The sequence below is a fragment of the Camponotus floridanus genome, unplaced genomic scaffold (genome assembly GCF_003227725.1).
Source record: "Camponotus floridanus strain SB8 unplaced genomic scaffold, Cflo_v7.5 scaffold52, whole genome shotgun sequence".
NCBI classification, from domain to species: Eukaryota; Metazoa; Arthropoda; class Insecta; order Hymenoptera; family Formicidae; genus Camponotus; species Camponotus floridanus.
Window position 1 is genome coordinate 929,610 of NW_020229681.1, and position 252,943 is coordinate 1,182,552.

Genomic DNA, 252,943 nt, shown 5'->3' on the forward strand with positions numbered 1-252,943 from the left:
AATGTCATAGTGCTTCGTGTTTAAATATCACATGAAAGAATCTATTATCACATATCTCCATATTATTTACTTCTAATTTCAATTTTAAGGAAAGAATTAGTCATTTGCATGACACATATATTACGTGATATTATAATATTAACATTCACGTAAAATTTTTAAATTTGTTAAATATTTATATTATAAATGTGATTTTTTTAATTAAAAAAGATATATGTTTTGTATGAAAATATATATGTAATAAATATATGTAATAAATATATAAATAAAAACGAAATAAATTATAGACTATAACAAGTATATATTAATCTTCAAACAATAACATACAAATATTATTTTTTTTTAAATTTCTACATAATTCTATATATATATATATATATATATATAATATATATATATGTATATGTAATAGTTTTATCTAAGAATAAAATATATTTATATAAATTTCTTGTAACAATGCTTGCAGCGTATGCCATATTCTGTGCGAGTTTATCTTTGATATCAGATTCATGAATGCTGACTATGTGTTCGTGATGGCCTTTGCTAAGTAATTCTTTCAATAAATTTAACACCCAAATATGATGATTATTTGATAGTATGGATTGTAATAGTAAAATCGATAATGAGTTTGACATTGTCACTAGTCTCATTAAAGTACAATAAAAAATCAGTTTTTTAAACATAATTAACAAGATATGTAATATGAATGCTTTTTACTTCACTTGCTTGCTCACAATTGAGCTTCAAGCTCGAATACACCAATCTATTCTGTAATGCCTATATTACCTGATAGATCTTCTTATCTCTCTTTTCTTTTCTCTTACTCTTTTAGTCTTGCAAAGATTGCTTTGATTGAATGGCAAGGCCACACAAAGTTATTAACCTACATAATGATAGTGCTTGTAAACTTAATATTTTCAAGAATTTTATTTATTTTTCTTCGAAATTGTGTGAACATAATAAAAATAATAATGATTTAATAAATAAAATACATAAAAAATATTATTAACAATAATGTCACATATCTTTCCTTAAATATAAAAAAGTACCATCAAACATTATCTTATTTTTCAAAATACTACAGCATAATTATCATATGTAATTTACTGATATATATTATTTTGTTAAGTTCAGTTATTTTTAGAATACAATCAATATTTCTTAATTATCTTTTCGTTCTCGCAACTATGCATTTTTTACAGTTCTTTATAAACTATGTTATATTCATTATATTTTACTATAACATAATGATAGAGTTCAAATACGTCAATTTAAGTGCAGTTTTTCTTTAAATAGTTTATTAATTTGAAACGGTCCACCTTTCTCGACGCACCGGACCGGCTCGTCGGATAATCAGGATTCGAGCGAAGGGGGGGTATAAATCAACCTGTGCGATCATTTTACTAGATGTGTGTTTATTGAATGAAGTATGTACAATGTGTGTGTGTGTGTATATGCGAAAGTATAAATGTCGGTGTATTTGTTCGTGTAATAATTAAACTAGAAAGTAATATCCGGTGTACAAAAGAAAACGGTAGATCCTGCGCGGACAAGTAATATTCGACGGTCGTACGAGAAACGCTAATAACTGATACCGGACGATCACGGAATCGCGAACTTAAGGCTGCGGACAAGAAATCAAAAGAGGTACTCTGGACGGACACGGAACCTAAAGCTAGAGTTGTATCGTCGACGGGGCTGGTTGTCAGGACGGCTCAGAGATGCCGGCGATATCCCGTGCAGTCGGGCAATGTCTCGACTGAGACGCGTACAGGGAAATCGGAGATACCCGGTGGGTCGGACGACAAGTCGTCTCGGACTGGATCAGGGGAAACCGAGGACACCCGGCGGATCGAGGAACACCTCGACCTGGAGCGGTTTCGGGAAGCCGGAGACACCCGGCGGATCGAGGAACATCTCGACCGGGATGGGATGACCGACACCGAAGACACCCGATCGAGCCGAGGAGCACCTCGGCCCGGGCGAGATCTGGTCAGGATCCGGCCTCGATGCACTGGTCGTGCCGGCTCTTATACTCGGCCGGAGATCCCCTACCTGGCGACGCACTCAGGTGGGGCACGACTGCGAAAATTCGCGAATATTCGGACGAGCGACAGAGCGAAATAGCAAGCGCAAAGCGGTGAGAGCAAACGAGACAGCAAGCGTGCGAGCGAAAGAGCGTGCGAGCATGCATGGTTGCGAGCGAGATAGCGGGAAATTAGCGGGTGCGACAGACAAGCGAGTAGAGGAAATAACATATTTATTCAATACAGGAATAGTAGTTACGATGCGCGAGCGCATCGTTACAAATTTCGTAAGCATTCAAAAAGTTACATAGAAGTTATATAGAAGTTAGAAGTTACATAAAAGTTAGATAGAATAAGTTACATAGAAGTTAGGAAGAAATCAATCATATCTAAATAATATATAGTGTTATCGTATCGTTTGATATTACTGTTTAGAGATTAAATGAAGACATTATTGACATAATCTTTATCAGCAATAATATAATGATTGTTCATATTTAATCCGCCCAAAATGATATACAACAGAATAATAACACAATTCATTTGTAAATGTTATGATGCTTCTTGTTTAAATCTCATTTTAAGGAATCAATTATCAAATATCTCCATACTGTTTATTTTATGCTAATCTCAATTTTAAACAAAGAATTAGTTTTTACGTAAAACATATATTACATATATGTGATATTATAATATTAATATTTGCACAAAATTTTTATATTTACAAATGCTTTTTTTTATTAAAAATGATGTATAACTATTGTGCATGAAAATATATATATAATAAATGTAAATAATAAATAAACAAATAAAAGCAGAACTAATTATAGGCAACAATTTATGTCTCAATCTTCGAATAATAACACACAAATATTATTTTTTTTTTAATTTTTGCATAACTATACCTATATTTATACATATATTCATAATAATATACACGTATTATCTTACATTAAAATTAAATTCAACACCTATTATTATATTTGAATATATTACATTTATTTATATTTTTACATTATTATTTTTATTTATTTCTTACATTTGTTTACGTTTTTGCAATTTAGATACAGAATATACACGATTACAATAAAATTTAAATAATTTTTTCAATATAAAAAGTATGGCCGACAATATTACTATAAGAATAAGAAACAAGAATGCGTAAATATCGATTAGATTCTGTTCTACCCAACTTTGGGATCTAAGCGAAGATTCTAAACTTCCATGTGGATTACGAGCAGCGTATTCAATCCACCAAACCGCCAAATCTAACGGCGGCACTGGTCGATCCCGAAATTCATTGGATAATCGTTTCATATTTTTTGTATAACTGCACGACAAATATTTTATCATTAGTTACATTATACATAATAAACTTAGAGTTCATGTAAATTTCATATTAGTTAAATGCAGCAAAGAGAAAATTTATATAATTAAACATATTTAATAAAATATATCAAATCTCAAAAAATATATATTATATATACTATGTTATTATTGTATTATATTAACTTTTATATTTATATTATTTTACTTTAAATAATAATATTAATTATTCTTATATTTTTTTTGATCATAAATATTATATTAACGTATTAATCAAATTTACTTGCAAAATAGCACATAAATTTGCATAGATGTAATGAAATGTGTAATGAAAATATGTAATGAAAAAGACATTATTAACAATTATAATTCAATATCATACTTCCTATTGTAAAGTACTTTTTCAAACGCGTCTAATATTGATTCTGTGGATAAAGTGGCAAAATCTAAGCGAACGCCAGCTCCTTTAAGTACTAATAATTCCACATTGGGTATTTGATCCAGATAAAATGGCATTCCAATCACTGGCACACCTTTCCAGATCGCTTCCTGTGTACTGAGAAGACCACCATGTGTCCAAATTGCCTTTATATTCTTATGACCTGAATATAAATATGTATTATAATAAATTTTTATTTTCTCAAATAAAATAAATTATAAGAGATAAAAAGAACTAATATTAATAACATTTTGCTAGCTATGTAAATTTATTTGTTAAATTAATATAATTATATAATAATCATTATAAAAAAGTAGAACTAAAAAAATAGATATTTAAATCAATATATGTATATGCAAAAGTAATGACTAATAAGAAAAATAATTATTATAAACATATCTAATTGCATATTTTTTATATCGTCCAATAAGTTATGAGACGTACTCAAAATTTCGTTTTGTTGTAGCCATTTCACAATCATTACATTATTTGACACATGAAATGATAGTTCAATCTCTAGCTTCCAAATAACTCGTTCTTTTAGTTTTGAAAGAGCTTGTGTAACGGCTTTAAGTTTATCTAACCCGACAGATTTCCAGTTTACATTTGTTCCCAATGATATTATAATAGCTCCGTTTTCTGCACCATCAAGAAATTCACGTATGTTCTGCAATAATTTGATATATATAACAGAATAAAGACATTTTGATAAAATTAATATATACTTTCACTTATATGTTAATTCATTTATGTCAGTCATAAATACATAAATTTATAAAATAATTATTTATAATTACATTTCAAGAAATCGACATTTTATAATTAAATTTATATGATTTTTCTATGTATTTGTAAATGACTGTTAAAATAAATAATCATAAATGAATATATTTGGCATATATAGGAATTTAGCGAACTATATTTATAAGTTTACTTTAACTCATTGATTCATTCATTAAACTAACTCATTGATTGATAATTGCAAATTGCAATAGTATTATGCAGAATACCGCACATATTAAAGATTATTTATTTATTGCTAAAAATTTTCAGATAGTTATTTAGTTTATTTGAAATAATTATTTATTATTGTTTAATCGACTATGAATAATTAAACTTATAGAATTAGATTAATTCCGTTTGTATTAATAAACAGTGTTAAACTGTTTAGTATTTACTAAGAAATCTCGGTATTAATAAGAATATTTTTTTCATAATATTTTGTATATACGATATACATACATACATATATATATATATATATATATATATATATATATATATATATATATCATCATTTGGAGACGATTTTTCCTCAGCGAAAATATCGATGAAGGCCATCATTTTTTATATGCTCCTGATTTTTGTCATCATATATCTTTGCAATTAAGTCTTAAATTAAAACTCAACCAAAGTAAACTCTACTTAAAATTAATCGAAGAATGTGGTTTTGTTAATATTTTATTTCTATAAAGCTTAGTTTACGAAAAACTCCTTATTTCCAATCACTTATAATTCGAAAATTATTAGTGCCTCGACATTTTCGTTGAGGAAAAATCGTCTTCAGATGATCCCAAGAATCTGTCTTTGAAAGATTCATTTTGAGTTTTGAGACACTCTTTATATACATAAATCGAAGTTTTTGCATGTATATACACAGATCAAAAGTAAGATTTAATTCGAAATAAAATTTCAATCCGTTCTATTTGTTTAGGATGTTCAATTTTGATAGTATTTTTATCAATTTTGAAATAATAAATCTTACATCAGAATATATTACGGTTTTTTCATCAGTAGTTTGTAGTGGTTCAACATGCAATCCCCCAATCTCTATGGCGTTTGGTGGCAACGGGATCGCGGGTTCAAATGCAGAATGAGTATTGATTAATAAAATGGTAATACTTTTTTCTAATTCATGTAACGGTCTGATTTTTTGACCTATGTATCGCTCAGCAATTCGTTGAGAGAGTGGCATGTAATAATAACTTCGTAGAAAATCGTCCACGATATAATAAATAGTATTCCACGTTTTCTGCCATAAACCTTCGGGTTTTGCAAAATCTACACATGAATAAGGTCGAACAGTCGGGTAATAAGTACCACCGATATAATCCTTGAGCCAAGGTGCAAGACCGAATGGAATGTAACCAACGACAGGCGGTTCGCCTTTAGCAACCTGAAAACAATCTATGTAAAATCATATTTTTTCATGTTTTTAAATTACATAAAAAAAACTTATTCTAAAAGAAATATATATATATATATATATATATATATAATTATTAATAATAATTATTTTAATCAATTTTTAATCTATTTTTAAAAATTGTAAGCGATTATAATTTATCTAAGAACTTATTCAAAATTATAATAGATAGAAAATCTATAATATAAAATAATTTATAATAGATATTTTTAAATTATGTTTTAAAAATTTTTGCCAAAATTTTTAGATAAAAAAATACTTGTAGTTCAATTTTAACATAAGTTTATTTGAAATTAGATTGTCAAAATAAATGTAATATAAATTCAAAAAGATTGAAATTTCTCTCTAAGAAAACATTAATTACAGATTTTTTGCTAATCACAATTATACTTTAAATATTATGATCTATTATCTATTTTGAGTACTGTTTAACTAAATCTTTAAGAGCTTTTGATTATGATTCTTTTTTTTAAATCTCTTTTCCTTTTTTATTTTATTTTGCATATATCATGTCAAATTAAATAATTCTATGTACGTGTATTAATTGTAGCATTGTATAAGTACATAAAATTATAATTTTGTTATTATTATTATTATTATTATTATTGTTATTATTGTTATTATTATTATTATTATTATTATTATTATTATTATTATTATTATTATTATTATTATTATTGTTATTATTATTATTATTAGTATTATTATTAATGTTGTTGTTATTGTTGTTGTTGTTGTTGTTGTTGTTATTAATATTATCTAATTGAAAAATTAGTTTTAATTCCATTTTATCTATTAAAGTCACAGTTTAGACATATATGTACAAATACTTCATAATGGATTGTTTATTCTTACCTCCCACAATCCGTACAGGCATTGAAGTAATGTAATGTCATGTACTATTACATCGAATTCAACATTTTTTATCATTTCCAAAAGTTCTTTCGCTTCTCTACTTTCTACTATTTTTTCACAAGTTAATAATCCTGTATCATATACAGTGTACATCATTTGAAATATATTAAGTTTTTGCCAATCACTTGGATTAAAATCTTTAGCTTCATGCAATTGTTGCATTATATCAAAGATCTAAAAATCACAAATATATTTTATTATATAGGACATGGTGCGGATTTTAGGAAACAATATTTATGTAAAATCGAAGATGCACGGTTGCTACATTAATGTAATGTACTATTAAGTAATATTCAAATGTTCGTGTAACAATGAGTAATAACGTAACATGTAATGACGTAACATCGCGAAAGAATTATCTAACTTCATTATTATCTTTACCATTACCTTTATAAATTATTAGATACTACTTAAATGCATAACAGATTAACGCAGTATTTATGCGTTTTTTGCTATTTGTATGCGACACATTATCGACTTAACATACACTATCGATTTAAATTGCGCGCTGACTATATATGTACAAATACATGTATGTATGTATTTGTACATATATTCAGTGCGCAATTTAAATGTATGTATTTGTGTATATACGTACATACATGTAATACATACATTTATATATGTGTGATATATATATATATATATATATATATATATATATACACAAATACATACATTCACACAGAGGGCAATCTCTCGCCAAAAAAAAAGATCTTGTAGCTTACATCGAGAACCTTTTAAAACACTATAATAAAGTATTTTTTCATCGAGTACTTTTCGAGTTACGTGGCTTGAAATAATTTCTCAATTTTACATAACCCATAAAATATCTAGTAAAATATTCATTTTTTGATTATCTTACCTTAACACTTTTATGTACAAAATAATAAGAGGAATCAATTGGTGTAAAGAAAACACATAATTGTTTCGAAGAAAAAATGTAAAATTAAGAAATGATTTCAAGCTTTATAAAGTACTCAATGAAGAAATACTTTATTATAGTGTTTTGAAAAACTCTCGAGATAAGCTACAAGAATGAGTAATAAAAAATAGGAGATTCCATTAAAAAAATTGAAGGTGGCCTTTATGTGACCTGCAAACAACTTTTCAAGGTAAAACCAATGATACCATCTTATGTCCCCCTTCAAGCCATACAACTTTGTCTGAAACATTTTTTCCTACAATCAAAATTAAAAAAGTTATTCGGGGTCATCGATTAAAATGGGACACTGTATATATACACGAGGATCGTTTGATAAGTTGGGTAAAAAAGCAAATAAAACACATTATTTTGGAAAAAATTTGTTATTTCTTAATATAGTCTCCATCGAGGTCTATACACTTAGTCCAACAAATTTCCAATTTTTTAATACCGTCGGAAAAGTAGGCTGTCTTAAAGCAAAATACTCGTTGACGGCGACAACTTCTTCGTTCAACGAAAATTTCTTTCCACCGAGGCAGATTTTCAAATTTGGAAACTGGAAGAATTCGCATGGAACCAAATCCGGAGAATAGGATGGATGAGGAATTAATTCGAAACGCAATTCGTGCAATTTTACCAATTTTTGTTTTTTTTCAGTTTTGTAACAACAGTCAAACCACTTGCTTCAAATGATTATTGAACGTAAACAACGCGTACTTTTGCTTGAAATTTTTTGGAGAGGTATGAAAGGGGGAACTTTACAAGCAACAAGTTATCAAATGGATTATGACGCAATTTCGCGGAAATTTACCAAACTTATCAATCGACCCACGTATATATGTTTATGTATGAAATTTTATCTAAAATATATTCAAATTTCTTTTAACATATATATGCTTACACCGTATGTCATATTCTCGGCGAGTTTGCTTTTGATATTGGGTTCATGGATGTCGACTATGTGTACGTGATGACCTTTGCTGAGTAGTCCCTTCAATAAATTCATCGTCCAAACATGATGACTGGTTGACGGTATGGGTTGTACCAATAAAATCGATAATGAACTTGATATTGTCGCAAGTCCCATTAAAGTACAATAAAAAATGAATTTTTTTAACATGATTAATAAGATATATAATACGAATGCCTTGTTCACAATCGCGTTTCAAGCGCAAATGTATCAATCTATTTATATATTTGCCTTATAACTACTTGTTATCTCTCTTCTTTTACTTGTTATCTTTTTTTTCTCTTACTCTCTTGTTCTTGCAAACATTGCTTTGATTGAATCTTTGTTTGGCAAGGCCACACAAAGTTGTTAACATTCATAATGATAACGTTTATAAGCTTCATATTTTTAAGAATTTTATTTATTTTCTTGGAAATTGTGTGAACATAGTAAATATAATTAAAATTTAATACATAAAAAATATTATTAACAACATTCTAATATCTTTACTTAAATATAAAAAATATGATAAGACTGTATCTTATCTTTTAAGACTGAACTCTTATCTTTCAAACTTCTTCTGAACTCTTAGCTTCCAAACTACTTCTTTTTAAGACTGACTATTATCTTTCAAACTATTTCAGCATAATTATTTTATATAATTTATTGATTATATATATTATTTTGTTATGAATGTTCAGTTATTATTACTTTTGAAAAATGCAATATTTCTTATTGTCTATTTAATTCTTACAACATTTTTAACGGTTCTTTATGAATGTTAAATTAATTATGATTTAACATTTAAATACATATAGTTATGATATAATTCAAATACAAAATGTTAAATGCAGTTTCTCTTTAAATAATTTACTAATTGTATGTACAATCATTCAAAAAGTATGAAGAAATTAAAAAGAAATCACTATCATATATTTCAATAATATGTAGTGCTTATCTCGTATCGATTTCATATTATTATTGACATTAAAAGGAAACTAAGAAGATTAACATATCGTCAGCAATAATGATTGTTCATACTTAATGGACATGCAAAATGACGTACAACAGATCAATGACATAATTCTTTTGTCAATGTCATAGTGCTTCGTGTTTAAATATCACGTGAAAGAATCTATTATCACGTATCTCCATATTATTTACTTCTGATTTCAATTTTAAGGAAAGAATTAGTTATTTGCATGACACATGTATTACGTGATATTATAATATTAACATTCACGTAAAATTTTTAAATTTGTTAAATATTTATATTATAAATGTGATTTTTTTAATTAAAAAAGATATATGTTTTGTATGAAAATATATATGTAATAAATATATGTAATAAATATATGTAATAAATATATAAATAAAAACGAAATAAATTATAGACTATAACAAGTATATATTAATCTTCAAACAATAACATACAAATATTATTTTTTTTTTAATTTCTACATAATTCTATATATATATATATATATATATATATATATATGTATATGTAATAGTTTTATCTAAGAATAAAATATATTTATATAAATTTCTTGTAACAATGTTTGCAGCGTATGCCATATTCTGTGCGAGTTTATCTTTGATATCAGATTCATGAATGCTGACTATGTGTTCGTGATGGCCTTTGTTAAGTAATTCTTTCAATAAATTTAACATCCAAATATGATGACTATTTGATAGTATGGATTGTAATAGTAAAATCGATAATGAGTTTGACATTGTCACGAGTCTCATTAAAGTACAATAAAAAATCAGTTTTTTAAACATAATTAACAAGATATGTAATATGAATGCCTTTTACTTCACTTGCTTGCTCACAATTGAGCTTCAAGCTCGAATACACCAATCTATTATGTAATGCTTATATTACCTGATAGATCTCTCTTTTCTTTTCTCTTACTCTTTTAGTCTTGCAAAGATTGCTTTGATTGAATGGCAAGGCCACACAAAGTTATTAACCTACATAATGATAGTGCTTGTAAACTTAATATTTTCAAGAATTTTATTTATTTTTCTTCGAAATTGTGTGAACATAATAAAAATAATAATGATTTAATAAATAAAAAATATTATTAACAATAATGTCACATATCTTTCCTTAAATATAAAAAAGTACCATCAAACATTATCTTATTTTTCAAAATACTACAGCATAATTATCATATGTAATTTACTGATATATATTATTTTGTTAAGTTCAGTTATTTTTAGAATACAATAAATATTTCTTAATTATCTTTTCGTTCTCGCAACTATGCATTTTTTACAGTTCTTTATAAACTATGTTATATTCATTATATTTTACTATAACATAATGATAGAGTTCAAATACGTCAATTTAAGTGCAGTTTTTCTTTAAATAGTTTATTAATTTGAAACGGTCTACCTTTCTCGACGCTCCGGACCGGCTCGTCGGATAGTCAGGATTCGAGCGAAGGGGGGGTATAAATCAACCTGTGCGATCATTTTACTAGATGTGTGTTTATTGAATGAAGTACGTACAATGTGTGTGTGTGTGTATGCGAAAGTATAAATGTCGGTGTATTTGTTCGTGTAATAATTAAACTAGAAAATAATATCCGGTGTACAAAAGAAAACGGTAGATCCTGCGCGGACAAGTAATATTCGACGGGCGTACGAGAAACGCATAACTGGTACCGGACGATCACGGAATCGCGAACTTAAGGCTGCGGACAAGAAATCAAGAGAGGTACTCTGGACGGACACGGAACCTAGAGCTAGAGTTGTACCGTCGACGGGGCTGGTTGTCAGGACGGCTCAGAGATGCCGGCGACATCCCGTGCAGTCCGGCAATGTCTCGACTGAGACGTGTACAGGGAAATCGGAGATACCCGGTGGGTCGGACGACAAGTCGTCTCGGACTGGATCAGGGGAAACCGGGGACACCCGGCAGATCGAGGAATACCTCGATCTGGAGCGGTTTCGGGAAGCCGGAGACACCCGGCGGATCGAGGAACATCTCGACCGGGATGGGATGACCGACACCGGAGACACTCGATCGAGCCGAGGAGCATCTCGGCCCGGGCGAGATCTGGTCAGGATCCGGCCTCGATGCACTGGTCGTGCCGGCTCTTATACTCCGCTGGAGATTTCCTACCTGGCGACGCACTCAGGTGGGGCACGACTGCGAAAATTCGCGAATATTCGGACGAGCGACAGAGCGAAATAGCAAGCGCAAAGCGGTGAGAGCAAACGAGACAGCAAGCGTGCGAGCGAAAGAGCGTGCGAGCATGCATGGTTGCGAGCGAGATAGCGGGAAATTAGCGGGTGCGACAGACAAGCGAGTAGAGGAAATAACATATTTATTCAATACAGGAATAGTAGTTACGATGCGCGAGCGCATCGTTACAAATTTCGTAAGCATTCAAAAAGTTACATAGAAGTTATATAGAAGTTAGAAGTTACATAGAAGTTAGATAGAATAAGTTACATAGAAGTTAGGAAGAAATCAATCATATCTAAATAATATATAGTGTTATCGTATCGTTTGATATTACTGTTTAGAGATTAAATGAAGACATTATTGACATAATCTTTATCAGCAATAATATAATGATTGTTCATATTTAATCCGCCCAAAATGATATACAACAGAATAATAACACAATTCATTTGTAAATGTTATGATGCTTCTTGTTTAAATCTCATTTTAAGGAATCAATTATCAAATATCTCCATACTGTTTACTTTATGCTAATCTCAATTTTAAACAAAGAATTAGTTTTTACGTAAAACATATATTACATATATGTGATATTATAATATTAATATTTGCACAAAATTTTTATATTTACAAATGCTTTTTTTTATTAAAAATGATGTATAACTATTGTGCATCAAAATATATATGTAATAAATGTAAATAATAAATAAACAAATAAAAGCAGAACAAATTATAGGCAACAATTTATGTCTCAATCTTCGAATAATAACACACAAATATTATTTTTTTTTTAATTTTTGCATAACTATACCTATATTTATACATATATTCATAATAATATACACGTATTATCTTACATTAAAATTAAATTCAACACCTATTATTATATTTGAATATATTATATTTATTTATATTTTTACATTATTATTTTTATTTATTTCTTACATTTGTTTACGTTTTTGCAATTTAGATACAGAATATACACGATTACAATAAAATTTAAATAATTTTTTCAATATAAAAAGTATGGCCGACAATATTACTATAAGAATAAGAAACAAGAATGCGTAAATATCGATTAGATTCTGTTCTACCCAACTTTGGGATCTAAGCGAAGATTCTAAACTTCCATGTGGATTACGAGCAGCGTATTCAATCCACCAAACCGCCAAATCTAACGGCGGCACTGGTCGATCCCGAAATTCATTGGATAATCGTTTCATATTTTTTGTATAACTGCACGACAAATATTTTATCATTAGTTACATTATACATAATAAACTTAGAGTTCATGTAAATTTCATATTAGTTAAATGCAGCAAAGAGAAAATTTATATAATTAAACATATTTAATAAAATATATCAAATCTCAAAAAATATATATTATATATACTATGTTATTATTGTATTATATTAACTTTTATATTTATATTATTTTACTTTAAATAATAATATTAATTATTCTTATATTTTTTTTGATCATAAATATTATATTAACGTATTAATCAAATTTACTTGCAAAATAGCACATAAATTTGCATAAATGTAATGAAATGTGTAATGAAAATATGTAATGAAAAAGACATTATTAACAATTATAATTCAATATCATACCTCCTATTGTAAAGTACTTTTTCAAACGCGTCTAATATTGATTCTGTGGATAAAGTGGCAAAATCTAAGCGAACGCCAGCTCCTTTAAGTACTAATAATTCCACATTGGGTATTTGATCCATATAAAATGGCATTCCAATCACTGGCACACCTTTCCAGATCGCTTCCTGTGTACTGAGAAGACCACCATGTGTCCAAATTGCCTTTATATTCTTATGACCTGAATATAAATATGTATTATAATAAATTTTTATTTTCTCAAATAAAATAAATTATAAGAAATAAAAAGAACTAATATTAATAACATTTTGCTAGCTATGTAAATTTAATTGTTAAATTAATATAATTATATAATAATCATTATAAAAAAGTAGAACTAAAAAAATAGATATTTAAATCAATATATGTATATGCAAAAGTAATGACTAATAAGAAAAATAATTATTATAAACATATCTAATTGCATATTTTTTATATCTTCCAATAAGTTATGAGACGTACTCAAAATTTCGTTTTGTTGTAGCCATTTCACAATCATTACATTATTTGACACATGAAATGACAGTTCAATCTCTAGCTTCCAAATAACTCGTTCTTTTAGTTTTGAAAGAGCTTGTGTAACGGCTGTAAGTTTATCTAACCCGACAGATTTCCAGTTTACATTTGTTCCCAATGATATTATAATAGCTCCGTTTTCTGCACCATCAAGAAATTCACGCATGTTCTGCAAGATATATAACAATAAGACGAAAATATTTCCATAATGTACCAAAATATAATGTATCAAAATATGCTTTTACTTATGTGCCAATTCATTTACATGAATTAATTATAAGTACATTTAGAAAATAAATATTTATAATTATATTTCAGCAAAATACAACTTTTATTAAATTTATATGACCTTCTTGTGTATTTGTAAACTGACTGTTTAAATAAATAACTATGAATGAATATGGAAGTGGAAGTTATCGAAAAATTATAAATCTACTTTAACACAATGATTAATTAATAATTGTAAATTGCAATAATATTAATGGCACGTTCATTCAAGGTAAAGCCACCGAATGTTCCCTTCCGAACTCTACAACTTTTGTCGAAATTATTTTTGTATACGACGAATTAAAGAAGAGATAATAAAATGTACTATTTAAAATAGGCCGCTCTCTATATAAATTAAAATTTTTGTATGTATATATTCGTAGATCAGCAAATATCCATTCGAAATAAAATTTTAGTTTTCTTTTTTTAAGAGATTCAATTTTGATAGTATATTTATTAATTCTTAAATAATGAATCTTACATCAGAATATATTACGGTTTTTTCATCAGTAGTTTGTAGTGGTTCAACATGCAATCCCCCAACCTCTATGGCGTTTGGTGGCAGCGGAATCGCGGGTTCAAATGCAGAATGAGTATTGATTAATAAAATGTTAATATTTTTTTCTAATTCATGTAACGGTCTGATTTTTTGACCTACGTATCGCTCAGCAATTCGTTGAGAGAGTGGCATGTAATAATAACTTCGTAGAAAATCGTCTGCGATATAATAAATAGTATTCCACGTTTTCTGCCATAAACCTTCGGGTTTTGCAAAATCTACACATAAATAAGGTCGAACAGTCGGGTAATAAGTACCACCGACGCAATCCTTGAGCCAAGGTGTAAGACCGAATGGAATATAGCCTACGACAGGCGGTTTGCCTTTAGCAACCTGAAAACAATCTATGTAAGATGATATTTTCTCATATTCTGAATTACATAGAAAAGCCTAATTCTGAAAGAATATGATAATTATTTAAATCAAAGCAATAATAAAAATTCTAGGGCCAATAATACGAGCTAAATACTAAGGTCTAAATAAAATAAAACCAATATTAATAAGTTTATTTAATTCAATAATCACAAACGTTTCGACTTTACTTAGTCTTCCTCTAACAGCTCTAACGATAGATTTTTCTTATTTTACATTTTGATTAAATTTTGTACTTACTTTTCTGCGACATACGAATAATATTGTTAAAGAAATACGGATGATTTTAATATGTTGATTTTGTTAATTTTCATACTGAGGAAGACTAAGTAAAGTCGGAACGTTTGTGATTATTGAATTAAATGAACTTATTAATATTGGTTTTATTTTATTTAGACCTTAGTGATTAGCTCATATTATTGGCCCTTGAATTTTTATTATTGCTTTGCAACACACGAGCACTATTAGTGTTATTATTGTTTAATTTTCGTCTTATATTTAAATCAATTTTTAAAAATTGTAAGCGATTATAATTTATATAACATGTTCTTAAAAATTATAATAGATAGAAAATCTATAATATAAAATAATTCATAATAAATATTTTTAAATTATGTTTTAAAAGAATGCTTGTAAAAATTGAAACGGTTTTTGTTATTATAATGTGTTTTTCAAAAAACTAATATTGAAAAAAAAAGAAGTGTTGTTGCTTCTCTGCGCTCCAACTATCGCGCGTTGGTTCTTATACTATTTTGTTTTTAATTTCTCGTAAAAATTTTTAGATAAGTTTCAATACTTATAGTTCAATTTTATCATAAATTTATTATATAAAAGAAAATAAAAGATTATCAAAATAAATTTAATATATTCAAAAATATTAAAATTTCTCATCAAGAAAATATTTATTTTTAAATTTTCTAAAATCGATTATGATCTGTACTATTTAATTCGAGTATTGTTTAACTTCGAGAGCTTCTGATTATGTTTTACTATTTTTTAAATGTCTTTTTTTCATCGTTTTTTGCATATGTTACGCCAAATTAGATAATTCTATATATTTTAAAAATTATTACATAAATATATAAAATTATAATTTAATCTGTAATTAATGCTATTAGTAAGTAATGCACTAACATAATTTGTATATATTATTATTATTACTATTACTATTATCATTATTATTTATTGTTGTTATTATTATTAGTATTATTAATATTATTATTATTGCTAATTGAGAAATTACATTTAATTCTATTTAAATCATAGTTTATACATTATGTATAAACTGTGATTTAAAATTTATATTATGTACACACACTTTAATGTTTATTTTTTTGTTGATTATTTATTCTTACATCCCACAATCCGTACATGCATTGAAGTAACGTAATACCGTGTACTATGACATCAAATTCAATATTTTTTATCATTTCCAAAAGTTCTTTCGCTTCTTTAGTTTCAACTATTTTTTCACAAATTGATAATCCTATACTATTATAGTAAAGATACATCGTCTGAAATGTATTAAACTTTTCCCAATCATTTGGATTATAATCCTCAGCTTCATGCAATTGTTGCATTATATCAAAAATCTAAAAATCACAAGTATATATTATTATGCTGGATAAAAATGATATGGTGTGGAATTTAGGAAACAATATTATGCGAAGTCGAAGTTTGCACGGTTGCTACATTAATGTATTGACGTATTAGTAGAAATAATTAGTAGAAATAATATCGAAATAATCATGTAACAATGAATGTGTATAATGACATCATCGTAAACTTATTATTTCTTACTTTATTATTATTTTATCATTACGTTTATAAATTATTAGATATTATTTAACTAGTAAATATAGTAATTAGATATTATAAATAAATTAACGCAGCATTTGCGCTTCTTTTGCTATTTGTATGCCACATTATTGTAAACTGTCGATTTAAATTGCGCACTGAATATGTTTGCATATATATATATATATATAATATATATATATATATATACAGGGTGTCCCGAAACTACCGTTATTTAGGCAGATTCTCTGGCCAATTTAAAAACGATTTTTCCTCAGCGAAAATGTCGATGAAGGCCATCATTTTTTGCGTGTTCCTGATTTTTGTCATCATATATCTTTGCAATTAAGCCTTAAATTAAAACTCAACCAAAGTAAACTCTACTTAAAATTAATCGAAGAATGTGGTTTTGTTAATATTTTATTTCTATAAAGCTTAGTTTACGAAAAACTCCTTATTTCCAATCACTTATAATTCGAAAATTATTAGTGCCTTGACATTTTCGTTGAGGAAAAATCGTCTTCAGATGATTCCAGGAATCTGTCTTTGAAAAATTGATTATGAGTTTCGGGACGCCCTGTATATATATATATATATATATATATATATATATATATATATATATATATACAGGGTGAGGCATCTAAAACAGGCCACCTGAATAACTCCGTTGGTAAGCCGAATACAAAAAAATTGTTCAGACAAAAGTTGTATGGTTTCAAGGGGGACATATGATGGTGTCATTAGTTTAATCTTGAAGAGCCACCCGAAGGTCACGTGAAGGTCAGCTCCAACTTTTTAAATGGGACACCTTATATGCTTTTGCATATTCTTGTAACTCATCTTAAGAGCTTTCCAAAACACTATAATTAAGTTAGTTTTCATTAAGTACTTTCCAAGTTATGAGGCTTGCAATCATTTTTTAATTTTACATAAACCGTAAAATATCTAGTAAACCATTCATTTTTCGATTATTTTACCTTGATACTTTTATGTACAAAATAATGAGAGGAATCAATTGGTATAAAGAAAACACATAGTTGTTTCTAAGAAAAAATATGGAATTTGCAATTAACAATTCCATATTTTTTGTTAAAAACAACTGTATGTTTTCTTTACACCGATTGATTCCTCTCATTATTTTGTACATAAAAGTATTAAGGTAAAATAATCGAAAAATGAATATTTTACAAGATATTTTACGGTTTATGTAAAATTAAAAAATGATTTCAAGCCTCATAACTTGGAAAGTACTCAATGAAAACTAACATAATTGTAGTGTTTTGGAAAGCTCTTGAGATGAGCTACAAGAATATGCAAAAGCATATAAGGTGTCCAATTTAAAAAGTTGGAGCTGACCTTCACGTGACCTTCGGGTGGCTCTTCAAGATTAAACTAATGACACCATCATATGTCCTCCTTGAAACCATACAACTTTTGTCTGAACAATTTTTTTGTATTCGGCTTACCAACGGAGTTATTCAGGTGGCCTGTTTTAGATGCCTCACCCTGTATATATATATATATATATATATATATATATATATATATTTATTTATTTATTTATTTATTTATGATAACAATATAATATAATAATTATATGTAATCTAGAGAATATATTCAAATTTCTTATAACATATACTTACAGCGTATGTCATATTCTGAGCGAGTTTTCCCTTGATATTGGGTTCATGGATGCTGACTATGTGTACGTGATGACCTTTGCTGAGCAGTCCCTTCAATAAATTCATCGTCCAAACATGATGACTGGTTGATGGTATAGGTTGTAGCAGTAAAATCGATAATGAATTTGATACTGTCGCAAATCCTATTAAAGTACAATAAAAAATCAATTTTTTTAACATGATTAACAAAGTAATAGGAATGACTCTTGTTTTATGTACTTGCTTTCGCTGACGAATTTCAAGCTTGAATATACCAGACTATTTATGTATGCTTGATAGCTATTTCTTTTCTGTTTTCTCTCTTCTCTCTTACTCTTTTGCAAATATTTTCTTGATTCTTCTTGATTAAGTAACAAGGCCATACGAAATTGTTAACCCATATGGAGCTGTGTTTATAAAAGCCTAATAGAGATTTCCAAGCATTTTATTTATTTTTCTTGGAAATTGTGTGAACATTGTAAATATAATAAAAATTTTGTATCTAAAAATATGATTCGCATTATAATATTATTATTTAAAAATATTAAAATATAAATTATTATATAAAAGTTATTATTATTATTAATAATGTATATAATTATTTTACTTAAATATAAAAAAAATATAATTAGTAACTTTCTTTTATTTTTCAACTACAGCATAATTATGTTATACATGTCATCTATTAATATATATTATTTCGTTAAGCTCAGCTAACATTACTTTTTAAAGTGCAATCAATATTTTTTGATTATTATTATCTATATGCCTGTGCATTTTTAATAGTCTATAAAACATGTTTATAATTATGATTGTCATTTAACATAATGATACAGCACAAATTATCAGCATATCAGTATTTGCTGAGTTCCTCTTCTAATAATTTACTAACTGTACAATTATTCAAAAAATTGCGTAAGAGAAAACGTCAATCTAAATATGTCTACGCATATCTAATAGTACATAGTTTTTATCTCATACTGTTGCAATCTGTTGAAATTAAATGAAGATGTTATTGACATAGTGATCTTTATCATCAACGTAATATGATAATCGTAAACAGTAATATAATAATTGTTTATATTTGATACGCACAAAATATGTAACATGATATAGATTTATGATATATTTTTTAAATGTTAACGGTGCTTCTCGATTAAATATCACGTGGAAAGATCATTGCTTTCAATTTCAGTTTTAAATGAAGATTTAATTATCTGTATGACATGTATGTTTCTGTGTATATGTAATATCGTAATATTGTAAATTTTTTATTAGTAATATTTTTGTTAACAAGTGAAATTACTTTTGTAAAACATTTGCATTTAATTTAGTGTAATCATTAATATTTACAGTAGAAATTTTATACATATTATTAATTAAAATTAGTTATAAATGATCGCTGAACAATAATTTATTTTCAAGTTAAGTTAGTGTAAATTTATCGATACATTTAGAAAAAATGAATTTGCTATTAATTAATTTGATACCATAATAAATCACTAATATACATATATAATACTTTTATTTGAGAAATCAAAAAACAGCTGTGTGATATTGACAAGTTAATAATTAACAGTAAATGTAAAATATTATACGTGAAAATTATTTAATTATTCAAAATAATTTTTTTCCCCTATCGAATATATAATAATATGTATTTTTATCTGAAATATATGCTGGAGATATAGAAAGAAATTGCGTGCAACTAATGATGTATGTTTGACTAACTACATAAGAGTGTTTCTGATCCATAATATGGATGTAGCGTGGACACCAACCTGATGACGATTTTATCAGCAGAGTCGAAAAATAATTTTGCTACGTGATTCTCGTGATCATTAAAATAAACACAGAGAGCGGTACTAAACGAAACTTGGCTTGCGAAAAACGTCAGGTTTCTAATTTATCGACTTGATAGAAATGTCACAATCTTAACCTCCTTGTGGTTTGTGCAAATGTCAATCAGTGTTAATTTTTACAAATATCGATATTCAGGTAACTGTATTCTTATTTTATAAGTTACCTTATAAATAATCGTTATTGTGATACGCATAGAATATTTATTAAAGAATAAAAATATTTTCTATAAGACGGAAACAGAATGCTTTTCAGTAATTGTGTTTTTATAGGTTATATTCTACGATAATAATAAAAGGAAATATAGAAAAAAATACGAATATTTTTAATGTATAAAATATAAAAATACTTTATATGTATCTAAATAGCAAAATATTTCCTTCTTTATCTGCAATCTTGTATTTTTGTTTTCATTAAGTAGGATATTGTTTATAAATAATCGCGATAGTAATTGTCAGTTTTTTAAATTTATTATTGTAGAAATAATAATATAAATTTATAGATGCGTTAATTATATATATATATGCAATAATTAGTCAAAAAATCAAAACAAGGCATGTGTACAAGAGTCTCTTTAATATTTAACTTATCTTCACAGATATGAAATAAATTACATATTATAATTACATACTAATTAACTTTTAATATTTATATATTCATTTTTATTCTCTTAATACATTGCAATGAAAGTCATTTTCTTTTCATCATATTTATACATTATTTCATCTATTCTTTTCTAATATTTATAACATGTATGATAAATATCATCGAATTTAAATGAATAAATCATATATGAGCATTTTATTTACGTATTAATTGCGTACATTTTTTCTGAATTTCACATCTATTTCTTAGGTTTTGCATTTATAGAATCTCATTTCGGAAGCTTTAACATTACATAGGCAATTTCTTTTCAACTTTATTTTTACTACTACGAAACACGTTTTATAATTCGCTAATAATTGTGCTTCGATATATGTATGTCATTTGGAAAATGATGCGCAGATTGCCATATTTGCACCATGATTAAGTCAAATAGAGCTATGATGGGGAATATTTGCTTTTTTTAATGTGTTTGCTTTTTTTATCGAACGTTATCGGGATCAAAAATGATGTTTTCGTATAACGTGTCTCTTAAAGCCTATTATTTTTTATCTGTTTCGATTGAGGCGCTCTTCTGATTTCGCATTTTGGCCAAATATTTATCTAGATTTATCCGCTTTCCTCTGACTACGTAATATGGATCATATGCTGTCAAGATTTCATCGAGCAAACCACGTCGATCTCTTGGTGATCGCTTGTTCGATAAGCGATTCGTATTAACTTCACAGTTATGACACCTGGACATTTCCATTAATAACATTCTCAGGAGAGCTCGTGTTAATGGGAAACTCGTTGCTTTGATGCGACCTGCATCATTCAAATTTCGTGGCTCCAACATCGAGTAGATATTGTTTTCGAATCCCTGCGAGGCTTTCTTACCTCGGGAAATAACGTAAGGCTCATATAGCGATAAGTCCTCCAGAATATCACTATGCTTGTTTCTCCTCTCTAAAGACAATGAATCTTGAATTTCTTTCTTCATATCCTTTAACCATTGATCTTGAAGCTGCGGATCAATTTTGCAGTTCTCGCAAGCACTACGCTTTTTTCGATGATTGAAATAATTCTCTATTCTGGAATCAGACTTGCTTGTTAATTGCAAATCTGTTACCTGGGTGTCATTTTGATCAATTATTGACTCATTCTTCTCATTCCTTAATTTCTCCGCGTTTTCCAATTCTTTGCGATACGCAAAATATTGAATTTTCCATGGTTTTTCGATGGATTTGTTATGATCTATATCTTTTTTATTCGAACTCTCTGCTCTGTTATCAGGATTTTTCTTGCTAGAGATAAAAGTATAATCATTGTACATATTTAAATCATCTAGTTTATCGATGTAAGCTTTATTCTTCATCTGCTCGTACACATCTGTTTCATTCCCTTTGACATTTTCAAAGCTCTTCTCCATTTTCTGAGGTTTATATTTATTATGAACGTCGAAGAAATTTTTATTTTTTAATATTACTGATCTTTTATTTTTCTTATTCGTGTTAGTAGTAAAAAGATCCTCCGGATTATTAAATTTTGTATCTTGATTAATTTTCATGATTTTACTGTTGTCATTTTTAATATGATTGAACATATCTTCGCGCTGTATATTCTGATTTTGCTCAACAAAGCTTATAATTTTTTCATCATTTGCGAATGTTTGATTTCCCTTTATAAATTTAAATTCATATGGTAATTTTTCCGCCATATTTTTTATCTTATCTTTTTGATACTTTTTAATAAAGGTATTATAAACAGAACTTGTAGTATCTTCCATATTCTTTCTATCTTCAAACATTTTATCAATTTTGAAAGATTTTTTATCCTGACTTTTGGTCATTATAACATTATTTGAATCTGTATCTTGGAGAAAGTTATAATTTATTTCTTTTTTTAGATCTTTCTGAGTGTCATTAATCGTATTATTCTGATATTTTTCATTTATTACGATAGATCTTCTGACTCGATTTTTCGTTGACGATCTTTTACTTCTGCTTGGATATTTGTTGGAGAAATCTTCATAATTTTCCATCATCTCTTTCGCTTGTTCTGTATCCTTAATTTTAAAAATTTTCTTTCCTCGTGACAATATGTAAGGATCGGAATTATCCTTATATAGACGTTGAGGTGAACCTTTTATGTCATAGATATTAATCCATTTTGGCTCGTCCACATAAAACGGTTCTTGAATCTGCCAGCCATGATTTTGCTTATGATGGTTATTTATTCTCGAGCAATCTTTTTGTAAATTGTCATTTTTCCCTTCTTGAAAGTCGATAGAAATCAAGACAGTCGGTTTGGCATTATCAAGTTTTGGTTTATCGGAAGATAATAATTCAACTTGTGGAAGCAACGCCAAATCAGACGACCTGCAACGAAATTATTTTTTTATTCGTTTTCATTTTTATTATATATATTGTTTGTTCAACTGTATCGACAATTGTTCGAATCAATTTTAAATCAATTGTTTCAAAATTTTATTCGCATTTTTTAATATTAGTAAATAATTTTGGATTAATTGAAGGTTAATTGGATAAATTGGAAATTTATTATATATAAAATAGAATTATATATATATATATATATATATATATAATTTTTCATTTTTACATTAGCATATGTTATATGAATCTCTAAACGCATAAGTAGGACATTAAATACATATTTATTACATTAAATACATATTTATTATATTATATTGTAATCGCTATTACCTCACAAACGTTAATGCAGGCAATTTTCTGGATTTGCTAATGAACCGTGTTGAAATTTGAGGAAGTTGTCTGTCATCGTCGTAATTTGAAAGGTCTCCCACTTCGGAAAACATTTCGTTTAGTGATGTCCGTTTTATTTTTTTATTCCCAAATTGCTTGTCGTGGACCCATATTGTTTTTGGCCTCAGATAGTTCTTCTCGAAATAAAAACAATTATGCACATTGATATCGAATTTTAGTTATTATAAAATGTTTAAAAATCATAAATTTTTTTAGGTAATTATTATTGAAATCGACACTTTTACAGGCACTTTTTTAAATACTTTTTCTAAATAATATATCTTTATTTTCAATAAAACAGTTGTGTGTCTGTGTGTATGATATATTGAAAAAAAATTATAAAGAATATTTTACTTACTAGAATATTTTCAGACATTGCTATTGATAGTAAAGTTGTGGCGAATAATATCTTCTTCATTGCTAAAAGATAATTCATACTTATATAAGTTTATCGCGTTTTCGCAATATTATTATAGTATAACAATTGTGTCTTTCGAAAATGACTTCATCATCTTATTATTTTTAGGATACATTTTTCCAAATTTTTTCGAATGAATATATAAGGAGATATTTATCATCTGTTATAATCATTCAACTTAAATGACGTACAAGATATAAGTATCGATGTTGATCATGTCGAACGAAATTCCATTTCATTTCTACCCTATCTATATAATTCCATTAACTATCTATAGAAGAATGTGTATACAAAGTATTTCATTACAAGATCACAATACAGTTAATTACGTATTTTTTAGAATAATCTTAATATCAAAATTTATTTAGATAGTAATAAATTTATAATTAAAAGTATAATCAAAATTATAAATTAAGTGAAACAGGAAAAGTATTGAAAATTATTAATGTTTTATTAATGTCGGTTTATAAAATTCTATTTAAAAACAAGCGCCGATCTTCATTAGAAGCTTATACATTTAAAATAATTGCTAAATCTACACTTGTGATTTACATTTAGTCTATCATTATCGAAATTAATTGCCAACCGAAAGATACAGATCGTCAAGGTGAGAAAAATGATTATATTTTTTAATAAATCAACATATCAACATAATATAATTGTTTTTCTGTATCAAAAAATAATCTTATTAAATCTTAATATTTGATAATGATGTGAGAACACAGTTGCACTGGTATCAGTTTATTGGTATCGTAGAGGAGTTTGCTGCTTTTTAAATTGATGGTTATTGAAGTTCTTTACCTGTTGCGGCGTTCACCTGTTGGCGAATAGTCCTGCGTTCGCGACTTCCTTGACTAGAATGGCAATAGGCCGAGTCCTCTTCTGGTATTTATGTTCGTTGGTCGAACTCCCATGAGCCATCTCCGTTGCGGTCGAAGGATTAGGCGGATTGCATGGGGAATTCGTTCACCTGATGCGGATACCCACACTAATCTACTCCGCCAACGAGTGCAAACATTCTGACGTCCACGTCTCTTATAATATTTATTTTATTAGAAATATTATCGGTAAGAAAGAAAAAGAGAGAAGGAAGGTATCGCGCAAAAGCAGCGTAGTAGAAAAAAGTTCTCATTGTTTTCTCTCTTGAGGGCACACGACAGAACTGTACTCCGTTATGATTGATATAGATTTCTCAAAGACGGGCTAAAGGCTCTATGATCAATTCCAGTCATGTTAGTTAAACATTTTGTGAGAGTGCACAAGGCAAATACGACTCAGAATTCGATAATTTTGTATAAATGTTTATTTTAAAATCTCTCGTTTTTTTTTTCTCGAAAGAATGTATATTATATTCATAAACTATAACAAGGATGTCATGATTTTCTTATATATTGCTTTTTACATCCCTTTAATTTTGTTATTGTAATAACAATATAATATAATTTTTAAGAATTGTGCTTATAATTTGATTTTTAGATAAAAATACAAAGCCAGTGTGAAAATAAACTAGGAAATTGATCAAAATGGTAAGATTTTTAACTCACAAAGTCATTTTATGAATTGCAAATTATATTACAAAAATGATTTTTTACGAGATTGTAATATTTCAAATAAATAAAATGTTGTCTAAAAGTAAACTTATAAACTTATAAAATAAAGAGTAAATTATCTAATTTTAATGTTTTTAAATCTATTTATATTTTATATATTTTTTATATTAGAGATTCAGATTTCTTGGCGATGGCGACTGTCCAGATTGGTTGTTGGCGGAAATCAATACACTTTCCCGAATGGTATTATTTATGATTTAATATACACAGAGTCTTGTTTTTGAATGTATATATTTACATAGATTAATATTGTATTAAATATTGTACTAAATTAATTAAAGTAATTGCATTAAAAAGAACTTGCTAGTTAGAAACATTTAGAAAGTTTTTTTCAAAACAATATTTTATTTTTAGACTTCAATTAAAATGAAAATGCTAGGCCAAGCAGTGGCCAAATATTTGACCGAAGGAGAACTTGATGTAAGTTGCATTTTATCGTTAATTTTTTTCAGCTTGAAATTATGCGTTTTTTTGTCACTAACATTATTATAAGAATAGTAAGAAAATTAATTTTATTTTAAATAATATTCATACATTGCACTGCTAAAATTTATCATGTTAAACAATGCTTCCTATTAGCAATTATAAACAATATTATTAATTATTAATAGACAATCTTTGATTTGCATCATTTTTTATAAATTAAATTTAATTACTTGAGAAGTTAAAAATAAAGTAAAGGAAAATTATTATTATGCTTAAAATTTGTACGCATATATTATATTTTCTATTTTGAATATTTAATGATTCTTGAATATTTAATGATTCTAATCGTACTAATTTTTTAGGAGGAAAAGATAAAGAAAATTACACAAGATGCTAAACTTGGTGCGTGTAATATTTAATGCATCCCATTATTATTACATATTCAGTACATCATTATTATTACGATCATAAAATTAAATTGTGCGATAAATATTCAATTGAGGGATAAAAGAAGTATAGATATTCTTATTTCATAATCAGATATGAATGATGCGAAGGCAATGGTGGCTGCTCTCGAATTGATCTTTACATCTTCCGCTCGTTATGGCGTTTCTGCTGCTGACCTGAGCAGTGAGCTGCAACAATTGGGACTTCCACGAGAGCATAGCACTGCCGTAGCAAGGCTTCATACAGATCACTGTTCTCAGATCACGGCTGTTCTTTCGTCTCAATCTTTAAGAGGTGATCAATCTATAAATTCTAAGAGTAAGATTAGAGATAAGAATTTAAAAAATGTGAGCTAGTATTACCCTTTAATTCTTGGAATTTAATAAAAAAATCTTTGTTCAATTTAGATAAATTAATAGATTTTTTCTGCTAGATTATTTTGTTATATCTCTCTTTAAATATATCTGATATTTTTCGATTCAAATGATTTAATTTAGGTGTGTCGAATTTATTTTTTTAGTCAGTCGCTTATCCTCCATTGAAGTATTACCTTGCGATAGTAGTTCGCCTGTTTCGACAGTGACATTAAAATTGAAAAAGATAGACGGCAATGAAGAAGATTCCACTATAAATATCTCAAAAGATGATGTACAAGTGTTATTGAAAGGTATGTATTATATATTAATAATTTAATTTTTACGAAGTTTTATGTTCGTGAATAAAAAAATTAATTTTTTTAATTTTATTATTTTAAATTCATTTTTTGAATTTTTGACTTTAATACAATTATTACAAAATATTCTCTTTCTCATATTTTGTCTTTCGTATTTTTTTCAGAATTAAAAAGAGCACGGGCACTAATGGAAAACTTGTGAATATTTAATAATAATTAGAATTTTCACATTATTTTGTAATCACTGCAATTTGCCGGTAAAAATATGTACTCTTACAGTAAAAATAAAATTTTGTAATTCCTATAAGATTGATCGAGGAGTAGAAAATATCTTGTACGAATCAGTGAATAATTTACTTTTATTCTCTTAGTAAATGAATATACAAAGTTTACATTTAGTTTATTGGTTTATACGATGCATTGAATAATATTGATACGTTGTGACGATAATAAATGTCGCTGTTAATAATCGCGCGTGTCATTCTTCCTTCTGCCCTTGCGTTCATACATATTCGAGCACGATGATCAAAACATGTCGGAGAGATCGTCGGTTATTAAAAGATCTAAATCAAACAGTGTACAAAAAATAACTAGTAGACTCATTCGCGAAACTCTTTTATTTTTCCGAATCTGTCGAGGCTGCATCCGAAAATATACGCAATTGAACAAAATACATGAAGCGAACACTTTGCACAGACATAGAGAAAAGGAATGTTCTCCGGGTCAAAAGGATCTATAAAGTAGGCCAGCAGAAATTTCTCAGGAATCGGAAAACGATAACAAATGAGAAAAAGGAAATCTCGCAAGCATGACGTGACGAGAAGTGCACGTCCGATTTTTTCCATTTAAAAGGGGAAAAAAAGACGAGATTTACTCCGCGGGGATGAAAGTAACTTTGACATCGTGCTCCGTGAGTATTTTTGGGGCGCGCAAAGCGGTAGCGTTTACAATCGTTTAGTTCGAATAAATACCGAGGCTAATCTAATCAGTCTTTATACAATTATTCGTACACATTCGCTGTATATGTGTCCGTCTTGCTCGCGCTCTCGCACGCACGCATACATTCGCACTCTCGCGATTCTCTTCACTCTCGACACGACTCTTAATTATTTACAAGTATTTCGGAAGAGCCGTCGATAATGACACATCGATTAAGCGCTTTCTTTCTTTCTTTCTTTCTCTCTCTCTCTTTCTCTCGCGATTATACACACGTTCCTGGGACGCGACTCTTTTTGGAGGGCTCTGACCGGCTCTTTCTTCAACGCTCTTGCTGTGGTGGAACCAAGGATTTCGCATGATCAATGATTAAATAATAGGAAAAAAATATTTTGATCAGCCATTTTTTTAATCTTTTAATATCACTTCGTATTCTTAATCCTGTGTGCAGGAGAGTTTATAAATTTAGGAGGGATAAAAATAGGAGAGTTTAAATTTCATATAAAAATATTAAAATCATATGGATCCTATGTATTTTTCATGAAATTTCTCTCTCATTTTGATTTAATATTGTTAAATATTTATTTTAAAAATAAATGAAAATCTATTTATATTATATATATAAGAATTAAAATGTATCTATTAAACTATTAAAATAATTGTCCTTTGCTAGAAAATTTCTAGATAAATCATCACTATTTATTTTATTGCGGTGTTAAAATGATATGCACGATACGAAAGTGCTTTACTGATAATTGAATATATATCATATTCTAGTTAAGATAAATTCTCGTGTCGACGGGTTAAGATACGAGCGATTCAAGGCTGTCTGTCATGACAATAGCAATAATTCCTTGCTTCCGAAACGCCCCCGGTGCGGAGCCTTCCTCGACTGCCTACGGTCACATATCTACGTCTAGGTTCTAGCCGGATCTAAAACGAATTAGAGTACGGTCGCTGACACTAGACGGTAAAAAAATATTTCTGCGAGAGGCAGCTTTTGTATCTCATCGCCGCGATTTCTCGCATACGTCGGCATCGACTACGTGATTTTAATGCAAGTATAACGAAGCAACATCATCGAAAGCGGGATGCATCTCTGGAAATCATTTAGACATAGATGTACGAGTTATCGATATAAATATGTAAATTTAGAAAAACTTCTAGATATGCAAATAAAAAATGAAATATGAATTAGTTTTTGAGAAGAGATGGTAAGAAATATAGAGATAATAGAAGTAACTTAATTTTTTTTTATCGAATCTGTGAGATGAGAAAATAACTCTTCCATTTAATATGAAATAAATAATAAGAAATAGATTAAATTTTGCATTTTCAATTCAAATTTTTACCAAAGTAAAGCTAATATGTTTTAATATTATTATATATCGAGAGATGCGTGTCCTCTTGTCGACGATAACTATTTTCTATGATAGTCGTCGCGATTACGCCGCAGCAATATCCGTCGCATTTCTGGTGCAGTTATCAAAAGATAGGTTTCTTTCTTGGTGCTACTACTGCCTTGTGCATTCTTCAAAAATTGAATCAGCGACGGTTGCAACGGCGTGATCAATTATGTGTACACGTGCTTGCGCTATCAAAAAATCTTCGTTAAATATTTGACAAATTATAAATATTAATAACATTAAATGATTCGAGTAAATGTTTCATTTTATATATAAACAGACAATTAAAAAGAACATTTTTCAAAATAAATTGTAGACCCTGATAAAATAATATGAATAATTAATTAAATGATTAAAAATCAGAAATTAAAGGAAAAAATTTGATTTACGTATAATGAAATCTTTGTTTAAATCTCTTTTTCATTATGTAAAAAATAATGAATAATGTTATATATTCTTAAATCGAAAATTATTTATAACACGTTGATTAAAAATAACAATATATATTGCAACGAAGATTTCTTGAAACGGATTTGTGGAAAAAAGTGACTTGTACTTGCATTGAGAAAAATACCTGATTCTAGCATTAAGTACCTACTTTGAAACAGAATCAAGGGTAGAGAGCATTATTAAACTACATCGGGATCTATGACCGAGAAAGACAAGAATAAAGATCCTTCCAAAACTCTTCCTACGAAAATTCTCGTCTATGAGCGTATTGAAAATAGCCATTAAAAAATATGTCGCGTACTGCGTTGAGTATTATTAGAGCTCATTGATCATTAAGAAGTCTGGTCCAGCCCTTGATTGATGCTTCGTGTGCTATTGCTTGAATATCCTCATAAATGTCTTCGCGAAATGCATGGTCCTTGCGAGATGATATGTACGATCGGCAAATGACGAAGCGCTCGTTCTTAAATCGTATAAAAATGTCTGACTTGCCGCTCGTGATCAATTGGTCGATCTCTTGTGCTTTGATAGGTACTTTCCACATCTTACAAGACAAGACGTATATTCCTGCTTTAGAAAAAATTGAGACTTGAAATTTAACTGCATTATTCGATATCTCGTGAATAGTGAATTCACGTGAATATTTAGATGCTAATATAGTGTAATAGAATGAAGAGTATCTCCTTGATACAGTGATTAAAGTCAATTATTACAACCCACTAGATTTGCACTCGGATTACTCATCACATTTTCTCTCGCACATCTTAAGTAAATGGAAAGCGCAAAATTTTCCAGAATAGGTCTACGATCTTGTAAGATATTAATATATCTACTCGCATAACAATTTGTAACAGAAATATTCTATGAACAAGGCTGGGAACGCTGCTATTTCTAGTACAACTGGAAGATATTGAAAAATACAGACATTTGGTTTCATATTGCATTGTCTCATCTCGAAGTATGAATTCTGAATAATGTCTTATGAATGCTCATACTTTCCTTTTATTGTTGCAGTCATCTTTACGGAATGCGTAATTCTTTTTCGCTAACAGTCATAATGTTATACCGGCAAATAATCGCATATTATTTGTTTATCGCTTGCGTTCATGTTTTCATTATATCGAAGATTATAAAAAGTGTTTTGCATTTATCGTATAAATGTACTGTTTCATTTGTTTCAAGAAATGCTACGCACATGTTTGTACAAAGTTGATGTACGATAACATCTGATGTACAGTAATATCGATTTTATAAATTGACATAAATTATATATGTATTATTCAAGTAAATTTTTAAACCAGTCGATTCGTTTAATATTTCTCATTGTTATAAATTACATATCGCATGGTTTATTTCGATTTTAACTGAAGCAATGTAACTCCATTTGTCTGAATTCAACTTACGTTAAAGTTCCATTCATCCCTTTTTAGCTCATCGCAATCTAACGAAAAGTCAATACTCGCTGGCTTATATATAATCGAATTCGTCTTTGTTTTGAAAAAGTCGCATTTAATTATATTAACATTAGTACAAAGGATTACAACTCAAAGATGCATTATCATTGCCATGAGATGTAACATTTCTTTAATAGGAGTACGAAACTGATCTGTAATATTGACTTCGAACACAATCTTTCCGGAAGAAATGTCGAAAAGCGGAGGATATGAAACGAACGTTGCGTCATAATATATGCGATATTTATTACATTAGATTGCGAGGAAAGATTCGAGGATTTAATGCGTCTTTGCGAGACCAGTCTCTGCCATTACGCGTCTCATAAAGTGATATATAGTCGCGAAAGAACGCAACTTGGCGAACTTATGCTTTATTTTTTTTTATTTTCTTTACGCATGTACTCATAGCATGCGCACAAGTAAATGCTAGGTACAAGTAAACGAGTACGAGTGATTACTTATATTCACGAAAGGACGAAATAACATGGCAGTTGATGAAATAAGTAAATATACATATAATGGAGATCTGTAGATCTTCACGATTGTGGCAGTAATCGTTTCATTTGCCATAGATTGCGCCTGTCTTTCTCTTCTTATAGTGTGTTAACGATTCTTTCATATATATTCGCAGGCGTTAAATAAATACTCGTTGTATTGACTTAAATAATATCAACAGATAGAGAGACATCTCAGATGAAATATATGAGAAAAGATAAAATAAGATATACGAAATTTTTTTCGCAAGTGTGTGCATTTTGTGCAAGTTTTCTATAATAAATAATAGAATTATAACGCTCACAAATAAATAAATAGCGCACACTATTTTCGCGATAAATCATCTCCAGTTTTTACTCATACATTATATATATAGTTCCCTTTCTCTGATTTATGCTAATTGTGTGCTTATTAATTTCGATGGCACTGTTGATTTCGCAAATCGTACGACACGATAACTGTAGAAGGCGGAAGGTTATACGTTATGAAGCCATAAAAATTTAATTTTATATATAACGGCTATTTAATATAACGGTATATTTCTGTAATTTACCGCAAATCTATCAAGGTCGAGAGTCGTACGATTGCAATCTGCACTGCATTTTATAGTAACTCATATAAAATCGTTTAACATGTATTATTTCCTATATAGTTTCTAAAAAATACTTAAACATACAATTCGTAGAAAATAAACATTTATCTTGATGACGAACTTGATATACTAAATCTATGAAAAAAAAGAAATAATGATCAAAAGCGAATTAAAAAATAATAATTATTGCGCATAGTTTGAATGTGCATTCGTGAGAATACTTTTCTTTTTTTAATCTTATATCGCATATAACTGACTCATTAGAGTCGTTGTATAAACAAACAATTAGCAATGTGTGTACAAATTACGATTTAACAAAATTTACAATTGTATTTCGGTAGAAAAAAGATCTTAATTATTAATATAAAAGCTTACAAAGGAGCGACCCGAGTTATTTTCACATTTTTTTCTTAATCAATTAATCCTTAATTCACTCTATACACAAATTTTATTTAGGACAACACGATAACTTTTTTTCATATCTAAAATGGGATAACTATTATTATTCTCACTCTCGCCTGCCGTTTCGCCATTTTCGGCATTAAATGACGGCATGACGCTGATTTTCTTGGTAAATCGAACACCCTGCCCCGTGAGATAATATAATGGAAAAGATTGATTTTAACTATATAAGCACTATAATGTAAGCGTTCGACACTTATCGAAAGATCTTTGCGCAAACTCAAGTAGAGATTTATTATTATGATATACTTATTATTAATCGTAATTTTTCTTTTAAATTGCATATGAATGTATTATGTAATAGTTTTGCATGATTATTTATTGTTGCACGATTTAACAGTATTTCGCATTAACCAGGATGAATTTTTTGAACCAATATCTATTATTTTATTATTTATATTACTATCTCCGTTTTCTTCAGATATTTTTTTATTGCTGCATGATTAAAGATTAGATAAAATAGAATCACAACGTATGGGATATGTATGTGTATAACGAAATTGGTGCTTTTAAATTACAATTATTATATCTTTATATAAGCTACTTGCGCAATATTTATATTTTCCTTGTCTTTTTCACGCACATTGCTTACTCAAATAAATGGAATTTTTACGTTAGCGCATGGTTTACGCATATTAAATTCTATGTTAATATATCATAGACATACTTATATATAAATAATTAGATGAGATCTTATCGAGATCTAGATCGTGTTAGATCAGATTGTAAAAAAATAGAGGTAACACGTATCGAGGAATGCCATATTTACTAATAAACGGCAGAAGTATGGTGATATGTCGTTTCAATCTTAATCTGATTTTCTTTCCTTTAAATTTCAGCATTACGTATATGAGCAAGAGATATAAAATACATAAAAGCTTCTTCTAATAAGATTACCTGGTAATGCGATACATTAAATACGTACATTTAAATAGTACAATTCTGCGTGAGTCCTAAAGATTTCAAAGCGAAATATTCACAACAGCTCATCTCGAGTTTGCGCAAAAATCTTTTTTCTACCTGCCTGTTACATTTCTATCATTTCTCCTTTATTTCCGAATTAAGCCCTTGGAGGACATCGTGATATTGATACCGTATCATACCTGGAAACTATAACCCCTTCGATATCGATCAGCAGAGCAAAATGTCATTACGAAAATACCAAGTATCACTGTGACACACTCAGACGTAATTCAAGTTCTCAGCAGCGTAATGTCTAACACCTATATTAGCGAGTCCCGCGCATTTTAATGCGGCAAACACGTGTCAGAGTCCCCGCTGCTGGCCATGGAGAAGTTGGCCGAGTCCCGGTCGCTCTGTCGGATTTGCGCGGTGACTGTGAGCTTGTTGTTATTACTCTGTGGCATCTGTGGGAAGGTATGATGACCTGGCAGGGCCCAGGACTGAGTGTGCAACTGCACCGGTGGGAATCTCTTGACGAATGGATTGCCGGTCGCGTTGTGGAGCAGCCTGACGCCGTTGTGATGCGACGGCAACGTCGTGTGCGCCGGCATGGTGGTGTGAACCTGCGGTGGCACGAAGGTATGCCTCGGCACGGAACCGCAGCTACCGGTGGACCCACCGCTCATGTTCGCCGCGGCTACGCTGTGAGACGCGTGCGGCAACGGCATCGTCGAGCAGTGCGGATAAGTGACGATAGGCTGCGTGGGATAATGCGGCAGGGTCGCGGACGAGGCCTGTATGCGAATGTCGTTGCTTTCGGTGAACGAGGTCATTCGCATATTGGTGGATCGGCCGAACGGTTCCTCGTTGGCGTTCAGCGGTTCCGTGAGCTTCGCTCTCGAGAGCTTGCGACGGATCACAACCGTCGCCTCATTCGGATTCTCGAGGATGACAGCCGGGCAACCGACGCCAATCTCGTTGCCGACGACGTTGCTGAACGGCGGCACGTGATTCACGTACTGCGGCGAGGAGAAGGACTGGCTGGTGCCAGGGCGGCTACTGGGCGGCGAGAAGGTCGTGTTGGCCGTGGGTGGCTGGGTGCCACGTTGAAGAGAACAGCTGCGCCACTGCTCGCGCGGTTCCTCGCGCGGCTCCCCGGTCAGGTCGTCCACGCTGGTCGCTCGACGTTGGGAGCTGCTGTGGCTGGCGTTGCTCGCGTTACTCGCGTTACTGTGCACGCCGCTCGACGTCTCGCTGTTGCTACTGGTGTTGCTGTGCCCGGTCACCGAGCCGGCCCCGCCGCCGTTACCGCCACCCACCGCGTCCAAGGGCGGAGAGTTCGACGAGTCCGAGCGTGGTGTCAGTTCGTCGTGCGGCATCCCCGAATCTGCGCGGCGTAGACATCGCGGCGTCTGTCCACCGTTCATCTGGAAAATATCATCGGAGATTGATTTATGACCGGTTCTGCTATGATACCGAGCAATGGCAACATATAGAACTAGAATACATGGAAAGACGATGCAAAGATACATTGAGATAATCACATTGCAATCTACTTTCTCTGATTACATTTTCTTTTTCTATTAATCTTTTCATGGTTTTGGCTACATATAGGATATAAGGATAATATGGAGTTGCATGCAGAGTCTTGAACGATGCGATGAAGAGATTGTCGTGAGATTGTCGATGCACAAATTCTACGAGAATTATTCTAATTAAGGTTTATTAAGAGAAATGGATTTAGATGATGTTATCTAACAGTAAATAAATACATAATGCAATATTTTACATGTATATGATTATTAGTTAATTGAAAATATTTAAATTAATGTCGAATATCTTCAGTGCAATGACAATCTCGTGTCTTCGTCTACGTGGACTAGACAATGCGCGGTTAAGGTTGTTAGTACCTGGGCACTTGTAGTTAGTGGCGCCGTGATAATATCGGTGGTTGGTGCACAGGTTGGAGTTGGAGGTGGTAGCGGAAGAGGTTCTTCCGGAGGATCAGGTAAAGGATCGGGAGTCAAAAGAGGCGAGGGATCACCTTCCGATGGTTGTAGATCGCGATTCGCACTCGCGTAGTAAGTCACTTGATCGTCGTTCACGCACTCGAGCAACTGTCAAAAGGCGATACTGTTAGTATTCGCACGCTAACGTTTTGTTTCATGCGATTAAACTATTAAACTATTAAAACTATTAGTTTTTAAATAAAAAAATTGGAAAAGTATTTTCATGTATTTGTATAAAATTAAAATGTTGCAACAACACTGCCAACTATTTATTTTTACTATTGCCTAATTGCTAAGCTGTGAAAGCTTTGTGTAATTATATTATATTATGTATAAATGTAAAAAAATTATATATATATATACATGTATGATTATGATTATGTATAATCGCACATATTAATTAAAAATGACAGTATACATACATACATATATATTAATTAAAGATATATTAAAAAAACGAGAGCCCTATCTGCAAAAGATCCGAATATAGAATATTCATTATCGCTTTTTTATTATGTCTATTAATAATACAAGCTATTTTATAAAGCTATTATTAAACGTAATATTTTTTTCAATAATATAATATATAATCATTAAAGAAAAATCTATTAATTAATTATTATATTGTGTACATTCATTTAAATAAATAATAATTCAAATTAATAATTCTATAAATCACGTCTATTACAGAATTTGTTAGTAGACGGTTAAGAACGCACACCCAGTTAAAATTCATGTTACATCAAAGCACAGGAAAAAAAATTTATATATATCTTACATTCCTGAATTTAGGTATACCATCCCTACGACTTATCGGCCATCTTTGCCACTGTCAAATGCAAAAAAAATCTTTAAATTAAAAGTAGCAGAAAGTGCGATAAAAGCGTACTCGGTGCAATAAAATATGATAAGTAACGAGTATAAGTAGCAACGATTTCTTTCTTGAATCACAAAATTGTTAAAAATGCTTCATTAAAATTTGTAATTTTTAATAATAGATTTTTATGTAAAAAGAAAAAATTTAGTGCTTCACATATAAGAAAATAATAAAATCATACTAATAATACTTTTTTTTCATGAGTCAACTTACATTATTAGATTAGGATACTTTACCTTGTTCTCTTCAGAGGTGGTATCATCGGCTGGGTCTATCGAGTTGATTAACGGTAATTCGCGTAACGTGGCGTAATCTCCGTCATCGTCAGGCCCGCCGTCAGCGACGCCTCGTCTGGCTTTTCCCTTATTACTAGAAATCAGAAATGGCATTCGAAAGGTGTCCTGCGATCTCATGCGATTATACAACGATTGCTGAAGAAGTTGAAGAAAGATGGAGAAAGGGGGTGACCAGGTGACATGGAGATAGTAAATTAAACGAAATAAAGATATGAATACATAAAGAAAGTTTTAAAAGCTCTTGCAATTTTTTTGTACACTATTACACGCATGATAATAAATTTCAATTATAGATAAAAAAATTTGGGAACATTAACAACAACTAGAAGATATTGTGAGAGAGTATAATAATGTGAACGAATCATATTTTAGGAATTTTGTAGCATGGTTTTCAATACATCATGCTTTATCGAAATAAGATCTAAGCCTTTTAACACACATACAGCTATACTTAATGTACTCAGTAATCTTTCATCATGAAAATATGGCAGAAATAGATATGACTACAAATTAATAACGTTTGTTGGAAAAATTTAGTTTCGAATACTTTAAGCACGGTAAAAAAAATGTATAAAAGCGTTACTTGTATTACAAATGTAACATGGACAGAGTGATGAAAGCATAGAAACAGATACACAAAGACACCAAGAGAGAGGAGGGAGGAGGGTAGTTACCGCGAGCCTGACGTACTAGGCAGGTCGTTAAAGGTGACCTTATGCTTGAGTTTCTTGTTCAGCCAACCCTTGTCGGACGTCGGTGCACCACCGGTGTCATTCGGGGATTGCGCAGGTGAGGGGCGTAATTTCGGCCTAAGCCAGTAAATCTGCTCATCACCGTCAGCCGTCGATTCGCCGTCGACTCCTTCGACGTTTCCACCTGCAACGAACGCGGAAAGAGAATGAATCCCTTTCGGATATTAGCCGCACGTGCTTTTCATCGATCAGGATTCAAATCCCCACGGTTCATTCTATTTGACGCCTGATTGCTTGACATCTGCCACTATTTTTCTTCACTTGAAGAAATAAAAGAAAGAAGTAGTTCCGTGAAAAAAATCATTGCATGAAAAAATATACTGGAAAAAATATATTGGAAATATTGCCAATTAGTATTTTTATAATTTTTTATTCTATAAAAATAATTGTCATTATATTTTATTTTCATTTTATTTCTAAAAATATAATTTATAAAATATAGCCGGTAGCAGCTGTATAAAATATTTTCTTTCTATTCAATATGTATGAGTAAGCAAAAATGTCCCACGTTAAAGATAATATATCCCAACTCTATAACATTTTTTAAATCATTTTTGCAGACTATTCTGAATTTTGAAAGCACTTTCGCTGCTGTTTCCTTACCTTGCGATCGGGCTTTCCTCTCTATAGCGGCTTTCTGTATGACGCTCATGATGGCTCTTTTTGGCGAGGTGTCGGCGATAGTGTAAGTCCTGCCGTTACCGACGACGAGCAAAGGCGCACTGGTGCCGTCGTCGTCATCCCTGGTCGACAGTAGATCGACGTCGGTCACGAGTTTGACCGATCTCGCGGATCTCACGGTGGCGCGTCCGATGGTCACGCGCAGCTTGAACGTCCAGCGCTGCTTGACGGTGAGAAATATCCAGAGTAACAGCCAGAAGAAGAGATGGACTATCGTGCCGATGATGCAGGCGAGGATGGCGCCGTCCAAGCTACCGCGATACACCACGGTGTAGTCGTAGAGTAACGGGGCGCCGCAGATTGCGATCGCCAGGAATACAACCAGGGCGGCACAGTGCGGTAAGTAGACCCAGCCGTTGCCGTCACGGCCATCCTTCGATAGGATCACACGACGCTCGCGTTCCTGATTCAGGAATGCCGTGAACCTGCGTATCATTGCATCATCAAGTTATACTCGTATTTACTTTATCATCGTTTATATTTATATGATTGAGTTGTACGAAGCGCAAAAGAAATTATGAACGAGCCATTTCAGGGTATCTTTCCTGGAATTGTCAGGGATTTCTTTTGTACCTGGAAAAATTATGAAATTTTTTGGAATTTTATTGGAACTCAGGAAATTTTTTGAAAAATTTTACCTCTGATAATTTTGCTCTCACATTGTAAAAAATCGGCAAGCCAAGTTAATTATGTGATTAAAATATTATAAATAAATAATATTATAAATAATAATATTATAAATAAATAAATATATAAATATATATATATATATATCTTATTATAATTATATATACTTATAGAACTTAGAAAATACATGCAATAAAAAAATCATTTCAAAAATTGGCAACAAAAAATCTTTAAAATATTCGCTTTATCTGGAATTTTGAACAAAAATATCTAGAAAATCAGAGGATTTTTTTATAAAATTTGAGTAGACACACTTTGAAAGTCCTATATTTTGATATCAATAGTTATTAAGTATCACTATGTTAAGATATAAAATTATATTTCGCTGCACTTCTCAAATTTTAAAAAGAATTAAATTTGGTCTGGATTATATATGATAAAATCCGTTTTTTTTTAAATTTTTTTTGAATATAATTTATATCTTCTACTTCTCTAACACAGATTTCTTTGCTCCTCTATTTTTTTATTAAATTTTTTGAATTAAATTGCAACTTTCCCTCTTTCAAAGACAAAGCCAGTAAAGAGATATCCTGCGGTATCGAGATTGTTAATTGCTATCCTTTGTTGTATGCTGCGGCAAGTCGAGAAAGAAGGATCGAAAAGTATTAAGAGAAGAATCTATTGAGTTTTATACTGAATAATAATAGTATCGGAAGGCTCGCTTGCCTTGTGCGTATTTCAAGTCCTCAAATTAACGAATTAGCAAGTCAAATAAAAGCTGGATGGAAAGCAAAAATTATAGGGTCGTTGAATTCCACGATAAAAATGCATTGTTTTTGCGTTCAATGGTAAAAAAGTGAGGCACAAAACGCATGAACTTTTTAAAGGGAATAAATATAGATATAATGCTATGCAAAAATATGCTCTTACGTTTCAAAATAAAGTGTTAAAAATGTTCCACGAAAAAAGAAATTAACTGATAAGCGTCTGGTTTTGGTACGATAATCCTCCTGTAATCTAAAGAGCACGAACTCATTTATTTACTCTTATCTGATAATGGTGGATGAGCCAGATAATTTTCCTCGCAAAAGAAAGAACCTGACAGGTAATCTCTACCGGGGTTTAATCGATGAGATGCGGGTTGAATAAGCTCTCACGCTAAATATTTACCTGCCGTGGGCGTAGAAATACATGACCATGCTGGAGCAGAGTACGAGGAAGGATGAGAGGGCGAAGAGCACAAGAGTTACCGGGGGGTCCAGCACGAAGTATGAGTCTCCGAATATTGTCGAGATTGTACTTGTTGTTGCTACCGTACGATGCCGAAGGAATGGCAGAACCTTTAAGGGACCTACCACTTGAATCTAAAAACATGTATACATTTTTTGAAGAAATCGTTAGCGCAAAATATGCGAGAGAGCAAATACCTAAACCGAATATATTTTTCTTCTTCTTTCCCGATTATAAGTTTGACAGATTATTTTCTCAAGTATTAACATATTGCATAATAATAAAATTGCACGCGTTTTTAAATCAGTATTTTTCATATCACATTTTAATTTGGATAGTTTTAAATTCCCCTTTGATATTTTTAGCGAATTTCTTCTTCAATTTTTTTCGTCAATTTTTCTGGTCTTTCAGACAAGACGCAGACATTTTGTTTCATAATATATTTCTCAAGACTTGCGTTTCTCGGAATTCTTAACGTTTTATTGAGTTTTAGCTTATAAGCTTTCTGGTATTCGCGCGAGAAGAACGAGCCGATTGTGAAACGTTAGTAAGTTTCCTGCGAGTTTTAACTAGCATTGAATATTTTGCGTTGCTTACCTTATAAAGGACGGACATTCCGGCATAAGCCAGGAGACTCTGCGCTGAATTCACGACCAGCTGCAGACTGAAAATTGTACCCAATGCTTTGTTGCACGACCAGAAGACGGCGGGATATCTTACCGAGTAGACGCCGAGCGCGGCGGCGTAATTCAAATATTCCAGGGTAATCGGGCCGTATGATTCGGCTGAAAAACGAAGTACGCCGAATATAATTTTTTTGTCGCGAGCGAATATTTTCGCGATATTTATTCCCATTATACGGCGCGTAGAGAGTCGAATCTATAACTCCAGCGTAAATATTTTATAAGCCATTGCAAAAAAATATGCATCACTCTTTTTCAATTTCCGCTGTTTTGTTAATTGCTTTATGACTTTTTTATGCGACCATCGTGATGAAATAAAATATTTTATCACTCCCTCCGTAAATGCACTAGTTATTTTTACCGTTTTTAATCATGCGTACATATTCATTAATTTTATTATTGTTCGAAAATATTTTTTGCATCAAAATAATCTTCAAAGGACAGAGAGCGATCAAGATACAATACGATATCGATGACTGATTTACCTGTTTGAAGTTCCAGATTCAAATTTTCGGGATGATCGAGATCCGCCAGACTATTCATCGTTAATGACATGCTCTGAGCCGTCATATTACCCGAGCCAGCGACTCTGGAAGGTTTCGCCGTAGTTGATATCCTCGTGAGATTCTTCGCCTTCGATCTGCCCTTCGCACCGCCGTTTCTGGTGATAGTTCTCGTGGTTGGACGTCTTACGGTGCTATTCTTCGGAAGCAATGTCGTTCTCGAAGTCGTTGAAGTCGCTTCAGTGTTCGTAGTGCTCTTGCTGGAAGTTACACCGGGACTCGAGGTAGTTCGGGATAAAGGTGGATCTGTGACGATTGGATGGATAATAGTTGAGAACAAGGTGGTTGTTTCTTCAGTCTCGACAACATCAGGAAGCGCCATGTTTGTTAGACCAGGCGTCGAGGTGGTGAGTTCATCGATGTTCTCGTTATTACCTTCTTCCGGGATTAGAGTTACGAAAGGCTGAGGAGTTATCGGGCCTGTCAGGGTGCTTAGATTGCCGATCGGATTCATGAAGCTTAGTAACACCAAACGATCGCGATGTATCACCATCCAGTCCAGATCGGTTCTCCATATCGCGTCTGTAACATGAGATGATAAAATATCTATTTGAGTCTAAAACAATATAATAATAAAGAACTGGACGCAGGATATACCTCTCTTTTCGTTATAATATAACATGAATATTCTTGATTTTTATATTTATATATTTATATTTTTTGTATTTTATATTTTTTTGCTTGGCAATCACATTTTATTAATTTGTATCTTAATACTTTTATTATATAATTTATTTAATTTCTTTCTCATGGCTTTTTTTAAATAGAAGAGCACTTGAGCTTTCATCTTTTAATGCATAACTGACGTTTCTAGAGCGTTCAATTTTTTGCGATACGCGAACTCAATTCAATTATCCTTCGGCCACTTGGACGAACGAGATTTTTTGTTGCAATATCCTGCTTTATAACCGGCTTTATTGCATACAGTAAAGCGAGGATGAGTTTGAAAAGGGACAATGACAGCACGAAGCGTTCCTTCGATCGAGTGACCCTCGAAGAGACTCGTCGCAGAGTGTTTCAGAAGAGATAAGTGTCGTCATAGCCGGCCATCGATTTCTATTAGTATTTTGTGCGATTATGGTCGGCCAACATTGGATGTACTCTGCTTAATCGCAAGAATAAATAAAAATTAACAAAAAATATCTTAATTAAACATAAATTATAATTTTTTTATTCATAATACTATTAATATTAAATACTAAATCATTAATTAATTAATAGAGAATAACAATAATTATAATAATAAAATTACATACAGAAGATTTATTTATAATAATGTACAGAAAACATGATCTAATTACACATTTTGAAAATGCTCGCTTAATTTTTCTACAACGTAATTAATAACTATAATGTTATGATTTAATTTTTTTAATCCAATACTTATATAAAATTTGTAATTAAAAATTTCGTTTTCACTTGCTCGTATCCATTAAACTTTCAATTGCCCACTTTCACGGAAGTCTATAAAAGGACTCTGAATAGACATTGAAGTGGGAAAGAAAATACCAATACATCGATTTCCTGCCTGGAACAATTTACTTCTTTCTTTTCCTTGCATTGGTAAAGATTCTTTTTTCCCTTACTACGATTTATCGTAAGACATTTCTTAGATACTCTTAAGTTTCGTTTTTGTCTTGATTTGTTCTTTATTGGTTTGGCTTTCTTTCCTGCCGCTTTTAAACTTCGTTCGGTTATATTATTGATCCCATTCAACAAATCGCAGGACAAAATATCTTAGCATTTAGCAATCGTAGTATTCAAAGGGAAACAAAGAGAATTAAATATATTTTATGATGATATATCTATGTGCAATATTTATAAATTATTGAATATATAATTGAATTAAATTCATAATTGATTCCTTGACATAATCATACTATCAGATTTTCTGTAGTGCGTCATACATGTTAGATATCTATTAGCATGTATTAATTTAAAAATTTGATGTCTTATGAAAATTTTTGATGCAAATAATGTGAGGAGATCAAGATAATTAATTAATATATAACTGCTACAATAAATATTTAATATTACTTTAATAAATTTAAAACTAAAAAATGTGCAATATTGTTTGATACTTTAATACGTTTGTAATATAACTTATATGTATATATCTATTCTGATAAAAGAATTAATTCTCTCCGTTTCAATACATCCTAACGTGATACTTTATCCGATATATGATCGTCTTCCATCGATTGGATTGGTCTTCTTTGTGTGAAATTTATCGCGCTAATACCCAATACATGAGTAATATGAAAGTGGCATTGAATTAATTTTACCGTCGACGGAAAATTAAATCTGTCCGTCTCAGTAATTGGTTTTAGTTAATGAGCCCTCAACGAAACTTTGCCGTCTGACGTAATATTCGTGCGAATGTAATATTGCAACAATATTCGGAGTGCGCAACCCGTCGTTTTACATTGAATAATTACATTTTAATTATATTTCCGCCAATATGCCATCGAATAATGAAATTAATAAATTTCCTTACGCCCGAGAGATTATAACCTGGCTAGACACAAAAAAATGCTACGATTATCGATCTTATTCTCTTCCTGTTTTAATTTGATTTTTTTATCTCACATAATGATAATAATATAAAAAAGATTACTTGTGAAATTTGTCCCATGATTTTGCTCTTGTAGATTTTACGCAACTTATTAATTTTACTGCCGTGACGTGTTTAAATTTTGCAAGTTGCGTCGGATTCAGAGGACTAAAACAATTGTGAATTGTATTCTACGTCTACTTGTCTGAGCTTGATTCTCTTACAAATGAACAATACGTGCAATGACGAGCGCTGAGAGAGCGAAAATCACGCGGGAAATCCAGTCGAAGCTACAAAGTCGTGCTTAATTGACCGTCCTTTACATCCTGACCGCGCGCGCGGTCCTCCTTTCTCCTTCGGGGTTCGAAATATTTTTAGTCTCGGGAATACAGCGTAATTACAGCCGGGGGATTAAACTTCTGTCAACCTCCGACGCCCCACGGCGTCCTTCACCGTCGAAGTTCCGCATTCTCGGTATCTTTAATCCCACCGGGGATGACGTGGGAAGGGGTTAAGCCGCGAGAAGGACAAAAATGCGGGTATCCTGCCTTAAGTCAGATTACGTCGCTTTCATTTGACCTTTCTTGTAGCGGCAAACGCCACCTTTGGCGATGATTAATTGTACAAAATTGTTACAACTGTAAAAAACGAATATATCATAGTCACAAGTAATTAAAAATTGACGTTTAATACGAAGGAGGGAAAATTTGCGGATATAAATTGTATCTAAATAACGACAACAATCTTCGTAACATACGGCTTTTATAGTTTCGAGAGAATTGGATAAAAATCCACTACCACCCACTTTAGCTCAAGAGGTTGTTTCAACTTCTAAACTTACAATAAAGTTACATACATAGAAAGCTATAGGAGAAACCCCGTCTCATTCGAAGTTACTCTACCATATATCCGAGGTGCGTCAATAGTAAGGACGAAGCACAGTTGTTCCTCTTCAAGACTTCTGAAGAGGAAGAACAATTTCGTCCTTTCAGACAGACCTCTCCTTTCTCAGATAGACTTCGAGACACGGCTTTCTGTTGTAAGAGTTACAACTGTTGAATATCGAAGGCATATTTGTTACATGACAATCGTGAAAATTTCATAAATTCGGAAATTACAGTTAGTTGAGTATTCCAGTTGCGATGAGCGAGGTGAAAAGCTATGGTTAATTGAAATACATATCGATTGACACTGCGTGTTTAACGCGGGCGTGGGCAAAAATTTCTCGGTCTCATTATGAATGTATCACTTCATGCATGTAATTTTACTCGTATTATAATTGTATTATAATTGTCACAAATAATAAAATTTGCATTTTTGAACGAGCATATTTAACCAGTTGATTATGTATATTCAGTGGTTTAACAAAATCGCATACGCATCATTAGCATTTTCTTCACGTTTTTCTATTTCTCTGATAAAATTTACGTTATTTTGAATCACCTGTAGTTTGTCTAGATTGTCTGCGCGACATTGTATCTTTAGAAATACACGTATCCCAGTATCGAGCACATGTGACCCGTATTTATGTAACATTGCTATTTATAAGATGCTTGGAAAAATATAGAAGATATTGATATTCTCCGAACGTTTACTGAAGAATTCTCGTACAATAAAAAATAGATCGTTACTAAATCAACAATATGTTCGTTTCTCTTATCGATTTTATTTTCTTGATGTCGAAGATTCCGCGTTTTAAACTTATTGATTTAAAATTTAACAGAGAAAGTTACAAGTTACAGAGAATGATAATAAAATGTAAGAAGATATCTCTTTCATGTATTTGTGATAGTGTTATACGGGTAAAATATTAACACGTTCGGGTTTCTTAAATTTTATATGTGCTGCTCCTAAAATTATTCCCTCTTTTTATCGTTATACATATTTACTTCTCATTGCGTATTACTCTCTCTCTGAATTCATTTCGAGGATATTTTCAGCATCCTTTTTTAAAAATATAACTATATAATTTATTAAAAATATAGCTATATAATTAAACAATCATCGATCCAAACTTACGTTACGTTATGCTATAAATGTAATAAGTTCATATATCTGTATTTTAAAATACAGATTCTACTTAATTCTAAGGACACTTATCTGTGTCATTACAGTGAAGCTTGTGGTATTTTAAGTTACAAAAGAGAGAAAATAGAATGATAAAAAAATTAACAGAAAAACATTTCGAAAGAAAACCATGCATGTTGCTTCCAGACATCATAAAAAAATTATAATAAAGCATTTTTCCAATTAATATCAAAATATTATCTTTGAATCATCAAAATATAGTTTGCTATAAATACAGTATTTGCTATGACATAAATGAAACCGATTAATATTATGTGAATAAAAATACACTTTATATATATCATATGTTAAAAATACAGAAACAGTTAAATTCTCGGATGCGAGGAAATTTTTTCACTCGGAGTCGCGTTTCTGGTCGACGGATAATCTTTTAAAAGTATAAATAAAAGACTCAAATCAAAGTAATAACAAGCTAAGTGAACAAAATTGGCAAATGAGAGGCGCGGTAATTGAAGTGCAAGAAACAAAAACCTTTCTTTCTTACATACTCAATATATATAATTTAGCGATATTGAATATTTTCGAACATATTAATAAAAAGAAAAAAAAAGATTTTTCCCTTAAATTCCAATTATCGCGGTTCTTATCTGCCAATTTTGTTCACTTATGGATAATCTTTTTTTCCGCGCGGATATGAAGTTGCATACAACTTACTAACGGTCACGTTCAAGTTCATGAATACAGGAGAGAGCGACGTCGAGACGCGGAGGGTGATTACTGGCAGGTTGTAGGCAACCCCTGACCCCCCGTCAGCCACCTACTCTTCTCGTTGTCGGCAGAGGATAGGGGGGAGGGTCACGACAGTGACCTTTGTAATGGCGTTATCGCACCGACTCGGTATTCCAGCTCGGTAGACAAAAGTACCATGCCATTCGCGTTATAATGGACTGATCGTCCGCAAAATGAACGTCCACATGGCGAAATGACTCCTCGACGACGCATTAACGCAAGGACGCGTCTCTCTTACTCGAAGTAAGGGTGAAGGGCGTGGGATGACATATTGACATCCGCTCGTCGCATATGTCATTACTTACGTAACATGCACTTAAAGACCGTACGAGCTGACCTTTGCAATGAAAAGTTGCAATGTTGATTGACGCATCAGTGGAGAAATGACGGTAAATAGAGAAAAAGACGAGTATGAATCTCATGTCGGGTCGCTTCACAATAAATTACGCGTTTATGCAGCAAGGGGAATATTTACATGTGTTTCAGCGGTATAAAATTACGATACGTCTAGATAAATAAAACGTGTCGGGCAAACGCGAAGGGCGCGATTTTTCGCGAGATTCGATCACGTACTCGCGGCTTAAAAATTATTCACAACAAGGTGTATCGTTGAAGCGTGTTATCGTTCGATATGTTCGAAGCGTCTACGGAAGAACGATTTACGCCACGTAGAATGGTAATGATAATACGCGTGCATATTTTACGGAATATCGGATGCCGTAGGAATTGCACATGAAATATGTTGCGCTTTGCGTTCGGGGTCTATGAATATGGGATGCGCATATCAGGGGGGGGATGCACTTGCGTCACGCAAATACACACATAACATCTTGTGACGCTGCGCAGATGCACAGATTATTACGTGTCGTTATCGCATGCGATTAGGTGTAAATATGAAAAATGCGATTAATGGGCGCGAATCTGTGCTACAGCTATTGGTGAAAACAATGTTTATTATATGATAGAGAACGATGTTTATTATTTGAAATGTTTGTTATTATTTATTTTAACAAAGAACTAATAAATATATTTTATTTTTATTTATAATGGAGAATTATTGATAAAATAATATAAGGAGTAAACATGATGAAATTATATTAATCAATTTGAAGACTGTTATAAATAAATAAATGACATATCATTCATGTTTTTAATTCTAGAAGCAAGATTTTTAAATGTAAGTCGTAGTTTATTTTTGTTACTTATCATTTCTATTGTGATATTAATGTAATATTAAGATACATATTATGTGTATCTTTGTGTGTGTGTGTATTATTTAAATAATATTTGAAATGTTTGTTATTATTTATTTTAACAGAGAACTAATAAATATATTTTATTTTCATTTATGGAGAATTATAAATTGATAAAATAAGGAGTAAACATGATGAAATTATATTAATCAATTTGAAGACTGTTATAAATAAGTAAATGATATATCATTTTTAACGTTTTTAATTTTAGAAGCAAGATTTTTAAATGTAAATCATAGTTTATTTTTATTATTTATCATTTCTACTGTGATATTAATGTAATATTAAGATACATATTATGTGTATCTTTGTATGTATATTATTTAAATAATATCTCATAATCGACTTTAGATTAATTAAAAGTTTGGATATAAAAATAGAAGGAATAAAAAAAATTACTTTTTGAAGTAAAATTGCGAACATATTTAAAAACATTTAAAAAATGTACAAAAAGCCCGGCTCATGATCGCCGACAATTACATTTCCGATTTTGCCGCTTGCACGGGAGCAAACATCGCACAGCTCATAAACCACCGGCATATCTCGGCACTTCCGGCCGCGCGGGGTGCAACATCCCGTACGGGATGCAACTAAATCATCGATAATGAAATTGCGTAGCAAGCTGGGCGATAGGCTCTCGAGTGTGTTAGCGTGTAGACCGCGATAGACAGGTGCTCCTCCTCCCCCCTCTTTCCCCCTGTAGATATAATCGAGCTACCGGTCCATTCGGAAGACGGTGCCAGAGCGGAAGTGCGGACGGACGGGTGCAAGATGCACGCGGGAGGAAAAGGACAGAGTCGGTCGGTGTAATTTTATGTAAACTAATTACGCGCTAATCCGGTTATGGTCAACGTGCGTGGAATAGAGCCGTCAGGCGGCTCGCTGCAATCAACCCCGCAAGGGACAGCGTAGAGCAAACAGAATCAGCGGAGTTATAGAGAAGGGGACGGAAGTGAAGAGGAGAACCGGAGGACAGAGAACGATGGTATCCCATTAGAATGTTCTTCCTCGCTTCTTGTGCGGTTGTCCCTTCGCTCTCTGCACACGTTATTTCCGCTCCACGAGTGCATGAGAGAGAGAGAGAGAGAGAGAGGAGGGAGAAATCGTTTATAATTCGTGACAGCTGCAGTTGCTTATTGAAATTTTTCATCCATGACTCCGACGTCTTATGAGAGAATTTTTCTCCCAGATAACATATCTATAAATGATCAGGTTGGAAGCTATCAGAATTATTCAAAATTCTATTGCTTTTATTATCGAAGCATTTTTTCACATTCAAAAAATTGAATAATATATAAGAATTTATATCAATAGCAAGAGGTTTATTTTATTAAAAATTTTGTACTATTTTATATTTTTATATTTTTTTTTCTAAAAAGCTCTCACATCTTATTCACTGTCGTCTGCGGACGGATGCGAAAAGACAGATACAATTCAACAATACCCATTTACATATAAACATATAACTTAATTTTTTGTCAAAAATAATTTTTTTATAATTTTTATCTTTTTCGTACTTGTGACATACTTGTGACGTACTTGTGTTTTATTAAGCATTGCGTTTTAGTTACAATTACGCGATAATGTATTTCATTCGTTTGAAAAGACAAAAGCACAAATGCAAATATTTTGCACGAGAGAATTAATGCTATTTTAATGCGAAACTAAACACACAATGCATGCGCATTAAAACAATGCTCCTTTGTTGGAGCCTTCGTCGGTATTTCACGTTTCCTTGATTCTGTAAAATCTCATAACACCCTAGTATCGTCGACTATGTGTATTGCTAATAGAAAATTATTTAACTAATTATGTATGAATTTTAAATATATACATCGATAATTCAATTTAAAATTATGCAGCCTCTTGCGATGAAGAAGGCTGTTTATCGTAGACGAGAAAAAGCAGTCAGTCGTTGATGCAAGTTACGTTTTGAAATTGCATCAATTCTCCGCGAAGGGAAACAGGACAGGAATCGCCGCGAGCTTTTAAAGGTTTAAACGAGACGGGGGCGTTCAAGGAGAGGAGAGATTTTACGAACGGGAAATGCTGCAGCAAACTGTATGCACACACCTGACCGATCAATACACGAGCGAGGACGTAGCCAGGACGAAGTTACCCTGTTACATCCCCGTCCGCCTCTTCATCCCGTCGCGCGAAACTTTCGCGGCGATAACGCAGTTAAAATTGGAAGTTACCTTATTTTCGGTATTATCATCAGAAAGAAAAGAAGATAAAAGATTTATTTCCGGCAGCTTATTAGCGAAAGGAAGGATCAAAGTATGAAAACTTGGAAAACTTGGCGACAGGAGAGAGAAGATTAATAAATTTTATTCGAAATCGCGCGTTTATTGGGGAATCGTGTAAAAACTTGGGAGTCGATTTAAATAATTTTTACGTGAAGAGATTAAAAAAAAAAACTTGCCATTTTAATTCTAAAATTGACGTAAAGGTCATCACGCTTATTTCCATACCGCGTGACTTGTGCGCGTTTCGGTCTCTCTGTGCCAACAATTTTATTCTCAGTATCAAGAATTTGTGTCGATGGCGTGTGCTCGTGCTTGTTTAGATCTTAGATAATATAATGCCGGAATTGGAGCATACATTCTATAATAATGTCATGGAATACGAGGCAAATTTTTATTTCCACGGCACAATATTTACATTTGATTGAAATTTCATGCTTCCCGTTGCATTCGATATTTGATTTCAATTTCACTTAATCCCGCGTATTATTTTTCGCGGCGTTGCATATATAAATATTATAAGGAAATGGCGCTGCCAGGTATTGCCTAACAACTTCTTTGTTTATAAAATCAACAGACACTCTGTGGAGCTACCTCCCCCAGTGTGATTTCGAAAGTTTTATGGCGCGCAATGTTTCATCCATACATTTACGAGGGGAGAGTTCGAGGGGCGCTTAAATATTTATGACTGTCGAGGAATATCCACGACCGTCACTCTGCCTGCACCTCTTTATTCTGATATTCAAACACACCATCCGTATGATTGCAAGAGTCCAGACTGGTAGCCGCAGGTCTACGGAGAAGGAGAGAGAGAGAAAGAGGCTTATAACGCGCGTTCTCATTTTGTTTGCGATCATTAAATGGTAGAGCGAGATTTTATTATCTAAAGTTCCACGCTTGAAATTGCGTGACTGTAAATTATCTTCATCATATATACATTTCCGCATTTCATCGCGCACGCAACAAATATACGTCGTTCTCTTTATCTAGTCTAGAAAATTCAATTGGCAAGCTATTAAAAATTGCACGGGTTGTTTGGTTTCATCGAATTGCATAGCGCAAACATTATTAAACTTTTATAATCGAATGCTAGGTGGTTTAAAATCGTGTCAAAATAGATTTTTTTTTTTAATTTTATCTCACATTTTCGCAGAATAAAAATACAATCGTGTTGTTTGCTGTCAAATATTAAATTAACAATCTATTAAAGATTAATTATTATATATAATTACTATAATTACATCTAAAACATTAATTACTATCATTTGCGTGATACGTCCATACGATGCAGTTTAGAAGAGCGTAGCACATTATTTATAACGTTTCCAGGAAGAGCAAAAATTGTACATAAAAAATTACTAGATTAGTAGTAAAGCAACTTTAATTAAAAATTAAATGATTATTAGATTCGAAAATCTAAATTCTTATTTAAAATAAAGATTTTTTTGTGAATGAACGCAATTTTTTTGCATGAAACTCAATCTTGTATAACTATTTTTTCTTGCTTTACTTTTCTACAAGTAATATAATTTTCAAGTCGATAATTATATAGATATACTCGAAATTCTTGCTTACAGAAAATGTCACGTCTCTGAATACACACTTTCATAAAGTTTTCGAATTATTCCGATGCGTTTGATCCATCTTACGATGATTCTATTTCTCTTTTCTCTTGAATGTGTCCAATTGACCTGACGGAAACGGAAGGGAATTCCACATTTCACGATCCTTTAAAGTTCCTAGCAGGCGAATCATTAGCGCGTGATCCCCATTAGCAACAGGTATAATGAGCAAACTTTGACGCCATCCTGTCCGAGGGTTTGCGTTCGAGAAATCCTCTCTCGAGTTTCGCTAGAATCAATCAATCCGTCAGTCGATATCTGCACGGAAAATTGGATATGCTACGGAGAGAGTTGGCCAGAGATCTGGTCGATTACGAGATTCCGAGCGGAAAAGCACGTCGAAAGTTTTCCGGCTATGGTGCAAGTGCTAGAATGGGATCGGACGTAATGATAACACGGGTTTTCACTTTAACGGACGGAAATCGCGAGTACAGATGTGTATGCAAGAGTAACAGCCGTCGGTTATCCGCCTGTCTTTTCTTTGACAGAAAAATCGAAGCAGGTATAATAATAGATATCGTCAATAGAAGGATTTTTATATTTCAAATTTTCGCCATTATTTAATCATTTATCTATGAATGGCGATATTATATAATCCAAGGATTATCGCTTTTATCTTGTATTAATCTTGTTAATGAATTGAACAAATTTTATAATTTATTTACATTAAAATTATAATTGAAGAATATATTTTTTAATAAAATTAAAATCGTGCATAAAACTTCGCAAGCTTTCAGTTGAAGAAGTTATAGTGGAAAGCGTGTACCAAGAAAGAGCCTCTATTGTAGGAGGTGAGTGTACGCAAAGGAAGATGTTTGCTTTTCATTCTGACTTGTCGAACAACTTCGCATACAGCTTTGCAAGATACTCTAACGAATGTCTCTGTTGTTGCCAAGAGATGCTGTTTGCTTCTTCCTTTCCCCCATGTCAAATGTTTCTTCGAGAGACGTTTCGAAATAAAAGAAATTAATATATCAATATATAAATTAATAAATAATCAATATAAATAATAATTAAATATGCAGATTTAATATTATACAAGATTGTTATTTTTATTTTTAATTTGGTTATTTTTATTTTTAATTTTTAAAGAGAGATGTCATACGAATTATAAAAGTTGATTAGAAAATAAAATATGAGGTATGTTCAAAATTTACAAGATTTAATTTAAATTCGTAGAACAATTAATTCGTATAAATTAAATTTATATTTTTTTCTGAACTCTATCAATAAAGAATTAAATTTTTCTTTACACTCAAATACAAAGAGAATTATTGATTTATTTTAAAAAGAAACACTCATTATATAGATCTTAAAATTAAATTCAGACTAACTATATTTTTATGATCTTTAAGCGATTTACACAATTTACGAAGCTAATAAATCTATCGAATATGTATCTCTCGTCGAACGGTCCAGAATTTCTCGAATTTATATTTAAACCCGAGTTTAATGAAGGGCTTTTACGAGGCATAAAATCAATTGGCATTTATGGTAGTCATCAACGTAACAATGCGTAATCTGCTAGTTATTAACAATTTTATTTATGCTTTGTTTCGTCAATAGCACGATCGCGTTATCGCAAATAAAAGCTCACAGATGAAAATTTTTGATTGTTTTTACCATCACGGATATAATCTCTCAATAATGTGAGTGCGACGCTTTAAGTGCAGCAGATTCGAGCGAACCTATTTTTCAAGCACGGACGAGAGCAATTCATATTGCGCTTGGGGCACTCGAATCCCACTTTACGCCAGCGATAGTTTGCCATCTGAATTGTTGACTCGTACTACTAGCGGAACTAGCGTTGACTTTAATCCGGTTGTTCGCGCTCTAAGTGCTGCATGAAAATATTATCTTTTTTTTGCGCAATTTTTCGATAAAATATTTTATAAATATCTTCATTTGTGATTCTTCAAAATAGGAAAATTATTAAACTACTATATAAAATTATCATTACAAAATTGCACTTTTATAAAAATCAAAAGTCTTCACGCTTATTATTTTAATAATACTCTGATTTTATGATTTAATTCAATTTTGATTTAATTATATAATTAATTGAAGATTTTGAAATTCTTATGATAACAATTCTTGCTTAGTATTCTATGAAGATATGAAACAATATGAAAGGAAAATATAACTAAAATTACACGTAAAAAGAAAGTAGTATGTATATCGTTAAAATACATATGTCAATATTTACTTTTTCTGAATTTACCGGAGCAAAAGAAATGCATCTCAAGTACGCTGACTCGATATATATCTTTATTCGATAAATATGAAAGTAATATTTGCGACAATAATAGCGGATAAAGAAGAGAATATTGCACTTTTGCGTGCACGATTATGCTCTAGCTTACGTTTTTTGAAACAGTATATCTGTTGACATAGTATCAAATCTGTTGCACAGTGACTTTATTGCACGTACAATGCAGATTGAAGCGAACAACTATGTATTTTTCATTCACGGTGATAGCACAAGGGAGCTTTTATGAAAGTTAAAGGCTTTCTTTTCGAGCGTTCCCCGAGGAGTCCTATTATTCTGCGTGAAACACCGAGAATATTTATAATGAAACTTGAATTTGCATGATTATAGTCGGAAAGTAAAAGGCACTTATTTGGTGCAACCGCCCCAGTATCTTTTACGCGTGGTGTGGAATGAGATATTATTTTGCGAGAATCAAGCTAAAATACGAATCGCCTTAAGTCTTATATATATAACATAATAATTGTAAGCAATTTTTTTTTAATAATACAATTATTAATATAAATTACTTTTAAACATACTAAATGAATCCATCGTTTTCCTTCAACATTTTTTTACTAAAATTTATAAATTTAAAAAATGAGTTTTAGTTTATAATAAGTTCTTTTTCTTTGATAAACATTATATTTGCATGATACTGATATAATAAAGATAAAAATAAAATAATATAACAAAAATAATAAAAATATAATAAAAATATAAATAATATAATAAAAATATAATAAAAATAAAAATAAAATGATATAACAAAATCTATTTTTTTAGAGTGAATAAAGAAGCGTTTCTATAATGATCGAATTGGAACAAAATTCTTTCACATTTTCTTCGTAAGTCAAAAAATACGGACTTTTAGTTATTAAAGACAACGGCACGCGATCGAGAATTAATTACTGTAGCAAACTGCTGTCGTAGTCGGGAGAAACAACAATCGTATCTCGTCAAACCATATATCAGTAAGCAGAGGCGTGGCATTCATTCGATGTGAGTTTGGTATAAAAAATGTGCCATTTACACGATAAAATGCTATAATGTATCATTGTGTTTGCGTGTCCTATATTAGACTTGATTATTACGGTTGCGAGACAGTAAGGGTACATTAAAAAAAGTGCTAATAAATCTTTTAAAATTATGCTGGCTGTTTCCTGTGATTTTAATGTTCTTTAAAAACTGGAATATTTATTCTTGCGAGTTTTTACACAACTCCTTAATATTTTTTTAAATTAATTTTTATATAAAAAATGCGATATATAATATATTTATAAAATATCACTCAATAATTAAAAAAAAAATTATTTCTTCAAATTATCTCCAAATTGAAAATTCGAAATTCAAGCGAAAGCATAATTTATTGTAATCATATATTAAACACAATCATAATATTAAAATGATTAATTTATGAATAGATAACAAATCTATTATATGATACATTTTTTAAGATATCTTCTCGGCTAGTAAAAAAATCTATAATTTGTATAATTGCAAGAAACGTTCATCCGTAACTTTAGTTGTTCAATTTTCGTCACAATAACCGCAGTTTCTCACCTACGCGTGCATTCATATTTATTCTAAGCATACTAGAGTTACGAAAGCACGGCTTTGCAAGTTCATAGTTTTAGCAGCACGTATAGAGCGTGCATAAACATTGTGCGTCGGGAAGTTTGGTCCTCTCGATAAATCGGATTGCTTTGATGAGATATAATCACAAGTTCGTGCGCGAATCGCGTAGCACAGCGCATAGTTTCTATTTAGCGAAATAAGGGCGGAATTCGCACCCGCGAACTTAATTTTCGGCGGAGAAGAGAAACCGGATAAGGGACGCGACGATAGTGCCTTGGAAGCGTCCCGACATGTGCAATATGTTATATGCTGAGCGCCGTGAATGGGGTTCGTCGAGACACTTTGTGCTTCTCGTGCTAAACTCTCGTAAACGTAAACATGGTCTTGCGTAATACGAGCATTAAACTAGCACAAACTCGCGCGCGATGACCGAAGTTTTGATCACGCCAGTCCAGAGGTTCTCATAGTTTTCTACCGTCCATGCGAGTTCCGTTTCCGCTCTTATATTTTACCCGAGCCTCCCGAAAGAGCCCTGAGTGTCACATCTCGGTAGCGATATTTGCATTGCTCTTCGAAATCAGGACGAAATTTCCCGCGTTAAACTCACTCAATTGTCTCGAGATAAGATAATGTATTATTTGTCATTGAATTCGAAAGCACTGTCACAAACATTGTGAAATTTTGCAAAACTACATGATATAAAAATCGTGCAAATTAAGATTCTTAATCAAATTTTTTGCTAAAAAGGTCGAGCTCGAATCAATCAATAATCTGATAATTTATCGGAGAAGCAATAAAATGTTATTTTTGGGTCACCAGGTATCTCGGGTGTTCTGTAGTCATTATTGCAGCGTTTGATTAATGTCTAGCAAAGAAAAGCACAAACTTGTTCCAAGACTGATCTATATGTCCAACTTCCTCTACTTCTCGCTCTTGAATTTCTTTAGATGTTATACGTACGATTAATTACGGAGAGCAGAGGGTTAAATGGAGCACTATAATTTATCTCGCTATTCTTCAGGCTGTTACAATTTGCTCTTTTCGCGAAGAAGCCGTTGTTTTCTGACGCTCGCGCACACGAAGTCGTAATAAATCACCTGTATCTACGTGCAACGCTGATTAGAAAACAATATATAATAGTTATATAATAGTTATATAACAGTTATATAATATAATAGTTATATAATTGCTCATATATAATTTTTAATTTTTTAATTATGCAATCCCGTAAAATAAGTAATTTTTTGAAGCGACGGAAATTATGAGAAGAGATCAAATAAATTTATAAATTTCGACTACACAATTTTATAAAAAAGTGAAATAAAACAAAATCGAGTAACATGAAAAAGGCTTATGACGCGTTTAAGAGCTACTAATTTAGTAAATATTTGTCTGAAGAAGATGTAATATAAAATTTGCATACAGGAAGAGTATAACAGGAAGTATGAAAAGAATGTAGAAATATGAGGATATGAAAAATGTTCCTGGCACTTGACATTGTTTGCGTTTCAGTCTATAATTAATCCTTAGCCGGGGAAAAAGTCGGCTGCAGACACGAAGGACGGAGAACTCGCGCAGTTTCTATCTAGTTTGTATAAACGGGAGAGTTCCGCCGAGTGAAAGATTTTAATTTCGTGAATAATTCCGCCGGATGAGACATCGCCGGTAATTAAGCGGAGGAGAGGCCGGCGGAAAAACGGAAGGCAAGAATATTTCTCAGTCGAATCAAGCCTCTCTGACAGAGGCTTCGAGAGCGTGTTGTTACGGGGCGGAATATATGGACGAGCATTATACCGCCGGCGGTCCCGTCGACGTACCCGGGAGTACGTACGTATGTACGTCACTTTACCGTAATTACGGGGCTAGCTTAATGCGCTCCGCGAATGATACCTATTTGCGAGCGTCGACGGTGCATTAAATGTTGGATACCCTTCGACGTGCGCACGTATATTGACCCCCGCTACTAATGCGGCTAAAGAGAGCCCGGAACGCGCCGTCAGTCTGTATCGATATTTCAAAATTGTCACGCGAGACTCGGAATTGGAAAACGTAGAAATGCGATTATAAACGGGATTTTCCGGCATTTAATTACAATCAGTTACAGTGGAAAGTGCTCAGTCTCGTTTCATCAACGCTTTACAAAAATACAGATGGCTGTATTTATAAATTAGCGTAGCTTATAAATTTTCCATGCTGTAAATAAAATGTAATCTGTTTATCTTTTTTTTACGGATGATATATTAAAGTTATTTGCAAAAATATTGCTGATATAATTATGTGTGTTATTTTATTAGAAATATTTTTATACTCTATACCCGATATTTTTCTCTATAAATTAGTTTCATATATCTTGCTTTTCAAACTTCTCAACTCGAAATTTCATACAAGAAATATTTTTTGTAATGGAATAAATTTTTCGTGGAATAAATTTTTAAACCGAGAGAGAATTACTATTATATATATAATTATAGATTAATGTAGTTTAAATATATTTGGGGATATGAATAATGTTCATTACGCACCTTCATTTGCCTGAAAACTATTTGACAAGTTTACTAAATCATGTATGTTATCACTCGTGAAGTTTATCGTCTGCTTAAAAATTTTTCTTCGCAAGATATATTGTTTGATCAAACAGATAAAAAAAGCAGTGACAATAATATTGTTTGCTAATTTTATTTATAAATATATTTTTATATAAATATATTTAATTGCAGGCGACACATGATTGCACAATTTTATTCAAACAAACTGTATGTAAAAAATATAAATCGTATGAAAGAATTTAATAGATTGTTCTCCATTAATTCACACAAATTTAAACAGGAAATATTCCACATGTACAGACGCATGTATGTCTCCCATAATATTTTTCCACGATGAAAATAATATGCTGTGAATTTTTTTTTTTAAATCAATCAATTTCATGTAGTTCGCATTTCTTATTTTCAGTCTTGCTTCAATCTGCACGAATCTCAACATGACATCTAAGTGTCTCATCATACACGTCAACTTTCATAAAATGATACAGCCGCCCGTTAAATTCCTCATTTTATGCGCCAGGAAACCCGCCGTAAATCGCGGCTTATCGAGTTTGGCTTCGACGTAGAAATGCATTTATTCAGACCGGCGTGACTGTTCGCCAGCGGGATGAGCGAAACCATGTAGAAACTTTCCTTCTGCTCGACGGTTGATGATATTTCCGCAGCCGAGAGCGGCTCGGCATTATTCGTTCTGTCCTAGTGGACAGGACGCGGAAACTTTGACCGTGCAAGAGCAGCGCAATTTTTAGAGACGTACGCGCGCATTTACATATCGCACAGAAAATTAATCCGATTATTCACGTTCATGGCGAACATATTTAATTGTTTCAGTCATAACGTATGTTGGACGCGAATTATTTATTCGAATAAACGAGACTTCTCGGCGATGTTTCAATTACGGGCAGTATTTTTATCTACAAAAAAAATTGCATAATCTATCTATTATTTGTACTAACTACACATTATTGTTCGCTATCGATTAAGTAAAATTCGAAGTAAAATTTGCGAGATGATGATTTTTGCTCTATATTAAATACTTATGCACAGATCATTTTTAAATTATTGATATTGAACAAAAAATGCTTAAAAATATACTGAATAAATTATGAGACTGAGAGTAACTGGCTAAATAAAGTTATCGCGAAAATAGTAAAATATTTAAATAGCCTTCCCTCTGTTTATGAAGCTATAAACGTATTATCATATCGCGCAGTTTCTATAAACTCGGAAACGGGAAAATGTAAAATGACAAGAATTTACTATGAATTTTTATCGCTAAAGGTGAATAAAATTAGAATATATAAATATTAAATTATTAGTTTACAAAGAAATAATATATTTATTATTATTATGTATAATAATATATTTATTATTATTATGTATAATAGCTGAAATCTTAGATAAATAATAAAAAAAAAAAATTGAAATAGAAAAAGTTACAATAGATTATTATAATAGAAAAAGTCATAATAGATTATTATCTTAGTTTTAAAAAAATATAATGTCTCGAAAAGACATAAGAAATAAATTTTTCGAGAAATTTTGTTTATTTATCCAACAATTTCACGTTAATTTAATAAAATAATAAAATTCATCGAGTTATCTAGTATCATCTGTAAGGTTTCTAAATGTCACAAACAACATTTGGATGTGCAAACTGGTAGAATAGAGAAGTGCTACTTTTGAGAGTGTATTGCGTTAACAAATAGTAGAAATGTTCCCTTCGCCGAGAACCCTCATTGTTTGCACAAGCGAGGGTGCGTACGCGAAATGGAAAGGTCCGGAAAAGTGATCGCGGGAAGATGCTTGGTTTCTCACGTGGATTTCATTGTTTTCCTTCACATCATATATCTGCGGCAATGTCCCTCCCTTGAAAACTCAGCGAGCGTGAAATCATCGTACATCAAAGTGTATGCTTGCTTCTTTCGACTCGGCTGAGGTAGATTATTACTTATTCAATATTACTTGGAAATAGATATAACTATGCTTTTAAAGTGAAAGAACACCATTTATTTTTGGCAAAAAGCTTGGTTCCGGAAGAAAATCATCAGATTATTATCGCAAAACGTACGAGTGTACTTTCCACAGTTATTTATTTAATAACTAAATTATTTATTAAATATATTAAATATATTAAATTTATTTGATAAATATCTTTCATCCACTGATATATCGGGTTTAGAATAATATGTAAATGAATGTAAATGAACACTTGAATTTATAAAACATTACATGCAGAAGGGAGGAGAACTTCATTAAATCGATGGAATTGAAATGTATTTCTTTTTACATTTAATTTTCAGACCAATAAGAAACCAAGTTTTCAACATCGAGGCAAATTTTTAACATCAAAGAATCAGGAATTAATAAAAAATTAACTTTAATATAATTTAAATGTATGTAAGTGAAAGGATGTTATTTTAAATTCGCCAGATTGATTTTAGCTTGACAAAAAGGGATGCAAAAATTGGACGCGAAATTAATTATTTCTTCTGTATAATATCTGGGAGAAAACATCTTTCTCTCTTTTTTAACCTAATTTCGAGGAAGCATAACGAATAGCAATGCAGAGACATTTATATTACCTTTTGGCAGAAATCCAGCGTGTATTAGCCGCGCTTCCATGAGCAGGGAGGGCAGGAGAAAGCACATGGCCGTGCAGAGATGCACGAAGGCCGCCGTAGGGCCGCCGTGTCTCCATAAATTATTCGCCAGACCTGAAAAATCGTGGTTATCGCTTTGCTGGAACTTTTTCCGAGGTCATACATTGTAATTATCATCAATCGATCATATTTAAAATGTAAAACGGACGTTAATTTCATGCACTATCCCTATTTAGTTTACTTTATGTGCTGTTATGCAAGTGTAAATTTGTTTAACTCCATTACTTGTATCGTTAATATATTTTACATATAATCAGAGGAAAAATTAAAAGCTCTCCGACAGATAAAGATCCGTACTCAGAATATTGTGGGTCTTGAATAAGTTATATTTAATTTATTCATCTCCTTCAAACTTGGCAGTATGAATCTAAAGTGATATATCAGATTTTCGCATCTCATTCTGATTTTCTCTACTGCATTCGATTATTTCAAAATATATATATATAATATTTATAAGTTTTTTTTTACTAAATGCTAATTTAGATATAAAAGTATGTTTTTCTTAAGGTTCAATATTGGTTAAGGTTCAATATATAATTAAAAAACTTCAAATTTCATCAACATAGAAAATTTCAAGTAATAAAGTTAATAAAGAGAGATATCGTTAATGATTATTTTACTTCTTAGATTCGTAGATTAATATCGACTGTTACGAGTTATATAACACATGTTCTATACTTATAAAATTATTCCACTTACTGTTATATACTTATAAAATTATTCCACTTACTATTATCGGGACTGTTACTGAGAAGTGATGATGGCGGATCGCGTGAACAAGCGCTCAAATGTCGGCCAAGTTTTATTCCGTCGTTCGCGAGATTGCCGAGCTTCAAAAATGCAGCGCCCAACAACACCGGAAGTAAAACGATTCCAACACCGGCTAATACCAGGCAGGCGTACAATTCGATTTTAGGAGGTGGTGCATCCGCTTGCCATGGTAATGATAGATAAGCTGAAAGAATGATATAAAATTGCACAAAATAAATAAATATAATACAGAAGATACAAATGATATCTCTCACTTTGCAATCTTAGCTTTTTTCTATATTAATTATAAACATGATATTAAATATTATAGATTAATTTTGTGAGAAAATATAAAAATTTGATTAGCGTCTATCTCTCTATCAAATCTAGCTAAATTAATATATTTTTTTTTTTGGAAAAAATTTCATTCAGAGAAAGAATTTTATTATATATTTTATATTTTTTAAATAATTTTATTAATTTTATTAAATTTCATTAATTTCTTTACAATCTTTTAAATATGCAAACTATTTATAATAGCAATAAGCTTACAATGGATTATTTCTCTCTCCGATTTTCTATTTATCTCATGAAAAGGAATAGAATTAAAAGATCAGTTCTCAATGTGCAGAGAGATAGAAAGCACGAAAAATTTTGCTGGCAATCCCATCGCTATCGTGTGTCTTTTATGTAATGACCTCCAGTAACGAAAGCTTCGTACCGGTTGGCAAGGAAAGAAATTTACGCAAAGCCGCCGCTGGAAACGACCAGAAAATAAGAAATGCGACGAACCATTCGGAATCTCGCCTAGAAATTTTACCGATTAAAGTAACGTGAAACGAGCGAGAAGAAAAAGTTCTTCTGATGATGTAATTTCATAATTGCATGTTACATATTATTTCCTTTATTTTATAAGACTAATTAAAGTTGTAGGATTAAAATATATATGATAAAATGTTAAAACAATTCTGATATGAATATAATATAAAGATAATATAAAATATAATATAATATAATATAAAATTACTCGCGATATAATATAAAATAAAATATGCAAATATAAAGATAATATATTATATTTTATATATATTGAAATTAAAAAGCAAGATCAAAATTATCACTAGAGAAAATTTTATAAGATATATTCTTACGCAAAAATGATCATTTGTTTGAGTTGATTTAGTTGTGTAAAAGCAAGTAGATATTTTATTCGAAAGTGAAATCGTTCGGAAACCAATACAGACAGGTTTCCGAATAATCGATATTGTAATCGATTCCGAAGAGAGATGCATTTTAACGAGAAGGAAGCAGCTGTTAGCTATCTTACCGAGGAATCGTTTGGCGTATCTCATTGCTATGTAGGCTTGAAAAGCGACAGCCAGGATGCCGTACCAAACGGACCAGAGGCTGTTCACATGACCGCGTACGCACGATTCTTTTCTCGTTGATTTTCGTGCTTTCCTCGACTTGGTAGTGCTCGTAGTAACGCCACTCGAGCTTATGCTCGACACAACTGGCAGCGGCTTCAACGGTTTCTTACACTTGGCCTGGTTCACATCGTTATTGTTCTCGTATCCCATCAAGCTCCCAGTCATCGACATTTTGTCCTGAAACATAATTAGCCACGCCCCTTCATATAATTATACATCATAAATATTTTTTTATAAATATCGAGTCGAATTTTTTGCGATAAAACATTTATGAAACTTTCCATCATCTTTTCGCAATCTATTGATGTTAAATATATTGGTGACCAAACACATAAATAAAAATTGTTATTAAAAAAAATGTTTATATTATTGAATAAAGAATAAAAAAATATTTCCTCTTTTTGCATTCTTGAAACTCGACAGCCTCCACAATCTAAATTATCTGTGTAAAAGATTAAAAATCTAGATTTCAAACAGGGGATTACGATATCTTGAAACATGTCGAATATTCTTCCCCTTTGCTATTACCATAAAGTTAATTTTATCAAATTGCAGTTGAATGTTTGAGACCATTATCATGATCTATCAGTTTGAATTGATTTTTCGCGCCCATTTCAATCGTCGCACCCTTTATTCAATAATTATCTGAACCGTACATCTTATCCCACGAACGACTCGAGTCATTTCCACTTTCAACCCAGTTATACGAGAATTTCAATGCGTTCCAACGGTTTATCTCTCGTGCGCCATTGAGCCTCCTGAGAGGCCCTTTTCTCCCGTTGTATCTTTCCCTGCTACCTTTCCTGAGGAGAGAGAACGGCTTTCCTCATACACTCTTCTTTCCCTTGGCATTTCACAGTCACGTTGCACGGAAGTGTGGAAACTCGTGGATATGGTTATGCTAAAATATTAGGTTTGCACGAAGGTTTGTATCCCCCTTCTTTTTAAATATTAAAAAGGATGTGACGCGTATGAAAGAGAATTCGAAATAATTCCTCTCGTATTTCGTACACTTTCCATAGTGTTATCTAGAGAGCTTCGAGGATTTGATATGTATCATAATTTTCACGCCTTCTCTTGCTGAAAATTTCCTGTTCCTAAAAACACGTGTCTTAATATTCTTGCAGCAGAACGATCTTAAATAAATATCTTCAAATTCCTTCAATTCATAAGTGAAACAAAAATAAGCTAATCTATCGCTTCGTTTTTCTTTTAGAGAAAACCTAACGAGTTATTACCACGAATTATAATATTAAAGCGTGTTTAATTAGATAATTAAAAAGTCACGTTCTGTTTTTATTACTAAAATATCGATTTTAATTAAATGAACCATGACATATTTATGAAATGAGTGCAGTTTGTTTCGCGAGAGGTCGGAGTAATTAAAATATAAAGCAGTTCCTACAGTTCCTACAGCTTAAGACTTGTTGGAGAGAAAGAGAGAGAAAAAGAGAGAGAAGAGGGCACGGCTATCCTGTTTTTCTGTTCGGTTACGAGCCAGGTTTCAGTCCCTCGACTTCCCTGAGCTTAGGGGTTGTAAAGTGCAAAGTTTTATGATCGCTTTCGTTGGATTCGTTCCGCGATAAAATTTCAAGGAGGGACGACGACGACGACGGTGCGTGCGAACGAAGAGGCACGTGCGTGACCGTATCAGGGACCTCAGGCGTGTACTCGCCTTCCTGTTTCACGATCTGAGAATTTATAGTCCCATCGCGTACGGAACCACCCCGCGAAATCTTCGCTCTGCGCGCAATGCAAACCATTCTTTCCTACGTTTGCGAGCATATTCGATATCTGCACTATCATGGGAGTGTTAGAATAGAGATTATTAGAGTGGATTACAATTTAATTCCTTTTGTTAGAATAGAGATTATTAGAGTGGATTACAATTTAATTCCTTTTGAAAGCGTTATTACATTCATAGTGCATTGTCTGTCCATGTATCGATATTTTCGAAACAAATTGTACACAGAGAAAAATATTATTCTACCAAGAAAAGCGATTACTCAATTTATTTTTCTTTTTTTTAAATAATAGTTTTCTTCAATAAAGAATATATTCTTGATAATAGTCTTAAAATATACTCATCACAAGTGTTAGAAAATCTCATTATCATGTACTCAAAAGAAGAAATTATTTTCTCTTCAAGAATATTGTAAAGTTGTATCAAAGAAAAATCAAACTTACTTTACGCTAACTCATGTAGTAAGCAAACCAAATTTTTGTTTTAATTTAATATTCTTGACTAAAATACTGCACTTCCTAAAATTCAAAATATATTCAATTAAATTTAATGCTTGTGGTGAATTTATAATATATATGCGGATATACAAATTTATGATATACTTAAAATAAATAATATTTACTTGAATACAGTATACATTTTTCTCTGTGTAGGAATAATGCACTGAGAAAAAAATCTGATTGCATTAATTAGAAATTTGGTAGATTCAATTAGTCTGTTAAAAAACGGACGAAGAATTTCTTTAGGAATTACCAGATGAGTATGATTAATTTCATCTTGTTAAATTTCATCTTGTTAAATTTACCAAACTTTCTAATAATAATACTAAATTTATAAAAAAATGGCATCACTGTGTCCATGTTTAGCTAATATAACGAGAAGTTTTATAGATCCAACTAGAAAATTCTTGTAGTAAATTCTATTAAACGTTCTAGTTATAAAAAATCGAGTCTTATCGTGATATCTAAAAATTCTGGTTGGTTTAATCAAAACACCTTCTATCAGATACGTCTTGTTGATACAATCAAACGATTTTTCTCAGTGTGATAATATAGACATAAGATATGAACATTGCTATCTATCTACATTTTCGTGCTTTTCACCTGTTTGTCAAGTCGTTCTCTTACGCGGAAAATGGAAATATTAATTAGCATCCAGACGAATCCACATTACGCGCTAGCATCAAAGGAAGTATCTGAAGAGCGGTGCTTTATAAAAGGCCTTTTATAGATAAGAATTCACAAGAGTGCGTTTGAATAAGACGATCGATAAGATTTTTTTAAAAATAGCACCATGCAATAATAACGTTTAGTTAAACTCCATTCTAGAAATAAATTTTATTATAGTCGGTATTTATTTATATATTATACATTATTACATAATTGGCTGTTTTTTTTTAAATTTTAAAACTTTTATAAAGAAATTATTAATAAGGCGAAGACATTTTATAGATACATTTGTCTCGATGTAATATTTTATTTCTGAAAAACCGTACGCTGTATTTTCAAATGTATATTTTATACATAATCTCGTAGAAAAAGTTATTAGAAAGAAAGTGTTTTCTATTGTAATTATATATGAAACATACAATCGAATTAATGGGAAAATTTCAAGAACGTTACCCATTTTAAATATTCAGTAAAATATTAATTCTTCGACTTGTGCGATGTTATCAGAGTGATAGAAGCCGCTTAAAATTAGCTTCTACGCTTGAAAGATTACGTTTAAAGTCGCTACCAGATTTCGAAAATCTTTTACTAAGTCCACAAGAATCGTCGTGGAAGCGTAAAATCCTTACGCACTCAGTTAAAACTTTCGTTCTAAAACTTGGTTGGGCGGATGATAAAAAAAATTTGCGATTACATGTAGTCCAATTTAAAAGTTCAACATTATATAAATTTAAATACCGACAAACTGTCTAAAATGCAAATAGTATAATTTGATATCTTTTTATTTGATTTTAAAATAATAACAATTATTTTAATAATAACTTTAATATTCTCTGCATTGTCCATTGTGTATTTTAATTATAGGATATGTATATAAAAGAAAAATATCGTTTTTATTATACATACTTTTTTTAAAAAGAATATTTTTTCAGATTTATTATAAAAAAAGATTATTTTATATATAATTTTATATACATTTTTATCGATATATTATTTGTTATAAAATTATTTCGGTTTATTTTTTTAATATTCGTGTTTTTTAAAATATTATAATACTTTAATATATTATAATACTTTTTTTTCGAATCTAATTAGAGGCTGCCGATATCTACTATTCAATTTTGTAGTAAAACTTACTGTTAGAAACTTTTTTATCGGAAGACTTAACCAATCAATCGATAGTAGAGGTAATTTACACTTTATTCAAACATAAAACTTATATATAAGTTTTACCAAAACTTACCAGATTTCTGTCGAGTCTTCTAAAGTCTCGAATAGGCTTCTCCGCTATAATTGATTCGAAGATCTAGCATCTTTGGCGATGGCAGCACCTAAAACACACAAATAACAATTAATAAAAAATTTTATTATAACAATATAATAAGCTATAACAAAATTACGGTACAACAATGGGAATTATAAGAGAAATATTATAAAAAAATATTATATCGTATCAAAACTTTTAAGGTCTGATAAAACACGAGAGCTGAAACTTGCAAGAGAATATTTGTTCGAGGTCAATACTCTCTTAAATGCGCACAATTTTTCGCTTGCATATTCTCATTCTGTATTTATACTGTATTCACTTTGAATTCTCTCTATCATTGTTTGCATTATAAGTATATGAACAAGAGAGGGGGGTGGGGGGTGGGGGAAATAGCAGCTTCATTAATCAGATTGTCTTCGTGATGTTGTTTGCATGGGATTAGGTTGTTGTTTGCTGGCTCGTGTTTATCCTGGAACAAGAATGCTACATTGGAGAGAGAACCAACGTGATTCGCGAGAATCCTTTGTTGATCAATAAAATTTGGTGCTTACATAAGCCAGATAATGAGCTTGCATACGCTTGGATAAGCCGCGTTAATTACGTCCGCATTTATCCGCTAAGCGTACGGTTTACGTAACTCACGCTTCGCATTCTCTTTTACAGTGTCAAGCAACTTGCTTTGTACACATGTTACACCGCGCATTATCACGACACCCGCGTATCTTAAAGTCTGTCGCGTGATGTGAATTTTAATGTATCGGCTTTTATCTGATATAAAATAGGTGCAAAAGCATTTTAATTCTTTCACAGGATACCATTGTGAACATGAGGTAGGAGATTAATTTTCCTTGCTCACACTCTTTTATTAAAAGGCCAGACAGAGATGACAGTTGTAAGCTACCCTCAAATTTTATCTAATTTCCAAGTTTCAAATAATTTTTTAAAGTCAGTTTTTAAAGTCAAATAATTTTTTAAAGTTTTCCCATAAAAGAGAAAATTATAGCGAGCGATTGAAAAATATTATTCGTTAATAGAAGTAATTTATTAGAGAGTCGGGACTTTTTTAAATTACTTAGGGCTTAATGAATATTTTGCGATTTTATCCTTACAATCAAGATTGAAACACACAAGTCTATCTATCATTTCTTTGTTTCTTTTTAATCGTGATACAGTCGATTTCACAAAGAAAAAGATAACATAGGTGCCATTAGTCTGATTACGGTTTCCTATTACAAGGCTTGAACGCCACCTGAGCTCTTCTAGGATGGTGTTTGGCCACCATTGTGTTTTCTGATAGCTCGAGTTGAGAAAGGTAAGCTTGTATAGCTCGTATAAGAAGGCAAAACCGCGAGTTCATTAATTTTATTCCTCGAGGCAAACCTCGAACCACACAAAGCGTGGCCGTGAATTAACGTGCACAATACGAATAAATATATCAAGAAGATAAACGAGCTTCAAAGGTATATTATGCAATAACAATTCCGTTGAAATAAAGGGAGAATAATTTTTAATTCCGCTTTCAAAGAAAGCATTTTATTCTGCGTTAATTAATTAAATCAAGATCAGAGTCAAATCAATTTAGGCGAATTAAATTAAATTAATTTCACAAAATAATGCAACGGAAGTTAGCTCTTATTCATTGTCATATGAATGTAATAAAATTTAGTAAAAGCTTTATTATGTTGTAATTCATGAAATTACAGTGAAAAGAGAAAATTTATCTCGTTATCTATTTATTTATATTATAATTATTGTCGTTATCATTATTACATAATTACGCTATCGAAGAAATTATCATAAATTATATCTCCTAAACAATATAATAAACACACACACACAGACACACACACATATATATAATATTCGTATCCTGTTTCTGTAATTCTCTGTACTTCCATTATCCGCATCAATTGATTTTTTCGACTTCCATTAGTGCTCATTATGTTCACTTTCTCCCTTTCTCTTTCCTTCTTTCACAGTTTAAATTATAAAATACGTTTCAGAATAAAGATATGAAACTTTAATGTTAATTTTTATTTGATCAATTAAAGATTTTTCCTTAAATAAGAATGCTTGAAATTATTAATCGCTGAATTTTCATTTGCAATATTTATTAATCACAGTCGAGAGCATAATCGTAGCAGGCTTGCGCATTTTAATACGTTTAATTACAATTTTCCGAGAGTGCAAAATCTGGAAAGAAAACAAGGAGTAAAAATATCACCCAATAAACGAAAGCAAAAGTAACGATAATCGATACCTCGACGTGATCGTTATTAATCGTACGGGAAATTATCGCGATATTCTTTAGGTCAATCCCAGCCTCTGCAAAATTCCTGCCGAGTCTGAGCGTCGGTAATTACATCACTCGCAATAAATCAGAGCTGCGCACCGCCTGGCATTAATTATCCATCAACTGAAACGATTCTGCACGCAGAATGGCAAAAACTTCCGTCCACGGTGAGAAAAATGTCTCCTTCAATAAAATGCTCGCACGAGACTGATTTATCACCCGTTACTGGCGTCATGACACATGTTACAGATATGTATCATGTTCAGAGAAATCGAGATACGAAAGAGTTCAAATAGAAGGTATTATCGAGGAAATTACAATGTCATAAATTTCGAGAGGAGCTTTGCGCGTCAATTTTTATGTAAATCACACACTTTACACTCGTCGAAGACGTTTAATGAGAGGAAATATGTTATTTGATCTTCATATATTTTATATATATATATATTCTTCACTCGCCTCCTCTTTGCTATCTTGACGCTAATGTAAATATTAAATTAACAAGTTCACAACTATCAGAATGTAAATATAAGTTAAATTACATTCGTGTTAAGATTCACAATGTTGACTATTCATTATTAGATATTGGCGCTGGATTTAATCATTCGTGACGCAACGAATGAAAGGCAGTCTTTTGTAATGCCAATCAAATTATAGATTTTATCGTTTTCAATCGATGATCGTTTGCAATTATTACGTAAAGCAATTATTCGGAAATACTCGTTGTAGGAAATATTCAATCCTCTACATTACAAATAATATTACTAACTGAATCTGCTAAAATATTTATTGCACACAGAAAAAAATAAGTGTCAAATCAAAACTTATATACTTATAACTAACGCGTTCATTGTTTCGTATATACGCAACAATTTATAATCTTCTTAGAAGAATTTAATAATTTTAAATTTCAACAATATTATAGTTTTATTTTAATATTGTAATTGTCATCTCAAGAATATATAATTATTTAATTTTATTTTAAGAAAATTATAATTAAAATTATAATCTCTGATTTAAAATTAAATGTTATTTTCTATCTAACATTGTTTCTTTTCCATTTAAGAAAATTATATCTTAAATCATAATATATTTGTCTTGATTGAATTATATAAAATGGCTTCATTCAAATAAACAATTATTCAAGCAATTATATTTTTCTTTTAGTAACGCAATATAATCTCATTTCAAGATTTCCATGTCAAAACTAAATATATTTTCAAAACAAGAAGGTCCTTTTTTTGCAATCATTTTTTATGACAAAATTTTCTCTACTATGATATTGAATCGAAAAATTCAATGAATAAGAAGAGAGTTTATCTTATAGAATGAGATACAAAAAAAGTTGGAGAACTTGAAAACACAGAAAAATTTAACTTGCACGCGCAATAATTTGCTGCAAACGGGATTCCTGATTGAGATAAAATAATCTCGCGGAGATGATTTATCCTGCACGACGATCCTTGAGTTAGTGCGCGCGAAATCATCCGTGCGCAAAGATTATTCGCGTCTGCGTGCGCTTTTCTGCATATAAAGGCCGGCGCCTCTCGTTATCGTTCGCGCGAGAAAATGAAAATTGTGATTAATATGCGGCCGCGCTTAACATGGTGCCGTTTGTATCCCGGATGAGTTATTGTACGGCAAGATATCCGGGAAACCCTATTATCTCCCGCTGGAAGGAGCGAAAATTCGAAGACGCAAGGTCGAGATGGATTTCGGGACTTCGCCATTTTGCCGAGTTTGCGGCTTTCTCTTCCGCGGGAAAGCGCACCAACGTTTTCCTCTCTCCCATTCCCCATTCAGTTCATCTTCCGAAAGTCGTTCTCTTATTTCGGTTTCTCCGAGCTATCGTTTGTCAGGTCAAAGAAAATTCTTTTATTATCTGAGATAACGCGCGATCCCTTATGATTAAGGGACGGAAAAAAATAAATGTAAGAGAATCTGGAGTTAAAAATTATAATAAAATATATTATTATTATTTATTTTAATATAATTGAAATAATAAAATTGGCTCAGATAAGAATAATAATTAGAAAATAAAAAACTGGCAAGTAGGAGCCAAGACACGGCAATGATTAAAAGAAAAAAAAGATTTTTCTTCTTGCGCTTCAATTACTACATTTTGCTCTTTAATATTTTAATATGCATTTCAATATTTGTAAAAATGATATTTAAATAAAGAATTTTCCTAAATTATATCATAATATACAGAATAATAAATAAATGTTTCCAGGACATATATTTGTCTTTCTGTTTCTCTTTCTCTCAAAGTTATGTCATAAAGTCAAGTTGTATAATTATTATCGCGTATCATAACGTCGCTGGGCTTATACTTGAGATGATATATTTCCCGTGGGGAAGGATAACCCGCAGTCCATTATCTCGACGGAAAGCGTGAAAATTCGAAAGCGGAAATTGGGATGAGTTTCGGACTTTCGCCGAGCTTGCGGTTCCGCACACGCGATCGTTTTCTCCTTCCTTCTCACGCTCGCGTTTCTTCTCTTCCTTCCCCCCTGTTTTTCACGATGTCTGTCTTTCCCATGCGGGCGCGCCGAATTCAACACTGCCACAATTTAAGGAAAGAAGCGCACGGTAGGAGAGAGAAAGACTGATTTCGAGAGATTTGGCAAAGTTGGCGGAGAGAGAAGCTTAAAGCTCCGCAAGCGGGAAACGCTGATTCGGAATTCTCTCTCTTTCGGTGGGGACACGAGCGCGAGCGGGGACAGGGGCGATGTGGTTAGAAGTTTTCGAGATTGTTTGCCGTGCTAGCCGGAATATAAATCGGGTTTAACTCGTCGGTTCCCTTTTCGTATGGTTAGGCAAATGTGGCTTTTACGAGCGCCGGTAAGAAAACGAACGTTTTTAATTCACTCGGCTTTTTTTCATCTCCTTCTCCTCTCTCGCTTTCTCTCTCAATCGCGTTGTCTAAATTCAGCAGAAAGTAGATCATCCCGGCTTTTTTTATTTTATTATTCAAACTATTGCTCCTTTATTTTTTATATTTGTCCTACTTCTATTTCTTTTATAAACTTAATTTTTTTAGAATAGTTTTTATTTTTTAGCTTTATACTTAAAACTTGACATTCTCTTTCATTTATGAATACCTTTCAATTTCTATATTCTTAAATTGAGAAATTCTATTTTTTTTATTAATTCAAAAAATTACCTCATATTTATTATCATTTATTGAAATTAAACCTTTTACCTTTTATTTTATAATTTTACCCTCTTCATATGTTCCAATATTTAAAATAATTAATTTATTAAACTTTAAAATTATCTTAACCTATTCATCAATTAATCAAACAAGATGAATATTACTATTAATTGTATTTAAAAATCTTTTTTGATCACTGATGTATTGTAAGTATTATTTATATTACTTCCATTTAGTCAATTTGATATTAACATATTTATTTTGAGATTTTATTTTGTATATAACTTACGTGTTCTTTAAAAAAATTTCATTTCATTCTTTGTAATTATTTATTACATATTTGATTTCTATGCATTTTTATTTTATTGAGACAGTTTATATAAAAAGAAGATTAATTGAATATTAACGTGTTTTGCTGGAAACAAAACAAGATTCATTATTAGAAGCAATCTATATATTTTATTTGTTTTAAAATTGTATAAGATCGATTTTTTTTTATTTATCGATAAAAATTTCGTTGCACTGTAAGAGGCGCATTCGGTAAAATTGAAGATGCAATTTGCGCCTAAAATGCCGGATTCTATGGACAAAAGATTCTCGAGAGAACGTGCGAAGAATAGGATGGAAGAAGGGCGCCGGAGAGTTGATGGAGAAATGTGTATTGTCTGACCCTGGGAGATAGTTACTTATGGTATCCATTTGTGGGCGTCGTCGATACGTCGTCGGTACGTTCCACGTTCGCACAAATGATCATGCACATATGCACACGCACACGTGCTGGGGAAAGGAGCTGCGCAACACAAAAGGGTCCCAGAGGCGAAGGTGGGGCCGAACCGTGATAATTCTAGAGCCCTTACCAGAGTCACGACCCATCGTTCGAAGCCCTCCTCACCGTGTCGTCGAGAGCCCCTCGCCGAGAGGTTAACTGTTGCCCCTTTTCCGAATGGCAATGCACATCGTTTGACACGTGACAAACTTGCGTTAATTGGGCTCGGTTGAGCTCAACGAGACCGATCAGGAAAGCTTCACTTTCAATCGCGTACTTGATGATGCCCATATAATCGAGAATATTTGAATTGTTCTACTTCCATTTCGCATAAAAGTGCTCGACAAAATAGCTCGACAAAATGATTTGACAAAAAGTAGCGTGAAATAAATAATACAATAAGATCTAATCTTTGACACATTACATATTTTAACATATGACATATTACATATTTGACATATGACATATTTGACATATTTTGACATATGACATATTTGACATATTTGACATATTTTGACATATGACATATTACATATTTGACATATTTTGTTTTGCGATAAAAAAATGTTAATATATTTTAATATTTCTTTATTTTCTATATTTAAAACCTTTATGTACGAAATAAAATTCTTAATTACACAACTAATTCTTTCATCGATTTGCACATTAAAGACCCCAGCTGATAAAGCGGTCGATTATTGCGTATCCTGTCAAATGTCGTATCTCGTCAAATTATTAATTTTAAGTTCAGATCATTAATAATTTTACTACTTTGATCCCGATGCAATAAAACTTGATGAAATATGTACATTCGTTCTTTCTTTTAATTAAAAATCCAGGGTTATCCTTTCCGCGATATAAGAATAATAGCTTACACGGCCCTAGTCATTAAGGAACGGTAGCACCGACATTAGTTATCTCACGATGCTTTAGCCAGGGCAATGCAAACATCATTACGAAATAATGGCATACACAATATGGCACGTTGTATAAAATTTGTTACAAGTGTTGTCAACGTTTATCTTATATTAATATTTATTTATTAAAATCGTGACTAAAAAATATGAAATGATACTGAGATAGTATATGCACTTGAATATGTTTAGTTAAGATACAATTTAAGTAAAGTATTATACGTGTATCTCCTGCATACTTTAGATCTCCCGAAAGCTGGGCGGCTGATTGATGTATTTCACGAAACGATCAAACGCATTAACGCTCCATTAGAGCTGTTCGCACTTGCACGCGATCGATACAAGTTCTGTGTAGGGTAGACCGGCAAAATACCCCGCCTACGAGCGGAAGACTGGCAGTAGAAAAATAAGAAAAAGGAGAAAAAGATTACAGAGGAGAGTGAAAAACATACGTCGTAAAGTTAGACTTGAGAAAAGCAAGTTGAAAATGAATCCCGAGGATCTCATTAACGTTATTCTCTGCAGACGCGCATGTCGAAATTACATTCAAACAGTAGCAAACGAAGAAATGGGATGAAATAATCCGCGAATCGAGTCAGGAAAACGGAAATTGAGGAAGTATAATATAGCGTGAACTCGACCGTTTGTAAGTGTAAAAGGATTAAGGAAAGGTGAAAAGGGGGAGCAATGAGGGTGACACGATAGCAAGAAGATGGGGTTAAAGTCATAGAACGTGGAAGTTTGAGCGATCAATTACGTTAAGTTGCTACCCTAATCCCGAGTTTCGTAAGTTATACGGTAATAGTGGGACAGATATCTTGCAAAATTTACGCGCCTATGACAAATTCTTGAAATTTACGACAGAATACTCTCAACCGCTCGGTAATCCTACGTGTATGTTGTATACATGATCATAATTTCCGTAAATAAAGGAAATTATTTAGATGGTGTGTTGGTGCAACATTTTATGCTAATTATGTTAAGTTAGTTTGTGCATTATAAGCTTATTAATATTTTTTGAGAAACGTAGAGCTTATGACGTAAATATTCATGGTAAATTTTCCAATAATTCAATTAAAACTTTATTAAGCTCTATGTGTGATAAAATCATATCGTTATATTGCAGTGTTGTCATCAAAAAATATTTATTATTGCATCTATAAAACAAATTTATAAAACTATATAAAAATAAATTTATATTATATATAATAAATAAATAAATTAATTAATTAATTAATATATGTATAAAAAATTATTTTCTATATATATTATATTATTAATTTAATAAATTATCGGCTAAATGTTAAACCTGATTGTCACTTCTTTTTCGTTCGACCGAAGACAATTAACGATAATGTAACCATATAGATTACCCGTTTGATAGGAAAACCGCATGTACGGACATTCGTCCATAATACACGAAAGAGGTTAATAGATATTTGACCTCGTGGTTTTGGCACGGCCAGCAGTAATCACCGTGGCCATTTGACTCTCCATTTGCCTTGTGAAAGAGCGACACGTGAAAGGTCGGAAGATCAAGGCTCGTCGATTCATGTTGTCAACGCGCGATTTGCATTTACCATGCGTTCTCATCGTAAGCAAGAAGTTTTAAACTCCTATTTTGCACATATACTAAATCGAGAATCATTATTAAAATTAAAAATGTCACGATAAAACAGATTTATAAAAAGATGCATGTCTTCGATATATTTAAATTCATACTAATTATCTATTAATTAAAAAATCGTATATAGTACAAAAAGAAAAGTTGTTCGTTTCTTTTCCTTAATATCGCCATCTTAATAGATTGTTTCTGTATTAATCTTACTTAGCGAATTTTTACTTGATCGTACAAGCAATCATATTTATGTTCCACTTCATGATAATGGCTCATGAATTTTAATACCAGTGTTGCATAAGAGGCTCCACATGGACGTAAACACGTGTAACACAGTTTGTTTGAAGCGACGTGGTGGTATAACAAGAGACCATGTCTCTACAAGGATATATTTGAGCTTATACTTAGTGGTTAGAGAAGGGTCTGACCTGTGGTATTGGTTTTTCAAATCCAGATCCAACACCTAGACTAATTTTAAACAAAACATGTCAAGCAAATTTAGATGCCACATCAAATTTAGCGATAAATTTGCTGGTGTCGACAAGCGTTACATCTAATATCGCGGATGAGAAAATATTAGTAACTAAAAAAAATAATATAAATAAAAAAATAATAAATAAAAAAATAATATATTACGTTAATATAATACAATAAAAAAAAAAAGAACGCGCAAATTATTTTTCTACGCATGTATATGCAGCCGAATAATTACAGAGAAGTCCTCTTTAAAGAGATTACTGCATGTCTGTCACGAAACGTATCTCCTAAAAAAACATTTATATTATTACGGGATTATGATTTGTATTTTGCACGAGTTAATTTCCCTGATAAATGTAAACATTAATTATTCAACTTAAGCGGATGTTAACGAGCGTAATTATAATTTCGAGAAAACTAGAGGTGGAGAGAAAGTAGCACAATTTTTTTCGCCATGAATGAAAATGAAAAGCGGAGCAAAGTAACGGAAGATTAGGAAAAAGAAAGAGAAAAAAAAAAGAAACGTTCGAAAAACTGCCGGCAGTGTTTTCAGACACACTCGAGGCTGTCCGTTTCCCGGGGCTCTCAATTTTTCCCGTCTCTTTTTCTTGGCTACAGAGAACGAGGGATGGTCCAGGAGGGATGAGCCGGGTCAAGTTCACTCCAACGGCGACTCTCGGACTCCCGGCGAGCATTTTTCGCCGGGAATCGCTTTAAAAACGCCCGTCCGAAATAAAACTGTCGCCGGAAAAAAGTTGGTTCCGAATTAAGAGGAGAAATTCCAACGACCTCGAAAATCAAGTCGAGTTTATGCGCGGCTCGCGCTCGCAATTTGGCAGCGGTAAAATATAAAGTGAGAAAAGTAATTAAAAAATCCTCCTCCTGGTGTATCGCTCGCGTCCTGGCCGCGCTACGTGTCGCAATGCAGTGCTCCAATTTCCATATATATGAAGCGGAAACTTAAATAGCGAGTGAAAAACGTACGTACCAGGATCACATTTGCGATAACTTAATTCCCTAATAAGATCAAACATTTCTCGTATCTCGTGTGCGCTTAATTAATTGAAGGCTCTTTCGATATCGCGCCATATATTGATTCTGGCAGTGTTTCGCGAGAAAAAGTTTTTTCTTTCTGCAACTCTTGAATGCGGAATGAATGCCTTACTTCGCGAACCTCTAACTTCGCTTCAGCTTTCCACTTCGCGCTTTGCATTTTCATCTTTATCGTGTTATAAATAAAACTTACAAAGAGAAACGAAAGAGAGAGATGCAGAGAGAGCCGAAGAATCGCAAAGAAACCTTTCTGAAGCCAGGCCGAGTTCTCGCAAGTCGACGCGGATCTTCCTCCTCGTCGATGATCATGAATCATACTCGGCATCGATATACTCGGGATGGAAGCATTAGAGCCGACGAGGGGGGGAGCGCAGAGAAGAGGGAGATTGGCGATGAAGGCTCGAGTAATCCCGCCAAGGGGAGACATCCCCTGCGCTTGACATTCAATGGGTTACGCGCACGTTCGTGCGTAGCGACAACGAAATCGCATTTGCGCGATGACAAAGAGGACAAATCGAAATTCGCGTAAGCGCGGTCCGCGCCGGTCGAGTCGCATTAAAGCGATAAGATGAAAGATCGTAGAGTGTAGAGCCTCCAATCCATCGACACTCTCGCACCCGACTAGCACTCCTCCTGCGGGAGGACACAACCGCATACTGAGAAAAATCGTTCGATTGTACCAATAAGACGTATGATTGAAGGCATTTTGGTTAAATCAAACAAGAATTTCTAGTTATCGTGATAAGACTTGATTTTTTATAACTAGAACGTTTAATAGAATTTACTACAAGGATTTAGTTGGATCTATAAAACTTCTCGTTATATTAACTAAACATGGACACAGTGATGCCATTTTTTTTTGTAAATTTAGTATTATTACCCAGAAAATTTGGTAAATTTAACACGAAGAAATTAATCATACTCCTGTGGTAATTCCTAAAGGAATTCTGATTCGTCCATTTTTTAACAGACATACTGATTAAATCTACAAGATTTCTAATTAATGCAATCAGATTTTTTTCTCACTGCATTATTCCTACACTGAGAAAAATCGTTTGATTGTACTAAGACGTATATGAATGAAGGCATTTTGATTAAATCAAACAAGAATTTCTAGTTATCGTGATAAGACTTGATTTTTTTATAACTAGAACGTTTAATAGAATTTACTACAAGGATTTTCTAGTTGGATCTATAAAACTTCTCTTTATATTAACTAAACATGGACACAGTGATGCCATTTTTTTGTTGTAAATTTAGTATTATTACCCAGAAAATTTGGTAAATTTAACACGAAGAAATTAATCATACTCCTGTGGTAATTCCTAAAGGAATTCTGATTCGTCCATTTTTTAACAGACATACTGATTAAATCTACAAGATTTCTAATTAATGCAATCAGATTTTTTTCTCACTGCATTATTCCTACACTGAGAAAAATCGTTTGATTGTACTAAGACGTATATGAATGAAGGCATTTTGATTAAATCAAACAAGAATTTCTAGTTATCGTGATAAGACTTGATTTTTTTATAACTAGAACGTTTAATAGAATTTACTACAAGGATTTTCTAGTTGGATCTATAAAACTTCTCTTTATATTAACAACATGGACACAGTGATGCCATTTTTTTTGTAAATTTAGTATTATTACCCAGAAAATTTGGTAAATTTAACAAAAAGAAATTAATCCATACTCCTGTGGTAATTCCTAAAGGAATTCTGATTCGTCCATTTTTTAACAGACATACTGATTAAATCTACAAGATTTCTAATTAATGCAATTAGATTTTTTTCTCAGTGCATTATTCCTACACTGAGAAAAATCGTTGTACTAAGACGTATATGAATGAAGGCATTTTGATTAAATCAAACAAGAATTTCTAGTTATCGTGGTAAGACTCGATTTTTTATAACTAGAACGTTTAATAGATTTTACTATAAGGATTTGGTTAGTATTTTCTGGTTGGATCTATAAAATTTCTTGTTACATTTATTTCTTTGCTTGCCTCTAGGCGGCGAGCCACTCTTAACTTAACTCGTATTCAATATTTGCCATGAAATGTGTATAAAGAACTAGTATTAACATTAAATCCAAAGTATATTTTTTTTCTCTTACGAGCAGTAGTGCCAGAAAGAGGACACTAGCTCTCTGATTGTGTGTGTTTGAGCTGTACCCTCTTCTTGCATCACTGTTTATCAGTTTAATTTCTAACAAACTGAATTTAAAATAATTTATTCAATAATCTGAATTGGATTTATCCAATAATCTTGTTGGAATTTAGAATGTTAAACAGACTTCTGAGATTAGATGGAAAAAATTTTAAACGATTTGGTGCTGGGAAGTTTAGTATCATTAACCAGAAAATTTGGTAAATTTAACAGAAAGAAATCAATCAAGTAATTCATCTGATAATTCCTACAAGAATTCTGGTTCGTTCATTTTCCAACAGACATACTGGTTGCATCTACCAGAATTCTAATTAATGCAACCAGATTTTTTTCTCAGTGCAGATTCGACGTCGATAAAGTTCATCGTCTCGCCTGGTGTTTGACATCGCGGGAAACCTGGAGACGAGCTTGCAAATATTAGACGTCGATGCATACCGATGAAACACGGATCAGGTCACGTGAATCCGCATACATCCTCGACAACAGACGGTCCGTTCCGCAAGCTAACAACGAGTAACACGATTACAAGTGCTCTAATCGGGCGATACTTGTTTTGCGAGGGTCGCCTATTGAGTTGTATCTTCAAGTCTCTGTTTGCGGAGATATGTGTTAGTCGCGTGATTCCGGATACGATGAATCACCCGATGAAACACGCGATGATTCGTTCGCTAACGCTTGATAAATAAATCTCGTCGCAAATTGACGGGCGGTGAACAGGAAATTCCTCGAAATAGTGTCCTAATTTCTTCGAGATATTCAATTATAAATAATTGAGTATAAAAATTACTTAAATCATAGCACGCACTGGCACCGAAAATAATCCATTTGCTTTTAAAATCGAATTAATGTCGTCGATTGAGATATGTATCATATTGTTTCTACGACTCATAATATCTTTACGCCTTTCAATTCGTATCTAATTGTATCATAAATCACTGTAAGGAAGTGTCACCATATAACGTGACGTTCGCTATCGCGTTCTAAAACTGGAGACAGCTACACACGCCGTGTGCGATAAATGCGCGGAATATCGCTGCGAGACAAGTCCGTCTGTCTGGACATTATTAACTAGCCAATATTGTTATCGAAGCAGCTACAACGCGTTTCCTGCGAAATACAATCCTGACGTTGACTATTAACCAGTCAAAGTATCATTCTCGTGTCTATAGGATACTTGGATAACATTATGATTGTATTTTTATTTCGCATCCGGCAACGTATGTATCATCATTTCCTCGCGTTCGTAAAATATTTTTTTAATATCTTGACATTTTAAATTTCTTGTAATTTATTTATAAATTAATTTATAAAATGATTTATTTATACATTTATTTACTGAGATGTTACTCTTCGTAAAATACTGTTTAATATCTTGACATTATAAATCTCTTGTATTTTATTTATAAATTAATTTATAAAATAATTTATTTATAAATTCATTTATTGAGATGTTACTCTCACTGATAATTTCTTTTAATTTTTTCAAACGTCATTTTAAAACGTCACTTTGAAATTTTTATGTTAAGGATGATGTAACGAACAAAATATACATGCATTGCATCATGTATTTAAATCATCTGGATTAATATTAATATTAATAAATTTCGAAAAATTATTGCGTATATAACTTTAATTTATATTGTTTTAATTATACTCGTTGTCTAAAAATATTTTGGGAGTGATACAAGTTTAAAAAACTTTTATCTCGAATTACGAAAACATGTCATAATGTTACAAACACTTGCTTATTATTATATCAAATTGATTGACATTTTAATAAGTTACATCGTCAAGAGGAAAAAATCATGCGCGATTCTTGCATAAACTAGGACATGTTTCATTAATGCAATTAATATGCAATTAATTGCCAAGCTGTTGCGGATACAATTTTTCTGTTATACGTCTGTTTACAATCTCGCTGCAATTAATTGCGAGCAGCAATTATAGTTGTAAGTCGTGTTGCGGACTCTGAGAAAACTTTGCATCGCGATCAAACAAAGTTGGGATACGATCTGTTTCCGAAATCGATCTAATAAAATTTCCTTGAATATGATAAGCAATCTTAGCGTGACATATTTGCGCAGTTCGCGATTTTAGATCGTTTGACATTACTGATAAGCGCTAAGTTGCTTTGTATGCTTTCAAGACAATAGTTACATGACGGAAAAAATCGTGATAAAAGCAAGGTAAGCCATACGTTACACAACATAGACTATCTGGAATAGATGTACATTTGTAAGATAATAAAATAGCAACTGAGTTGATATTTAAACAGGTTTGATATTTAAACAGCTTTGATTTTTAAACAGCTTGTATCCGAGTTGTTCGAAAAAATGTAATTTTTAAAGTCTTACATATTCATCTTGTAGCAAATTCCTCTCGAAAATTCAAATATAATGTAAAGAGCCGTATTATTAAACCACAGGAAATATAGTAAAGATGATTGCCTGCGAGCAAATAAAAATGTTAAAAGGAACATGAAAGCCGACTATGCAAAGTACTTGAAGAAGCATCTAATTTATGAACACCATGATGGTCTGTAGAATAGATGTGCATATATCACGCGGTAAAAAAAATTGCGTCACGTTAAAGTGGATTACAAAGAAAAAAGCGAGAAATATACATGATAAAACATGCAAATATTTTCATCATTTTTATCAAACATTGTACACGATAAAAGGCATTTTGTATTTCTGTTAAAATTTTCTCGTGTAAAAATTTTTGTGTTAAATTTTTAACATATTCTTATGTTAATGTAACATATTATCATTGCGTTATTTTAACATTTCTGCGTTGAGTTAATATTCACCGTTTCTAAGAATTAAAACAACACAATTAATATGTAAATGCACGAATTTTTGATGAAATATAAAATATATTATATGTTAAAATGAACAAATAAGTTGTGTTATTTTTCTCTCTATAACAGTTCCATATGTTATATTTATAACAGTTTATGTTAAATCGACATATCTCTACTGTTATTTATCATAAAAATGTAAGAATATTCTTTTCATTTTCTTTTAATTAAATTTAACATTATAAATATGTTAATTTAACATAAACTTTATTTCCAGATAAAGTTTAAGTGTTACACTTTTGTGTTAATTTTTAAACATATTACTTGTGTTATTTATTTACATACTTGCCTTCTGTTAAATTAACATTAAAATTAGAATTGGGACATGTGAAATATGTTAAATTTGACACAAAATTGTTTACTGTGTACGTTATTTGCGTCTAATATGTTACGTTTCTAAATTAATTTCACAAACAATATCGTTGTCTTTGAAACGACGTTCCAATTCAAAGCAAGATTAACATTAGTTGCCTACACTTAATCAAAGAGAGGTAAATTTGCATATAATATATAAGGTATATAAGGTATATAAGGTATCTAAACTACTAGACGAACCTCTAAATAGACGAACAATAACGAATTTACTCCTCCTTCGCCTTTCATTAATCATCCCTTAAGTTATTATATAAGTTATTATATAAAGTAGCAGTTTCTGTATTCCACGCGTAAAACATGGAGGCGTAGACTCTAGTTTCAGATGCGCTTCATTTAAACCCATCTCACGCAGCCACTGATGGACTCATTAGCAAGGGATTCTTCGTTTACTTCCATCCTATCGATTCTCCTCTCCTCGTTCCTGCGACCACGAAAGGCGTCGCTCTCCACGGCCCTTTCTTAATTGATTATAAAATTGCGACGCGGTCTCTCTCTCGTCATCGATGGATTATCCGTTGGGGATTAAAACGATGATTCATTACGACTCGTCCCCGCCTTCTCCGAGGACGCGGGGGAGGACCTCCCCCTTTGTCCCGATCAGATCGATTTCCACGAGATAGATAACCCGGAAGAGACCCGCGAGGGAGCTCCTTCTTCCTTCCGTAGGTTGATAGGTAGACACGTAAAATGTCGATCTATTTTCCTCGAAAGTCTGCGCGATTTTCCGGGGACATTCCAACCTTTTACCGCGACGTCAATGTATCTTCGGATACTCACCCCGTGGAAGCGCGAGCTCGCTTCGAATGCAAGTCCACGCACGCGGGTAATTGTAGTTTTCGACATGTCAGGGGGAGAGGGAGAGGCAGAAAGGAGTTCGCACGGAAGGGAAAGCGCGGAATGATGATTGATCGTGCGTGCGAGTCGCGTGTGTTTGCACGAAGGAGAAAACTTGTAGGTAGCTGAAAGCGAATTCGCCTCACTTTCGGTCATTCCGAATAAATCATTCAGCGAGGAAAGCGTAAAATAGCGATAGTCGCGAATTTCGAGGCATTGGCGAAGAATTCTCGCGTGCTCTAATTAAATCAAATTAAATTAAAATCAGTCTGATGTAAATTATATAATAGAAATTAAATTTTTGAAGTAAAAATGTTTTACCTTCGTGTAAAATTTACATTATTTTATCCTGTCAAATATAATTAAAATAATTAAGTGAAAAATGAGAAATTTTTTGCACAAGTCAGATTTTTCAAATAAATGGATTAACGATAAGCGTTTGATTAATCTTTCTTTCTTTCTTGAGCCTCGAATAATTGAAATTCTATAACACTAGGACTTCAGATTTCAATTTTCTTCAGCGCGACGTTCTTTCAGGCACTTGAAATGCAAAGCGAAAAGAGAACCGTATTACTTTCGGCATATCGCGACGTACCCTTGTGAAAGAATTGGCCCTAAACATCGCGAAATCTGCGTCACCCTCTCTGGAACGTGGGGTGGTGAATGGGAAATCGTCCTTTCGAAATGCGTGGCTCGTTTTCCACAAAATTTCAAGTCCCAAGCTGAAGTTCGCGCGCGCGGGAAGGGTTAAACGTTTATCCCTCTTTTGTGACGTGCTACGTCTCTTCACCACGCTCTGTCACCCACGTGAATAAGCTAAGGTGGCAGAGAGGCGGAATGACGAGGAGGAGGAAGAAGAACCTTGCTAGCAGTGGCATAGCAAGGAAAGAGGGCAACCTCCTAGGATCTTGAACATTACGAGAGGGAATTGCCGGAACGTGAGGGGCTGGAAAGTGCGTGACACGCGTGACAAACGCACCCGGATTAAATGTCGGCGCTCGAATTGCCTTTCCGCTTCTGAAAGATGCCCAGAAGTCATCACACTCTATAGAAATGATTCCGCGTCGACGAGGACCTCGAGATTTAAGGATTAAAATGTAGAGATTTTTAGACTTAATAAAAGTGTTAATTGTCTGCGTTCAATTCAGATAAAATCTTAAGTGTGAATTTAAATATGGAATTTTTTTACATGTAAATTTTAAATATACATATAGGATTAAGATTTTAAATACGTTATTCGTGTGATACTAAGATTATTTTGTTATATTTACATATTTTCATTTGCATAAAATTTATTTTTTTTTTAAGTATGATATAATAACTACACGTAATCTATAATATTTGTATATATTATATTTTTAAGATTTACCCACCCATGCACATGTATATTTAAAATGAGCGAACAGATCGCTTTTTATATAGTAAGCTTTTTGTGTAACTTTCTTAATGATAGGATGATCCGAAAGCTCCTTCACATCGTCTTCTTCGAATGGCACGTGGATTTTCTTTTCGTCGCCAACGGCTTTTACGAAATAATAAAATCCTCTCTTGTATCAAAGCCTGGAATCCTGAAGAAATGATATAAATCCACCGTCAGTGCGTCTTTCGTTTCTTCACGTAATCTCTAAGATCTCCTTCCCTTGCTTTTATTACGTACATGTTCTTAATGTGGATAAGAATCTCTATTCTTTGTCGTCAAGAACAATCTGGACTACATCCTCAGCGATTCATGTATCTTTATCAGTAATGACAAAAGTAAAAAATTGATAGTAGAAAAAATATAACAGTGCACGAGGAGAAATACAATATTTTCGAATGTTGACAAAATTTCTAATAGAAGCAGAAGATTATTTTATATTACATTTTCAAGATTACTTTTGATATAAATCTTATTATTGTCATGTTGATATAATAATTTCTCTAATTAATGCACTTGCCAAGTTTAATATCACTATAATCAAATCTCATAATACATGATATTTGTATGAGCCTAATGGATAATATAAAAACAAAGCAATCTTGATGCTGGAAACAGGCGCTCTTAGTTTGACATATCAAACTTTCTCTTTGTGTGTTTCTATATTTTATTCTTTCTTCTTGAAAGTGAACAGGTGGAGCTTTTCCGATTATTATTTAAGTAGAATTTCTGTTCCGTTTCATGCCGTCCAGCATTATTTTGGTAAGGAGAATAACAGAAGAATATCCGCCGCTTCGATACCTCAAAAACTTTCAAAACGGCAAAACTCGAGAGAACTGCCGAGAACAAAAATACGCGAGCCTTTTGATGCCGTACTCGTATTTCCCTCTTTTGTTTTAGCAAAGCGTGGTCGTATTTGTGGTCTGTATCCATTGTATTGTGTAATAATTCCCCTATTGGTGTTCCAGATTTTGCAAAAAGGACATTCAGTAAAGGCAGATTAAAACCTCCATTCTCGTCGGAGATGATCAGCCTCATTGAACTTATGCTCTATTTACTGCAAAAGCATTTCTCTCAACCGAAAGTAATAGATGCTTTATCGAATAATATGATTTTAACGATTTATTAATTTATAACAATAAATAAATAAATTAATTTATAACAATAAAACATATATTGATTATAAAGGAAATATATTGAAGATAACGTCTTTAAATCACGAGATATTTAATATTAGAAATTTTCTTTACAGTTGACAATTATTGAAATTTTATCAATTTTTATGATTCTGTATTATTTTTAAATATAATATTTTACTACTCTTGTCACAGAAAAATGATGTAAAAAATTTGTAAATATATTAGAAAGAGGAAGTAATAAAATGAGTGCTACCTCAATGTTTATATAATAATTCATTTGCAATTAATTGACAGGGAAAATTGACCGCTTCCCTGTAGATTATCACTCTTCATAAAATGCAACGAAGATGTATTTTCCAAATCGTTAGTACATACCTCGCGTGACTGTGGAGATCAGACAAGATCCCCTTCAAGGCACAGTACTTTGTCTTCGTTACGTCGCTACCGAAAGAATCTCCAACTTTAAGGCCACCTTCTATCATCCTCCTTCTTTTTTTTGTTCGCATCCGTCTCATGTAATAGGTAATACACATATTCAAAAAGTATGTATAGCTTATTGCAAAAAATATACTGCAAATATAATGCAGACATTTGTCGACAATGCATTTGTAAATGACAATTGCTCTCTTTCCAGCTGTTTTTTAATTAAGATTTTTTAAAAATAGCTATTATTATTATTTCAAAAATTCTGTTTTCACTTCGAGGTATCGTAAAAATCGTAATCTAAATATCTCTAAATTTTGACAGTTATTATTAATGCACGTTTTGACATTTCGTGTGAAAAGTTGGAGCTTTTTAAATTTATTATATCAAAGTGTTTTTTTTTGTCGACGAAAAAAGTCGATGCAATTTAGCTTTGTGCATAAGTTGTAGAATATATTTTTGTTCTTGCAAATGTCATAATTTACAACAGAAAAATTTTCACAAAAGAATGAGCGAAAAACATGAAATATGATATTTTAAACTTTTAATATTAATATTTTAAATTTATATTAAACTTTTAATTTTAATATTTTAAATTTTTATGATACTTTGAAATTTCTGTCGTCTCTTCACAATTACTCTGATCCCTTTAGGTAGAAGTTCTAAATTAAAAGGCAACTATAAATGATAATACAATTTTGCAAAGAGCTAACAAATATAAGTCACATATCTCTTTACGTAGCATCATTTCTTATACTCGAAAAATGACGTATCCTTATGCCGAGTTATAAAAGGTAGGATTCAGCTCCAGAGGCAAAGAGAACACTCTCCCCTCATGTTGTGATGTAGTTTTCTCGAGGTTATAGGACATTGCCAAGGTCATTGCACGGATCACAGTCACCCGCGCCCTTGGTGCGGAATAATAGATCACAAGCTGCAAGGAATCCTTCCAAGGATTTTCCACCCGACTCCCACGCACCATCTTCTTCCGGCATCAGTGGTCCGTCCTATGAGTCAGCGTGTCACCATGGATACAGAACATCCCTCACCCTGGGATATAGGTGTACACAATTTTCACCCTCTCTCCCTCTGTCCTCTCTCTCGACGCTTTCCGCGTCGCATAGCCGCGTGACCCCTTCGATATCCCGCGACGACCTCATAAATGCGGGATTAATTGCGAGCGTATTTAATTTTAACGTTTGCGCGCGAAACAGCGTCCGTCCGTCCGCATAATTCTCTGTCCGACAGCGGGAATCGTCAATGCTCATCGTAATTGCTTTCGTCTACCCTCATCAATTAAGATGGATATTTAGATCGGAAAAAAAACGTTACTGCTTTTGGATCGACGCTATCGTGGATCTCAACAATTGAACGTATTGGAAATAATCGATACTGTTTGCTGTTGAATATTATACTCGAAATGCAATCAATCGTACACTGAAAAAAATTTGATTGTATCAACAAGACATATCTGATAGAAGCATTTTGATTAAACCAAACAGAATTTCTAGTTTTCACAATAAGATTAGATTTCTTATAACTAGAACGTTTAATAGATTTTACTACAAGAATTTAGTTAGTATTTTCTATTTGGATCTATAAAACTTCTAAACATGGATACAATGACGCTATTTTTATTGTAAGTTTAATATTATTACCAAGAAAATTTGATAAATTTAACAGGAAATTAATCATACACAGAAAAAAGGACATTCTTGTTTTGAAAATATATTTAGTTTTAACATGGAAATCTTGAAATGAGATTATATTGCGTTAATTAAAGAAAAATATAATTGCTTAAATAATTGCTTACTTGAATGAAGCCATTTTATATAATTTAATCGAGAAAAATATATTCTTATGATTTAAGATTTATTTTCTTGAATGGAAAGGAAATAATGTTAGACAGAAAATAACATTTTTAAATCAAAGATTATAATTTTCTTCAAGTGGAATTAAATAATTATATACTCTTGAGGAGGACAGTTACAATATTAAAATAAGATTATAATATTGTTAAAATTTAAAATTATTAAATTCTTCTAAAAAGATTATAAATTGTTGCGTATATAGGAAACAAAGAACGCGTTTAATTTAAGTACAATATATAAGTTTTGATTTGACACTTATTTTTTTCTGTGCACTCATCTGGTAATTCCTAAAGGAATTCTGATTCGTCCATTTTCCAACAGACATACTGGTTGAACCTACCAGATTTCTAATTAATGCAACCAAATTTTTTTTTTCAGTGCAGAGGAGGAAATTGCATATTATCGCGATTTGCTAGTACCTTGTAACACGAGTTACGATGTAAACGAAGAGACGCTTTATCTGGACGATACTTTGACGTTTATAAATAACATCTTAATAAATATTCCTGCCAGAAAGAGAGAGAGAGAGAAAGGAAAGGTATCGGACGTAATACGGTTCTCGCTACACCAATCTCGTTTCAGCGAGAAGTTACTGCCGCGTAACAAATCGAGCGTAGTATCGCATTCGAGAATACATTCTTGCCTGATAGAGAAAGTGTCCATTTCCCGTATCCTACGACCCCGTGGACCAAATGGAACGCAATAATGTCATCGACTGTTACGACACCCTCGTAGAAATGCAGCCTAGCGCTTCGTATTATTCCATTGTATTTCCGCAGACGGATATACAAGTCGTACCAAATGTCATTCAATATTTAACGATTGCTTTAATTTTCATAATGACACGAGATCCCCTCAAGCCGCACAAGGTCTGCTTTCGTCAGGTATTCGGAATAATAAACGCGTCTTACCCGAGCAATAAAGAGAGAGTTATCAGAGTAAGCAAAGATAAACAATTCTCCATAAATAAAAGATGTGTCTGTCGTTATATCAACAGCATGCAATGAGGAGAATATTACAAAGGCCATGCAATTCATATCGCTATCGTTATCCTTACCAAGAGTCGCTTGCCAAACAGAGTATACATGACAAACATTTAAAACTATTCGCCTTGCGAATAAAAGAGCCAAAGTTTGCGAGCAAATATTTCTTCTCGTAATAACGAGGGCTTGGAAAAAACAATTTTCGGCGCAAACGATGTTTCTCGAGAAGATCCATCTTAATAAAAACGGCAATGTAGCGTGCATTGAAAATTATTAGAACTTATGCTGTATCTTATTTCTCGTAAAAAAATGCAACTGGGACACCGGCTTAGCAGACTCTAATCTCGAGGAAATCGATCTGGAAGTCTGAATTACGACTCCTCTCGACGAGTGACATGCACGAGATGGAAATTCTACCTATAGAAAAGTATGTCTAAGGTGCCGACAGGATATGTCTAGGATATCCATGATAACGAAAATTCGTTCTAAAGGTCTGAGAAAGTGAGAATTTTTTTTTTAATTTGAACAATTCATTTTTCATCAACATAATCAATATAATAAAAAATATAATATGCATAAATACAAAATAACATAAATCAAATAAATTAATATAATATTACTTGAATAAAAAAAACTAATATTTATATTAATTTCTAATTTTGCGTAATTTTTATTTAGTATTTTATAATATTTATGTTAATTTTCTATCTCCCAGTGATCTTTCTCTAATCTCTAATATATTCTTTTGATGCTTATAAGATCAAACATTCCATTAATAACGAGAAAAACAAATTTCGATCACTGATATATTTGATGTCTAAAGTACATTTTACATAATAAAGATGTATCTTCTTTGCTTCTTCAAATCTTTCGAGCGAATAGCTTAAGAGCCCTCGTCGGAGCTCTTCCCCCAATATTGAATCATTATTATATGTTTATTTCATCGTCTACTCGCCTTCGGCGCCATAAAAATAAATGTTTTTAGGTCTCATACTATCTCGTAAAAGACAGGTCATTCCCCTAATCTCAAGAAAATCGATTTCAACGAGTAAACTCTCTCAAACTTCTTGTTCATGAATGCAAGAGCTGTCAGTGTTTATCTTTTTAATTGATAGCAAGTTGCTACAAAATGTACCAACCGAATAAAAAATGCTATCAATCATGGAAGTTACTTCAGAGAAAAACGTGTACTTTTAGTAAAAACAAAATAGCAAATACATTTCATATCATGTTATCTAAAATATTATTAATTCTAACAAATAAATATACATTGTACGATTAAAATCATTATTAAATTTTATCTTTTTCAGTTCAATTATAAAAAATGTATCATTTTCAAATATATATTTTTAGAAATATATATAAACAGAGCAGATATTTGTTAAAAAATTTCTGCTATTAATAAGTAATCAAGAAGAGAGACAGCTCACTTATAGAGATCCAAAACTTTTCGCTTGTCACTTTACGATTTATATGGCACGACACACACACGCAAATAGATCACGATATATTTCTACATACTGTTAGCCCTAAAATCTAGAAACTACGTACTGTATCGTTTCGTTCGATAGCATTCGTCGACTCTGCTGGGAGTCGTTAGAATAAATGCGACTAGCTATTTCGTGAGGACCGTGTCGTTCCCCTAGGCGGAGGAAAATCGATTTCTCCGATGGTGAGAGAAAAGATGCGAGGATGGGTAGACGGAGTGAATAGGGAGTTCTCTACTTCGCCGCGATCGCCGACCGGAAAGACGGGACCTTTTCTATGGGGGTGGATAAGACGTGCTAGACCTAGCTGTCTCTTTCCCCAGAAACTGTACGATGTTCGAGGGGTCCGTAGATCAACCGATCTCGGGCGCATCTTATTTCTCGCCCGCATAATGGCGCATCTGCGTCGACAATATTTTCCGCATCACGGAACATCCGATAATATTGGATGTCGTATAACTACGGAAATGATTCATGTTCGGGCGGGCGCGAAGACACAGGCTCTATTTTCTGCTCTGATTCTAGAAAATGCTAAATATTCGCGATAAGTCTGGTTACCATGTATGCGCAATATTGTAAATTTGTAAATTTAAAAAAATAAAGCATTACGTCATCGCATCACCGTCATATCTATATCTTTTCATCTAAAAGTTTCTTGAATAATTATCTGATAAAAACAGATTCCAGAACGCATTAACGAAGAAGATACTGATAAGAGGAATATATTGCGCGATATTTTCCCGAGATGATAAGTCTAGCAATCTAGTAAGTACGCTTGATTTATAGTTTGCATCATAGAGAAACGATAAAAATTGTTTAAGCTCTCCTCAGTAATTATCATCAATGTTATTATTACAACATTTTTCTCTTTTTTCTAGCCTGAAAATTCGTATTATTTTAAACACATAAATACGAGTTATAATATTATACGATTATATATTTTGAACAGCAAAATACACGATAATCTCTTACAATATATAATAAAATATCCGAGAAACAATTTGGCGAAATAATTAAGCGGCTTGACAATGCTTTCTTTTATTTTTAGAAAGATATTATCTCGCAAATAGACGCATTGTTACCGAAAAGAACAGTTTTCACAATTCAATAATCCGCCTCAGGCGCCGTCTTACGTTAGATTAAGGGAGCAAATGTTTCACGACTGCTGCTGCCATATTGCCCCGCAAGCACTTGAGCTGCTTGTCTTAGATTCCCAAGAGAGTAACAGGAGAACCCTAGGTAATACGGCCATGTGACCCTCGCGCCATTTTTACAGAATCTTGAACTCGAAAGAAAATAATGTTTGCCAAAAAAGGGACCGACGTTTTATCATTATCACGCACTAGAAAATGGAAAACCGTTCCGTTTACGAAGACCGTATTTTTTCCGCTTAAATAAATGTTTCCCCATAAGTAAAAATTGGAGAGATAAAAATTGCCATTGAATTTAAAACAAAAATTCGATAAAACAAAAATAAGTATACACAGTAAAAAATAAAATGTTAATTACAACATTTTTCACATATTCCAGAAAGTCTAAATTTCACTCTAAATTTTAAGTTAAAATAACTCATTCGTTACTATTGACAAACTAAAAATGTTAAATTGATACAATACTTTACATTTATTTTTATTATCGTGACTTTAAGTGTAATGTAAAAGTAACAATGGCAATAACTCGTAAGAATTGTTGTAGGACATTAACATATAATAATAATTATTTTAATTTAAATTATTCGTAATAGAAACATTTGATTTTAGTAAATTTGATTATTTTGTATGTTAAAGTTCGATTATTTTTTTTTTAAATTCACTTTAACTTTTTCTTAAAATGTTAAACTGATCTTGAGACATGTTGATTGTTTAAAATGATTATGTTAAACATACTCAAAATAATATTTCATTTCTAAGAGATATATACAAAATGTTAAGTTATGAAGTTGACATAAATGTAATACATGAAAAATAATAACATATAAGTTGTATGTTAATTTTACATTAAACCAATCAAAACGTGGTAACACAAGAAAATTTTAACATATGAACGCACCATTTTTTACTGTGTATAATCGATTTCCTCGAATTTCATTTCATAAAATATGCAGAATGCATGTTTAAAAAAAATCATCATCAAAATAATCGTTATGATTATTGTTAATATGAATACATATTAATATGAATATCGATATAAGATCTTTTTTGAAGAAAATACTGCACCGATATAAAGTTAATAATAGCAACAGTAGCATATAAAATATAAATATCCTTTTGCAAACGTGATTTTCTTTTTGCAACCTCATGGCATTATTAGTAAGTAAAAGCGTATCCTACGCACGTACGTCGTATGCATTAAGAAATATGTAATTGCGACGTAGTTGGAAGTACGAAGAGGTTACGTGCTTATGTACTTACATCGAGTCCCAAGTTCCCTTAATAGACAAAGTTCGGTCGTTTTTCTCTGCTATATCTCTCGCTATAGTTTATATGATGAAACATCAAAAACATCCAAATGATTCAATTAACTCTCGGAAGAGAGACGTATTTTAAAAATATAGTGTCGAATATAAATTAGCAAAAATGGCCACCAATTTTTTGAGAAAAAAAATAAAAAAAAATTATGTTACATTATACACACAGATAAAAATTATCTAACACACAATTTTAATTCTGTAAATTTCTAATGAATCGTCATGAATATTAATAAGTTTCTTTTATGGAGATAAAGAAACTAACTATTCATTTTCGTAAGAAACAACAATGTTTCGATAGTGAAAGCAATTATCTGACCCAGGTCGGGGAAGAATCGATGTATATAACTGCCACGAGGGAAAAGAAATGGACTAGTAGGGAGAGTAAAACGGATTTGGCCGAAATTAGAACCTCGGAGCCCATTTCGGGTATGTCGGCAGGCTTTACGTGCGTGATTCCGAAGGGAAACCACCTCGATAATTTCAACAACAACGGACGCGCGTTAATTACTCAATAGCTAGAGACACCACAGTAACTTTTCTATTGGACAAGCTGTTCGCCCACATTTATTACGCGCATTTACACATGGTGACATTAAAAACTGCGTACCGAAAATATAATTAGCGATTGTAAAATACTCATCCAACTTCGGAAGAAAACAATTAACGAAGAATTAATTGAACTATCATTTTTGATGTTTAAAAATAAATTATGGTGCAAGATAATCTTCTCCATAAAAATTTTCAGCAAGAAGCGAGCTAGACAATATGTTGCACAAGATGACAAGGCGAAAAGGAATGCCAAGAAATAGAAGGCGGTGGAGGATTTTATTTTTCTCCGCGAGAAAGAAGAAGAATAGAACATCTCGAGATTAATTGAGTTTTCGCGCGGAATAAAAAGCATTCGCGCGAATATCGGGCGATGGTGCAGTATCGAGGAGAGCATGCATTAGTATATTAGAGAGGGAGGAGCGATAGAGAAAGGGAGGCGATGCGCGAAGCGATTGAAGCTCGGGAAATCGGTCTGAGCGGGGAGCAGATTAAAAGTTTGTCGAGGAATTTCTCCAGATAAGGAAGGCAATTTAGCACACGATCGCGGTGATATCGAATCGGGATCGAAACGGACGAGACGAACCGATGGGGAACCGATCAAGCGGGGGTGGGTACGCACTTATTCGAGCGTGTCTCCGCACAAGCCGACTATTCCGCCGGGAAAGTCAGACTCGACAACTTTCCCGGAGTATTTTCCCCGTGAGCGACAATGCTCGAGTTACCGAACGATTGCGTCGGTAAATAGCCAAGCTGGTTAAACCGGAAATGCGACTCCAGCCGCGAAGCGGAACCCCGGTGCGGCGGAAACCCTTACCTACGGCATTCGAAACCGCGTGTTTGTATGCGGTTCTCGGATTACGATTGCGCAATGCGTCTGTCCCTTGCAATTTTCATCGCGATCGAAACAGCACGGATGATTACCGAGGGATACGACCGCGTCCTGGCATCCTTCGGCGATATGGTGGAAAGGAAGGGTGGATATATATACAAGGTGATTCATATAATGTGACCGATATGAATGTTAGCTAAAGTTGAAGAGCTATGAAAAATTGTTTATACCAAAAGATGTTTGACACAGAGGGGGACATCGTATGGTACAAACGATATTTTTGTAGATGAAAGCATTAAGGAGATTTCAAAATCAACTTAATTTTTTTAAATGAAACTCCCTATTTTTTATTACGTATTCTTATAGCTTATCTCGAGAGTTTTCCAAAACACTATAATAAAGTTTCTTCAATGAGTACTTTTCGAGTTATGAGGCTTGAAATAATTTCTTAATTTTATATAAACTATCAACATAAAATATCTAGTAAAATATTTATTTTTTGATTATCTTACCTTAATACTTTTATATACAAAATAATGAGAGGAATCAATTGGTGTAAAGAAAAAAACATAGTTGTTAAAAAAAAAAATATAATTTGCAGTTAACAATTCCATATTTTTTCTTAAAAACAACTGTATGTTTTCTTTACACCAATTGATTCCTGTTTGTAATGTTTTCTTTACACCAATTGATTCCTCTCATTATTTTGTACGTAAAAGTATGGTTTATGTATTATAAAATAAAGAAATTATTTCAAGCCTCATAACTCGAAAAGTACTCAATAAAGAAATACTTTATTATAGTGTTTTGGAAAGTTCTCGAGATAAGCTATAAGAATACGTAATAAAAAATAGGAGTAAAAAAATTAAGTTGATCTTGAAATCTCCTTAATGCCTTCATCTATAAAAATATTGTTTATATCACACGATGTCCCCCTCTGTGTCAAACATCTTTTGATATAGAAATTTTTTCATAGTTCTTCAACTTTAGCTAATATTCACATCGGTCACATTATATGAATCACCCTGTATATATATATATATATATATATATATATATATATATATATATATACATACATACACTCATGTTATATGATCTATCTAACTCGTCGAGGTAATGAACTTACCGAGTAGCAAACTGTCTTCGTACGAGGATTGGACACCAAATAGATCTGAAACGGAAAGCAAAGTTCTATTAGATTAAGAGGGAACATGCTCAGCTATTTTACGGAATTGCAGAGAGAACAGGCTGGAAAATATTCGGTTCTCCAAAGGGGGTAATTTTATAAATGGCCCTTCAGAATCAAGTTACATCAGAGATTAACTATGCATAGATATTGCGCAAAGTTTGTACATACCATATTGCTAACTCTGATACAACATCGTGCGTATCTTATTACAAGAAACATACGAAATATGTTTCTTGAGTCAAATGTGTAAATATTCATACATGGATGGAACGCATATACCCTGCGTTGTAGTATCAAAACCCAGGATGCCATGGCAAGTTGATTGCTATGTCGTGTTAAGCATGATACACCGACACATCACTCGCAATCAGTTTAAAGTACCTTACTCCACAGCCTCAGCACTTGCAAACTCACAAATAGACCCGATACATGCACGCAACATCTGTGAAGCGAAGATGGGAAAATTAAGCAGGACAATTTTGGAGGTCGGCGTTATTGATTTTCCAAAAAGTCAAATACGAAGCGAAAGTCCATCTTGTACGTATCTACCTTGCAATCTACATTAACGAGAAGATGAATTACAAAACGAGAATTGCTCGAGGAATAAATCGAAATTTCAAGCCTTATTCGTACAATTTCCTTTTTCAATCAAATATAAACATCAACGTGTAACAATATTAGCTCTAGATTAGATTCATTATTTATTAGAATAAATATGCCTATTTAAAAGTTGCAACATTTATTTCTCGATTTAAAACTTTTTAAAAATTGCTGTTTATTATTACATTATAAATATAATTAGTATAAAATGTGTGTGTTTTGTTCTATATCAGCTGTTAGTATAAACGTGTAAATTATACATACATCGTCTTTTATCAAATGTTTTCCCGCGATAAATTAACAATCCCACGAGAGGCTTCGATTATTTGGTCTCGCTCTCGTAAATTTACGCGCACAAATATTAATTATATATAAACATAAATTTGATTGGGTAAATTTTAATTAATTTAATCTAAGCAATATATATATAACTTTGTGCCGGCTTGCGAACGCTTTGTAACTTCTAAATAGATCTTCAGCGCCCTTCGTATAGTTTACCGACAATTATCCTGTGTTACACGCAAACTAGTTTCCGCGCCATCCTAAATTTATCGATCGGGCCCAGTCTCGCGACGCAAATACCCGAGAACATTAATTAACCGCCGCGGCGGGCACATCGATCGGGCGAAGTCGCTTCTTATCAAGGTTGAAGTTCATGCGGCACCGCGATTATTAGCGGCTGACCAGATGCGCCGTCGACGCTGATCAATTAACTGTGGATCTAATTTCCTGGATCTTGTCTCGTATACACGAATATCGCCAATAATTATGTCAATTAATATAGAAAATGTCTCGAAATATATATATATATATATATATATATATATATATATATAATTTATCGCATTGCATTATAAATGCACAGTAAAAAATTGTGCGTCTATATGTTAAAATGTTTTTGTGTTATCACGTTTTGATTAGTACTTTAATGTAAAATTAACATACGATTTTTATTTGTTATTATTTTTATAACGTTTACATGTGTTACATTTATGTCAACTTCTTCATAACTTAACACCTTGTATATGTCTCTTAGAAATGGAATATTATTTTGAGTATTTTTAACATAATCACACACACAACACACACATTTTAAACAATCAACATGTCTCAAAGTCAGTTTAACATTCTAAGAAAAGTCAAAGTAAATTTTTAAATAATCTTGAACTTTGATATACAAAATAAAAAAAATTTAATAAAATCAAATGTTTCTATTACAAATAATTTAAGTTAAAATAATTACTATGTTAATATCCTACAACCATTCTTACGAGTTATTGTAACTATTTTTTCATGTAATCTTTAATTAATTTGTATGTTATTTTTACATTATACTTAAAGTCGAACAAAAATAAATATAACGTATTGTGTCAATTATTTATAATAACATTTTTAGTTTGTCAATAAATAAAATACGACGAATGAGTTATTTTAACTAAAATTTAGAGTGACTTTCTGGGACATGTAAAAATGTTATAATTAACATTTTATTTTTTACTGTGTATTCCATTTTGTGTTCCACGATTCCATTTATCAACTATTCTTTACTTGCATCGAGTTTCATTTGTATTTTAGTTTTCTCCACGGTTACACGGATTTCTGTAAACTTTATCCGAGATACAATTCTATAATTAATGTACTCTCTGCTATATATAATTAACCGAATTCTCTAATTAAGAGAATTAAATTTAGAAATTACGGCCTCATCCACATTACCAAAACAGACGAAGAAGAGAAATGTAGAGAAAGGAATGGAAATGAGAGAGTAGGAATAAGGCAGGCAGTCGTGTCGTCGAATTATCCACGTGGGCGAATTTCCAAAGTTCTCATTCTGTAATGACAAAGTAGACGATAACCAAGCTCTCGTTCGACTAGAGTGCCTCTCGAAGCGTACGTTAACGTGCATTTAATTGTGGCATTATATTTCTATGAGTACAGAAAGTACGGCATTGTATTTTCCTGCGACGTGTCGAGACATTTCCCCTCATCCCTTAGGAAATTCGCAATATCTGTCTTCCGAGAAAAAAATCATTAATCTCGATTCTATCCGAATAAGAGATATGATTCATTTTTTTTCGTGAAAACGCGTGAGTTTTATTAACATTATATTGTAATATTTATAATATATGTATATAGATATGTTTTAGTATAATTTATGAAAATGACTTGAATTAAATGTAAGACGAATTAGAGAATTTTTTCCCATTTTTCTCCATGCGTCTGTCCCTATTTCCTATCACATCCTTGATACGCATGATTACGATGCCTATCAACGAGATTAGTCTCGCGGGAATATCGTGATGGATGGTATCTCGAAGGAAACATCGGAAATTATCCATTAATTATCATTTCACTATTACACATTGCATATTTATTGGATGACGCGAACTTTATTTCAAGCGCAAAAAACGATTGCGGGTATAATTACGTTGATTGATCGTAGCAATTTATATAAAACGTTATATTATTTATATAAAATGGTTATATTTATCACGATATCAAGAATTATTAAGAATGGTTAATGAAAAGAAAGAAAAGGCAAAAAACAAATAAATTGAAAATTAGTAGATTAAAAAATATTTTCTTTTATATAGACATGTATGTTGATTTATAACTTGTATTATTTTTCACAACACTGACAAGATTATATAAATTGATGTATGTAATAAAAAGATTTTTCCTCAGAAATTCACTTCTCATTTTTTCTGCCCATATTTTGACGCTAAATTAATTATTAATTATTTGCACTTTGTTAATTTATTTACAGAAATATAAGAGAATAATCCTTCGATTATCTCGTAGACGATATCTCTATCACGGTAAAAAACATTTTGTATTTCTGTTAAAATTGTCTCGTGTAAAAATTGTGTTAAATTTTTAACATACTCTTATGTTAATGTAACATATTATCGTTGCGTTACTTTGACATTTCTGCGTTGAGTTAATATTCACTGTTTCTAAGAGCTAAAACAACTAATATGTAAATGCACGAATTTTTGATGAGATATGTTATATGTTAAAATGAACAGATAAGTTGTATTATTTTTCTCTCTACAGTTTCCATATACTAGATCGACATATCTCTTCTGTTATTTATCACAAAAGTGTAAGAATAACATTTTCTTTTAATTAAATTTAACATTATAAATATGTTAATTTAACATCAACTTTTATTTCCAGATAAAGTTTAAGTGTTAATTTTTAAACATATTACTTTTGTTATTTATTTACATACTTGCCTTTTGTTAAATTAACATTAAAATTAGAGTGGATAAATTGGGACATGTGAAATATGTTAAATTTAACACAGAATTTTTTTCTGTGTATAATAAAAATAAGCATCAACACCGTCAATATCGGCACTTTTGTCGCGCGGCACATTCGATATCGCGGGGAAAATAAAAATAGCAATATCCTATTAAATTCATGCATCTCCCTAGTTTCATTTCGGTTGATTGTGTTACGCGGCGCGCGCACGTGTCGATGAACAGCACACGTGGAACGCTCGAGCGGGTTTGACACGTCCACAGGTTGAGCGAATCTCGCTAGACTGCCGTTGCGTTCGCATTGCTATTTGCGTTTCGCTGAGGGCACACACGCCGTACATCGTTAATTCCCGTACGTTCGTGCATCCATTTTCGCCTCGTGTTTGGACGGTTGCGCGCGTACACCAGAATAGCTCGATACGCGACGACCGTAAATTCGCGTCGAATTATACTGACGCGCAATTTGCGAATTCGAGAAACCGCGACGGCGCCGGCGACGCGTGAGATTACCATCGAAGGACGCGGCATCGAATCCCAAATATGGAATCCGCGAATTTAATCGACTGATCTGTGCGCTATGCCTCGCACAAGTTGAATTTCAACTATGTTTAACCTTCGACATATCATACGTGCTTCCCTATTTGCATCTCTGTTATTGAAGCGTCGAATCCTGATTGTTGAACGATTCCCTCTTCTCTCGATTCGACGCTTCAATAAGATTTGCTTGTGAAATTAAGAACGAGTACTCGTTTCCCGCGTATTTGACGCGAAATTGGATTTATCGAAATGGTACTGGGATTATTCTCCTCTTCTCAATATCGGATAAAGATTTCTACGCGGCAAGCTTTTCCCTCCTCTTCTTTCGCGAAAAACTACCGGGATAAGTTTCCGTGTAATTCCGAATGGTTTTGATATTTACTAGGTAAAATCAGCGACGCGGCTGTAACGCGTTGTATTGGTAAGTGTGCCACGTATTCTCGAAGAAACGTCGACGACGTTACGTAAACCGCTTTCCCGCCGACGTAGGTAATTCGCGAGGACGGAAAGAGGTGGCGAGACGATTTTTCATCTGAGTCACGTTTGCGGGAGTCTGAAACTTTCGGGAAAAAGGAAGCTCTCTTCGTCGTCCGCTTTTCACGTACACACACATACAAATACGCGCTTTTTTCGTCCCGACGCCAAACTATAGGTGTAAAGGCGATGTGTGACGCTTTTTCATGGTTGTAAGCATACCGGTTTCTAGCTCTTTTTCGCTACTTTACTTTACGTGCTACAGCAGCAGTGTGTGCCTTCGTCGATTACGAAAAGTCCCTTTATGTACGGAAACAACAGAGGGACAAGCGCTCTAATTAATACTGAAATAAACCAAGACAAAAATTCGTCCGATTCTCCTACAGATTTTTTGCACGGTAATATAACGATAGTATAAGAATATTAAAAATATAAAAAGCGAATTCAAAGAATTCTGTAAAAATGTGTACGGATAAATTGCTCTCTTTCTTTCCTCTGCAATCACACATTTCTGAATTATTAGAAAATATAGATACACAGTAAAAAATTGTGCGTCCATGTGTTAAAATTTTCTTATGTTATCACGTTTCAATTAGTACTTTAATGTAAAATTAACATACAACTTGTATGTTATTATTTTTATAACGTATTCATGTGTTACATTTATGTCAACTTCATAGCTTAACACTTTGTATGTCTCTTAGAAATGAAATATTATTTGGAGTATTTTTAACGTAATCATTTTAAACAATCAACATGTCTCAAAGTCAGTTTAACATTCTAGGAAAAGTCAAAGTAAATTTTTAAATAATCTTGAACTTTGACATACAAAATAATCAAATTTACTAAAATCAAATGTTTCTATTACAAATAATTTAAGTTAAAATAATTACTATTATATATTAATGTCCTCAATATTTCTTACGAGTTATTGTAACTATTTTTCATGTAATTTTTAATTAATTTGTATGTTATTTTTACATTACACTTAATCACAATAATAAACGTAAAGTATTGTGTCAGTTATTTAACATTTTAGTTGTTTAACATTTTTAGTTTGTCAATAAGTAGCATACAACGAATAAGTTATTTCGGCTTAAAATTTAGAGTGGATTTTCTGGGACATGTGAAAAATGTTATAATTAACATTTTATTTTTTAGTTTGTCAATAAGTAGCATACAACGAATGTGTTATTTCGGCTTAAAATTTAGAGTGGATTTTCTGGGACATGTGAAAAATGTTATAATTAACATTTTATTTTTTACTGTCATATAGATTGAGAAGATTAATAGAACGATATGTGAGAGAAGATAATTAACTGCAACCTGTAGATATATGGCCTGCGTAAAGGTATTGGCTATGAAACATTGCTTCTGTATAAAACGAACGCGATATACGTATAGAGAAACTGTCCAAGTCCAATCGAAATATACGTCAGCTCTCGTGGCTTCATTCGAAGCGATTCGTACTCGTCGACTGGAAACGAGTTTACCACAGGAAAACTCGACCGCGACTCGTGTCGAGTTTTCGTTCGGGAAAGCGCGAATTGGAAGCACACCGTGTGCCGGCGATAGCTTCGATCGTCGGCGCATTCACTGCGACGATCTATTTTCGATTAATCGAACGGCAGCACGTGTCCTCCGCCCGCCGTCAACCGGGAGAGCTCCCGGTAATGGAATTGTCAAGTAAACGCGCACAGCGAGACCGACTCTCCAGAAAGCGAGACACATCCGGGAAAAATGTACTTGGAATGGCAGGGAGAGGCAATATCAACGAGCCACCGACGTGCGCCAGTTTCCATTTGACAGACGAAATATGAATGAAAATGGCGCAACGTATACTCTTTAATGTCCGCCTCGTGCGTTTCAAATGTTAACGCGCATTTCTTTATCTCTTCATACAAAGCGCATGACTTTGCTTTCAACGCATAAAAATAATTGCACTTGAAAATAATTACAAAATAATTATTAAAAATAATTATAAATTATAAATAATTATTAAAAATAATTATGCTTTACTATTAGAAATGCAGATTATTGTTAAAAAAATGTTGCTGCAAAAGTATTATTACAGAAACCAGAAATTCCGTATTATCGAGGATCGGAAATAAAGTTCTTTCATTAATTTTTGCATTATATGGATGCTAGAGAATTATTATACGATGAGATTCAGACTTTCAGACGGGAAGAGAAAATGCATAGGGTAGATTCATGAGTTTACTCTTTTTTCCACGTCGCAACACAGAGAGAGAAATTCGTAAGTGGAAAAATCCAACTGTTATGGCGAATAACTTGAGAAACTTTTACTGTTCCAACTCTCATAGTGCGGAAAACTTATGGAAATAATCTTGCTGCACGAGGTATATGTATTTCAGCTTGCGAGCAATGGCACAATGCCATATTGTAAATTGGGGCAAAAAATCTTCATGTAAAGTATGTAAGCATTATACGCGTGTGTGTAATATATTATTAGACTCTACTGTACTGTATTATGTACTCTAATATACATGTTATAGTCTTTGAAATAAAACTGCTTATATAACAAAGTTGAAAGCAAAACAAGAATATATATAATTTATAATTGCTTGTTTTATTGAAACTAATTATCCTATATCTTTATTTTTTTCAATTTGATAATTAGCAAAAATCCTATTTATCTTATTACCAATAATTCTATTTATATATTTTTTTTTTGTTAAAGGAAGAAAAATTTCTGAATTTTCTTCTTTCTCTCTTATCAAGAGATAATCTTTTAAGATTTTAATTTTATTTTCAAAATCTGTTGCATTTTTTATTGCGTCTTCTATATTTAATTAGATTATTCTGAATTATGACATATGTCGTGAATGAGATTTATAATCTCGCATGCTAAAAATTAAATATACATAATTATTATTGCGATTATCATATTAATCATAACTTCATTCAACATGAATCAACTGAATGTTGTTATTATTATGACTATGCAATTTCGATTATGGAATTCTACAAGTTATGTGGTTTCCTCATCTCATTATACGATATTAACAGCCTGATTTATTATGCTTCAGCAAGTTTTACATATACATAAAATCACGAATACATTTCTCGAGTAATTCCAAATGTCTGAATCGCGCTACAATCATTATTAAACAATGGATATATCCGAGACTTCTATTTGCGTTAGTATTAATAACTATATTGATCTTGATATACCTTTCCTTAAACGCTAATTCAAGCACTCTTACACGTAACATTGACTTTCTGAGTATTTCAGAAACTTATATACATGCTTACGTTTATCAAGTGCACATCTTTCCGATATTCCGAGGATAGAAAATACAACAAAGATATTGTTTCTTCTCGTTTCTTTCTCGAAAGCATTTTCATAGTCAATTGAGTTGTGAGTGAAATTCAATCGAAGTCTGACTCGATCTCTATATTGACGTTTCTTGATACAACGATATGGTCGTTTCAATAAGTGCATAAAACAAATCAAAAAGAGCTCTTTTGAAGAGAATATACATGTATTTTTACATCTATATGTAAATATGTGTAGATGATATATAGACATATATAAATATACATGTGATGCCACATACATGTATGCCTGTAATCTAAAAAATTTGGGGAAAGCGGAGGAGGAGGCAAACACCCTATCCTTTTAGGATGACCAGTTTCGAAACATGTCAATCATTCGCTCGTTTTTTCATACGTCAAAAATGATTCGTTTTATCAGTTAAAATGCATTGCAGCATATCCATTATTCTGTTATCCGCATTTTTCCTTTTGAAACATGCGTATATCGTCGTTATCGATATCACGCATTGTGATACATTTTACACAGTATTTGAAATATTATTGGAATAACACATATCTCGCGAAAGTCATGTATAAAAAAATCTCGTTGAATTAAAATTATCACCTTCCTAATGAAAAGAATAATGTAATGAAGAAAATGTGTAAAGAAAACGGAATAATAATGCATATTGATTAGCAAATAATTGATCTCTTTTCGAAAAAAACTTCTCCTTATTTGATTTCTTTATTTTCTTAACTCCCTCCCTTTCTTCCGCATTTTTCAAGCATACGATACAATCGAGGTACATTATACTCACAAGTTATTCACTCAGCGACATTTCAGCTACCTTGTAAGCGGAAATGCAGAATTGATTTTCTGGAAATACGAAGTAGAAGCATTACGGAGCTCTCTTCCTGGTACCGACGCGAGGCTTCGCAGAAGTTGTTCCACTTTTCGTATCGATCGCCGCGGTTGGATGACGACATAACAATGAAAGCCACGACTGGCGGTATCAGTGTTGCAACCTGTTCTCGGTAGGAACATCGATTTTCCATCGAACCGCCTCGAATAATGAGCGAGGGCATACTTTACGCGGTTATGCGACGCGAATTCATCACACGAAGAATTTCGCATGGATGAGCAGGAATTTTCATCGGTATAATAATCACGTATTCGTGGATGAGTATGCGCGAGAAATATAAACGGCGAGCGCGTTTCGCAGCTATTTCCATCGCAGATGGTAGTTGTCATCAACAGCTGATGCGAGGCTAAAAATGAATGAAATTTTTCAATATCTACCACTCATATAAATGTGCATTTCCGACTTTCGATGATGTCATCTTGACTATATATTCCTGTTGATGGAACAAATTTGACCGTGATGGGAACGGAATTTTATGGCCGACAGCGTTGCAAATATGCATTTTCGTAGGCGCCAGTGCAAACTGGATTTCGTCTTCGTGTTGCCAAGCTGATGACTTATTGGCAGGCACGTCGGCAACTGTTATATTTTCGGCGATTTCATTTCAACACTGACTTTTTTCATGAATAAATATATTTATATATATAAATTTCTCATATACAGGGTGTTTTTTAATAAGTGCGAAAAATTTTAGAAAATGATTCTTTGTCGAAAATTAAGGAGGGGTTTTTCATATAAATATATATTCCTAAATCCTTCTCTGTCGAGTTACACTCCTCCAAAAATGGAGGTAAAATTATAGTAGATTTTAATTTTTTTCTCAAATTTGGAACAAATTAAAGAAATGAAATTAGATGGATATTTTCCAGTAAAAAAGATTACTTATTAATATTTTTTTCAGCCTTTCGTATTATTATAAGGGGATGAAACTAGCAACCCCAATTCAATTTTTTATTAGAACTTTTTAATAGGCTGGAATATGATCACTTAAAAATATGCATTAAAAAGTTTGATTTATTTAGAAACTTTTTTATCTATCTTTTATTTTTTTCATAAAATTAGTAGTTTTCAAGAAAAAAAAATACATTATCGTGCACGATGTTAAATAGCATAGGTTTCGAATTGCGAGAAGTTAAATTTTAAAATAAAAATAAAATTAGAGTAAATGTTGGAAAAATCGAAACAAAAATAAAACTATAATAAAAACTTAAAAAATAAAAACCTAATTTTCATCTCCATTTTTAGAGGAGTGTAATTCCACAGAGAGGGATGTAGGAGGATATATGTTTATATGAAAAATCTTCCTTAATTTTTGACAAAGAATCATCTTCCAAAATTTTTCGCACTTATTAAGAAACACCCTGTATATAAAAAGAATAATTTTTTTCTTAATATTTTTTGATACAAAAAATTTTGCGAAACTAAAAAATCGATGGCCTCTTTCTGCGAATGTTCATGTTGTAATCATTTGTAATATATGCGATACATTACGATACAGCTGACGCCGCGATCTCACGCAGTCGCACATTTGTGAACCCGATATTTTTACTACGTCATAATTACCTGCTTGTGTAATAAGCAAGTACGAGAAGACTCGTTCGACACAACGACCAGGATTATATTTAGAGCGGCAGGTTCAACGAAACCGATGCTTTAGCAAAACCAGTATGTCGGTTTCGTCACGTCAATATCCCGAGCGTTTCCGTTTAATTTACTTTTCCAGAGCACGCACGCTTCGTACGATTAATAATTCCAAGGAAAACAATGATTGCCGATGCAGGCTCGAGGTTGAAGACCTCATTCAGCCATTCGCGCGTTCGTCAATTCGAGAAAATGTCCAAGAGCGTTAACGAATCTTAACATGTAGGAAGATACGCGGAATCTGGACACGCAATTGTAAGATAACAACAAACATTACAAGATCATATTCTTTAATTAATTCCAAATAAATTTCCATCGAAGGAATTTTTATACCAAGCTTTAAAAAATATAAACAAAAATATAAATAAAAATTTTCGAATTTTTGATAAGAAAGATCAATCAAGATAATCTGTCATTGAAAGTAAACTCGCGTCTAGTATATTCTACATGCGAGAATGGGTAAATAAAAATGCAAATATCTCGCGCAACAGGACGAGCGATTTTTGATGTTTTAATAAGAGAGCGAGAATGAACAGAAAGTTACCGCAAGGCAGCATTATTACGAGACGAGAGAATGTCCGGCTAACCCGAAATCATTTCGCGCACGTGTTTCCGCGGCATTGCAACGGGGAGTCGTTGGAATTCCTGTTTCCTGCTCCACCCACGATGCCGATCGATGCGGGAATGCCGTGAAACGCGTAGGAGATACTCCGCTGGATATTCCTCTCGAAAGAATGGGACGAGAATCTCTCGTATCCGGCTAAATATGGAAATGCGCCTTTTTTTCCAAACGTACGTTTTTCCAACGATATGATACAGATATTACGCGAATCGTAAAAAAAAAAATGAGAATGCCATCTTCAATCATGTAGTTTGTAACTTGGAATGGAGTTATTGATTGCGGCATCTCCGAAGAGTAATTTTGCCGTTTTTTAAACTTTCAGTATATTTCAAGGGAAGCGCGCTCGTGAATTTTTGAACCAGCCTGTATATATCACTTTACATATTTCCAGACAGGAAAAAAATAAGGAAGGAAGAAGAGGTAAGGTGGTGCGTCAGATGGGAGGGTGCGCGATGAGTCATCCCTTAAACTTCCCCCAATTCCGTTCTGCGGGCGTTTCTAGGGATAGATTCGATATGCCGTATCTTCCCGGGTGCTACAACAAGCCCCAAGTGCTTCGGGCCGTGTACATAATCGCGGGTAGCGATGTTGTATTTCGAGGAGAGCGAAAAGATGTGTTATCGAGGATATTTTAGTGATTATGCGAGTGGAAGAATCGATCGTGGAAGATACCTTCCATGCTCCACTGTTAAATTACACGCGATTGACGTCACGATAATAATATCACACATGCAAGATGCGTTAAAGCAGATATAAACTGAAACCAAATAAATTTTCATTTATTTTAAAATTATAATACACGTCGTTTTAAAGTTTAATTACGGTGCTATACTAAAAGTTTGCACTGTGCAGCCGGTAATGAAAGTGCGCATAAAACGCGGATTACAGCTTCTCCTCGTTTAAAACAGTCGCGCTGTCTATGCCAAGTTGCAGAAATTAAACCCGGTCATAATGAAGAGATGTTCTACTATTATTTTACGGAAATACCGTACCGCTATCGCAATGTAATCAAGAACAGACATGCAAACGCCATTTTAGGAATTTAAAATCTTGCGCGAATCTTTGAGAATATTTAAATTGAAGTTATTTTTGTGCAAAATATCCACACTGATACTATCGCAAACAAATCAAGAATTTATTTCAAATAAATCAAGAATTTATTTCAAGTTGAAGTAATTTCAATCGAAATAATATGCGATTAGTGCGAAAATGTCATTTATAATCGCGAAAATATTTTTTTAGTTACATAGGGTGTTAGGGCAATCTCTTCCCAAAAAAAGCTCTTGTAGCTTACCTCGAGAACTTTTCAAAACACTATAATAAGGTATTTTTTCATCGAGTACTTTTCGAGTTTTGAGACTTGAAATAATCTCTTAATTTTACATAAACCATAAAATATCTAGTAAAATATTCATTTTTAGAAAAAAATATGTAATTTGCAATTAACAATTACATATTTTTTTTCGAAACCAACATATTATGTATGTTGATTCCTCATTATTTTGTACATAAAAGTATTAAGGTAAGATAATCGAAAAACGAATAAAAAATTAAGAAATTATTTCAAGCCTCATAACTCGAAAAGTACTCGATGAAAAAATATCTTATTATAGTGTTTTGAAAAGCTCTCGAGATAAGCTACAAGAGCTTCTTTTGGAAAGAGATTGCCCTGACATCCTGTAAATCCTCATAAATCAAATCTGCGTAAATAAAATATTATTCGTGCAACCATTAAGTTATTAATTGATTAATTCCATTACTCAGAACCTTAGACTCCTGCTAGTCATCTAAAGGCAAATAACCAGCAGCAACTAATTATAACTTTAACACATAATAGGTATACCGCACAATCAATCTAGCCGTGTTTGAGCAATTGCAATCAATGTTGGATTCCAGGTGTGTCGACACCATCGACAAGCTACAGAAATATGGTAAACCGAGTGTTTCTGCTTAATCGTCGGGAATGGGATCGTATTAAGATCGTTTCTATATAAATTTCGGTTACAAGAACTGTAGATATGACCGAAACGTGTCGGTGGGTTTTCGACATCCAGATGTTGCAAAGCACATGTTTCTACTGTTATTTCCAGACTTGGTAAATATTAATTCTTTTGCGCTGAGATTTTCATAATGAATTATGAACGAAACCGAAAAAAATGTCGAGAGAGAATATTTTATCATACAAGAGAAAGTCATGGATCTCGACAAAAATCATAATAAATAAATATTAATATCATGTATTAAAAATAAATATTAAATATTAAATATTATATTATATTTGATGTTATACTTGATTTTTTTTTAAATAAAAATGAATAAACGTAAAGTAATTCTTTTCCCGATTTATACATGAAATATTCGGGGTTTAAGAAAAGAAAAGAAGGGAGGTGGAAAATGTGTGCCGCATTTTCAGAAATATATCTGCCGCGTTGAATTTTTCCACGTAAATATTTCGTACGTGACCGGAAGCTTAACAAAGCGCTAAGATTGCTCCTCGAGGCATATTCGCTGCTACTATGCGAATTTAGCGGTAGTCACGTATTTATAGGCCAGTCACGTTAGATTGGGAGATTTCAAATCGTAGATGCGAACTCATCTTCTGAAATTAAGCGGCGCCCGATCCCTAGTCGGTAATTTTGCGGCCTTTCAGTTTGAATATGATATCACTTTAACGAACATAAACGCAGATGCGCACATATATCTTTCTAACGAGTCAGCTCCGGAATTAAGGGCGATCAAATAATTTCGTTTCATTGACTGGTCCTCTCAAAGAGAGAGAAAGAGAGAGAGAGATTCTATCTTGCAATCAGGTCTCGATAAATCACTGAGAGCACGTATTCCTGTCCCGCAAACCTCCGTTCGTTTGAAAATCGTTCGTCGAGCACAAAGAAACCTATCCCGCGATGATTAAACATATCTATATCAGATATTGCGAGTCGATTCGAATTCACGAATTTTCAGGGCAGCTTCAAAAAGTCGCGAGGAAATTCCGCGAAAATCGTGCGTGCGAGGGAGAGATATGTGTGACATGAGATATGAAGGGAGAAATATTCGTGCACACCACCACGCGTAATTTTCATATGCATGCAGGGGACATCGCGGATCCCACGGCAACTTTACGTGACATACGTAAACGTACGCGTTTATATTTTTATGGGACGCATCCCGAAATTTTAGCGTCGCATCGCGCAGCTCGTTAATTTAAAGCCTTCGCCGGTTATCGTGCCTGTGTTTTACGCAACCGGCTTTTCGCGATGGACCGAAACTGCACCGACGTAATACGTCCGACGCGTGCTTCGCGAGCGAGTTTAAGCGCGATATGAATAAGCGGATTTCGCACTCACACAGCCTCGTGTGCGCTGTGGCCTCGGAGTCCAAATAATTCATTTTTCTCATTTTTTTTTTTTTTTTCAGTCGCATCGCGCGAACTTTACCGACCCGGCCTTCGGTTGTTTGGCGAAACATCGCGTAGGTTTATTAGTTCTATTTTTAGCTAAAAATAATAAGGATGAATTATACGAATAATTGGTGAACGTCAAAACACGCGGAATAGATTTTAAAATTATTTGAAATATATTGAAGAATTTCTCTCTTTTCAGTTTTGTAAAAACTTATGCGTCCAGACATGTGCACGAAAAATATGTGTATGGATTTTTAAAGAAGTTTAGTTCTCGAAAAGTCCTCGGCAGAATAATCCACGCCTCAGACATCGCATAGATCGATCTAGCATATTTAAAGGCAAGGGGCTATAATCAGGCGAGCAGGTGTTTCTACAAACTGTACAGGTGACAAAGCAACTAGATTATAGTGTTGCTATAATATAATACATTCTTAAGAATCTTACTTAGTCTATAAAGCATTCTTTTAACTCACGATTTAATCCGTTTAATTTGAATGTTTCATTTTCACAATTTTTACATTTTTAAATTAGAAAATTGTCAGTATATTCAGAAAATTGCTTAAATATATTATTAAAAAAATCTGAGGCATATCAAAATGTTAATCTTATAACATATTGCTTCTTTAAAATTAGAGTTAAACTCTACTAAATGACTAATGACTGAAAAATTGACGAAAAATTCTGAATTATTGATTTTTAGTTGGAATTTATCAAGAACAAAAGTTGCACAATCTTTAGGGGGATATTTATCTCTCTTTGATAATTGTATTTCATATTCCTCGAGAATAAATGATAATACCCAACGGACTTGGGCGTAAAGTGGTAGTAATCATTCTCACCCCCTTCCTTTCGCTACAACCCTTCCGACAGTTTCCAAACTCCTGGCCTTACCTCCCGTTCAATCAATACCCAATGGCGCACACTACTAAACGCCGCGAATCCTACACCAGCTCCCAGTAGGATGGCCATCTCCATCCGGGGTTCGACATTCATCCTCTTATAAGCCGATAACGGTTCCCCGGCAACTGAGCTACCAGTGCGCAATCTGTAATCGCAAATGGTACGATTTGCATAGTTGACAGTCGTGGAAGTTTCATTTTTTCTCGAATTTTTCTTTCAAATTCGTCCGAAAGGTACATCGAATTTTCTTATCATTATCGAGCTACTGTTAAATTTGTGTCAACAAATATAACCGTTTATTTTATACACTTACTATATAATTTCAAACATTTGCGATATAATATCAAAATGAGTGAAATACGCATCACTTGTAAAAAAAAATATAATTCTCCACGATACGCATCGTATTTAAAAAAGAAAATGATTCTCTGATGAAGGAAAAATATCTCGATATAATGCGCCTTGTACATTTAATCGAGCCTCAATCCGATATTCAATTAAATCCGAAGTGAATAATTATCTTGGTCGCGTTGTCCTCCATCTTCTTTCGGTGGAAAAAAAAATTGGTGAGCTCAACGCTCCGTGATCGTGGGATCTGACAAAGAACATGACTCGCTCGCGTATACGACGATTAAGGCGGTACCGATAAAACCGCTTGGTCACTTATCTCATGCGCCGCAAATCATCCCTTCCGCGGAGCCTCCGGAGTAATCCTCGTAATCCTCCGAATGAGACCGGATCGACATCGAGGTGCACGCGAGTACGCTTTCCCGCCGAATTCGCCGCAATGCTGTTGACTGACATTACCGTCACGTTCGACGGAGCCGGGTAAATACGAATCCCGTATAATTACAAAGGAAAAAAACACGGACGAAATTAGCCGCTTCATGAGTTTAATTAGATTTACGCGCGATGTTGTGTCACGTCGTTCATTACGTTAACCCGCGGCTAAGTTGCCTCCGCTTTCTCCTCCGTCGACAATCAGCGAAGCCACAGACAGCCGGCTAATTAACAGACCCGCGTATAATGAAAGTCGCGCAAAACCGACGTATATATTTGTAATTTTTCAGACGTACTTCGCCGCGCGTTGTTTGCCTCAGGATCAATCTAGATTCGGCTGGATTGGCAGGATCACGCGAATTCCCGAGGATTTAATCATTGCTCGCCGGGACAAGGTTGTTAATGGGGTTTGCCGAGTAATCCGCTAATTGATTTCGATATTCCGTGCCGATGCAGAGAGACGAGAATCGCGCTTCTCCGGGAGGGTCGTTCGACTCCTCTCCTCCGATCCAGAAGACTATAGCTAGGGCATTCCATTAGACGGTCCGATACACGGTCATCCCCTAGACGCACACAGATGATGCCGCTCTCTCCCTCCCTCTCTCTTTCTCATTAACGCGCGGTCGCATTGTCAGCGTCAGTTCTAGGGGGGAGGAGGGGGGTATAATTACCGACGCGAACCTAATATACAAAGCCCCCGTTTCGCAGATGAGTTTACGCCACACCCACGAGGGTATACGTGCAAATATCGCCGTGCGCGTCGCTATGGGCACTTACCCCGAGATCAAACGATACCCGATAGGTAGAATGGTTTCGGATAGTGCAAACCGATGGCGCGTTGTTGCCTTGATTTTATAGGCAGCCTCGTAAATAAGGTTTAGGAGATTGCGATTGTTCTAAATTTCAATATACCTGCGTATGTTTCGTCAACAGTTGCCGGAACTTTAAAGTCTCTTCTCACATGTAGCGATATATTTAAAAGAATTTCTTGATTCCACTTTGGATAATTTATAATTTGTGACGAAATTTTTTTACACGAGACAGAATTTTTTAATTTTTTAATATTTGTGTTTTTAATATAGAGGACTTTTGTAATTAAAATACACACATACATAAATATTAGGATACGTATGTATTAAGATATGCGGCGTCTAAAATTTCTATCGGAAAAAAATTCTATTGCAAATTATAAATGAGCCAAAGATTTTATTGATTATACTTATTAATGGTCTTTTATTTTTCGGCATATTTAATTACCATATTTAAATTTTTGTTGTTGATGGGTAAGAATAAAGTAAGAATTCAAGTAAGAATAAAATATAATAAATATCTCAAATAAAATTATAATAAGATATTAAAATGCATATCACTGAAAATCTTCTAAATAAATTGATTATTTATTATGTGTAACTATTTATATTATTATTGTAGAAAATTAAAAATAATAACATATACAATTATATTTACATAATAATATCTCAAATTTCTTATTTAACATGTACGCAAACGCTCGTGAAATAAATTATCCAATCAGTAATGACATTGAAATATTCCAACGGCATTAAAGGAAGGAGAAATATTTCGGAAGTATAATTTCTTGCCTACAAATAAGGTAAAGATCTTGACAATGTCTCGGTTAACAAGCACACATAGTCCATGTCAGATTTTCTGTCAGTTTCATCCAGCAAGATGACTGACAGAGATACGATAATTATCTATTGGGGTTTTAGATGTGTCAGAAGGGAAGAGGAGCTCACCGTCAAGAGACTAATAGGAGGGTAAGACTTGTATCCACTAGTAACAGGTACTCAGATTTGTCTAGAGAGAGTATGACATATTACATTCCAAGAGCTTTCTTCATGCCAAGTGGATTCTCATCGTAATAAAGATTCGTATAATATGCATTCTCTCTCGCATACTTTCTTTCTAGGAAGTATAAAAATCTACGGCGTATCTTAAAAAGATAAAAAAGCAAAATAATCTCCAAAGAATACCAACTTGTATTATAAAGTCCCCAATTAAAAATATTTAATTAATCTTCTTCCATAAAAATGTTAATTTAATTTCAATATCGTATAATAACATTTTTATCCCTTTTCAAATTGTACACATATATACATATTGCACCTTTTTATTTGTCAAAACAATGATCTGTTAAATTGATGCCACTTAAAACTAACGATGCTGATAATAATGTAGAGAAAAATATAAGATTGCGACTCTTGAAATCTTGGAGAGCAAACGACTAGATCTTATCGCGAAACGTCGCCGCTAACAGAAATGGCGATGACAGCAAAATCCCGATGGGATATTGGCTCGTTCGTCGGATCAATTACGATGGAGTATTTTCGTGCCTGAGTAACGATAAAAAAAGCACTTATCGCGAAGTCTCACTGTGTTATCACGCCCAATTCTGATCACTTCTGATCGTAACGCTCGCATTATGCAAATCACGCGCGTGCAACTACTTTCCAGTCACGCTTTTAGCCTCTTGAAACGATAACTTTCGCTCGACTCCCTTACCACATCACGTCGTACATGCGTCTGCAGAGTCGGATGCGGCCCCGAGGGAGCAGCATATAGACAGCCCAGAATGCATGCATTGATTTTCGATACTTCTGGATTCGTTTTCTATTCGAGGAAAATTGCGAACGCTTGATGCGTGAAAACAATTCGCGCGTAAAAATGATATTTTAGGAGTACCTTAATAATGCGACAGGAAAATTGTTCTCGAATTAATAATTAAATGGAGCAACCGAGAGGGAATTAACAAGCTAAGCATGAGAGAACATTGTATGTGTGTGCGAGAAAGATGGAAAAAGGTTTTTTTGTTATACTTATTTATAACATTATATAAACAAGGTAACATATAGATAAAATTTTTTATTTTGAAAAGTAAATTTAAATTATTAAATCTTCCTGATGATAGCCTAATCTTATACAGTAAAAAATTGTGGCTCCATATGTCAAAATTTTCTTGTGTTCTTACCACGTTTTGATTAGTACTTTAATGTAAAATTAACATACAACCTGTATGTTATTATTTTTATAACGTTTTTATGTGTTACATTTATGTCAACTTCATAACTTAACACTTTGTACATGTCTCTTAGAAATGGAATATTATTTTAAGTATTTTTAACATAATCATTTTAAACAATCAACATGCCTCAAAATCAGTTTAACATTCTAAGAAACGTTAAAATAAATCTTTAAATAATTTTGAACTTTTACATACAAAATAATCAAAATTTACTAAAATCAAATGTTTCTATTACAAATAATTTAAGTTAAAATTATTACTATTATATGTTAATGTCCTACAATTCTTACGAGTTATTGTCACTATTTTTTCATGTGATTTTTAATTAATTTGTATGTTATTTTTACATTACACTTAAAGTCGATAACAAAAATAAATGTAAAGTATTGGGTCAATTATTTAACATTTTTAGTTCATTTTTAGTCAATAAATAAAATACGACGAATGAGTTATTTTAACTAAAATTTAGAGTGACTTTCTGGGACATGTAAAAATGTTATATTAATATTTTATTTTTTACTGTGTATTTATAGATATTTTCTGTGCACTCAGATGTCCTTTAAACTATTGTATATTTAATATTTTTATTTCTTCTTATGCTAATTTTTTTCTTTTGTTTCTAATTTTTCTCGTTACACAATTATTGCAAAATTATTATTGCAAAGCTATTAGAGAGAATACAAGCTTGTATAAACATGAATATATCATAATCCTACGTATTAATGATCCAATTTAACGTAAACAGATTATCCTGATGAATCAACAAAACGAATGCGTAACTCATATTCATTAGCAGCGTATATGTAGTTGAGTAATAATGGCAACAATAACCATTTGCGCTGCGTAATTACTTCTTTTTTAGAATTTAGAATCACTCATTTGCGATATATTCTAAAACAGAAGTTCGCGTTTAGTATTCCATTCGACCTTTCTTATTCGTAAAACATTCGCTCGTTATAAAGTTTTTCGCCCCTGCCAGGTCAAGTATAACTCGCGCGGTTAAAGTTTCTGACACGCACACACACCAAGTAACGAGAAAATCGATAGAATGGGTCACTTGGCGTGCGACAATGTAATTTCCGCACGCACCGACGAAATTCCAACGCACGCAAAGCGACGCCTATCTCGCCACATTTCCACACTTTCTTCTCGTTCCCTATTCGTGTTTATTGCGTACACATCAATATGAATGAAGGTATAATTGTCAACCTATATAATCGCCGTACATGTGATATCGTCACGAAACATGATACATAAACATGATTGCGGGTATCTATGTAATGCAAATTTTCTCGATGATTAACTTGCCGAATAAAAGTCACTGATTTTTCTTCAAAAAATGTCACAAGTGTATCTTTGAATTTTTCCAAGAAATCTCCCAAAATCCTTTAATATGTATGCAATAAATCATATATCGTTTCCGGGAACCTGAGGTACGGAAATCAGATAAAAGAGACACCTCAGTCTCGAAGAACTAACTGCATCAGAAATCCAGCTACCCTAATAATCCGTTCGGAAAGCCAAGCGCTTCCTTCTCCCCCTGATGGAATTCAGCCGGGAATATTAATACCTTTATAAATGCAATTAGTTTTGTGGCGGAGCGCACGAAGAAAGGACTCCGGGTTCAATCTTGTTCATGTTTCCGTCCGTATAAGCTATTTCAACACCGATAGACATAGATTATGAGACGATGAAGTGGAGGGAGGCTAGAGATTGTTTCGTGAAGATTAAAGCGCCGATGAGCACTGTCAAAAGCATAATCTCGATGCAGAGCTCAACAACCGTGTTCTTATAGAAAGATTCGAGTTTGCCGAAGAGATGCTATCTATACAACACACCAAAGCGACAAACTTGCAAGATCTCCGCGGTAAGATCACAGCTGCATGCGCAATGGCAGTTACGGGCGTACTAAATCGACATGGCAAGAAATAGACTGCCATCTGGACCCCCTGCGCTTGACAAACGGCATACACGTTGAAGCAAATTGTTCGCGAATGCAAATGGTTTTCTAAATTTCATTTTCGTACAGCATAAACGTCTTTGTTCCTTCTTTAATCCGATAAAAGTTGCATTTGATTGCGCTATTCAATCATATCGTATATCTAATTTTCTGTAAGATATGTATATTATTACGTATTATTAAAAAAGGAAATGTATCTGTAATCATTAATCGATTAAAAATTAAAATGTTTTTGGAACGTTTGAATTATTTTAGAAAAAAAATGTAAGTTATACATGTATTATTTTCAGCATTCTTTGAATCGCGGTCTTTGTTTGAAGAATCAATATGATATATACATAGCTCTTTTGTTCCGTTCAAATATAGAAAAATACAGACGCCTTAGCCAAGCGCGTTTCCGTTTGCGGCGAAACAGAAATAACGCGCGCACGAACGATAAAACGCGCATAGCCAACGACCTTATTACACCGATGCGTATATACTAACGCGCCAGGGGTTTATGTTTGTATTCGCAAGCATTTCGTGTAAGCAAGATGAAAATCCCCATAAACCGAGCGTAGAAAAAGACTTTCGTAAAATTTTAATATAACTTAACCTTGAATATACTACTCGTCTGTTGATATATTAACAGTTTTGTAAAAAAAATATATACATGCATAGAGAGAGAGAGAAAGAGAGAAAAAGTAAAATAATAACGATGTCTAAAAAAAATAACATAATTTTTTTCCTTGTTGCAGACTTTATTTTCTAAATGATCTTCTTTGGAAGATTATCCCTCTTTAGCAGAAAATGACTAAAGAGATCACAATTTCATTTATCGCAATTTTCAAATTTTTATTATTCCATTTTATTAATTTACTCCATTGAAGCATTATTTTATCGATTCTAATAATCTGCATTTAATAAAATAGGATATGTTGTAATATTGGATATGTTGTATAATAAGAATGTCTAATTCAGATACTATAGTATTATAAAAAAATATTATTTTAGAAATTCATTTCTGTAACACATATATCTAAAGGCTTGTATCTGGTTGTAGTCTCTAATTAAAAAGTCCAGGGAAATTTAATAAAGAATGAAAGAACGACAAATCAATTAAAATAAATGAATATAATTCAAAATATAATTCAAATGAAAATAATCCAATTAAAATAAATGAAGTCAAAAATTTCCGTACGTGTCCATCACAATTAACGTCAACGTATATTTTTGAAAGCTACATGCGTGTCACACGTATCAGTCTTTATTAAATTAATGTAATGTGATAAATTTTATCCAACCAATAAAAAAATTTTGTAAAAAATTGATATATATAAAGATAGTTGTCACTCTTATATTCTTATTAAAATGTCCTGCTATAAAAATCAAAATTTCTTAGAATAACGATATGGATCTTTACGATTGTATAAAGAGATAGCAAAAATTCTCTCTTTATAAAAGATAGATTTCTCTTTTTTTTTGTTAACTGATACAAATTGCTTATAGTCGATAATGAAAAGAAACAGAAAGCTTTCGTTACAGTTTTAATGAAAATTGTAATAATAAATTATCACATTAAAAAAGAGAGAAATATGTACATATATATCATATATATCTTTTTCTTTTTTTATGTATGATAATTCATTATTGCAATTTTCTCCCAATTTGCTCTCTTTCATAAATATAACTGCATTATATATAATACAGTTATATTTATGAAAAGAGAGAGAGTAGGGGAAGAGACTCCAACTAAATAACCTCTGCCCTTTCGCTTATATTAAATCATGCATTTTGTATTAAACCGCGCCAAGCTTTCAAACGAGTCAACTCTCTTTTTGGTTCTTTTAATATATCTTGCGGTAGGATTCGCAAGAAAAGGCGACGCCGCAAGCTCTGGAATTTCGTGATTATCGAATATCGATTTTCGCAGATGCTATATTACTACTGCGAGGGGAAACTTTGCCAGCTTTCCACAAATATCTGGACATTCCCACCTCAAAGCCCATATAACCGCCCTATCCGATAACTTCGTTCATCTGGCTCGATCAAGCCATGGAATTATACTGCCCAGCACTACCTGGCCGCAGAAATCATCGACCATCGAATCCGATATATCGATTAATCTTTTGCAATTGAAATATTTTTATATTATTGTATAAGAGAGATATTATATCGCTCGCAAATTACGCTCTCGAAAAGCGGTTATTTCAAATTAAATTGATCCAAATTAAATTATACAGTTGAAGCATCGTTTTGTTGTTTGATTTATCAATTTCCTTTCTCTCAAGGCTCAATTTGCAGATAACTCGTTAATTTAAAAACTAATTGCGCTTCGACATTTTTTTCTCATAATCTCTACTTAAATTTAATATAGTTAATTTAAGAGCTAATTGCGCCTCGACATTTTTTTTTTATCTTGAAGCAATTTCTACATAAATTTAATTTAATTTTCTCCCGGAATCGTGCGTGTTAGATATCTTTTTAGCGTAATCATCTTCCCGTATCGTGTAGTGTACTTATGATAGTATCTATAAATTATAGTATTAAGTAGATGCAAAGCAGCTGGCATGCTTATAGACATGGCTCAGTGAACCTCATCTTCGCCGAGGTGTTTTCCTACCGTGCGAGTAATCTTGTTGCTCGTTATCAAACTGTCTTGAAGCTGCCATGATTACGGAGATCGATTAATAATGCTCGGGTGCGCGGTTATCCGAATTTCGAGAAACTTGATAGATGTTAGACTCGCTCGCAATAATAATACCGCGGTCATCAGTCGCATCCGTTCTGCTAGAAACGTGTTGGCAACAGTACGTCACAGATGTCGGATGTCCGGACGTCACGTAGTCGGAAAAGCGCGTCGGAAGTCCTATCTCACACTGCATATGCTGCCGATGCACACGTGAATGCATGTTTATGCGAATGAAAGAGAGAGAGAGAGAGAGAGAGAGAGAGGAGAGGAGAGAGAGAGAGAGAGAGAGAAAGAGGACATGTCGCGTAATGCAAGTTAAGTTTCTCTTCCATAAGTGTGATTAAAGATAAGATCTGTAATCGTTAAACCATACGCGAAATGCGTTGTTTCTTTTGTAGGAAAACACGTTAAAGATATATGAGGTGTTTCTTAAAAATACGCGCCATAGAGAAGTTTATTAATTAGATGAAAGCGATTTCTTCTGAATAAAAATATCGAGATACTAATGGCTTTTAAATTGTTAACTACAAAAAATGCAACGATTTTATCATCTTGAGATTTTCTTCACGTATCAAAATAGAGATCTCTTCATCTATTTTCAATAATGTAATTTATTAATAATGAATATATATACAGGGTGTCAGAGCAATCTCTTCCCAAAAAAAGCTCTTGTAGCTTATCTCGAAAGCTCTTCAAAACATTATAATAAGGTATTTTTTCATTTACTTTTCGAGTTGTGAGGCTTGAAATAATTTCTTAATTTGTACATAAACCATAAAATATCTAATAAAATATTTATTTTTCGATTATCTTATCGTATCTTAATACTTTTATGTACACAATAATGAGAGGAATCAATTGGTGTGTAACCAATTAACAATTACATATATTTTTTCGAAACAATTATGTGTTTTCTTTACACCAATTAATTCCTTTCATTATTTTATACATAAAAATATTAAAATAAGATAATCAAAAAATGAATATTTTACTAGATATATTTTATGTAAAATTAAAAGATTATTTCAATCCTCATAAAGCCTCGAAAAGTACTCAATAAAAAAATACTCTATTCTAGTGGTTTAAAAAGCTCTCGAGGTAAGCTACAAGAGCTTTCTTTGGGAAGAGATTGACACCTTGTATATTATACATATATAAAATCATGAACTGAATCACGAACTGAATACTCAATCAGTAAGTACCATTAATATTACTCAGCCGGGAGCTCGAATACGTATAAAATGAAATTCACATTATCATTCCACGAGGATATTTCTCAGCGATAAGGTATTGACACAAATCACGCTGCTTGTTTGTCATCAGGAAAATTCGCGATGAATGGTAGAGGCACTCGCTCTGCCTCTTTCAATTCGCGGCAAGTAAAAATTTTTATTTTATCGTCGCGTTCAAATGTAGCGAGACAACGTTGCGCGATAATATATATTTGCATACATCGATATATGCACGTTTGATCGATCCGGCCAACGCACGCGCACCATGAAGCGTTGGCTATTTGTATGCACGTATGTCATTGTGCGTCATATGTTGGCCCCAGCTCGTCTCCCGTTACTCTCGGGTCGATTTAAATTTCAAATCGACGGTAAAAAAACCATCTGAGAGCGTCAACGTTAATCGATACTCGTCGATCAGTCATCGAACCTCAGATAAGCCTTCTGGCTCACCTTAACAATGTGCAAGCACCTGTAAGGGCGAAATTGGTATCTCTCCATAAGTCACTCGATCAGTCTATGCTTTTTCGTGCAATATATTTTTTATCGATATATTCTATCACGATAAATTAAAAAAGAGAGAACCATTAAAATAATGAACCATTAAATAAAATTATTCTTTCTCAAGTAATATTATAATTTTAGTTTTGCATCAAAATGAAAGTTAATTATATCATTAGATCTCGGTTCTTAAATCGTTTTCTACATTTATGTGAAAACATTATCCAGAATACTCATGTTGGATAATTGCAGAAATGTTACTTGCATTTGCAGTTATCTGATAATATCCATTATGGAGCAAATGCGTTCTGAGATAACGAATTATGTATCTTTCAAGCTCTTAGAGATTCTTCGCGTCAGATCATCCAATCCCGTAATGCTACGAGCGTAATATCGTTGACAGAGTAACGTCGGTCTGAGAAGAGAAGTTGTTAAAATTGCACGACTTACCGATGTGCCGGGCGTCGGAAGGATCGAGCGTAAATTCTGAAACACAAAAGAAGAGAACTTTTAGACGCTGTCTAAGGGAAAAGAAGCGAAGACACTCCCCCACCAATCGTTAATCTTCCATGAGGGAAACATTCGTCCCGGCTCACACGAGACTGTTTGAAACTTGAAACCAAGCTCCGCCAACCCGAGGTACAAGGGACATTGAAAGTCTCCAATATACCCAGCATTTATCGTTTGAAGAAGACGAATACGATTCAGTCCAAGAGCCGTATTCTCGGAGAATGCCAGATATGTTGGAAGCTTCAAGGAGACAGCCGCCGAGGAAGAACAAATCCGATCTTATTTGAAAATGTTTGCGCGTCTTCTTATGTCAAAGAAACATCGGAGATATTAACGTTATATCTCCGATGCCACGCTTATTCGTGCACGTAAAAATTTATTGTTGTCAGAGGGAACATTTTCAAATGTAAAGAAAAAAATTTATGCGGACATCCCCATGAATTTCTAAAGGGACACGTTGTTGACGAGCGCCGATAATGGGTCCATCGCCCGAAATCTCACGATGTTTTCACGCCTCGACAGATCTCGTCGCCATGTGAAAACGACAGATTCTCCTTCGCCATTGATCACAGCCAGCCAAATCGGAAGACAAACGAGGCAAACACGAGGCCGGTGGAGATCCGCTGTCGCAGCCACCCTGTTTCGAACGAGAGAGAGATTCCGTTCGCCCGCCAGCAATTACAGGGCATGGATTTGCATGAAAGTGAGAGAAAAAAAAAAGTTTTTTCCTCCCATCAGGGGAGGGTTATTCCTCTTTCTCTCCTTCGTTCTCCTCATCGCGCATGATTCGCAATTTTCGGCTGCGATCGACGGATGCGCGTATTTGAATATGAAATAGCCATGATTATAATTTGCGGGAACAATAAAAGATACGCCAAGTGGAAAGACAAATATTAAGTACGTATAAAACGCAGTGATTTAACTAGGCGCTTATGTAAAAGAGAGAAACGCATAAAAATAATTTTCGCTGGAAAATAATTTCTCGTACGATGAAGCGCGAATTAAAATGCGGGCTTCGAAAGCTGAAAAGCCACGATCGATAGGATAGTAACAAGGTTGTAAACGGTCCGGTTAAAGCGTGCATTCGATACATTAGATCGCAAACAAAGCGAGAGTTCGCTCGAGTTCCGCCCCGGTGAGAGATAACACGCGAAACGCGCTTCATGAAAGCTTATACATACTTACCGCCGCACTTCCGCGCACACATCATTAGGTTCACAAAGCGACCGCGGAGATTTTCCAAAATTAAAGCGCTAAATTATTATCGGGAGCGCGTTCTCGCGTGTGAATGGACGCCCACGCGGGCCCGATTTCACGGGCCGATGACTCCAGCATCGCGCAAAAGTATCCGAAAACGTGTATTGGCTGGCACAAATGCAAGCATCCAGGAAACTATCACAGCGGCTTTGTGAAAGAGCTTCCGCATTCCTCCTTTTTCAAAGGGTTATCCGTGAAAGAGAACGTGCATGTATTTTTCAGTCTCTTCTAAATGTTTTCTTAAAAGGAAAAACAGAATAGTGAATCTACAAAAAATAGAATACCGTAAATATAGTAAAAAATTGTCCTTGTGTTAAAATTTTCTTGTGTTATCACGTTTTGATTATTATTGAAATACTTGAATGTAAAATTAACATATAACCTATGTTATTATTTTTATAACGTTTTCATGTGTTACATTTATGTCAACTTCATAACTTGACACTTTGTACATGTCTCTTAGAAATGGAATATTATTGTGAGTATTTTTAACATAATGATTTTAAAACAATCAATATGTCTCAATGCCAATTTAATATTCTAAGGAAAGTTAAAGTAAATCTTCAAATAATCTTGAATTTTGACATACAAAAATAATCAAATTTACTAAAATCAAATGTTTTTATTACAAATAATTTAAGTTGAAATAATTACTATTATATGTTAATGTCTTTAACATTTCTTACGAATTATTGTAATAACTATTTTTTCATGTAATTTTTAATTAATTTGTACGTTATTTTTACGTTATACTTAAAGTCACAATAACAAAAATAAATGTAAAGTATTGGGTCAATTATTTAACATTTTTAGTTTGTCAATAAATAAAATACGACGAATGAATTATTTTAACTTAAAATTTAGAGTGGACTTTCTGGGACATATGAACAATTTTAAAATTAACATTTTATTTTTTACTGTGTAGTTGATGGAAGTCGATCATTAAAAATGAATAATAAATGCGAGTGATTATTCTCTACAGTAATAAAATTAAACGATCGAGGCTATCGAGTAATTGTTGTACAAACGCAGCTAGTAAGATGTTTTATAATTAATGACGGAATATTTAAATTTGGTAATATCCATTTTAATCCATCTATTCAAGTAAGGTTGGAAAGATACCGTTTATATATTTTACGCGAGCAAAATTATCGAAATTGTTTGAAATTTAAATGAAGATGACGAAACGAGTTTTCCGATTCAATCGCAAATTGCAAAAGACAATGTCAATGTCAGTTATAGTGACAGAATCAGTGTCAGTCACCATGTCTAAATGCCAATATTAATTATATACTGCGAAATTCAAGAGAATAATACTCCGGCATTTCGACGTTAAATTACGTATATAAGGATCGACTTTATATCATTCTTGCTAATTTTGTATTCCATATCTATTCGATACTATCCGAATCAGTTTTAAGCGGTTTTCCAATCATTTTATGATCTTTTATTAATTTGGTCTCAGTCTATATTTTATCAATCTTATATTTTTTTTCTCAATCTTATATTTTATTTATTGAAAAAATCTTCCTTTTTGTAATTTAAAAAAAAGCTTTTTTTCGCAAAGAAGAAGAATCTCCTTTTCTTTTTATTTATGAAAAGGACTCCTGTTGCAAAAGGATTAAACTCGTAATACGTGAAGCGCATTTACATGCTGACTGCATTTTCTGCTGCCTTTGCAGATTTAATGCCGCGGTGTAGTGCAAAATAGGGCTTTGTGCAGGTGCAAAGTATCACAAGAAACAAATTGCAGTGCTCGTTGCAAAATCTGCATTTAACTGTAATATTATCTTTCCTGCAATTAATATAATGTCAGGATAGTGAATTTTTTTCGTTTTATACCAGTTACACCGGTTAATGCAAAGTAGACACGAGGAGAGAATAAATATCGTCGGTCCGTCGATGTTTTACACGTGGGTAAGCGTGTTCACTGACATCTAATTAACAAAGGCGTAAATAATTCCATTCCACATAATAACAATTGTCATTACAACTCTGGAAAGTCCGCCGCTCGAAATGAAGCTTGATTAAACTTGAAAGCTCGCCATCCTTCGAGGACTATCTCTTTTCTCGGATATTACTCTTGACAGAAATCTAATTAGAAATATCAAAGTCGTCCTCACGTATATATATATTCGCCCATGTCGCGCTTTAGAGAGATCCAAGACTTTCATTTTACGCTCAGACTTTACGTTCTAGCGAGTTGTTGCCGGAATGTATTAATTCGCACGTTACGAATACGTTCAACTTTATTGCTATGGACCCCCGTCGATCCGAGAAATGAAACTACCAGGTGCAATGCTATGCTTTAATAAAAATGAAAATATGAATGACGTACAAACGTATGTGTGTGTATGTGTGTATATACTATACACGAGTTTGATATTATTACATTGCGAGAAAAATATCGAGTTCGTGACTATCACTGTCAAAGCCGGTAAAAAAGGATCGGTTGAAATCTGCCAGGTACTTCTCCCTGCGAAGGAAAGCCGAAAAGGATGTCTATGATACTACAGCGATATATCCAGTAGCGCGCATGTCTAGCCGCTGTCACCCGTCATCTCGACTTTGGATGCTCCAGAGAGATAAGGGGCAGCTTAAAACAGTGCAAAATTCCTTTCGGAATCGAATAACTTTGTGGTATATTGGCATACACTTTCTAAACGAAAATAGATTAATGTCAGATTTATGATGCATCTCAATTTGGAACTTTTGAAATCTCAATGATACATCATATTCATTTTTAATATAAATATGACTTTCGAATAAGAGAAGATATCTTGCGCTAAATATCGCAATGTAGAATATCAAATACATTTTCTCTCTCTATTATTGAATATATTTTAGTTATTTAATATAATTTCTTTTTAATTTTTTTAAATATAATTTTTCTTTACAGATATATCCACGAGTTTTATTAAAATTTATATCTGATCATAAATAATAAATTTAAAACTCCTGTCTTCATTGCATATTGAATTACGTAATACAGAAGCGAAAAATCATATGAAGTTTTATTTTTGCGAAATATATACATCATAATAAATAAGTTTTTTTGAAAATACGACTACTTGCGTTCTCGATAAAATAGATTAGTAAAATATTAATTAATATTATTAAATATTAATTAAGAATTCTTCCTTTTTGATTGATGAATTAATAAAATCATGATCAATTGTCGTAAAGTTTATTATTTAAGTTATTATTAAAATTTATTTATTTAAAGTTTATTTTAAAAAAACTATTTATTTCAATGTATTACGCAAAGATAAAATTCGTGTAATTTTTCGTTTCTGACGTTATAATTCAATATAATATCAATAAAAGATAAGGAACTCTTATTATATTAAATATATTCCAACTTTAATTAAACATAATTTAAAGTAATATCCTCTGTCAAATATAATTGCAAACTCAATTAATTATTTCTGCTACGTATAATTGTATGTATACTAAACAGTAATCTAAAATAAGTTAATATGGATCGGCAAATATTAATCCAGCATTTATGACCATGACACATTTATCGATCGTGCAATTGCCTAGAACCTATAATGAATATATTATTATTAATAATGTCAAGGTTTTATATCAACGTGTTTCACAGATTATCCATCTTGGCATATCGACATATTAAATTTATTATATATAAATTTAATATCCAAAAAAATATGTAAAACTTTTTATTCTACATTTCCTTTATACATTTCCATATATACTTCAAATTTTGGTAGATATTATTAAATATTAATTAAGAATTCTTCCTTTTTGATTGATGAATAAATCATGGTCAATTGTCGTAAAGTAAATTATAATTAAATTAAAATTATAATTATACTTAATATTATTAATTTGAATAATTTTTGGTATATTTTACAAGTTCAATATTTCAAAAATTAAACAGAAAACGAGAGAGAGGTAAAGTAACGTGCCATGAAAAATATACTGTGTTATTGGACATGCCACCCCACGTCTAGAGTTACATTCCAAATTTAGAACATCCGTAATTAGAAACACCATTTTCTGAAGCAATGGTATCGAATACGGGGGAACAGAATTGTTTGTAGGATTTCCCCTCGTTAGTTATTAGGATGGTCCGCATCGCTTTTAAAACTTCCGGCAGAAACATATGAGCCAACCGATGACACACGAATTGACTCACTGATAATCTAATCATAGAACCTTGATTTTTTAATTAATTGCAACATATATATTGATAATTAAAAAATAAATGAGATACATTTAAAACTGCAATATTGCACAGCTTCTATAAGATTATCACAATATGTGTGATAATGTATTATAAAGATATAATAAATGTATTTTAATTTTAAACAAATCCTATTTAGACTTTGTTATTAAAATTAACATACTAGAATCATACTTTATTATTCTGTTTTACGTTGATGTAACGATGTTACGATTAAAAAAAAACGTCTTTACTAATAATTGAAAATATGTTCAGTAGTTGTATGTGTAATTATCTAATTCGTTTCTTATTATTATAACATCGTTATTATCAAAAAATATAGATAAGATGAATTTAAAATATATCTACAAATATATCTTTAAATGTTGTATGTATAAGAATATATAGTCTAAAAGGGAACGCAATCGCTGTCAATGTAACTCTGCAAAATGGGAATTGAAAAAAAAAAAAAAAATAAAAATAAAAGGAAAAAAAATATTACCGGAACACGGTGGACTTTATCGATCGTACGTGCGGCAATACTTCGCCCAGCTGGACATCTCATCAAACAGGCTGCTACCGCAGCGTCATGAAAGCCTTCACAGCGGTGTGTCCCGCAAGGATCGCAGCGGCCGGAGAGACAATCGATGCAACGACCGTCGCCGTTAATCCGAATCGATACACTATAAGGTACAGAGAGAGGCGCGATCCACCCCATCCCGTGTCTCTCCACGTGGAAAATCCACGGTGTAAATGTACTCGCTCCTCCCGGGAGCTTTCTCTCTGGCAGAGAAGACGGAGTTGAAGAGCGGGAGTGAAGTCGATGGAAAAGGCGAAGTCTCCGTTTAATCCGTTGCAATCGAAGAGTCCTCTACTCTTCCGTCGCCTTCCTTTTCACTCGCTTATTCGCCCCCCTCCTCCCGGCCCTCCCCCTCGCGTTGGTAATCCCGGATAAAATCCCAAAGTGATTGCCTCGCTTTTTCCGCGGCACGACCAAAGGATAGACGATCTCTTCGTTGCATGAGAGATATGCGTTGGCTACCAAAGAACGAGAGAGAAGCAACGGAATTGCAAAAGTCTCCGAGTATTCGCGCCGACATCGAGATGGAGAAACCCCCTACGAGAGGGCTGGACGAGTGTCTGGTAATCCGCGTCGAAGGGCAAACCAAACAGAATCGCGAGCTGTAGACTATCAGGAATAAATGCGCGCCGACCGAGGGAGGAAGAGAGGATATTCAACGGATAAAACGGAAGCTGCTCGTAATATCTTATGAAAGACACGCGTCTCTCGCTTCTTATCTTCTGGCAAACTAGGCACGCCGTGATGATCGTTTTTTCGTACGTAGGACACGTATTTCTCCGCGTTTAAAGCTTCCGAGGTCGAACTATCGCGATCGATGTCTATCGGAACGAAGGTGAAGTGATCCTCGGAATAGACGGAGAAAATATTTCTGTCGTGGAAGCAGATCCCACGCATACCGAGTGGACAATAAAACAGCAACAGACGGATGCCGCGCGTGCAAATACATAAATATTATTCATCGAACGCGTTTACGTCAAACCACTAACCCGATGGACGAATACTCGTCATCGATACATTTCCCACGAGCGTAAAATCCGAGTGACGTTTAAATCGAGTTGGCATTATCCTCTCTCAGTCTGGCTTAAATACCCGGCTTATATCGCGTTAAGTAAGTGGCGCCCGTCAACGATGCGCATTCAACTGTAAATTACTGAAAATGGGAACGGAACGAACCGGCCACGGTTGGTCGACGCGGTTTAAAAGGCTCTTGAGATTTCAATGCGGCATAGAGTAAACGTTAGGTACGTCGGTACATTTCACATGAACGCGTGCGCGTCTTACATAGATCCAACACAATGCGGCCCCACACGTGTGCGCGTATTCATTCACCCATTCGCGTTTACCTATACTATATATACGTGTAATCTGCACGCGGAAATTTACGCAGACATGCTGAAAGATGGACGCTCGTTACACGGACATTCCCGTTAAAAAAAAAAAAAGAAGAGTCGCTCGACATTTCATTTCATTCCGTAGACAATGATGCCCCGGAGTAAATACGGGCATTCCGATATTGTCCCAGTCAGCGCGTCAATTCCCGTGCTTTTCATCGCACTCATATTAATCTACGTGAGAGGAAGACTGAAACGTATTGTCGAGAGCTATAGCAATGACATACAGATAATATCATCACGCGATATTTAAATGCTTCCGTTTAGCAGCGCAAGATATTTAAGATACTCGAATATCTCACGCTGCTAAATGAAAGCATTTAAATATCGCATGTAAAGATACTGTTATCTTTATGTCATTGCTATATCTCTTGATAATTTTTCTTGGGAATCCACTGAAAGTAATTCATAATGCTATGAATTATTATCTTAGCACGAGCAGATGCGAGACAGATGTTTCTATGTTGTCCTAATTAGACTTAATTTGAGAGTTCAGAGTGCAAGAGTAAGACTACTTGTCCTAAATAAATGGCACGATACGAGTAAGTATACGTCGTCGTGTATATAAAGACAACAACGTACTTGAGTTGCTTTCTTGAAATAATATGCGAATCTTACATCATTACGCACTTGACAATATTACATATTAGAATTAAATCCCGCGTCTAAGATTAAATATTACGAGGATAACGAGATTAAATATTGCGTGAACGATGAAATTAAATATAATGAATATGTTGATAAATAAATAAATCAAAATTAAATCAAAATTATTTATTAATTATTTATTATTTATTTATTTATTATTTTATTTATTTATTTAAGCCAAATTCCTAATTATTAATTTTAAATAAAAAAGAATTATGTAAGTGTGTGCAACGCGTGTAATTATAAGTCAATGTTAAGACCCTCGGTTGTGTGAACGACGAAATTAAATATAATGAATATTGATAAATAAATAAATCAAAATTAAATCAAAATTATTTATTAATTATTTATTAATTATTTATTTATTTATTTATTTATTTAAGCCAAATTCCTAATTATTAATTTTAAATAAAAAAGAATTATGTAGGTGTGTGCAACGCGTGCGGTTATAAGTCAATGTTAAGACCCTCGGTTGACGAGATAATAGATTAAATGAGGCGTGCCGAAAGAATTATGATCGGATGCAAAGCGAGAGAAGAAACGATAACAATGAACGAAGTTGAATGACGCCGTTTTTCGACTACTTTCACGTAATCGTACTTTCAAATTTACGTAATCGGCTTCCGTCTCTTCCGACCGCGTTGAAAACCGACGCAAGCTTTTCCCGGCGTAATGAAAGATCTTTTGTTACTCGGCGTAGAGAGAATTAACATATTTTTATTCAGCTATCGAGAAATATGAAGATCAAATCTCAAACTTCCAGAACTGTTATAGCTTGTGTGCTAAAATTAAGAAAGTTTTTCTTCGTATAAATCTATTATCTCTCTAATTTTCCTCCATCAAAACAGACGAAAATATTAATGACATATTTATTTGGAAAAATAATTTAATGCCTAAAAAAAGGTAATAGTAATTTTCAGTCAATGTAAAATCAATGTTAAAATCGTTAATATACATACTCCTGGACAAAATTAACGCATAATTTTTTCACTTTTTCTTTAAAAGCTGATATTTAAATTTTAACGAAAAATTAAAAAAAAAATGTGAACAAAAATTATGCGTCAATTTTATCCAGGAATATATATTCGTTTAAAATTATTACAAAATAAGTATGGAAAATCGCTTTCCTTCTCTTCTCGAAATTTTTATTCAGTACTCAAATAAAGTTTATCTGCGTCTGAATCTTGTATTTTATCTACCAGCACAGTTCACATCCTGTATATGAAAATCAGTCGCCATTAGCGATTTTTGGAGATGCGTGTCATGTCTCACGATTCCTCGTGCATATGGATAACAGCTGATCGCCATCTAATCTCGCCGTCCGTAATTTCGAGGCGGACTTCGTTCCGCAAGATGCATCGCGGCAGCGTAACGCGCCGATTCCCAAAAATCGTTGCATATATGCATGCAAAATCGCGTACGTGTACGACCGGTGAGAAAGATCGACGATGCCGATCTCCCTCGTGCGATCGGTTAAACCGGCGGTGTTTATGCGCGCGACCGGAAGTGACCGCTCGCCGAGCGAGATAACGATAATCAGGCAGACGCAACAAGAGCGCGAGTTCTTAAATAAAATTGCACGTTGTGCCGTGCGCAAACTCGTACGGCGAGAGACCTGCTGTGGAATAAGCGAGGAGAGTCGCCGTATTAAATCCTATACCCTTCCTCCTTAATTTTCTGCTATCTTCACTTTAACCTGTCTCTTCTTGGCTCACCGAGCTTACGATCTTGATGACGCGCCGTGGACTCGCGCAACAGACAAGCAGAACAGATTGTATCTTTTACTGATTATAAGGTGTAAGTTCGGTAATAAACTTTATTATTAAAAAAACGAAAGGAAAATATCATGGGATCATTTTTTAATCATTAAAAATTATTTTCACATTATTTTAATTAAATTTTTATTTGTAATACTTTATGTAACTTCGCTAATGAATTATTCTTCCATCAAAAATTATCTCCTGTATTTATAGAATCTACAACAAATAATATCCTGAAATTTGAATATAGCTCGAGAGTGTATTTTATCGAAAAATATATTCAGAATTATCGTAATGTATCGTAATGTGTCATTCATGTTGGAATTTCCATTATTTATTCATGACACATCATTTGGGACCACTTTGAAATGCGATGCTATTTTCATGCGACTAAATATACGGCTGTTGAATCGATGACACGACATAGTACATCTGACTCTGAGAATGTTAAAATGGCACATCTCAAATAATTAAACATTTCAATATACAAAAACTGTTAAAAAATTTTTAAACAAAAAATCTCATTTAATAGTTTATTATTAAAAAGAAACTTATTTAAGAATATCTTCGACATCTTGGTAAAACATATGCAGGGTGTTTCTTAATAAGCGCGATTAATTTTACGAGATGATTCTTTGTCGAAAATTAAGGGAGGTTTTTCATATAAACATATATAATACTTCTACATCCTTGTGGAGTTACACTTCTCTAAAAATGGGGATAAAAATTAGGTTTTTATTTTTTTCTCAAATTTGGAACAAGTTAAAGAAATAAAATTAGGCGGATATTTTCTACTAATAAAAAGGTTATTTATTAGTATTTTTTTCAGCCTCCCATATTGTTATAAGGAGATGAAACTAGCAATCCCTATTCAATTTTTTATTAGAAATTTTTAATATTTAATTTTCTATTAATAATCTCCTAAATTTTCGACAAAGAATTATCTCCTAAAATGTTTCGCACTTATTAAGAAACCCGGTTGCTATTCATTATCTGTAATGTAAGAAAGAAAATAAGTGTCGAAAATATTGCGTTTAGTGAAAATAACGTAATTTCATTCGCAGCGCACGAAACACAATTTCCTGTATCTCCATTGTTCTAATACGATGTATTAATGAAACGCACGTGCGCGAGATAGAGATAGAAAGAGAAAAGAGAGACAGAGAAAATGAAATAAGATACCGAGGGATGGAATGGAGAAACAGGAAAATAGTTAAATGAGTAGCAGCAGCGATTATCATGTAACACCTCGTATCTCTTATTTACCGGAATGTCTGTTCCTTGCAATTGCGACTATCACATGCACGTCGAGAGACTCGCGCGGAAACTCTCCCCGACGCATGATTAGCGCAGGAGTTGCCATGAATAATTTTGTTTGTAAGTTAAATGAGGAACTGCCCCTTTTTATACGCGCGAGCATCCACGTGGAAGAGAAACAGACGACAAACGGAAGGAAAGAACAAAAGGCGGGCGAAATAGAATAATAAAAATTAACAAAGGAGGAAAAATGTTGCCCGGTATCCCTCGTGAAGAGAAGAATGCATTATTAATAGAGAAATGATCGTAGAGCGTTCTAAATGACAAGTAACCGAATAGTGACGAGATTGTGAAGAAAAAACTCTTAAAATAAAATTTAATGAGAAAAGCAGCGAATTTAACGAGAGAAGCGCATTAAAACAGTCCGCCAACTGTACCTAACGCGATGGGGGGCTCAACCTCACGTCCATCACTCATAATTAGCTCCCCTTTCATGAGAATTTTCGTACAATCGTAATAAACTTGTTGCTAGTGAAACGAATTTGTGTCAAGAGAGGACGAAGCCGAGGGAAAAGCAAAAAAACGAAGGATACCGATATAACGTGGGTAAGAGCGTATTCAGAGAGGGCGAGGGAAAGAAGAGGGAGAGGGGTACTTAAGGAAGACAACCGAGGCCGCACTTAAACCATTGTGCACATACATATAATTATACATATCTGCGCCGATAGCAACCGGTGAAGGTACCGGTGGAGCATCTTTTGTGCGAGATAATGAGAAGGATTCAATTAGTCTGCGGTTGGCACCTCCTTCCCGATTACAATTCAATTGCGCCAATAAAATTCCCGCAAAAAATGCTAAATACTCTGGCGCGATGTAATTCATTTTAGAATTATTAAAAATACGTGTGACAATTGTAATAATTTCCTCTTACAGACTTCGGTGTATATATTTCTTTTAAATGTGAAGAATATCACTAAAAGTTATCCTTATAAGTTTCTAATTAGAGGAAAATCTTTGAAGTTCCCCGAGTTCTTATTTTGCTGCAAAGTCCGCCAGACAAAATTTAATGACTTATGGCTGGTGCGGGCCGTAAATTACGAAACCTACGGCCAGAGGAATATGCGCTGCTCGTTTGTCGCACGTGCTGTCCTGGTGGAAAATTACGACAGAAAATAGTAAGTTCCGAGACGTCAGTGGAAATACGACCACCGACCATTAAATAATTGGTAAAAAAATAAATTTGATCTCCAAATATCATACTTATTATGCCCAAACACACGTATATAAAACTACATTTTTTTATTAAATTATGAAAACGAAGATCAGACAAAAAAAAATAGTCGCAAAAAATTCATATTCAACGAGTAAGAGAGGAGTAGTTTGATAACTATATTTATCTCTCATTATTCCCGCATATAAAATTCTCTCTTTCTATATTCCGATAGGACATTTAAAAAGGAAGAACACAATAAAGTCGGATGTTTTCGACGAAAAGGCGACGAAATTCCTTAATGTCGCGCGGCAAAGTGCGTGCAATCACGCGTAGCTTTCAGTTAGTTTGATCGTCGGAATTTAATTACGGATGGATCGGATAAAGGCAGGCGGATAACCCTCGATGGCATTAGTTGTCGGCTATACCATCTCATATCGTCAATTCAACCTCTGCTGTATTGACATTCTGCGTTCTATACATTGCAACACTGAAATCCCCCATTTTTTTAGTATTTTTTATTTTGCACGACCGAAAATACGATTGAATCACAAAAAAGTTTCTCGCGTTCGGTGTTGGACGCTTTTCAGATAACTGCGATATACAAAAATTATCTCACATGTCCGATAAATGCAAAGTAAAATGAAATAATACATTTTTTTATTTTAATCAGATTATTAAATTAATTTAAAGAATCCACAATTTTTACAGAAAATTTATTACCTCAATGTTGCTCTACAATCACAAAATGATAATTTTCGCGATAAAAAGCATTGTAATAAAAAATAAATTAAAATAAATTAAGATTAAAAAGTGTTACATTTTCGATTTTACCCTAGATGTCGTGGAAAAGGAGGAAAATGCAGTTTGATAGCGTTTATTACGCTTGGTCATGAAATTCTAATGCTCGCTTATAAATATGCTGCGTTCTTTTTTATCCGAATTAAAATTAAATCCTGCAATTATCCAACTTGCCAAACTATTTTAAATTCCTGAAATTACGCGAAATCGGACATTGCCAACCGCTAAATCTTACTACACTGGCATCGTTTCAAATACAAAATGTAGTTTTTGCGTTATTGTTCACATTTTATCTCTAAAATTACGTTTCCAAGCACAATATGTAAAAATATGTACAACTTTTTTTTAGATCCACTTTAGTCAAACAAACATTTGATTCAATTAAAAGTATGTAACTGATAAAATGTAGCACATTTTTTTTAGATATCTAAACTTTTTAATTAAAAATCTCTTTTTTAAAACGACTCGGATTACTAATCGAAAACATTCCTATCGAATTTTAAAACATTTATGGCATTCGCTTATTATATAAATAAATGTGGGACGAATAAAAGAAATATCAATTAATGATTAAGAAACAAATTTCCACTTTGGATTCTTTTAATTTTAATTTGCCGAAAGAGATAATCCGATATTTATTTAAAAAGCCGCAGGTGTGGATTGCATGTGACTGCCATTTATATCATGTATTCTCGCGTTATTATGTATTTTTTGGTTTGCTTCTATCCTTTTACGTCCCTTTTAGGTTTACCTCTCTCCTCGTTTTCGCTTCCATTTTGCCTTCGTTTTGGCAAAATACCAGAATATATCATCAGTTTGCCTTTGACGCAGTCGGAGAGAAACACAGTTTCTCATAATTTCATAATCCAGTAGACTGAATCCAGACGTGATCTGGTTGGACGTGTAGAATACAATAATATCGAAATGTTGCGAGCCAGCATAAAATAATACACGCAACATATGTGGAAATTTTCAATGCATTTAATACATGAATATCGTGTTTAAAAAGGAATTTAATTTTTGTTTGATAAATTGAAATGCATAGAAATACAATAGTGTTGTTAAGATGAAAAAGTATTTTTAACAGACGCGAGAATTTCTTATTCATCCCGTCACTTGAGGATTTTGTTAGCAGTATTTTTCAATAATCAACACGCATTTGCCGTATTATGCTCTGCTGAATGTACATTGAAATCAATTAAACTAAATTTTTTTTACTGCTGCGTCAGCGACCAATGAAGAATTTTTTCGCCCGCAGATGATGCATGAGGTTATTAACGCTCCCCTCCCCTCCCCTCCCCCTTCCCTACAGACGCCTCCATCTCGCAAACTTTCATGAGATCACAAAGTTCAAGAACCTTTTTCTACTTCTTACATCTAAGTCCTTTTTATCCAACTTATGCCACGCAGTTTACCAGGAAAATGAAACGTAAATTTTATTTTTGTGAACTGCTTTGTACATTTACATTGTCATCATTTTCATGTTTTAATAGCAACTATATTTTTATGCTTAAAATATATCAATTAATAAATTATTAATTAATTAATCAATAAAATATTAATCAAATATTTATATATTATTTTTATTAATGATTAAAATATTTAATTTTTTAATTGATTAATATATTTTATGCACATATTAAAAATTTTTAACTGCGCGATATAATAATAATTATTATAATATTTTATCACTCTTCTAAAATTTAAATAAAATGCGATTTTACATATTTATTACAAAGCTATATTTGCTTTTAATTTCTTCATATCGCTACATAAATTTTTTCTTATTATGGAAACAAAAGAAATCTAAAAGAAAAATGCTTTTTAAAAGAGTAAAATAATTACTCACCAAATATATTGCTGTCCTTTTCACGACTGGAATCGGCCAAGTTTCCTCGATATCTGTAATTAAAATCATCTGGTTAATATTTAAATAACGTAACAATTAAAAAGATATATTCAGGAAACGAGTGATATATGTACAGATTATCAAACATCTCGTCAAACGGCAATGGTACTTTGATGGAATTGATTTATAGAGATTAAAGCCAACGCATCAGAAAAGCTCTTTACGTGATTGAACACCAGAATCAATCTCATTAAACATATGCGGCGAGGATTTAGATTCAACGAACAGTGCAACCCACATCTACTAATCTGTATATGAAATCAGCCAGTCAACTTGTAAACTGATAATCAGATATCAATATATATTCACTGCTGTCAATATATTTATACATGTAGATTAATATGATAGCAAATCATATATTATTATTACAATAATAGAGAGAAACTTTATCAAATTTATTTATTTCTTGATACAAAAAAAGCAGTCTAATAAGATATATTAAAAATAATATATTGTGTCCGAAGAAAAGAAATAAAAGCTAAAATTTATATTAATTTATATTATATTAATATTGTATTAATATGATATTAATGTTATATTAATATTATATTATATTAATATATTGACATTAATATTATATTAATATCAGTCATGTTATATACAGGGTGGGGCATCTAAAACAGGACATCTGAATAACTCGGCTGCTTTCGGTGATAGAAAAAAATGCTTCAGACCACATTTGCTTGGTTTTACGAGAACTATAATCTGATTGTGAGATCAATGGTTTTTTTGTAGGTGAAAGGGTGGAGAAGCTACAAAGGTCACTTTGATCTTTAAATGGAACCGTTTACTTTTTATTGCATATTCTTGCAGCTCATCTCGAGAGCTTTCCAAAATACTATAATTAAGTTAGTTTTCATTAAGTACTTTCCGAGTTATGAGGTTTGAAATCATTTCTTAATTTTACATAAACCGTAAAATATCTTGTAAACTATTCATTTTTCGATTATCTTACCTTAATACTTTTATGTACAAAATAATGAGAGGAATCAATTGGTGTAAAGAAAATATATAGTTATTTTTAAGAAAAAATATGTAATTGTCAATTGCAAATTACATATTTTTTCTTCAAAACAACAGGTTATAGTTCTCGTAAAACCAAGCAAATGTGGTTTGAAGCATTTTTTTCTATCACCGAAAGCAGCCGAATTACTCAGGTGGCCAGTTTTAGATGCTCTGTATAATGTGCGAACTATATGTATCATTCACTCAACGATTGTCTTGGATTTAAATCCCGCATTGAATAATCTCTCTTCAAAGAGATCCGTTAGATCTATTCGAGTTATTCGTTATTGTTGGTTAGCTAAAGTTTCACAGAATTTCTCAAAGCGGCGGAAAGTTTGCACAATAGCAAAACCGGTCCTCAATGTAACTTCGAATTCGCGCCGTGACGGTTAAAAGCCGGCGCGCGCTTTGTGAGAGGCACATAATATAATAATGAGTAACTTTATGCATACACACGTTGACGCGATGCGTGTCACTTGTGCGTAATTAGATACGGGGGTATCGAGTTGCGAGCAAGTCAAGTGCGAACACGCAAGTAAATACACACATCACGGGCGAATCCAAGCGAAACGCAGGGAACCGAAATTCGCAGAAGCTGCTCCTGTACCGAAGGAGATACTGTTGGGTTTGCGGTTTCGCCTTCCCGACTGAAGCAGCTGCCAATCGCGGGGACACCGGCCTTTTTTTCCGAAGGATATTAATGAGATTACACCTGTTGTGCTTTTCACAGATTCTGATGCAACGTAATCCATTCGTTGGACCGTTAATATCGTGAATATTCTAACAATACTCTTGATGTTTTCATCTGTGTCACAATTTAATTCTTTTGCATATAAATTTAAGATGATTTTTTAGCAAATCATATTTTAGATTATGATGTTAGCTTGATGAATAAAGCATTGAATAATGTGCAAAAGTTATATAGATAAAAAAATTAAATGTTAAGTTTAAGATAAATAAAAATTAAATGTTTACTTTAAGATAAAAAAAAATATATCTAATAATATGCAGATATAGATAAATGCATTCCTGTTAATTGCATCCTTCTAATTTTGAATAATTATAAAATGTTAATGTAATAAAATAAAATAAAATAATAAAATAAAATGTTAATGTAATAAAATAAAATAAAATGTTAAATATTTTGAATAATTATAAAATGGAAAATTTTATATTGTGTATATGAATATATATAACTGTTAAATAGTTCAATATGAAAAGAAATTTAAAAAATTGAGTATTAAACTTTTTTGAAGTTTCTATAAAATTAAAATAAACGCGCAATATCATTTACTTCTAATCTCCATATTTTAATATAGCATCATATACACGTAGGAATAATTTTTTTAATAATTATACTTAATAAAGTTAGATATTAATTCAATCATCAAAGTTAATTACTTCCCGGTTCTCTGCACATGCGATTAACATAGAACTAATCGGAATTCCTGAATGGTTTCATATCCTGGATGGCTAGATTAATGGCATTCATCGCGAGATATTGACTTTGCAAGCATACATTGAAGAGTCTGAAGCATACATTCTAGAGCTTCGAACACAATTTTCGAGATTAACTTCTATGAATAAATGAGAAAACTTTCTTACACTCATTAGAAAAAAAAACCTGGCGTAAAATAATAATGTACCAGTTCGCGAAATTTTATTCCAAGTTATTTTCTACATTAATATAAATATAAATCAATCAATCAAGAGAAAAATAATCTCGAATATAAATAAAGAAAGAAACACTTGCATAGGATATGATTATAAAATAATAGAAAAATATAATAATGAGACAAGTATCTTATATAGAATCGCAGATTCCCAAGTTCAATTCATCATAATTGATGTATTCTCAATATGATGTAAAACCTCTTATCGTAAAGTGAACATGGAAAAATATCGATTTTCTCGTCTAACGCGACCTACGAGCGAGAACGAAAGGGAGGGAATAATATAGTACATATATATATATATAGGGCCGTATGACTATAAATCCACACCAATATATATCGGACATGCAGCCGGTGTTCTCGGAATACTTCCCACTAGATGGAAGATCGATGCCAGGAGATGAAGGAAATTCCTCGATGCTCGCCGTAAGCGGAATCCTGAGAGTGCTCCTCTGCAAGCGGAATATAAGTTGGCCCGCTCTCTAGTAGGCGCGGACAAATTCCTAAAAACTTTTCACGATATAGCGGCTAATAACTTGTGCACACATGCTACGCAATAAGTACATATACGTACATTGCGCCATCCAAAAAAAAGCATATAATCCCCGTGGCATGTAATAAGAAAACAATGCACAGTATTAAAAATTTTTCCATATTAAAAAATAAAATTTTAGTATTTCAGTCGAAAATATTGTCTCGGAATTATTTAATTAAAAGAAACAAATTCATTCAATATTAATATGCAGCATATATATTTTAATATGAATTTTCGATGAACGTAGTTATCGTTAGAATGGTAAAGATACAGTTATAAATTCTGAGAAAATGTGTGTACGATTCATGGCATTTATTGTATGAGGTTATTGGCATACGGTTTTACGATTTCTATTTGTTTCTCATCAGAATATATAGCTCACCGATATATGCTGCTTAAAAAGCAATTTGCGGATACAAAAAGTTTATCACAGTTAGAAAAGCGCGAAAAATCCATTTCCTAGCGATAAATACCTGAAATAGCTGGAAAATTTTTTCTGGAACGACAGAAATAAAAGAAGTAAGTCATAGTCTCTACGCGAAGTATAGAATCAGATTTTCTAATTTCGAACAGTTACAAATCAGTATCAATGGAAATATGACGAAATAAATTAGTATAGAGCTGAGATCTTCAGAATCTACTATCTTCAGAAAAATAAAATAAATTGTACTTCATTTAAAAACTCGGAAAGAAACTCCAGAAAATATACGCGTGAAAATATATGAACGAGAGTATAATAACAAACACATAAATCCAGCATGTGAATCCGAGTGTACGATATCACGTGCGAGAACGTCGCAGGAAAGATATAAACTGCCGCCTCAGTACTTTTCCGAAAGATTTTCGCTGAGAAAGAAAATATGCTGATTGCTCCCCAGTAATTGAATAAAATTTTTAAAATTTGAAATATGAAATATTAAGTTTAATATTTCACTTAAACCGTTACGTTATACACACTAAAAATACATGATATGTGTGTAAAGCTAAATTTATATTATATATTTTATATATAATATACATTTATAAATTTATATATATTATATATTTTATATATAATATACATTTATAAATTTATATATATTATATATTTTACATATTTATTAATAATTTATTTATAATAATTTATACATTCATTTAATATAAATTATCAAATAATTAAAAATAATTATTAAATAACTAAAAGTCCTGATTTTAATAGATATACAATTCTTGATTTAAACAAATTCTTGAGTTTAAACAAATATTTATGATCGTGTTGATTTATAGAAAATATCTTGGAATAAACTGAAATGCTAAATTCACGAAACGTCTTATTTTCTCCTGCGATATTTTTATTTTCCTTCGAATATTTTATGTTTTTTATTTAATTTTCTTTCTTTGATTTAACAGCCGGAATTATATGTTTAAACTATCAATAATTGTAGAATTAAAAGCTAGGATTTTTAATTATTTCTGAGTTCCTACAAAATGATACATTTTATACACATTACTAATAATTAAGATAAAATATCGTAATTAAAATAACATGAACATTCATCAGAGAATTCGATCGTATTAGATACATGTGCACATTTAAAAAAAATATTCTGTACAAACAGCTACAGACATAGATAAATCTAAACACGTTCGATCCGAATATAGCGTATACGAAAATTTTTATCGTAATACTATGTATCAATGTCGAGCGGATATCCGGCGGAATACGCGAAGAGCGAACCGGCAAATGATCCCACCGATTAATCTCCAACACCCGCGGGAAAAATTCAATTAAATTCGAATTGTGACCGTGGAGAGAAAGAGAGAAAGAGAAAGAGAGAGAAAGAAAATATAATCCGCATTATTGTCTGTGCACGAGAATTAAAAACCTCTCCTACCCGAAATAAAGCCTGAAATAAAAATTACGTTTCTGTGTTTAATTTTATCTTTTTTTCTTATAAATATAAAATTGTTCAACACACACATGCTACAATCGAAACATTTACATTAAATCTACCGATGATTTTCCAGTAATCGTTATTCATTTGTAAACCAACAGTTGCAATAAAAAATACGATAGAATTTTTATACGAAAATTCTTTCACGTGCAAATTATTTACATTTTACAAAAAATTGAATAATTTATCGCGTGACAGAATTATTTCCCACAAATATGGATTATATAAAAAAATATAAAAAAATAAAATTTAATTATAAATTTTTGTAAAAAATATTTTAAACGTATTACGCTCCTCAAATTTTTAATTAGGAAATTAGCTACGGCAAAAATAAACTCACTTATATAATATTCCGCTTTAAGACAGGACGATCCTTACATTCAGGATCCATTACATTAGGAAATTCCCTCTCTGTCGTGCCGAATAAAAATTAAGGTAGTGCGTTCGCGCGCGATCGTGAAAGACGCACCGTCATTTGTACGAAATGGAAGAAGCGAGGAAGTAATTTGTGCTTGTCCCGCGCGCGCTTGTCGAATCCTGTCGGGAGTAATAATTCATGTCGGTGGCCCCTAGCTACCCCTGCCGGGTATTCTTTACCTGACATACCGCGGAGCAGAATATATCGACCCGTTAGAAATAGCCTTACAGGTCAGCACGCAAGTTTTTACATTAACTACCATCGACCCTTTGCGTGGCTTATGATATCGTAACTAGCATAAACGTCATGTATATGTTACTCTAAAAACACCCCCTATTGATGTGACGGAGATTGAAGAGTCCCGGAGATTTTTTTTTAATTATAATAAAATTCAAAAGAGATGCATCGAATGAAATATATAAGATCGATAGAACACGATTGCCTTTGTTGATTTTCAGACAGTTCAAGTTCTTTATATTTCTAAGACGTTAGAGAAATTATTCCCTTCCGCGAGATTTCTCAGATATTAACGTTAAATTGATTTTTTTTATTATCGAAAATGTTCGACGAAGTTTCCATGCTGCCAAACTTCCGCGAAATCAATATAAAAGAGCATTAATAACGCATCTCGTGTATAAAGTTCGTCTGACGATAACCAGGCTTAGTAGTAAGAAGCTTGGACGAGATGCACAATAAGTGTTGGATTACGACGAACTGAAGGGGGACAATGGACTAACGAAAACTATAGTTCCGCAAGGGACACAGCCAAGCTTAGGTTATCAGATTACTCGCTCTAGTGCCAAGTTACCAGGAATCGCGCAGCTTCAAAGTGGCTCCAAGGTAAAGAATCGCGAAAAAGTGCCTGCGAAACCCGTGGGAAATTTCGTCCGATGCAAATGCGTTCTTTGTCTTTCATCGCGATGGTTGTGACACACCGGTTGCGGTTGATATAGCGTGAGCTTGAAATATGCACGCTCTCTCGGGGAAGGGATGAAAAAAAGGAAGGGAAAAAAAGGAGAGGAGAGAACGTGTCAAAAGTGCGGCGACCCCATGAGAAGCATTATCAAGTGCACTCGCGATGATTACAGCGATGACCGGCCTGCATATTTCACGATAATTAATCTTGGAACGCTGACGGTTACCTATAGGTAACCCTCGTAGGTAGATACCTAACATGCGTCAATTTCTCGCTTCTGCCTCGATATATTCCACGGACCTCAAGCTCGAAATAGAGTGGTCTCCAATATAGAGCGAATATACAAAGGCATAGGGTGCGAAGGATACGAGAAGGGTGAGTCCGGCGAAGGCGTTTGACAGGCAAACAACCTTCGGCCATCTTGCTCGACGACACCGGTGGCTATTATCTATTCAACAACGTTATCATAATCCGCTACCCAAGTTTCGCAGAGTGCAAAACAATTTACAACAGTTTGGCAGGGTATAATAATAACGTCTTGTTTCATCATATGCACAACTTTGTGCGGTTACTAATGGAATCCTTAGAGTTTCTGAATTCGTTTCTCCCTCTATTTATAGATTAAACATCTATCGAGTGTTTTTTGATAAGTGCGAAAAATTTTAGGAGATGATTCTTTCAATTTTTTATTAGAAACTTTTTAATAAGGTGAAATATGATCATCTAAAAATATGCATTAAAAAGCTTGATTTATTTAGAAACTTTTTTATCTCTTTTGTTTTTTTCATAAAATCAACAATTTTCACGAAAGAAAATAAAATACGTTATCGTGCACCGCACGATGCTAAATAGCATAGGTTTCGAATTACGAGAAGTAAAATTTTAAAATAAAATTAGAGTAAATGTTGGAAAAATTGAAACAAAAACAAAATTATAATAAATGTTGGAAATGACCAATATTTATTTTAATTTTTTATCCCCATTTTTGAAGGAGTATAACTCCACAAGAAAATATAGGAGTATACGTTTATATAAAACACTCCCCTTAATTTTTGACAAAGAATCATTTCCTAAAATTTTTCGCACTTATTAAGAAACCCTGTATAATTTAATTAAATAATATTAAGAGATTACTATCGCAATTTAAGTGAATCTAACATTTAAATTTATTTGTCGCGATAAAACGCTGTTTTGAGGAAAAATGACTCGCTAGAATCGAGCAACCGCGAGTTGCAGTGAACTCGCTTGCTGTGAATGAAAACAATAGGCCTCGCACACATCCACAGTAAACGTCATGACGAGAGCGGAGGCCGCGGAATCGCCTCTCCAAGAGGTTCTCTCACGTTCGCTGAAAGCTCGAAAAGTTCCCTTCGCACCGTCACGCCAACGTCCACGTCGCATAGGCCGAGCTTTTGAGGAATTTCATAAACTTTTGTCGTCTGGAAAGTTAGAGGGGCTCGCGGTGAATAGAGATCGCTCTCTTCTAGTCGCCTGTACCAAGATAAGTACGCGATAACGTCCTACTGTACGTTTCGCGTTCGCCAATCGACAACGAAAGCGGCTGAATACACGAAGCATTACGATCCGAAGCCGTCTCTTTATGCCGGCTATCAATGGAAATACGTTCCCGAGAAGAATGAGTGTAAACATTGTATTGTCCACTAGGATGCAGGATAAACGGAGCGATCGATTCTCAGTCATTTTTCATTCAACTATCTCCCTCAACCCGGGTACTATCGTTTGCTGAAAGTGCCACTTTTAAGGAGATATACAAACGAGACGCGATAAATGTTATACAAAGTAACTGTTTAAGGAGTGTCTATTCAAAACTTGTAAATTCGCTGAAAAGAAAAAATTCTTTGATCTTTTTTAAAATTTCAAGTAAAAAAAAATCTTTAAAGTATTTTTTGATGCAAGGTTTGATGCAAGGCATTTTTTATTTGCACAATCAATATTTTGTGTTAAGGTGTTAAATATATATAAATAAAGATAAATATATATTAATAATATATTTGAAACATATAATTCATTCATTTCTCGACTGTTTAAAATATGAGAGAAAATTATCAAATTTTTTTTTAATTTCTCGAGTCCTAATAAAGTTTCAAAAAAGCCTTGCAAAAGAAATTATTTATTCTTTTATTTTTAATTTTTTTTAAGATGGGCAACTATTTATGGACAAATTGTGGACAATCGAATGCTATATTTTGTAAAAATTCGCATTTCGAGGTGCTAACTTTACCTGAAAATTCCCTGATTTTTCAGATACAAAAAATTCCTGAGAAATTCATGTTTTCTATATTTTTGCAAGCACCCTGCTCTAAATATTTATTAAGAAATAATGGAAATATAGCGCTTTTATTAACTTAATTTTCGACAAAACAATATAAAATTATTTATTCAACGAAAACGAATAGCAAACTTTTTCATGCACACATGTCCCATAAATATCTAATGCACAGACGTGTGATAATCTGCTTGTGGCAGTATTGACTTTTCTCAGAGAGCTTAGTGCCAGAGTTACGCATTACAATCGCATTTCGATGCGAAACAGAAGGTAGACTAGTCGCACACGTGCGAGCAATGTCATAGCACGTGCCGGGAAACGCAGGCACGCACGCTCACGAATAATGCGGTGCACATGTAAGAAATGCATAGTCCGTGGCATTAATTATCATTTTTTCAACTACTCGACATTCGTGGGAACCAACTCTAACAATTCAACTTTGAACTAAAATCGATATTACTTCAAAAATTTATCATGCAATCTTTATTATATATAATTATTAATAATTATTTATATTATTATATTTTATATTTAATATATTTATTATATATAATTATTAATAAATATTATTATACTTAAATGTAGTTATATTTAGTAAAAATATAATTAATGTCATAAAATTGAGTTAAAATAAATCATTATATAAACAATAAATGCAATTGTCAACCTGCTGAAAATATAATATTAAAATTGTTGAAACAATAATGTTCAACAAGTGTAGAACATGTCTTAAAAATTTTATAATTCTGATATAAAAAAAATCATGAACAGCCAGTGCATGCATTCAAATATCCTCTTTTATACATGCGAACATCTTGTATGTATGTGTGTATGTTTGGCATTCTGTTATCATATATATAGATTCTATAATCGATAATATCATGAAGAAACGTTGTAAATTTAAACCTGTACCTAATCTCATAAAACAGAACCGGCAAGTGTACGCGAAGAAACGGAAGTTTGCGTGTGTATATTAACTTCCGTGATAATATGATTTGCATACGCGATCTACGAGATCTTCCACTTGAGAAAGTAGCGCTTGTAAATTGTCGATATTTTCACACACTCGGTTGAGTGACGTGGTAAAAGTGTCTCAAGGACGAAAAACATAGGTATATCTATACCAAAACTTTGCCGAGAGAGTTTTGCTAAAAATCTCATTAAAATCCCTTTTGCGATATACAACGTTTCTTCTTCGTTTTTTCCCAAAAACCTCATTAATTCATTCATGACAATTGTATCATATGACAAATCGTCATTTCGTGAAATTAATAAATTATATTTTTATTTCCATTAAACATTTAAAGTAAAATGTACTTGGTTATTATGGCTTTTTACTGCTGTTTTGTGATGGAAAATAAAATTCAGGTTTCAATGGCTCATCAAGCGATGTATTATGTGTATAACCATTCACACATGCACACATGCGCACACTATGAACCCATGTCTGTCCAGGTGATACATAAAATGTCGCATGACCACGGGCATGACAATCAACGAAAAATCGATCTGTCTGGAATTTTATTCTAACGAGCAACGACCTGGTGCATACACGCGATATTAGAAAATTCCGTTATACGACCACGCGCATTTAATAGCTCTTTACATATTATATCCGACCGCCTCAAAGTATTTTTATGACAGAGAGGGTAGCCGTGAACTCGTTTATCATCACCGTTATCGCATTACTGTACGTTTACAGCGACGTAAGGATATATAAAGGATATATATCTCGCTCGAAGAGAACATCGAAGGCTAGCCAGTTGCATACGACAGAGCGTCTCGTATCTTACAAAGTTCTCAATGTCAGAATCTCGAGAGAGAGGAAGAGAGAGAGAGGGAGAAAGAGAGGAGTTCGGCTAACATAAATACGTCCGGGGCAGGTGTTCTGTAGTGATTGCCCGGCTCTGCCATGTCATTAAGCAACTCTACTGTGAAAGTTACTCGGCTCGAAATAATCGCGAACATTTAACGCGAAATGGAAAATATGATGAAATTGGAAATTTGTATTGTTAGCTTATTGGCGCAATGAAACAACGTATATTTCCTAGCTAATACGACGGCGGAAATACGGCTACTGAAGTTATTAATAATGATAACAGCCCTTCCTCCCTCTCCCCCTCCCCTCCGACGTCTGGAGAATCTCTGAGCAGTATGTTACATTTTACGTTATAATTTTCCGCAAATTTCCACTTCGTATGGCAGTATTTCACGGGGGAGAATCTGTTAGGCTAATTCTCCTCGTCTTAGGACAACAATGTAGCAAAAGGATGTTCTCCTTGAAATAATTAACAGTCCATTTCCCCGACAAACGAAACTGCTTAACGCTGTAACATATTGCTGGCGGGCTTCGAAAATTCCCCGTGTTGTGCAATAGGGAGAATTTTGGTAGCTCTCGTCTGCAATGTGTTAAGGTACAAAAAGACGAGCGGTGCAGCTGCAAGATTCGCTTTGAGCAGTACAAGGTTAAGGAATAAAGTAGATTATAGACGATCACGAAGAGAAAAAGAATCCTTACGCAAATAAAAGAGTTGACAAATACGTTGATGGAATATTGATTGTTGGTTATTAAATAATATTCATTTCTTGGATTAATTCATTCGTATATTTCTTCTTTCTCTATCTCCCTCCTTCACTTAATTTGGTTAGAATAATTATTGATGATTGAGTATCGATTAATTATCGATTTTATTATCGATTTAAAAATATAAGAACACCGGAGAAATTTAGATAAACTCATGAATGATCCGCAGATTTTTAGATATGCAAATAAGAATCGTTGGAATAATGAGGCAACATAGAAGCTAATAAAAGAGTTCATTAAACAGAGCTTAACCGAATGGCAGAAAAACGCGCAAACCGTATTACGTAAATTTAAGGGAAAATTCAGAGAAAAATTAAAATTCCTCAATAGTGTAAATGCTGAAAAATAAAATTGAACAAATATAAAAAAAATTATTGATAATTCAAACATACTCAAATTGTTAGCAGAGAGAACATGTGTTGAATATTTCGCAGATTATTCGAGGCAACATTGTGTTGGATCTCTTAAAATCGCTCAATTTTATGCATTTGTATTTTTTTCCAATATATTACAACAGTACGATATAGGGATGTAAAAAAAAAATTTAACAAGATATGAAAAATATTTTTTGTTTGTTTTTTGTTATGTTTTTCCACGAACACTTTTTTAAAAAAACAAATTACGTAATATATATTTATCTATCTAGATTCCATTAAATTCGATCAAAAACAACTTTATACATTTTTATATAAATGTATTTTAAATCTTATTAACGAGGCCCTTTCCGATTCCTGGCCTGTCAAAATTGCTGCGTGTGGTTTAGCAAGTCTGTGGTTTCGTAGCGCTCCAAGTCCTTCAAATATTGTGTACGGCTACACAAGAACAGGCTGAACACCCGGCAAACAGGTTTCCTGCAAGCGACGCTATTGTGCGGTAATTTAAATCAGTGTGCTTTTCGTGCCCGTCCAATAATCGGGGATAATATCCTGAATATCGACAATCTTTTTCGTAGAAAACACAAAACTTTTCTTTTGTATTATTTTAAAACATACAATCTAATCTAAAAAAAAATTTAATTATTATACTTTTTATTTCTTAAACACTCTAACTATATATATTTATGTTGCAATAACAATGTAATCGAAAATAACTGTATTTGAAACATTAAATTTATTATCACATCTCGAGATATAACAGCTTAAAGTTTTATAAACATTATAAATAAAGAATGGAAATAACGATAAGCATTATTTGAGTAATTCTATAAATTTCTTATTGCTTCTTCCTTATTTTATTCGAGAGAATAAATTAGGGAATATATTTATAAATTGTCGATACATGGATAAATTTAATTTAACGCGACACGTAATAGAATCGTTTTACGACGTTCGTTCGACGATGTTAAATTTATAGCTTTTCAATCACCACCAACCTCGAATCGATCACGGTTTGAACGAGAGGAAAGAATGTTGCGAGATATACTATATGTAGCGAACAGGCGCGAAGAGCAGCGAAGAGAGGATCGCATACCTGCGGAGCAGGTGTTCCCGCCGAAGACCGGCTCTTCGTTCTCTTTCGCCTCGTGCATACATCTGCACGGTGCACCTTCGATCACTGCATTTACTTATACGATACTCGCATACAGATTTTTTGCGCACGACCGATATCGAACGCTTCAATCGTCCCGAAAGATTCTCTACGCGAGTTTTCTGTGCGTTAAAAATCCGATTTTCCTCAGCTTTGCATTAAACGCGACTGCAAAATCGTCTCGGTTAAATTCTGCGTGTGCGACTGCAGCCAAAAGTAACTCGACAATCGTATAAGATTTATATCATCGACGTAAATGCAATCTCTCTCTCTCTCTCTTTGATTTATGATTATTGTTTTGTCAAATCGTAGTATCGCCAAAAGTTTGTGAAAAATAAGTGCAATTAAAATTTCGTAAAAAATATATAACACGAAAGTACAGAGTAATTGATATATTTGCATAAATGACAAAATAATAACAAATTCATAGACTACTTGCAATTATACATATATACACGGTGTTTCTTAATAAGTGCGAAAAATTTTAGGGAGTGATTTTTAATCCAAAATTAAGGATGGTTATTCATATAAACATATATTCCTATATCCCTCACTGTGGAGTTACATTTCTCCAAAAATGACGGTAAAAATTAGGTTTTTAGGTTTTTATTATAATTTTGTTTTCGTTCCAATTTTCTCAATATTTACTCTAATTTTATTTTTATTTTAAAATTTAATTTCTCGTAATTCGAAACCTATGCTATTTAGCATCGTGCTGTGATAACGTATTTTATTTTTTTCCTTGAAAACTACTGATTTTATCAATAAATTAAAAGAAATAGAAAAGTTTCTAAATAAATCAAACTTTTTAATGGATATTTTTAGATGAGCATATTCCGGCCCATTAAAAAGTTCTAATAAAAAATTGAATAGGGATTGCTAGTTTCATCTCCTTGTAATAATACAGGAGGCTGAAAAAAATATTAATAAATAACCCTTTTACTAGTAGAAAATATCCATCTAATTTCATTTCTTTTACTTGTTCCAAATTTGAGAAAAAAATAAAATCCTAATTTTTACTCCCATTTTTGGAGGAGTATAACACAGGAAGGGATGTAGGGAAGTATATTTATATAATATGAAAAACCCTCCTTCTTAATTTTCGACAAAGAATCATCTAGAATTTTTCGCACTTATCAAGAAACACCCTCTATATATATATAAATAAAAAATATAAATAAAAAAGTCACAATTGCCTGATGATAAAATACACCAATAAAATGAATAAGCTATCCGACAATTAGAATAAATACACGATGAACATATAAATTGCCGAGCACATAACTGCCATAATAACTAATAACGCGACACGTGACGAATTCGTTGATTAAATTACATGTCTGCGATTGTATAGATACTCGGAGATTCTGCTGTGCAATTAATCGCCGACAATGAGCGGGGGAGGATCGATACGTACGAGGTCGTTCGAGTATTTCGCCCAGTACGCGTGTTAAAATTTACTGCGTTTTAATTACGCTCTGGACAGCCCCGGCTCCGATTGTTCCGGCCAATGCACTACGCTCTGCAGCTCCTGTTTATTGCGATAAATCGCCGTAAAATTTGCGTAAAACCGATTATCGATTGTTATAAATGCGTCTCGTACCCGGAATCGAGTTGCATCAACAATGAAACTTACTATCATGTTTCATATTCAGATGTTCAGGAAGTAACAAATGTTAATATATTGTCATATCATGTTTCACACATTCAGTAAAATAACAAATATTGCGAGCATGCAATATATCGAGCAACGATATAATCATCAATTTAAATATTAAAGACGTACGTGGATATTAATGTTTTACATCGCACTTTCGTTGTAATATTTCACCATAATAAGATTTACATGCAGAAAGATTTACATGCATAAATAAACTGGACATTTGTCTTATATAAAAAAATATTTATATTATATAAATTATTATATAAATTTATATATATATATATATAATATAAAAATTTATATTATACAAATTAAGTTCCTTTTTTAAATCTGAAATCGAATCGCGAATAGTATCCTAATTTTTTTCTACAGATCTGATATCATTGTACGAAGAAAAAAAATATAATTACAAGCGCGCAATGAACGCTGGCGACAACTCATAAAATCGTGTCATAAAATGTACTTCCGTGCATGCGTGTGCGTATTAACTCGTATCGCAAACGGAAAGAAGGGAAAAAAGGGAAAGAAGGGAAAAAAGGAGGAAAAGGGAGCACACACACACACACACACGCAGGACATTGACGCGAGCGAGAGACAATAACACGTGGACCGCGTATATAGGTACCGCCAAGTGACACAATCGCGATGCGACAACTGCCGATTGCGACTCGAGTCGCAATAATCGAGGAAATAACACACGTGCGGTCAATATACGCCGGTATCCGTTCTCTTCCCCGCCCCTCGTCTCCTCGGGGGCCTTCGTTTAGCTCCCTCGATATGTTTCGGGCGCTCTCTTTCACGCAGCCTCTCTTCCGTCTTGGATACGATCGGCGCGTACCGGGGTATCCGGAACGGCTTACTGCAACGTGCAACAAAAGGCAAGCGAGAGAATACGTGCGCCGTAATACAAAAGCCGATACCGCGGTTCGCGCCACGCCCATTGCTTACCAGGCTGCACACACAACCCGGAGAAGAATATAATACCGTTTATTGTCGTAAGTGCGTTTCCTTTCAACATATGCGCGACGGCGGTGGGGTAGCATGACGTCAAAGGCGCGGTAATTCGCTCTTAGCCGAGTATCTCCCGAGAGCATCTCCAACCTGTCATTACTAAGCCTAAGATCAAAGCTTAATGAACGCACATCCGAATCAATCCATGTTTTATTAGAGTGGAATGAAATATCGAGAAATTCAGGGCGATTCGCGAGATGATAATTGTTTGTCGAGTCTTAAAACGAAGAAAAATATAATTATATATTGTAAAAGAAAAAGAATGTATAGCCAAGTTTCACTGAGCACATCAATACGTAATGTATTTAATAGATAATCTAAATTTCAAACTTGATATTTTATCCAAATCACAATCTGAATTCAACATGTAATTGCTTCAACGAAGTCGAATAATGTTTATAAATAATGTCTATAATAATTTTTTTCTTTTACGATAAATAAATCTCGAATAATTTTTGAGATTTGTTCTTTTTTTAAATATATTATTTTAAAAAATTATTATTTAAGGATGTTTTATTTAAATCATGCTTGCATATATAATCCTTATTTAAAAAGAAATATAAAAAATTAAAAATATTAATATAAGAATTAATAAATATAATATAAATTTATATAAGAAATTTTAAAATTCATGAAAAATTAATTACTTATTCATCGTGAGGAAGAAATAGAAACTTTGATATTGTATAATTTTTATAATAAATGTTCCTTTTTATGTGTTTGTGAGCGTATCTTTAAAACTATTACAGATTTATTATCGGTAATATTTTTCATTGTATTATATTAATAAAATATAAGCTCGTATCCGTCTAAAAATTTTGACGTCTACAGTTAATTTATTATGCAGAGAATGGCGTGTAAACTTTCTGATAAACTCTTTTATTGTAGTAAAAACGAGTTGTCGCAAAAGAAGCTATTCAAGCAAAGCATGTGCTCTTGCATCTGTCCTTGCATCTGTCCTTATCCTTAAATAAACAATCAGAAATTTTCCGACGAGCCTCATATACTTTCAGATTCGCAAGATCTGCAAATATCAAGCTTAAAAGTAAAATGCGTAAAAATTTACCATCTTTCTCTTGTAATAAGAGATTAAATTATCTTAAACTTTTCCTCAAGTCTGCAGTTAAGATAACGAAAATTAACTTCGATACGTTCCTTGCTCGATAATATTAAACAGCAAGGGAAAGAATATGTCGTCCAGAGAGAATGATAGACTTAATTGACCTTTTTTATAAGTTATGTTGCGTTAAAAAAATCTCTTTGTAAAAAAATGAGCATTGAAAATTATGTAATTTTTTATGAAATATAAGATTGTGTATAAAATTATATATAATACACTTAGAAATCAAATATTTAATTTGATTTCTAAATGTATGACATACAACTTCCCTGTAACATCATTAATTTGCTACGCGTCAGCAAGTGTAACTTCCAAGACACGAAAGACATAAAATCGATGAAGGAAGCGCTCAATCGAATCTCGCCGCGAAAGGAACGAACGGCTTCAACGAACAGGATATGAAGTCATAACCTACATCCGTCGTGACATACGTATAAGACAAGAGATGGGAGTTCCTCTGGATTTTATTTAGGCATTACGTTCGTAACGTCAATCTGTTTTCGCGTCACGTCCAAAGTTGGTAAATACGTCCTGTAAGACAATATCGATTAGGTCTTCTCCCCGCGGCCATGAATTATACAGCTTACATAACTTGGATGCGATGCACGCGGAGCTTGTGTCCGATTCTGATTTCCAGCGTACAATTTCATCTCACACACAATAGGACGAGCATGAATGAATTCGCTCTCTTTGCTTCACGGTAAAAAATTGCGCGTCCATCTGTTTATACAATTTTCTTGTGTTACCACGTTTCGATTAGTACTTTAATGTAAAATTAACATACAACTTATATGTTATTATTTTTATAACATTTTCATGTGTTACATTTATGTCAACTTCATAACTTGACCCTTTATCTCTTAGGAATGGAATATTATTTTAAGTATTTTTAACAATCATTTTAAACAATCAACGTGTCTCAAAGTCAGTTTAACACTCTAAGAAAAGTTAAAGTAAATCTTCGAATAATCTTGAACTTTGACACAAAATAATCAAATTTACTAAAATGTTTCTGTTACAAATAATTTAAGTTAAAATAACTACTATGTGTTATATGTTATATGTTATATGTTAATGACCTCAACATTTCTTACAAGTTATTGTAACTATTTTTTCATGTAATTTTTAATTTTTAATTAATTTGTTATTTTTACATTACTTTTAAAGTCACGCGCGCGAAAACAAAAATAAATGTAAAGTATTATGTCAATTATTTAACATTTTTAGTCTGTCAATAAGTAACATACAACGAATGAGTTATTTTAACTGAAAATTTAGAGTGGACTTTCTGGGACATGTTAAAATTAACATTTTTATTTTTACCGTGTTGAAAAACGTCATTTCATAAATATAAATAATTTAAAAAAATATTTTGCTTCATAAAATTATTCTTACGATTTAAAAGATAAATCTCCTATCAATTATAAGCGAGTTACGAATAAAATGAAGGAAATATAAAATATGTATTCCTTTGTATTACATGCATCTCGTGCAAAATATTGTTCATATGCTTTGACATAATTTCATAATGGACTTTGAAAATGTTTACAAACTAACGGCTGAAAGGGCGACTAAATTTTATTTTGAACTTTGGTACAAAAAGCCAGATGTTCCGCGTTTGCAAAACGCCAGACGTCCTCTAGGATGAGGCTGTAACTTTCATATTCAGGAAGTCGTCTTTCTCGAAGAAAGGCGTGGCGCATGAAACAAACCGTCAGACTTTCAGCCTTGCTTTCAGCCCTTCGTACAAGCGGTAAAAAAAATCCACCTATCAACAGGGTGCGAGTATTCGTGCATGAATATCCCGAGATAGGAAAGGGACGGTAAATATTATCCACGAAGGAGGAGAAGCGCGGACACTCTTTATCATCTACCCCTCATTCAAGTATCTTACGATATCGGGGGTTGGAGAGCATGCGTGAGGGTTACTCACTTTCGCCAGGTCGACTACCTCTGAAACGGGCGATGTATGATAACGCGGCAATGTATTTCCGAAATGCATATAATATTCGTCCTTCCCATAATCGAAGCAAATTGTTTTCCGAGCGAAACAATTACCTCAGTTCGTCAATTGCCACTATTTCAATAATTGAATCGAATTTGACAAAAAATTTATTATAAGTATTATTTAGAAAAATGTCAAATAAGTGCTTATAAATATAAGTAAAAAATATAAATTAAAAATCTATAAATAAATTTATATGTAAATAAATCTATAAGCAAAATAAATTTAAAGAGCTTTTTTGTCAAATTTCATAAAAAGATTGTGAATGAATCTGAAAATTATATTCTTCTAACAATAAATATTATTTAAAAAGCATGCCAATTAAATGCTTACAGATATAAATTATAAAAAATTGTGAAAATCATATTCTTCTAAAATTCAGTACATTGTGATAAAAATGATTTTTTCATACTTCGTTTCATATTATTTTAAAATTGATTGCTAGAATCATATGCAAATGTATTACATTGTCGATTCTCGTTCAAAAAGCCGTTCAAGTTAACGATTCTAAAAAATCATCGAGATATTTCTATGAATGTGAACTCGAGTTCATTCAATGAACTATGTTTACGATGATCGCAAGCTGAGCTTATTGTTAGACATCAGTTTATCACAGCCACGAGGCGACACAATAACGAGATTCGTGTTGTTTACGATGACGAAACGCGTACGTGTATGCGTCATATAGTGAATCTAAATCTGGATAAGAGGACAACGGGACCGTTGTGTATATGCGATTTGGAAACACGCGCTCATACGGCCTCCCTTAAACCCTCTCGTCTTTCCCAGGAAGCGTAATAATCCTCCTTCCTAGAATAGGCTCGTGCGACACGTGCGCGCTCGATAACCCTATCGTCCTCGTTTCGAGCTCGACCAAAACCCAATCTCGAACCAATCGATCTCAATTACGTCGATCGTCCGTGGTCCGCGTCGAATGTACGTGTAATGTTACAAAAGCTTGGTACAAAAAGCTTGGTAAAAAAGTAATGAGATAATCGATCGTTCAGCACATGTTAAAAGTAAATATCGTACTACATGAGTCTCATTAATAATAGCTCTCGCAATTAACTCTTTCATTTGAAAACATTGAAAGGCACTCGATAATTAGCTTTATAAATAATCGCGCTTTTATCGATTTATAAAAATAGAAACGGTATCAAATATTTTCAGATTACTTCGTTATTGAATTACATCGTATGAAATTTTATCTCCATCGTTATTCGAGATGCTTTGTATACTATATTTTCATGGGCGAAAAATTCTTTGTTGAATAAAATTATTCTTTTCTTCTTAATTAATTTTAATTAATTGTAAATACAATTATTTACTTAATAATTTATTTAGTTAATTTATTTATTTAAAATTATAAATAAAAATTAATTATTTTAATTAATTACGAATAAAAAAAATAAATATAAATAATAAGTTTCTGTCGAATTATATTTAAGAAATATTTTCATTATTCAATAGTAAAATTTCTGAAAAATCGATCTGTAAGAAATATGATTTCCAAATATCACGTGATGTACGACCATATTTTAAGACCCGGATCAGATAAATATTATTCAAATCTTACATGCCGTCTACTAGTTTCTAACATTTTGAACAATACCATTCATTATAATTGTATTGTATTGTATTATATTGTGTTTAAAATTTATATGTAAGCCTGTGTGAACGAATTAAATGACTCAGCCGTGAAGGCAAGTCATGAATATTTCGCAATCAGATATGCTCCGCATGCTCACCAAGTGTATCCAAAGTTTGCGACATTTTGTGCAATAATTCTCTTTTCGCTCATTTAGACTGACTTCAAGAAAAAAAAAGAAAAGCAGGATCGATATCGTCGTCGCATCGCAAACGTAATATTTGGAAAAAAACATTTGTATTGTTATCACGTACAGCGCGCACTAAACAAACATTTCTTGAGTCAAATAAATTCGAAAATGTAAACAAGCATATGCGCTGCGCCAGATGTGCTCTCGTTGCATTCTGCAATTCGTCAATATTTTCGTATTGGCCCCACGAGGGACACCCATAGATCTTGCATAAAATTGTTCGATTTGTTTCTCTCATTCGTCGCAGACGTTGTTTACGACAGTTCGAATATTTGAAAAAATTTTTAATCGTTGAGACTTCAACGAAATTCCTCTAAATAAGTCGAAATAAATCGAATTCTAAATAAATTGAATTTTCGAGATTAACGTATAGTCTTACGTTATTTTTTGATAACATTATTATATTATATTAAGTGAATAATTACATTATGCGATTATTTTCAATATTTATATAATAATATCGCGTAACATTTTTTGAAAGTTTGCTCCAAGAAATTTTTTAAAAATCAGGTAATCATTAATTTGTACATTCATCATTTTTTATGGGACCTCTAATAATGTCTATTACTATTCTATTTTATAAAGCAATATTCTTTCTACCGGTTTGTTACAAAAGATAATATATCTGAAAATTTTATGAATGTGAAATAAATTTTTTAATGTTATCAAAAATATGAGATAAGACATATGTATAAATTAAAAATTTTTCATAAAATATTATTTCTTTTTCGATTTGCTTGTTTGTTTATCCATGATAATAGAAGCTTTGATCGATTTGAAGCCGTTTATTATTTACTGCAATATTAATATTATTTGAATATGTGAATAATCGAAAAGAAATAGCATTTTATAAATTAAATCTTTGAATATTAAATCTATAAAAATTCCATTATTTATTTTTTATTCAGTTTAATTTGATGATTTTAATCTTAATATTATTATCACACACAAGATACTGAAATATTAAAAGGTTCTAATAAAATATTCGACTTCAAATTTATCAAGAATCTATTATCGAAAATATATTAATCACGATTCTAGGACACTCTATATAAATATTGTAACATTCACATACCTCTCAATCACAGGAATTCCAAAGATGTCCGATGCCTTCACGTGTGAGATGTGTATAAATAAAGTCAAATTATCGAGGAGCACTTCGAAATCATCACTGTCAACAATTCCAATCCCACCGTCGATGACACACACACAACGCGGGGCGCGCGCGCGCGCGCGTATTTACATTCCACGACTTTGTGCGACTTATCAGCCTCTACCGGTGACGTGCAATACAAAATCGACGGGACGTTGCTATGTCGATTTCAAATTAACCGCACAACCGAATATATCACGCGATCACGTCGTTCGCTCTCTGTTCAGCTTCCCGGAAATACACACTCTGTTCTCACTCGATTCCGCCAGCAACACTCACGCCACCGTTCTCGACATTCGTAATGTTGCGCCAACTTCGCAGCGTTACGCCGAATCGCGGCAATGTTCTTTCTTAACAATGTTGTTTCTTAACTTATTATATGGCTTTACGTCGAAATCGCGAAAACGCGTTTATGCGTCTTATCGTTCCCTCTCACCCCCTCGATCCCGAGAGGCTGCTTCTTCGCAGAAGAGACGGACCAGCGCGCGCCGGGTCGCGTTCGGTTTCTCACTAGCGGGGGAGGAGGGCTGGTCGGGGGAAGAGGGGGGAAGATCGACCAAGACGATGCACTCGCGCGCGAGCGTGGCGATCGTCGAGCGCGTAAATCGCGTCGTCCGCGTCCGCGATGCCGAGCACTTACCGAAAACTTACGGGGCGCCGAAAATACAACGAACGCGAGAGTTACCGAGGGGCAGCTCTGCCTCGGCGGACGTCCACGCTCGCTCTGAAGCTGCCCGGCGATACGGAACCTGCGCGCCTCTGGCGTCGCCCGTCGCGCTCGCTTGATTGGCCCGCAGCTCCCCGGTCTCCCCCCACCACCGCCACTACTGCCGCGGTTCAGGCGGTTCAGGCGGTTCAGCCGCGGCGGGGATTCTGTTCGAGATGCAAGATCCGCGATATGCCTATAGGGAGAGATATATCTCTAAGGATATGCGTGGTTCGTATCGAGTATCGATGCGTTTTTTCGATTCCGATACTGATAACGAGAGGCCCTCTCATTATTTTAGCTCTCGATGATGTAGCAAGCGAACTTTTCTTCTTACGATTGTCATCGGATAGAAGCGTTGTAAAAAGAAACGTCATATTTTTATGACTAGGTACTGAGTAATATAAATATTTATTTAATATTATTGATATTTTATGTGACGTAGATAGTCTCTATTGTTTCGATATATGATTATATTGATAATTAATGATAATACGAGAATGGATAATTTCTTGTCATATAGATAGCAGCGCATTAAATACCTCCGAGACCTTTTAGATCCGGGATTTTGGAATATGTAGCATATATTCATTGAGGATTAGAAATAAATAATGAATGCAGTTCATGGGATAATAATGCTTGATTAATTGATATTATTGAATGATTGCAAGAGATACATTATAATTTTACACATCTCTTTTTTTGAAAATTTCTGCGGATTGTTATGCAAAATACAAAACGTTTTACATAATATCTTGTAATATCTGCATTTCAAATACATACATTGTATATAAATATATATAAAAATATACAATTATAAATATAATAATATAAATATATATAAATATATTTTTTCTTTTTTTTTAAATATATTATAAATATATACACATATATACATACATACATATATATATATATATATATATATATATGCAAATGCTGTAAATTCATATTATTTTTGTCCAGTAGTAAATAATTAATTTAATAGTATGAAACTACGTATGTGTTTTATTTATATCTTTTCATTAATATCTTGAAATTAAAAATTTTTCATTATATTGTCGAAATGTGTGAGATTTTCCAGCGAAAAATATGTTCTCAGGAATCTAGTCCGACTATTACTCATTCGCCTCTATTATTCTTCTGCTTCGGACAGCATCGGACACAAAGTGCGCAATGCAATACAATTTCATTTAACGGAGGTATTCATTTATTCTCGCTTCGAGATCAAATGCAAATTAGTTTTTCTCACTTCTCGAGTTATCGTTATACCACCTAAAATCCTGATTTTATCTGTCGTTTGACTGTGTTTCTCAGAGAGAGCTTTACGTTTATAAGTTTTTCAATTTATTTCACGAAGAAAGAACTTTTTGTAAGGGAATCTGGAATCAATTTCTAAAGTTTATCAGTTAAAATATTAAAAACAAGTACATCGTAAAAATGAAAAAATATATAAGCGAGGCAAGGAAACAGAGATTTTTTAAAGAGAATACATCTGTAATAACAATTTTTTATACGATGAAGGTATTTGAGATATTCAAACAGTTAAAATTAATACGAAAATACTTGATTAATGCTATAAAAATTATAAAGTATATACGTGCGCGATTATTTTTTTAAATAATATGTATTCAAAATTCATGAAAATAAAAAAGTTTTTTTACTATTTTTGATTATATAAATATAGTTTTATCTAAAACATTTTCGCTGTGGGTCATGTCATTACAAATATTCTCCTTAAAAACATTTTTATGTCACTGAGAAAACTTCACATACGTATAAATCGTGATAAAAAAGTAATCCAGCTTTGTGAATGAGTTGAGTAGTTTCATGTTAACATCGAGAAGAAGAGTAGACAAATGGCAGGACATCGTGGAGACGCGCAACAGCACCTGAGGCGAGAAAAAGGAAATGATGTTCGTACTATTAACCCAGGGTGAAGGGAATAGAAGAAACCTCTGAATATACTTCAGGATCTTCGTCGAGCGCCATTACACCGAGAATAAGAAATAATTGCGTGAGGGTCAGAGTTGTGAGAGCGACCTGCTGCTTGTGATCCGCCAACAAGACTGGTGACCTTTAATCTGGTCTCGTCCATTTTTACTTCTTTTTTTCGACTGGACTCAATCTGTCTCGTATCCTTATGTACTGACCGTAAATACGGAAACTCCAAATCGATTCTGTCGCGATGAACTGAATCAATTTCTTCTCTGTATACCACCACAAATTGGAGAATTCGATTTAATTTAACATTATTTATAGTTGTCTTTAATGTTAATTGTCTTAAAGTTATTTCTAATTATCTCTATTGATTTTCAAGATATAATTTTATATAAAGTATTTCACCGAACCACGATTCTAAATATTAATAAAAATATGCCCTTTAATTATATCCTTTTTGAAGCAAATTGATATTAAAATTGCTCACGTGAAATAGAACTAATCTATTTACAAAATTAATTGCAAAAGACTAATTGATTGCTCAATGATTGTTAGATTCTTTAACAAGTTAAAAAACTAATTTCTTTAAATCTTATATTTTATAATATATATTATATAAATGATATTTTAAAAATTATTTTATTTAGCAACTCATCTTTTCCAGAGCTACCTTTGACTTGTAAATGATAATTATTATTATAATTAGTATATATATACATATTTTTATTAAATGTTAATATATATTATTGAATATCTGCATTTTTTGCAATATTTATTAATGTGGTTATCTATTGTAAATAATAAAAATAACGTCATTTACACTCGTTGATAAATAGAAGGTATCAAGTATCGGTACTAGTATACTCTATATATTAGTAAGTATCAGTCCTTGGTACTTTGATATCGATTGAGTAACAGTTTTATAAATATTGTTTGTTTTAAATATAATTTATAAAAATATATACCCATAATATATAATTGTATACATTTCTTTTCTCTTCCTTTGGAAATTATTAGAAAGCCTAATATTTTTTATATATTATATGATTATATTTGAATATCGTGTAGCTTGAAATCACGAAAGATGGTGCTAATAATCTTATTTATTTCACATTGTTATTTATTTATTTTTTAAAACAAAGTCTAGTATATGTATAAAATTAATCTTTCTCTCATTATATAACAATTAGTTTCTTGATATATATAAACATGTTTGCATCCACACAGACATTCAGTTTTTATCAATTATTTATATAATGAATAAAAAGTATAGAGTAATGTGATAAACTATTTCAAATAAATATATTATGCGTTTATGTTATTGCTAAAATTAAACTGAAACTTACGAATCACAAATTAACATATAGTTTATACGGCTAAACTTAATAAAAGCGCAGTTGCTCGTTTCACCCAGAAATCTGGACCTTGCGGTCCAGCTTTTAGATCTACAGCAACGACGAATGCAGATCTCGTTTGATCGCCGCTCCTCAAGGGATAATAATAACAAGGACAATGATATAATTCTGTAAAAAAATTAAGCAAATGTTGATTATGATGGAAAAAACTGCTTCTTTTAATTTAAATAATCGTAAGCACGATGAAAACTCGATTGCAGTAAAATAAGTTTGTTATTTGTGATTAGCTTTACCTTTGACTTTTTTTCTAACTTGTTCGACAGGTAGAAAATGAATCACCGGCATGTTGCATACGAGTTGCATGGGTGCGGGTTCAATGAGAATGCCATTCCCTTTGTCCCAGCCAGCACCCTCCAGAAAAATGGAACGGATATATACGCCATCCTAAAGTTAAACAATATAATACAATCGCTTAAATAATCGATAAGAGCAATATATTATTTACGATAGTTTGTCAATTTTTTGCACGTGCTGAAAAAGATCTGTGACAATCGAAAGAATGTCGACATTGTAGTTAGAAAATCTCTCGCGTTTAAGTTTTTATATATTTGATACAATAAGTCTCTGCTGTGTACGAAATATGTCGCACACGTGGCAATGACAGACCTTTTAATGTCCATTTTTTTCGCCCGAAAGTCAAACAGCATTATATTGCATAATTGAACGGATAATTTACATAAACGAGATATTTATATGAATGAGCAGCGTTAATCCAGCAAGAAGTGTAAGCTTCTTATAGTTAAAGTGATGTTCGATATTAGCAGTCCTGGACCAAAGCTGGTCGGATGAGCAATTAGCCTAATCGCTCGTAGTTACCATAGGTGGTTCGATTATAGCAGACTCGTCCGTTGTGAAGACAGTAAACTCCCATGACAATGAATCGATAGATACGTTCCAGAGTCTCGCCGAAGTTTGTAGCACCGCAGTAAGGAATCCGGTCGGAAATGTATACGCAGCTAGCCAGAAGAGCAATGGCGGATGAGTGGTTTGAGCCCAATTGGCGAAGTGCTCGACTCGATTGATTAGATCCCTCGTCCAAGCGCCGAGCAGTTTCAAAGACGGATACGCGGTCAGCCATAGAGACGGTACTCTTCCCTCGTATATGCACTCAAAGATTTCTTCTAATTCGCGAGACATCAGCACCAATCCCTTAATTCCGCGTTCAAGTTCCTCAAGGCTGTCCCGAGTTTTTGTCAACAACGCGTTGTATCGCCCAATCTCTTGAAGAAGTACCACGTTCAGCGGCGTCTTACTTGGCCCTATCAGTCTCTCTGTTGTCTCGTAATCGATCGTTTCCGGTATTCTCGAGAGAATGTCGTTCGCGAGTTGCATTACCTGTAAGACACGACAAGATTGAGTAACAAGATTCGCTTGTAACAAGAGCTCAGCACAGGATTACCGAAGATAAGATTAATGAAGTTGCGATAACGGAATGCCAATAATACGAAAACAGATATCAAGAATTCTCGTAAGTTCAATGATGTAAAATCTTATTTATCTTCATAGCTCGTTACTTTGTCTTCAAATCAAACAGGAAATGTAAGCTTGAAATTCAATCACTTCAATTCACTTACTTTATGCTCCTTGTCCTCGTCAATTTCTGCGCTGACTGTCTCTATCTGAAGACTCATCAAAGTCTCAAACATGTTCCTAGTCTCCATTATCAGGCAAGTGATATCCGCATTTGGATGCTGACCAAACGCTTCTGGCCTGTCGACATTCGGCAGGATCGCGATAAAGTCGCGGTAGGACTCCAAGGAACCGTCGCGGGGCACGTAATAGGTGGGCAGCGATGACAAACGATAATGGGGGGTAGTCAGGACGTCCTCCGTGAAATATTGCTGGATGTATGTCATCAACAAGCGGCGATCCCAGTCGTCGGTCACGTGACCACCATAGCAAACACCTGCTATGAGATATTTCAAAGATTCCCACGGTGTGACTGGATATTCGTCCAGGTAAACTTGCAGCAAATTCTCAGAGACCTGGAACAGATATCCTGCTATTATGACAATCGTGCCTCTCCATCATCGAGCGTCACTGTGACGAGAATTTAACCGCCATGAGAAGCGCTGGCTTGATTTCTGAGAGATATCCTTTTGTGTGCTTATAAAATAAATAGCGAATAGATAAAAAAGCTTTCTGCAGCGTACATGCCGCAACTTTGTTCGAAAATACCTCGAAGTCAGAATCGTTGAAACTGTAGACAACGTTCCAGCCAAGTTGTTGGAATTTCTTTCGTTCGAGAAGAATAGAGTGGAAGAAGACCAGTGTGAATAGCAGCTTTTTATATTTAGACTTTTCTTGGCACAAGTCGAACTGAGTTTCGGTAATTAAACCGTAAAGGCGTTTCATGTTGGCTTTTAATCCTTTTGGCGGCTCGGTAGTCATTTTTATCCCGGCTTGAAGGATCGATATAGGAAACTGAGAAGTCGGACTCGAACTAAGCCATAGTCTGTGAAAGAATTAACGCATTTTTTTTAAACATCTACTCCCATACATTTAATTATTTATCGTAATAATCAATGTCTATATATATTCGTAATAAATATAATTTTATCATTTATTTAGTTTGTTTTATGAATTATACAAGAAATTAAAATTTTTAATAATTTTTGACGCAGTATATGCAAAAGATATAGTATTGCGTGAAAATAATATGAGATAGTATTTCATAAAACTCTGGCATATACCTAAATCTTGGATGTAAAGTTTGGCTGGAACCAAGCATTTCCACAATCTTATCGAGCTTGGGCATCCAACTGAGCGAGAGGTGGCAATTCGCAAGAAATACCCAGAATCCTTCTTTGGCACCGATCTGTATCATGCTGCGCAGAGAATAAAGAAATATGAAACTCGATGAGAATAATTTTACACAACTATATATAAGTACTAATTTTATTTTTCACTCTTTTGGATAATAAATTTTTATCAATGCACCAGTTTTATAAGTTTGTTAATAAAATTTAGAAATGAAAAATATGATTCAATTTTAATTTCTCTTTAAAAATTTAGAGTATCTTAGATATTACAAGTATATTGTATACAAAGTATATATATAATGTATAAATTTGTATGTAATGTATATAATGTATAAATTTTATTAACCTCGTGGCAATGGGAGATTGTCCTTGGCCTAGTGATAACGTCGTTAACATAGCAGACATGCCTTGATTGTCAGCTAACTGCATAAGAATGCCAGTGGGATCCACGCCGGGTGAAAGAACGAATATCAATGGTGTCTGTGCCACGGAATCATCCAACACCGCTTTTAGGTCAAGTACAGGAGGTTCTACGAAACTTTGACTGAGATTGCGAACGATATAAGTCGTAATGCAGAAGGATATTCTGTCAGGTCGACAGCTGCGAACGAATAACATTTTCTGAAACTCGGTGCACCCTTCCTCCCATTCGCCGACTAGCGGTACAGTTTCCGGTTCTGTACTGATATACCTAGATATTAAAGGGATTGATAAGAAAACGTTACATAGAAACGTGTTTGCGTAAAATACTTCTGACAGACGATAACGTAATTTAAATAAATAATCGTAAAATATTTTTTTATGTAGTAGTTTTGTCATCATAATTTAAAAAAATAAAAAGAGAAAAAATTATATATTTGATTTAGTTATATTATAAAGTCAAATAAAATATTTTTGATAAATATATTGAATTTCTATATAAAAACGTTTGTTTATTAGTACAATTATATTTGTAATAAATATAATAAAATATTATAAATAATTATAAATAAAAAATATTATTAATAAATGGAATATGAAAAATGATAAGTATCGTGAAAATGACTTGTCAAGAAAGGATGAAGCGAAATAACGTGACATTGTACGCACCAATTGTGCCAATCACGCGGCAGCTGCTCAAAAGAAGAAACGACTCCGTGGAATCCGGGTAGCTTGTCGAGTTCAGTGACGTTGTCCCAAGTTTCATCCGGCAGCCACGACACGGGTTTGTCCGGCTGATTTTCTCGGTCCAGCACGATTCCGCCGCGGAGCAGAAACGCGTATTCTCCCGGGATGATTTTACCCTGCGCATCCAATATCTTGACGCACATGTGAAAAGAAAAGAGTAGCTTGTGCTGCTCGAACAGACCACGGCATGTGTTCCTATCCGTAAAAATAAAATCCATCGCATCAAGTTTCCTTAGAGTCATACGTTTCTTCTCTCCCTCAAAACATCCGCAAAATAGGAGGATTATAATAATGTTATATTACGTTAAATATGAATATTTCAAGTTTCATTAGTTTTTTCATGAAATATTAATTTACAATATTGTACAAAAAATGAGAGACCGCTAAAAGCACACAATATTTTTCATCCAAATCTTTTCTTTTTTAATTATATATATTTTACTCTCATATGTTCTTTTTAATTTAATTTTGAAAAATTTGTTTGAAATGTAATTGAAATATGAAGTAAAAACATGTTTATATTTTTAGTAAATGAGTTTAAGTTGCAAATATTATTTATTAATAAAATAATAAAAGCATAGCATCTTATAACATTTTATATAACAAAGATAAAACTCTTTTTCTCTCTCTCTCTTTTTCTGTATTCAATTATACCTGTAAACCGCGTATGTATGATATTCGTTCAGGCTGTCGATTCTTTCAAACAGTTTTGTTCTTTTAGGACTTTTGTCGATGGAAAGCATAAACAGTGCGTTGTATGCGTCGAGAGAGAACTGATACATGGGATCGATGACGCTCATGTCGTTTAGAACGAAAAAAAGAATCGCGGCACGTTTCGAGCATGGTCGATATCCTTCTCTCGCTAAATCTATCTCTTTTTCTGTCTGTTCAGAAACAACTAGAGACTTTTGAATGGAGATAGATGTTGCCTTTGATGTCTGCAGAGTATTCAGCAAGTCTAGGTCATCTAGAAGAGATTCTCCCGCCACGTTGAGCAAACTGATAGAATACATAGAACATATTTATATACCTTGTAAATTGCTTTGGTCAATTACTTCTAAGTTGCATTAAGAACGAATGATGAAAAATGGTTTTATATTGAATTATATACAGAATAAAGCGTATCGTGATTGCACTTAAAAGCAAAAGGCTTTGGACATTCAAGGTTTAAGGAGTTTTCGTAAATCTTACTGAAGTATTTTATCTTCTAGTTCTCTGAGAGCCCGTTTATCGGATGCAATTGTAAGTACCAGATTGTCTTTCTGCTCCTCGAGCTGCGGCTTCTCTTTCCTGACCACGATCCCGAGGAGCTGCGCTTCGAGACCTACATGTAGGACAGAGTTATATTCCCTAATCTTGTTCCATCTTTCTCTAAAGTATATACTGTAAGACTATTAGTTACCCTGCTCCTTAATGGCGAAGTTGCATAATGTCGTTTTAGTTGAAATCTCCGGGGCATAGTGGGGATTCGAAAGCTTTGTAGTCATAAACAGCCGAAATTGATTGTTGTAAGTAATCATTTTATCGTTAAATCTGATCATCATTTGATCGCCTAGCATCGGAAATATTGAATGATAAAAATTTCAAGCAAATGGAAAAAAGATTAATTACTGTCTTTTATGCTGAACGTAATTTTTGTTCCACAAAGAATTAATCATATATTGAGCATCGAGTAAGATATTATTAAAAAGATATTAATATTTTATTATATCGTATATCGGTTTTCTCTTCATCTTTTGTTCATTTAACGATTTAAACAGAAGTTTAATTATTGATTATTATTTAATATCTCTTAATTTTAATAATTAAAGAATCTTTTTTTTAGTATTTTCTCATAAATGTAATACAATTACGCGAATATAATTAAACGATATTGACGTTAAGTTTTACCTGATTTAATGAAAGCTTTTTGGAGAAGCGGATTCAAGCTCGGATCGAGGGTCTCTCCGATATTTTCAAGCAGTACTGGCCTTCCGAGCTGAATTGCTTGTTCCAGAATTCTCATAAAGTCAACTTGACCAAAGTCGATTACTCTCAGTGACTGCGATTATAATTGTTACATCAAAGTAACAAAGTAAATTCTCGGATTGTATTGATTTGAAATCGTTTTATCTCATATTAGTTATTTGATTTTACGTTAAAGCCAATTATCAATATTGCTGAAGAGATGTTATTACAGTTTCTTTGATCGGAAATCGACATACAACGTATATCAAACATTTACGTGTTTCGCCTCCATATTTTTGATCCACTTCGCCGCTTGGCATTGCGGATCGATTACGAGGGGCCAACGTGTTCCCCGCGTTACTATGATGCCATTTTCCGTGCTGAATCCATCGGACGGTAATCCCTGAATGTTCCAATCTCTGATTGTCGATGGATCAACTAGGAACTCTTTCACATCTAGGTTTGGCGATGTCGGTATCTCTTTATTTTGCACCTTAACGATTCGAAATTCACGTATAAACACTAATCTACATTTAAAAAGAAATAAATAAAACGAATCACTTTTATGTCAAAAGAAAAATTTAAAAAATGTAAAAGATGAATAACAAAAATTAATTCTTTAGTTGGTTGCAAGTAATAATTTTTGGAAATACACAATTGGAGTTATGTGTAAAATAGTTTATTAATTTGCAAACTTTAGGTAGATAATTTGTAACGTGATTTGATGAAAAATTATGATAAAGAGTTTCGAAGAACGATTCTCGAACTTACTTCCTTGGTCCAAATACTTATAAGTTCCTGCCTATAATTGGAGGTAAACGGTCCTAAGTACGACACAAATCCGGTAGATATCAAGCAATCACCCGGTAACCACTCGAAACATTCGGTTAATGATGCTACTGTGTTCTCCCATCGAATTCGTTCCTCGGAAAGCCCATCTACCAGCATCGCTGCACGGTCTAGTTTTAGCTTTAACAATTCAGCCTGAAAAAAAATGTACATAAAATAGACATTTTTTAAAATAGAAAATACGAATACCTTTGATTTGAATTGTCAAAAGTAAAAATAAAATTCAAACAAATGTTAAATATTTTATAAGAATATATTTTTTCTATAAATTAATAAATGAATAATAAATGACATATATATTTTTGCAAATATTTTTGTTATTATTATTATTATTAAAGGACCTTATCATCACGTAAACATTAACAATCGGGAATTTAATTGAAAGTAACGTTTTAATTTATTTGCGGAATTTTGCTATAGGTTTTATTGGATTTATGGATGTACAACCTCCTTAAGGAATACATTTTGCCTGTGAAAATTGAGCGAATGCAGGCTTCTGCAGGTATTAATGTAAAATAGTTTAAAAAAGTTAAGTAAAGTTTTAACTGAATGGACGCGCATAATCAATTCGAGTGAGCTGACTTTCTTTATCGATTCGTCCTTTCTTGGCTTTGCGTGATTTAGGTCATTTTAGGTCATTTTTAGCATTGTAAAGTGTAAGAAACAGGGATATACTACCAGTTTAATCAAATCCTCCTTTTCTTTCATCTTAGCGTCGTACGTCCGTTGTAATTTCTCGAGCTGCTCGTGTAAGTTTTGCAGCTGCTGCATTGCCTCTTCTAAGGCTATTTCCTTCTGCTTCAATGATTCTAATGCGATCTGCAGTCTTTCTCGTTTCGGTGCCACGATTCTGCAAAGCATCGTGAACGTATGATTAAATTTTCATCCATGACGGAAGATGAATGACATAAATCGATTAATTAAATAATAACAATATAAAAAAAGCTTAAATTTAAAAAATATGAAAAGATTTTATTATTATATAAAAATCACAAGTATTTAAGATTGAAAAGAAAAAAATGAGAAAGAGATATACACAAGCATATGTATACATCTTGTAAATTTTTGATCTACCTATACAATTTGCCGTAGTTTTCCATAGCTATCACCCACATGCAAAGTGACTTAGCTGCAACAGATACTACGCCGACCTTTATAGGATCGAATTCGGGATTGGACGTGTACTTGGCTATTGTTCGTAGAACTCTGTCCGATATATGATCTTTGTCGAAGTCTCGAAGCTGGAAATCAAATCAGAACAAGTTAGTTAGTTTGAGAAACGAGTAGTATGAACATAGTCTTGTGCGCCAGTCGCAACATTGTCTCTCACCGTATTAATGAAGTTTACGTCACTGAGTTGACGTTTTGCCTCCCCCCATGTCGGTTCTGAGTTCTTTAAAATCATCACGGCTTCCATCACCATCTCGACTTTCGGCGGTGGATGCGTAAAGGATTTAATTTCAGCTAAATCTTTTTTGCTCAAAGCTTCTAATGCCTAAAATAATCGTCAACATTTCTTTATGTAATGTTTAATTTATATTAAATTCTTAATAAATTTGTTTCTTTAATTAGTGAGAAATATCTTTTTGGAGCAAGTAAATTATCAAGCAAAATAATATTTAAAACATATCTTTGCTTTGCCTTTTCTTTCTCTGTGAACTATATAAATTTCTCGGCAATAAAAATTTAATAACGAAATAAAATCCATTTAATTTCAATCATTTATAATCCAAAGCTATTGTTGTTTCAACATTGCATATTCATTGTAGTGAAAAAAGAGCTGCGAATCACTTCGTTAAAAATATCACAAAAATGAAGTTGTTTAATAAAAAGTTAATTAATAAAAATTTGCAAAAATATATGAAATATGCAATGAGAAAGATATTAAAGCAGAAAACAATCAGAGAAATTGTTCGAAACTGGATAAGCGACGTTGGAAAAGAATTCGGTGATTCGGTAACAACCTTCATAGCTTCGTTCAAGGCAGGTTCGACCGTTGCTAGGTCAGCTCGCGCGAGCTCTTCGAGCTTCTTGCATTCTTTTTGCTCCTCGGCGATACGTTGAGATTTGGCGGTGACCTGCCTCTGCGTTTCATCGGCATCGCGACGTTGGTTTGCTGCACGTCGTAAGCAGTTAAAAGCGATACACGGTGCAAGTATGAATACCATATGATTAATTAAGTACGCAAGAGGAAAGTTAGAACCAGAGCGTTAAAAGCAATAAGTTCTTATAGATTAATTTGATAAATGCCACTGATAATATATCACTGTCGCGTGCGCCGTGTACCTATCGTTACGAGGAATTCTTCGCACTCCCTCGTAGATTTATGAACTTGCTGCTGAGTGACTTCGAGCTCCGTCGCCATTTCTTTAACTTTCACCCGAGTATCGTCGATCTTCGAGAGGCCGCCGCGAAGTTTGTTCGCCTGGTCTGCTAAATCTTGTCGCTTTTCTGCCAGCATCCTGCGTGATACGAATACAACATGTGTAACGTGATTTCGCATTAAAGATATTAAAAACATTACAGATATTACAGAAGGAACATAAATATACTATATTAATTATCTTGTAATTATCTTGTAAAAATCTTAAATTTTGGAGGAAGATTCTGACGCTTTCGCGTTTTTATTCAATTCTTACTCTTTATAACCGACTACCAGCTCGATAAAATTCACAGGAGTCACGTAATTGTAACGCTTCATTTCGACGGCCATTCTGCGAGAGAACTGGGACACCGTGTCGTGGATCAAAGAGAATGATGCTGCAATTCCATCGCGCATTCGGTCCTGTAACGGCGGCAATGGAATAGCCGTCGCGGATTGCCGCGGTTCCTGCAGAAAAGTGCATCCTCGTAACACTCGCGTTCGTTACGATTGCAGTGTGAATTTTTTAACTGGCTGTATCCTCCCCGTATCCATCCACCTTTTGCTTTGCGCATATATGGACGTAATAAAATGATACTGCACAAAGAGCGTCCATTGCGTACCGGGATTACCAGCGATTTTTTATGGGTGCACATTTTAACAAACGTCTATTCTCTATATTTAGCTAATTATATTTGATAATATAATTAGAGTTGAAATGCGCGATTAATTATTTAATTAACATTTTTATTCAAAGATATAAAAGTAATGAAATATCCTCGTTTTATGACGTTTGTAAAGTAGATGTAATGGTATCAAGAGTCATAAATGCATTAAGACTAATAGCTATATGAATAATAAATTGATAATCCGAAAGCGGCGTCGTTTAAGAAGAGATTCGTCCGGATAGGGAGAAAACTCTTTATAATAGTTTTATCTATATACATATACTTGAAATGGAAAGAAAAAATTTTATAAATTTTTTAATAAGAGAACAAACATTTCTTTTTATGTCGATTGAAATATTTATTTGACTGTGTCAACACTTTATTAATGTAATTTTTATTCGAGGAGCATAAAGAGGAATAAAACAATACAGTAGCATCTTGGATATGTTCTTGAAACAAATTATATATAGATCTAAGAGCATTCTCGCGCGGAATCTAAGCGACCAATCTCAGCTTTGGCCGAAAGAAAAGAAATACGCCAGACGGCCGTATCATCAGGATGAGGCAAACCGTAGATGGGAAAATAATCGGATTCGCCAAAATGGTCGGTAAGAAGGACAGGGCAGGAGAGGGTGGAAGATTGGTGGTAGAAAACGCGCGTTGATCGTAAGAATCGAATCGAATGGAATCGATCGCGCGGAAAGGGGAAGGGCGTACCTACCACTTTATTTTCGCCGGTGATAGTGAGCGTCAGATTGAGATTCATGAGGAACTTGTTGCCAACTTCGAGGAGAGCTTCTCTCGGCCATTCCAAGAACCAATCGATGGTCGTGCAATTGATCAGGGAAGGATACTGCCGTAATCTGTTCCTGAAGGCATCGCCGATCGGGCTCATGCACATGATCAAATGCATATTGGCACGCGCTCTCTCAATCAGGAAATAATATACCGTCTCGGTTGTTGGTATCTTTCCAGCCTTTGTTACTTCCTTTGATAGTCTATTTTTAATCTGATAAAACACGATATATCAATATGCCGCGATGGCACACTTTTGTATTGATTATATTTTTACCGATCTGAATTATTCTACAAATTCTGCAATTTATAACAGTACCAAAATTTTAAATATCTGGGTCACACATGTGTGTATATGTCTGTGTATTTCCTTCTCTCTCTCTAATATATCTTTCTGGGCCATACATATATGTATATGACTGTGTGTATATTTCTCTTTTTCTCTCTACAATATAGATGTGTATACATGTACTATGTTTTAAAATTTTAAATTAAATTCTTGGTACATGCGGTGAATTATTTAAATAAATTTATAATCTCTATTTTTTATTTCACAATTTCTTATTTGATAATAGAAAACAAAGAAATTTGCAAAAATATATACATTATTGTGAACTTTTAAATATTTAAGAACTCTACAAATAATTTCTAAATTTTCGTGTTTTTTTATAATTTGCATCTGATATAATTCGATTATTCTTAAATATTTTACGGATATATAGCTTGAGAGCAAAAAATTAAAAAGTTAAATAATATATGTTTATACTATATTCAATCGTGGATTTGAAAACTTTCATTCTTAATAACAGAAAAGTATTTTTTTTACATATTTTTAAATATGATGTGAGAATATAAAACATGGTTACAAAAAACACTTTTATTCTTAATAACACAAAAACATTTTTTAAAATATCATTTATTTTAAAAAGTCATATTTACGTTTTTAAAATATTTAAAATATAATGTGAGAGAATATCAAGCGAAAGTTGAGACAGTGAAAATAATTAAGCATGATATAAATTTCATGAGTGCGCGCGCGCTGTTGATAATAGTCATTTCTGTTAGTTTTTTAATTTCGTTGATTTTCTTTTTTACGTAGAACGTGCCTCATATAAAGTAACGTCGAGGATTATATCCAAATGGACATGAAAATGATTGTGACGCAAAGCGTATTAACCGACTTACGTTCTCCATTTCGTCGCTCTTGTAGAGATTAGCCACTTCGCCAGTACTCAGCATATTGTTGACAATCTCCAGAAACTGCTCCTCCACCACTTGGGTATCGTTGAAGAGGAAACTAGTCGGTTTGTTCTCCACCCCGACCATTGAGTACAGAGTCTTGAGATCTTCACGAAATTCTGGTAACCTATATTGTGCCGTAATGGCAACTTGATAGGTGGACATATCGCACATGTAACTGCCAATACGTGAAAGCGATTGCCTACCACTACCACCAATTCCAACCAGAAGCATATTACCGCGAGGCTATAAAAATACATTAATGATAATCGTTAGACTTATGATGCATATATATATATATATATTTATTTATTTATTGCATTTATTTATTTCATTTATTTGTTGCAAGATTTTATACAAATAACAAGCAAAATATTGAGGGGAAAAAAGAAATTTTGTTATTTAAATTATTATTTTTGAATTAAAAATCGACTTTATGATACAAATATATTTTATGATAACACGTATATAAAATCGTAATAATATAGACTTGTATTTTTACAGTGTGTATCGTCGGATAGAATGTTTACCGTTATACGGCACGCGATGGGAATCACTAACCTGCGATATTACACGAACGATGCGACATACATGTTCAATCGCATCGCGGAACAAGATGAGATCGAGGCGTACCACGCCATGAGAGGCATTATACTCGTCCATCTGTTCTTCCATGTAACGCCTTACGGCGCCGATATCCGGAAGATCTTCGTATATATCCCAGGCATTCATAAAACTACCTGCAGATGTTAATTCAATATAAAAGAAATATATGTATATATATCTGGAGGATAATATTCTATTTAATAATAAAAATATAAATTAATAGTATTAATTAAATATATAATATTGTTATTGATAAAAACTTTAATAAAAGAGAGGATGTATATATTTATGTTAGCTAGAATCAAAGTATTGCACCAATATATTGCGCCTATTTACCGAAAATGGGGCATCTTTTCTCCGGACAGACATTATGGAAGGTCAACTCAAAGTGCTTCTCGAGCTGATCGTTCAACTGAGTCACGAACCACTCTCTGTCCCTGAAAGAAATTGCTCAGCATTTTTTCCTCCCGTACCCCGGACCAAATTAAGTTAATGCCTCTTGAGCGCTTACTTCTCGTCAATAAGCCGATCGCAGAAAACTCGGAAACTCTCGTGAACCCACAATCGCAGGAAAGTCTGTCTCGAATACTGATAGTCCTTATAGCTGCGCAGCAACCCTTGGAAAACCTGTCGGAGGATCGATAGCAATTTTTGTATCTGCGTCATTTCTACCTTCATGTCGAATTCTAGTTTATCAATTTTTAACTTCCAAATTTTTTACCTTTGATATATCCCTCAGGTTAAATAAATAATGCATCTTCGTTGGAGTGGGAAGCATCTTTTGGATCACGTGATTGTATAGTTTGATCGAAGCAAGCGTTATATCATTTGCTAAAACGGATAAGGAAGTCTCACTTTATATAATCATCAATTAAACACAATCAATTTCACTTAATATACATACATATTCCTTTCACTTCAGAGTGAAATTCGGAAAGATGTTGATTCAACATTGTACCGTAGATTCTTGTAATTTGTTTTTCAGTTGGAAAAGTCATGTTAATGACATTAAATTTTGTGAGTAATCTATCCGTAATAATGTTGCGGCCCCCACCAGGTGGTCCCATCGCTGCCATTAATTGCATTGTTTGAATATGTTTCCTCGTTTGCTTTCGGCGATCATACCTGTCGATAATGTTTTTTTTTTATATTTGTTGCAACGTTTTGTTAAATGTTTCAGAACAATATTTTCGTGTTTCAGAGCAATATTTTTATGTTTCTATTACACGCGCTATTTTTTTTTGCTATTTGTGTTTTGTTCTTGTATATCTTGTAATGTTACCAAAATCCATAATTAATCCACTGTCGAATTAATTCCAACGGTGGTTGCGATCCGTATTTCTCTTTCATGGGCATATTAAAGTCGTCCATGAAAGTGATCAAAGTCTTACCGCCCATGGGAATATAAACGCCTTTCGTTCGTTTTTCCAGTCGGCTTTCTATTGCGTCCTATAAGCCAAGGTAGAGTCTCGGTAGAAAACATTCATTCAATATTTAAAATTATTATCCATTTGATACATGTTTAGAGCCTTACTTGTATGTTATTGGATGTAGTTTGTGCCGACATGTTTACAAGCAGAACGGCGTACTTCGTGTCGTCTAGCAGCTCAAGTACCGAGTGAATGGTAGACGTTTTTCCTGTACCCACCGGACCCACTACGAGCACTGGAAAACCATTCGATAGGAGAGAACTCACGACGTAATCGTATCGTATCGTGTCCACGGTGGGTACTATTATCTTGTAGAATGGCAGGCTGTAAATTGATTCAGAATATACTAGCGGTGCGCGCAACGCTCTCTTAAGAAACGATTATCGATTTTCTCGAAAATATATGGATGTGATTGAATATGATGTAATGCAAATTGAATGATTTGACCTGAATATGTATGCGACTCGATATGAGATTTGAACCGAATTCGGGATATTCTGATTTTGATTAAACAATCATGTTATATGACAATCAATTATCGAAGATTGCCGTTTATCGATAAAAATGTCCTGAGGGAGAATTGATAATTTTTAATTTTTTAAAAAACATCAGAATTTTATTGGCAAGTTTCAATGAATATTTACGCTTACCCGGGTTGAAATTTCCAAGAATGCGGTAATTTTTCCTCCCATAAAATGAAATTACGGAGACGTGTATCCACGTAATACTCGTAAACTGTGTCTCGCAACGGAAAGGAGCTTTCGATTTCTCTTATGAAATTATCCATCTTCTGACGACCTTTCTCATCGACCGAGGCACACAATGACCATATCATGCTGCAACGTGACATTAAAGATAGTTATTTAGTGCGCTCTTGACTATCATTACCATGTCATTGACTCGGAACTTATAGTTTAATATGACTTGCGCGAACCACTAGAGGATTACAGTATTAATATTACTTGAAGACGCCCAGAGGTGACAGCTAGTATTCCGTGTTGCTTGAATACGAGTTATGAATTCATGATCGTCGTAACTTATCTCGCCGGTTGTTCTATGCAATATTCGAAATGCATATTTACAATGCATTTACGAAACAATATGAACAAAAATACTTTTACGTACCAGAAGAAGAACCACATTTTGCATATTATGGAGAAGGCAGCGCGATCTTCGCCTAATTCCACGCCGTTCTGCGGTGTCGCGAATACCTCCAGCAGTTTGCAGAGAGACTGAATGGCGTTTAATTCGGGAACAGGTACGAGTTCCTCGCAATTCTTCTGCTTAAATTCCAGCGCGGCGTTAACGTGGCTCTCGAACAGCTGATTCATCTGATTGAGAAGCAATGAAATGTACGTTCCGCCGGATCGCGGGAAATTAGTCGATTCGTCTCACCTCCTCAGCAAATTCCGGTTGCGCGCTATACTTTTGCAACCACGAATCGACGTACGGACGCCAACCAAGATTCTTGTAATCGTTATAAACCATACCTATTCTGGAGACCGTCCCGGGAGAGGCGACAGCCAAGTCTTGCACCTCGAAGAGTAACGATACTTGATCGGGCATAGCAATGCGATCATTATTTATCAGCGTTAGTACCTTAAAATGCGAAATTTTTAATTTTAGAAATAAGAATAATTTCATCTTATGTAATGTCAGTTTAAGAAGAATCGAGAAACATCAAACGAAGAATGGACAAAGTATACCTTGTTGTCGTCCATGACGCTGTTCATGTTTTCAATCCAATCAGCGTCCACGGGTCCGTCAAAAAGAATCCACTTTTCATCGGCGGTTTCCTCTGTCAAGAGTACATTGAATTTTTACAATAGCATATTTTCCGGACATAAATCATGCTGACGAAGAAGAAATTTCTGTCCCAATAATTTTGCTTATATTGCTTTTCTCCTCGATTTTATTTATTATTTATGATTTATCAATAATATGAATCCTACGCCATAAATAATTTTTATATTGTTCAATTGAGAAATGTCAATATACATACGAAACATCTTTCAATATGCTTCTGTGTATATTTTATATTATATTTGTAATTAATAATATATATATCATGCAACTGAAATATTTTGTCACAGAACATTACAGAATTCATTATGTTCATCTCTAACGTCATATATCCATATATATATAACGTGACACACTTATTACACTACACATATTACATTGTAATCAATCAAGCGCTTTACCGGAACAAGTTTTCCGCATGATGGACGATATCACCCCGTCGAGCCATTCTCCGGTAGAAAGATTGTACTCGCCGTAGAGTTCACCGAGACTTAGTGCCTTAGGATTAATGGGATATACGTGAACGGCGTTAAAGCCTGGCTTTCCATCGCTCTTCATTGTCGTCATCGTATTCTGTAAAATCTTCCACGTTGTGGTTTTTGCGGTGTTTGACACGCCAACAATCATCGTCGAGTGACGCGAGCCCTTCGTCTCGTACAGCTCGATGACTTTCGTCACTATCATGGGAATCGGCTGTAATAATCGCGAATAATTTAGGACGATTAATTAATCTCGAGATATAGCTGACAAGGCGATCTACTGACACATCCGAACAATATCCATAACTATTATCATCGCAGATTAAATTCTAAAGAAAATGATAATCTGAGCGATGGATATAGGCGCAATTTAATATATACACAATTTAATATTTATAAACGCTAGATCAGCACGAATAATTTCCCGATAAATGCCCTTAGGACCCGTGGCACGGTCGTAAAAAACGAGAAAGGCGCCTTCCAGCAAGTAGAATCGTTGAAATTATACGTTATATCCTCCCTAAGTAGATTACCTGCAGCTTCAACTTGATTGCCTCGTTGGTTATATAACTGATAATTTCCTCGTAATCCACGGTGGGTACGTCTACGTTGGGGAAAAGATCGGTGGTAATGTCGAGGAATAGCGGTAGATCGTCCGAGGTAAGTTTGGCGACGTTCATATCTTTCATGGCAAGGATAATTATCTAGGTAAAATTCAAGAGACTTGGTTGATAGTTCACAGTGTCATAATATAAATGATTATTGCGAGATTTTGCATCACTTTGAATATCAAGTATTACGAGTAATTTAAAAATGATGCCATGTTTAAATATCAATAATGAGATTTATTCAGTATTTTGTGTGAATAATAGAGAAGATAAGATAATTTTAGAATAATAAAGAAGATAAGGAATCACCTCCTCGTCGGATAAATTGAGATACAGCCTTCTCTTTTTGCCAGCGTATCGGGTCAGTGTTACTATACCTCGCAAACCGAAATCGTAATGATGCTGTTTACTAAGTTGCTGCTGGGCGAGAGAATATAAAGTAAAGACCTATTAAAGAAGAAAAGCATTGTTCAAAATTTTCGTCAAATTTTAATATTAAAATTTCTTGGCTAATAAATCAAATAAATATTTCAAAAATAGATATTTTATTGAAAGGTACAATAAACAAAACGATAAATTTATAAATTATTTTAAAATTTTAATAATGCATCATATACTTTGTCATTTGTAAAATTACTTATATTAATTATATTGAGAGATTAAGAAATTGCAAATTAATTGTAACTTGAAATGACCTTTTTGGCTAACACACGTGTGTTTTTAAACCCTTCGCCAAACAGTTTAATTTCGACAATCATACTACTGTCCGGCACCATCATCGAGATTGGCCGGAACATAGACTTTAAATTGTCTGGAAGTTCGGTACGTCCAGCGTAACCGGGATTCATTGTGATGAAGATGCCGCAGGTGTGCACCAGATTTATAGCGGCGCCGTCGAAAATGAATCTCGTAAGTCTTTGGGCGAGGGCGGTCAGTATCGATAGTATCTGTTGCGCTACTACTGATAACACTTCGACGTTAATTCTACGATTACGAAAGAATTCATTTCTTTAAAGTTTTCTGTGTCTGCAATCTTTTATGTATTACGTGTAGAATTGCATAAGACTCGAAATAAGACAATCTTTGTAAAAATATTGTATTAAAAATTTTTCAAAATTTAAATTTTGTCTTGGTCTTAAATGAATCTCTTTTTAGCCAAAATCCCATCTTGTACTGTCTTGACTCGATTATATAAAATTTTATTTTATTTTTATCCAATAAAATTTTATTTAAATTAAATTTTATTTATTAAATAAATTTTTTAAATTCATGTAATTGTGATATTTTCTCATCTAACTTACAAATATGCATATTTTAGTTTTTTTTAAATCAATAATCTTAATAAGATCACAATAATCTTGACATCTTATTAATCTTAATATAGTTTTGATAACTAATTAAAAATTTTGTCTAATTAAAAATCTCGAAATGAATGTCGAAATAAAGATTCTTTTATTTGTGGAAAATTAATTAACTTCATTGTAAAAAATAAAAATTACAGAAATACTAATATAAATGTATGTATACATTATGTGTATTTTATGTTGTTTCTCTTGTATGCATGTTGTTTAATTTTCAAACAATAATCATGCATTTTATGCGAGGTTTGATTTGAGTTTTCAAAAGGTTTTCCTTTTTTTCATGTCAATAGTATGTAAGCTTCATGGATATTTACCGGTTGAATTCGTCAAAGCATCCCCAGGCGCCGGTTTGCGACAGTCCGCAAAATAATCTACCCATACTTTTATAATCCAGTCCTTCTGAACAGTTTTGTACGATTACATTGAAACCGAGTGCTTTTCCAAGATCTTTTACTGTTTCAGTTTTTCCAGTACCCGCAGGTCCCTTTGGACTTCCACCGCGATATAAATGAAGAGCCGTTGTCAATGTGATGTAACATCTGGACAAGATAAACGGTTGAAGAGTTATTTCATTGTTTAATATACGATAACATTCGTGACATCCGCGAAAATGGAAAATTAACAGAAGAGTGCACTTTAAATATACTCGTATAATCATAAATATAAAATCATATAATTATCATTATTATTTTAAATAAGAGACGTATATGTAAATTACATGTGTATCTCAAAAAGAGCTTAAATAATATCGTATTTTATTTGAATAAAACATAAATATATTTCGTTTTCGACGAAAAAGACCTTCATGCAATTGACGGGCTATTGATGAAATATCTCGTCCATCAGGCCTGTATTTCAAGAACGCAGCTGCAATATGGCATTCGATACGAGGAATATATCAGAGTGTGTATATGCTCCGACGCAGTTTGCGATTTAATGCGTCTATTCGTGGCTGAAGGGGATGATTCATCCACTTTCGCGCGGTGGATACGGAAGATTGAGGGGTGCGTTGTGTCTTCTTTCCGCAAGACAAATTTTCAGGACCGCGAGAGCGGACAAATGTATTGAGATGGCAATCGCCGTCTATAAATTAGAACGTCGGGAGGGGGATGGGGTAACCTTTTATCCCGATTAAATCGATAATATTGTTAAGTAGGATATCGCGCTCGTTCTCGGCGCTTAGCTTTTGATGTCGCGACGCGCGTTGACATTCGCTACTCGTTTCTTGAAATTATGTCACATTGTCATCCTCGTATTACATCATAGCTGCATATCGAATTTATACGACCGGGCGAGCATGTTCGCGATATTACATCCCTCTCGCGGTTTACAACGCGATTCTGGTACGCACGAGACAGACATTTTGCAGTGAACATTCATTTCGAATGCGAGAAAACTTTACAAACGCACATCCTACAAGTTTAATTACATCGCGATGTAATCTCGATCGTCGAGATTTTTTTATATGAAAATTCAATTTTTTTCATTTTTTTGTTAAATATACTTTTCCGATCCTGAGTTGTTTTTCTCACTCCATTATTTTATTATATGTGCTTTATAATGACTTCGTATTCATTCTGCATTTGATTCATCCTTTCTCGAAAATTTTAATTTAGCCGCCTGAAATTTAAGTATACGAGGACTCTTTCGGTTATAAGGAAACCTCAGAACTTGTTTCAACTAAGCGATCATCGTCAACTGTTCTCGCAACGATACACGTGACATTGTTCCCGCGCTAAGATATAACTAGTTGCAGGAAGTTGTATGATATGCGATGAATATCACGAGTTCGCGACCTCGCCTTAATCATGTAACGTGAGCTATTTGATGCGATCAGTATCGCGGAGAGAAAGTTCCCTCATTAAATACAACGGCGCGCTTAAAACTTTACCTAATCGGACACGTGCAACGCGACGCGTCAAGCAATCGCTGCTCGATCGTCAAGTTACCCTCGCTGACCTAAATCAGGTTGTATTACATCGCCAATGTGTCGAACACTAAGCATTACCCGCGTCCCGTCGTGTGTTATCCGCGCGCGTGACAGACGAAATTACTGGCTGGCCACACGACCTGGTGCCAACTACGTGACTATAGCACGCGCGATAACCGCTGAGAAACTTCTGCTTTAACATTGCTAAACGGAACAGAGTACGCTGACCGACTAAATATGTAGCGACGTAATGTCACAAAAGTAATTTTGCAAATGGTGCCGCAATCAAGTGCGTATACATATGCCACCATTCGTATTCACTACAGTACAGATTCATTTAAACGATGTACATTTCACCAAGTATTTGCGGTATAAAGCATCTCGTTGTCGTTTGGCAAAAAGTATTATCCTGTCATATGTTTGTGACATCTAGCTTTTAGTAGAATTTGTGTGACGTTTTGCTTTTTTTAATCTTTCATTAAATATATATAAAAAATGTACAGTAATAAAAATAAATTCTCAGTTTTATATCAAAGGACATGATATTAAAAATATTAAATCGAGCCAGTAGATATCAAGTTTTCTTGAAAAATAAATTAATACTATCCTTTCTGAAGAAAATTTGCTTGTTAAGAAAAAAAAAAAAAACGGTTAAGAAATAATAATTGCGTGAAATAGTTATCTAACATTTATTTGCTTATGCTAAATGTTTAAGGAAACGTACCGGTCTGTCAGAGGAGTTATTACAAGTCTTCCGGTGTTACCTAGATACTCGTAACCATATACGAAGTGAGTGTTTGTTTGCCGGACAATACAATCGTCCATGTCTGCATCCCAATAAAATCTTAACTGCGACAGCCACTCGAAAGCAGACACATCTCTGCAATCTGAAAAATTTGAAAAGTAAGTTTGCCCCCTTTTTATCTCGTTTATTTTCTCTCTGGATTAAAGTAGCAAAGGAAGTATACGAGTGAAGTAATATAAGAAATGTTACGTGCAGTTTGAAGTATTACTTTATAACATTAGCTCGTATTATATATATGTAAAGAGAGCAAATAATCTTTTATAATCTTTTTATTTGAATTTTATTTATTTATAAGATAGCACACGCACAAAAAGTATAAATTCCTAATAATTCTTGGTAATGAAAGTAATTTTAATCTAAGTTTTTTCTTTAAATCGCGATTGGTTTTATATATTAATGGAAATTACATATTGCAAAGGAAATATTGATATGGAAAAGTAAAGAAGTTTATTATAAAAATATTATATTAACAAATGTTATATTACATTACAAATATTATAATATAATATTAAAATATTATATATTAACAAAGAAAGAATTTTCTCATAGCAAACATTTGCGAATTTTATATTTTTCAAAACATTAGCTCGTATTATACATATATGAATAGAGCAAATAATCTTTTATAATCATTTTCTTTGAATTTTATTTATTTAGAAAATGGTAAGTTTTTTCTTTAAAGAGCGATTGGTTTTATATATTAACGGAAATTACATATTGCCAAGGAAATATTGATATGGAAAAGTAAAGAATTTTATTACGATCAAAAAAAGAATTTTCCCATAGTAAACATTGGCGAATTTTATATTTTTCAAAAAATAGACTCTCGCTATCTTGTATATTTTTACAAGCACTTTTTCTTCGAGATATACAAATTTACTAGCGGATGCAACAGCGTTTTCCTACTGTAGCGTATCGTATCGCCAACAATATAACGCTAGAACGTGATGCGGTTGCGTCGGACGCGGTCCTATAAAATGATCTGTAATTTGTTGACTGTACGTCCGAGTATATATTGAGTATATTTTTGTAAAACAACTACACGTAACGGGAACGAGCGTTGTATCTAGGATGAAAGAATGATTGCAGAAGAATACGCGAATCAACTTACTCATTTTATACATTTTTTCAATGACATCTCTCGCGTGTATCTCGATAACGATAACTGCCTTGAATTTTAATCGATCCAGCTTACTCAGATCACTTCGTATAGTTTCCGAGTATTTGTCTAACGTCTGATTCTGTTTCTTCTTCAGTCTTCGCAATGGCTTCTTCGAGTCCGCCATTCTTGAGTACGAGAGCAAATCAAACAAAGCTTAATTGGATTGTGAAATACATAGCTAACATATCATTTCACAGTTACGCTACCTGATAATTAATTTGTTTGTCTTTAAGAGTCTCCAGAAAGCTTCGAGAAAAGCAATCTCGTTAATTCGATATGACAATAATAATTTTTAAAAATATTATTAATGCAAGTACATATACGAAGATGTCGTCTCTTTTTGAAAAATTATTAACGTAAGAATTCTCAGACCTTAAGATCCACGCGACAACTAAAATGTAAGAAGACAATGCAACATGTGCGATGCACTTTTAGCGATATTATTTTTCGCCGTGCATCTCATCTCAATTTTCCCAACCGCGTTGTCTTTGGCATCTCTTTTTCCGAGGTGCCGGGGTGCAACGGAAAGGTACGTCGAGTCTCGCCTGTAACACGAACGTTATAGGAGAGTCCCGGGACGGGAGGGATTTTATTCGGTAGGTAGGGATATGCTCGGCTGTAGGTGCGGGTTAAATTATTCGCGGTACGGCTAGTATATGCAAATGAGGAAGATGGTAGAAGGGTGCCGTCGCCGGATCGCAGGACCAGACGTAGAATATGCAAAATTTCTCTTATTAGACCTACCGTGTCTCCTATCCTCTTCCACGGCCATTCTACCATCTCCCACTACGCGCGTCTACCATGTGTGTGTACGCGCGAAAAGATCTTTTCTCGTCATCGTCTCGTTTCCTCCGACCGTCTTTCGGCGTCCGTCAGAACCGGTCTCACGTTCATCCCGTTTTTCCCTCCATCCCCCTTTCCGCGTCGCACCCCGAGCGGCTCGTTTCCCTCGCGTTTCATAACTAACGCAGCTAAATTTCTCACAGGCAAGGCCAAAAGTACTCACTTGCAGCGTAGCAGGGTGCGCGTGCAGTCGCTCGTCCATTGAATCTGAGTGGACGTAATGCCCGGCTGGCCCGGCCATTCTTTCACCCACCTGTCGCGTTTCGCGAGCATTTTTCGCAACGCTGTCCGACACTGCCTCAACACTTCGCGCAGGGTCACTCTCATCGCGGCCTCTGCAATTGCCACCCCCGCGTTTTATTCACGCTCACTTCCCGGTCGCGCGCGTTTCCATCCCCCTCTCCATCCCCGTCCCTCCCACCCACTCCCCCTCCTCTCTCTCCCCCGCGCGCGCCATTTCGCTCGCGCATTTTTATCTCTCGCAAACAGAAATCGAAGTTGTACGTTGATGCGTACGCGGGCACATCGGGTAATTTACGGCGGTCGTGGACCAACGTCGGGATTGAGCATAAATTATGGCCAATTTTCCAGCCCCGGCTTTTATTTACGTAACACCCGAACTGTTGTAAACGCTACTTTCCGCTTTCCCCGCTACCGCGCACACCGCAGGATACTGTAAATATTTGATGAGTCCATGTTCACACGTTGCTGATCTTTCTCCTAGTTTTCCCGCGACGCGCATGCAAAAGAAGGTTGTCGCTTCCATATTTCAGATGGAGGTGAAACCGCCTCTTTCGATTTTGCAAAAAGCAATTTATGATCTTATAAATTCTCGCGTATATATTTCCTCAGCGTGCGTGTAGATTTCGGGGAGATAACAGGAAACAGGATTTATAGGGATATATACCTAAAACTCATGGGATGGTAACTACTATGCGTTTATCATGAAAGAACGACGGATTTTAGGATTACCACCGCGATGATTGCGAGTTTACTGTTTTAAATTTTCGCATTTTGTTACTTGCAAGTGTCTAATAATCGATCTTCGTCTCTCGTGAAGTACTTGAAGAAAAGAAATAAATAAACTCACCGACATTGCGCAGCCAATACTCGATTTGACCCTCCAAGAGGACCGGTTCGATAAACTCGACGTACTCTTCCTCGTTCGAGTACATGCCGTCAGCCACATGTTTTCCAGTCAGCGTCTTAAGACAGAAAGATGCGATATTAAGAGTCTCGAGACAATGTGGAGGAAGCAAGTATAAGAGAATAGAAAGACGGAGAATTACCTTGCTGAGCTTCAAGGACTTGATGTTCGCGAAGAGCTTTCTGATATGAGGCTGTATGAGGTCCGGTCTTTTAGAATGCGCCAGGATTTCCAGTATATCATCATTCGAGACGAAGTAGAGCCTCGGAAATACTCGTCTCTTGGTCTCTAGGTACTGCTCGAGCGCCAACTGCAACGCCTCCAACTTGTCATTGAGTTTGTTCAGGATTTCCAGCAAGCCAGCTAACAGGATCGTCGGGATGGGGAGCAAGGAAGGGGGGAAAAATGCAAATGCTTTCAATAGAATAGATTTACATTATTTTACAGTACGCGTACGCGTCGGCTCGTCGCTCGATTTTTTATCTTCTTTTTTTTTCGTTTTTCTCTTTTTTTTTTTTTTTTAGTGCCGGAAGCCGACACAGGCGGTTTGTACGTATCCATTTACATTAATACCCTGGCTCGGTCGTAGCTTAAATAATTTTAATCCTAGTTTAACGCTCAGAATGATCGCGCACGATAAATGCGGAATATACCTCCGGTTCAGTAATACTTTTTTCATTAGTTAATTGCATTTTGCAAATATGCTTATTGATTATGTTTCATTCTGAAAATGTTGCATGTTAAATCTGATATTTAACTGATGAATTCACATTACTACGTACAAAATCTTTTATTCTTTAATTTAAAAAAGTTGTAAGATTTTATGAATTATTTTTATTTAGTATTTAGAAATACTCTTTGCCTTGTTTCTTTTTTATATAGAATATAAATTGTTTTTAATCCTAATATGATAATTTGTATAATTGATTTTATATTATATGTAAAAAAAGCTATTAGAAATTTTTATAAAATCCTTGCAATAATTCAAGCTTTCATATATACTGAAAAAAGATATGGCGAATTCAATATATTACAGTACATATCGAGTAACATTCTCTCGCAAAATATCGAAATTTCAGTATCAATCATTTGATGTTTGCTGAGTATAACTACAAATGTAAAATTAAATTAAAAAATTATTTTTCTCGGAGGATTAGATTACAGACAAATTTTTATTTGGATTTCTATATGTTTGTAGGAAAATGGAATCTACGTGACTTTTTTTTTAACATTTAATTAGAAGGATCTCTTGTTACAATGATCCCGTATTTTGTATTATACTGATACTATGGATAACATCTCCTTTGTAATAGTCCTTCTGATAATACATACGTGGAACATGAGTAGCTGGCAGTACCAAACCGTAGGAAGCCATCCTCGATGTATGTTCAGCTAACTCGCTCGTCACTTTGTCAAAATCATCGGTCTCCTTTGGGAGTTGTTTCTTCATGTCTTCGGAAGTGAATATATTGTCCAAGTACGCATATTCTCTTTGTACCAACAGCAGCATTTCCAAAACTTCTTCGATAGTCGACAATGTCCGTTCCCAGTGGTCGACTTCCTGGGCAAATGGTTCGACGAATCTAGGAAAATTCAATATGTAGTTCGCTTAAGTTTAGCAAAAAAATATAAATAAATATAAAAAATATAAAAAAATATAAATAATTAATTTAACGAGTGCAATGTACTTTGTTGCCTTCATAGATGAGAGCTGCACCTGATGATCTTCCAGAGCTTGCATTATGTCGTCTGTCGCTTTTAATCTGTAGATTCCTCTATCTTTATATGCAACCATTGTAATTGGCATCGTTTCCCAAGTATTTTTAATATTTTGAAGTCCCTAATCAATGCGCATGTGTTATTTCTCGTAAAGAAACGTCTTGTGTAATTAATATATTGTATGGTTCGTATTTGTATTCTCGACGACTTACAACTTCAATAGCGAGTTCCATCGTGGCTGTGTTCGAGATTTCGCTAATTTGCTCCGCGAAATTATGCATCTGCATTTTAATAATCGCGTTCAAAGTAAAGTCCTCCGACGTTTCGTCGAATTCTCGATCGATCGTATCTTTGACCTGCTTCCAATGTCTCGATCTCATCGCTGGATTCTTCAATACCGTTATCAGCGGTAATGTACGTCGAAATTTATCGACATTTAATCTGGAATATACAATTTTTACAATAAATTACGTGTAGAATAAATTGTATATAGAATTACATATATTCTTTCTTGTATTTTAAATAATATAAAATTTATTAAAATTTGAAGATATATTCGTAAACTTATAATATTCTCTCAATTGCAAAGCAATCACTTTCACATTAATCTGGCTCTGATGTAAATTATTGAATAAATGCTAATTGATCACTTTGCGCAAGGATAAATAAAAATCAAACAAAGATATATTTTGATTTAAAAAAGTGCATTTAGAAAACGTAATATAAAAATATAATTTTTCTGTTATTCAAAACTCATACGAAAACTTTCCTGCGATTCTTTCCATTGCATAATGAAGAATACTTTTTCTTTTGTACGCAAACAGCGTTCTGCGTATAGTTTATTTTCATTTTTCCTTGTTTAGTAAACTAGGTTGAATTGTAGCTGCTGAGAAGTTACATAGCCATTTACGGAGCGTGCACTTTGTTAGTTTCAAAAAGTATCGTCGAAAGGAGTGTGGTCATAAGTGTGGTCGGTAAGTTTACGTAAGTTACGCGTTTTAGCGACGCAGAAGTTAATAAGCGTCGCTGTGTAATATGCTGGATTAAGTTGTGGACTATCCTTCGCATTATTTCCTCCAAAGCATTGCGCTGGTCCAAGTGCACTCGTTCAAACAAATTTTTTTTATTAGCGTTATTTATCCTTATATATGTAGAACTTTTCAAAATTCGACAAACTATTTTTTACTCTCGTCATACACCGCAAAAAGCTGTTAACGAAGGGATTAAATCATTCGGTATAATATTCGATGTTACAAACAGCGGACATTTCAATCATCGACAATTATCGTCGATTACATCCCCGTGCATGATCCCTCTCATCTTGCTATCATTTTGAAAAATGGCCATCCACCGCACGAGCGCAATTTATAACGTAGCGGACCGATTTCTAGTTTTTTGGGATAAATTGACATCCTGCTAAAGGATGGCAATCGCTAGCGCTACTTTGCTTTGTGAAAAATTTACGAAAGCGGCACATATTTACTGCGCGTTCGAAATTCGATTATGACTGGGTCGCACCTGGTATTCTCGACAATCTCCCAGTTCTTTTCTTTGAGCTCTTTGCTGAGTTTTGTGAGTTTCCGGAGGAGGAGATTAGCGGTTGCGTCCATCTCTTCCAATTCTATCGTCCAGAAATTTCCGGTTTTGTAGCGTTCCCAGGCATCGTTCCATTCGTCCGTCAATTGCCACACCAATTCGATCACGGCTATATCCTTCGCGAGTAGAAAAGTGTCGGAAAGTCGTATAAATACGTAGACTAGCATGAAGAGTGAAGGTGACATTTGAGCAAATATGTTATTTACTTTATCGAGTTGAGCGAGTTCCCGAGAATCTGGATAATTTATGCCAAAAATCATCATTCGTGATTTTAATAGTTTTTCTCTGTCTCTCAAGGAATAAATATCTTTCCGGAAGATGGCCAGCCAATTTAAAGCGTCTGTAACAATAATGATAATAATAATGATAAAGTAAATGCAATATAGTAGTAATAAATATTAATACTAAGTGAATTATTCTAACTAGATAATGTCTGATTAAAATCAATTTATTTTTCCGTGATTAGCCATTTAACATTTGTGTATGTATCCCAGATATACAGGATTACTGGTAATCGTTATTTACTGCATATTTTGTAGACAAAATTCATGCTAAAATAAACCGATATTGACGCACTTAAAACATTATACTTGTATGTATTATAAATAAATAACAGACTAATCTGCAGTAGTAAAAGCAGAAAACGTTAGGATTACGATTTTTTAAATTCTAACCTCTTTAAATTTTCAAAATAAAAAATATCATAAATGAACAATGTTATTATTTAATGCAAAATAAAAAAATGTCATTTAATGCAAAATTTATTCTAACTAGAATGTCTGATTAAAATCAATTTATTTTTCTGTGATTAGCCATCTAACATTTATGTATGTATTCCAGATATACACAGGATTATTGGTAATCATTACTTACTGCATATTTTGTAGGCAAAATTCATGCAAAAATAAACCGATATTGACCGAATATTGACAAACGCATTTAAAACATTGTACTTGGATGTGTTATGAATAAATAACACTAATCTGCAGTAGTAAAAGCAAAAAGTGTTACGATTACGATTTTTTAAATTTTAATCTCTTTAAATTTTCAAAATAAAAAATATCACAAATAAACAATGTTATTATTTAATGCAAAATAAAAAAATGTCACAAATGAAACAATATTATTTAAAGCAAAATTTTTTCTTAATATTTAACATATAAACTTTAAAATAATTATGTTAAAAATATCTCTTGCAAAATCTTCTATACGTTTCTTATATTTATTTTCTTTTCTACTCTCTCGTTTAACGTATAAATTATAACTTCATATTTACCGTATATTAAAAATTATAAATGTTATAATTGAATGTGAATATTTTCTTATTCATTGTTATCCACGAATCTATTATAGATTGTAAGATACAGTAATTACTTATCGTTGATTTATGCAATTCAGTGTCATGCTATGAAGATATTTATATTTATAATATATATCTAATGAGAATGCATTAATTTACTCTTTGAATTCCAGTCGGAGGTGAAGGGCCCGGTATCGTTAAATCTACGCACTACGGAAGATACATCTTCCTCGAACATTGTCGCATCAGTCAGCAATATTTGTTTAAATTCTTCCTGCGATTATATTTAAACAAAATATTCAAAAGATAATCCAAGTTATTATGGATATATATAACTATTTACAAACATGTAAAATTCTACCATTTTTTCTTTAAGTTTGAGAGAGATATAAATATATAATAAATAAATGAATAAATAAATAAATAAATATATGTATATAAAATTACTTGTTATTCTTTTTTAAAAATAAAAATGTGCAAGAAATAACAAGAAATATTTTCTTACTTCTTTACTAAATAATTTAAATCTTGCAAATATATTAGAGAGTTTTTAAAAAGTTGTAAAACTAATTTTTCAGATTATATAAAAATTCCTTAGATGCGATGAAGTAACGTCAAAATTGAGAAAATAATTAATTGACATCATATTTTCCTCTTAGTTAGCGTCGACGCCGACGTCGCGCGAAGGAACTCCATTTTTTATTACAAAGTTCCTAGAAGTTCTCTTTTATATCGAGGGAATGCAGTACCTTTTTCTCGAGCAGGGTAACTTCGCACGTGGCAAGTAACTCCAAGTAAGCCGTCCACGAACGGTTGATGTCTTTTAATTTTCTTTTAAACTCATAAGTTAGCGGCACCTCATATTTTTCTGAAAATTATTAAGCATCTTTTTCTGCGATCCAGTATACATAATTATGTGAATATGCATAAGTTTATACGTAGTTTAAAATAATAGATTTTTGTTCAGAGTTTCCATATGTGATAAACAAGGTCTGAGATTATTTCAAACAAAGCAAATACGTTTGCAAAAATTATAGATCGTCTTGCATATTCTTGAGCGATAGTAAATCGCGATCTTAAGCTCCATCGATTTTATAGTGTGTCGACCTTCTTATTTAACACGGAGAAAACATTTAAAGGTTTACCCAAAGTTTGAAACTGCTCCTGAATCTTAGGGAACTCTTCTTCCTCTTTCGGGATCTCGGCAGTGAGCCTCTCGAACAATTGCAGCGCGGATTGCATGCTGATGAGATCCGTCGGTTCCTTCATTATTCTGCAAACGAATGAATTCACGTACGATTCAGTTCGAAATTCAAAAAGGCATTGCGACAGGATTTATGGGAGCAACGCCTTGCGAGCAACGCCTCTCCAGTGTTCTGCTCGGCTTAAGGAAATTTACATTAATAGTATCGATCGAGAACACTCGAAATCGAATATAACTGAAAAATTCAATTATGCTATAGAGGAATAGATGATCAGACTGGGGGCTCTGTGTGAAAAGGAATTTTTTTTGAATAATAAGCATAAAAATGGTGAACTGCAGACACACTTAATTCTCTCAAATTAAAATAAAAATATTCCCTTTCTTTAAACTTATATACAAATGGATGTTTAAATATAATATTGTTAAAAATAGTTGACATATTTTTTAACCAATCATTGGTTTTATATACAAATGGATGTTTAAATATAATATTGTTAAAAATAGTTGACATATTTTTTAACCAATCATTTGAACAAATCAGTTATATGTATGATTTGATACATTTCAATTAATTTTTTATTTTAAACCTAAACTTATTCTAAAACTTTCCAAGTAGAAATGTATAAATATTCATTTTAAAAATAAAAAATATTTTTCTGTAACCCATTTCTGTGATCCTTCCTCTGTATCAAATTTCTCTGTAATCCTAAGCGGTAAATTTTCTTTTTACTTTGAAAAATTTTATTCCAACAATCAGGTAGGCAACTAACTTTGTGGAATTTTCAGCGATGTAATGATAAATGTGGTCGACCATTGCATTGGTCATACGTAACAAAAGTGCGGTAAGCTTCTGTTGCCAAATTGAACAGTGCTCGATGATGGTGGCTTTCAATCCATCAGAATTTATATCGAGGAAATGCACAGTCGTCATTGTTTCCTGTAGTTGGACGCTATTCATCACATCGATGTATTTACTTATATCCGCATCAAAAGATGCAACTGTTGGTTTCAACTTTTCATATCTAATTTGAAAATGGTATAATACTTTATAAAGTTAAATAAAAATGCTTAAAATGTATGAAGCAAATATTTTATGTATTAAAATGAAAAATTATATATCAAATGTAGATTATTTATGCTTTTTCTTTATTTTCTGATCTTTGAAGAGAGAGAGAGATCTCATGAAAAGATTATTAAATAAATTTTTTTTTAGTTGTAATAATTATTTATATCAAATAATACATAGAATTAGATGTAAATAAGGCAGTTTAAATGAAATTTTAAAAGTCTCGCGAGCAAAAGAATCATTTAATTATAATTTTAAATGAGACAATTCTTTTTACATTACCTTTGAATATATAGATCTTTATTCATTTCCCATATATCTTTGAATGGTTCCCAGGTCTTGAGATAATTTTGCACTTGAGCAAAACAATAACTTACTTCTGTAAATTGATAAATTAATATTTAATATATTTATTTTAACATAGCATAAAGATAGATTTAATATTAAATTATATCGCACATATTAATAAGAATATATATATATATATATATATATATATATATATATATATACATATAAATTAATATAGGTAAGAGAATATTTTGATATTACACATTAATTAAATTATTAATTTAAAATTAACTATATTCTTATTAAATTTTAGGAAAATGAAATTGGAGTGAAAATTGTAATTAAATTAATAATAAATCAATTGATAAAGTTTCTGATATAGAGGATGATTTTAAATTAATGACATTTTAATTTTAAATTGTGTAAATGTTTATAATCAATAAAACTGTATCGACATATATAAATAATAAATTTTAAAAGAAAATGAAAGCATAAATAATACATTTTTTAACATAAGACAAATTTGCCCTGGATTGTTTGCTCTGTTCTTAATGAATAAATAGTTATAAAGTAAGAATGTAATGTTTCTAGCAGATAAAATGTTTAAAAATTATCGATATGCCGTTATAGAAGAATGTTTGATACATTAATTACAAAGTATCAAGTAGGAAAAATCATTGAAAGAATAAAAGAAAGAGTCAGACACAACAAAAGATATATAGAAAGCTTCATGATACAACCGTTATTGAGTTTCTGTTGGAGTTCAATCAGCTCTTTGTCCTCCTTGTACAACTTTGGAAAGGGAAAGCTCTTGTCTCGAAGCATTTTAAACTTCTTAACTAGTCGCGGAACATCTTTCAAGGGCTCCAACAAAATATTCGAAATATTTGCTATTACTGTAGCTATTTCCAAGAGGCTTGGTATAAAGTTTATCTAGATAAATCATGCAGTAAACTACTTAAACTATATGCATTCTTTTCTTTTTTTACAGCAAAGCTTTAAAATAATTAGATAAAGTATTTTCATTATTATGATATTGGAAAATGCCAAATTATCGTTATCAACTTAAACAGGCGAGACCTTTAGTTCAACAATGTACGTAATACTCTATATGTGTGGGCTATATCTTGCATGGTATGTTAAACATGTTATGGATAGTTATGAACATACTTTGTTATCGATAATATCCGCTTGCACTAATAAAAGGGGTGAGGGTCCTGTCGTATCAGTACCATGAAGAGCTTCAAACATGATGATTAAAGAATTCTTCAAACACAATCTAATGGCTTCCTCGATTACTGTATCGATTTTCATCAAATAATCTTTCCATTCCGTACGACTCTGAGCAGAAAAAGCAGTAAAAAGATTACATGTATGTTAAAATTTAAAAGAGAATAAAAAAATTATAAACACAAATATAATTATAAAAGATATGAAATAAATTAGGGTGGCTGTACGCTTTTTAAAAAAATTTGATAGCTGCTTATCAATCTCTCCGCGTGCCAAAGTTAAAAAGAAAAATTTAATTTACGGTAGAGTGTTTCGTTAAAGTTTACATTTTAATTAAAACTTTTTAAAAAAATTAAAAATATTTATCTCATAAATGCTTATTAAATTTTTTCGGAATATCCGATACATCCTATAATATATTATAGGTTTATTTACTTCAGATAAGCCATATTAATTTAATAATTATATTTATAAATTATAATAGATCTGATAGAGGATAATATGCCAAACATGTTATGCTCGCTTACGGCGAGACTGCAACGCTTGGAGACTTTTTGAATTAACCGAGAAGGCACGTGCTCACTGTGGTAGTCACGTTATGGTACGACATATCTTAACACGAATCTGCCGTAAGTATGCTCTTTACTTCTCCAACTTTAGTTAGACGAGAATTGCTTTGTATAGCCTACAGGCATGCAACGTACACCGTTTCCTTCACAAATATTTTTTCGTCAAAGCTATTTGGTCATTTTTACATCTGCTCTGAAATCTTCACGAGAAAGATTCAACTTTACATAACTTGTCAGAAATTTACTGCCGGCTAATCGCCCCTCGGCATTTGTTAAAGTTGATAGAAACTGTTAAAAATAAAATAAATTGCCGAAAATATAAAGGAATTTTTAAACACGTCTTAGAAAAAAATTTGTTCAGAATATTAGTACCAGGCAGAAAGTACATGTAGAAAAATATGACTTTGGATAATAAAATAATCATTCAATTTTTTTATATTAATCGAGATCTACTTTGATTTTCTGAGCAACATTTAATATAATAAAGTTTACTTTATAAGACTTAAAGAATTTTTGCATAAAATAAATTTTCTTTTAAGCGTAATAGAGATTGTATAAAATATGTTTTACATGAACTAAAAAAATCCTAAATCGCCTATAAATTGATGGTGATGACAACAAAACAACACTTCTTTGTGTAATTTCTTTAGACGATATTTAGATTTGACATCTTTCTTACCTTTCTTTGAAAAGATACTTTTTTTAATATTAATAATATATCATATAACACAGCAATAATATAACATATTATCTCTATAATAAAAAAATGGTATATTTATATTTGTTGAGTTTCGCAGTTGCATCAAAAAAGTTATACCTCTTCTATCACATTCTTGAAGCCCTCATAAATCTCCATGATGTATAGAAATACCATATCGAGTCTTTGAGTCATAACTTGGAACGTCTCGTCTCTGGAAAGTGAGAAAGTTCGATCGATGCTCGTTTACCAAGCGTTAAGTTTCAGTCACGCGTCTAGAGTTGCAGCAGCATAATGCGAAATGGAAATCCTACCGTACGTGCAAGAGCTCCTCTTTTAATACAGACAATGTGTACGTGTAATTAACCCTTATCTTGATCATGGGAGTGTCGCAGATGTTCTCGCAGATTTTTATGACCTCGAAGTTCGAGTTCTTGTAAGTGTCGATAAACCCTTGAAGCTAGAGCGACAAATAATTCTGCTTTTACTTGCCATTTCGTTCATATTGGGATATTGTATTAAACTAACAAATAATTGCGTTTGCCCTTTAATTATATGATTTTAGCATACGTTGTTTAAAAAAGTTAAAAAAAATAATGAAAAAAGTGAATATGATTTCTTCAAAAGAAAAGAGGATAATAAAGAGACTTTAACTTAATGTTACTGAGCTCAATGTCCTGTTACTTATACACACATACACGCGTATTCATCGCATCGTAATTATTCCGTTTCTGCGTTACATGGAGTTTGTAATTAATTGTTCAAACGCAGGTAGATAGCGAGAGGACTTCTCTCGGGCAGTTCAAAATTAAATTTTACCGCGAGGCGTCCCGTACATATTGCATGAATTTACATGGATTTCGCACATGGACAAGGTAAGAGGCTCTAAGCATACATTGGCCGTTTCGTTGAAACAATCCTCAATATACGAGTCCACGTAATCCGTGTTCCACGTCAGCTTGGTTAAGCCAGGATTGATCTTCCGGTTGAGCTGCCGAATTAATTCGCGAAACAACGCACGTTCCGTCAGCGACAATGCTGAAAAATACAAGTTTAGCTACGTTGCAAGAATATTTCGTTACCGTGGGAAACAAATTAATGCATGTGACTATAAATATAGAGAATATCGCTTTTATCACGAGCATTATGGACATGTGCTTCCCCTAAGTCGCACCATTATGATATTTGCATAAGCATTTGCATAAGCATTTTAAGCGAAATTCGTATTTAATATAGTTAGAAAAAAATTAATTTAGTTATTATAAATTCATTTATGTATATATATGTATAAATATATGTATATATATTTTAGAGATGTACTTTATGCAATGTTATAACACATGGAACAATTCGAAAAAAATGGTAATAGATAAAATAATTCTATCTTCTAATAATATTAAATTTAAGAAAAAAATGATTAGAATTTATTATATTAAAAGTAATTAAGTATCTCGGATTTTGTTAAGAAACCATTCAAAAATACAATTAAAGAACATTTTTAATCTATTATATTTATAACATTGAATTTTTGCGTTGAAATAAGCGAATAAATTACATTAAAGTTTTGCTATAACTATGTCAAGTCTGACTAAAAAAGAAAATCCCCTAATAATCAGCCTCAACAAGCTATGTGTAATCATTTGGCGAGTAATTATTGACAACAGCGAACCTTCGATAATCCTGTTGTACGCCAACGTGACGGCGAGGACGCTCTCGTATATAAAGTGTAACGTGCTCCACTTGTCGTGTATCAGTTGGATGTTCACAGGTATGTTGAATCGCAGGCTGATCCAATAGGAACACTCGCGGCAGAGATTCAGGATATTAGGGTCGATATTACACTCGAGCAACCCGGATTTGCTGTCGCTACGTCGCATCAGGCAACGGTCGAGCCGCGCTCGCGGATTTTCGCCGACGTCGTACAGCCATTTCGCATGCAGATCCTTCATGGAATCCTCGATGGATCTGATCACGATGTCTCCTTGATGATAGATCTCCTCGCTCATGTTGCAATAGGGCATCCACTCGGCCTCCTCCAGCATTCTTCGCGTCGATTGCAGACGGTCACCTTTCAGACGAAGATTCAACGCTCTGCCGGCATAGTACGGAGTAATCGAAGGATATTCTTCTCTCTCGTTCAGAACTTCCTGCTTTGTTCGTTGGATATCGTCGGCAAAGATCTGCCACACCTGAGCAGAAATGTTGAAAGTTATTAATTTTGAAATTTGTAACTTATTACTTCAGCGGTTTAAATATTTGAAAGAATGTGACATTTGCGCAGAAAGCAATAACACAAGCTTGACATGTGTATGTTCTCTCTTGTAGAAAATATTAGATTTTCCTTTTTATAAAACTCCTCTCATGTAAGAGATTATTGGAAATTTATAATGTTATAAGAGAGTTTTGCTTTAGACATTTTTTAAATGACAAGAATTTTTTTGTAGATATTTTCACAGACTTTTTTCATAATAAGAATTATTTACGTAATTATTTTTGCTTGAAAAAAAAAAAAATTATTACGAATGCGATTGATTTCTTGTTGAAAGTAACTTATATTTATCGTTGATTTCTCCTTACGCTAGTATTTTTGCTGTCAAACAGCGACTTTAAATTCTTTCGATTCAAATAATTATAGAAGCTCCGCAGATCTTCGATTCCCTCTTGAACGTTATTAACGTTCATGAAAACGGTGGCTATCAGGTTTTCGATCATTATCTCTAAGTTCCTCATTTCGCTACGAAATATGATCATATTATCGTGCCACGTAGAATCGCGAACAGCGAAAATCTTGTGCGAATTGATCTCGATTTCGCTCAAAGCTTCGTAAAAGAGCCTTTCGATTTTTTGGCATACTCTTTCGTGCTCTTCACCACTTGTACCGCTGAATTTGGGACTCAAAATCTGAGCCGTCTCGTCCGACCTGTATGTGGTTAAAAAATTGCGTTGTTATTCACGAATATCACTGTGCAAATTACTATCTCGCATTGGTTGAAAACAGTAGAAACAAAATTTGAATTATCCCGAATGCATATGACAGTTACATTTTTAAAAAGAAAATATTGTTTGAATGAGAAATAAAAATAGAAAAAAATAGATATATAGTATATAGTGTATATTTTGGCTTATTGTCTCTACGGTGTATATTATTTGGACCTTGCAAAATCAATCATCGCTTGACAAATCTCGATCATATCCTGACACCTGCCGATGAAAATGTCGATGTAACGGAATATATTCCCCGTGTCTAAGTCCCAAGGGTGGAGTGTGAGATTGATGTGAGCGCTCGCAATCTGAAGATTATAAAACGGAATATGTTTGAAAAAAAAAATTATTAAATATAAATCTTGCTAGATTATATGACTTTTCGTTCGACAAAAATGTGAATTAAAATCTTTATATTGTAATAAGCGCTGTTCTCTTCCTAATTTGAATTCTGCTCTGAGTAAGAAATGTAAATGAAACGGAAGAAACGAAACGATTCGGACGAGGAATTTCGCTGTATTATAATTTCACGGAAATATTTTCTAAAAATATATTTGGAAAGATATTTTATTAATATTTATTTATATAAAATGTATATGTATATATTGTATTAATATTTACTTGTATAAAATGTTACATTACAATTATATAAATGTTATATTTATATTATAATAATGTATGTTGTGTAACTTTGAAAGAACGAAACTGCTCGAGTAACGTAAGAAAGACGTGAGGAACTGTGGACACGCGCGTTAGCGACCCGTAAAACGGTACGTAATGCGATTGCACGGATTTCTGCACAAAAGTCTAAGGAGTCGTGTCACCTATCCCTTCGGGCACACATGGCGCTAACCGTGGCGCAACTCGAGAACAAGTAGTCAGGAGAGTCGACGCATCGTCACACCGTTTCCCAATTCCCACTTCTATTCCGGCTTATCTGCCCACGGGAGGAACGTAAGTCGGTGTTATATTGCGATCTCTACTTGAAGAGAAAGCCTCTTTTCATCTGGCTGCTTTGTACTTTTAAGGGGAACATTTCTCTAAGACAGACTCGCGTCCTATTCCATCTTTAAATTTTAATTTCATTAGGGCAAACGTTTATTTGCGACTCTAAACTCGTAGGAAACCATTTTGGGGAGATAGTTTTCGCGTTGGTTGTGCCCCGTTACACAACTTGAAATTATATCATTTCCAATCATAATTACTGCTGAAAACCGAAATCACTTTGTAACTCCTCCGCATTAACGGAGAGCTTCATTTCCTCGCGTTGTCCAACGAGGGATCCAAGTAGCTAAAGTAACTGTGCACACATAATTTAATGGGAGTTTAACTCACCGCTTGTGGAAGGTGAATTTGCAGATAGCATAAAGTACCACGTTTTATACGCTTTTCGTGTATACGGTCACAAGCCGGCTTTTGAACTTATATGTATTTTAGAGAGGTATGTACTTTTACTTATTAACTATTAAAATAAATATGCGCAAGTCTAAAAGCTATATGTAAATATGTATTATTATTATAATTATTGCATAATGGCTTAATTCGCGTAGTTAATTAAAGTTAAACTAAATGAATTTTTTGTTAAATGATAAATATTTTACTTTTCCTAAAAAAAAAATTCGAGATTAAGTTTTAATTAAACTGATAAAATATGTAATAATTCTATATTGACATAAAATGTGTAAATGTGCTATATACGAATGATTAAAAATTCTTTTCTATAAGTTAGGCTCTATAAATCTTACACAAAAACATTGTTTTTACAAAAGCATTTAATATTTTTTATATTAATATAAAAAAATATTTATCTCTTTAAGTATATATCAACACATGAAAAAAAAATATATTAGTTTTAATATATAAAATCCTTTCACGCGAATAGTTAATCTTAACGCAAAATAGCCATATATGTGCACATTATTTTTTTGAGAGATTTCAAATGTTATTCAATTTATTCTGTTTTGTTTACTAATTATAAATATATTTTGGAGACAAACTAAAATTTAAAAAAAGAAAATAATTTCTTCCGATAAATTCATCCCTGCAGAAGTTAAGTCTATGTAATTTACCTTATAATAAAGAGTTTTATAATCCTCGCACAATTTTATACATTCGTCCAACAATTTCATACTCTTTTTAGTCCGCCCCGCAAATACATCTGCTAAATCGATGAAGTCTTTGCACATAATGACGATCTGATTGCTGAGCGCGCTGAAGAGATTGCTTATCTTCTCGCTGGTATTGTAGTACGGGGAGTTCAACCAAATCGTCCTGAAGAGGTGCATCATTTTTGGCAGGTATTGAGCCACGCTTGCAGGAGTGGTACAAGTCTTCAATTCGGCACAAGTGTCCTTCAGAATGCTCAGGAACTCGATGTTCGATTTTGCTTCGATGGTACCGTGCTCGATTTCTTCCTTCAACATCAGGAATTGCCGCACGTAAGTGGACTGTGCAGCCAATAATATGTCGATAATGAGCTCCACCATGCTTTTATGCAACTGATGATTTAAACCGCATAGGTTGTCGTCTGATGAAAAAAAATATGGCACATTGAAGTAAGTCATCAATATTATGGCACGGCTGAATAAAATTTTCTCAAAAGTTGGTAAAAGCGAAAAAGAATTCTACTGTTACCACGATTAAAAGTTCCAAAGTGATATAAGTTTCTTCGTAATTCTATAAGGTACACATGACAAAGGGATTCCGCTAAAACGTCTCGCATTAAAGGAAACTTTTATCCCTCCTAGGAAATCTCACGGATATATATTATCGGGAAACACGATTCTATCCTCGTAGCTACCATGTCTTTTCTTAGGAATAAGCACTTACATCGATAAGTCCAGAAGTCATATTCGTCGTCGAGGCATAATAACTCGTGCGGAGTTGCTTGTTCCTGATCGGAGAGGGCTATTTTGATTTGGGTGTTCCAATGGGCCAGCACACCCTCCATCCTCTTCACCAACTCCTTATCGGCGCTACCCTCCTCCACGGTGAACTCCCTATTCTCCAGAGGTACATATATCACGGTTAAGCCCAGCATTTTGTACGTGAGGTCCGTTAAATTGCATAGAAAGGTGTCCAGTTTGGTGCAGAAGTCCGCTTTCACACATGTGTTTCGGTGCGATTAAGGAAGGGGGAATCCAAGAACGTGACAGGACACTGAGAAACCTAGTTATCGCTGTTCCCAATATTACCATTTTTTTTATATCGCCCGACATCTATCACATGGAATTGCGGGCACACGACCGCTACGTTCCCGCTGATGGAGATTTATTGAACTGAATTGCTCACGGTGCATCGAAATGATCGACTAGCTTGTCATTGTCACATCAATTTATAATCGGTGCGGGCAATTGTGTAGATCTTATCGAAAATACAATAATCGGAAAAAGTGGGAAAAAAAGATTGCGACGATTTGAATGACAATAATTTGCTTAAATCTTAATTAATATTGTGAGAATATTCAAACGTTGTATTACATATCTTTTATCATTAACGATTGCATGCGTATGCTTCCCTTTGAATCTCATAGAATGAACGATATGTACATTTTTCTGTGAAAAATATTAATCACACGTTTATATAGACTGAAAGATTTAAATTACTAATCGTAAGATGAATTAATTACGAGCGAAATACCTTGCGGAGATGAAAAAACGGTACGGAAACGAGGTTGCTGAATGTACAATTAGCAAAGCGACGCTTCGATCAGGTTAAAACCCGCTCAGGATCCATTAGAAATAATGAAGTGGCTTCCGTCCGCGAATGCAATGCAATCGTTTCTAACTCGACAGCGGAGTAATCCCGTTCGCATACGTAGGCAAACATCGACGCTAGATTTACCAGCGACGGTGAGTTGTGCAGTGCATTTAGCCGAAAATTATGGTAATAATAACTTCATGCAATTCCCTGGTGTGTCCCCGCTTTTCCGTCGCCCGTGCCGCGGACGGTCCGGAACTTTGCGTCGTGCGTTGCGGTAACGGGATTGCAGTGCTAAAGTTGGAAATTCAGTTGGTAGTGTCATCACGTTAGATTGTTATGACCTTAAGCCGGAGCAACTATGGACGATCGCGATGATCGCCCTTGGCATTGTAGGATCGGTTCGCCATAGTTCCTTTATCACGAATTGGCACTACAGCCACTCATCGATCACTTTGTATGCATACAGGATTATCGTACTATCGTAACAGACACCTAAATTAGTTAGACAGCAACATTTTCAAAGTTTATCGTGTTTACTGACTTATAGAAGAGTGTCTGTTTTGTAAATTATTGTGATAAATTCTAAGATATGAGAAATTATAATAATTAAAGAGGCATTTAAAAGTAGTATATACTTGGGGAAGAGAGCATACTAATTATTCGTGTTATGTGACGAAAAATAAAAGGATTAGGCTACATGTAAAGTTAACAATGGCAGAATATCCGGAAATCCAATTGCCTCGATTGGATTGAAATTGAGTTCGCAAAAATCGATCATATATCAGTATATATCATGGATTGAATCAACGGATTCGAACGGGAGATAAAACGCACGATGTGTCCCCTGGGCGTCCTTCGGCAGTGGAGCTTTTTAAACGTACATTTAAAATCCGCGAAAAACTTTAAATCACCGCCGACTGCAAAATCAACCGGCCGCGGGATTTGAAAGTTAAACAGAATTTACATCGCACGACGAAGCGCGGTCTCAAGTGGGTCACTCGAGGATTCGCAAGAAGACGGGATATCACGCCTATACCCAATTAAAGTTCCGCAACTCGCGATCTGTACACGTACATTATTTGCCGAAACAAAAAGAAAAATAGAAGAGGTTGAAAAAATGAGAAAACTTTGCAAGCCTTTCTCCTTGGGGCCTATCGTTACGAATCTTGACGAATTCGCGTCCTTCGGTCTCGTGCCACTCTGCGCAGAACTTTCCGCATTATTTGCGCGAATTAATTGGATACTTTGACGGAAGTGCAATAACACAGACAGAGAGATAGCGAAAGAGAGCGAAAGGATACTGTCCGGCCAAGTTTCGATTGTGAAGAAGATCGGCGCAAATACGTTCTGAATGACGTCCAGTATATGGCTCTCCACCTTGTCGTTCAACGACCCGAAGAGAATGCGCTCGCGAAAGTTCCCCGGATAGAGAATCTCGTTGGGCTGTCTCACGAAGTAGGTTAACTCGTGCACGGGTACCATAGGAAATGAAAATTCTGTGGTCAGGTCATCGTCTACGTGATAGACGCAGAGGACCGGAATGCTCGGGTCGTGGAAGAACTCGCGGATGTCCATATCGCATTTCCACGTCCAATCGCTGTCCGTCAGACCCCTCAGCGTCGTCATATCCTTAACACACCGAATCTGAAAAATAGTACCGAGTTTTTCCGAGTCCCTGCTCTCGATACAAACGCACGAATAAATGTTTCTTTGTTTTTACTTCAGAATTTTACTTCAGAAAATACGCAATATTGTTTCAATATAGAGGTTAATCCAAATTATTTAAATATAGTTTCTACAATATAATATCATCTGCTATTTTTCTGGTGTAAATATCGAGACAAGTGTTGCTGTAAAAATTAAAAATATTAAAAAATATTAAAAATATTAAAAAAATTAAAAATATTATTTAATCTTAAAAAAATTATAGATTTGATTTATAATATAAATAAAAAATATTATATATATATAAAGTCGGCAGAGAGACGCTTAATTTATACTCACCAATTCGTTCAATTCGTCCGTCTTGTACATCGGAAGCAACTCGTCCATATCCTCCTCTTCTTCACCTGCAACAATTTCGTTCTGCTTGACAATCTCCACCGTGATAGATCGCGAATTCTGAAAACAGAATTCGATCTCCCCGCGCGATGCGTGTCCGCGTTCGCTGAAAAGGCATTCTTTCGTAACTAATAAGGGTCATTGCGAAGAGGAAACAAATTCCAGGGGACGCGCCGGCCGTTCGTTAGTCGTCAATTGAAGCGGCGGCGCGATGGGTCCTCCTAAATCCGCCAGCCAGATTAAATAGAAGACATTCGTTTTAAGGGTCTCTCGTTCGTCCCGATGTCATTCCTCGGGCCGTTTCGATCCCATCCCGGGATCCATCGTCGCCGCCCGTTCGCCATCCGTGCCTTTGCTCTTGGCAATCTAATAGGAACTATAAATCGCAAGTAGAGCTAGTAAATCGACGGAAGAGGAAACACGTCGCGTCGCGATCGAGAGACGCTACCGTAGGCCACGTTGGAGCGATTTATCCTTCCGCTATGATAGCGGACATTATGCAGATACGACGATGTCTTCTTTCGCGACATACAGCGACTTATCAGTCTCGCGTGTATACTTTCTCGCGGATATTGTCGCAAAATATTATTAAGTAGTTGTTAAACTTTATCGTGCTCAGCACGGTGAAGGAAAAGTCATAAATAGAATCAGACGATTTGAATGATAAATTCTAGCAAGATGGTAAGAATTAGTATTGATTTATTCTTTTATTATATTATTTTAATTGTTTATTAATAATATCTATTGTTTATTAAAATAATAATGAAGTTCTTACGTTAAAATATTATGTACAGCAGACACCATAATTTTAAAGAAAAGCTTCAGGATACGATTTAGAGATTGAAACATTGTTATTTGATTTCTTTTCTTTTTTAATGCAAGGAACGCGGTCATTCTGTCGTACGGATAATTGAATTTACGCGGTCTCTATAGATTAATGTGAGATCAGATAGAAGGTTTTTTACCGCAGTCGACCGAGGGACAAAATCGCTGTCCTCTATCGTTTGTAACGTAACTTGACGTTAATTGTTTGCGGATCACGGATTTGTAGATCCTACAAATTTCTTCCCGCGAAGAAGAACAGATTCTTCGGATAATAACGTTAATTCGTGGTAGATAGACGTAGCTACACGTAGCTAGCTCTCATACAGATTATCGGTTTACCAAGTTTACCTACTTTCGCGGATCGTGCAAGTATCACGAGAACTCGCGGGAGGACGAATTAGCTTCATTTTCGCCAGCGAGCGGCGGATGCGATCGCAGAGAGGGGAAAATGGGGGAGGAGTCGAAGGGGAGTAAATTGCCATAATTCCGGGGACAAATTAGGAAGCGGGCAATCTGCGCGAAATCTGCGAATGATCGATTAATCGCCGCAAGTGGCCGGCTTACGCGCGATATATTATAATTTGTGAAATAGAGATTCGGGATTTGTTAATATACCGAGCACTCTCGACGAGCAATTGTACGTTCCATTTCTCTCTCCTTTTCCCACTCTCGTATACACATCTATCTAGTCTTTAAAATTATTGCGGAATTTATGATTATCGAATGCACTCGCGGCATTCAGCGTACAAAGCAGCCATTGTAATTGCAAATTGAATGCGGCCATCGCGTCGAATCCATGTTCAAATTCGAGCTCGTCGCTGTCGAGCCAACTTGCTTCAAATTAGCTGCATTATATGGTTAACGTGGTCGTTATTATTGCCGCCTTGTTAATATTTGCACAAGTATCGAGGAAATTATACGGTTGCGATTTGCGCGAACTAGTAAATAAATTAAATAAATCCGTCCATGCTTAATTAATCAACGCCACGCTGTAATGAAGTATTCAAAAATTTATCAGTAGAACGTATCAATCATGGGATGTCGCGCCTAGTGATAACGGAATTACGTACATCATGACTTAGAATATACTGGGAAAAAATGATGCAGTCACGCTGAATAAAGCGGATAACCTCGCCATCGAGAATCGTGTGGAAAACGGGAATATTTTAATATTCCCCTCACGAATGTTGCTCGTGTGTCATTATCGATTCCACGAGTATCTTTCAAAATTTAATGGGGGAATTAAAGGGACCTGCACGGCGAGATTGTACAAAACAGAGGTTGGAAACGATGGTCGGCTCGAAGATGTCGAAAATAGAACAGGCGGAGTGAAAGAGAAGAGCTGTGAAAAAGGAGCGGAAAATCGCGAGAGTGAAGAAACTGGAAAGAGGAAGAGAGAAAGAGAGAGACAGAAAGAGAGAGGGATGTGGATGCGTTTAATATTTTTCTCGTAAATCTTACTGCGCCTTTCCGCTTCATCGCTGGACTCGGCGTCCAAGTACTCTCGGTGTGGGTCCGGGGGCGGCTTATCTTTAACTTTATTTCTTCGTCTTTGCATTTTATTGACGGGGTGGCCTGCCGGCGTCGTCACCTCCCTCACACGAGCCTGTGCAGCTGATTTATGCGCCCGGTCCGACTGTTACGGTACCGAATCTTTCAGCGTTTTCGCCGTAGATATCCTCAAGCATCGTCGCGAAGTTGCTCGAGAGCAAAAGGAATGGCCTCGGAGGTAGATCGGCTTTTCGACCGATCGTTCGTTGTCGAAGAGGCTCTCAATATCTCACAAGAAATATCATCGGTAGTTGTTTATATAAGATCGAAAAGATTACGCGAGAAGAGAAGTTGCGAACCATTTTGCATCTATTTCATGATAATCATTATATACGGTAATTTATCGTATTTATCGATCTCTAAAATTTATTAAAAACATGGCGACCATTATATCAACAATAATATTACATGTATAGAGAAAAGAGAGATTATAACGTTATTAATTTTTCACTTTGAGCAGTGTACTTTTGATGTATTAAACGTATACTTATTTATTTATTATTATTAAGTTATTTATCTCTTCTTATAAATTGAAGCTTCAGAAAGCTGGTGAAAACTTTCCACTTCGTTACATACATTACACGTCCCGGTGAGCAAATCGCGGAACTTCAGTTTATTAGGTTCATTGTGGTCGCTTATTCGTTAAAATTACGTGCATTACCTCATTTCAAAGCTACTACCTCATTTGCGTTAGAGAATAATCACGTGCATTTTATGCATGAATAATTGCTGCATCTGTTATAAGACCGGATAGTATTAAATGCATACGGGGCAATCTTAATAACGTAAAAAACAATTTCTCTCCTGTCCTCGATTTCGTATAATGCTTTTAGGATATTAAATATAGTAAGATAAAAAACAGTAATAAAGAAATAAATTTAAAAACGCTGGCATAACAGAGTGCGATTTAATGGATAAGCTTTTTATTAATCAAGTTTAATTTAAACATTTGGATAAAAAAATTTAAATGAATTCCCATAAATATATCTAAATTCCATATGTATTATTGCTGACAAAGTTACCTGAATAAATTTGTGAATTATAATTTACTAAAATGAATTCGTGAATTATAATATATTAAAATGAAGTTAGTAAGAATAGGAACTTACGAATCTAATTATTAATGCAACTAATTGCATATTAATAGAATTTGCTGGCTTTTGAATAAATTCATTTCCATAGCTCGATAATATATTATTATAAATATATTTCTTGGCTAATATAAAAATGTTTATGAATGATTAAAAAAAAAGTTTTAACGTTTTCGATTTTTTATCGCATTTTGATGAAAAATATTTTAACAATGCACGCAGAATTTGAAAATAAAAAAGATTTTTACATGTATTTGAAAAATGTTTTTTTAAATTAAGATTAAACTTTGAAGCTCGTTAAATGGTATAAACAATGATAAACAATAGTAGAATTATATTGTATATGTTCAGTAAAAATTAAAAAAAAAATTGATACAAAATAATATATTATAAAATGTTAATAATTTTATCAAATTAGATTTATAATATTAGATTTGGATGATGACAAGGTTATTTTATCATAAAGAAGATCTGTCTTTAATATGTTGGATTGTTTTTTGCAATTCATGTTTCTCGTTCGTAAAAGATAGATGGGTACTTTTAATTATTTTAAAATGTAAGATGCAAGCATGCAATCTCTTTTATCTTAATGCATTTTGTATGCAATTTCTTTTATTCTCCACATAAACCGTAAATCCGAACTATTTTTTATCACTGCCCTTTGATGCAGTAGAGATGGACTACTGTATTGACTACTGTACTGTACATATGAAAATATCGTAAAGCAATGACTGTTCCAATGTGTATCGATGAAATATTCTGATTTGGCTGTATGAGTCATGCTCACTGGTACGTAATCCTGCGTAACGCAAGAGAGGGTCCATCCGCGGACGCACATCCGGTTAGATCGATGGACGAGCGAAAGGAGAAATTGCGCCCGTTCAGTTATGGAAGGGGAACGTCGATGGAACGAGATTAAAAGAGGCGAAGCTACAAGATTAAAAGGCAAAGCGGTACCTACTCCGAACTGAACGGCGTCGGTTGGCTGCTCGCGGAGACATTTATATTCCTGGGGAAATCGTTATTGACCGATCAGTGAATCCGAATAGCTTTGTCGTACCGTTCTCCCCTTTCTTTATTTCGCGCACTCTTCCACCGGAAAAAAAAAACCGAGACAACGCGTGAACATTGACATCTGTCTCGCCAAGGGCTTTGTCACAATATCCATCGTATCGCTCGCTACGAATCGCAATCAGAAAGTAATCGTCATTTCAGTAATTCACGTATATTTTTTCTATAAATCGATAATATTTTTTCTGTAAATTGCTAGTATTTAAATATATTTTTTCGCCATTGAAATAATAAAAACAAATTTCGAAAGTATAAAAAGTATAAAAATATTAGACAGATCCAATAGCCAGAAATTTAACGCTAGATGCAGTTCTAAACAAAATACTCTATGACCCTATGTTTTTGAAATTAGACGAAGTATTTACAATAGGAAGCTCCAGCTTTAGCGTCACAATTTTCTTCACCGATAGCTCAGCGACCGTAATAGCTGTCTAAAGTTTTCTCAGAAATATGGGCCAAAACGCCAAAATATACCTATAGACTATACAGACCGGAAAGCGGAAATTGAGCTAGAACACGAGACGAGTTTTGCCAGGAAGAACTAGTTATGAAATACGATGCATCTCTCTCTCTCTCTCTCTTACGCTCGGATAGCGAAGATGGGAAGTTTACGTGAAACTTAATCGAGTAAAACAGATATACACATATTTAAACATATCCACAGTAACTGCTAGAAATATATTTTCGACAAAGTATGTATGCTTTTGCATTTTAATTTTTACTATATTTTAAAATACAATATAAATATTATATTGTAAATATAGAAATTAAAATATAATTACAAATTCTTTATTTATTTTAATATTTGATGTATTTTATAATAGAGAATTTTTGATAATTGATAATTTTGATAATTATTAGTAACTATAAATTTTCATTAATTGAGTGAAGAAGATCTTAAGTGAATTATATCTACCATTTGGCAACATAATTACAGTAGCGTAATTTTTCAATAATCAGTTCTCGTCGATGTAACATTACATTTTCCAATTTGTAATGCTTTTATTTTATTTTTTCGTTGCATTCAAAACTCATAAATAATTATTTAATATAAATTATTAATCTGCATCAAGCTTTTATGGATTCAATATATACATACATAAATGTGTAAAACAAATAATGAGTTAAAAAGACAATATAATTAAAACAAGTAATGAGTTAAAAAGACAATACAATTTATTATAATTACTTACAATTTGTTGTACCTATTGATGTAGTAATAAGAGAATTAATTGTATCTCTGATAGTTATATAACGTAAAAATACGGTAAAATATGCAATTAGGTTGATGTAACAGCTTCATCAATTTAAATTATAAAATGTACCAGCGCGAATTTCAAGAGGCTATCTATAGTATATTCAGACAAACTGTTCTCTCCCTATTATTTCGATCTCCGGCGTACAAAACATAATTAAAAAAATATGAAATAACTCGAGCAAACTTTCAATTATTACTCACCGAATTAATTAACATCTCAATATTTCTATTTTTAACAAAACTGAGTCGATTATCGAAGTAGAAGCAACGATTGTTATTGGGGGCATCCTATTTGCTCACATTGTGGTTGCCCACAACTATTTATAACGATCAGGTATAGGATTTTTTCATTAGATTTATCAATCAGAGGGAGAACTCTTTTAATTGGTAAATCTAATGAATCGGAGCATAAGCAATAGTTATTCTTATCATACATGCTAATTAAATTAGAAGTAATTCGAAGTTAAATCTGACAGAGACTTCTAGTTGATTGCAAATACTTTTTAGTAACTTTTTCTGATAATTATAAAAAGCTCCAGCATTTCTCTTTTTTATTGTCATTTTTGGTAAAAGAGGAAATACTTTTATTCCTTATGATACATAGTAAACAAAATAATCTCGTTTATAGGTGCCAGGTTAATTTAATTATGAGATAGTTATTTTTACGCAATATTTGGGAGAGAAAGAAAATTATTATATTGTATGAAATAATAAAATTATTATTATATTATATAAAATAATAAAACCGTTATTATAATATATAAAATAAAAAAGTGTTATTATGTTATAATATATAAAATAATAAAGGTGTATTAAAACAGAACGTATTTTTTTATGATGGAGGTGTAAAATTTCTAACGAGTTTATTCTTTCACAGCAATATACGTTTAAACTTTTGATATGTTGCAACAGAAGATGCATTGTATGATTTTCTATTTATAACATATATTTTTTGGAGAAATTGATGAGATATATATTTTTCAGAAGAAAAATCGATCGGGGAAATTAGTCTCTACGTTTTCCATCGAGTCAAGTACGAAATGCATCTACAACATCGCAACGTCGATAATGAGAAATTTATCGAGGTGTGAAAACGCGCGGTCGCGCTTGTCGATACATTCGCTGTTATCGCGGCTTTATATCCCGTACATTCTCCGACAGCACTTATGGGGGAGTAATGTCTGCGTCTCCCGATTCGAATTTCGATTTAGCGCGTTTCCGTGAAAGAGCGAGTAATAGATGTGTACTAGCCTATGTACTATGGCCGAACCACGCCGGTAGGTCCACGGTTGTTTGTCGACGAGAGGTCGGCGTTCCCGCGAACACTTTTCTTCGGCAATCAATTGCTCGCCGGACGAACGAGAGATTTTCTCGAGTGCTTTCGCTGTCTCGTGCACGTTGGGGTTTTCCGGCGTCGGTTCGATCAGAACACGAAAGGAAAACTAACTGCTTTTTCTCGCGCGCCCTCGCATCTGATGAAAAGCCGGTTTAATCGTTTGCGTCCCGTCTCTCGCGACCCTGCTCTTCAAAAAATTAGTACTCGTACAACGAGTTTTTAAAAGGTGAACGGAATTGTTTGCCTAGTCTTTCGCAGAATCGACGTTTTATACGAATTATTTGATTTATATCCTTCTACAAGTAGTTATCATAAAACGATAAAATGATTCTACACGTTAAATATAAATCATTTTTTCTCTATCGATAAACAATTTATGTTTTCTGTCAATAATAAAACATAAAACGTTTAATTAACAGGAGAACTATTACATTGATATACATATACATTATTACTACTTTCAGTATACCATCTTGTTGAATGGTTTCATATTTCACGGTTGATGAAGACAGTTTTACACGATCAGAAAACTTCATACACGATCTGTCACGTGCTCTATTTAATATTATAAGTTGAAGTAAGATGAAATATATACCTTGTACAAAGCATCAGCGATCCATCATACAGAGGCTGTCGCGCATCATTTGATAGATCGTCCACTGAACATCTGACATGATAATGCTCCTTAAATGCGCGAAGAAGGTTTTGACTCCCTCAATTCCGCAGAGTTCATCTGCTGATGTATGCGACTATCATCGTACAAAGTAATAAAATCCGATAAAACATCGTTTTACAGTTGCATATAATCTCATTTAAAAGAAAATTATTGAAAACAAATTTATAAGTAGGTAAATGAGAAATGCATAATATTATAGAATTAATCAATCACATACCATGATTTCTATTATAATTAATTTTTATTATATTACATTATCGAGAATCTCTTATTCACTCATTTTTAATTCACGCTGGCTGCAAAGTGCACTCGAATAGTTTCTTTCAATTTGTTAGATTAATTCAATTTAGGATTAGTAGTTACATGCATGAAGAACGATGGATTCTTTTAGAAGATTATATTTCAGAAAATTTTATATTTAAGATTATTTTTATTTTTTATCTTTCCTCTCTCTCTGCAATTTTCGTTCTTCCTCTTCAAGCATATATGGAATATTACGAGTGATTGTTTTTTTTTATTATTTATGTCGACAGTTTTATTGAAGATTTTATCCAAAGAAAACTGAAAGATTTAAAATAATAATTTTTTTGAATTTTTCAAACAATTTTTTATTTTTGTCTGTTACAAATTAATTAAAATCTTCTTCTTTATTATTTTTCTTAATTTTTAATTTTTCGTAAAATTATTATTATGAAAAAAGATTTACATTTTTAAAAGAGTAATTTTTTCACTAAATTCTTCTCTCTATATAAAATTCTTCGTTTCAAGATATTGTTGTTTTATGAATGATTCCGCGCTATTTTTTCCATGTCGATTCTTTTATTCCCGATTCGATAGGGGAAGTTTTATGTAACGTGTCGAAAAAATAATTTCCGTTACGTTTCAAACGTGACGCACTCTCTTTTCCCGTTTGACACGTGTCGAAATTTTCTTCGTGACCGCGGAAAGATTTTTCCGGAGCAATGTTAAGCCGGTAATGTGCCGGACGGTGCATAAAACACATCGTTTTATGACGTGGTGGGGCACGTTAAAAGTGCTGCGCCGCAAGGGTGATACAGTAACGAAGGGGAGAAAGATTGAAAGAACTTTGCGATCGCAGGAAATTGCGCCTCTGTAGAAAAGTTTGCCACGCTGGCTGTCGTCAGACGCGTAAATTCGCCATTATTGAATTCGACGCGGAAAATTTCGTCAGAGCTCGCTCTTTACAAGAGAGCGGATTACACTTCCGAAGGTTACAGGAAGTTTAAAATAGCTGCGCCGTGCCCTGGTTTAAAAATAAATAACTTCCGGAAATTCTATCAAGCGAGAGACTTCCCAGTTTCTTGGCGCTCTGATGTTTACCATCAGTGTTAAGTAAATAAAATTCGTGAGAAATGCGATTTTTTTGTTTCTTTTATCGTTTGCGAATTTTATTCGCAAAAAGACACGGACGTAATATTATTATAGAGATGAAGATTAATCATCACTTTTAACGTCGCCGGATATTTTGCTTTGAAAAGGAATATATCGCTTCGTTTAAACTCTAAACTGTCGATTTCCGTTGCAATCATTTCCCATGAATTACTAAGCGGTATGCACGGACATCGATATTTATGAGCAGGTCATTCGTTGCGAATTCATGGAGAAGGTTTCCATGACGGCACCGTGTACAAGAGAGAGGTTCAAAGAGATAAAAGGGATGAAAATGTCAAAAGGAACGAGGGGTTGAAATCTTGTCACTTTTAGCGATGGCGGGCGGACGCGAGGCGCGGGTTGCAACGAAATAATTCCTCCTGGGATCTGCATGATATCTCTCTTCGTTGCGACGCGTTTCTTGCTGGCGTATGTGACAGTTTAAATTGAGTCTGCGTTTATGCTTTTTTCAACCTACGATTTTCTAAAATTACATGCCGCAGGATCATCATTATTATGTTAATGATGGAATTATAATTATTATATTAATTTCTCTCTCTGGTTTTTTAATATATATTTTATTTTAAGGAATTATTCTTATGAGATCACTCATTATTTTTTATGTTCTCTCTTGTCTTTACGAATACTTTAAAATTTTATTTGTTTTTCAAAAGATTAATTTTGTTTCTAGACCATATCTATGCTATGATACATGTACATATTGCTTGTTATAGTCAAAATCTGGCCAAAATTAAATTGCAATATTGGTCACTGATTATTCTTCATATTAGTCACTATTAAATTTTTCGAAAAGGAAACATGTTATGTGCAATTTATTTTCAATGATAATAGTAAACTTTTGTTGTGTATTGTTTTAAATATGAACGAGAGAAATACACCGGAATTTTCAAGGGTCACACGAGTGATCGCAAGGACATCGCGTAAGGAATTACAAATACAATATACTGAAGAAGTACGATGAATTTGGATGAATAAGTTTGTTTAATTATTATATTATTGATCGTTTATAAGTCTTATATTTAATAATAGATACGACTATTGAATTGATAATAATAGTTTATATTTATGATTGCAGAGCATGTTTTCTGCAGGAAATTTAATCCACAATTGTGTTCTCGATAAAGCAGGAAAAGAGCTGAAAATTGGAAATCAAAGGAACGATTACTACTCGAAGTGTTACAATTTGGTGAGTAATTTGATTTATTATTGTCGGCTGAAGAGGCCGCATATATATGCTTTCTGCACTTGGCGTTGAATGTGGCTATTTATAATAATGATTATAAATTTATATTATATATTAGAAATATACATAGAAAATGAATTTGATTATAATAATAATAGAATTATTATTATATGAAAAGTATCATAACTGTATAAAAAATATATACCATATAAAATATTAAAATACTATAAAATTGAAATAGTTATAATAATTTGATGTTATAGTAAAATTAAAATTGTATGTGATATAATCTAATAGCTAAATTATAATAAACTTATAAAGTGAATAATTTAAAACTAGAATAAAATTAAGATATAATATATTTTTTTATGATATATAATATATTTATGATATATATATATATATATATATATATTTCATAAATATATATTTATATATATATATATATATATATATATATTTCATAAATAATCTCATTATTATTAAATTACAAAAATGTTATAATGATGTTATAATTACAATGATGTTATAATAAAATAATTTTATTAAGTTGAGCATAAAACGGCTACATTTAATACTAAATGTAAGTTCTAAATATTTAATTGTTTAATGCATGAAAATTCATAATTAATTATTTTGAAATATATTAAGGATAATATATATAATATAAAGATCGATGAAATATAGAGATATAATTCATTATAATGTGTATTGTACAATAAAGTATTTTTTTAAATAATGCTATAATTAACAAGCATAAACAGGAAATAGATCTGGAAATTGTGGGCATGAGCAAAATGTAGACTTCTAAGCTTTTACTTTTCTGACAGCCTTTTGTATTTAGTTCAAGAGCATTTTGCAGAAGAGAATTGCATTGCTCATTTGTGAGTTTTTCATTTCCTTGTTATACTAATAAAGATAAAGTAAAATTACTTTTGTATAGAAAGAACCATATTCTTGCTCTCGTTCTTAATCGTTCATGGTCTTACATTTTCCATATTCTCAATATGTTTTATTCCAGTAAACAAACAAATACGAGTCCATCTTCCTTTACACAGGAAAGTCTTTATTCTCTACTGTTGTCCCAAATCGTTTTAGAAGCATAATTCTCGATCGTATTTTCTTTATATTTTCGACGTATGTATTTATATGTCCATTAATAATAAGTTGTCGTATTTTCTTTATATTTTCGACGTATGTATTTATATGTCCATTAATAATAAGTTGTCGTATTTTCTTTATATTTTCGACGTATGTATTTATATGTCCATTAATAATAAGTTGTAATGGGACCAGGCAGTTGAACAAATTTCCGGCGTTGATTATTCTTAACTGATGATAAAAAAAAAATTAAAGTATAAATATTTATTTTTTTTCGAATAAACTATACTTGCAAACGCGAATCTTTTTTAAGATATTATTAATTTTTGTTTAATATCTTTTTAAGACTAATGTTTTCACGTTTCTTGTCTATTAAAAAAATATTATTTTTGGAATTTTATTATTATTACCATAGTTCGGATATCCGGAGAGAAATTTAGAAAAGCATTAGCTTCTCTTTCGAATTTTGATTTTTTTCATGGAACGATCGAATTTGAAAGATATTTCTCCCTCGTCTTCTTCAACACAGAAAAGGATCAGATTGTAAATAAGGAGAATCCGGTATTACATACTGGAAGACCTAATAAATCAAATAGATTATGCAATAATTTTTTCACTTCTGAATCGATTTTACAATCATTACTCAAAGCCAGACTTAAATTCATCTGTAATTTAATTTGTTTTATAAATTCGTTATACATTATTACAATGTCTCGATTTAATTATTTAATTCAATTAATTGCGTTTTATTAACCTCTAAAAGTCATGATTTCAAATTCTCATCAATTAACATATCAAAACCGAAAAATTCGAAACAATTCGAGAATTTAGGAATGCTTAACTTAGGATTATTAAATTCACTAAACAAGAGATTTTCTGCCACAGAATCCAATCAAAATACCGTGATTGCTCGAAGTATTTTCTTAATTGTCTAAACGTCTATTTACATCCTATGTAAAGATGAAAAAGTTATGTATCATTTCAATTTTTTTAACCTTCATACAAAATTGAGTAAGGCATTAATTAAGAACAAAATAAAATAATTTTTATATATATAATACGTGAAAGAGAAAGAGAGAAAGAGAGAGAGAGAGAGTGAGAAGCTACAATACAGTTCAATTGTTCGCGTAAGTTTACAAATTATTCAAGTCGGTATTTACTTCATTAAATGTTGATCTGACCGAATCGCTTAAAGTCTCTCCTCTGCAAGGAAACATGTGTTTCGTATCAGCATACAAAGTCTTTCGTAAGCCTGCAAAATAGAGAATCGTAGCGATTCTCTTCCATAAAGCAATTCTCTTCTCTTCGGAATTATCTGCTGTTATAGCAATACAGGAGAGGAGACAAAACATATTAGATATTCAGATATTCCTATCCTGCTATCGGATACCAATAATCCGAATCGATGCGAATATTCATTACACAATTGCAATACGTGTATAAATACGTGTATAAATTGTATTGATTTTAGAAACAATTTTTCATATAAATATATATACTGTCACTTGAACTTAATTTTAAAGTTAACTTTCTTAAACTTTCTGTTAACGAACGTATTATTCAGGTATTCAAAATGATTTGAATATTAAAAATTTTTATGTGAACTTTTATATTTTCCGCCAAAAATAAAATACAAAGGGTTATTCGGAAATTCCTTAAAATATAAAGAACCAACGATTTTAGAAACAATTTTTCACACACACATATATATATATATATATATATATATATATATATATATATATATATTGTCACTTAAACTTAATTTTAAAGTTAACTTTCTTAAACTTTCTGTTAACGAACGTTCAGATATTTATTCAGATATTCAAAGTGACTTGAATATTAAAAATTTTTATGTAAACTTTTATATTTTCCGCCAAAAATAAAATACAAATGGCGTTTTATTCGGAAATCCCTTAAAATATAAAGAATCAACGATTCGATGATCAATAGCAGCTATAAAGAAACTGTTGCAATGCAACGTATCGAAAATAGGAGATACTTAGATATCTATACGATAGATGGAAAGGTGAAAAATTATGCATTACAGAATAAAAATAAATGGCAGAGATATGCACAAATATACAGCTCAGATAAATACTATCACAAGATAAAAAACAAAAATCGTACTTTAACTCCTTGAATTGTGCGGTCGCCTGTTATTTCGTCTGTTATGGAAAAAAATATTTGGAAGATAACCATATTTTCTATTCGCCTCCTCGCACAGAAACGCAATAGCTGCTCCCCCGCCATCGTGTTGTGATTGCGTTTCCGCGCGTTTCATACTTCACGTATCCGTACCTCTCTGTTGACAGAATAGCATTGTACACCGCGTGCGTTCGACCGTACCCTCTTTTATCGCAATGCATCGCGCGATCTTTTATAGAAATGGCTGTTTGCAAAATTCATACGCCGGGGGTTTTCGCCGATCAACGCGTCGAAATGTACGCGATCGCACGACCATCTTCCTTATTCACCTTATTGCGCTGGAAATCGATGACGCGAGTTTGAATCGCACTTGTTAGCATACGCCGTTTCCCCATCGTTCTCTGCGAATCCGCGCATCGTTCATTTCTGCAAAGTCTCATCTATTTCCGAATATTACGTGACGCGCCATCCTGTTCGTACAAGAATGAAGAATCTCGGAGCAGAGCGATCCTGAAATAAATCTAGCCTGAGAGGAGAGATCGCGCCTTTATACGTATAAAACACGACGGACATTCCGATAATCGCGCATCCGATGTCGCGTTAACGAGAAAGCGTTGATCGTCGCGCGATTAAGCGTCTTCGTCTTCAACGTGATTTTTATCGCCATTGGAAAACGGAACTGTGAAATCGCTACCCCCCCAAGAAGTTTCCGATAGAGGTGGCGCGTCGAAGGAAAACGAGCGATTTAACGCCGTTTCTCTCGGTTATTATACTCGGTTATTATACTCTTAGAACTTGTATCTTTTTGATTAATGCAAGAGACATGAAAACTTTTACATAAGACGTAGAAATTCTCTATAATATATTATCAAACGTCAACAAATGTCGATATTTTTAAATCATCGTTGTTTTACGCAACGCTTTTAATAGTATAATTTTTTCGTATACATGTCTCTTTTTACTATATTATTTGGATCCGAGAACATGTACTTTTACTGCGTTTTGTTAATTTATATTAAAAGTGTTCTCGTCTAAATGAATTTAATGTGCAGTTTTATTCACTAGTTATATTTGCATATATACAGAGTGTCAGGGAAACTTCTTTCCAAAAAAAGCTCTTGTAGCTTTCGAGAGCTTTTTAAAACACTATAATAAAGTATTTTTTCATTTTCGAGTTATTAGGCTTGAAATAATTTCTTAGTTTTTACATAAACCATAAAATATATATCTAGTAAAATATTTATTTTTCGATTATCTTACCTTAATACTTTTATGTACAAAATAATGAGAGAAATCAATTGGTGTAAAGAAAACGCAAATTAATTGTTTCGAAGAAAAAATATGTAATTTGCAATTAATTACATATTTTTTTCGAAACAATTACGTGTTTTCTTTATCCTAATGGATTCCTCTCATTATTTTATACATAAAAGTATTAAGATAAGATAATCAAAAAATGAATATTTTACAAGATATTTTATAGTTTATGTAAAATTAAGAAATTATTTCAAGTCTCATAACTCGAAAAGTGCTCGATGAAAAAATACTTTATTATAATGTTTTGAAAAGCTCTCGAGGTGAGCTACAAGAGTTACAAGCCTTTTTTGAGGAGAGATTGCCCTGGCACTCTGTATATATCTATTCTTTTACGCTATCGCACTTTCATTAAAAGCCATCACTTTTCGTTAACATCTGCTGCATACAAGATGTTGCTGCGTGTGCAAGGGAGTTATATATAAGAAGATATGAATAGGAGCCAAAGTTTCTTGCGTGCGCGAAATTCGCGCGTATTTCTTTCGACATTATAATTGATTCAAACGTTCCGCACACAACAATGTTCCGCATGTGCGCAAAATGCGCGGATGATAAATTCACCCACTTTAATCATTCACGAACTCGTCACATACATACATAAGCGCACACGTAAATGCATAATAGCCAAAATTTCGTATTCAAAACTCTGCCTTTTCGCCGAACAGTGCATCGATGCCCTGTTGTTGTTAACGGCTTGGCTATGTATATCCCGTGGGATTCTAGGATACGCGATGCGAAATCAAATTACAGTTTGCTTGCGGCTGACATGCGGCTTGGCTTGTATGGCATTAGTCAGACGAAAATTCATTGATCAGTCGGTCACAACGCTTACATTTTCGGACGTGCCGAACGGCAGCAGCCAATTACGTGGCGGGCTTTGAATCAAACAGAGAATGAATCCACCATATGTAAGCCGACAATACACGTAAGTCCACAGAAGTAATACAGTCTACGGAAACGCGCGTACACAGAATTTGCCGGCCGTCTTAAACGTCATTTCGATTGTCAAACTTGTTTAATGATAAAATATTAACAACGTCGAATACGTATTTCAATTCTCTTTAACGCGATAAAACGTATTATATGTTTTTAATTAAGAGATAAATTAAGGGAAAACGTGAATGGGTTAAATAATTTAATGATCCACATTGTAAACAATGTTGAAATTCTATTCTATCACAAACAGGTATTTCATTACTTGAAACACATTACGGTAAACACAGAAAATATATTTGTTACAGAGAACATACTTGTCAGATACGCAAACAAATTTTGCAGAATCGATATATATTGTATTTAATCAGTTCCTGTTCATATTTTTACGTCTAATAAAATAAAGACAGGTGGTAGCTCGTGTTAACTTGATCGTAATAATATAATGTCTATAGATACACAGTACAATGCAGCTTCTGTCTGAGCCATATATTTGCAGAAATTACGTTAGGGAAACGCTAACAGGATGATGTTATACTGTAACGGGGATACCATGACTCAGGGATGATTCACTTTCGTCTGTAACGCTTCGACAAACGTGCCGTATGGAATTGAGCTGTTACAGATACGCTTAATCATTTTCATGCGATTCAGAGATGACGCTCGATGTTCGTTATTTCCTGTTCGTCACACGCGAGATTCTCGTGTATTTCTACTCACCATGATTAAACATTTATTCGAAATCAATATTGTGACTTTTATGATCATGTGTGTTTTCCTTATGTGTTTTAAAAAATTATATACACTATGTATTTTTAGAAACCTTTTTATAAAGTATTATTAATTTGATTGATTATTAATTTGTAAATAAATTATATTTTCGCAAATTATTACAAGAACATCTTCGGCATGTTATTTAAAAATATATAATAAATTAATTAAAAAGAAACCAGATTGATATATATGTTTCGTATTTACTGCAAAATAGCAATTAAATAATAAAGTAATAATAAAATTTAGTTATGATTATGTATAAAATTTAACTTCTTTAACAAAAAATAAAAATTTTCTTGGATGCAATATCTACTTAAACTATTTTGTTTCCGATATCTAGATATTATTTCCCGATAGATAGTTTATTTGTGCAAAGATTTAACAATATAATCCCTCTCATTCGTTTGAGCTCTTCATGTCTATCACTATTCATCCCCTGTCAAAGAGCGGTGTGAAGAGATAAACGGTGAATTGATTGTATAAAATGAATTGATAGGTAAAGTATAGGTAGTCTCGTTGCAGCGTATCAAACTAATACGTAAAAAGACGCCGAGAGAATTGTTTGCATAAAAATGTAATAGACGAGAAAATACAGTATCGAAGCGGAGCGGGATGCATGTCTCCGTTTCCCTGATATGGAAATATTCTGGCATACGTCCTCGGGGGTGTCGTATCCCGGACTAGCGCAGCGCCGTGATGTTTTACGACATGGCTGTGTGCTAACTGTATCTCGTTACGTTAGATTTTACTATGCACTTCGAGCGCCGCATAAATTCGTTAACCAATGAAATCCTCATCGCGTGGCATAATCATCGGACCGAGAGAATAATCATCCCGTCGTCGAAATCTGGCAGCGGTGCTACGTCTCTCCCTTTTCAGCGACAAAAGAATCTTGGCAAATTTCTGCAGTAAACTTTTCAAATTGCAAGAGTTCTGCAGATACAATTACGTATCGCGATTAAATTGAAAGAATTTGACCCGATTTGGTATGAATTTTAAACAATTCACGCTAAATTACATAACATCAATGAAAAATAAAAAAGATATATATGTGATTAATTAGTTTTAATTAATTCCATTTATCAAAATAATTACATATTTTGGTAGTAATAATTTAGATAAACTAAGATAACGAGGACAGAAATTATCAATTATTATTTCATTGTGGTATTAATAAACGATAGTTATTAGTTATCTCTTTAAATATATACTTATAATATTTATTAATTACATATTTGTGGATTATGATAATGTACAATTTCGCAGAATCAAATAGATGAGAATAAACAGAATCCGTGATATATCAATCCTTCGTTAATAACTCTAATTCGGAATTTCATGCATAAAATATTTCGCATTGAATTTATATTGTATTATATTAAATATTTCGTGGTGCTATTATCTATGATACATGAATATTATTACATATTGTGTACGTTCTTGACGTAGAGAGAGAGGAGGTGGAAAGAGAGGGAGAAAGAGAAAGACAGAGAGAGAGGGAGAGAGAACGCGCGCTCCTGTTTACATTCCGCGGTGTCTCTATCCTTCCCCCCCTATCACCTTGCTATTATTCGCACGGCGAGACTCGAGCAAAGAAGTCACGCGTCACAATTCGTGCGTAGTATCTTTCGAAAAATGTCATCTTTTTGTGCGATTATTACAGTCATTCATTAATCGATGCGATTCATCAATTTTTATGATTCTTTTCGGTTACGATTCTTAAGCGATCGAGAGCGGGTGCCTCGAGAAACAATGAATATTTATCGAATACATATTTCATACGATATACATATGGATATATCTCAAATCGAAGCGATAGTAATTACAAATTATTGTTTTGTAATTTGCATTGTGATATTTGTTATTTACGAGTGGTAATGGTTTATTATCTATTAGCGACAAATGTAACGTCATCGTGTGCCAATAAGTGATGCGTAAATTGCGAGAGTCGAGCCGGATTGTATTATACATAGTACGATCGTAGTTTTTGTGTTGTTTTTGCAGGATCATCAAATTTGCGTCGCGTGTAATCAATATCGGGAGTGCCGTTCAAAGTGTCGACGTATCGTATTTTGCTGATTAGTGCGCGCGCGTGATTGTAATTAAACGTTTTTTCGCGAATGAGTGTCACACACAAGCGTCAGAGAGGAGCAAGGGATGGACAAAAAAGAAGGAGGCTTCTACAGATTGACGTTGTGTATCTCAACTTTGTCGTCGTATCGGTGAGTGTTAAATTATATTTTATGTTAATCTGAACACAATGGATTTATACGAATATTATATTAATTTAGAACATATAATATAGAACAAGAATATGTCAAGAAAAAACGGAGGAATAAATGTAATTACAATCCGGGACTAATTGTTCATTAATAATTAAAATTCAAAAAATATAAAATATTTCGCATATGAATTTATATTGTATCACGTTTAATATATTTTTTTTAATGGAATCAGCTCTTATGTTTAACGTGCTATGTTTGGCCTTGACGTAGCGCGCTCTTGTTTACATTCCTCGAAAAGCCTTGTCGTATAGCCTTGTAATATATTATAATGTTATAATACTTTATTTGACGGATAAAAATTTTTATCTTCTGTGATAAGAAGAAATGATGGATGTAGCATAGTTAAAAATATTTTATATTATTTATTTTTATTAATTATTTGATATATCTAAATTTATTGCTTATATTTTACATCTATTATATTTAAAAAATTTTAACTAATAGTTGAAACAATAGTATGAATTATATAAGCGTAATGAGCAAGTTTAATACAAGTGAATAAACAAGTATAATACTCATAAATCCATTGCATTATAAGATGGATAAAACTGAAATAAATTAGTTCAAACATTTAAATTATGTATATTTTGATTTTTTATTATAAATACAATATTAATTATCATATAATATCATGAGTTACTGGAAATTTATATAGAAAATTAAAATTTTAAATATATAACTGTGAAAGTGATAGAAAATATATACTTCATATTATATTTATCAGTTTTCCTTTTTTTAAAAGTTTTATACATCTCATATATCTCTTATATATATATATATATATATATATATATATATATTATATATATCTCTCTTTTTATTTGTAAATATTATAAAATTTATAACAATATAATTGTTCCAATAAAATTAATTCATCATATCCAAATCTAAAACTGATTCAATTTTTAATGGATATTTAATTGTGAAAATAACTAATCTATGTATACGAATTTAATTCCGAATATAATTATATAGAAATGTCAAAATAATTAATCTGTGTTAATGTATGTAATGCAATATAAATCTAATTCCGAATACAGTTACATTCTTCCAACAGCATGTAGACTGATAATTAATAAATAATCAAATTTTACACTGCATTTCATGAATAATTCAGTAAACTGGACAGTTATGAAAATTCATAAGCTTCCCTGTTGCTTTGCATTTCTATCTTCCAATTTTGGAATGGTCTGCCAAAATAACCCTAGAAATTCCGAATTCAATATTTTTCATCAAATTGAAATATCGATTGTTAAGTAAACAATGCTAGGATCGAATATTAAACGTAATAGAGGGGATGAAAATATTATTTACGATCTTCTATTTTTTGCAAACATGCATAAAAATTTGTTCCGATATCTGTTTAGTGAGTACGAATAGCTCGAAGCAATTCGCGAATGGACGAAGCAATCGTTTTTCGCTTCGTTCTTGTACCGTGAGTCGAGTTTAAATATAAAGTAAATAAAGTATAAGTAGGTACATATAAAGTAAGTAAAGTTGCACTCGGTTGTTTCTCGTTCAAGCATTTTGTCAAAAATCAAAACATATAAGTTTCATGATCAAACGTCAATTTAAATAATGGAAAAAGTTATGGTTATTATTACTATTATTGTTAGTTATTATTCTTATATAATATATTATATAATATATTATTATATAATTATTATTATATAAATATTGCTAATATAATACACCTCTAACGATTACATCGGCACATGTTTGATAATTTTATATTATAATTAAATTAATATTGCAAAAAATTATATACATAAATTTGATAAGTATTTCTTTAAAAACATATCTATATATTATAATTACGTAATAAAATATAAATATATAAATATGAATGAAGATTCCGAGATATTTTGACATTTTGAAAATATACAGATTTGTATTTCTTTACATAATTATTATTAGAAGAAATACTATTATTCAAGAGATCACTTGTCGATCATAAAAAATATTTATTATGTGTAAAAAATACTCGAGATCGATCATGTATTGATAATTAAAAATGATGCCGATGTCATAGTATATTATTGCATTGAAAGTGTGACAGTCTTCTCTTGATAAAGTCGTTCTCTGAGAGATTTGTATAGAACTCATTTTATAATTTACACGGATATATTTCGCGTGTTCGCGATTCCCTCGGGATCGCATCGTTCGTTGTCAATGCCCTGTCCATGGGATCTCACACAATCCTCCATCCACAAGCGGACGCATTCGTGTCGCTACATCTCCTTTGAAGTACCTGCATCCCGGTGTTATCTGTAGAAGAATAATGTTGCTAAAAGGGGTTGCGCTGCGATGGGATGGGAGCGCGAAGGAGCGAGACTTGTCGAAAGGGATGGTTGAGAAGAGTGGCGGAAAATGTACAAGCGCGCGGACGCGGGTCGATTTGTTTCTTGGAGTAGCGCGGCGTCGCGCCTTTTTCCGCCGTCGCTAAGAAATCAAGCCGTACATCACGTATCTCCTTTTTTCCTTCCCCTCTTGACAGTCACGTTCCACACACAACGCATACAGGATGATTCAAAACAGACCGACATCCGAGAGAGGCGATTTTTATTTAATACATCTCAAAATGATCAAAAATTTTTTCGTATTGAAAGTTTTGAACTAGATGACGATATTAACGATGAAAATTAAAATTCTATTCTGATGAATTAATTTTTTGACGTACACGTGAACTATGCAAAATAAATTTTTTGTATTAATATCAGTAAATATAATTTTAATTAAAATTTAATTTATATAACTTATATATTGGCACAAATTTTAATATTACAAATTAAAAAATTTTAGCAGATTTAGTGGAATATTTCTTAGACAATTGATACTGATTATATTTTAGAGCGTAATCAATGCAATTATATTTTTAAAATATCACACATTTTATTTTAAATTACAAATACTAGAGATTAATAAAAGTGAATAAATTAATCGGTAATAAATGTGAATAAAAAATTAATCGTAAATATTACAAAATTATTTGAAAATTATAAATTTAAAATATAAATATGTAATTTATGTGTAATATTTCTTATCAATTTTAAATACCTCAATTTCAGATTATTTAACTAACAATAAGTTAATGTTAAACCGATACATTCGCAATTGAACACTTAAAAAATCGCAATTAATAATTATTATCAGACCTTCTGCCAAGACAAGATTAATTTGAAATTTTGTGAACAATTCATGATTAAAAGGAAATACTCGAGTTCTGGGACACTCTGTACATACATGACGCGAGGGCGCGTATATGATATACGGTGTATCGAGTATGGTGGCATTGTTCTTCTCGGATAGTGGCAGCAAACTGGGTCGCACCCGATATACATCGCGAATCTCATTTACTCGTTTGTTCGATGGCTACAAAGCTTGACTGCGATCGATTTCGCGGATCATAGACGATATGCAAACTCGTGTCTCATGCCTTACTGTCTATTAGTCTGCAGAAGACAATGATAAATATGTAGTTGAAGAGGATGGTATTTAAGGTATGATATTGCAATGGAGATCAGAGCACATGAGATTTATCTTACTAAAATACGTAGAACATGTATCTTTTAAGTGCACTTTTTATATCTTATACAAATATATGGAATATTAATTATTTATAAATAAAAATAAGCGCTTTTTTTATCAGGTAATTAGCTTTTGTCTCTTATATTCAGATTATTAGTTTTTCTATAAGATAAGCATTTCGCAAAATATATTTTTTTAATGTTTTAAATAATAAATAATGAAAAATAACATTTTTCGCTGCTTTAAGAAAAAAACATCTATGTAATATAATTCGTATATATATTTTAGTAGAAGATAACAACAACAAAATAAGGATTTAGAAAAGAAAACAAAAGATTATTATATTTTCTTTTAGATTAATAATTAATTTCATCATATTATACATATAATAATTCAATCCGATTCATTTATGAATAGCAGCAAATCATTTGTATGTCTCTTATACACCATCCTGCGAATTTTATTGTTACATACAATTGTAATAATTTGATATCCATTTTCATAATCTAATTAGTCAAATTTATTTATTAATTAATAGTTAATATTACAATAAGCTATCATTACAAAAACCACGATATGATATAGAATGACTGAGAAAGATAGAAAGAGAGAGAGAAGTGGGGGGGGGAGAGAGACAGAAGGGGAGAGTGAGAAGGGGGAGAGAGAAAGTATACGATAGCGTATAGCAAACGCAGAGCAATCTCATAAATCAGTCGTGGCCAGCATAAACGGATTACCAAGTGGGAAAATTTACTGCGAGGCACACATAACTTTTCTTTCTATCAGCGATAGAAGAGAGAAAAAAATAAGACCAAGAGAGGGGGATAAAGACCTCCGTTCTCTCTCCTTCGTAAAAATAAATCATTGAAGCCACTGAAACTAAACAAAGCAAGCGAGCTGTTGCAAAAATTTCAGAAGCCATTTTTTCATTCGTTGCCGCGTAAATCATTTCTTTATTTTGCAAAATACACGGCTTAATTGGATTACATTTCGTAGGAGGGGAATCAGCTGACAACATTGTGACTGTTGGTTGGTTAGTTCCTTTCTGCAAAGCTCAATCCAATTAAACCTTAACGTTGCTGCCATTAAAATATGCAAAAAAGAAATTCTTTATTTCGAAATTTACCGGCAAATATAATGTAATTGTTTATTTAGTTTTTTTTATATCAAGTGCAGACGCTGATTATTGTAAATTTCAATTTATAAAGCTTTTATAAAAATCGATATAAATAAATTGAATAAATATGTATATATTTCATGTTTGCTAAATATTAAATTCATTTATATTAAATTATATATATTAAATAATATAAAATAAATAAATATTAAAATACATAAGTTTTATTTTATTATTAGATAACAAAATAAAAAATTAAAAAAAAACTTGAAAATAGTACAGATTATATCTTTTTTTCTATATAAAGCAAATATGATAAAGCACATAAGTAAAATAAATCTGTATATATATAAAAAGCAACGTAATCATAAATACCATTTTCATTAAGCAAGGAGCATGCTTAAAATGTTGCAAAAATTCAACAATTATCGAGAAAAATTTAAAAAAAATTCCTTCAGATAATATTTAGATATTCTATAGTCTGTTTCATTGTTTGGAAATAATCCAGTATTTTTATGTCATTCTCTCACAGTTATATTACAGTTATAAAAAAAATATCTCTGGCAAAACTTTGGCAATTCAATCCATCTATGAACCACGCTTTCTCGCGCTATTCGTTACGTGAAATTTCGGACAAACCATAATTCTCTGCGATATATGATCCTAACAATGCATATAATATATTTATATGCTTGTTATATTCTATTTGTATCATTTACCAAACAGTCGTATAATATCAGGCTACATGTGAGAGTTCCATTATATAAATCCGTGATTATTATTTCAAATTCAATTTAAAATATCTTTTAATTGTTAGAAAAATATGCCGATTCAATGTACGATATTCTCTATTGCTTAAAACTCGATTACATTTAATACATTTAATTAAAAATCTCTAATTAAAAAAATATTTACACAAAATTTTTGTCAGATATTGTGTATATATATTTCTATCTCAAATATCATGGAAAGTAATAATAATTAAATGTATTTATTGTAGTTGCACCTGTTGTCATTCTTTTTACATTCAAAAATGAAATAGGTATATTTAAATAATGAGGAGAAAAAGAAGAAAGACGTGAAGAGCATAGGATATGCAATTACAAGGATCAAACCTATTACGTGAAATATTTCAGCGTACGAGCTTCCTCTCTCTCTTTGTCTTTACACGCGTATGAAATAAAAGAAAGATTATTAAACATTAACAACGATATTTCCGGAAAATTCGAGTCGCCATAGGCGGTGGCGATTTCGACCGCCAAGCGGATTCGTGATATGCTTTAAAAAGCACATGCTGACATGAAACCTGAATGTCCTGGAGCGTTTCCCGCGCCGGTCTCGTCACGCTGCTTCCTGTCGCGCTGCCACGGAATCGCGGTGCGCACAGATGACTGATCGCGAATCGAACAGTCCCGGATAACGTCGTCGCTTTTTTTTCCCCGCCGATAATCCTGTTGCGAAACAATGTTGCGCGTTCGAAGTCCGCAACACGTACCTGTCGGAATGTATCGTCGGCGCGATGGCGAAGTACGTGACGCGCAAACCAGAATTATATTTTATAGTTTTCGGCGAATCTTTCCGCAATGTCCGCACAATCTCCTCCTCTTCCTGTCCTCCCCATATCTTTCTTTTATATATAACGAGAAATAGAAAGTTTTACGAGACAGGACCCGCGTGACTGCGACACGTACATTCGCGAGATATGTCAAAGCAGTTCACATAAGATGTTACGCGAAAAAAAGAGCTTTGTGAATCTTTTTAGATTTTACTAATTTTTGCGAAACAGCATATTAATTCTATGAAATATTGCACGGTCAATTCTTATTTTCTCTAAAAGCTGCAAGTTATATTTTTAAAAATTTTTAGGAATATAAAAAACGAATTTAGAAAGATTTCTTTGAATTATATATCATAAGATGACATTTTGCACATAGCTTGTTTCAATGTCATTTTTATTTTATTGCAAAATTATCTGTTTCGAAAGTTATCTTCTTTTATAAATACAGCTACGATTTTTTACAATTGTGTGTTAATAAATTAATAATTGATATTTTTATCAAGATGCAGAATATAATTTCGATAAGTAGTCTATAATATTATATGGCCAGTAATGAAATAATCTTTTCGAAATAGTTGTGTTAAATTTTTATTGCAGCAATTTATTTCAGAGAGGGCAAAATATTTCTTACGTTGTCAGTGAATTATCCCCTATTTACGAGTAGAATGTGTAGTCGAGTGAAACGTAACCGACGTAAACAAGTATCTTATGGCATATCACAAAACATTAAGAATGTAGTATATTCTGAATACGTTCCCCCATATGAGTCCTTCTTAAAGATGTAAGAAGGCACTTGGCGAAGGGTCGAGGAGAATACACGTCGGCAACAGCGGTAACGGCATCGGTAGAAACGGGCGAAAGTAATGGTCAGAAAAATATTTATACATGTTCCATACGTGAATGCTCAACTATGGTCATATTTTTCTCACGCTTTCGCAGTCGGAAAAACGGGAAGAGATAAAAGCAGGAGATATAGAAACTATAGAGAGAATAACGCAGAAAGACCGACAGGCTGAGGGGGTGAGAAAAAGAGAGAGAGAAAGAAGCGGCCGGAGAAGAAAAGTTTTCGAAGAACGAAGTAATTTAGAAAGTTTCTGCTCCATGACATTCCGCGATAACAAATTATCCCTGCCCCATTATCCACAAATGCGATTATGATAAGAAAGAACCGGGATAAACTTTAATGCAGTGAGGCCTAGTTAGCGTCAACGCGAAGGAATCGCGGGCGGTGAGGTATCGTAACGTCTGCACCCTCGCAATTTACGTAGACAGCCACGTGTTCGGGTGTAGTCACGCCCGCAACGTCAGGGAAAACAAACGCTTTCCGCACCTCGTTGCTTATTTCCAGTTCTCGGATTAATTTTGGTCTCGCGTATTAAGGGTCGTCTTAAGACATTGTCGGGGTTTGTTTGCTGCAGAAAAGATACTTTCTTAGTTCTCTCTTCTTCTTTACTTACAATTACTACAAAAATATGCGTAATTAATTAAACATTTATTAAGTACGTCTTTACGTCTAGTTTATTTATTATGTATATCCTTCTGTCTTATTATATATTCCCTTTGGAATAAAGAGATTATTATATTTTCAAAGAGTGATACAAGTAAAAACCAAATACGAGCTAAAAATATTAAAAACAGTATTCTTTGTAATAAAAAATTTCATTACATCGATGATTATACGAAAAAAGAAAATTTTGATGAATATAATTGCAATTCTAGTAAAGTATAATGCTTGTCGCGATAATTTTATATAATTATTAATGCAGTATTATTACAAAATATGGTATATTGTCAGCAATTGTTTTTTACTATTTATGCAATAATCATTTTAAAACATATTAGTGTTGTTTTGTACAGAACAAAAATTTTAAATTGACTGAAAAAAATACAACGTATTTACATGACTATAAATTTTTACAAAATTGTCAATTCAAATAAGTACAGTTGATTAAAAACATTATAAATGCCGTCATTACCATCGAAGCTATAATTAATTAGTTTTATTCAAATATATAAATATTATAGAATGGTCGGATTACTCGTTAAAATCATCTTTTATTATTATTTTATATATCACGTAAATGTGATATCTCACAATTTTGCGATTAATTTTTCTGGCGTAATTGTAAAATGCCATTTGCGCATTTATTACATCATATCTCTCTTTCTCTCATAAAGAGTTACATATAATTAAATTAAAAAAAAATTATATTATGTTAAAAAAATTACACTATACGTGATTAAATTTGCATTAAAAATATAATTGCAAATTACGCAATATGCGAAATGTAAAGCAGCTACTAATGCAATGTCGCATTAACTCACGCTTGATGCTCTCGCTGATTCGCTCCGATCAGTTGATATCCAACTTGAGAATTATCTCAAGCACGGAATATAATCTAGACTTCATGCACGATTTCGGCCGTGACACGCATACAAACGTCTGACAACCGATTACACGTTGATCTTGTTTGCGTCACGTTCGGTACACATGCACGTGGTGATACGTGGGCTTTAAGCAGCAAGAGGCGATCTTACGCGGCATTAAACCTGTAACACCTACCGCCATCGCATGATACTAAAGTGATCATCAAACGGAATATAGCATCTGATAATCATACGAAGGCAATAGTGACAGGAATCAATTGATACATTAATTTCGTATTAATCTTGTATTGGGAGACGGTGAATTTATTAACGTTGCATAGAATATGGTATCATTATATTTTTCCTGTTCCCCAATAAAATTTCCGACAAAAAAGAGTACTCTCTTCATGAATATATTGTTCATTTCAATTCTAAAAGAAAGATAAAACGTTATGCTTAATCTAATATAAAATTAGATTATTGGAAGCCGCATATTATTTCAATATTTTATTTGTATAATAATAATTTTTTAATTTTATTTTATTTTCAGTATAAAATGTTGGTGAATGGCAAAAATCCATTATTCAGATGTTGTTGAAAAAAATTAAAATGAGTTAGCCGTTGCATTATTTTTACAGCGTAACGCTCTGCTGCGAAATTCCACAATTTTCAAATTCCTGCAGCGTTAAATTAAATATTTTTCTCTCAATTTATCTAATTATTTTACATTTTAATAAATCTTTCCTTCCGCCAAATGTACAATATTATTCTGCCGGAAGTTTTGCTGGGATGCAATAAGATCGATTCTATTACAATTGGCTTTGACATATCTATGTGTTTACATCTAGTCTTGGTAGACATTCCTTTACTTTATGAAATGTTGCAAATATCACCCATTTGTATGTTCAACTTCTCAAGAAAGCATTCGTATTACTTACTACTTGAAAATTATAAAACTTTTATTTGTTTTCTGTTTTATTTGCGATATGAGATATATAATTGCGTTATATAAACATTTTTATTTGAAATAGATAATTTCTGTATAATCTATAATTGTAATTTTATATCAGTTAAGTTTCTTGTAATAATGTTAAATGTTCTGTAATAACATCATTTTTTAATTTGTTGATATATATCATTTATTTTCTAATATTTTAAAGTTTTAAAAAGAAAGTACTAGTTCTAGATTCTATATTGCTATTGCCCAATAAAAAGTGTAAGATTAAAAACATATTACTTGTAAACAATTGTTATAATAACGTTTGTATATAGAATCAAGAATAAATAATACAATTAATAACATACTAAAATAATAAACAGTTTTATAACGTACGTTATCGTGCTAGAGAAAATCAAATAACTAATTCTCTCTTTTACTGCTCGGAGTGAAAAACAGAAAAAAAATATGTTGTAATATTTTAAAAGCTTAAATAATATTTATACGTATATGTAAAGATATATGAAGCAATTTGAAAAACAGCACGCATTGGATTTCCTCTTATCGAGAGCTTTCTCTTCCGAGATTCATATGTACGTAAACAGCACGATTTACACCCTGACACCCGAGATAAAACAGACAGAGATGGAAAAAGAACGTCGACGACAAGATGGGGAGCAAAAAGTAAAATGCAGACACCGGTGAATGTGATATCTTAAAATTTCCCCTATCTGCTAATTTATGTCGATGGCACGTCGAGATGGATCGGCCGGCATCGCTAGGACGAAGTTGGGAATAATCGAAGTTCCTCGGTGGATGCGGACAACCAATGGCAACCGCCGAGGGTGATACCATTCGAAACTTTACCATCAGCGCATTGGAGCCTCAAATCCGGCAGCAGAGCAGGCGAGCAATGAAGCCCGAATCATGCCGAAGTAAACTAAATTACTGTAGCACAAGCAAATATCGTTTAAAAGCACGACTAAGATTTAAATCATAGTCAAATGCTTAATATAGCGCGGACGGATGAAGCGAATAATAATGCAGCATCGACGGTGATAAAATTTACATAGTCTACTTTGTTGCATGCGAGATGCATATCTCTTGCATATTGTTTCTCTTAATTTTTGCCAAAAAATTAAAAATTATTCGTATTATATAATGATCTTAAAACGCTACAAAATTATTTATATGTATTATACTGATTATATATGCTTGACATAAATAATTTTGTAGTGTTTTGAGATAATTATACAATATGAATTATATTATAGAAATGAATGTATTTTCTTCTTAAACAAAGCAAAATTTTAATTTAATAATATAATTATATTATTTTTAATATAATTTATTAAAAATATATTTTTTATTAATAATATAATATAATTTATAATAATTTATAATTTAATAATATAATTTATTAAAAACATATTTTTTATTAATAATATAATTATATTATTTTTATATTTATGAAACGATAATTTGTTTAATCATAGAAATATAATATTAGAAATTTATTGCAGAATAAATATTTAATGTATATCTAAAATGTTTCTGTAATCAGTAAGCTCGTGATATTGATTTGTGATAAGTATTTGAATCTAAAATATCATTCACAGTATCGTATCCTTCACCCTTATCTTTAAACCCGGGCATCATTCTCGACAGGATAAATATAGAAGGGGAGAGTACTGCTTTTACGCGTATCGTCACGTGAGTACGTTTTGCGATTTTCTACCGAGAGCGAACGTCGACGAGAATCGTGTTACTGGTATGAGTGTACAAGATTGTGCAGCATGAACCGTGAAATGCAGCCGTACGACCCTCCCTATATTCGTTTCAGGGGAAACGATAGATCCCGCTCTTTTTCTTTCTCCATCTCTCTTGCCACGTCGTACATACTTTATGCAAACAAACAATGAGAAAGCTCGTCTTTATTGACGGCTCAAGGTCGTCGACGCGTGCATATCCATGAGCATGATAAGCCCAAGGTCCTACCCTTTGCACCTGTCAAGGCTTAAAGGAAACTCGGGTGAGAGAGAAACTAGTGGATGAAATCTAAGATCGTACATAATCTTTTGAGCTTTGAAGTTTAACGTTGAGTGATTTTAATTTTAAGATTTTAGCTTTTATCTCGTAGAAGCGGATGTTCTAAGAAAATCTTTAATCAAAGATTATTTTGTCATTTTTTAATTGAATATCATCTTTTTATTGAGTATCATTTATTATTATATTATAGAAAAATAGAGCAAACAAGTTACTTTTATCTTTCATGATAACATCTTATGATGCAATTAATTTAATAAGAAATAAGCCTCATTCTTAGACAATTTTGTTATTAATGCCATTATATGTACAAGGATATAATGAAAGTCTCAACATGAACAATACATTCTCAACTCTTTTTGTTTTGAACTCTCCGTCACGAAAGCATTATTTTTTGCTAAAGAGAACCGGAAAATTATTTCCCTATTCATTCTGTTTCAAGCTGATTGCATCATTGGATAAAAGTAATCGCCATGAGGGTGAAGAGTGGAAGAATGGGGAACAATTAACGTTTGCGGACATATGTCAAGGGATGTGCGGGAATGAAGGGAAAAGTTGCGTATGCAGCGGAACGTAATCTCTCGACTATCCCGTAACTCGAAATCTCGAGATACAATTCATAGGATGGGTTGAAAATTTTGCGAATCATTAGAATGTATTTGTAGTGGGAAAGTTGAAATTATTCAGCGTCCTCTCTCTCTCTGTCGGATATAATTTCGAAAAACGACGTTTTATCGATTGTAGAAGTTTGCACTTTTTACACTCGTAATCTCATAAATAAATCCTATTGAATTCTCTTTGTACGATTAATAAATTCATACTTATCATATCTCATGCTAGTAAACTAATAATAAATAATAAATAATTATATTATTAATAAATATTAATAATTATTAATAATTAATAACTAATGATAAATAATTGAAAAGAAGTTTATTTATGTAATAATGATGCAATAAATGAATTTCAAATGAAATCGTTGAGCTGGAAATGGCTGAAGTGGAAAACTATAAAAGTAAAACTCGTGTCAGTTTATCACGTCGTCATTATAAAAGTGACATAATTTCCTGGATTTCCCAAGGAGATTGCACTAGCTAAAAACTAGTATTGCGTAATAGAGAGAGAGGGGGGGGAGGGGAAGAAGAAAAGTAACGCGGCAATGTCTCGTAATTAAGACGAATAATATTCGCGTTGTGCGAATTAAACCGTTTATATTAGCGCACTGTTCCGCGACCAAACACGTCTACCCTGTACCGTCTAACGAAACAGGGAGAAAAGCGATGATGAGAGGAGAGTGGTTGGAAAGACTCTGGAAAGGGTATTTAACTACCGAATTTCAGCGTCTTCGCTGCGCTCGGCGTACATAATGCTACGTCGGAGCTCCTCTATGAGTGCAACTCTACGCGACGAACGAGACGCGGTTGTCTCATCGAATTCTCTCCCCTCGTATTATATGCAGAAACGTGAGAACGCCGAGAAACACGATCGTATTAAGGCCGCAACAATTTTCAACACAGACTGAGTGCTCATTGCTTATGTGAGCAGCCTAGGTGCATCCGCGTAGATGCGTTCGCCGAGAATTGCTGGTACAAACGATCAGAGGGAGAAGCCGTATTTCCCGACAATATTCGCCACAAAGGATAAGGCTGCGCATAATTGAGGATACGTATCGCGTTACGATACAACTAACCCATTTGTGCAAATTATGATTTACATTGATAGATTGTCACTTATTTATTTTTTTACATAAGATAAAACGGTGTAACAAGCCCCGGCAGGGAAAATACCCCTCATTGTTCATTCATAATGAGCTTATTAATAAGTGTTTTTGAAACGGAAGTTGATAGATGGCAATGCACAATTAACTGGAAAATTGCACAGAATTGCTCCAAATGCGATTTTACTTTAAAAAAAATCTTAATAATTTTTAAGGAAAGAGAGTTATAAAATTTGCAAATATTTTTGATCATTTTTCATCCCATAAAAATAATTGTCACTATATTTATACATGTTTTCATTGCATTTCTGAAAGTATAATTTAGAAAATATAACTAGTAACATCGTATGAATATTTTTATTCGATTTATACAAAGATGCATTTTTCTTTAAAAATACCAAAATGTTCTATATAAAAATAATGTGCCCTAGCTATTACAACATTTTTTTATCATTTTTGTCATTCTTTCTGGCAGAGTGAGCAAAATGAAAGAAAAACTACAAGGGCGGAATAAAGCGATGAGGCTTTGTTAAAATGGCGAAAGTTAAGGCTACTAAATGGTATCATAATATGTTTTTTTTTTGGAAAAAATACAAAAAGATGTAATCTTATAAATTGTGCATTGCATATATTATAAATATTTGCACAAGCAATCAATAAATATATTGAGTTAAGATATGAATCTTTATGTTTCATCGAATTTTCTAATTTAGAGTAAAAATTATTTTTGTTAATTATCTGAAGTGTTTTTTATCGAAATCCGAGGAAGAACATCTTTTCCAATATTAAAAAAAAATTGTTCTTATAATACTTCAATTAATAAAAAAATGAGTATAATTATTAATTGTAATATTAAATCTTTAAATCTCTAAATTTTAACTATCATAAAATCTGTTCATCGTAAGTATATCTTATTGATTTAAGCAAATGTGAGACGTATTACACTTTTACCCTAATTAATTTGCCGCATGAGTCTAATCTTATCTAAGATTTTTTACCTCGACAATTTTTGTGACTTTCTATTATTCTACCGTATTCTCACAGTTTATTTTATTACTTTGTTGTTTACAAGAGACTCGTACATAAAATTGAGTGGCAAATATAATAAAAATAAAATAAAATAAAATAAAATAAAATAAAAATAAAAATAAATGTTTTAATTAATCGAAGAATTATAAAAAATTCAAATATAAATATATTAACTAGTATATGCATCACTGGACAAGAAGATAATTGAGGAAAAAGATGTTTGTCCTCTCAAATATCGCGTAGTCAAATAAAGCAAAGTGTGAAATCCTGTTGTGCGTCGGACTAAACCTTAAACAAACCAATGGAGATTTCCTCGGGGTATTGACGATAGTGTATGTACAAGATATTGCAAACGCAACGACCAACACAGTCGGCAACTCAAACAAACAAAGGAAACAAACGTTCGCTTAAATCGTGTCAATACCGATCGATTCTGGTTAGCTATCGGATCTACGTGTTAAATGATACCTAAGGGGTGGGATGTATTGCATACATTGACATTATTTTTCATATTATGTGTCAATAAGTTTATTTAGTAATAAACTTATTAAAAGTCCAAATAATAATAATAATAGCAATAATAATAAAATGCTAATTGAAATATATTCAATGCCGATATCTGCAGAATGTTAAAATGGAAATGCCGATAAGAAGAAGATACGGAAACCGTATGAAATTGCCTCGCGCGCTAGAGAGATTTTGAAAATTATAGTCACGTTCCAATATTTTCCATGAAATGGCAGAGCAGGATTTTGGTATACAGTAAAAGAGCGACACTTCATACCAATTTTTTACATTTCTATTATGCGCGAAAATATTTTATCATGAAATAAAATAAAAAAACTTCATACAAAATAAATAGTAATCTATGAAAATAATTTAAATTGAAAACATTTATTGACATGAATATTTATGAAATAAATAATCGTAAAACTATGCTAGACTAAGCATCCATTAATAAATCAGAAAGTCAAATGATAAATTAGGGTGATAAATTAGAAACACACATATTTTTTCTAATAATTGCATTTTAATTGATATATTTATAGATATCATGTTTTATTTTTATATATTTTTATTTTCTTCTTTAATATATATATTTTTTATCAAAATTCAAAGAAGAGGGCACTTTCGCGAGATCGTGAATTTACGCACGTCTCGTGCAACATTACGATCTAATAGAGCAGGGGTGAATAAAATGCGGGCGACACTGGATCGTAAAAAGCAGGCGGTCGCTCTCGCATCTTTATTCGACGTTCGGATAAGAAACTCGAGCAAAAGGAAAAGTGCGAGATTGGGTATGAGCGATCGTAAATTATCTTCCTACATATATATACACACAGGCGTACTCTCACGTGCTTACACGCGGCGGCCAAATGTAACGAATGTCGCGACATTGCAATTACAGACCACCAAAAATGGAAGATGTAATATTTGATCAGAAGTATAGAGCGAGAGCCATTCTGTCCACGACGACGAGCAATCACGAGTCCAAAAGTACGATTGCGTTCTTATAACAATGGAGGTTGCGGAAACCAATGTTTTTGGCGAAAGTTTCTTCGTTAAACCGATAGACACTAAGAAACAGCATTGTCCCGAAAATGATGATCGATCACAAGGTTCGTGTCGGTAAAAGCTGTAAAATAGATTACGAGAAGGCAAACGCGTCTAATGTATTTTTTTCGCAATATTTGAAGTACGTATTTTCTTGATTTTGTCATTTTCTGTCATTGTATTTTTTTGACATTTTTGAGGATGTTAAAACAGAGAAACTATGTTTACCCCCTAAATAAAAGCTGGCATATACCTCTGGCAATGCCAGCTGTGTATTTGCACGTATTTTTTGTGAAAAGTATTATATATATACATATATATTTTTTATTACAATTATTATAATCATTATATTTTAATATATATATATATATATATATATATATATATATATATTTATTTATTATAAGAGATACTATAAAACGCAGATTTCTGGACAATGCGAGTTTGATTTTAGTTTTGTAATAGTTTGATAGTCAAATGAATAAGTGTTAAATGATGGAAAAATAAGAAAAAATATTTCAATTTTAATTTGAGACACTTTGAATAAAACTTTGGAAAAAAAAAATATATATATATATATATATGAAATTCAAGACTTGTTTTAATACTCTCTCCTTTAATAAAAGTTTAAGATAAAAAAAAACAAAACACTTGTAAAATTCTAGTAGGTCATTCAAAGTATCTCAAATTAAAATTGAAATATTTTTTCTTATTTTTCCATCATTTAACACTTATTCATTTGACTATCAAACTATTACAAAACTAAAATCAAACTCGTATTGTCCAGAAATCTGCGATTTATAATCTCTCCTATAATAAACATTTAAGGTAAAGGAAAAAGAGATATTTGTAAGATTCTAATAGGTTCTAGGGTCGAATTAAAATTGAAATAATTTGCATTATTTTTCCATCATTTAACATTTATCTATCTGATTATCAAACTGTCACGGGACTAGAATCAGCCCCCATCCGGAAATCTGCCTTACGCACTCGCGAAACGATCAGCAGTCGGTGGCGGCGGCCAATCCCGTTAACTGTAGCCATGCTTTGCAGACAGTTACGCAAATCCTCAAACAATATTGTAGAAACATCAAGTGTGTTGCCCCGGTTATGTGTTGGCGTATATTTACCGATGATTTCCCGCGGATTTCCCGCGTCCGGCAAAATCAGCGGACTGGACGCGTGCGTAAACAAACGCGATAAATTGGCCGGTTACCCGAGCTACACGGGCAACCGAAATACGAGCATAATGAAACGATTTTCATTGGTTGCTGTTAACTAGCCCGGCTTGCTTGTTGTACAGAGAAATTAAAAAAAAAATGCAAAAGTAACCAGAAAAAAGGGGGCAAGGAAAAGCGAGGAGGGTGAATCGCGCACTCTCGTGCTGTCCAACAAAATTGCAATGCGTTTACAACGCTCACTACACACAATCTTTCTCTCTCTCTTTCTCTCCCCGCTGACGTTTATCTTCCTCTCCCTCTCGTTTCTCCCGCCGTTGAACCGTTGCACTTTTGCGAGTTAATTAATGATTTCGCGGTAATTGATTATTCCGCTCGTTTCGACGGCCGCTCGCAAACGTACATTGGATTTATCGCGGTTATAAACTTGGCTTCTGCGTGTCGTTTGAATGGGATATTACGGTCGTGTGTATAGGGAAATAACGAATGGAGATAGCCGTCCACGTGATTAATCAGAGCGATCCTTTTTATAAGGACTCATGAGCGCGGCGAGCAACACGGCCGCGGGCGAAATTTCGCGCGCGGAAATATTCGCGATCGTCGTCCAGGCGGAAGCGGCCCCGAATTTATGCACGTTAATTGGTTATTTGAGCTTTAACATCCGTGGATTTTCCAATGATCAACCGATCTTTCATGCAAATTTGCGAAAATAAACGTTAATTACATCGGCACGATTACAGTCACATAATATTTGACAAGTCCAAAGTAGAATAAAGTAGTATAAAGATAAAAAATAACGATTAATATAGTCATTTTTTGCTGATTATGAATATATAAAATATTTAGCGTTGCTTTCAAGTTGAAAAATTCATATTTTTTATATTAATGCATTTCAAATTTACAGAGTGTCAGGGCAATTTCTCCTCAAAAAAAGGCTCTTGTAGCTTACCTCGAGAGTTTTTCAAAACACTATAATAAAGTATTTTTTTATCGAGTACTTTTTGAGTTATAAGGCTTGAAATAATCTCTTAATTTTACATAAGCCATAAAATATCTAGTAAAATATTCATTTTTCGATTATCTTACCTTAATACTTTTATGTACAAAATAATGTGAGAAATTAATTGGTGTAAAGAAAACACATTATTGTTTCGAAAAAAAATATGTAATTTGCAATTAACAATTACATATTTTTTTCGAAACAATAATGTGTTTTCTTTACACCAATTAATTTCTCACATTATTTTGTACATAAAAGTATTAAGGTAAGATAATCGAAAAATAAATATTTCACTAGGTATTTTATGGTTTATGTAAAAATTAAGAAATTATTTCAAGCCTCATACCTCGAAAAGTACTCAATAAAAAAATACTTTATTATAGTGTTTTGAAAAGCTCTCGAGGTAAGCTTCAAGAGCTTTTTTTTGGGAAGAGATTGCTCGGGCACTCAGTATATAATTTATGCGCATTTACATAAGATCGTTACTAGATATATATTTATAATGCAGCACCAGAGTTATAACATTTTTAGCAAAAAAAAACACGGTTTATTTTAAAAAAAGAAAAAATATTTCTTAAAAAATTAAATTATATTATATCAATAAAATATTCATATGTCTTACAACGAGAAAATAAGGATGATAGTTGCCAGTGTATTGTAGTTACAGCTATTTTTATAGCGTTGCGAATGTTAAAGTGATCACATTTGTTTATACAATGATTGTTTTGACTACACAAAAACGAAGGTATGACAAGGAACCATGTATATATCATACACCGCATTATACCTACTCCGTACTTTCCAGGCCGAGTATACGCAAATGCCTACGTGCGCGTTCACTCGTCTATGTAGTTTCTGTCTTGTTTCGGGTATACGTATCACACTATGGTCATGACTAGTAACGCTATCCGATGTAAAGGGTGGCGCGTGCATATCATAGACATTTATTATATTTTTGTTTACATAAATTATGGAAAACAAAATAAGCGACGTTTCTTTTTGAAAGATAGATTTAACGACAAAATTTGCAATTGCCTTCGATATTCCAAAATAATATGATTATACAACAAGAGAAAAGCAGAGGATTAAGACCGAGACACCCCGTATAAATGCAGACGCATATCTGTATATGCATAGCTTGCTGCCTGCCAGGGAAATGCCGCACTAAGGATAGTTCCGTCGTGGAAACGAGGAAATTCCAGATCTGTTGTCAGAAACGTAGTGCATTCGATATATGTTAAAATGTTAAACATATATTTACTAAACGAGCTATATGTGGAAAATTATCGTTTTGACAGTTTCAAACAAACTAAAAAGCCGATGAACATCGATTAATTTTGAAACGCGAAATTTTGAGGATAATTTTTAATGCGTTGCTCTAATTTATTACTTTTAAAACTCGACATGTAAATCTACAGATTGTTGCTTCGTAAATTGTAATGGACAGGAAGACTGACGACGAGTAAAATAAATAATAATGCTATATCTGTCACGTCATTAATGGAGTCTGTGATGGAAATGTTTAAATGGAAACTTATGGATCGTGCTATATAGTTTACAAAACGAACAGTAAATTACGAACTTAGATTTAGCAAGTCAGATTGTCAGCACAAGCCAGACCCCACGCTTCTTCCGTTTTACATCAAACGCCACGCGCATAATAGCAGTCGCTGACACTTGATTCGCATAGAAACAGAGAGAAACTGTCTATATCATTGTCATGGCTTTAATATCTCACACGCAATATAGCGATTAGTTTAAATTTATCTTTGAATATTCCTTACTATTTCAAAAATCTGATTGCCAATAAATTGATTGCAGCATTCCGCTGAATCTTCGACTGACAGTTGGACATATTAGAAAAAAAATTTTATTTATACATATGATATAATAATATTATTTCGGGCGTAACGAAAAACTTTCTTGCTGTAATATTTTTGTATCTGTGATATTTTTGTAACTGAATTCCTTAAAAAAATTACATATTAGGATAATAAACATTAGTCTAAAATGTTAATAAATTAGTTTATTAAATTTGATTGATAATAATAAATATTGTATAAGCAAGCTTTTTTATACAAAAAAATAATAGAAAATATGCAGTTGTATGAAACAGAACAATAAATGTATAATTCTCTTTCCTTAGTATAAATAAGACACAAGTCTTCAGTATAAATAACACAAGTCCTTTTTAAATATGAAGAATTTATAATACTATATTTTTAAATACAATATATTTTAAATCTACTTTCACTTTCTTATTAAAATCAACTACCCGCACTTCTGTCTGATATAAGTTTTCTTAACAGAAGAGTATAATAAAGACAGAAAATACTTTAATTTTCAAAAATATTAATATCAATCAAGCAACTGATAATTCTGATGCATTGATCTTTTCAAGTATTTGACATCCATAATATAATTTTATAATTTTACATAATGTATCTCTTTAATGATTTATAATTTAATTTTTGATTAAAAAAGCGAATTAATGGACATTACTGCTTGTTTTTTAAAAACATACATTGCATCTTTTTTAATTAAGGGAAGAAAGGATATAATAGCTAATTTCTTAATTAGAAAATAAATTCTAAATTATATACTATTACAAAATTATGTAATATAATCCTTTCATTATGTCAAGTTTGTTCGTGATACATCATGACGTGATGAAAGAACTCAACATTTGGATGGTGCCTTAAGATTTATTCCTAAAGGTTTAGGATAAACCTTAAGGAAAAGCTTGAAGAGAGGAAGCTAAATATTTAATTATTAGCACGGTTTTGTTACTAGTAATACGATGATTCATATGTAGCATTTCTTGCATTGTCGGCTTTCCGTTGTCATCGTGCTGCGAACGACATGATATAAGAGTCGAGAATGTGATTATTCACATATTTTTTTATTACATTATTGAGTAATATAATAAGTTCTACAAAAATTATATTATAAAATTTTTATATAATTTTATCTTAAATTACATTATGTTAGAAAGTTATACAATATAAAAATGATTGAATAATGTATGTGAATTCAATACTAATTTCAACGATTCAGTATTAGCTTCTCGTTTACCAAATTTAATGCTCGCTCTTTTTGGTATTGCAAAATCGTGAACCGACAAAATTATTGAGAAGTTTAGAATTTGTGATAGCAATTAAATGTATTCGCAAATCCTGTGTTGGAGTTAAATATTTGGAAAATAAATTATATTTGCGGCAAAAAGAAGACCGCACTTTTTTTCGTATTTTTGGTTTTTTCGCTGCCTTAATAAAAAGCATTTATTATTACTCTTTGTAAACATTAACAAATACATAATTTATAATAGAAAAGTCTAAATGATCTTCATTGCAGAGAGATTATTTTTCGTTGATTCTTGTATTATAAAATTTATCTATGATGATCTAAAAAACCAGGATTTTTTTGCTGGACATTCCGCCATTCCAGAGAGAGCATTAATATTTTCAAATATAATTAAATTACATTAAATATTATATATATATAATAAAAAATATATGCGCAAATTATAATAATTTTATTTGACAAAATTCCCTCTCTCTCTCTCTCTTTCTCTCTCTCTCTTTCTTTCCTTGTACTTTCTTTTTAATATTATATTATTAATGCACACAAATATATAACATCAAATGTACAAATACTTAAAAAGTTCGAAACGAGTATCAGTAAGATATCAATGATCAAATATGTAAAATTGATAATTTTTTTATATTTCACATCACGTCAAATATTTAAGTAAATTTTTTTAAATCTTGCTGTTATCGGAATTTGACTCCTCTCGAACAGTTGATTACCCGAGAATTATTATACTCGTACATTTATCAAGCGATAATATTTTTTTTATATATTATTTAAGCGTATATATTTTATTATTCTTAAATATATTGATTCGTAACCACAATATTATAAAAATTGTTATTCCATTTGTTTTTCAATAAAAAGAGATATTTTTGAATAAACGTGATTTTACACAAATTTTGATCTTGTGAAATAAAAATGATGGCACTGTCGATTCATTGAAATGTTGAAATCATTGCTATTAGGAATAATTGATAGATTTGGAATTCATACTTATCTGTAGTAAGATCCTTGGTGTTCGACAAAACACAATTTTTTTTCGTGGACCAATTCCATGAAACTCGATGTAAAAACAAAGCATATTAAGATCTCTCCATTTTTAAAATCGTTTTTCTTATCGGATATTAATCATATTATTCGGCGAAGGAATTTTGATCAGGTAATTATTATCGTCAAATTATCTGCGCATTAAAATGTTTTATTTTATTTTCGATCATAATTTACTTATTTAATCGTTGGCTTACATAAAAGTTTCATTTATCTGGTTGGATAACGTTGAATTTTCTTAAAGAATCAAAATCTACACCAGTATATTTGAAATACTTCATTTGTGTGTGTGTGTGTGTGTGTGTGTGTGTGTGGTGTGTGTGTGTGTGTGTGTGTGTGTGTGTGTGTGAGAGAGAGAGAGAGAGAGAGAGAGAGATAATTAATAAATTTATTAATAACTTTTATCTATCGTTTTTTATTTGCTTGCATCGTGTAATCTTTAATAAATTTTGTAATTAAAAGTCACGATAAAAAAATTGAATATTGTGTAATTAGTCAATATCATGTTTAACTAGAAATTTCTAATGAATTTGGTACGCATTTTAAACGTTTTTTTCGTGTAATTCTATATAATAAAATATTTTGTAATTATACTTTTTATAACTATATATTTTTTATATTTTATAATTTTATATTTTTATTGAAAACTGTATTTTTTATTGCATTATATTCTGTAATTATATTTAATAATTTTCTATTTTGTTGTTGTATTTAAATTCCTTATTTTGTGAAATAATTTAATTTAAATTCAAATAAAATAGTTATAATAAAAATTATACCTCCTCGACAGTATCTCTGTCTTAATGAAAGCATTTGCCTGAGAAAGTTTTGAGTACTCTAATGAATCTGAGAGTTATGCTGATGGCACTGTAGTTACCGTAGGGACAGCCGGACAGGTCGAAAGGAATCAGAATAAGAGATACTTTCCATACTTTGGAGATTTGGATGACAAACCGATTCTCTTAATCACACTCATTAGCAAAACTATATAAAAAATATCTAATATATCACATAGAATAATTGAACATTTCTTTAAGATAAGAAATAGAAAACTAAAAATCTTACAAAGCTTACATTTTTAATACACTTTATTTTTATACTTAAATTGATTAAAATATAGATTTACGTAAATTTAATTTATAATGAATGTTTCTTTTTTTGTTTTAAGTGATGTCTTAAAAGAACATATGCTTTTTTAATAAAAGACTAAAGATGGAAAATTTGCTCGATTTATGTCGAATAAAAGTAATTTGCTTCAATTTAAATCCAATATCGTGAGAAACGCAAGAAGCTATTCAACCAGATTTCCTTTGCTCTAAGAGACATTTCTCTCTCGCAAAGAATATAGTTTCTTTAAGTTTTTATGGGATATCTAAACTACATAAGAAAAAACTAATATTAATGAAAAAATTGATAAAAAATACCAATAAAAATAAAATTAATACTACATAAAAAATGAAAAAATATATATTTTTTCTTGTATGTGCACGTAATCTACTTACCATGACACGTAATCTCTATGAAATAAATGGAAATAAAGAAAATATATATCGTGTGTTTGCAAATAAAATGGATTATGCGATACTTCCCAAATCGCGTAGGTTCGCAGTGAATAGAATGGTTAAGATTTTAGAGCTATATAAATATTATAATTATTAATTATTAAGATTATCACTGTTTATTTTTTTATAAGAAAATTTAAGAATATATTTTAAAGCCATAAAATTAAATTTATAATTTTAAAGAAAATTATAGTCAAGAATGTGATATGTAACATATTACATATTTCCTTGAGTTTTTCTCTTAATTATCTAAACATATACTTTACATTACATATTAATATAATTATTTTCGGGTTTAGTACTTCCTGTACGGACTATCTTTATTGATATTTTAGGATTTTATTTGATAAAAGTAATAGAAATGTCCTTTTTCATTTGTTTAAAGAGAATATTCTCTGATGAAACCTGACAAAAGAATAATTTATATTCGCTTATATTAGTTTCACGTTACAACACCTCTTTGCGAGAAGCCGTTAGATGAATGGAACTTGTCTCCATAAAACAAACATTTGTCCATGGATTTAGCAGTGAAATCTGAGAGCAATGAACTCAATGCAATTTACCGTTAATTATCACAAGCTTCACTCGACGAGCTTGATGTTTCGACTTAAATGTTTCAACGTAATATTCATTCAGCTTTCGGGGACAAATCAAAAATTAAAGCTACAGACATTTTTGATAAATTTATTATATTCATTACGAGAGAGAGAGAGAGAGAGAGAGAGAGAGAGAGAGAGAGAGAGAGAAAGAGAGAGGACACTGAACGCAGAGATGTATCGCGGCTCGATTGAAACATTCGTTAAGGATTCAATGGCGCAGAAGTGTGAATGCAATTAACTGTATGCCATGCAATCAAATATAGATACAAAATTAATTGTACATATATGAGCCAACGAGACAAGAAAACAAGGAGCAAAGGAAAAAAGCCGATAATTATATACATTGTTATTTAAATTAAAATTATGGAAAAACAAATAAAAGCGTTAAAATAACTAAAAGATATATTACATTTGAGCATTTTCTTTGTTCGTTACAAAATACAATTGCCATAATAATAATAAATTATAAAATATCATGTGTAAACACTGCGGATTTATATCGAATTATATGAAGTTCCATGAAAAGTTTCATTTTATGTAGCAATTTAAAATATTATTTTACAAATTTGATTCCGTAAATGAAGTCAAAAGATAATTCCATAATTTCTCAAAATATGTATTTATTGCGATTAAATTGCAATAATTAAAGTGTATGACATGAATGTATATGAATAATATAATACATGATTAACGTATATAAAAATAAAACATATTTATAAATTTGAAACAGGAGAATTAAATCATTGCAACATCTTACTTTATTTCTAGCCGTTTATTTTTTATTTCTAGCCATTTATTTTTTCTAACCATTTATATAAATTTCGCCATTTATATAAATTTCAAAAATATATCTCACAGAGAACGAAAAGCAAGGTTTACAAAAGACCAATCGATTTGTTAGAATTTCCGGATGGTTTCCAGCATAAAATAGTCTGAGAGCGAGGGGTTCATTTATTTTAATTACATGCGCTCGTTAATGTATCTTATGGCAAACGGAGATTATAGAACTACATTTCGACATTTCTATGTCTGCTTGATATCCTGTCTATATATATAGAGTGAGGTATAAAATAGAACCAATTACTCTATGCATTATATCGCGGATAAGAAATCAGAACAAGGAAAACTGCAAAAATACGTTTATATAAGTATACACGTAACAAATTAGGAAATCGCATTGTATAAATTTTTTAAATCCAGTGTGCATCTTATGTCATATAATTTTCTTCAACCGCGCCATTCTTGCACGAAAAGGGGAAAGAAAAAAAAAACTTGAGAATTTATACACTTCTCCTATAAAAATGCCGTTGTATTTTTTCACAAGAAAGAACAAAGACTCCATTTAAGATATAGTGCACAATGTAAGATATAATGAACCGTAGTAAATTTCCGTGAGATAGATAAAATGCACTTTACATAGAAAATGCTCTGGTCTTTACCGCAGAAAGTTATTGTCAACACAAAATAATCAAGAGGAATTAAACTTAGATCAAGAAGAAATCCGTGTAACTGAAGAGTTTAACCGAAAGTTTGGTTCGAGTATTTTAGATCACGGATGAACTTGAGACTCTTTCGCGTGGTCAGCGACCTGTCTTTCCGCGAGAATCGTTTGCTGTTTTATAGCGAGTCGCTGCGTCTCGACGAATGAGAGTCTCAAATTCGTTGATCGAGAGTAAGTTCCAAAACTCTGGATGCTTTAATCGTAAAACGTTTCAACGTTTTTCTCGCGTAACAGTAAGTAAAGTAACAAAAACTCCTCACACTGTGAAACAGTTCCGGAGGAAAATCTTCAAGCGCAAACTTTTCACCAAAACTGCCCTTGTACTGCCGCGCTGCCGAAACTCTGCTCCGATTTTTCAGATCACTTTAGGAAGACTAAGGAGAAGCAGAGAGCAAAAAAACCTGAACAAGTAGAACTAAACTCAAAATCGACCGATTATTTGTTAAAGAAGGTTAGTGTTAAACTCTGATTTATGACATGTTCTTCTAATCTATTATCGTTACAGCAGTTTGTTTCTTATTAAATCTAATCAAGCATTAAACTTCAACAATTATATGCTTATCAATTAATATTCAAATATTCATTAATTTTTAAATCTTTTAGACTTTTAGACTTTTATCGATAAACTTATTTTTTGTGACTATTCGCTTTCTAATAAAAAGTATCAGTAATATTATAAAATATTTTTTAATTAATAAATGCTAATATATATTGAGAGTACAGAATATTTTTAAAGAATCATTCTATTAATAGTTTTTAATCTGATACAAAATCATTTCGAAGCAGTCAGGTGGCAAAGACGATGCACAACGATACGCTACCGCGAAATAATATGCAAATCAACTAGCAGACTGACGCTTGTGGCATACCAGAACGCTGTGGAAATTACTGATAAAAATTTCGCTTGACTTACTTACTTAATTATAATGAATAGTTTTTTGAACTATATGTGACGATATGTGATCGAGACGTTATATAATTGTAATGTCGCGAAAATTCGAAAAGTACTGATCACGACATAATCGTATTTATTAGATAACAATCTAGATCACTATAAGAGCATTTTACAACTTTTGATCACTTACAATTGCAATTTTTTTGTTTATTGTTTCTCATTCTTTTATGTTGAAACAATTATTACTTTTCTTAGTGAAGTAATTTAATGTATTTAATTATAAAATTTAATTATAAAAATAAAGGGGATATATTACTCTGTACGATATACAGAGTATATCGAAAATCATGATGTAAGCAAATGGAAAATAAAACGTGAAATAAAATTATTTCACATACATATAAAGTTTTATTTGCGAAAAAAATCAACTCTAAATATCCATCGAGTACGGAAATATTTTATGTAAAATTTTGTTCTATATTTTTGACTTGTATTTGCATGAGAAATAATACTTATTTTGTCTATATCGTTTCCAATACATTCTGCGAATGAGTATATTTCATAAGATACTATTTTTATGTCGCTAAAATAGGATTGTCAAATATAAAAAAATATCTAATAGATTTGCAATCTAAAAGCGTGCGCGTGGCAGACCAATTGCGAATGAGCTTGTAGCGGAATCAATTTACACGACGGCAAGATCTATCGGTTACAGGGCGATCTCCGGCTTCTAGACTCACAGAGTATTCTCGTAATTGTCAAGTAATTATCCAGGAATAATTGGCGCTTAATAATCTGGCACCGTTTGTCGTCTAAATTGCTCCACGCTTCATCGCAAAGTCGTAATAGTCGATTAATTCGACGTGGGTATAACTGTTAGCAAATCGATCTTTATCAACAGTCCTAGTAAAGAAACGTCCACTGTATATATAAAAATGAACGCATGTTTTTGCGAAAATATAATAAAAATATAACATGATATAATTTGACGGATATATTAAATTAG

At 32.8% G+C, this 252,943-nt stretch overlaps 7 protein-coding genes across 12 annotated transcripts; 1 reads left to right on the top strand and 6 right to left on the bottom strand.

The window, feature by feature from the left end:
• Positions 1-3,061: 3,061 nt before the first annotated feature.
• On the bottom strand, positions 3,062-9,018 carry LOC112639232 (UDP-glucuronosyltransferase 2B31-like). The gene is made up of 6 exons (XM_025412530.1): positions 8,740-9,018; positions 6,854-7,087; positions 5,558-5,968; positions 4,237-4,459; positions 3,736-3,955; positions 3,062-3,357 (listed from the first exon to the last, which is right to left on the bottom strand). Exons 1-6 carry the CDS (start codon positions 8,956-8,958, stop codon positions 3,063-3,065), a joined length of 1,602 nt encoding a protein of 533 aa, XP_025268315.1. The 5' UTR covers positions 8,959-9,018; the 3' UTR covers position 3,062.
• A 3,911-nt stretch (positions 9,019-12,929) lies between these two features.
• Positions 12,930-19,057, bottom strand: LOC105247907 (UDP-glucuronosyltransferase 2B31). Its single transcript, XM_025412528.1, has 6 exons — positions 18,800-19,057; positions 16,712-16,948; positions 14,907-15,317; positions 14,105-14,327; positions 13,604-13,823; positions 12,930-13,225 (listed from the first exon to the last, which is right to left on the bottom strand). The coding sequence occupies exons 1-6, from the start codon at positions 19,016-19,018 to the stop codon at positions 12,931-12,933; spliced, it is 1,605 nt and encodes a 534-aa protein (XP_025268313.1). The 5' UTR covers positions 19,019-19,057; the 3' UTR covers position 12,930.
• Positions 19,058-20,744: 1,687 nt separating this feature from the next.
• Positions 20,745-28,090, top strand: LOC105247864 (COMM domain-containing protein 4). Its single transcript, XM_011252287.2, has 8 exons — positions 20,745-20,815; positions 25,940-25,989; positions 26,185-26,256; positions 26,428-26,493; positions 26,862-26,901; positions 27,040-27,240; positions 27,467-27,613; positions 27,784-28,090. The coding sequence occupies exons 2-8, from the start codon at positions 25,987-25,989 to the stop codon at positions 27,819-27,821; spliced, it is 567 nt and encodes a 188-aa protein (XP_011250589.2). The 5' UTR covers positions 20,745-20,815; positions 25,940-25,986; the 3' UTR covers positions 27,822-28,090.
• LOC112639239 (uncharacterized protein PFB0765w-like) lies at positions 21,538-25,737 on the bottom strand. 2 transcript variants are annotated; one of them, XM_025412550.1, is made up of 4 exons: positions 25,265-25,737; positions 24,404-24,465; positions 23,986-24,179; positions 21,538-23,640 (listed from the first exon to the last, which is right to left on the bottom strand). In XM_025412550.1, the coding sequence occupies exons 2-4, from the start codon at positions 24,461-24,463 to the stop codon at positions 21,822-21,824; spliced, it is 2,073 nt and encodes a 690-aa protein (XP_025268335.1). In that variant the 5' UTR covers positions 24,464-24,465; positions 25,265-25,737; the 3' UTR covers positions 21,538-21,821. The 2 variants fall into 2 exon arrangements, with proteins under 2 accessions (XP_025268335.1, XP_025268333.1); XM_025412548.1 differs by having other exon boundaries at positions 23,986-24,182.
• A 5,803-nt stretch (positions 28,091-33,893) lies between the features above and the next one.
• LOC105247865 (protein tincar) lies at positions 33,894-160,544 on the bottom strand. 5 transcript variants are annotated; one of them, XM_025412526.1, is made up of 17 exons: positions 159,731-160,544; positions 138,080-138,132; positions 123,075-123,110; positions 96,736-96,780; positions 67,896-67,983; positions 63,637-63,916; positions 62,290-62,514; positions 61,482-61,613; positions 41,958-42,557; positions 41,387-41,574; positions 40,730-40,923; positions 38,855-39,357; positions 38,174-38,375; positions 37,440-37,572; positions 37,105-37,155; positions 36,228-36,434; positions 33,894-35,744 (listed from the first exon to the last, which is right to left on the bottom strand). In XM_025412526.1, exons 6-17 carry the CDS (start codon positions 63,908-63,910, stop codon positions 34,662-34,664), a joined length of 3,792 nt encoding a protein of 1,263 aa, XP_025268311.1. In that variant the 5' UTR covers positions 63,911-63,916; positions 67,896-67,983; positions 96,736-96,780; positions 123,075-123,110; positions 138,080-138,132; positions 159,731-160,544; the 3' UTR covers positions 33,894-34,661. The 5 variants fall into 5 exon arrangements, with proteins under 5 accessions (XP_025268311.1, XP_025268312.1, XP_011250623.1 ...); XM_025412527.1 differs by lacking the exon at positions 123,075-123,110; XM_011252321.2 differs by lacking the exon at positions 37,105-37,155.
• A 3,279-nt stretch (positions 160,545-163,823) lies between these two features.
• Positions 163,824-203,527, bottom strand: LOC105247916 (dynein heavy chain 2, axonemal). Its single transcript, XM_025412539.1, has 63 exons — positions 203,317-203,527; positions 202,557-203,014; positions 200,659-200,795; positions 200,083-200,425; positions 199,175-199,694; positions 198,401-198,543; positions 197,820-197,965; positions 197,626-197,719; positions 196,180-196,350; positions 195,750-195,942; positions 195,001-195,097; positions 194,423-194,674; positions 193,594-193,721; positions 193,198-193,316; positions 192,608-192,722; positions 191,355-191,488; positions 191,071-191,264; positions 189,765-189,993; positions 189,522-189,673; positions 189,166-189,416; positions 187,976-188,196; positions 187,777-187,891; positions 186,850-187,021; positions 185,793-185,968; positions 184,601-184,763; positions 182,261-182,485; positions 181,281-181,569; positions 180,895-181,032; positions 180,511-180,681; positions 179,900-180,191; positions 179,402-179,493; positions 179,091-179,294; positions 178,821-179,026; positions 178,346-178,531; positions 177,800-178,019; positions 177,548-177,714; positions 177,170-177,390; positions 176,987-177,096; positions 176,777-176,892; positions 176,602-176,702; positions 176,221-176,399; positions 175,606-175,905; positions 174,347-174,634; positions 173,235-173,425; positions 172,882-173,057; positions 172,560-172,711; positions 171,926-172,090; positions 171,670-171,836; positions 171,274-171,445; positions 170,518-170,730; positions 170,024-170,239; positions 169,690-169,840; positions 169,202-169,351; positions 168,991-169,123; positions 168,454-168,798; positions 167,722-167,994; positions 166,979-167,323; positions 166,564-166,698; positions 166,049-166,325; positions 165,445-165,855; positions 164,687-165,205; positions 164,104-164,254; positions 163,824-163,978 (listed from the first exon to the last, which is right to left on the bottom strand). The coding sequence occupies exons 1-63, from the start codon at positions 203,525-203,527 to the stop codon at positions 163,824-163,826; spliced, it is 12,936 nt and encodes a 4,311-aa protein (XP_025268324.1).
• A 1,692-nt stretch (positions 203,528-205,219) lies between these two features.
• Positions 205,220-208,633, bottom strand: LOC112639237 (dynein heavy chain 2, axonemal-like). Its single transcript, XM_025412540.1, has 4 exons — positions 208,537-208,633; positions 206,194-206,258; positions 205,491-205,833; positions 205,220-205,251 (listed from the first exon to the last, which is right to left on the bottom strand). The coding sequence occupies exons 1-4, from the start codon at positions 208,631-208,633 to the stop codon at positions 205,220-205,222; spliced, it is 537 nt and encodes a 178-aa protein (XP_025268325.1).
• Between the last annotated feature and the right edge of the window lie 44,310 nt (positions 208,634-252,943).

Coding starts and splice junctions, on each gene's coding strand:
- LOC112639232 (XM_025412530.1), bottom strand. CDS start 8,958: ATGTTAAAAAAATTCATTTTTTATTGTACTTTAATGGGACTTGCGACA. Junction 4,460..5,557: donor AAACCGTAATATATTCTGAT/GTAAGATTTATT, acceptor AAATTATTGCAG/AACATACGTGAATTTCTTGA. Junction 3,358..3,735: donor AAAGTACTTTACAATAGGAA/GTATGATATTGA, acceptor TTTGTCGTGCAG/TTATACAAAAAATATGAAAC.
- LOC105247907 (XM_025412528.1), bottom strand. CDS start 19,018: ATGTTAAAAAAATTGATTTTTTATTGTACTTTAATAGGATTTGCGACA. Junction 15,318..16,711: donor GCATGTACGGATTGTGGGAT/GTAAGAATAAAT, acceptor GATTGTTTTCAG/GTTGCTAAAGGCAAACCGCC. Junction 13,226..13,603: donor AAAGTACTTTACAATAGGAG/GTATGATATTGA, acceptor TTTGTCGTGCAG/TTATACAAAAAATATGAAAC.
- LOC112639239 (XM_025412548.1), bottom strand. CDS start 24,463: ATGAAGAAGATATTATTCGCCACAACTTTACTATCAATAGCAATGTCT. Junction 24,183..24,403: donor CAATGTCTGAAAATATTCTA/GTAAGTAAAATA, acceptor TTTTATTTCGAG/AAGAACTATCTGAGGCCAAA. Junction 23,641..23,985: donor CCTGCATTAACGTTTGTGAG/GTAATAGCGATT, acceptor ATTTCGTTGCAG/GTCGTCTGATTTGGCGTTGC.
- LOC105247864 (XM_011252287.2), top strand. Junction 26,257..26,427: donor TCAATACACTTTCCCGAATG/GTATTATTTATG, acceptor TTTTATTTTTAG/ACTTCAATTAAAATGAAAAT. Junction 27,241..27,466: donor TTCGTCTCAATCTTTAAGAG/GTGATCAATCTA, acceptor TTATTTTTTTAG/TCAGTCGCTTATCCTCCATT.
- LOC105247865 (XM_025412527.1), bottom strand. CDS start 63,910: ATGTCGATGACTGGGAGCTTGATGGGATACGAGAACAATAACGATGTG. Junction 62,515..63,636: donor ATACGCCAAACGATTCCTCG/GTAAGATAGCTA, acceptor TCATTCTTTCAG/CTTATCTATCATTACCATGG. Junction 37,156..37,439: donor CCACCTCTGAAGAGAACAAG/GTAAAGTATCCT, acceptor TGCATTTGACAG/TGGCAAAGATGGCCGATAAG.
- LOC105247916 (XM_025412539.1), bottom strand. CDS start 203,527: ATGCTGGGCTTAACCGTGATATATGTACCTCTGGAGAATAGGGAGTTC. Junction 187,892..187,975: donor AGTCCTTGAAGCTCAGCAAG/GTAATTCTCCGT, acceptor TTCTGTCTTAAG/ACGCTGACTGGAAAACATGT. Junction 167,995..168,453: donor CATACATACGCGGTTTACAG/GTATAATTGAAT, acceptor TTTTACGGATAG/GAACACATGCCGTGGTCTGT.
- LOC112639237 (XM_025412540.1), bottom strand. CDS start 208,633: ATGCAAAGACGAAGAAATAAAGTTAAAGATAAGCCGCCCCCGGACCCA. Junction 206,259..208,536: donor CGATGAAGCGGAAAGGCGCA/GTAAGATTTACG, acceptor AAATTGTTGCAG/GTGAAGAAGAGGAGGATATG. Junction 205,834..206,193: donor CGGACGAATTGAACGAATTG/GTGAGTATAAAT, acceptor ACTATTTTTCAG/ATTCGGTGTGTTAAGGATAT.